The following is a 288,358-nucleotide window of genomic DNA, read 5'->3' on the forward strand; positions in this document are numbered from 1 at the left end:
TTCAAGCCTGCAGTAAACATTTCAAAGTAAGTTCCAGTGAAGATAATGAGATGCTTTTTTTTCTTCTCCTGAAGAAAAGCAGTGACAGAACCAGAGTGTCAGAGCCCACAGGGACCAAAGCTGATTAGTCTCACAATCAGTTAAGTCCTTTGGAGAATGGACGGAACTGGGGTAAGATTCATTCGGATGCTGAAATCTCCTGGATGGATCTAGAAGGCATTATGCAAAGTGAAATCAGTCAGACAAAGACAAATGCAGTATGATCCACTTCCACGTAGAATCTAAAAAACAAAATGGAAACAGATTCATAGATACAGAGAAAAATGGGTGGTTGCCAGATGGGAGGGGAATGGGGAACTGGGTGAAATAGGTTTTGGGGAGTAAAAGGTACAAACCTGTTATGAAATAAACAAGCCACGAGGATGTCATGTACAGCATAAAGGTCAAGAATATTGTAATAACTTTGTATAGGGACGGGTGGTGATCATTACATAATGCCTGCAAATGTTAAGTTGTGATATAGTACACCTGAAACTAACATAATATTACGCATCAACTATATTTCAATTAAAAGGAAGGAAGAGAAAGAAAGGAAGGAAGGAAGAAAACAAAGAGAGAGAAAGGGACCAGTTTCTCCCCTGCATATTTAGTCTTGCAGTTTTCCAAAGCGGCCACAAGATGTCAGTGTTAAAAACGCTAACAAGTCGGCTGCCCGGGCTCAGCGGCTGCTTCTGCGGCTAAGTCGCTTCAGTCGTGTCCGACTCTGTGCGACCCCATAGACGGCAGCCCACCAGGCTCCACCATCCCTGGGATTCTCCAGGCAAGAATACTGGAGTGGGTTGCCATTTCCTTCTCCAATGCATGAAAGTGAAAAGTGAAAGTGAAGTCGCTCAATCAGTTGAGCTTAATTTCAAAATATGAGGGAGTTTCCAGTTTTCAAAAATGTAGATTTAAAGAGGGGAAAAACCATAAAAGCACTGCAGTTAGGGTATCAGTTCATTTTTTTCCCCTTGTAAAAGAAACAGCATACTAGGTGAATGTAAAGGCTTCTTTTAAAAAACAGCATTCCAAGGGGTTGTGCCAGGGGATGTTCAGGTTTGAATATGGCCCCTCTGGGACTCTATATAGACATTCCGTCTGAAATCTGGTCTTCTCCCCAGGAAACTGTGCTAAGCACATAGGCCTGGGACCCTGGGGTCTGAAGCTTCCCTGAGTGGCAGCAGTGTGATGTCCGGTCATTCAAAGCCCTTTCTGCTTTTCTCTGGTCCTCCTCCTTGCCAAGCCTCAGTGTTCTCTGCTGGACTGCTGACTTCCTCTCAGACTTGTTTATAAGATTAAATGAATTGACATAATGTATGCTTATGAATGGCAGGAGGATAATAAGTTATAAGACTCGCTCTGGGGTCAGACAACTCAGGGAGGAGATCGGTTACTTCAGGCTTCCCAGGTGGCTCAGGGATGAAGGATCTGCCTGCCGGTGCAGGAGACACAGAGTCAACACCTGAGCAAGAAAGATCCTCTGGAAAAGGAAATGGCAATCCACTCCAGTGTTCTTGCCTGGGGAATCCCATGGACAGAGGAACTTGGCGGGCTACGGTCCAGGGGGTCACAAAGAGTCAGACACAACTGAGCACGCACGCATGCACTGGTCACTTCCTAGGTGTGTGACCTTGGAGGTCTCAGTACTTCTTTGAGGCTCCATTCACTCATAGGTGAAAGAATGGCTAAAATGCCCCCCATCTCATAGGCTTGCTGTGTGGTTGCACATCCTGAGCGTCCAGTGTCCCATCCAGTACCGTGTCAGTCATCGTATCAGTTACCATGGAGGCCTGTGCCTCTCCTGCATCTCCGTGCTCTTTGTGTGCTGCCTGTCATTGCTGCATCCTCATTTTTAAATCTCTCTCCTCCATGTGACTGGGAACTCTTCAAATACAGAAACTGCACATATGCATACGTAATTTTCATCTCTGTATCCTCAGTGTTCATGCTAAGATCTTCCCCCCTCTCTTCTCCCCAGTTTACAGGTGAAAACTTGGAGAGGTAAACTGAGTTGCCCGGTGTGCGTGCTCAGTCATCAGTCACTAGGTTATGTCTGACTGTGACCCCATGGACTGTAGCCCATCAGGCTCCCCTGCCCATGGTATTTCCCAGGCAAGAATGCTGGAGTGGGTTGCCATTTCCTTCTCTAGAGCTGCCCAGTATTGCACACAAATTGGCATTCGCTCTGCCTTCGAGTTTGCATTCTGAGTTGCTTTAAAGGTGTCCTCTGAAGGGGGCCAGGAGGACCAAGGCTGCAGGGCATGATTGAATGAATTAGAGGGTGAGTGTAAGTCAGAGCTCATTGCTCCAGAGTTGTTCAGTCCTGGCAGCAGGAGGCAGTGGCTGGGTGTGGAAAAGACTGGGAGCTGCCATGAGCCATGGTGGGACTGCACAGGGACTTTTCTCAGCAGAGGGCAGTGCTCAGTTTCCTGGGCACCCCTGTCTGCCTTGGCATACCTGGGGGTTCAGCCCCCAGCTGCATTTCACAAGCCTGGAGGGGTGATATGTGGGCTTCATCTTGGGTACCAGCTCTGGGGATGCGTCAAGTCTCTCCGGAGCCCTGTGCTGAGCAGGATGGGGGATGTGTCCAGTCTCAGTGGAGAGAGCCCTACAGATGTCCCAATCTGTATAGGAGGGGACCGTGGGCCATGCTGGGAAACCTGCCATCTGATAGACCAGAATTCCTGCATCTTCTCCCGGTCTCCCAGGGCAGCCAGGCTGCCTGTCATTGGTTTGGGGGTTCTGTTGGGGGCACTAAGTGCAATAGGCTGATCCACCCAGGATTCTGCCCCGAGCACAGACACCAAGGGCTCCAAACTCTTAATTCACTGCAGCCAGGTCACAAACAGATCCCCACCCCCCACCCCAACTCTTCCCTCAGAGGGAGGGGAGACAGTGTCTCCATGGCCGTATCCCCAGCTGTGGGGCCCCAGAGCCACCTCCCTTCCTCCCCCTGCAGCGTCGTCTCTCAGCTCTGTTATTGTTGGCTGGTGCGAACAAGGCTGAACATCTGCCAGACATCTGCTCACGTCTCCTGTGAGTGCTCCCAACAGACGGGCAGGAAGCGGTGCTGCCCTAGACCAAGGTGCCAGGGGCGACGTGTGAGCCGCTCTGGGATGCTGCCTGGCCTGCCTGGGGCTGGTGGGACCCCTGGGGTCTCTGGGGGCTGGCCAGATGATGGGAGAACTCGGGGATCTGTGTTCTTCCTCTTTTCCCCAGAAGGGACGGTACTCTGGTCAGTCAATAGAAAAGAGGTGAGGAGAGGGCAGATATGTTAGAAACTGTCTCTGCCATCCTGGGGAGGCAAAGACAAGAGGAACAAGTTTCTACTCCTGGGATGAGTGTGGGAAGGAGAATGGCTTTCTCAGTGCCCCAGGAAATAGACCTTGAGAGAAAGATGTGAGTGCAGGTAGTTTATTTGATGGGAATCTGTTTGAGATGATGGGAAACAAGGAAGTCAATAGAAAGTGCTTTATTAAGCAAGTGTCCTTGGGGCACCTAAAACACCATCCACGGAGAAGCCAGAAAGGCAGCCTCATCTCCTCTGTGGGAGGCGAGCACAAGGGGAGATTTCTTCTTCACTTCCCTCGGCCATTGTTGAGGGCTGCCCCGAGGCCATCAGCTTCCTGACTTTTCTGCCTGCAGCAGGGAGTGGGCTGGGAGCAAGCCTGCAGGCGCAGGGGCTTCAGTGCTGGCAGTGGGAAGCCACCAAGGGGGTGGGCAGGACGTAGATGGTCCCTGCCACTAGGGCAGAATGAAGGTCAAGGATGAGGCTAGCTGGGCATTGACGTAGCAGTGGTTCCTCTTCCCTCTCCTCTCTTTTTCTAAGTTGTTTTTTTTTTTTTTTTAATGTGGACCATTTTAAAAGCCTTTATAGAATCTGTTACAGTATTGCTTCTGTTTTATGTTTCGGTTTCTTTGGTCGTGAGGCATGTGGGATCTCAGCTCCCTGACCAGGGTTCGAACCCACACTCCCTGCATTGAAAGGACAAGTCTTAACCACTGGACCACCAAGGAAAAGCCCCCCCACCTCTTTCTCTCTCTCATTTTCTCTGCCGCTGTCGCTGTGAGCTGCCCATCTCCTCCCTCCCTGCTTCTCCGCTCTCTCTCTTATAATCCCCTCCCCTCTCCCTCTCTCTGTCATCTCTCTGACTCTCACCGGTCCGTTTGTATCCATCTATCCTCTGTTTTACTTGTTGTTTATTGTTCAGTCGCTAAGTCATGTCTGCTTCTTTGCGACCCCATGGACTGTGGCACAGCAGGCCTCCCTTGTCCCTCACTATCTCCCAAAGTCACCCCAAGTTCATATCCATTGACTTGGTGATGCTGTCTAACCATGTTACCCTCTGCCGCCCTCTTCTTCTGCCTTCAATCTTTCCCAGCATCAGGGTCTTTGCCAGTGAGTAGATTGTACGCAGGTCAGGAAGCAACAGTTAGAACTGGACATGGAACAACAGACTGGTTCCAAATGGGAAAAGGAGTATGTCAAGGCTGTATATTGCCACCCAGCTTATTTAACTTATATGCAGAGTACATCATGAGAAATGCTGGGCTGGAAGAAGTACAAGCTGGAATCAAGATTGCCGGGAGAAATATCAATAACCTCAGATATGCAGATGACACCACCCTTATGGCAGAAAGTGAAGAGGAACTAAAAAGCCTCTTGATGAAAGTGAAAGAGGAGAGTGAAAAAGTTGTCTTGAGGCTCAACATTCAAAAAATGAAGATCATGGCATCTGGTCCCATCACTTCATGGGAAATAGATGGGGCAACAGTGGAAACAGTGTCAGACTTTATTTTTTTGGGCTCCAAAATCACTGCAGATGGTGACTGCAGCCATGAAATTAAAAGATGATTACTCCTTGGAAGGAAAGTTATGACCAGCCTAGATAGCATATTCAAAAGCAGAGACATTACTTTGCCAATAAAGGCCCGTCTAGTCAAGGCTATGGTTTTTTCAGTAGTCATGTATGGATATGAGAGTTGGACTGTGAAGATAGCTGAGCACTGAAGAATTGATGCTTTTGAACTATGGTGTTGGAGAAGACTCTTGAGAGTCCCTTGGACTGCAAGGAGACCCAACCAGTCCATTCTAAAGGAGATCAGTCGTGGGTGTTCTTTGGAAGGAATGATGCTAAAGCTGAAACTCCAATACTTTGGCCGCCTCATGCGAAGGGTTGACTCACTGGAAAAGACTCTGATGCTGGGAGGGATTGTGGGCAGGAGAAGGGGACGACAGAGGATGAGATGGCTGGATGGCATCACCTACTCTATGGATGTCAGTTTGAGTGAACTCCTGGAGTTGGTGATGGACAGGGAGGCCTGGCATGCTGCGATTCACAGGGTCGCAAAGAGTCGGACATGACAGAGCGACTGAACTGAACTGAATCCTGAACAGAGAAGGGATGGGATCATAAAGGGACTTCATCCTGTCTTTCAAGGACTGGCCCTTCTTCCTGTTCTAGGGGACTAAGTATTTCCTCCCTGTCCCCTGGATGAATACTCAATGAGTCTCTTCAGTTCTAAAGTGTCCTTTAGCTACTTTGTGTTGCTGAACACTTAAACATGGACTCCAGTTAGCAATTAAAAAGTCATTTTTCCCAGGTAATAATCAAATTCTGGACTTGATGTAAAATTGAGCCCGCCTTCCTCTCCAGCTTGGCTCCTTGCTGGCAGGAGGTCCCTTGCTAGGTCTTCTCTCCCATCTTACCCACTGCACTTTCTGACCCTTTGGGGGTAAGAGCTTGGGAGGAGAAAAAGAGATCAGGACATGAGAAAACTTCTTTCCTAATAGTAAGTGCTAAGAGACCCAGCTTCTTTGTTCTCCCATCTTGGCCAATGGCCATGATGAGTATTTTTCTTTTCTTTCTTTCTTCTTTTTTTCTGACCACACCAAGAAGCACCTGGAATCTTATTTCCAGGGATGGAACCCATGCCCCCTGTGGTGAAAGGGTGGAGTTTTAACCCTGGACCGCTAGGGAAGTCCCAGTGAGCATCTATCTTGAGGATGTTATCTCCGGGCATATCTTCCACTCCTTGGATCTTTTCTAGAGGTTTCCATGGAAGACAAATGCTCTCAGTCCCTGGGAATCCCCCATGTTTCTGAGTCTATCCTGCTGAGGTCTGTTTCCTCTTCCAAGACACCTTCTGGACAGGACTAAGATGCCCACGTTCTTTCTCTGGTGTGATTGGCTTCTAGTTCATAGGATCAGTCATGGATTCTTCGAGTCCCAGCAAATTCTAGGCACACAGACCTGTCCCAGTGCAGCCACCTATGTTTAGTGGTCATGACAGCTTCCCTTGGCCTTCTAGGCAGAGGTAGTCCTTTGCTCTCCCCTTAGCACAGCAGATGGTCTTCCCTGGGGGTGCTCATGGTAAAGAACCTGCCTGCCAATGCAGGTAGATGTAAGAGTTGTGGGTTTGATCCCAGGGTTAGGAAGAGCCCCTGAAGGAGGGCCCAAAAACCCACTCCAGTATCCTTGCCTGGAGAATCCCATGAACAGAGGAGCCTGGTGGACTACAGTCCATGGGGTTGCAAAGAGTTGGACATAACTGAAGTGACTTAGCATGCAGGCAAATTTAAAGTATTACTACCTTATCCCAATGTGACCATTAAATACATAGGACTATTGGGAGAACAGACTCCAGGATGCTTTGGAGATTAGAAACACTTTTCATAAAGCAAGTATTATATATTAACCCATATATATGGAATCTAGAAAAGTAGGTACAGATGAACCAGGGAAAGGGGAGGGTGGGACGAACTGGGAGAGCAGCACTGACGTATATGTGGGGCCATGTGTAAAATAGATAGCTAGTATAATATAATACAGGGAAGCTGCTGTATAGCACAGGGAACTCAGCTCAGTGCGCTGTGATGACCTAGAGGGGTGGGATGGGGCTTGGGAGGGAGGCATAGGAAGGAGGGGATATACGTATTCATATAGCTGATTCACTGTTGTACAGCAGGAGCTAACACAACATTGTAAAGCAATTATCTCCAATAAAAAGAATAATAATTAAATAAAAACAGAAAGACTTCTCATGGAAAGGCCATCCCAGGAGAAGGAAGGGCCAATACACCAGAGCATCATTTTTTTTTCCTTTTATTTGAATCACTTTATTTTTACTTGGTTACCTGGATGTGGTTTTCAAAACCAAATAAGACATATCTGTATGATTAACAAAATTATAATGCTCATTAATTTATGGAATATATTCAGAATATATAGGATAAGGCTAGCAAAAGTAGATAACTAAAGAATTCATCTATACAACATTAGAAAAATAAAACAGGTCAATGACAAAGCTGTATGAAATTATTCTTTCCTGTTTTTCAGAATCCATCTGAGAACATGCTGCCACAAATAGTCCTTTTGCTGCTAGTGTCCTTGAACTTGGTTCATGGAATGTTTTACACTGAACAAACATATACAGGCATAAAAGGCTCGCCATCCAACACCAAGACACAGTTCTTCATCCCTTGTGCCATGAAGAGTAAAGGTAAACTCAAGTGTATATTTTGCTCTTTTAACTGGTGGGTTGTTTCTTTTCATAATCTTTTTTAAAAAACTTTTTATTTTGTTTTGAAATATAGCCGATTAACAATGTTGTGATAATTTCAGGGGTAAGAGATTCTTCAAAGGCCCATATACAGAACGCAGTTTTCAAAGGATCAAGTTAGCTGAACTGTTAAGAAGTGTCTCTCCCAAGTAGCTGAATACCCTGATGATTTAAGTATTTGTAATCTTCTTCTGATTATTGTTGTTTAGTTGCTCAGTTATGTCTGACTATCTATGACCCCGTGGACTGGAGCTCACCAGGCTCCTCTATCCATGGGATTTGCCTGGCAAGGATACCGGAATAGGTTGCCATTTCCATCTCCAAGGGTCTCCCCAACCCAGGGATCAAAGCTGTGTCTCCTGCATTGGCAGGCAGATTCTCAGATTCCACTGAGTCACGTGGGAAGTCCATATTCTGATTACAAAGTAATAAATACTCAGTGTGGATGACTGAGGAAAAAAAAATGTTTCCCTAATTTTTGGTGTGTTTCCTTAATATATATATCTTATTTTTATATTTTTTCCTGCTCGATTCTTTTTTTTTTATTATTTAAAAAGTGGAAAACCCAAGGTGTAATTTTCATTCAGTACTTGTCATTTGATCCTTAGGCTGTTTTGTTGCAGAAAGTGAAGTCCATTTCTTTTTTTTTAATTAGTGGTAGTTTTTTTTAATTTTAATTTTTTTTGAATGTGGACCATTTTTAAAGTCTTTATTGATTTTGTTACAATATTGCTTCTGTTTTATGCTTTGTTTCTCTTTTGGCTACAAGGCATGTGGGGTCCTAGCTCCCTGACCAGGGATCAAACCCACACCCCCTGCATTGAAAGGAGACGTCCTAACTGGACCTCCAGGGAAGCCCCATGAAGTCCACGATTTTAGAACGATGGTAGCAATTCACCAACCAAGAAATCAGTTTTCACATAGTTTCAATAATTACAGCAACTTCCTTGAACAGTCTGTAGAAACTCAGAAAAGGTGGAATTGTCATTTCAGAAAAACTTGTTCTTTACTTGACCTCAATGATCTGCCACTTTGAAACATAAGGACATCTAAGTGATCTGCAGCTGTCTAAACTCACAGCCATCCCCAGTTTCCCTGAAAATCTCTGAGCCGGCTGGTGACTGTGGCCTTAGCATCTAGCTGAGGCTCGCTGGACCCCTCCATGGCAGGGTCCAGTGGCTTCCATCACCCACTTGGGTGGAAACCTTAATGTATATTGTATATGCCACAGAATGCAGCCAGATTTATCTGTGACTTTATGTGAGCAAGCAAGTGTTAAACCACTGAATTAGAGGGTGCCCATAGTTCACCCTAGCTTATGCGGACTAATTTAGAAGTTGATAGTAAAAGTAAGAAGCTGCTGTAACAAAAACCTGCAGTGCGTATCGATAAATCGGTTAGGTAAATGGCAGTAAGGAAATGGGACTGGGGGAACACTCAGCCCCTCTTATGCAGTGGTGAAATATTTATGATTACTCTCCTGTGATCACCTGGAAGGCACGTTTGGTTCTTAATGAACTTGTAACTCTGGGGAAAGTGGTTGGAAAATCGGAATTGTGGTAATCGCATTCATTGTTGCTGGCTATGTTTAACAAGGTGTTACAAGGAAAAGATGCACACAGCAAAGAACCGACTCATTTCCAAGAGTAATAACAGGGAATGGAGAAAGGCCAGAAATGAAGGTTGGAAAAATGAACCTCCTTGAGATGATAGCGTCAGAAATGGGATTGAGAAAGACTTCAGAGTGGCCAAAGGCAAATTCAGATTCAGGGTGTGGTACCCAGTGCCGTGTCCAGTTGGAAGCAGGGCAAAAATCAAATGAAAGGCGGGGTCTGACACCTATAATTAAAATTTCCCTCTGATTTTTATGTCTCAGAGCAAACAGAGGAAGGGTAGGAATTTCATGCTTGTGGCTGTAGGTGGCCTGGAGGCAGCCACTGTTGTATTGAGTGAAAGAGGATTGGGGACATGAAATAAACAAATACAGCAGCTCTAGGAACCAAGTCTTGAAAGAACAGTGGGTGTGGTTCCTGGAAGATGGAACTGGAAAATGACTACTGAGTTGTCTGAGAGTCAGACTGCCAAAAAAAAACAGCCCTGGCCTTAGAAAGCCTATGATTATTTGAGACTTTTAACCTTCTAAGCACCCTGAAACTCCAACCATGCACAGGCATCAAAAAGGCTGAGGAAAGCAGCCCCCAAGGGACATAGGCTTTCCAATATCTACTGCACAGGTGGCCAAGGAGACAATGGAAAATGGAGAACTTTCCAAAAGGTGTCCTTGACGAGTGGTAGATAATTGCAGTGCCCTCTGAGAGCAGTTGTTGTTGTTCAGTCACTCAGTCACGTCTAACTCTTCATGACCCCACGGACCACAGCACACCAGCCTTTCCTGTCCTTCACTGTCTCCCAAAGTTTCTCAAACTCATGTCCATTGAGTCGGTGATGCCATTCCAACCATCTCCTTCTCTGCCATGCCTGTTCATTTACAGAGTGTCAGTGACTGTTTTTGCATTACAATGGCAGGGTTGAATAGCTGTAGCAGAGACCTCATGGCCCCCAAGCCTAACATATTTACTTTCTGGCCCTGAAGAAGTTTGCCGACACCTGCTCTAGAAAGATGCTTCTCAGAACCGAGAGCAGCCACTTCTGGCTTGATTCAAGGACCCATGTGTCTGCTGGAGATTCTGATCTTTTGAGCTGGGAGCTATAAATTGATGGAGTGATGGGTCATTGCTCATGGGCTGGAAGTGTTTTTGTTTTTTGTGTGTGTGGGAAAAGGGAGAAAAGGAATATCTGGTGACTAGACTGTAGCTGAGACATTGAGTGCTCACTGAACATCCTTGTAGTCTTTCTAGCTGCCCGCCGGTTGGGCATGGTCAGAGGGTAAGTTCTAGACAGTTGATCATGAATGGAAATGACACGTGGCAGATCTGGCCTGAGGCCTGGAAAAGCCCATGCATAAGTCTCTATATTCTCTTGTCCTCTGTTCTGGAACTCTGAATTCAGCTAGTGTTGAGATGGTGGAGACACAGGAAGGAGACAGCCTGGGTCCCTGAGTCACCACCTGGAAAGGGCTGCCTTGGAGAGTGGCCTGGGTTGTATCCGATTTTGTGCTGATGAGAAATAAACTTCTGTTGGGATTAAAATGCTGAGAGTTGAGAATTGATTTTGTTATTGCAGCTGAAGCTGATATTCTTTAAGAAAAAATTTTTTTATTGAATTACAGTTGACATACAACATTAATTTCAGGTGTACAACACAGTGATTCAATATTTGGTATATCGTGATATGAGCACCACATTAAGTCTAGTTGACGTTCATCATCAGGCATAGTTACAGAATTGTTTTTCTTGTGTTGAGGACTTTTAAAATCTATTCTTAGTAACTTTCAAATATGCAAGGCAGTATTATTAACCTTGGGCTTCCCCGGTGGCTCAGAGGTAAAGAATCTGCCTGCCAATGCAGAAGACATGAGTTTGATCCCTCAGTTGGGAAAATCCCCTGGAGAAGGAAATGGCAGCCCACTCCGGTATGTTTGCCTGGGAAATTCCATGGACAGAGGAACCTGGCAGGCTACCATCCGTGAAGTCATAAGGAGTCGGACACGACTAAGCACACTCACACACATGACTTATTTATAACTGGAAGTTTGTATCTCTTAACTCCCTTCACTCATTTTGCCCACACCCCTTCCACCAGCCCACCCTGGCTGCCCACCTCTAGCAACCACTAGTCTGTTGTCTGTATCTATGAGCTTAGGGGTTCTTTTGCGTTGTTTTTTCAGGTTCCACACATAAGAGAAATCATACTCTATTTTTCTCTGACTTCTTTCACTAAGCATCCTGCTCTCAAGGACCATCCATGTTGTCACAAGTAGCCAGATTTCATTCTTTTTATGGGTAAATAATATTCCACTGTGTGTGTGTACATAGCAACAAGTGAGTGGGTGAAAGTTGCTCATTTGAGTCCAACTCTTTGCGACACCATGGATTGTAGCCCACCAGGCTCCTCTATCCATGGAATTTTCCAGGCAAGAATACTGGAGTGGGTAGCAGTTCCCTTCACCAGGGGATCTTTCCAACCCAGGGATGGAACCAAGGTCTCCTGCACTGCAGGCAGATTCTTTACCATCTGAGCCACCAGGGAAGCCCCTAAATAAATGAAATATATATGTGTTATATATGTATGCATGTGTATATATATAAACATAAAGTTTTTTGTCTTTATCCGTTCATCCGTTGATGGACACCTAACTGGTTGCCATGTCTTCACTATTGTGAAAAATGCTGCAGTGAACATAAGGGTGTATAATCTTTTCAAACTAGTGTTTCTGTTTCCTTCGGGTAAATCTCAGAAGTGGAATTGTTGGATCATGTGGTAGTTCTAGTTTTGATTTCTTGAGGAACCTCCATACTGTTTTCCACGCTGGCTGCACCAACTTACATTCCCACACGTAGTGCACAAGGGTTCCCTTCTCTCCACATCCTCACCAACACCTGCTGCTTATCTCTTTGGTACCAGCCATTCTTGCAGGTGTGAGGTGACATACTGTTGTGGTTTTGACTTGCATTTGTCTCATGATTAGTGGTGCTGAGCACCTTTTCATTTACTGAAACTGCTGTTCTGTGTGATAGAATATACATCACACTATGGGATAATTTAAATAAAATTGAGTTTGTACTTGTATATAGTTATTATTCAGTCATGCAGTTTTGTATTTACATAATTAATAGCTTTGCATGCTATGTAAAATAGTCTTTGAAACACAACTTTTAATGACTTTCTAATACATCATTGATTATTTCTTTGATAATGCACAGAGCTTAAAAAAGCATGGTGAGAAAGACAAGTTCATCCGTTGTGTGTAAAAGGGTGCATACATGTGTGCTAAGTTGCTTCAGTGGTGTCCAACTCTTTATGACCCTATGGACCATAGCCTTCCAGGCTTCCCTGTCCCTGGGATTCTCCAGGTTAAGAACACTGGAATGTATTGCCATGCCCTCCTCCAGTGAATCTTCCCGACCCAGGGATCAAACCTGCGTCTCTTATGTCTCCTGCATTGGCAGGTGGGTTCTTTACCACTAGCGCCACCTGGGAAGCCCAGTATAAAAGGGTAACTTTGCAATTTTCCTGAAATACAATTTAACACTTTGTGTCTTTCCTGTGATCCAGTAATTCTATTATCTGGAAACTTATCATCAGGCAATAATAAGAGATGTGGACAAAAACAGATACACAAAAGATTTTTATTTTAGCTTTATAATATCAGAGTTGGAAATCATCTAAAATGTTCAACAGGAACCAAACAGTTACATCACCGACAGCATCTCTGCAGGCGCTGCCTGTTTGTTGGTGTGGCTTGTTTAGCATCAGATGCTTGCAGCTTGAAGCACAGAACATATATCTGATCTATAAGTACATATCGGATGCTCCCCCCTTCACACTGTGCCTCTTCATTCCCTGCTTACTGCTTTACGATTAAGGATGCGGCTGGCCAAGGCTTGTCTCCTTTTCAATTCTCTGGCAACTCATGACTTCTGGCTGCAAAGATTCTTCAGATGGTGTCTTGGACATCAAACAGCGACAGCCCAACATTTGGTTACATAAAGTGCAAATGAATCATGAACACGTGGATTATATTTCCGTTCAAATACACAGGGATTTCAATTTATGGGAAATGGACTGTGGGCTGCACGAATTAGCACTAGGTTTGGGAAATTGGTTGAAACCCTGACCAGATCCTCAGTTTAGTTATATCCATCTGCTCTCCCCACCCCTCCTCCCGTCCCAATCCCCCTCCTTAGCACCCTAGAAATGACAGCTGTTTCGTTCCAGGGGATGCTAAAAGCTAGTCTCTTCTCCAAGAAAGACGGGAGGCCAACTTGATTTGCCAGAGGTTCCTGAAGTTTATTTCTTTTGTCCCAAAGCCAACAACGACTAAACAAAATACAAAACGGACGCTCCCTTCCCCTTGGCTTCTGTGTTGGAACTTTCTTAATTTTTATTTCTTTCTTTAGTTTCTTCTCTGCCTTGATGTTGCATGTCTCTTCCACTGCTGATCCCTTAAATGTTGGAATTTCCTGAGGCTCCCTCCTGAGCCCATTGTCCTTATTGTATTTTGTGCGTGCTCAGATGTGTCCAACTCTGTGCAGTCTCAAGGACTGTAGCATGCCAGGCTCCTCTGTCCATGGGATTTTCCCTGCAAGAATGCTGGAGTGGGTTGCCCTGCCCTCTTCCAGGGGATCTTCCCGACCCAGGGATTGAACCCATGTCTCTTGTGTCTCCTGCATTGGCAGGTACGTTCCTTACCACTAGTGTCACCTGGGAAGCCCCAGTTGCTTAGCTGCAAACGGAATCCTGCAGAGAACAAGGACAGCAGCTGTTTAAGGTATGGAGGACAGGGGTTAGGGAGGATCAGAGACTAGAACAGAGGAAGGAAGAGAAAAGGGGACCCATGGCCCTAGAGGAAGAGCTGCTGTGTCCCTCACAGACAGCACAGACTCGGAGACAACCACCAAGAGAGCTCCAGGCCGGCAGGGAGGCTGACGGCTCCCTGGTGTTTCTCCTGACTCTGGGGCCAGTGTCAGGGGAAGGAGGTGTGAAGTAGCCTGGAAGTGAGACTGCCTTCAAGATCAAACTTAATGCCATCTCCTCCATGAAGTCTAGTCTACAGCAGGGGTCCTCAACCTCCAGGTCATGGACCGGTGGGTACCTCCTGTCAGATCACCAGCAGCATTATATTAGAAATAAAGAGCGCAACAAATGTAATGTGCTCCGTGTACCCCAATGTTCATGTAGCACTATTTACAACAGCCAGGACGTGGAAGCAACCTAGATGTCCATTGACAGATGACTGAATAAAGAATCTGTGGTACATACATGCAGTGGAATATTACTCAGCCATCAAAAGGAATGCACCTGACTTAGTTCGAATAAGGTGGATGAAGCTAGAGCCTATTATCCAGAGTGAAGTAAGCCAGAAATACAGATCTTGTTCGTTAATGCATATATATGGAATCCAGAAAGATGGTACTGAAGACTGCTGTCTTCACAGCAGTGAAGACACAGACAGAGAACAGATTTGTGGACCCAGGTTGACGGGGGTGGGGGGAGGGAAGGAGAGGGAGGGACAGATGGAGAGAGCAGCAGAGAGACATGTACACTACCACATATAATATAGACAACCAGTGGGAATTTGCTGTGTGACGCAGGGAGCTCAAACCAGCGCTCTGTGACAACCCAGAGGGGTGGGAAGGGGAGGGAGGTGGGAAGGAGGTTCAGGAAGGAGGGGACCTATATATACCTATGGCTGATTCATGTCGATGGATGGCAGAAACCAACACAATATTGTAAAGCAGTTATCCTCCAATAAAAAATTAATTAATTAAAAATACATAATGTGCTTGAATCAACCCCAAACCATCCCTGGCATTTTCAGTCTGTGGAAAAACTATCTTCCACAAAATCCATCCCTAGTGCCCAAAGGTTTGAGACCGCTGTGTGTTCTCATCACTGGGGTTCCTGTCCCTCCTTAAGCATGCTCCGGACCCCTTAAGCCAGTCCAGTCCTCCCCCGCTCTGCATCCTCAGCTCCCCAGTGTCCTCCCACTCTGCTTTTTGGACACTGGACTGGATCTAGGCTTCGCAGCTTGGCTCTTGGACTTCCCTTGAGAATAAGCTCTGGCCTTTGGTGCTGCCTCCCTGTGCGTCAGACTGCCTCGGAAAGGACGCCTGGCCTTGGGTGGACCCTGGGCCTTTTTTGAGTTGGCATCTATCCAGGCATATCCAGTTCCCCCTGGAGAGGTGGGATTCAGACAGTGGTCCTTTGTCTCCCTGGCTTAGTACTCAGTCAGCGTCCATTTCAGTATCCCTGCTGAGTCTCTCCCAGGTCTCCTCAGCTGGACCGCTGAGTAATCTCTCCATTGCAAGACTGAACTCACACGACCTTCCAAATAGTGGGCTTGTTACCTATCCATCACCTCCAGGGAGAGCAAAGACAGGACACCCCAGGGCTTACCATGAGGCTTTCATGTTTGTTCTGGTTCCCAAGTCATCTCTGTGTCACACTGGTCCCCTGATGCTCCTGCATCCCAGCCTGGGCTGGTGCTGCTGTTTCTGTCCCTCTTGCTCCCTGCGCTGCAGCACACAGCCTGGCTGGAGCTCATGGTCAGCCAGCCAGCCAGAGGGTGGCCTCTAGAATCTGTGGACAACTTGTTAGTTCCTTCCCTACCTTCTTGTCTAGGCTGGAGGAGGTAACCACTTTTTTTTTTTTTAATTTTATTGGAGCGTAGTTGCTCACAGTGCTGTGATAGTTTCTGCTATACTGCAAAGTGAATCAGCTATGATGTAGTTTAGTTACTAAGTCGTGTCCGACTCTGTGGCTCCATGGACTGTAGCCCACCAGTCTCCTCTGTCCATGGGAATTCCCAGGCAGGAATGCTGGAATGGGCTGCTCTTTCCTCCTCCAGGGGATCTTGCTGAGTTAAGGACTGAGTGTCTCCTGCATTGGCAGGAGTGTTCTTTTACCACTGAGACACCTGGGAAACCCCATATTCTCTTATATTCTGTGTTTATAATTGAGATTGTGTCATTTGACCCCATCTTCATTCACTTGGGTTGGGGTGTCTTCAGAGAGGGAGGAGCTGTCGTTCAGTCGCTGAGTCATGTCTGACTCTTTGTGGCCCCATGGACTGCAGCACACCAGGCCTTCCTGTTCCTCACCATCTCCCAGAGTTTGCCCAAGTTCATGTCCAATGAATCGATGATGCCATCCAACCATCTCATCCTCTGTCGTCCCCTTCTCCTCTTGCCTTCATCCCTTCTCCTCTTGCCTTCAATCTTTCCCAGTGTCAGGGTCTTTTCCAATGAGTCGGCTCTTCACATCAGGTGGCCAAAGCATTGGAGCTTCAGCTTCAGCATCAGTCCTTTCAATGAATATTCAGGGTTGATTTCCTTTAGGATTGACTGTTTCGATTTCCTTGCCTTCCAGGGGACTCTCAAGAGTCTTCTCCAGGACCACAGTTCGAAAGCATCACTTCTTCAGCACTCTGCCTTCTTTATTGTTCAGCTCTAACATCCGTACATACATAAACATGTTCCTTTTGGAAAAGTAGGAAATGCAGAGAAAAAGAAATGAAAAGCACTTATAATCTCTCTTACTAGCCAGAGATAATCTCTGTTTATGTTGTGGCATATACTATCAATAATAATCTATTTTCAGAAAAAAATGTAATTTTCCATATTTCTCTGTTATTGAACTTAACTCTTTAACCCCTACTTTTCTGGACAGTGAGTTTTTCAAAATATTTATTTACCTGGCTGCAGTGGGTCTTAGTTGCAGCACTTGGGACTTCTAGCTGTGGCATGTGGGATCTAGTTCCCCAACCAGGGATTGAACCCAGGCCCCTGGCATTGGGAGTGTGGAGTCTTTGACACTGGACCACCAGGCAAATCTTGATGATGGAAAATGGATTTTGCTAATCCAGAGTAAATTCAGTCATTCCTTGTTTACCCCCGATCTTAGTCAGGTCTACTCTGGGTTCCTGCTCAGCCAGTTGAGGGTCTCCCTGCCTGGTTGTTATGTGAGATGGTGGCACTGGGGAAGGTGTACAGAGCCTGTGGTCCCCTCTTTGAGGCATTCTCTCTGGAGGGAGCTGCCAGCTTCTCCTTTGTCCGAGATGTTCCATCCCCTCTGTGTTAGCCATCGAAGGGTCTTATTCTCTCACCACAAAGGTCACCCTGCTTTGTCCACATCCAGCTGTCTGGGGCTCCTGGGTCAGCTGGAGCCTTCAGGTATTCTGGGCATCTCTTCCAAGTTCACCTCTTCAGGGAGCTTTCAGCTCCTCTCTCCTAACCTACTTCCATCCTCCCATGGGAACTCAGGGGGCTGTTCCAGGATCTTGGTCTAACCATCCCACGTGGACATTTCCAATCCGAGTTGGCTCAGGACACTCAAATGAGGCTCTTTCCTCCCAGTATTTCAGGCAGAAAGTGGGACCCAGGTCTCCGTGTTATGTCTCATCCCCAATATGTACTATCTGTGTGTCTTGGTGCCAACCACAAAGGGGCAGAAGTGAGGAGTTCCTCTGCAACCATGTGCTCTTTGAAACTCATCTTCCCTTCAGCTGGGCAGACTTTTATCTTCGTTCAAATAAGAAAATAGCCTCTCTTATATCATCAAGTGTTTTTCCCAAATCTGTGGGTTTATGGTATAAATTTTGTGCTCTGCATCCTCCAAACTGCTTTTTGTAGTCCAGGCCAAGCTTTCATCATTGAAGAAACAAACAAAATACACACAAATTCAAATGTGTCAGTGTCCTATTGCTGCGGTAACAAATTGCCACAAAATGAGTAGCTTAAAACAATACATAGTGGGACTTCCCTGGTGGTCCAGTGGCTGAGACTCTGCCTGCCAATGCAGGGGACATGGGTTCGATCCCTGCTCCGGGAAGACCACGTGCCACAGGGTAACTAAGCCTGTGCACCACAGCTACTGAGCACTTGCTCTAGTCTGTGAGCTGTAACTACTGAAGCCTGCACACCCTAGAGTCCGTGCTGTACCGTAAGAGAAGCCCCCGCAGTGAGAAGCCTGAGCACCGCAGCTCGAGAGCAGCCCTTGCTCATTGCGCTAGAGAAAGCTCAGCGCAGCAGTGAAGACCCAGCACAGCCACAAATAAATAAATTGATTTAAAAATACCAGCACAAACTATCTTAGAGTGCTGGAAGTCAAAAGTCCAAATTGGGTCTCCATGGGCTAGAATGAAAAGTTTTGGTGGAGTTAGCATTCTTATCTGTGCACTGGAGGGGAGAATCCTTCTCTTGCTTTTTCTGGCTCCTGGAGGCCGTCTCCATCCTTGGCTTATGGCCCTCATCTGCATCATCAAAGACAGCAGTGTTGCTTCTTCAAGACTCTCTCTAACTCTGACCTCCTCTGTCCCACTTTTCAGGACACTTCTGACTTTATTGGGCCCACCTGGGCCATCCAGGATAATCCCTTTGTTTTATTTTAATTGGAATATAGTTGCTTTACATTGTTGTATTAGTTTCTGCTGTACCACAAAGTTAATCAGCTATATACATATAGCCCGTCTCTCTTGAACCTCCCTCCCGCACTGTCCATCCACCCCTCTAGGTCATCACAGAGCACTGAGCTGAGCTCCTTGCGCTATAGAGCAGCTTCCTGCTAGCCATCTATTTTACACATGGTAGTGTATAAAGGTCAGTGCTACTCTCTCAGTTTGTCCCACTATTTTAAAGTCAGCTGATTAGCAACTTTAATCCCTTCTTGCATATAACATAGCATGTTCACAGGTCCCTGAAAATAGCATGCAGACATCTCTGGAGGGGCCACTCTTCTGCCTACTAATCAGATAATAATTCCTTTGTCAAAGGCTTAATTCATATGATCAAAAGCTATGACCTTCAGAAGTATAGTCTTTGTTATTGATTTAACAAAGTTTACTTTGGAGTCCCAAAGCCAGTGATTTAACTTATTATTTTTTTTAATTTAGAAATGTTTCTACCATCCTATAAATGTTATGAATTGAAAGCTATTGCTATTCTCTGACTTGGAGAATAACCTAATGGATATTGGAAAACAGTGGATACTGGGAAGCCCATGAAGAAAAAGAAAAATCCCTCTTTTGTTTTTTTTGGCCATGCCTTGACATGTGTGATCTTGGTTCTTCACCAGGATGGAATCTGTGGCCCCTGCACTGGAAGTGGAGAGTCTTAATCACTGAACCACCAGGGAAGTCCCCCCCACATCCCTCAATTTTAGTTCTGCAAATTTAATTTTGCTTCGTGCATATGGATCACACTACACACTCTGTGTTTGGTACCTGATTTAATTCGCTTAGTGATGTAATACATTTCTGACAATGTTGTTGTTTAGTCACTCATTTGTGCCTGACTCTTTTGTGAGCCCATGGACTGTAGCCCACCAGGCTCCTCTGTCCATGAAATTCTTCAGGCAAGAATACTGGAGCGGAATGCCATTTTCTTCTCCAGGGGATCTTCCTGACCCAGGGATCAAACCCAACTCTCTTGCCACTAGCAAGCGGGTTCATTACCCCTGAGCCACCAGGAAAGCCCTTCTAGGACAATACATCTTTATTACCTCATTTTAATTTCTGCAGAGTGTTCCCCTGTCTAGCTGGCTTCCCATTGTTGGCGCACCTGGGAACCACTAGAAGGCAAGGCCAGGGTCTGGCTCTCATGGTTCTTTCTGCATAGAGTGCCTGCAGCATGCTGCCGCTCCATGGCCTGGGCAGTCAGCTGGTTACTACGAGCAAGGTAGAGCAGACAGCAGGAAGTGCCAGCTCTGGATCCAAACCCTCAACCTGGGAGAAGGATGACCCTCAGGGAACTGTTCTGACTCCAGGTTCTGACAGAAGAGGTTTTTTTGTTTTTTTTTTTTTTTTTTTTTTTTTAATTTTTTTTCCCCCTGGCACCCTGCAGCACCGCTCAGAGAAATGATTATTGGAGGGAGGTGGGAGGTGGGGAAGTGGGGGAGAGGTGGAGTGGTCACAGTGACCTGGAGGTGGTTTAATTGAGTGATGGTGATTCAAGATTCTGAACAGTGGTGCTGAGTGAAGTTAGACAGAGAAGGAGGGACATTGTTTGACATCCCTTATGGGCAGAATCTTTAAAAAGAGGTGATAAGAATGAACTTATTTACAAAACAGACTCACAGGCTTAGAGAAGGATCTTATGGTTGCCAGAGGGAAGGATATGGGGGAGGGATAGTTATGGAGTTTGGGATGGACATGTGCATACTGTTATATTTAAAATGGATAACCAACAGGGATCTACTGTATAGCACAGGGAACTCTGCTCAATGTTATACCGCAGCCTGGACAGGAGGGGAGTTTGGGGGAGAATGGATACATGTATATGTATGGCTGAGTGAGTCCCTCTGCTGTTCATCTGAAACTATCACAGCATTGTTAATCGGCTACACCCCAATAAAAAATTTTAAAAGTTTTATTTTAAAAAGGCTATCAACGGGGGCTTCCCTGGTGGTCCAGTGGCTAAGACTCTATTCCCAAGGCAGGGGGCCCAGATTTGATCCCTGGTCAGGGAACTAGAACTCTCTTGCAACTAAGACCTGGTGCAGCCAAATAAATATTTTTGAAAAGGCTATGAATGGGAGGAGTGACATTGGTCAGGAGGCCAGAGGCATCCATGGCAGGGGCGCATCCCTAGGAGGCCTGGGCCACTTGGCAGGTGGCAGGTAGCCCAGGGGCTGACTCAGGGTGTCACTCCTGCTTCCCTGGTGGTGTTTTCTCTATCAGACACAGCAGGCTTTTCCTTGCGTCTGCCGTCACACTGCCATGTCCTGAAAACCATCACATTCTTCCCCAGCTTTCAGCCCCGACTCTTTGCCCACTTACTGTATATTCTTTTGGTTGTTCTGGTGGGGGGGGAATCCAAGGATTTCTTTAACCCAGCAATCAAATCGGTCATTTAAAATAATAGTATGCCTTGTCCAAGTCTAAAAATAGATCCTCCAGGGTATGGGAAGGCTAACAAGGGGAAGTTGGGCAGAGAACACTGCGAAAGTTTCGGAGCCCAGTTCCCCAGGGCTTGTGTCCACTTTTCTTTCATCCCTCCTCCTCTTGACAAGGGCGAGAGTCAGGGCGCCTTCTGTTTGTCTTGATTCAAGTCAGCCTCCACCTTCCCCGGAGCCCAACTGCCCTTCTCAGGACACAGACTGCATTCACCCCGCCTTACTCCGCCCCAGCCCCGCGCGAATTTTATGAAAGCCGTTTTCACTGGGATTCAACAGGCTCTGTGTGTGTGTGTGGCGTGTGTGAAGGAGAAAATGAATCACTTCGACTTTGGGCAAGGACTGGAGGTGTCGTGTTTGTCCCTTGCAATGACATAAACACACCAGAACTCATTAAAAAGAGAGAAAAAAAAAAAGACTGAGGGTGGGAACTTGGGGGGAACGGACTCCAGCCTTTGGGATGATCTGAAAAGTTCAGCACGTTTTCCATACATTAGACCTCAGAGAGCATCGTGTTCTGCCCGCTCGCAACGGACTCCCAGTCCAAGGGAAAGTTTGAGGTTTTACATTTCTGTTTGTGGTACAGGAAAAGGCTTGTGATCTGAGGGCTTGATTCAGTGAAATTACATCGCCTTCTACACATTCGCTTCACAAGGAGGGCAGGAGTTGGAAGTGACTGTTTTGAGACGTTAAAGGTTTGCTGGCAGAGGGAAAGGGATTTTTTTTTTCCCTCCCTCCCTGCTGGCGGGGGGAGAAACAGTTCTAACGAGGAGTTACTTTGTAATTTTAACTCCCATTCAAATACTCCCAGCCCTAGAAGCTGCTGTTGATCCCCCAAGACTTCTCGATCCGGACCCAGAGGGACCAGTCACTGCTCTCCCACATCCTCAGAGCCCCCCGACATGAGTTTACAGAAGAGGGTCTTCCCACGGAAGGAGAATGGTGAGTGTGGCTAATCACGGGGAGGTGGAGATGGAGGGTTTGATTTGACACTCTCCCAGAGGGGTGGAAGCATAGAAAAGCATCCTTGTGGTTATACTGTGTTGGGTTTGTGTGTGCGTGTGTGTGCGTGTGTGTGTGTGCGTGCGCGTGTGTGGTGCAGTCCCTCCCTGTCTGTCTGCGTTGTCCTCGCGGAGGCTGGCTGAGTGCTCACTAGGTTGCTTGTCAGAAGGGTGAAGGGTGGGCTTTATTGCAGGACCCCCCAAAGAGGATAAGAGAAAGCCCTGGCTAGGGCAGCCGGTTTCTACCTGTCCTTCCTTCCTCTGTGAGGGGTCCTGGCAACTTTCAGGGGCAAGGGCATCGGTGTCTAAATGTCCAAAGTTGTCAGAGTCCCCATGGCTGTGCTCTGCTTCTAACAGGATGCAGAACAGGAGGGGGTGCTGCTCAACGACTGGGGGAGACAGGAGAGCAAGTCCCTGGAGCAGGGACCCCTTCAGAGCCTTCTCGGATCTAAGTGCTGGGAGGGGCGCCAGGTACTCGGGCCAGACTCCCTGCCTTGCTGCAGGTACAGCCTCTGAAACGGATCAGATGGTTTCTTATAACAACCTCCTTCTTTCACTCCGGAAACATAAACAAACAGGCATCAGGGGAAAGGATTTTAACCCCTCAGCCCAGCTTTTAAAGTCAACACTGGCAAAGCTTCAGCTCTGTTGTAACTTTGGCAGAAGAGAATAAACACGTGGTTTTCTTTTAAAAAAGAAAGAGAAGCAAGTCAAAGGCACATTTCTGACTTTTCTAGCTCCAGAAGGAAGATACGGCCGAGAGGCTGGAACCCTGAGATCCATTTGGTTAGGTTCCATTAGAGTGTCTCTGACTTCAGAAGAAAGGCAGTGGAGCATAGGGACCAAGACCCCAGGGCTGCAGGCTCTGGCTACTGAGATGGAACCTTAGCTCTAAGATGAATGGGCTAGTTGGTTTGGGGAAAGGTAATTAACCTCTCAGGGCTTCCCTGTTGGCTCAGTGGTAAAGAATCTGCTTGCCAGTACAGGAGACACGGGTTCGATCTCCCTGGTTTGGGGAGATCCCCTGGAGGAGGTCATGACTACCCACTCCAGTATTCTTACCTGGAGAATCCCATGGACAAAGGAGCCTGGTGGGCTACAGTCCATGGGGTTGCAAAGAGTCGGACATGACTGAGCGAATAACACTTCACCCCACCGCCAATTTTCTATCTGTCAATCTACAGAGAGTGCAGTTGCTTTCTTACACACTTGGAATTCATTCTCAACAGATTATTTAGCGCAGTCTCTGCTTCAGGCACTGTGCTGGTCTCTGAGGATCTACTGGGAAACGAGATAAAAAGCACACATCACATCAATATGAAGACAAGAGGATCCGTCGCTATGAGAGGCTCTCCCTGGGGAGCTGGCCTAGTCTGGTGGTCAGGGTGGGCCCCCCTGAGAAGGCACCAGTTGAGTTGTGTGCGGAGCTTCGGGAGTTAGGTTGGGTGCAGAGGTAGAGAAGCAGTGAGAAATGAACTGTCTCAGATCTTATGAGCTTAACATCGCCTCTGTGTGCTTCGTAAACATCTGTCCATCCAGTCTGTTTTCCTCACAGCATCTTTCAAAAAATCATCCTGGTGGAACTTCGCTGGTGGTCCAGTACTTGAATATCTGCCTTGCAATGTGGGGGAAACGGGTTCAATGCCTGGTCTGGGAAGATCCCGCATTCCTTGGGGCAACTAAGCCCTCAAGCCACAACAAAAGATTCTGCATGCTGCAACTAAGACTGAGGCAGTCAAGTAAAATTAAAAAAAATTTTTTAAGCATCCTGGTGACTTGTCAGCAGAAGGGAAAAAGGGGTTTTGCTGGTGGGGCCAGGCCTCAAGAGCCCTTCTCTCTGTGTCAGCCCGTTATCTCCCTTCCCCACACCTGCTGGCCAACCCTGGAGGGTGCCTCTTGGAAATCTGTCTGTAAATAGCAGCACCTCCCTCCACCTGGGGGCTTTCAGCATAGGTGCTGATTTAGGGCCCTGATTGGCATGGACTCACTGGAGCTGCCCCTGCATCCCTATGAGGCAGTGTGTGAATTAGTCACTCAGTCATGTCTGACTCTCTGTGACCCCATGGACTGTAGCCCACCAGATTACTCTGTCCATGGAATTCTCCAGGCAAGAATCCTGGAATGGGTTTCCATGCTCTTCTCCAGAGGATCTTCCTGACCCAGGGATCTAACCCAGGTCTCCCATACTGCAGGCCGATTCTTTACAGTCTGAGCGAGCCACTGGGGAAAGCCTTGTCTTTATTGTAAGGTGAGCAGAAATGGGGCCTGGGGAACTTATCCAAACAGTGAGCAGCAGGACTGAGGTTTGAACCCAGGTAGCTCTATTTCATGCTAAAGCGTGAATTCTTAGCATGTGATTGAAAAATAACTACAGCGATCCTTAGACACATAACAGACCAATTGCCATGCTGATGTTTCTACTTGGCGTTAGGCTTCTCAGTTCCTGTGAAGTTACCGGAACCATCACCATTATAGCCTGAGAAAACCACATCAGGGACACAATTGATTTCACACCTCCCCCAGTTATCAACTTAGCATGCTTTCAATTGTGTTCTTTCCAAAATATTATTATCAAAAATGTTCAAACATATAGGAAAGTGAAAAGAACTGTAGTCAACAAGCATATACCCACAATTTGATTCTACAAGCAACGTTTCTTTGCCTTGTTACGTGACTATCCATCCCATCAACTCTATCCACCACCCATGCATCCATCTTATTTTTTTTAATTGTAAAAAGTATATTCATTTATTTTGACTGCACTGGGTCCTTGTTGCTCTGCACAGGCCTTCTCTAGTTGTGGTGAGTGGGGGCTACTCTCTAGTCGTGCACAGGCTTCTTCTTGCAGTGGCTTCTTTTGTTGCAGAGCATGGACTCTAGGGCACAAGGCCTCAGTAGCTGTGCACGGGCTTAGTTGCCCCTCAGTACGTGGGATCTTCCAGACCAGGGATGGAACTTATGTCCCCTGTCTTGCAAGATGGATTCTTAACCACTGGACCACCAGGGAAGTTCCCGTCTTATATTTTTAATACATTCCCAAATAAGTTTCAGGCACCCCTACACTTCACTTCTAAACACTTCAGCATGTATATAATGAAAACAAGCTCAGTATTTGGTGACTGTTCTTTCAGGTAAAGTTTACGCACAGTGAAATATATGTACCATTCGATTAATCTTGAAAAACAGATACACCTGAGAAACTTACCTTGTTAGGAACATCACTCTCACCCCAGAAGGCTCTCCCGTGTCCTTCCTCAGTTGCTTTCAGTTTTTACTAATATTAATAATATTTTATGTGCCACTAAATGTAAAGACCTAATTTAATAAAATACAGTGAGAGTTGGACCATAAGGAAGGCTGAGAGCCGAAGAACTGATGCTTTCAAGTTGTGTTGCTGAGAAGACTCTCAAGAGTCCCTTGGACTTCAAAGAGAGCAGACCAGTCCATCCTAAAAGAAATCAACCCTGAATATTCCTTGGAAGGACTGATGCTGAAGCTGAAGCGCCCATACTTTGGCCACCTAATGCAATGAACTGACTCATTAGAAAAGACCCTGATGCTGGGAAAGATTGGAGGTGGGAGAAGGGGATGACAGAAGATGAGATGGTGGGATGGCATCACCAACTCAATGGACATGAGTTTGAGCAAGTTCCAGGAGATGGTGAAGGGCAGGGAAGCTGGTGCGCTGCTGTCCATGGAGTGGCAGAGTCAGACACGACTGAGAGATGGAACAACAGCAATAAAGTACAACACTGCTTCATCCTATGCTGGTCTTACGGGCAGAGCCCTTGGTGGCAAAAAATGCCCAGCTTTGCTGAGTAGACCTCACAGTGAGTTCAAGTGCAGATTTCGGCTGGGGTTTGAGGAGAAGGGAGCAGCATCAAGCAGATGGCTTTTGGGGGCAGAGGAGAAGCAGGTACAGATAATGGTGCAAGGCTGGGTGTGGGGTTGGAGTGGGGCTCCTGACTCTGCCAGCAAGGTTAGGAACAGGCCAGGGCGGAGGAGACAGAGCAGGTACCCTTCATGGGAACTGAACGCTTGGGTGGCAAAGAGAACCATGTCAAGGCTCTGTATATACTCACATGTCCCAGGGCCTCACGTGGGGTCCCCTTGGAGGGTCCCCTCCCCAAGCTTTTTTCACAGGAGATGTCCTGTATGTCCTGCTGCAGACCAGGCTGGTCCAGGAATTGGAGCCAGTGCGAGCATCTGTCCCTGGGAATATGAACACGGAAGCAGTCAGAATGGGTATAACGCAGTGTAGGGTGTATGCATTTCAACGTCTGAATGGCTGAGATGGTATGAGATGAAAACGGACTTCTGCACTTCAACTTATGCTGAAGCTGAAACTCCAATACTTTGGCCACCTGATGCAAAGAACTGACTCATTTGAAAAGACCCTGATGCTGGGAAAGATTGAAGGTGGGAGAAGCGGACGACAGAGGATGAGATGGTTGGATGGCATCACTGACTCAATGGACATGAGTTTGGGTAGGCTCCAGGAGTTGGTGATGGACAGAAAAGCCTGGCGTGCTGCAGTCCATGGGCTTGCAAAGAGTCGGACACGACTGAGGGACTGAACTGAATTGAACTGAGCGTATGTTTCCATGTTACTCTCCGTACATCCCACTCTCTCCTTCCTCCACCCTGACCCCCACCTCGTGTCCCTAAGTCTGTTCTCTATGTCTGTGTCTCCACTGCTGCTGGCAGGTGGATTCTTTACCACTGAGCCACCAGGGAAGCCCTTGGCTTATAATAACACATTTTACAAAGGAGATAGCTGAAGCTCAGAAGGGGGCCTGCCTTATCCCAGGCCGCACAGCCAGTCAGCAACAACCTGAGAATAAGAGTTCAGGCCTCTGAACTCCTGGACCATGGTGGACTTTTCCCACCATACCCTTCCTGTGACTGGAGTCTGTCTCTGTCTCTATTATATCTGACCTATGGGTATATATATCTCTCTATGCATCTGACCGCAGAGACATCTGACCTCTCTCCCTCCTTCCTCCTGCCTTTTGTTCCTGTCTCTTTTTTTGCTCTTCTCATTCCTTCCTGTAACAGCTATTTAACATCCAGGGACTGTTCAGGGCTACAGAGAGAGAGAGAGAAGACACAGTCCCTGGCATCAGGGATCTCACAGTAAATGGATAAGACCCTGATGAGAGAGCTTTGGGATGACAGAAGAGTAGCCCCTAAGTCCATCGGTGAATTGGGATAGAGGTGTCATGGAAGACTTCCTGGAGGAGGTGGCTTTGAGCCAACCATGAGAGCCGGCTGGGAAGCAGGGGCTCTGTGAGTTAGAAAAGGGCAGCATGTGCATGTGCTGAGGTGCGGAAGTGGGAGAAGTCACGAAGCCTCCGGAGGAGTTTCCAGCCTGGGGGAGATGAGCCTGTGACCTCAGGCGGGAATTGAACATTTTTGCTTATTGAGTCAGTCATGTCATGACAATAACAAATTAAGAAAAGAAAGCAGGGATTTCTTCATCTTTAAAAACGTTGCTTTCTGAAGCAAGTCAGGAAGCGGCTTTCCTGCGATAACTGTGTGGGCAGGAGGACTGCAGGAGGGGCCCTGGCTGTTCCCTCCCAATCCTGGCTCACCCCTCGTCCTGTCTGAACACAGACTGAGCAGAGCCGGGCCCCTGGCTTGGAGAGCTCCAGCATCCTGTAAGAGCCAGAGAAGATGAGGGACTCGACTATCTCTACACCCTTATAAGAGGCAAGACCCCAGACTGAACACATGGTTCCTGCCTGAATCTTGTGGAATGGAAACATCCCCCACCTCCGTCCTGTCCTGGGTGCGTCAGTCATTCATGGAAACCTGGCCTTTTCTTGTGGCCGGGTGGAGGGCAAGCAAGCGCACCCTGTGCAAACCTTCCTGATCAGGGCCTTGAAAAAGCACCACCCAAACACCAACCTTTCCCTCTCTCTTGGGTGCTTAACCCTTTCTCAACCTCCAACCCCTGTGTCTGGGCTGCCGGGCAGGGTAGGAATTTCCAGATTGCTCAACTCCGCCTGGTTTATTTATTCAGTGTTTATTCAAAGGGCCAGAATGGCCTGGACTTTGTTGTCAGATAACCTTGGGCTCAAATGCTGGCTCCGTGCCTTGGGAAAGCCTGTTACCAGCTGGTGCCTCCTCTTTCTCCCTTCCTCATCCAGAAAATAGGAATAATGAATAGCACCAACCCTATAAGCTAATTGTGGAGATGGATGCTGTGTCGACAGTACTTAGTAGGGTGGCTCAGAGCAAGTGCTTCGCGAATGACAGTTGTTGCTGTTATTATTATTTTTGGCTGCACCACACAGCATGTAGGATCTTAGTTCCCTGAACAGGGATCGAACTCAGGCCCCTGCAGTGGAAGCTCATAGTCATAACCACTGACTGCCAGGGAAGTCCCAGTTGTTACTGTTATTAACCAGTCAAGCTTCTGTACCTCCAAGTGTTCTTCATCCTGTGGCTGTGAATTAAACCAAGTGATTCTGCCTGTCCAATCCAAAGGGCCACTTATGCCCTCAGAAGTAAACTCTCTTCTCTGAGAGAACTTGCTCGCTTTTCTCATCTGTGGCCTTGAGAAACTAGGAGAGAGGGTCGAATAGGTTAAGTTCCATCTAAACCTGAGCATAGTCACCTATATTAGATTAAGAAAATGTCTTCCAGAACTCTCTGTAGACTCTAAAACACAAACAAGTGTAGATGCTCGTCACATGGTATTAGTCATTTATTTATTCATTCAGTTTGGGGTTGATTCATTCGGCAAGTGTTTACTGAGCTCTTGTGGACCAGCCGTGCCCTAGGGCTGCAGACCCCGCATTGAACAACTCTGACGAATTCCTCCCGTCTGCGGTGTTTGCACTCTAAATGGGACGTAGAGATACAAACCACAGGCCAAATAGACTCCAGGACACCTTCGGAAGGTGACGAGTTCTATGGGGGAAGTAAAGGAGACACACCACATCTGCTTTGTCCATTCCTCTGTCGATGGGCATCTTGGCGGCTTCCTGGCTGCTGGAAACAGTGCAGCAGTGAACACTGAGGTGCCAGCGTCTTTTCTGAATTATGGTTTTCTCTGGGCTTATGCCCACAAGCGGGATTGCTAGGTCATATGGTAGCTCTAGTTTTAGTGTTTTAAGAAATCTCTGTGCTGTTCTCCATAGTGGCTGTACCATCTTACATTCTCACCAACAATGTAGGAGAGTTCCTTTTTCTCCACACCCTCTCCAGCATTTATCGTTTGTAGATTTTTTTTTTTTTAATGACGGCCATTCTGATGGGAGTGAGGTGATAGCTCATTGCAGTTTTGATTGTATTTTCCTAATAATCAGTGATGTTGAGCATCTCTTCATGTGTTTGTTGACCCTAGCGGTGGGAGTTTTTAATTCCATTTGGCAGCTGAGTGAACCAAGGCTGAGACGTGACCGACATCCCGCAGTAGGAGCTGGCCAAGCTTGTTGTGTGGTTCGGGGGCCCCCACTTCTCACCCAGGTGGGGCTCTCCAGCTGCATCCTCCCAGCTTTCTTCAGGCACAAGATCACCTTTGGGGAGTGAGGGAGCAGAGGGGAGGTTCTTCCTTTCCTGGAAGAGTCCCAGGTGGCACGGATGTCTCTACTAGGAGAGAAACCGCACTGTCAGTGAAGGCCTGGGCCAGAATGAATTCACCCGCTGAGAGTGAGCAGGTGGGTGTCATCTGAAGATGGAGAAGCAGGACCTGGATTCAGACACAAGGACAAGGTGTGGGAGGGAGGCTGTAGGGCCCGCAGAGGCTGTGGGGCCTGGAAGGGCCAGGCTGGCCTCCTGGGCTGCCAGATCGCCCCCAGCCTTTCTCTGCCAGTGAGGCAGCCTTGGTGGTCTACCCCCAGGCTTGAGCCCTGACTGCATCGCAGGCTGAGCAGAGCAGGCGACACTGACCAAGGTTCCCTGCACTTTATACAGTTTTGTTTATTTTTGGCTGTGCTGGGTCCTCATTGCTGCACAGGCTTTCTCCAGTTATGATGAGCAGGGGCTCCTCTCTAGTTGTGATGCTGGGCTTCTCACTGTGGTGGCTTCTCTTGTTGTGGAGCACAGGCTCTAGGGCACACGGGCTTCAGAGGTTGCTGCTCCCAGACTCTAGAACACAGGCTCAGCAATTCTAGCGCTTAGTTGCTCCGTGGCATGGGAGATCTTCCCAACACAGGGATAAAACCAGCGTCTCCTGCATTGCAGGCAGATTCTTTACCACTGAACCACCAAGGAAGCCCTGCACTTGAGAAGTTACTCCACTGCACCCTAGACTCAGCCCTGCCATGGGGAACTGCCCCCTACACCCGTTGACAAAGGCAGCTTTATCCCCAAAGCGTCTCCCTTGTGACCATGGGCCCCTGTCCCAGCGATAGCCAGATTTCCAAACCCTTGCATGGCATTCCGGGGGCTTCCCACGGATTGCACCTACACCCTCATTAAAGCCCCCAGCCAGCCCTGAAACATTTGGTGGTGAGCGTCAGAAAGCATTCCATTTGTTAGAAAAGAGGGTCACACAAAAGTCCCAGCCTGGACCATACAAACAGCTCACAGAGCCCGTGCTTAGGACAAAAGTGTGGGATGGTCTTTAAGGGGCAGATGGGTTAAATGTCACCCTTAGATCAGGCTCTTCAGGGGGACATGCGGGGGAAAAGCCCTCTGCCCACGTGATGAGAATCCCGGTAGGACACACAGAAGTGCCTTGTCCCCTGATGCTGTGGTTCTCAACTTGCTCAACATAAGAGAAGTCCTTGGTTCTTGAACTTGCGCCTGTGTGCTCAGTCATGTCCAACTGTTTGCAGCCCTGTGGACTGCAGCCTGCCAGGCTCCTCTGTCTATGGGATTCTCCAGGCAAGAATACTGGAGTGGTTTGCCATTTCCTTCTCCAGGGGATCTTCCCAATCCAGGAATCCAGCTTGTGTCTCCTGCATTGGCAGATGGATTCTTTACCACTGAGCCATCTGGGAAACTCCCTTGAACTTGAGCAGGCAACCAGGTGATCCTGGAGGGCTTATAAAAATGCAGTGCCAGACCAGGCCCCATGCTCAGAGATTCTGATTCTGGAGGACCAGGGGCAGCTTAAGAATTGGTATTTCTAGAAGAATCTTCCATGGATTCAAACTTGTTACATAACTTATTTTTTCCATTGTTTTCCCTGAGGCATCCCTATTGATGCCCACAACTGGCTTGGGGACCAGACAGTCTCTCAAAAGCCAGTTCTTTCTCTCTCTCTCTCTTTTTAAAACATGTATTTGGCTATACCATGTCTTAGGGCTTCCCAGGCAGTGCTAGTGGTAAAGAATTTGTCTGCTACTACAGGAGACGCAAGAGACATGGGTTTGATCCCTGGGTTGGGAAGAATTCCATGGACAGAGGAACATGGCAGTCTACAGTCCATGGAATCGCAAACAGTCAGACACAACCGAAGCGACTTAGCACGCATGCATGCACCACATCTTCGTTGTGCCGTGCAAACTCTTAGTTGTGGCATTTGGGATCTAGTTCCCCAACCAGGGATTGAATCTAGGCCCCCTGCAGTGGGAGCATGGAGTCTTACCCTCTGGACCACCAGGGAAGTCCCAATACGATGCCATGAAGAGAGCCAGGGCTTTGGGGTTGGGTGGATCTTGATTAGACACCTGGCTTGACATCTTGCTAGCTACATGGCCTCTGGGAAGTCACTGGATTTTGCTGAACTAGTAACGGGCTATGACCCTGGGTGCCCAGGTCTGGCACTTAGTAGGTGCTCGATGAATTTCTATGCAGTGACTTTTCACTTGTAAAATGAATGTAGTGATATTGAAAGATCCATGGCAGGATGGTGTGAGCTGACCTTATGCCAGGCTCTCTGAGACACTGGGTCATGTTCATGACCTTCCTGCCCTCCCAGCCACTTCTGGGTTACCCAGGGAAGCCAGGGGTTGCCTGGGACCACAGGAGGAGCCTCGCCAGGTTCTGGGCTTCTGGGCGGCACTGGCCTCCTGCGTGTTCTCTGCCAGCCCAGCAGATGGTAGACTTTGTTCTGAGTCCGGGCTTCCCAGCGCTGGCAGCCTGGCCCTTTTGGACCAAGCCTCTTCCCATGGAGAAGTCAGATGGCTCAGGTTGGGAGTCTCAGAGCTGGCCAATGACAGGTTGGCCACATTCGCCCAGAGTCACCTGTCCAGAGCAGGTGCTAAGAACGGTGTCAGATCTCAGGATCTGATTCAGAGAGCAGCCTCTGGGTGAAAAGGAGCAACCATTTCTCATTTCTTGCTGCCTCTGACCCCAGCCTGGGCCCTAGCTTTCCTGGGATAAATGATGCCGTGGTCCTGGCTGGGCAGTTGGAGAAGGAAGCCAAGGAGGGCACAGCCCCAGGGGCTGTGAGCAGAGAGGTAGGTGGGCCTGGGAGAGAAAATGTCCCTCGAGCAGCAGTTCTGACCAGGCGGCGGTTCACAGAGGCAGGAGGCTGGCTTCTCTGACCTGTGTGGGTGCGGGGGGTGGTTGCTGGATCTCGGTTTCCTCTTTGGCAGCTGTGCTGGGGTTGGGCAGGAGCAGAAGCCAGCCACTGGGGTGGGACTCGTGGGCCACCTTTGCAGAGTGAGGGGAGGAGGAAGTCATCTGGGAGGTCAGATGTGTTGCGGGCAGTCGTTTGTCCTCACTCTGCAGCCCCAGGAGCTACTTGTTCAGGGATTTCTACCTTAACAGCCAAGACCTCATCTTGGGGCTGGAGATGTGCAAGGAAGCAGGAGGAAGGGTGGAGAGGAGGGGGTGGAGGCAGCTCAAAGGAGACTTCCCCTGCTGCCTGCCAAGCCTCCTCTCCCCCAGGTGGGCACGGTGCATGGACAGCTCTGACACTGGCCTTGGCAAGGCTGTCAGTCACTGCACTTGCTCTAGATGAGGGTCCACTTGCTTTGGACTAATTCCATGTGGTTTCACTCACACAGTTGGGTTGGTGCTTGTTGGTTGATAAATGTGCTTGCTCTCTGTTATCAGAGGACTCAGCAGATTTCTTGCTCCCTATGGATGCAAGGAAACATCCGCTTCCTTCTCATGCCAGGTGCAATCCTCCCATTTCTGGCTGAGCCCCTTGAAGGCTGCACCTTTGTCCCAAGAGCCCAACGCCAAGCCTTCCCCATTTCCCCAAGCATCCCTTGGTCCAGGTTGCTGAGGAGGACAGGATGGCTCCATTCCTTGGCTCCATTCTTTCCTCTCTTCCATTCGCTCTCCTTTTAAAAGTGACTTATTTATCTTTGGTTGTGCTGGGTCTTCGTTGCTGTGTGCAGGCTTTCTCTAGTTGAGGCAAGTGGCGGCTGCTCTTTAGTAGTGATGCACAGGCTTCTCCTTGCGATGACTTCTCTTGTTGCAGAGCACGGGCTCTAGGGCTCAGGATCAGTAGTTGCGGCGCACTGGTTTAGTTGCCCCATGGCATGTGGAATCTTCTGGACCAGGGGATGAACCCTTGTCCCCTGCATTGGCAGGCAGATTCTTAACCATTTGACCACCAGGGAAGTCCCTTCTGTTCTCTTTTATGTCCCCAAGTTAAGTGGCAGTCAACTTGTACGACCTCAGTTGAGTGCACCTCCTGTATTCCAAACATGATGAGGGCATGAGCTATCAGGGTGGGCCAGCCCCCTCCTCGAAGCCAGAGATATTCATTTATCCACCCCCACTGGTGTTTCTTATGGTTTCCAGTGGACAGAAAGAAGTACCCCAGCTCAGAAAATGGCATCCAGGTGGTGGTGATTGATGGGAGGCCCAGGCAGGTGCTGAACCACATCAGCTTCAGGAACATCATCCTGCAGGGCATCCCTTGGCAGCTCTTCAATTACATGGTGACCGTCCCTGACAAGTGAATCTGGCCAAGGCCCCCTCCCTGTCCCTGGGGCCTGCATCACAGTCCAGGCTGAGGAATCTTAGGGAACCTTCACGCACTGCCAGTGGCTTCCCAGGTGGCTTGGCTGGTAAAGAATCCGGCTGCCAATGCAGGAGACACTGGTTCGATCCCTGGGTCGGTGGTGATTCCACACAAAAGTTACTCCAGACAGTGGCACTTGATTCAAAACTTTATTATCAAACTTCCTGCACCAAGAATATTACCCAGATACACACCTGTCTTCTCCAGCTGGCTGGAGAGGACCATGTCTTATCCTTTACATCATCACCGCCTGGCACAGGATGAATCTCAGAAAATAGTGGTTGCAGAAATGAATGAACAACATCCACACACCTGTTCTCTGCGCCTTCATCTTTATTCCTGCCCTGGAACTAGGTTCACCCATTTTTCTAGCTTCCACATACATGCACTAATATACGATATCTGTTTCTCTCTTTCTGACCAAGTGAAGTATCCATATCTCTACAAATGACCCAATTTCGTTCCTGTAGAAAGCGAATGTGTGGACACGGGGTGGAGGGGATGGCAGTGCGGGTGGGATGAGTTGGGAGATTGAGTCTGACATGTATACACTGCCATGTGTAAAACAGCTAGCTAGTGGGAAGCTGCTCTATAGCACAGGCTGGGGGGGTGTGTATACATATGACTGATTCAATCTGCTGTACAGCAGAAACTAACACAACATTGTAAGGCAACCATATCCCAATAAAAAAAATCTTAAAAGATAAAAATTGAATGAACATTATCAACATAACAACAACCTTAACTCTGACAGTAGCACCTTATTATGTGCATTGTCCATTTGGGCTGGCAACCCATTTTAATATAGAAGATGTTTTTGATACTAAGACCCAAATCAGTGTGAATAACAACATGCTCGTATATGCAGGGAGGAAAATACCCCATGTGGCAAGATAAACTAAGAGCTTGGAGTCTGGTTATTAAGGCGACCTGAAATGAGGAATTTATTCAAGTTCTTCTTTTGGATCCCAGTTTAAATAAGAACAAATCTATGTTGGTGTTGTAAGCTCAGCAAGTTGTGGCAGAAAGATGGAGAGGTCTGCATGAAAGAGTGTAGAACAGACAGGGTGTTGGGGTGGCTTGTAGGGGAGGGAGCAGGGTGCCTGGGTGGGAGGGCGGAGCCCATTGGGAGCTGCTGTGCTGGCCACACTTGGAGATGCTAGAGGAGAGTGTGTGCATTGGGTGGGAGCAACTGGTAAGGCTGCTGGTGGCTCTGTGCAGTGCCCCAGACACTGGGACCACCCAGGGGGGATCCCACTGCTTCTGCTTCTGGCTGAGACTAGGCATGCACATCTGGGCTAGAAATGCCTCTGGGTAGACAGCTGCAGCAACGAGGACAAGGCTGCCCTGCCTGGTGGATGGAAGGGGCCTCTACCATCCTGCCCCAGACACGCTCTCCAGATGATGCACAAGCTCTCTTCCCTGCTGATCCCTGCAGCTCTCATCTGATGAGAGTCAGCCTGAGCTCCTTCCTCAGGCTCCCATCTGCTTGCAAAAGATCTGAGCAATCTGAGCAGGAATTTCAGTGTCTGTGAAAGTGTTGGTCGCTCAGTCACGTCTGACTCTTTGTGACCCCATGAACTGTAGCCCGCCAGGCTCCTCTGTCCATGGGATTCTCCAGGCAAGAATACTGGAGCAGATTGCTGTGTCCTCCTCCAGGGGATCTTCCCGACACGGGGATTGAACTAGCGTCTCTTATGTCTCCTGCATTGGCAGGCAGGTTCTTTACCACTAGCATCACCTGGGAAGCCCAGGTGCATAGGAAAGGACTCAGTCATACATATACACGTATCCATTCTCCCCCAAACTCACCTTCCATCCAGGCCACCACCTAACATTGAGCAGGGTTCCCTGTGCTGTACAGTAGGTCCTTGTTAGTTTTCCATTTAATTATAGCAGTGTATCACAACATTGTTAATCAGCTATACTCCAATATAAAATAAAAGTTGAACAAAAAGCAAACAGTAAAGGCATGTGTGTGTGTTGAGAGAAATAGAGAATAACATAAAAGAGATGATACATAATCTCTTAGCAAAAGCCCAACCCCAACCAATTGCTGTATACATACATATTTGGGTCACAAAAGGAGGCTAACTTTAAGTTAATCTCAGTCATTGACTGTTCTCAACAGGATTTTGAAATAATATCAATACAAATGATAAAAATAATTTTGAAAGATATAATACATAATGTCCTCCAAACCTCTAAACAGAGAGGTTGGTATCAGGAGGAAGTAAGAGGTTTCCCTGAACGTGTAGGAAGAGGTATGAGATAGTGTCTTTCTTGGGATGGATGAAGAAGAAACATCTGTGCTCAAGCATCACTTTCAAAAATTCTTTACAGAGCCATCAATAATACAAAAATAAAACGTAAAGCCTCTGATTCGTTAAGGATAGGAGAGAGTGAATGGGTTCCCTGAAAAGCAAGAAAAGGAGACAATAAGAAGCTACAGAAAGACCAAACCAAAACAGATTGGAAGGAAGATGTCTCAAGATATAAGATACAAGATATAAGATTTGTCCATTAAATGTGTATAAGATATATAAAACATAGTATCAAATATAAGGTTTATATTTAAAAAGGAAGTCTCCCAGATTCAACTTGAAAAAGGGAAATTAAAGTATTGAAAGAGGGCTTCCTTGGCAGTCCAGTGATTAAGAATACAACTTGCAGTGCAAGGCACATGGGTTCGATCCCTAGTCTTTGTTGCACAGAGCAACTACTGAGCCTGTGCTCTAGAGCCTGAGAACTACACCTACGGAGCCCATGTGGCCCATATGCCCTAGAACCTGTACTCCACACAAGAGAAGCCACTGCAACTAGAGAGTAGCCCCCGATCGCTCCAACTAGAAAAAGCCCAAGTGCAGCAATGAAAGACCCAGTGCAGTCAAAAATCAATAAACAGAAATATTAAAAGCTTGCATTAAAAAAAAAAGAAAGAAATGCTCTCTCTCATTCCAAATTATACCCCACTTGAAAGAAAAACATTTAAAATGAAATCGTATGAGGTTAAAAATAAAGTGATGGGTAAAAACCATGCAAATGCAGATTAAAAGAAAGTGGGGTAACAATGTTAATTCTGTCAGACAAAAGCTGAGGCAACTATTACGAGAAGTTTTCACAAAAGGATAAAAGAAGAGTGCACCATGGAGATATGAAAATTGAGAACTTTATGGTGTACTCTTCCATCATTTCTTAAAAATTTCTTCTAATAAAGACATTGAAATATGTAAAGCAAAATTTTTGGAAATGTCTTACAGATATGGTACCAGATTTCAGTGAACACCACTCCAAGCTTTTATAGATTAGACCAAAATATAATCAGTTGATGATTTATAAGACGGAATATATACATATTTTAATATCACATTTGAGTATATCCGTATCTGAAACTCCAGAGTAATCATTCCTTTCAAATGGGCGCTGAACATTTAAAACATTAAGCTACATCACATTCTGGCTCACAAAATAAGCCTCAATAAATTCCAACAAATAAAAAGTGTCCAGGACACATCCTGTGGCCACGATGCAATGAAACTGGAATTTTCTAATAAAAAAAATTATAAGAACAACAAGGTTAAATCTTGGAAGTTTAACCACAAGAAACTAACAATAACAACAGCACTCTTCTAAAAATCTGGGTTTAAATTGGAAATCAAAGCTGCAGTTACAGGCCATTTCTAAAATAACAACAATTAGATCATCATGTTTTAAAATCCATGGGTTGCAGCCAAAGGGTCATTCAGAGGAAAATTTCTAGCTTTTTATAATAATGGTGACGCTGACAGTGGTGGCTATAGTAACTGTACTAGCCAACCAACTGTGCTAAGGGATTCACATCTGGTGTTCCAGTTCATTGTCTGTCCCAGAACTGCTGCAAGGCGACTCCTACAGTCATCCCCATCTTCCAGATAAGGAGACTGGAGTCACAGAAAAGTTCAGTAGATTCACCAAGTCAGACGTTTGGTAAATAATCGGACAGAGGTTTAAACTAAGATCTAGTTGGGCTCAAAGCTAAGCAGGTAACGACGGCATGATATGCTGTCATTTCTAAAATAGAAAGAGTGGGTTTGAGGGAACTAAATATTACACTCTAGAAGATGGACACAAGCGCAAAATAAATTTCAGAAAATCAAGAAGGAAAAAGAAATAAAACTAAAGCAGAAGTAAATACATCAGAAAGTAAACTGACAAGAGGAGATGTTTTTACTAACTCTGAGTCCTTTGAGAGGACCAGTGGAAGAGCTCACTTCAATCAGGTGAGTAAAATAGGAAGAAGGACCAGAGGACCGACTGAAATGCTCGTCAGTGGTCTCTATATAGTTCAGAGAAAAAATTTAAATTGTGAAATTGTAAAAGACATCTCTATACGAATAAATTTGAAATCTTGATGAAAAGTCATCCATCTTATCAACAATGTAAGGGAACAAAACTGTCAAAGGAAAATATTTTTTTAAAAACTGAATAGATCAGGGGACTTCCCGGGTGGTTCGGTGGTTAAGATTCTGCGCTAATGATGCAGGGGACACGGGTTCCATCCCTGGTCAAAGAACGAAGCTCTCGCATGCTGCCCATGGTCTGGCCTAAAACATAAAATAAAAATTGTTTCTTTAAAAAAAATTAAATAGACAGCAACCAAGGAAACAATGGAAAGTTTCAAAGAACCACCTCAAACATGATGACAGGACCAAGAGATTTTCTGGAAAACTACTTGAAACTTTTACTGAGTATATTTTAAATTGTGTTGTGTATGTGTTAGTCGCTTAGTCACGTCCAACTCTTTGCGACTCCATGAACTGTAGCCCACCAGGCTCCTCTGTCCATGGGATTCTCCAAGCAAGAATACTGGAGTGGGTTGCCATTCCCTCCTGCAGGGGATCTTCCTGACCCAGAGATCAAGCCTGGGTCTCCTGCTTTGCAGGCGGTTTCTTCACCCTCTGAGCTACAAAAGAAGCCCTATTTTAAGTTAGTAAACTATTTCAGACCCTGGCCTTCAGCAGTGAAAGCGCAGAGTCCTAGCCATTGGACCTCCAGGGAATTCCCCCAATTCCTTTTTTAATAATAACCTGACAGCAGAAAGTGAGATGAAGGGTCATTTCTTTTTGCTTTGTTTGCTTTTTTAAAAAAAGAGTTTTTAATTAATTAATTTTTGGCCGTGCTAGGTCTTCATTGCTGCTCGAAGGCTTTCTCAAGTTGCGGTGAGCAGGGACTGCTCTCCATTGCGGTGCACCAGCTTTTCATTGATATGGCCTCTCGTTTCAGAGCATGGACTCTAGGCACTCAGGCCTTAGTAGTTGCAACACTAGAGCTCAGTAGTTGTGGCACATGGGCTTAGTTGCTCCGAGGCACGTGGGATCTTCCCAGACCAGCAATCAAACCTGTGTCCCCTGCATTGGTAAGCAAATTCTTATGCACTGTGCCACTAGGGAAGTCCACCATTTCTTTTTGTGAGCATAGATATAATGATCCTAAACAAAATATTAGCAAACTAAATTCAGTTCTCTATGAGAAGAATTGGGGTCCAGAAGGATAACAATATTAGGGGCTCAGTCTTAAAAAAGCCTGTGATATGTTTCTTCACACTGAGAACTCAGAAGAATGGTACACAATATGGCTGAGGAGCTGAGAAAGCGTTTAGCAGGCAACACCATTCTTGGAGAAAATACTTCCCAAATTGCAATTAGTAATTGGGACAATTTCTTTAATAAAAATAATTTTATCTCAGGATAGCCATCAATATTCTACTCAACTGTGAAAAGCTAGAGAATTTCTGTTAACATCTAGAAAAAGACATGAAACTCCTGTATTGTTACCATTGTTTATTAAAGTCCTGGAAACTTCAGTCAGTAGACTTAGAAAATAAAATGAAATAAATGGTAAAAATATTACAAGATGAAGCAAATTTGTTAATAGTTAGATATCAGACAGTTGGAAGCACAAGGGAAACTGTTGAATAGCTTCTGGATAGGAGAGATCTGTAAGATTGCTGGTTATGAAATAAATGTGTAAAAGTCATAACTTATAGATAAGTTATGAACAACTAGAAAAATATTTTAATAATGGTCTATTCAAAATAGAAAGGAAAGCACAGAGGGATAAATGTTATTAGAGATATTTAAACTCTATATGATGAAGAAAATAAAATTTGACTGAAGGTCTGAGAAAAAAGCTGAGCAACTATAAAAACAAAGCAAAATCAAGGCAAAAAAAAAAAAAATGTTCCTGGATGGGAAGATTCTCTCCCCAGATTCATCTATAAATCTCAGTAAAAATGTCAACCAGATATTTTCAAATCTGAGAAAATTATTATTCAAATTAATCAGAACTACTAGCTAACAGAAAATAGCCAATAATTTCTATTTTATTTTTTAAAATAAAAACTTTTAATTTTTCTGGTTATAATTGTGATGGAAACTATAATTAAAATTTAATTTAAAATTAAAATTTATTGTAACTGTCATAAGAAATCAGAAATAAGAAATTAATAAGTAAAAGGGAAAAACTCCTTGTAGATTTTACCCCCTAGCATCTTCACCTGCCAAAAAACACTGTTCACAGTTTGATGTCTATTCAGGCAAGTACATTTTTATAACCCAGACTAGCCAGTATGACTATTTTATGGTGTTTCTTAGCTTTACAACATACTGTGAACTTCTTTCCATATCCATATATTTTATTCTTGAGTTTGGTCACATAATGTTCCATGTGTGAGTGTATCATAATATTTTTAATAAAAACCTCTCCTTGATGTACATTTAGGTTATCTCCACTGTTCTACTATTTTCTGTCTCTGTTTTAGTCCATGTATGTGTCAGGTACTCAGCCAAGACCTTCTCAGAACTATCTGCTCTCGTTCCCACGTGGTTAGCATTGTCATCTCCATTTTATGGGTGATCAGCTAAGTCATAAAGGAGTTCAATCCTTGGTTTGAGGTTGCACAGATAAGGGGCAAACCTGGCATGCAAACTAAGGCCACCTCCAGAGTCTAAGCTCTCGGCCAGGTCGTTTCTGCACCTGCTTGTCATTCCTCCCAGTTACAAGCATTCTTGCGGCTAGTGCTAGGCTGCTGACTGCTTTTTTCATGGCAACAGTATTTATTGAGTGTCTCCTACCTGTGAAGCCTTCTTCCAAGCACTGGCATCTCTAAAAATATTTATCATTTATTATTTATTTGGCTGTGTTGGGTCTTAGTTGCAGCACATGAGATCTTCATTGCCCCCACACAAATCTTTAGTTGTAGCCACAGACTGTCTAGTTGTGGCCCGTGTGTCCAGTAGTTGTGACTGTGGCTTCTCTCTAGTTGCAGAGTGGGGGCTTATTTGCTCTGCATCATGTGGGATCTTAGTTCCTCAACTAGGGATCAAACCCATGTCCCTGTCATTGCAAGTTGGATTCTTAACCACCGGACCACCAAGGAAGTCCCCAAGCACTGGGATTTAATGAGGAATCCATCTTAGGCAATCCCTTCAGAATAGTGGTGGGTGGAGATGCCTTTCTTGAATTTATCTAGATTCTTCTTGAGATTAATTATATTTTCACCCTTTTCTCTCTTGGAGGGAATACATGCCGATGAGGTAATAGTCCTGTCCATCTCCATCTTTTGTCCCAGAGGCTTGCGCTTTTTGGGGGGCACCCTGGTGGCCCCACGTGTGCCTGCCTGTTCATGGATTCGATCACCTGCCAGGGTGCTTGAGAGTGCAACGTGCCCTGTGAGGGCCTCCTCTTGAGATCTCACATACGCCTTTAGACTCTTCCTGAGAGCAGGCTTCAGAATGTCTTCCCAGTGACTGTGCCTGCATGTTTGCATGCTCAGTGGTTCAGTCATGTCTGACTCTTTGTGACCCCGTGCACTGCAGCCTGCCAGGCTCCTCTGTCTGTGGAATTCTCCAGGTAAGAATGCTGGAGTGGGTTGCCACTTCCTCCTCCAGGGGATCTTCCCAACCCAGGGATCGAGCCCACATCTCCAGCAGTGGCAGGCGATTCTATACCACTTGAGCCACCTGGGAAGCCCAGCAACTATATGGGCACCCCTTAGCCCAGCGGAGTTGACACATAAAATTAACCATCACACCTAGGATCATTTCACCTTATATTGATGTGGGAAAGGTCCATTGAGGGCAAAGGAACCTTTGAGATGCTTACCCACTATTCATTCATTCACTGGACATGCAGATGCCCCTACTCTGTGTGTGGCAAGCCTTGACAGAGCTCTGGGGACATAAAATGATGAAATATGGTCTCTTCCCTCTGGGAAGTAACAGTGCAGAGGAAGAAAGATCAAGTGTATAAAACTCATGTCAACACAGCCCGCTCACTTTACCAGTTGGGAAAGAGGCTGAGAGGCGCTGTGCCGTTCGTCTTGTCCCGTGACCGATGTATACAGACATACACCCCACTGATTCCAGCTGCAGGTCCCTGGAGTCCTATTAAAGACACTCTTTTAGAAAGAAAAGGAGCCATCAGTTTCCTCCCTTCATTTCTTATCTCTGAGTCACTCCTCAGCTGAAAACAAAAAAATTACCCCCGGGCTGGAGTGACCAAACTTTAAAAATTGCCTTTGATATAGAACACTGTCGGAGAACTCAGAAATTTGAAACACATTTTATCAGCTAGTTCTCCTCTCTCCATATGGTTATGCACCCTTGCAGAGTTCTCCAGTGAATTAAGTGTATTTTAACCAGATGGAAATAACATGGTTTCTTCTCTAGTGGGTTAGCTATGCCCAGCAGAGAGGCAAGCATGTAAGAGTTTTTCTCAGCAAGTGCTTGCAAAGTCAACAAGTGAAAAGGAAGGACGGAAAGAAGAAAGAAGACCAGAAAGAAGGAGAGAAAGGAGGACTTAACTGATGACACCCCGGCCCCCAGTCTGGAAATTCTTCAAGTCCCTTTAAAGGATGAACCATCTGTTTTTTTGCCCTTCAACTTTATACTTTTGACACTGCATTTTCTTTCGTAAAAAAAAAAAAAAATTTATTTGGCTGTCCAGGTCTTAGCTGTGGCATACGAGATCTTTCATTGCCGTGTATGGATTCTCTAGTTGGAGCACCCGGACTCAGTAGTTGTGGCTCTCAGGCTTAGTGGCTCTGTGGCACGTAGTTCTCCGACCAGGAATCAAACCCATGATCTATGCAATGCGCGGCAGATTCTTAACCACTGGACCACCAGGAAGTCCCAGTTCTGCATTTTCTATGCAGATGACAGCTTAGCCAAGGCGAGTCTAAAGTTCACTGAGACTATGATGGTGAGTCAGTTTGCATCTCCTTTGGCCACGGGATCTCCTCGTGTGGGTCTTATGGAGACCCTTCCAGCCCGAGCATTCTATGGAAGCTCTAACTAAAGTGAATACGATCATGGTTTGGGAGGAAAGGCCTCCAAGGAGTAGGAGAGCTGATTCCTGGGGTGAAGTGGATGCTTCGGAGTTTTCTGTTGGGTAAGGGGAGCAGCTGGTCCTTTTTAGCACAGCCACATTGGAAGCCTCAGCTGTGCATCCTTGGGCAGCCTTGGAAGAGAACTGAAAGACAGCCTGGTGGAGGACCCACGTGGCTAGAGCAAGGCTGACAAGAGCTTGGCAAATGCTCCTACAGCCCTGGGGTAAAATCAGAGAAAGCTCGTTACTTCTGACCTTTTGAAGACTGGAATTGGGCAACGGCATGGGCTTGCCCACCAGCTCTGCTCACATTTGGTTCCATTAGGGAGCAGAAGCTGGTTCCAATGTCCTGAGCACAATTACCAAAGCTAAGTTGAACCGTGTGACCACGGCGCTGTGTTTTCAATTATTCTCTCTCTCTCCTCTCTTACTATGCCAGGCCTAGAGGGAACACAGGCTCCCACAGAAGTCCGATCCTGGCTTCTCCTCTACAGTCCTTTTGCAATTTTTCCCTCCCTTTTTTACATTTTCCACAGTAACAAGGCTCATTTTGCAAACCCTCTTTGCTCTAGACTGAAGGGTTAATCCCTGGTCCTCAGTGCATCACCAGCCTCCCATCCCGGGGCTCCACTGGACATCCCACGTGACAGCCACAGCCGCAGAAGTCGCGGTTCTCTCTGGAAAAGCTTATTTTTAAAAACTGACTGTACTCATCAGACACTCCTACAACGGTCCTCTGGGATTAGCCCAGTTTCCACCAAGGAATTCAATCCTTCTGGTCTCCTAAACCCTACAGGCAGCTAACATTTCCACCACTGAGGGCAGGACATGCATTTTACGGGGTCTCAAAGGTCTCCGCATGTTTGTGATCTGGAAAATGCTCACTGAGTGAGCTCACCTTTGCTGGGACAGCTCTTGTGGGCTGCGGAGGGTAGGGAGATAGAGGGGGGAAGGGAACTGGGTTTGCAGTCTAAGAATACACACAGATGGTGGTAATCCTTGGTGAAAAAGAAGGCAAGAGGCCTTTATTCCAGAGCCAAGCACTGAAGGGGAGAAGAATTTGGGCCTTGACTGGGGGTGACTGGCTCCTCTACTAGACTTGGATGGGATAAAAGACGGTTTCAAAAAGCCTCTCAGCCTTTGAATGTCACTATTTTCCATAACTTATGCCAGTGGCATCAGAAAGAACAACTATGCCAGGAGGATTTTTTAAGCAAAAAAAGAGGAAGTTTTATTCATTTGTCTAAGTGAATAGATAGTATGGCTTCAGGTATAGTATGGCTTCAGGCAAGGCTGTATCTAGGTGTTGGTATTATATCATCTAGGCTCATCCTTCTCTTTCTGTCTTCCTTTCTATCTTCATCTTCCTCTGTGAGTTCTGGACCTTCTGTGTTGGCTTCAGTCTCAGGCAGCCCTTTCCACGAGGTGGTATGGACAACTCCTTATTTATAGGTTCTCCGTACAGCACCAACGGAAGTCCAGAAGGATTTTAAACTTTGATTGTCTTTCAGTATTTCAAATGCCTAATGGACCAGTGTTGGCTGTGACACACACACACACACACACACACACTCACACTTCCTTCTCCATGAGTCCCAGGTGAACTACAGGAAATCCTCTGAAGTTGAACAAAATGCAACGAGGTTCGGATATATTAATCTTTACAGTGGTGCTGGTGTTGAGAGCTTATAGTTCTGGGATGTTGAATTGACAGAATGCAAAGGAATGCCTGTGTTGGGTTATGGTGAGAGGGAAGAGAGCATTTACAATTTGGATTTGAAAGATGACACCCAGAAGTAAAAGGTAGTAATGAGAAGATGGGGGGAAAAAAGAGCTACTCTAAAAGCTTGATTTCTGTGTATTCTTCAACCAATAGATATGAGCATTGATATTCAGATTAATGAATCCTCTAGAAATAAGGCAGGTTTTGAGCAAGCAGACCACGCCCTCTGGACTTGGGTTCATGACTTTGGTAAAATGTAGAAGTGATTAAAAAAAAGTTTCAGTGGTTTTGGGGGAGGAAGCTGACACTGTGGGCTGTAACTCAAAGAGGAGGTGAGCCGGAGGGCAGAAAGTACAGAGTGTAAAACATTTTGTTCAGGAAGTGGAAGGGCTGAAGAATGGTCCATTGTCAAAACCATGCTTGTTGTTAACAGTGTTGGTTAGTATGCTTTAAAATCTGCTGAGGAACTTTCCTGGTGGTCCAGTGGCTAAGACTCCATGCTCCCAATACAGGGAGCCGGAGTTTGACCCCTAATCAGGGAACTAGATTCCACATGCTACAACTAAGAGCTCACATGGGGCAACTGAGATCCTGCATGTTACAACTAAGACCTGCTGCAGCCAAATAAATAACAAGTAAATATTTTTTAAATTAGTAAATAAGTATTTATATTTACTTATAAATAAGTAAAGTAAATCAGTAAATAAGTAAATATTTTTTAAAATAAATAAGTAAATATTTTAAAAATCTGTTAAGGTAGCAGTGAAAGTGAAAAATGAATCACTCAGTTGTGTCTGACTCTTTTGTGATGCTATGGACACACCAGGGTCCTGTCTCCATGCTATCTTCCAGGAAAGAATGCTCCCACTGTGGGAGGCAGTCATTCCTCTCTCCAGGGTGTTCTTCCCAACCCAGGGATCAAACCCAGGTCTCCCACATTGCAGGCGAATTCTTTACCATCTGAGCCAACAGAGAAGCCCAAGAAGACTGGAGGGGGTAGCCTATCCCTTCTCCAAGGGATCTTCCTGACCCAGGAATCAAACTGAGGTCTCCTGCATTGCAGGTGGATTCTTTAGCAACTGAGCTACCAGGGAAGTCTGGCAGATCTCATGTTAAATGTTCTTACCATAATTTTTAAAAGGTGAGGGGAAGATATGAAGGGGATAAAGAGAGACAGGTAACAAGAAGAGGATATAAATACAACATGTAATTTTTCAAAGATGGACAATTTGAGTATGTTTACATGCTGAGGATAAAACCCAGAAGAGAGGGAGAGATTGAGGTTAAAGAGAGACACTAATCAATGGCTGTGCAGAACCATGGCAAAGATGCAGGCCCCAGAGTCAGACTGCCTACTTAAATTCCTGCTTTCACTGAGTTCTGGCTGTGCAGTCTTGGGAAACTGACCTAACCTCTCTGTGCCTCAGTTGTCTTTCTAAAAAAACTCTTGTTTATTTTTTAGCTGTACGGGGTCTTAATTGTGGCACGGAGGATCTTCGATCTTCATTTCAGTGTGTGGGATCTTCAGTTGAGGCATGCAAACTCTTAGTTGTGCCATGTGGGATCTAGTTCCCTGACCAAGAATTGAACCTAGGCCCACTTCATTGGGAGCACAGAGTCTTAGCCTCTAGACCACCAGGGAAATCCCCAGGAATTCCGTTTTTTTGTGTGTGTATGTGTGCAAAATTAGGATGTTGATGAAGAGCCTACAATAGATTTTACGAGAACTAAATGGTAAAGCAATTAGAACAGTACTAAATAAGTGTTGTTGTTGTTGTTGTTGTTGTTGTTGTTCAGTCGCTCAGTCATGTCCGACTCTTTTCGACTCCATGGACTGTACCACACCAGGTTTCCCTGTTCTTCACCATGTCTCAGAGCTTGCTCAAACTCATGTCCTTTGAGTTGGTGATGCCATCAAACCATCTCTTCCTCTGTCGTCCCCTTCTCTTCCTGCCTTCGATCTTTCCCAGCAGCAGGGTCTTTTCTAATGAGTCAGCACTTCAAATCAGGTGGCCAAAGTATGGAGTTTCAGCTTCAGCATCAGTCCTTTCAATGAATATTCAGGATTGATTTCCTTTAGGATTGACTGGTTTGATCTCTTTGCAGTCCAAGGGACTCTCAAGGGACTCTCAAGGGTCTTCTCCAACACCACAGTTCAAAAGCATCGATTCTTTGGCGTTCAGCCTTCTTTATCATCCATCTCTCACATCCATACATGACTACTGGAAAAACCATAGCTTTGACTATATGGACCTTCATTGGCAAAGTAATCTCTGCTTATTAATATGCTGTCACATGGTGTACTCTGCATATAAGTTAAATAATCAGGGTGACAATATACAGCCTTGATGTACTTCTTTCCCAATTTGGAACCAGTCCATAGTTCCATGTCTGATTCTAGCTGTTGCTTCTTGACCTGCATGCAAGTTTCTCAGGAAGCAGGTAAGATGGTCTGGTATTCCCATCTCTTTAAGAATTTTCCACAGTTTGTGGTGATCCACACAGTCAAAGACTTTAGTATAGTCAATGAAGCAGAAGTAGATATTTTTCTTGAATTCTGTTGCTTTTTCAATGATCCAGCGGATGTTGGCAATTTGATCTCTGTTTCCTCTGCCTTTTCCAAATCCAACTTGAACATCTGGAAGTTCTCGGTTCACGTACTATTAAAGCCTAGCTTGGAGAATTTTCAGCATTACTTTTCTAGCATGTGAAATGAGTGTAGTTGTGTGGTAGTTTGAGCATTCTTTGGCATTGCCTTTCTTTGGTTGACCTTTTCCAGTCCTGTGGCCACTGCTGAGTTTTCCAAATTTGCTGGCATAATGAGTGCAACACTTTCACACTATCATCTTTTAGAATTTGAAATAGCTCAGCTGGAATTCTATCACCTACACTAGCTGTGTTCATAGTGATGCTTCCTAAGACTTCACATTCCAGGATGTCTGGCTCTAGGTGAGTGATCATACCATTGTGGTTATCTAGGTCTTTAAGATCTTTTTTGTATAGTTTTTCTGTGTATTCTTGCCACCTCTTCTTAATATATTCTGCTTCTGTTAGGTCCATACCATTTCTGTCCTTTATTGTGTCCATCTTAGCATGAAATGTTCCCTTGATATCTCTAATTTTCTTGAAGAGATTTCTAGTCTTTCCCGCTCTTTTGTTTTCCTCTATTTCTTTGCACTGATCACTTAAGAAGGCTTTCTTACCTTTCCTTGCTATTCTTGGGAGCTCTGCATTCAGATGAGTATATCTTTTCTCCTTTGCCTTTATCTTCTCTTCTTTTCTCAGCTATTTGTAAGGCCTCCTCAGACAACCATTTTGCCTTTTTGCATTTCTTTTTCTTGGGCATGGTTTCCATCACTGCCTCCTATACAATGTTAGGAACCTCTGTCCATAGTTCTTCAGACACTCTATCAGATCTAATCCTTTGAATCTATTTGTCACTTCTACTGTGTAATCATAAGGGATTTGATTTAGATCATACCTGAATGGCCTATTGGTTTTCCCTACTTTCTTCAATTTAAGTCTGAATTTTGCAGTAAGGAGTTCATGATTTGAGCCACAGTGAGCTCCTGATCTTGTTTTTGCTGACTGTGTAGAGCTTCTCCATCTTCAGCTGTAAAGAATATAATCAATCTGATTTCAATATTGACTATCTGGTGATATCCATGTGTAGAGTCTCTTGTGTTGTTGGAAGAAGGTGTTTGCTATGACTGTGAGTGAGTGAAAGTCACTCAGTTGTGCCCAACTCCTTACAACCCCATGGACTATACAGTGCATTGAATTCTCCAGCCCAGAATACTGGAGTGGGTAGCCTTTCCCTTTTCCAGGGGATCTTCCCAATCCAGGGATCGAAACCAGGTCTCACATTGCAGGAGGATTCTTTACCATCTGAGCCACCAGGGAAGTCCAAGAATACTGGAGTGATCACTCCATTGTGATTATCTAGGTCTATCCCTACTCCAGCAAATCTTCCCAACCCCAGAATCGAACCGGGGTCTCCTGCATCACAGGTGGATTCTTTACCAGCTGAGCTATGAGGGAAGCTATGACCATAGATAACCATCATTTTTATTGTTTTTAAGTCCGGAGAAACTGAGGCGTGGAATCCAGAAAACAGATGGGTGGATTGGATGTGCTCCATAGGAGGGCACATGTCTCACTATGAAGGGTATGGACAGGTAGGAAAAGACGGCAAATGGACTTGTGAACTCTGGCATACACTGTCACGTGTGTGAATCCTCTATACGTGGTTGTGCATACTTGTGTGTACTTTACCGTACAGTCCTGTGTAGAGGACAGCCATGCAGCATCTTTATTTCAAGCCCAGGATGTCCAGAAGCAAGCGTAAAAGCAGTGGTGATACAGCTGATCCTACTGTACTTTTCAAGGTATTGTGCTGTGAGATTAAAATTTTCTTTATTTTTTTTTCTTTATATATTACTTGTGTGAAAAGTATTATAAACCTATTACAGTACAGTAGGGGCTTCTCAGGTGGCTCAGATGGTAAATAATCTGTCTGCAATGCAGGAGACCAGAGTTTATTCCATGGGTTGGAAGGATCCCTTGGAGAAGGGAATGGCAACCCATACCAGTATTCTTGCCTAGAGAATCCCATGGACAGAGGAGCCTGATGGGATGCGGTTCATGGGGTCACAAAGAGTCAGACATGACCTAGCGACTAACACTTTCTTCACACTACGGTACTCTATAGCCTATCGTGTTAGCTGGGTACCTCAGCTAACTTGGACTTACGAACAAATTGGACTTATGAACACATTCTCAGAACAGAATTGACTTGTATATATGGGACTCACTGTTTTCTAGATGGAAGGAAACAGAGTACAGGACTTTGGGATATTGGCAAGAGAGTGTTTGATAAAATGGGCCAATATTTAGTTGTGTTAATTGCTCAGTCATGTCTGACTGTTTTCAACCCAGCAGACTGTAGCCCACCAGGCTCCTCTCTCCATGGGATTCTCCAGGCAAGAATACTAGAATGGGTAGCCATTCTGTTCTCCAGGGGATGGACAGGATTCATGCCTGAATCCATGACAGGCACTTCTCAGTGAAGCGGAGCTGAGCTGTGCTGAGAGTGATGCTGTTGACCTGATGAGTAAAGCCAGGGATTAAACCCGAGTCTCCTGCATTGCAGGTGGTTTCTTTACTGGGCCTCACTTGTGGCTCAACTGGTAAAGAATCTGCCTGCAGTGCCAGAGACCTGGGTCTGATCCCTGGGTTGAGAAGGTCCCCTGGAGGAGAGAAAGGCTACCCACTCCAGTATTTTGGCCAAGAGAATTCCATGGACTGTATAATCCATGGGGTCACAAAGAGTCAGACACGACTGAGCGACTGACTTTCACTTTCACTTTGTTTACTGTCTGAGTCACCAGGGAAGCCCACTGAGTTAAGTTATATTAAAGCATCAAGAAGAGTGCCTGATATATAGGGTACACTCTCAAATAGTTATTCATTCATTCATTTTGATTCATTGTTATTGGTTGCTATAGACATGTACGTGTGTGTTCAGTCATGTCCGACTCTTTGTGACCCCATAGACTGTAGCCTCCACCCCACCCCCAGGCTCTTCTGGCCATGGGATTTGCCAGGCAAGAATACTGGAGGGCATTGCCATTTTCTCCTCCATGGGATCTTCCTGAACCAGGGATTGAACCTGCGACTACTGTGTTTCCTACATTGCAGGCAGATTCCTTATCACTGAGCCATTCAGGTTGGTAGATACATTGATAAAATTAAAATGCTAATAGAGAAAACAATACAATGCACCTGGGTATTGATAAACACTGTCTTCGTTCAAGAAGATGTTCTTGGGGAGATTATATAATATGAAAGGGTTTCTGCATGATGAAATGCTGGAAGACCTCTGCTTTTCCTTATTCAGTACTAGCTGTGCACCAACAGCAGTACCCGTGGGCCAAGAGCATCCCACAGTCTGTTATTCTGGCAACAGGCTTTATTTTGTGGCTTGGGCCTGAGTCAGAACTCTGCAGCATCAGAGCCCCTTTAACCACCTGCCTCATGGACAGGATTCATGCCTGAATCCATGACAGGCATTTCTCAGTGAAGCGGAGCTGAGCTGTGCTGAGAGTGATACTGTTGACCTGATGAGTAAAGCCAGTTTTTGACTCATCCCAGGGTTTGATCCCATAGGGAAAGATGACAAAGGAGACCCTCAGCCTGGCTGAGATACCGACCAGGTGTGACATTGGTGCTGGGGAAGCGCACACAGGTTTGCCAGGTACCTGTTGTGTGCTAAGCCCTTTGGCATGAACCAGCTAAGATTCACCTTCTTTTATACTCAAAACAATCCTGGTGGGTTAACATTATGTGAGCCTCCCAAACCTCCTTGTAGACTCTTTATCTGGGAATTGGGCTTCCCAGGCAGCTCAGTGGTAAAGAATTCACCTGCCAAGCAGGAGACACAGGTTTGACCCCTGGGTCGGGATATCCCCTGGAGGAGGAAATGGCAACCCACGCCAGTATTCTTGTCTGGAGAATCCCATGGACAGAGGAGCTTGGTGGGCTACAGTTCACGGGGTCCAAAGAGTTAGGCATGACCGAGTAACTAAACAGCAGCAGCATCTGGAAATTGAGGGCATAGACATCATCAATCTTCAGCCTGGGCTCTGAATCCTAGGTTTACTTGGAGATGCTACAGGAGTGACCAGGGGTAGCAGAAGGGGACTGGCAGGTTCAGCCCAGTCCTTTTCTCACTCTGACCTGCTCTATAGGCTGGAGTACCCCATACACTCTTGTCTGAAGAATGGCTTTTACATTTAAAAGTCTCACAGGTCTCTGTGATCTCTGAACTCCTATCTGTGATCTGATCACTGACTGTCCTGTGAATGCTCTTTGTGGCTTTGCATTTGAACCTCTTTCTCTCAGTGTCTCAGTGTCGCTGTGTGTAGAAGGAGGGTTTGGATAAGAGAAGCTCTGGGCTCTGTGACCCTCAGAGTGATTGTTGTTGTTCAGTTGCTAAGTTGTGTCTGACTCTTTGCGACCCTCATGGACTGTGGCACGCCAGGCTTCCCTGTCCCTCACTGTCTCCAGAGCTTGCTCAAACTCATGTTGGTTGAGTCAGTGATGCCATCCAACCATCTCATCCTCTGTTGTCCCCTTCTCCTCCTGCCTCCAACCTTTTCCAGATCAGGGCCTTTTCAAATGACTCAGCTCTTCACGTTGGGTGGCCAAAGTATTGGAGCTTCAGGAGGGTGTGGTAAACACTTGATCCCTCCATGTGGCCGGCACCCTGGAAGGGCCGGGCAATCGAATGATGATCTCTCCATCTGTCCTGCTTCACGGACATCGTGGCTCAGTTCCAGGACTTGTGTCTCACTCCACTTGTCTGCAGCAAGTCCCATCGCCTCTTCCTATTTCCTTTCTCCTCCAGGGACCCACGAAGTGGTGGCTAAACCCAGTCCAGTCGCCACTCGTCAGCCGAGGGCCAGAGATCAGGAAAGGAAGAAGGGCAGCTTCCCCTCCTCCCTGAGGATGGAGCAGCACAGCCGTTCCGGAAAGAGCAGGAAATCCACCAAGCTGCGGTCTGTCTCCCGCTCCCTGATCCTCTGTAACGCCCGGACCAGCGACGACAGCTCAAGCCCCGACGAGAGATACCCTGACCCCTTCGAGAGTTCCCTGGGCCAGGGCAAGGAGGGAATTTTCCACTCATCTGTGCAGCTGGCAGACACGTCAGAGGTCGCGCCCCGCAGCATTCCTGACCTCACACTGTCCTCCGAGGCCACACAGCTCCAGGCAGCTGGGAACGATCGAGGCAAGGCCTGCAGGAGGATGTTCTTCATGAAGGTGTGCCTGGGTGTGTGGGGCGGGAGGAGTGCCCGGTGGCTCCTGGGGCCATGGATGAAAGTCAACACATCGTCCTAGTCCAAAGTCAGGGAGGCACAGAGTTCGCATTCTGAACAAGAGCAGGGAAAATGTGATCATGAAGGCTTCTCTAAAGAAGGGACATTCAGGACCTGAATGAAGAGAGCAGAGAAGTGAGTCATATGAACATCTGGGGGAAGAGCATCCAGGCAGAGGGAACAGCATGTACAAAGACAGGAAGAGGAGAGTGTGCACAGGGTATCCAGGGAAGAGGGGAGTGGGGAGGATGGAGTCGGGCAGGGAGCCAGTGTCCACCAGACATGGAGCTTTACCCTCAGAAGGATGGGGAAACATGGGAAGATGGAGCAGGGGTGCTGGTGGTTTAATTGCTAAGTCATATTCAATTCTTTGCAACCCCAGGGACTGTAGCCCACCAGGCTCCTTTGTCCGTGGAATTTCCCAGGCAAGAATACTGGAATGGGTTGCTGTTTCCTTCTCCAGGGGATAGTCCCAATCCCGTGATCAAACCTGCATCTCCTGCATTGCAGGTGGTCTCTCGCAGGCGGATTCTTTACCAACTGAGCCACCTCAATAATTTTAACAAGCCCTCTGGCTCCCGAGCAGGGAGTGGAGCCTAGGGAGGCCAGTGAGCAGAACTACGACCATAACCCAAGCCAGAAGTGATGTGGTTTTACTGAGGGGGTCATGGCAGTGGTACTGTGGATGGTCAGGGTAGTTATTTACTTTCAAGGCACAGCTAGCACCATTTGTCCATGGGAGGATGAAAGGTGGCAAGTTTAACTGCAATTTCTGCCTTGACCAACCCCAGGGAAGGAAGATGGTGTATTCTAAGATGGGAAATATTCAAAGCTGCAGAAATGACCAGTAAAAGGTGAGATGCCACCAGAAGGACATAGGATTTGACAACACGGGGGTGGGTGGGAGAGACTCCCAGGTGGAGGGAACTGCATAAGCAGAGATGCAGCAATGAGGAGGCCCCAGTGCTGATGCATGGGCTCCGTGCACAGAATGGTATGTCTGGAGCTATGTTCTGGGAGCCTGTCTAGTGGCAGGATGCCGGAGACCTGGGGAGGCCAGATGAACAGGCAGAGGGCAAGAGACTGGCAAGGGGTCCGGGGCAAGCCTCACCTTCTCGTCTCTCTGTGAGTCATGTGTGCACTAAATACTTTGGTTTAGATGGTGTTTTCACAGTTCTTTCTCATTGACCCTTTCCAGGGGAGAAGGAGATCACAGCAGCATTTGTATTTCAGGGGCAGGGGGATGAAGTACGGCCTAAGGGCTGGAGGTGTGGGCTCATTAGTCTGATTGCTTGGGTTTGAGTCCAGCTTTCCCAATTAGTAAACTGTGTGTTCCTGAAAAATTCACTTTACCTTTAAAAAAAAATTTTTTTTAATTTATATTGAAGTATAGCTGATAAACTGGAGGAGGGCATGGCAATCCACTCCCGTATTCATGCCTGGAGAATCACCATGGACAGAGCAGACTGGCAGACTTCAGTCCTTGGGGTTGCATAGAGTCAGACATGACTGAACGACTAAGCATATAGCTGATAAACAGTGTTATGATATTGATAGTATCAGGTTTACGGCAAAGTGATTACACATACAGATGTATCTTCATGCTAAGTCTCTTCACTGGTGTCCTACTCTTTGCAGTCCTATGGACTGGAGCCTGCCGGGGTCCTCTGTCCATAGGATTCTCTAGGCAAGAATACTGGGGTGGGTTGCCCTTTCCTTCTCTAGGGGATCTTCGTGACTCAAGGATCAAACCTGTGTCTCATGTCATCTGCATTGGCATGTGGATTCTTTTACCACGGGTGCCACCTGGGAAGCCCCTATACATTTATCTATTCTTTTCCAAATTCTTTTCCCATCTAGGTTGTTACATAATATTGAGAAAGAGTTCCCTGTGCTGATTGCTTTAACTTTTTGTGTGTCCGTTTGCTCATCTATGAGATGGAGACTTCTAGTAATGATACATACTTCAGATGAGTTTTATGAGGATACAGTTATAAGTATTTACACAAGAAAATCCACCATGCAGTGCACATTGTTGTTGTTGTTGTTTAGTCGCTAAGCTGTGTCAGACTTTTTTGCAACCGGATGAAATGTAGACTCCTCTGTCCATGGGATTCTCCAGGAAAGGATACTAGAGTGAGTTGTCATTTCCTCCTCCAAGGGATCTTCCCGACCCAGGGATCAAACCCATGTCTCCTGCATTGCAGGCAGATTCTTTAACATCTGAGCCACCGTCCTATGTCAAAAGTGCCAGGGCAGAAAGGTACAAGTTGACAGCTGGTCCCAGTATCCTTTCCTGGAGGAGCCTCTGTGTCCTTAGGAGCACCCGCACCCTGTCCCTCCTCACAGGGACTCACTACTCCCCGCCCTGGCTCCTACCCTGCCTTGCACCCAGGCATGACTCCATTGGCCCAGGAGGACTCCTCAGCCTCCAGCAATGCCATGGTTACACTGATTTCAAAACAACGTCTGGAAAGAGGCCCTATGACATCATGCCTGTTTCTAGAAACGCCTAATATGAAAATTAAAAAAGAGGAAGTTAGATAAATAGCCAACTGAAAAAAGGAATAAAAGCCTTATTGGATGTGTTGTGTTTGGCACCACCAGGACTAAGTCAGTCAACGCCCAGGGATGTGCCAGAGCTGGGCAGGGACGTGTAGAATCTGAAGCAGACATTTGGATCTGCACTGTGCATTGAGGGTCCAAAGGGGCTTCTTCTTCAGGGTAGCATCCAGAGCCCTGGGGAAGAGTGTTCAAAGTCAGATTCCCCAACCTAGTAAATAGAAACTCAATGTATCAGACCTAGACTTTATTTTTTATTATTTTTTATGGACTTTTCTTAAAAAAATCTTTAATACATATTTTATTTAATCCAATATATCCAAAACATTATTTCATTAATATAAAATTATTATCAAATAATTATCCAAGTATTTTACATCTCTTTTTTTGTACTAAGTCTTTTGAAACCAGGCATATTACTTACATAACATCTCAGTTTGGACTAAAAACATTTCTTTTTTTCTCTCTTTCTTATTTTTTAAATTATGAAAGTATGGTAACACATTTAAAAGAGACTTGGAAAGTACAGAGCAAAGTTACACATAGTCCTACTATATATTGCGATTATTTTTTTAAGTAGATAAATTAAGATTTTTAGTTGGGGTTTCCGGAGAAGGAAATGCCAACCCACTCCAGTACTCTTGCCTGGAAAATCCCATGGATGGAGGAGCTTGGTAGGCTGCAGTCCATGGGGTCGCTAAGGGTCAGACAGGACTGAGTGACTTCACTTTCACTTTTCACTTTCATGCATTGGGGAAGGAAATGGCAACCCACTCCATTGCCTGGAGAATCCCAGGGACAGAGGAGCCTGGTGGGCTACCATCTATGGGGTCAGAGTCGGACATGACTGAAGCGACTTAGCAGCAGCAGCAGTTGGGGTTTCAGTATCAAACTCTGAAAAATTGATAGAATGAATATACAGAAAAGTAGAAGGATATGGTAGACCTGAAAATCACCCTGAACCAGTTCAACATAATTAAGATTTATGCAATTTTCACACAACAGTAGCATACAAATTCTATTCAAGTTCCCATGGATTATAAATAGGACACACTAGGACATACCCAGGGACATAAAACATGGTGCAAACTTTTCATAAACCTAGGCTTTTCAAACGAAGGAATGCACAATCTTCTTGGCTACTCCAGACTCACTGTCTTTTTCCAAATGGAAAGAGCGTTTTTTAATGCCCTTTAAGTAGAATGCATTGAGAGATTGGGATTGACATATATACACTACTGATACTATGTATAAAATAGATAACTAACTAATAAGAACCTACTGTATAGCACAGGAAGCACTACTCAGTGCTCTGTGGTGACCTAAATGGAAAGGAAATCCAAAAAAAGGAAATCCATATGGACATGAATTTGAGCAAACTCCTGGAGATATTGAAGGAAGAGGAGCCTGACATGCTGTAGTCCATGGGATCCAAAAGATTCGGACATAACTTAGCAACTGAACAACAAAATGTGAATGTATAGTTGATTCACTTTGTTGTACAGCAGAAAATGACACAACATTGTAAAACAGCTATACTCCAGTAAAAATTTTTTTGAAATTAAAAACATTAAAGTTAAAAATCAAGGTAAAATATTTTTTAATATAAATTTATTTATTTTAATTGGAGGTTAATTACTTTACAATATTGTATTGGTTTTGCCATACATCAACGTGAATCCACCACAGGTATACACGTGTTCCCCATCCTGAACCACCCTCCCTCCTCCATCCCCGTACCATCCCTCTGGATCGTCCCAGTGCACCAGCCCCAAGCATCCAGTATCATGCATCAAACCTGGACTGGGGATTCATTTCATATATGATATTATACATGTTTCAATGCCATTCTCCCGAATCATCCTACCCTCTCCCTCTCCCACAGAGTCCAAAAGACTGTTCTATACATCTGTGTCTCTTTTGCTATCTCGCATACAGGGTTATTATTACCATCTTTCTAAGTTCCATATATATGCGTTAGTGTACTGTATTGGTGTTTTTCTTTCTGGCTTACTTCACTCTGTATAATAGGCTCCAGTTTTATCCACCTCATTAGAACTGATCCAAATGTATTCTTTTTAATGGCTGAGTAATATTCCATTGTGTATATGTACTACAGCTTTCTTATTCATTTGTCTGCTGATGGACATCTAGGTTGCTTCCATGTCCTGGCTATTATGAACGGTGCTGCGATGAACATCGGGGTACACATGTCTCTTTCAATTTTGGTTTCCTCAGTGTGTATGCCCAGCAGTGGGATTGCTGGGTCATAAGGCAGTTCTATTTCCAGTTTTTTAAGGAATCTCCACACTGTTCTCCACAGTGGCTGTACTAGTTTGCATTCCCACCAACAGTGTAAGAGGGTTCCCTTTTCTCCACACCCTCTCCAGCATTTATTGCTTGTAGACTTTTGGATCACAGCCATTCTGACTGGCATGAAATGGTACCTCATTGTGGTTTTGATTTGCATTTCTCTGATAATGAGTGATGTTGAGCATCTTTTCATGTGTTTGTTAGCCATCCATATGTCTTCTTTGGAGAAATGTCTATTTAGTTCTTTGGACCATTTTTTGATTGGGTCATTTATTTTTCTGGAATTGAGCTGCATAAGTTGTTTGAGATAAGTTTTTGAGATTAGTTCTTTGTCAGTTGCTTCATTTGCTATTATTTTCTCCCATTCTGAAGACTGTCTTTTCACCTTGCTTATAGTTTCCTTTGTTGTGCAGAAGCTTTTAAGTTTAATTAGGTCCCATTTGTATATTTTTGCTTTTATTTCCAATATTCTGGGAGGTGGGTCATAGAGGATCCTGCTGTGGTTTATGTCGAAGAGTGTTTTGCCTATGTTCTCCTCTAGGAGTTTTATAGTTTCTGGTCTTAGGTTTAGATCTTTAATCCATTTTGTGTTTATTTTTGTGTATGGTGTTAGAAAGTGTTCTAGTTTCATTCTTTTACAAGTGGCTGACCAGTTTTCTGAGCACCACTTGTTAAAGAGATTGACTTTAATCCATTGTATATTCTTGCCTCCTTTGTCAAAGAGGTGTCCATAGGTGCGTGGATTTATCTCTGGGCTTTCTATCTTGTTCCATTGATCTATATTTCTGTCTTTGTGCCAGTACCATACTGTCTTGATGACTGTGGCTTTGTAGTAGAGCCTAAAGTCAGGCAGGTTGATTCCTCTAGTTCCATCTTCTTTCTCAAGATTGCTTTGGCTATTTGAGGTTTTTTGTATTTCCATACAAATTGTGAAATTATTTGTTTTAGCTCTGTGAAAAATACCATTGGTAGCTTGATAGGGATTAATTGAATGTATAGATTGCTTTGAGTAGTATACTCATTTTCACTATATTGATTCTTCTGATCCAGGAACATGGTATATTTCTCCAGCTATTAGTGTCCTCTTTGATTTCTTTCACCAGTGTTTTATAGTTTTCTATATATAGGTCTTTAGTTTCTTTAGGTTGATATATTCCCAAGTATTTTATTCTTTTCGTTGCAATGGTGAATGGGATTGTTTCCTTAATTTCTCTTTCTATTTTTTCATTATTAGTGTATAGGAATGCAAGGGATTTCTGTGTGTTGATTTTATATCCTGCAACTTTACTATATTAATTGATTATTAGCTCTAGTAATTTTCTGGTGAAGTCTTTAGGGTTTTCTATGTAGAGGATCATGTCATCTGCAAACAGTGAGAGTTTTACTTCTTCTTTTCCAGTTTGGATTCCTTTTATTTCTTTTTCTGCTCTGATTGCTGTGGCCAAAACTTCCAAAACTATGTTGAATAGTAGTGATGAAAGTAGGCACCCTTGTCTTGTTCTTCACTTTAGGGGAAATGCTTTCAACTTTTCACCACTGAGGATAATGTTTGCTATGGGTTTGTCATATATAGCTTTTATTATGTTGAGGTATGTTCCTTCTATTCCTGCTTTCTGGAGAGTTTTTATCATAAATAGATGTTGAATTTTGTCAAAGGCTTTCTTTGCATCTATTGAGATAATCATATGGCTTTTATTTTTTAATTTGTTAATGTGGTATATTACATTGATTGATTTGTGGATATTGAAGAATCCTTGCATCCCTGGGATAAAGCCCACTTGGTCATGGTGCATGATCTTTTTAATGTGTTGTTGGATTCTGATTGCTAGAATTTTGTTAAGGATTTTTGCATCTATGTTCATCAGTGATGTTGGCCTGTAGTTTTCTTTTTTCGTGGCATCTTTGTCAGGTTTTGGTATTAGGGTGATGGTGGACTTCTCCCTCGACAAACACAAGTACTTGGACAACCAAGGTAAAATAAGTTCTTGGGTTTCTTTCTCTCTCTCTCTCTCTTTTTTAAAATATTGTTTTATTTGGCTGCTCCAGGTCTTAGTTGGGGCACATAGGGTCTTATAGTTATGGCATGTGGGGATCTAGTTCCCTGACCAGGGATCGAACCCAGGCCCCCTGCATTAAGAGCACAGAGTCTTAGCTACTGGACCACCAGAGCAGTCTCTGCTATTGGATTTCTCAGTGTTCTGCACTAGGATGTGGGGGCCCTGGCCCTTGGCCACCGGCCATGCTCCTCTTTCTCCTTCTACCCCCTGCACTGCCCAGTACCACAAGAGGTCTTACCTGCAAGCACGTGGACACCTACAATTCTCTAATCTAGGAAGTAACCTAGCATCTCTCTACCCTGGTAGAGATGCCATCTCTACCCTGGCATCTCTCCAGCCTCAGACTCTACACAGATTGGTATTATTTGCTCTTGATCAGATAGATCCAGGGGAGAGAGATTATGTAGTTGGGGACACAAAGGTCTCTGGATGCAGTCTGACCCTTCCCATCTCATTTGTTTCTCAGTTTCTCTCTAGCTAAGTATTAGCAGATCACCAAAGAGGCCTGAAGCAGTCTTTATCCATCTGAGAGCTGGCGCTCTTCATGGCACTGGATGAGATTGGGTACTGGCACATGCTAGTGACTCTATAAATATTGTGGAAAGAATGGTTGCATAAATGAACATAATGAGGCCACCCTTGACGTCGAGCTTCTATTGACATAGCCTGAGCTTGCATTGGTTGTTTTTTGGGTTTTTTTTTTTGTGGGGGGGCCAACCCATGGGTTTACATTGGACATTGCTTTTGGCATTCCCACTGGTTGGGGTCTGGAGTCACTGGACACTCCTTCTGGGAACAGGGTGGCAGCAGATGAGACCAGACCTGGGGCAGGTCCTGCCTTTGGGGCCCCTTCCTAAGAGGACTCAGGATGCTTTGATCCACATGGGAACAGCCTTCATTTTGTGGAAGACCCTGCTTCTCTTTATGAATTCAAATTACTGGTTAGGGCAAGTCATCACTCGCACAGAGTGACTCAGGAGGCACTGAGGTCGGAGCAGCCGTCTCAGTCTCTGGCATGTGCTGTTGGGTGGAGAGAGGGCGGTCAGGGCCCTCTGGGAGCAGACGGGTCCCCTCATTTAGCTGCCTGCAAGCCCGCTCAGCCTGTGGCTTTGAGGCCCAGGCTTCCTTGGCAAGTGGGAAACCCAATCCTTTGGCCGCCTGCCCCTTCCTGCCACAGAAGAGCAGCTTGTGGAGACTGAGAGCAGCCCCTGGGAGGGATGATTGGGGTTCCAGGACTCCCACAGAGCCAGCCGCATCCCCAGTGTGGGGGGAGAATGGGGAGGGAGCCTAGGTGGTCCACGTGCAGGAAGCGGGAGGGGCGGCCCACAGGTACAATTTGGGGCACTTGCCGCTTCCAAAACTTCACGTGATTTCTGGTCGCTGTTTCTGTTGTCAAAGACATCTGGAGCTATTTGCCTGGAAGCTGGTCTTTTGAGTTTCATTAGTTCTGACAGGACAGCATTTGATTAGGGAAAAGGGGATTGGTGGAAAGAAAAGCGAGAGAAGGGGTATTGTGAAGTAGCAGTAAACAAACCATCTACCTTTCCTACTCTGTGTTCTTTCTTTTATTTTTTTAAGATTTTTTTTTAATATGGACCATTTTTTAAAAGTCTTTATTGAATTCATTACAACATTGCTTCTGCTTTATGTTTTGTTTTGTTTTGTTGGCCATGGGCCAGGTAGGATCATAGCTCACCAGTCAGTTCTGTCGCTCAGTCGTGTCCAACTCTGTGACACCATGGACTGCAGCAAGCCAGGCTTGCCTGTCTGTCCATCACTAACTCCTGTAGCCTGCTCAGACTCATGTCCACTGAGTCAGTGATTCCATCCAACCACCTCATCCTCTGTCGTCCCCTTCTTCTCCCCAACCAGGGATCAAACCTAACCAGGGATCAAACCCACATGCCCTGGCTTGGCAGGCAAAGTCTTAACTACTGGACCACCAGGGAAGCCCTCCTACTCTGTTTTCACTGTGGCTCTTCGTATGTACATTTCAAACCACCTAAAGCTTCTCCTTATTCTTTGTATCCAGCCCCCTGGTTACTGGGATTCCCAGATGGCTCAGTGGTAAAGATGTTAGGCCTTAAGTCTGCCGCTTTATCACAGTAAGTCACTTTACTGTCCCCCTTCACATACAAACCTTCAACTTGGGAACTTTCAAAGATGCAAACGTACATGCTCATGTCCCGTTGCACAAGTTAGTTCATGTGTCTGGCGTGCACTGTCATGTGTGTGCATCCTCTACAAGTGGTTGTGCTTGTGTGCAATTTTACTGTACAGTACTGTGTGGATGGCATCACCGACTCTATGGACATGAGCTCGAGTAAACTCTGGGAGTTGGTGATGGACAGGGAAGCCTGGCGTGCTGCAGTCCATGGGGTCGCAAAGAGTCGGACACTGCTGAGCAACTGACTGACTGACTATATAGAGAACAGTAGTGCAGGATCTTTATTTCAAGCCCAGGATGCCTGGAAGCAAGAGGGTAATAGAATTTAATCCAACAAGTTACCAGAACCTTTGTCGTCAACATCAGGTGTGAAGGACATCTCAGCTTGCCCTCTTCCTCCTACTGCTGACGACCCTTCCGCTCTACCATCTCCCACCTCCTCTCCCTCCTCCAGTCAGTGACTCTTCTTGCCTGTTCACTCGATGCCAGCCCCTGTGTGCCAGCTGTTGTACTGTGCTCCTGTACTTCTCAAGATACTATACTGTCAGATTTTAAATGGTTTATTTTTTGTTTTGTTTTTGAGTGTATTATTTGGGTGAAAAGTATCATAAACCTATTACAGTACAGTACTATATAGCTGACTGTGTTAGTTGGGTACCTAGGCTAACTTTGCTGAATTCATGAGCAAATTGTACCTACGAGCACGCTCTCAGAATGGAACTCATTTGAATGTAAAGGACTTACTGTATTTGTTTTCTGTTTGTTCACTCTATTTCTTGTTCCTTCATTGCTTTTCTTTTGCCCTCCTGTGGATTACTTGCACATTTTTCAGGGTTCCATTTTGATTTATTTATAAAATTCTTCAGTATATCTCTATAATTTTCACTGTGGTTGCTATATTATCAAATTGTATATGTATTGGGTATTACCATATTGATACAAACATTTTCCTATTTTGAGTGAAGTGTAGAAAACTGACTTCATTTATACCCCTTTACTCTCCCTTGTCTTAAATATTTCCTCTACATCCATTGAATACCTCATCAGGTGACATTATAACTTTTGCTTCAACCATAAAATATGGTTAAAGAGACTCATGAAGAGAAAAACTAATCTATTATGTTTACTCCTTGGCTTCCCTGGTGGCTCAAACAGTAAAGAATCTGCCTGCAATGCAGGAGACCCAGGTTCGATCCCAGGGTTGGGAAGATCCCCTGGAGAAGGGAATGGCAACCCACTCCAGTATTCTTGCCTGGAGAATTCCATGGACAGAGGAGCCTGGTGAGCTCCTGCATGAGTCCATGGGGTCACAAAGTGTTGAACATGACTGAGCGACTAACCCTTTTACCCTTCTGCTGTTCTTTCCTTTCTGAAGTTTTCAGCTGTTTTATTATTTTCTTTTTATTTGGATAGCTTCTCTGAACCATTCTTTAAGGGTACATCGTCTAGCCACACATTCTTTTAGTTTTTCCTACCTCTGAGAATATCTTTATTTTCCCTTCGTTTCTGAAGGGTCTTTCATCTCGATGAATATGGGATTTTTAGTTGGCAGGAAATTTTTCTGTTTTTGAAAAATATTGTTCCTTTCCTGTTACTTTCCATGTTTTCAGATGTGAAACCTGTCTTTTGACTTGGTCTTTTTTGGGGGAGGAAATAGTGTATCATTTCTCTCTCCCTTTTTTTTTAAAGAACTTCTTTCTTTGTCTTCAGGTTTGCAGAAGTTTAATTATGAGGTATCTAATTTTTTTGAGTTTCTTATATTCAGTTCTCTAACCTCCATTTGTTTCTTAAAAAAAATTCTAGTTCTTGGTTGATGTCTCTGTTTTTCTTTGGTATCAAGAGAATTTGTCAATGATGGTCGAAGCATTTTTACAATGACTGCTTTATATCCTCATCAAGTAATTCTGACATTTGATTCATCTTGGTACTGGCATTGGTGATTGTCTTTGCTTATTCAAATCATGTCTTTCCTGGTTCTTGATGTTAGAAATGACTTTTGATTGTATCTTGGACATTTTCATGATTATGTTGGGAGGGGGTCTCTTGATCTGGTTAAATCTGCTCTTTTAGCATATAGTTCTGTACTGCTCTTGTGGGCTTTTGTAGTAATGACATTTTAGTTTTCAGAGCCCTTGCAATGCTATTCTGGTCTGCTTCATTTTTCTGGCACAGCCAGATTTCTCCTTTACTCCCTGCAGCTCTACCTCTCTGGCCTGCCTGGTGTCACTGGTGACCATCTGCCACTGAGGGTGGGGATGTGCAGAAGCTGCTGGGCCTGAATCTCTTTGGCCACCAGGTGGACGGCAGAAAATGAAACACGCAGCTGATCCTGCCCCAGTAGATAGGTTGACTCCTGCTTGTGCCCAGTAATAGAATGGGGTCTGGGTCAGCCTGGGGCTTGGCTGCTGTCACTGCTGCAGGTAGATCAGACCACCTGCCCGTGATGCCGGAGCTGTAGGACCGGGGCTGGGACACCTGCCACAGCAGGCAGGTCACACCTCCTGATAGTTGCCTGGTTGTAGGGCAGGGGCTGGGGATTTTGCTAGGTGCTGGTATTGATGTTTCCCATTTCCTGGTCTTTTGAAAGACCAGAGAGAGCACTGTTTGTTTCCTTGTTTCTTGTCTGCCTGCTGGCCATGCTGGGTTGCAGGTCTCCAGCACTTGGTCTGGGTGTATAGTTGTTCAGTCACTCAGTCATGTCTGCGTCTGTGTAACCCCAGGAACTGCAGCTCGCCAGGCTCCTCTGTCCATGGGTTTCTCTAGGCAAGAATACTGGAATATTCTTCTCCCCTGGGTATGTAGTACTTAATGAGATAGCACAAAGAATTCATATTATTATCATTCAGTAAGTGCCGGGGTCTCTTGCCAGTTAGCTTCTTCTTGCTGGCATTCAGAATCTTTTTATTATCTGTTGAATAGTTTTCAGGGTATTTAGTTGTATTTCTAAGGGAGGAGGAAAGTGAGTTGACCCTATTGTGTCTCAGAACTGGAAATCGCAGTTCTACTTAAAAAAAATTTTTTTTTATTGGAGTATTGTTGCTTTACAATGTTGTGTTAGTTTCCTGCTATACAGCAAAGTGAATCAGCTATGTATATACATGTATTCTCTTTTGGATTCCTTCCCATTTAGGTCATCACAGTGCCGTAAGTAGAGTAGCTCAGTGCTAAAGAATCTGCCTACAATGCAGGAGATGAGGCAGGAGTCATGGGTTCGATCCTTCGGTTGGGAAGATCCCCTGGATAAGGAAATGGCAACCCACTCCTGTATTCTTGCCTGGGAAATCCTATGGATAGAGGAGGCTGGCGGGCCCCAGTCCCTGGGGTTGCAAAGAGTTGGACATGACTGAGTGACTAACACTTTCACTTTTACTTTTTCACTTTATTATTTATTTCATTAGTGTTTTGAGGTTTGCAACATACAAGTCCTGTACATATTTTGTTGCATTTATACCTAAAGTATTTATTTTTGAGTGATTGCAGTGGGTATGCATTTTAATTTTGGTGTCCACATGTTCATTGCTAGTAGATAGAAATGCTATTGATTTTTGTATGTTTATTTTGTATCCTGTGAAGTGCTGAACTCATTATATTTCGAGGAATTATTTTTATAGATGACTAGGGATTTTCAGCATAGACAATCATGTTGTCTGCAAATGAGGATGGTTTTTCCTCTTTTCTGATCTTTATGTTTTATATTTCCTCTTATTGGCTAATTGCCCTACTTTCTGAACAATACAAAAGTCATTGAACATTTTCATTCCAAAAGCACTCTTTCCTGGCTTATACTGTTTTCAGGTGATTTGCTCTATTTTAATTAATAAAGCCACAGGTATTATAATTATTTCAAAGTCATGTTCTTGTTTAAATTTACCCAAATATTTACTCTTTCCTATTATCACCATTCTTTGTACTATAGACTTTCAATCTGGGATCACTTTGCTTCCCCCTAAAACATTTTTTTGGGGGATTTTCTTTAGTGAAAATATGCTGGTGGCAAATTTCCTCAGATTTTCTATAGAAGACTTTTACTTTACTCATTCTTTAAAGGTATTTTACCTGGTGTACAATTTTATGTTGATGGTTATTTTCTCTTGACACAGTGAATTAATTATTTCACTGTCATTGGACATAAATAATTGCAGTTGAAATGTGAGTTTTAAGTTTAATTGTTGCTTGCTCAAAGATTGTCTTTTCTCTCCAGAGAAACCTTTAGTATATTTTGATGTTTAGTAGTTTCACTAGGAACTACTAAGAGTGCATTTCTCTCTGTTCATCTTATTTGAGATTCATTGGGTTTCATTGATCTGTGGGTTGATATCTTTCATCAGGACTGGAAATTTCAGACATTATCACATGCAACATGTCTCTTCCAGTGATTTCTAGTCCCTCTTTCTGGAACTTGGATTAGATGTTATGCTTTCTCACTCTGTCTTAATATTTCTTAATCTCTTTTTCATATTTTTCACCTCTTTTTGTTGCCATCTGGGTAGTATATTTTCTGATCCATATTTCATTTCTTTGATCTTCCCATCAGTGTCATCCAACCTACTGTTTAAACTTTTTGCTTATTTTTTAATATTATTAATTTTATTTTTAACTATCTTAGTTCTTTTTCAGATCTGCTCAGAAATTTTCATAGTTTCTCTCTCCTTAAAATTTTCAGGCACTTCTTTTATTTCTTCAAAATATTAGATATATTTTTTGCATCTGATATTTCCACCATTTGAAGTCTTTGCAGGTCTGATTTTGATGTGTATTGCTACTTTGGTTCTCTCTCATGGTGCCTTGTTCCAATGTGTGTTTTACATTAGACAAAAATTTATTTTTACTTTTTTCTCTGAAATCTCATAAAATCTGTCACTTTTTCTGCCGGACTCTCAGTGACTTAAGTCAAAGCTTGTTCCTTTCCCCAGAGAAGATTTGAATTTGCTTCCACCAGGTGGTTGGGACACTACTAACCTGGAACCATTTTAAACTAAATTCTCATCTAGAGGTTTTTAAAGACATCCATGTGGTATGAATTAGGGTTGCCAACTCTTGTGAGGGCCATCTGGTAATTATTATTCCCCAGCAAATCAGAAAGGCTTTCCCCCCTTCCATTTAGGGCCATTTCCAGACTGATAATTTTCATGCAGTTCCTGAGAATGGGATGGATTTACTTCCAGTTCACATTTAAAATGAGGTTAAAATCCTTTGGGGCTCCCTCCATGTAAGAGGAGAATCCTATTAAACTTCTCATCTTGAGAAGGAACTAGGGCTTCCTGTCTGCTCCCAATATCCATAAAAACTATAGAAGATGAAGTTTACATTCAGTCAGTTCATAAAATGATTCAGGGCAACAGCCAGCTTCGGGGATCTGCTTACTTCTCGGGAAAGTTTTGGTGCAGCATTTATTTACTTTTTAGCCTTTGAGAATTTCTTACTCATTTGCTATTTCATTGATGCCTTTACATTTCCATCCAACACTTTTATTTTTTGTAAGCAGAGGGATCTAAGTAACAAACTCATCCTACTTCCAGAAACAGAAACTCCCTGTTATAACACCTTTTTATTTACCTTTATTTAAAAAATTTTTTACAATATTGTGTTGCTTTCTGCCATACAACAACATGTATCAGCCATAATTATACATATATTCCCTCCCTATTGAGCCTCCTTTCCCTTCCCCCATACCATCTTATTCCTCTAAGTCATCACAGTATGCCAGACTGGTTTCCCTGTGTTATACAGCAACTTCTCACCAGCTAGCCATTTACACATGATAGTTTATTTATGTTAATGCTACTTTCTCTATTTATCCCACTCTCTCCCTCCCCAACTGTTTCCACAAATCCATTCTGTACATCCATGTCTCCATTTGAAAGCAACCTAGATGTCCATTGACAGATGAATGGATAAAGAAGATGTGGTATATATATGCAATGGAATATTAGTAAGTAAGTAAGTGTTAGTCACCCAGTCGTGCCTGGCTCTTTGTGACCCCATGGATTGCAGCCCACCAGGCTCTTCTGTCCATGAGATTCTCCAGGCAATGGAATATTACTCAGCCATAAAAAAGAATGAATTTGAATCAGTTCTGGGGAGGTGGATGAACCTATAGCCACCATACAGAATGAAGTAACTACACAAATGTTCAGTTGAAATGTTCACTTGAAAGAGAAAAATAGGTATCTTGTATTAACTCATATATGGAATCTAGAAAAATGGTTCTGATGAACCTGCTGTAACATCTTCAATCGCTTCCCCATCATGGAATATTTCCCTTCATGTTTTCTATTACAAATAATGTAGTGATAAAGATCTTTGTACACACACCTTTGTGTATTTTGCCGTATTATTTACTAGAATACATTACTATAATACATTTACTATAATACATTTCTAGACTATTAAAAGGAAACAATAGAATTGAAAAATATTTGGGAGATAGATTGACACTCTTGTAACTAATTGGTTTCTCAGGGTTCTTGCTGGTCAATGAACCAGGTACTTTGCATATACTATTTCATCTTTCCAAAAATCCCATTGTGATGTAATACGATAAAAGTTCCATCGAGGGGCATTTCTGTTAGACAATTAGAAATACAGACTCTGTTTTTGGAGAAAAATAGCCACTTTTTAGAAAAGTGGTATTCCCTGGAGTTGTTTTAAGATTTAGGGTTGCTCTCCCAAAATTAGTAAAAACAATATTTTTTTAACCACACAATATAATTTGATGATGTGTTTGGAAAAACAAACATGTAAGAATAGTTGAGAAGAAGAGTAATGAAGGGATGGTCTTAGCAGGATGACTTTGTAGACATATATGCACTACTGGGTATAAAATAGATAACTAATGAGAACATACTGTATAGCATGTATGCAATGCCCTGTGGTGACATAGAGGGGATATATGTATCTGTATGGCAGAAATTAACACAACAATATTATAAATCAACTATATTCCAATTGAAAAAAAAACATAGATAACCATCTCTGTCTACATTTAAGCCTTCCTTGACTCTTATTGGGAAAGAAAGCCCATTATTGTCTGAGGGGCAGCTATTTTGCATGGAAACATCACTACAGAGATAGTGACATCTATATTGATTCTTGAAGAATGAAGAATAGTCAAGATGGGTAACGGCATAGATAGGACAGGACACAAGAGGGTCCACTGGTAGGAAGTATAACTGGATGCAATGGAGGCTTGAGTCAATTTGGATAGCATTAGAGAAGGAGGGGCCTACAATGATATGCCAAGGAGTTTGAATTTGATCTTGAATCGCCATAGGTTTAATCAGGAAGTTGCATGAGTATCATCTGCATTTTTGTAAAATCATGTCAGCTGAGTGCAGAAGCATCAAAGTGCAGACTGGGGACAGGGAACTTGTGAATCGATGAATGAACAGGTGAATATTCCATTTTAAATGGTTTTGGTAAGATATAATTCACACACTATATGGTTCGCTTACTTAAGGTAAGTGGTTTTTGCTTCCCAGGTAGTGCAGTGGGAAAGAATCTGCCTGCCAATGCAGGAGATGGAGGAGACTCACATTCGATCCCTGGGGTGGGAAGAGCCCCTGGAGAAGGAAATGGCAACCCACTTCAGTATTCTTGCATGGGAAATCCCACGGACAGAAAAGCCTGATGGGTTACAGTCTGGGGTTGCAAAGAGTCAGACAAGACTGAGCACGCACATGGTGGGGGTGTCAAGTGGGTTTTAGTGTATTTTCAGAGTGGTGTAACCTTCACCCTATCTGATTTTATTATTTATCAGACTGTATCTGGTCTTAGTTGCAGCACTAACGGATCTTTGTTGCAGCACCAGGGCTCTTCATTGCATCATGTGGAATCTTTGGTTAAAGCGAGAGGACTCTAGATGTGGTGTTTGGGCTTAGTTGCTCTGCAGTGTGTGGGATCTTAGTTCCCTGATCAGGGATTGAGCCATGTCCCTTGCACTGCAAGGCAGATTCTTAACCACTGGACTACCAGGGAGGTCCCACCACTACCTGATTTTAGAATGTTTTCATCACCCCTAAAACCACCCATTAGCAGTCATTCCTCATTCCCACCTCCCCAACGCACTACTGATCCATCCATAACCCTCTGCTAATCTATTTTCTGTCGGTATAGATTTGCCTATTTTGGACATTTACTATACATGGAATCATATAATATGTGGTCTTTTGTTACTGACTTTTTGCACTTAATGTTTTCAGGAATCTATGCTTGCAGAATATATTAGTACCCCATTCCTTTTTATTGCCAAGTAATATTCCATTGTATAGATATACCACATTTTATTCACCTTTTCATTTGCTTATGAGTGCTCGGGTTTTTTCTACTTTGAGGCTATACTTGTAGGTCTGTGATTTATTTTGAGTTAATTGTTGTATATGGTGTGAGGAAGAGGTTCAACTTCAATCATTTACATGTGGCTATCCAGCTGTACCAGGCCATGTGTTAAAAATATTCATAAGAATATTTTCCTAGACCTCATAGGCCATTGTAATAGTCTAATCTAAAAGAAATACTATGAACTAGAATGTAAGCAGCAAGAATGGGGAAATTTGAGAAGGTGGAATTATAAGGACTTGGTGGCTGTGGTCACGGAGGGACCACAGGAGAAGGAGGACTTTTGGAGGACTCCTCAGTTTATGGTTTCCACCCTTCCTCTCTGTATCAGGATGCATGTGGCCTCAGCATCCCACATGACGACGTGACCACCCCAGAACCAGTCTGCTGGGGATAGTTATTTATCTTTATGACTTAAAGTTCAAGTCTACTGCTGGGTGATCAACCCAACCACAGGAGACAAGCCTTGACCAGGAGGGCAGTGAATTCTATTTTGTGGCTCCTTTAGACTAGAACAGCTATAGCATCTCAGTTCAAAAAGAAAATGGGAAGGCTTGTATTTAAGGGGAGTACAGTCACCAAACTCCAGAAGCATCAAGCTGTGTCAGCAATGTTGGGGGTCTGTATGCAAAATGAACCCTTCTTAGAGAGTAATTGAGCCTTCTAACTTTTGGGGAGGAGTTTAGATTCCAGAATAATGTTGCTTATAGTACAAAATGCTGCAGAATTCTGCATTTTCATTCTAGGTTTATTCCTTGGCTACATGTGGATTGTGGGTTTTTTGGTTTTGGGGCTTTTTTCCCCCCATTTCTTGAGGTTGGCTGTTCAGTCCTAGCAAGTTACATGACTGGTTCTTACTTGAAGAGAGCTCCCTGGTGAGTCTACCCCTCTTCCCACTCAGGCACCAAGGGGACAGATACCTGTAGAGATTACCACCCAGGTAATGATGGGGCATGCCACCCACAGAACTGTGACTCTGCGTCGCAGCCTCTGATGAGAACAAGGAGCAACGTGTCTGGAAATGACTTTGCCAGCCTATGACCTCAGTGACAAACCCTCGGCCTCAAGAGCAGCCCCACCTTGGGAGCAAAAACAGAAGAGTTTTGTTCTGTGGGCTGACAGGGGAGCTGTACTATGCAAGCATTCACAGGGGCTCCTACAGAGATTCCTTTGATGAGACACCACTCCACCCAGGACATCCTTGCTGGAGACTAGCCAGGCTGCCCCCAAGAACCAAGGGAAGATATTTTCTCCTCGTGAGTGACCTTCTGCAATGTGATCACTTCAGAGAGGACAACAGCCATTTGAGTCTTTAAACATAATCATCCATTATATTAAAAGGTATAGAGCTGAAAGTGATTATAGAAGCTGTTAAGTTCACCCCTTCAGCCTACAAAAGAGGCCACTGAGATCAAACAATTAACTGACCAGCCTAGGGTCATAAGAGGCTTAATGCTGCTCATCTCATGACCCTCTTTTCTGCTCTAGGCCCACTGTGATTTTCTGGTGAGGGAAACATTATGCTCAGGGTTTTATGAATTAAAAAGAGTGAATATATACCTTGAGATGGTCCCAGACTCTGGGTGAACACTGGATCCTTGTCAATGTCCAGGAAATAGAAGATCCATAGAACTTGTGCCCTCTTACGTGCATGCTAAGTCGCTTTAGTCATGTCCAGCTCTATGCGACTCCATGGACTGTAGCCTGCCAGGCTACTCGGTCCATGAGATTCTCCAGGCAAGAATACTGGAGTGGGCTATCATGCTTTCCTTCCCATTGAACTTGTGCATTGCCTCTATTTTGGAGCTTGTAGGGGCCATATAGATGTTTTGTTTGTTAAGATTCAGCACTGAATATTCATTGGAAGGACTGATACTGAAGTTGAAGCTCCAGTACTCTGGCCATCTGATGCAGAGTTGACTTATTGGAAAAGACCCTGATGCTGGGAAAGATTGAAGGCAGGAGGAGAAGAGGGTGACAGAGGATGAGATGGTTGGATGGCATCACTGACTCAATGGACATGAACTGGAGCAAACTCCAGGAGATAGTGAAGGACACTGAAGCCTGGTGTGCTGCAGTACATGGAGTCACAAAGAGTTGGACATGACCTTAGAAACTGAACAAGACAAGATTTTTTGATGTGGACCATTGTTTTAAATTTTACTTGTATTTGTTTTATGTAATTGAATAACAATGTTGTGTTAATTATTGCTATTCAGCAAAATGACTCAGTTACATATAGATAGATAGATAGATAGATACACATTCTTTTTCATAATCTTTTCCATTAAAGTTTATCACAAGATATTGAATATAGTGCCCTGTGCTATATATAGTAGGATCTTTTTGTCTATACATCCTATATATACTAGTTTGCATCTGCTAATCTCAAACTCCCAACCCAACCCTCTCCTGTGCCTACAGCCCACCCCCTTGGCAACCACCAGTCTGTTCTTTATGTCCCTGATTCTGTTTCTGTTTCATAGCTGGGTTCATTTGTGTCACATTAGAAGTTGGGTGTGGACCATTCTTACAGTGTTCATTAAATTTTTTACCACATTGTTTGTGTTTTACTTTTTTGTTATTTGGCCATGAGGCATGTGGGATATGAGCGCCTCGACCAGGGATCAAACCTGCATCCACTGAGTTGGAAGGTGAAGTCTTAACCACTGGACCACCAGGGAAGTCCCACTATGTAGCTTCTTACATACACGTCTGATAGAAAATTGCTATGTGGATCTCATCTTCTGTTTACGGTAGTACATTTCCATTCTTCCCTGTAGCAGTCATCCAGAGAGCAGATTCATAGCAGAGGGTGTCAAAGTGAAGCACCTCAGTCTTCATGACTGTCCAAGAGCTTGACAGCAGCCTGGTTAGAGGAAACTTATCAAAGCCTCTAGGTGTTCAGTTGATGGCTTCGTGGCAGAGGCCACATGTCTCATGTCTGAGACAGCTTTGGCCACAGGACATGGAGTTGTGAAGGAGAAGGACTGGCCCAGAAAGCCTTGGCCCACAGAAGAGACTCCACGGCTGGTCTGTGCACAGTGAGACTACTGCTCCTGAAGCCAGGACAGTTGATCTGACTGGCTCTATTTCTTTAAAGGCTAAAGTCTTGTAAGATTCCCTCCTCTGGTTGGACTGCCCCAGTGGCACTAGTGGTAAAGAACCTGCCAGACAAGGCAGGAGACGCAAGAAACATGGGTTCATTCCCTGGATCAGGAAGATCCCCTGATGGAGGGCATGACAACCCACTCTAGTATTTTGCCTGGAGAATCCCACGGACAAAGGAGCCTGGTGGGTTACAGTCCATGGGGCTGCAGAGAGTTGGACACAATTGAAGCAACTTAGCACACACTTCTGGATGTGACATCGGCCATTTGCAGGTAATCTGGACCAAAAAAAGAAAAAATGCTCCATTTCTATGATTTTTCTGCCATCAATTGGCTTTTTATGTCAAGCAGTTTCTAAATCATGTTTTGAACATAGGGCTCTGTCAAGAGGATTAAAATAAAGAAATTTAACAATAAATATACTTTTTGGAAAACTTATTTATTTATTTGGCTGCACCAGGTCTTAGTTGCCACATGTTAGATGTTTAGTTGTGGCATGAGAACTCTTAGTTGAGGCATGTGGGATCTAGTTCCCTGACCAGGGATTGAACCCAGGACCCCTGCACTGGAAGTGCAGAGTCTACCATCTGAGCCACTGAGGAAGACCAATAATCTCTGTAAATATATATAAGTCCCCTCTCATATAATCTCTCTCCTTTAACACATTTCCTGGGCTACCCTTGTTAGAGAAGAAAATTTTGTTCAGGTTAATATAGTGCCATCTACTGCTGAAAAAAGGAAAATGAATGTCTAGAAAGATACGTTCTCTGGTTTTGAACATTGATGTGTACAGGTAAAAAGGAATTGATATGTGGAATTTCTTGCAGGATCCCCTTGTGTCAGAACTAGACACAGTTTTAAAAAGAAAAAAAGGTTGTGAGTAGACTTCTGCCTCCAGATGGTTACTGAGTACACTTTATTAACTCTCCCACCTCTTAGAAATTTCTATCAGAAAAAAAAAGTACCAATAGGGAGAAATGCATGTCAGAACAGGAAGCCATGGAAAGGGGCCAACCATATTCTGGAAGCCACGAGAACTTTCTGCATGACACAGTGCAGGTGAGATGGGATTGAGGGAAGGGCTCATTAGCCTGCCGTTGACCACACAGGTAGGACAGGCCTGGGGAATGAGTGTGACAGAGGCCAGCTGAACTGCCTCCTCCAGTGCCAGGGGCTGGAGGAGAAGATGGGTTACGTGGAGCATAGGGAGAAGCAGCAGTAGGTTCTCCTTCCTCTCTGGGAAGTGCACCAGGTGCTGAAAGCCGGCAGGCACTTGGCACATAAAATGAATCGACACCGCCAAGCCTGGCTTTGAACAAGATAGACCTGTCAGAAAAGGGTGGCAGATACCCTTAGCAAACCTCTACACTAGAACATTAAATCCCAGGTAGCATTTGAGCCAGCTGGAGTTTCTAGATAGACTAACCAATACTCCCAAATCCTATACTCAGCAAATCATTGAAGTGTGATGACCACAGAAAGACATTCTCAGACATGCAAATATTCAGAGAGCTTTCCATCTGCACAGTTTTTCAGGGAACAGACACACACTCTCTGTCTTTCTCTCCTAAAGATTATGGTCGTGACTAATAAAGCCAACATAACTCAAGAATTAAGTCACAATCATTGTGGCTAATAAAGTTATGCAATAGGAAAACAATATAAAAATAGTTCTGGGAAGAGAAGTAAAATAATTAATACCATTATGCTCATCATCAACCTCTAGTCTTCTGTTCCCCTGTCCGCTGTTTCTAAAATACCAGGGTGAGGAGAGAGGAGTGAGTGTAAGTTGTTTCAAGTTCTCATCTTATCTGAGAAAAGATCATTTATTTTCTCTTGTATCACTGGCCTGATAGAGAGATGAGTTCAAGCGGGTGGTTTAGTAAGTACTGCTTCTAGATTCAGTACAGAGTTTCCAAATTATTAGTATAAAAAAGCAGATAAAATTTGATCAATATGACAAAGTAGAAAAACAATAACAGAATAATAATGAAATTTAACTTAAGAATATTGATTTTTCAAGTCCTAAATGAAATCTTCACAGGCAGAAATCAGCAGTATGAGAAAAATGTGATACACTCAAGAATGTGAGGATGGTTCAATATCGAGAAATCTCTTTATATAACATTAATTTAGTGACTGTTTCTAAGTGCCTATGATGAGCCAGAACAATGGAACTTACTTGGTCATCTTCCCTAAATCATACCTCCTGGCCTCTCATTCGTGTCACCCTTTAGTTCTTTTCTTCACAGCACATGTTATTCTGTTATTATCTTTCAACTTTTTGTTTGTTTGCTGTTGTTCTTTCATCACGAAAATGCCTTTTCTCCAAAATCAGTGTCCTCCTTTGTCTTGTTCACAGCTATAGTCCTACTGCCTAACAGAGAACCTGACGTGTCATAGCTGACATAACCATGCAACACTTATTTATTTCTGGCTGTGTCTAGAAGTGACTTAGCAGCAGCAGCAGCAGCAGTCTTAGTTTCAGCTTGGAGGAGCTTTCATTGAGGCACACAGACTTCTCTCTCGGTGTGATGCCTGACTCCAGAGTCCCCGGACTCAGTAGTTGCAGCACATGGGCTTAGTTGCCTTGCAGCATGTGGGATCTTAGTTCCCCGACTAGGGATCAAAACTGCATGCCCTGAACTGAAAGGTAGATTCTCAGCCACTGGACCACCAGGAATGTCTCCATCATTCAACATTTATTGCATTAGTTCAAAATTTATGCAATTGCTATTCATTATTATAATTTTTATTCTTCATAATATAAAGATACTCATTTCATATTCTTTACTAAATGAATTATTATATCTATGAGTTAGTAGATGACAAAATGAATTACTATATCAATGAGTTAATGGATGGTAGTAATTCTAAATTCCTGCCTTCATAGAGCCTGTAATATAGAGGAAGAAACAGACCATCTGACAAGTATTTCCACGGTCAGTGTTGAGATCTCAATTTTTTTTCTATTCTAACTTTCTGAATAAAAACTGGAAATTGTTTTGCAGGAAACTTGTACAACTTCCTCTCGAGAAAAGTCCGGAAAACTGGACCCACAAAGTAATAACTTCCTGTTTCCCAAAGTCTGTCATCAAAGAACACGCAGCAACTCAACCAGTAAGTGTCACTGAACCATCCTCAGGAGCAGGGCTTAGATTTTGTAGAATGCAGTAAGTCTCCTACATTTAAGTTGTGAACTTTCAAAGATGCAAACATGTATTCGCAAGTCCAGTCCTGGAAGTTAGTTCACGTGTTGGGCATACATTGTCATGTGCGTGCATCCTCTACAAATGGTTGTGCTTGTGTGTCCTTTAGTGTACAGGACTGTACAGAGGACAGTAATATCTTTATTTCAAGCCCAGGATGTCTGGAAGCAAGTGTAAAAGCAGCGGTGATGTAGCTGGCCTACTGTACTTTTCAAGGCACTGCACTATATGATTTAACGTGTTTTCTTTATTTTTGGCGTTTGTTTTTTATGTACGTATTATTTGTGTGAAAAGTGTTATAAGCCTATTACAGTACATTACTATTAATATATAGTCAATTGTGTTAGTTGGGTACCTAGGCCAACTTTGTTGGACTTATGAACAGATTGGACTTATGAATGCACTCTCAGAACAGAACTCGTTTGTATGTAGTCAGCTTACTGCATTGGGAATACCAGTGATGTGGGAGATTTGGGGGAGGGTGGGTCTCTGTTCGTCCAGCCGGACTGCCCCGAGATGGTGTCCGCAGCTTCTCTGGAGCAGCCTTCATTGCATGTGCGTGCCCTGGCCAGCTGGAGCACCTCTGCTCTTGTCAATAGAGCTCTCTGTGGGTTGGTCAACTCCTCTTCTAGGTGGATCTCAAGGGCCAAGTTGGGAAGAGCCAACACAGGATAGAAGACAAGGGCTTTACTCCTGCTCTGTCATCTGACACGCTCCATGGTCTTAAGAAGTCCATGGTCTCTCCCAGAGTTTCTGTCACTTCACCTGCTGCAGAATGGGAGTTGGGACTGAAAGACATCATGATTCTTGGTGGTTGCAAATAGGATAACACTAATTCAAAAGTCAGGAAAATGTGAAGAAGGCAGAAAAACATGAAGAAGTTAAAACCATGCCAGATCTGAATATTAGAGACCATCTGCATCTCCTACTTGGCAGGCAGATTCTTTACCACTGAGCCACCAGTGGTAAAGCTTCCAGCTTCCAGCTTATGCCAGCTCCAGAGTACCTCACTGGGTTTTGTTGTTTTCTTAGGCCCCATCTACTGTTTGTAAATAGCCCCTTCTCAATTTCTCAAAATCCTACCTCAATGTGCTTTTTCCTTCTGTCAAACCCTCACTGGTCCCTGTGCCTATAAACTCAGTGGAAAGAATACTTTTCTGCACAGGTGCAGTTCAACACCCCTTCATTATATACTTCTCTTCTTTGGAGTGCTCCTGTCCTTCTATTCAGATGATCATCATTTTGTCAGTTATTTCTAAAAACTGTCTTGGTTAAATTAATATTTGGCTGCCGTATTTGCTGAACATACTTTTTTCAGTTTATTCTTTCTCTTTTAATTTTTTAACATGAAGATGTTCTCATCTGATCTAATCAAATCATCAAATTTTTCCTGTCTAATCCTAAAAGTTTCTTCCACATGTAGAGAGCTATTACTTCTCATGTACACTTATCTAATTATTACACTATGACACCTTTAAATTGCCTCCAATCTATCAAGATTTGCAAGGTAATTATAGATATATGCTTACACATGTTTCTTGGATCATATTTGATTACAGATTTAGGAGAGAACCACAAAAGTTATATAATATGAAGATTATTTTGTATAGAACCATATTGATTATTTATACATAGTATTTTATTCTAGTTTTTAATGATTTGCCTTCCCCCTAAATTTACTCTCTTTGTGCTTTATTTTTGATGTTTGATATGAAACAAGAATCTAGATAAAAATTTTTTTGTCCTAAGTGGCTGGTTCTAGCATCAGTCATTGGTAGTCTTTGCCCATCCTTTTCTTTCATTCTTTTTTCTTACTTTGTTTATCTCTTGCAAATGATATGCACTTAGATCTTGAAAGCAAATCTGACAGTCTAAGAGAAGCTTAAGCCATTGACTTTGGTATTATAATTAATATTTGCTTTTACTTATATTCTTTTTAGGGCTTCCCAGGTGGTGCTAGTGGTAAAGAATCTGCCTGCCAATGCAAGAGACATAAGAGTTCAGTCCCTGGGTTGGAAGATCCTCTGGAGGAGGGCATGACAACTCACTCCAGTGTTTTTGCCTGGGAAATCCCATGGACAAAGGAGCCTGGCAGACTATGGTCCATGGGGTTTCGAAGAGTCTATTTTTATGGTCACTTATCATTTGTTTTCTGTGTTTAGTTTTTGCAGTGATTTGGAAGGTTTATTTAGTTTTTTATCACCACTTCTTCACTGATTAAGTTTAATTAATTAGGTTTAATCAATTATTAATAATAATACTTGAAACTGTATTTTTCCAAATTGTCAGCCTTATGGGAGATGGGGTTATTTATCTCTAGACCCATTCCCATTTATTTCCCCATTTCATAATTCCATGTAAATTTAAATAAAACCTCATGTTATTATTGGTGTTCAGTCGTTCAGTCATGTCTGACTCTTTGCAGCTCCCTGGACTGCAGTGCACCAGGCTTCTCTGTCCTTCACTATCTCCTGGAGTTTGCTCAAACCTTGTCCATTGAGTTGGTGATGCCATCCAACGATTTCATCCTCTGTCACCCCCTTCTCCTCCTGCCTTCAATCTTTCCCAGAGTCAGGGTCTTTTCCAATGAGTCAGTTCTTCGCATCAAGTGGCCAAAGTTTTGGAGCTTCAACATCAGCCCTTCTAATGAATATTCAGTATTGATTCCCTTTAGGATTGACTGGTTTGATCTCCTTCTGTCCAAGGAACTCTCAAGAGTGTTCTCCAGCACCACAATTCGAAAGCATATAACCATCAAAATACATAGTTTCCCTGTCAAAAATTGTTTTGGCTTTTGCATTTGGATTTTATAACCCCATTTTCAGTGAACTTGGTGCTACATGCTAACTGGTTTCAGCTCCCTCCCACCCCAGCCAAGGTGATAATTTTGATGTATTTCCTTGATGTTGGAACATATCCAGTAATTTTCAGAAGGGGCAGGAGAGGGCTCAGACCACCAGTTAGTGTTTTGGAGAGACTGTTCTGTCCTGACTCCAGGCCTGTGTCCTTGCTGATCCAAACTCACAGTGGAAATAGGAACCTCAGAAAGCCTGAGTCGACTTTTTTATTTTTTTCTGCCTAGCTCAGTGAAGACAGAAGCGGAGCTGGCATGGCCTATCTTGTTCCTATGGTGCTGGCCTGTGGCTCTAGGTGCTTCTGTCCTATAGGCTGATCCAAGTTGGCCACGTGCTTGCTTGTCCATATTCCCTGAACCCAAGCCATGCACTGTTGCCCTTCTTCATACAGTAGTCCCCTTGGCCTGCTGAGGGCAGGAGAACAGGAGACTGGGATCCATTTCCTCATGATAAAGTAAGGATTGGACTTTTGAGTTTCCCAAAGGACCACTGAAGGGCTGGACATACCTCCAGGGGAGCCTGATAAACACACAGACTCCCCCAGACCCCATTTGTGCAGGCCTGGATTCAGCAGGTCTGGGTGGGGCATTGAAATTTGAGCCACTTACGATAAAACATTCAATAAACATGTTGCCTGGGCTTCCTTGGTGGCTCACTGGTTAACAATCCACCTGCCAGTGCAGGAGATGTGGGTTCTATCCCTGGTCTGGGAAGATCCCCCATACCTGGGAGCAGCTAAGCCTATGCACCACAGCTGCTGAGCCTGTGCTCTAGAGCCCAGGAGCCACAGCTACTGAGCCCATGCAGCCTACAGCCTGTGCTCCGCAGCAAGAGAAGCCGCTGCAATGAGAAGCCCATGCCCCGTGACCAGAGGGTAGCCACTGCTTGCTGCAACTAGAGAAAAGCCTGCACAGCCACAAAGACCCAGCACGGCCATAAATAAATAAATAAACACAATTATGTATTTTTAAAAAAACATGATGCCCAGGCAGATTTAGGATCATCTATAGCTCCGCTTCCCAACTCAGCCCCATGATTCTTTGTCCCCTCTTTCTGGAGCGTGGTTTTCTGAACCTCTTGGTTTCCTCTCTCTCCTGGCCACTCTGGGGGCAGTTGGTCCCTGTGAGTTGGGGAGAACCACCTCCTAGTGTGGAGAGATGCTGGGAGCAGCTGCCCTTGCAGGGGAATGTTTCCCCAGCCACTCGGATTGCCAGTGAACCATGACACCTCCTTTCTCCCCCAGGCCTTCATCTCTTTCCTCCTCCTCCCTTAGAGATCTCACATCTCCATGAAAGTCCATTGTGTCCCATTTTCTCAGCCCAGCCTGGGTAGTGGCTTCCTTTCTCCAGCCTATAAAGCAACTTAAGTCTTTCCTACCCCAAGAATAACTGCCAACCAAAGCTCTGTGCCAACCTGCCTTCTTCCCTCTGAACCACCACCAATCTCACATCTTTCTCTTGGGGAATTTCCCACCAAAGCCACTTGTATGGAGGACACTGGGAAAGCCCCGCCCTTCTCTGGGAGGCTGACATCCAGTACAGTGGCCAGTGTCCAAATCCTTCTCACTTGTAATGCGGCTTATCCAAATGGAGATGCTCAGAAGGGTAAAAGATGTGCCCATTTAAACGACTAAGCACAAAACTAAAGAAAAGATGCAAAATACCTCATTAATAACTTTGCATATTATTTATATGTTGAAATGACAGAGTTTAGGTATACTGAACTAAATAAAATTACTTATTAGGGACTTCCCTGGAAATGTATTGGTTAAGACTCTGCAGTTCCACTGCAGGAGACATGAGTTTGATCCCTGGTCAGGGAGCTAGCATCCCTCAAGCTGCGAAGCATGACCAAAAAAAAAATTATTAACATTAAACTCTTCCTTTTACTTTTAAAAATGTGGCTACTAGAACATTTCAGATTACATATATGACTTGCATTGTATTTCAGTTGGGAAGCACTGGTCTCAGACAGCGAGGAGCCATGGCAGATAATCTCTGAAGATTTTTCCAGCTGGAAGCAGTGGGTAGATTTCCTAGCTGGGTGAAAGGAAGTCTGAGTTTCCCCCTAAAGGAAGAGAAGATGATTGCCCTGCATATTCTTAGATCCCCAAGGACTCACGAGTTGACTCTTTGCCTGCCTGTGTTAGGGGTGTGTGGCCTTCCCTGGTCCCGCAGTGGTAAAGAATCTGCCTGCCAATGCAGGAGACCCCGGTTTGATCCCTGGGTTGGGAAGATCCCCTGGAGGAGGGCATGGCAACCCACTGCGCTATTCTTGTCTGGAGAATCCCATGGACAGAGGAGCCTGGTGGACTACTGTCCGTGGGGTCGCAAAGAGTCAGACATGACTGAGCACACACTTGCATGAGGGGTGTTTATGTGCCCGCGTGCAAATGTGTGTGTAAGAGGCAGATCACCCAGGCTTCTGCTCCATCTCTCCTCTGGCCCTGCCTCTATGGGGCGTCATTTCTGCTTTCCTCCTCTCTCTTGAAATTCCCTTCTCCTCACCCCCGGCAGCCGGGACTGGAGCTGACAGATCATTGTGGTTTCCTGAGGACGCAGCATCCTACTTGACACGTAGGAGAGCCGCATCAACCCTCACTAAGTTGAGCTGAGTTGAAATGGAAGCGACAGTCCCACCCTCACCCCGTGGAGCCCACAGCATGGACGAAGGCAGCCAGAATACCATCTACTTCTTCCTCTGCCCTCCCCTATCATGCACCCGGCGCTGGGCGCTCCATGCTTCAAGTTCACTCTGGCCCTCGGCTTGTGAGGGCTGGCCATGGGCGAGGACAACGTTCTATCTTGAGCTTCACTCTCTGACAGCACAAATGATTTCTCCCTTTCTTTCCTCTCCTGGGTTAGGTGTCAATCCCTATTGCACAGGAGAGACGGATTTTCCAACAACCAAGAAGTCAGCAGCTTCGGCGGACAGGCAGCCTTATTCCCTCTGCAGCGGCAGGAAGTCTCTCTCTCAACAACTGGACTTTCCTGCAGCAAAGGCTGTGGTAAGAACGAAGGGCAGGGAGGCCCGAGAAGAGGGAGCGAGGGGAAGACTGCCTGAAGAGCCTTCCTGGTGGTTTGGTGTCCACAGGGTTACAGTGGTGAGGAGTTGGCTTGGGGGCAAAGAACCACGTGAGGAATGGTCACCTGTGACCATTGCCCGCGGCTGCTTCCATGTTGTTAGGATCTCATGGGCAGAGAACACTCCACCTGTGCAGACCCTGAAGTGGGGCTTTACGTGGATCCCTTTATTTCATCTGTGACCTAAGAGGTCGTCGAGGGAAGTGGGGGCAAGTTAAGGAAGGCAAGGGAGTTCATATTTTTAAAAACAATTCTTTGTAAGAGTTCTATTTATTTATTCGACTGCACTGCAAGCATGTGGGATCTTAGTTCCCTGACCAGGGATTGAACCTGCGTCCCTGGCATCAGAAGGCAGATTCTTAACCACCAGATTACCAGGGAAGTCCCACATCTTGGGGTTCCTGACCCTCTGCCCACCACCCTGTGCCTGGCCCAGATGAGGGTCTCAGTAAATGTGTCTTGGATCCTGTTGAGGACATTCTTGGCCACTGACCTCCCGGCCTCTGCTGGGGACTCTGAGAATAAGTCTCACTGTCTGTGGTCTGTGATGTGTGATCTGTGCCTCGGGACTCACTCCTGTAACAAATCTTAGTGAGCATCTGGCTGCTGGTCGAAAGGGAGCCTGGGCTCAGCAAAGATGTCTCCTGGGGCCACCAAAACAGCCCCGCACACTGGACTCCCATCCATCCACCCTGCATTTACCACACTGCAGCCACCATGCGCCAGACACTCAGAAGAGCAGGCCTCAAGGTTTCCTCCTCCGTGGGCTTTCCCCCGCTTCCTGGGGGAGTGAGCTGACATCCTTGGACTCATCCTCTCTCCACCTCACCCTTTTTCCAGGGCTTGTCAAGACCAACACGGTCGCTCAGCACAGCTCAGCTCGTGCAGCCCTCAGGGGGCCTCCAGGCGTCTGTCATCTCCAACATCGTGCTGATGAAAGGCCAGGCAAAGGTGAGCAAGGACCATGGCCAGGGGAGGCTCCTGGATGGACACGAGTTCCCAAGGAGCTGTCATGTCACAGTGGGGATGGGGAGAAGGGCTGGAGATCCAGGCTTGGAAAAGGAGTGTCAGATGCTCTCATGTGAGCAGGCTCCAGGAGGGGCAGGCAGGAGAGCTCTTCACAGAGCAGGTCATAGGAAGACGAATGTTCCCCAGTTTGTCCCTGGTTTGCTGTTTTTGAAAATAGTTTTAGCCGATGATTCAGTTCAAATCATCGTCAGGGTCAGTAACAAAAATACCATGGACTGGGCAGCTTAAACAGCATGTGTTTATTTCTCATGGCTCTGGAGGCTGGGAGTCCAAGTTGAAGGTGCTGGCGGTTGCCATGCATGTTGAGGACTTCTTCCCTGGTTTTACAGTGGCTAAGATGGTAAAGAAGCTGCCTGCAATGCAAGAGACCCAGGTTTGATCCCTGGGTCGGGAAGATCCCCTAGAGGGGGGCATGGCAACCCACTCCCATATTCTTGCCTGGAGAATCCCATGGACAGAGGAGCCTGGTGGGCTACAGTCCTTGGGTCACCGAGTCGGACATGACTGAGCGACTGAGCACATACATAGTTGAGGTACAATATTATACGTTTCAGGTATACAGCATAGTGACTCGCGACTTTTACAGATTATATTCTGTTCACAGTTACTGTCAAATATTGGCCGTGTTCCCTGTGCTGTGCAACGTCCCCTTGTAGCCGACTTGTTTCGTACACAGTGGTCGTGCTTCTTCGTCTCCTCCCCCTGTCTTGCCCCTGCCCCCTTCATGAGGGCTCCACCTTTACGGCCTAGTCACCTCTGAAAGTTTCCCCCGATGTATTGATTTGATGGGGGAACACACCTTCAGTCCATGCGTCTCCCCGAATTCAGATATGCAGGCTGACTTTTGCCTCACGGTCGAGAAATACTGAAAGACAGGGAGGAAAGCAGTGGAGGTGGTGGGACAGCCCCAGGGCTCATGGGCACGCGCCACAGAGCATGCTGCCCCAAGCTGACATGGGCACTGAAGAACTTCTGGGGTGGACACAGCCGCTGCTGCAGAGTTCTCAGGCCAGTCCAAGTGACCAGCATGCTTAATGGAAGGGTAGGTTTCTACCCACCTCGTGATTTTGGCATGTGGTGTGAGGGAAAAGCTATTCACCAAAATGGTCTTCCTAGAGGAAGGCTCCACACATCTGAAGTCCTCTTCTCCACCCCCCATCACTTCTATCTCCCAGGAGCTCAGCAGAGACAAACCAGGAGATACCAGTGGGAAGAGCTAAGATGACTGTCCCTCTAGTCACAAGGGAGTCACTCTCTCCAGTGCCCAGTTTTCTCCAAACAGCTCCTCTTCCTGATTCGTAAATCACAACGCTCTTACCTTCTTGCATTTTTTGTTGTTCAGTTGCCCAGTCACGTCTGACTCCTTGTGGCCCCATGGACTGTAGCATTCCAGGCTTCCCTGTCCTCTATCATCTCTTGCATTTGGGCAGATGCATTTTAATCCTGTCGACTTGGAGATTGTTTTTGAGATTGTCTTTTGCAGTGCTCAAAAGAAGGCAAGGACTTCCCTGGTGTCCAGCAGTTAAGAGTCTGTGCAATGCAAGGAGCGAGGGTTCAATCCCTGGTTGGGGAACTAAGATCCTATGTGTACATGGCACGACCTAAAAAATAAAAGTTGTGTACATATAAAAGAGAAGGCAGAATGGAAAAGGGCACCAACTCTCTAGCAAAGATGATTTAAAATGGTGTCAGTGTGCGTAGATTGTACAGTTGGCGAGTAGACTTCATGGGCGTATGCATCACTGGGCAGATTGAATAGGCCTTGATGGGAAGCAGGAAGGTATTCGGCATAGGAAGCCTGGAGTGCAGATCAGGAGTGGTGGCTTCAGAAATAGGGCAGGCCTCCCACTGTCTCCCTGATACAACCTCCACACCCAAGACCTCATCATTAACAGGCATGAGTAAGAGTGAGGCCAGAACTGAGTTGAGGAGGAAGAAGCAGAGCTTGAAGGATCCACCAGCGCTTGAGGTAGAAGAAGTGAAGTAGCTCAGTCGTGCCTGACTCTTTGTGACCCCGTGGACTATAGCCTACCATGGGACGCCTTCCTCCATGGGATTCTCCAGGCAAGAATACTGGAGTGGGTTGCTATTTCCTTCTCCAGGGGATCTTCCCAACCCAGGGATCGAACCTGGATCTCCCATGTTGCAGGCAGATGCTTTAACCTAAAGTCAAACCACAAAACCAGCTGCCAAAACCCAGGCATGGCACCAGGGGATCTGCAGGGGTCCTTCCATTGTCACAAAACCCTGTTATTTTCTGCTAATAGATGAAGAGGGCTTACCTGGTGGTTCAGCAGTCAAGAATCTGCCTGCCAGTGCAAGGGACCTGAGTTTGATCCCTAGGTCAGAAAGATCCCCTGGAGAAGGAAATGGCAATCCACTCCAGTATTCTTGCTGGAGAATCCCATGGACAGAGGAGCCTGGCGGGCTACAGTCCATGGGGTCGGAAAGAGTCAAACATGGCCAAGGCCTGAATAACAACGTAGACAAGGAGCTGAGAATCTGGGACTCACAGGACTTGCCAAGATCACTTGGTTAGTGAGCAACTGAACTATGACAGTGACTGAAGACCTTCTGACCCCAGGCTTTTGTTCTTGCCCACTGCACCATCCTGCCTCACTAGGGCAGGTGAAAGTTTGGGTCTAGAGCAATTATTTCAGCCAGGAAGAAGCTGGGAGCCGAAACAGGAGCCCATCCCCCCTTTCTCATTTTCCTACCGCTGTGCTTCTCCTGGACGCCACTGGTCTCCCCGTCCTGCAGCACCCACCACCTTCACCAGAATCACACCAGCACTGTGTCCACACTGCTTTCCTGTCTGGCCCCTGCTCACCGGGTTCTCTTAGGATCTGAAGGTGGCTCTCAGGCCTGCCACCTCTGTGATGCTGGGTGATACATGAACTTCTCCGAGGAACCTAGGAGAAACTGCCCAGCCGCAGTGATGCTGATAACCCAGCAGCCATCACTTGGAGGGATCTTCCTGGGAGCCACGCTGTTGACCACACCCTGGCATGCTTGTGAGCTGAATCCAGAGGCCCAGCCTCCAGCCAGCATTCATACCTTCACTCTACAACATACGTTTCCTGAGCGTCTGCCTCCGGAGGCCAGACCCTGACAAATAAGATGCACCCACTGCCTCCTTGAGCTCACAGTCTCAAGAGGAGCTCCCTGTGACCCAGGCTAAGCCTCCTTGGGAAGCTGTTGTTGTTGTTTAGTCCTGTCTGACTCTTTGCGACCACATGGACTATAGCCCACCAGGCATCTCTGTTCATGGGATTTCCCAGGCAAGTATACTGCAGTGGGTTGCCATTTCCTTTCTCAGGGGATCTTCCCCATCCAGGGATAGAATGTGGATTTCCTGCATTGGCAGGTGGGTTCCTTTATCACTGAGCCACCAGGAAACCCCAGTGAATGGCATAGAACACTCCTCAGTCTGACCTTCTCCTCTTCTTTCCCAGGGCCTGGGCTTCAGCATTGTTGGAGGCAAGGACAGCATTTACGGCCCCATTGGAATTTACGTTAAAACCATCTTTGCAGGGGGAGCAGCAGCAGCTGATGGAAGGCTACAAGAAGGTAGATTTCCCAGGCTTTACTAGGTGACATTTGAGGAATCAAAAGAGAATCCCCAGGCTTCCAACAGACACTGTTTGTGTGGGCCATTTTAAAGTCTTTATTGAATTCATTACAAAATTGCTTCTGTTTTATGTTTTGGTTTCTTGGCTGTGAAGCATGTGGGACCTTAATTCCCTGGCTAGGAATCGAACCCAGACCCCCTGCATTGGAAGGCAAAGTCTTAACCACTGGACCACTAGGGAAGCCCAGGTAGAAGCTCTTGGGAACATAACATGTGTCTCAAGCCTTCAGAATCCAGCTTGCTTGGATTCTGCAGAGAATCTGCAGGCAGTGGGATACATGGTCGTGATGGCTCTGTCATGCCTGGCCCGTTGGCTGGGTGTGTTTGCACACTCAGTCTCAGTCCTGTCACGGGCCTGGGACAGAGGACCGAGGCATCTGCTCTGCCCCTTGCATTCCTATTGCTGCCTTTGCTTTTCAAGGCTCCTCTCAGTTGCTGGCACCCCCCTCCCACTGACATCCTGTTTTTTTCTGTTGTCTGCCCACCCCAGCCATCAACCATGGGGAGCCAGACCCAGTGCTCTAACGAGTTGGGTGAATGTTCTCTGTGAGCCTGCCCTGTTCTGGACTCTAGGAATGCAGAGGATTATCAGACGGGGTCCTTCTACTGAGGAGCTAATGGTCCAGCCCGCTGCCTTCCTTCCTCTTCTGCCCACCCTGTGCTATCAACTGCCTCCCTTCAGCTGTTTCATCTCTTCTGGGGAGGGAAGCCCCTGAAAGGAAGGGGTTGAAGGGCCTGAGATGCTCCCCGAGTGCCCCTCTCTGTCTCCTTGTCTTGGAGGGGAGGGTTTTCTCCCCACCCAGTCCCACCCAACAGCCACCTACCTGTTATTGGACAAGAGGCTTGACCCCATGTTCTAACTGGAAGGTAGAACTTGGGGGCAGATGGTCAGGGAGCAGACTGAAAACCCCGCAGGCCTGACACCGGGCCACAAATGGACCTTTAAAGATAAGAGACTTCACAACCTTCCTTCTCTTCCCTATCAGGCCAGTTTCTGTATACTTTGCTGCAAGCCTTACCACCTTTAATAATCTAACTTGTTCAGGGTAGGGTCGACCAACTAGAGCCTTGCAGGCCACATCTGGGCCACTGCCTATGTTCATAAGGCTCACGGATGAAGGACAGTTTTCCTATTTCTTCAATGGCTGAAAAAAAGTCAAAAGAGGTTTTGATGCTTTTGTGACAAATTAAATTCAAATTTCAGTCTCCATAGAAAAGCTTTACTGGGACACAGCCATGCTCATTCATTGACCTCTGGTCTACAGCTGCTCTTGGGCAGCATTGAGTAGTTCCTACAGACAGCTTGTGCTTGCAAAGTTTAAAACATTTTCTGTCTGGCTCTTTATAGAAAAATTTTGCCAACTGTAACATTATACAGGGTTTTGCATATGGATTTTATTATATAGACAGTGGGGAGTGTTGGAAGCTTTTTCTAATTTGGGAGGGACTGGCCAGGACCAGGGTTTTTTTATTTGCTTTTTTAAAGATGATTCAGGAAGCTGAGTGTAAGACAAAGTGGACTGGCCAGACACCAGAAACAATAAAACCAGTTTAGAGGCTATTTTAAGAGCCAGGCTCCCAGCTCTGCAGGGTCTTCCCTGAGGCTGTAAACTTGGGAAGAGAAAGATGCTGAAGGGTGAAGCAGTGGCTTCTGTGGCGGTGGCAGATGAGGCCAGAGAACCCCTGAAGTTGTCTGATCTTAGTAAACTAGAGAACAATGATGAGTTACATAGACTAGGAGGCGGAGGACTGGATGAATCACAAGCTGGAATCAAGTGCCCAGAAAAATATCAACAACCTCAGATATGCAGATGATACAATTCTAATGCCAGAAAGTGAGGAGGAACTAAAGAGCCTCTTGATGAGGGTGAAAGAAGAGAGTGAGAAAACTGGCTTAAAACTCAACATTCAAAAAATGAAGATTGTGGCATCCAGTGCCATCACTTCATGCACATAGATGGGGAAAAAGTGGAAACAATGACAGATTTTATTTTCTTGGGCTCCAAAGTCACTGCAGACAATGACTGCAGCCACAAAATTAAAAGATGCTTGCTCCTTAAAAGAAAAGTTATGACAAACCTAGACAGCATATTAAAAAGCAGAGACATCATTTTACTGACAATGGTCCCTCTAGTCAAAGCAATGGTTTTTCCAGTAGTCATGTATGGATATGACAGTTGTACCATAAAGAAGGCTGAGTGCCAAAGAATTGATGTTTTCAAACTGTGGTGCTGAAGAAGACTCTTGAGAGTCCCTTGGACTGCAAGGAGATCAAACCAATCAATCCTAAAGGAAATCAACCCTGAATATTCATTGGAAAGACTGATTCTGAAGCTGAAGCTACAATACTTTGGCCACCTGATGCAAACAGCCGACTCGTTAGAAAAGACCCTGATGCTGGGAAAGGTTGAGGGCAGGAGGATCGGGGGCAACAGGGATGAAATGGTTGGGTAGCATCACCAACTCAATGGATATGAGTTTAAGCAAACTCCAGGAGAAGGACAGGGAAGCCTGGCATGCTGCGGGCCATGGGATTGCAAAGAGTTCAACACGACTTAGTGACTGACAACAACCACAACAAGAAGGTGAAGGAAGAGGACCAAATGAAGATTTCAGGTTTAAACAGCAGAGTGGAGTCAGGTCTGCAGGTGACCACTAGGTGGCGCAGTCCAACAGGTGAATGAAAATTTGGGTCCCAGTTCAAGAAGGGACTTAAGCTTGTTGAATTGTTTCTAGGGTCATGCGGAAAATAGCTGAAGTTATAGAGCAGATAAAGGAGGCAGGGAAGAGAGGAGAGTGAAGAGGGCTGAGGCACAACTTTAGGGGAATAACTGAATCCAAGGCCTGCAGAGGAGTCCATGAGAGAAAAAGAGGAAAGTGGATCAGGATCTTGAGACTCTGATTTTTATCTGCTGCACGTTTCTGTGTTTGAATAAAAGGTGAAGGAGGAACTGAAGTGGCCAGGAGAAACCAGCTTCATGGATTTTCTTTCCAGGTATTTGTGTCCCTTAGTTCATAGCAATCGTAAGAGTTCGGTGAAAAAGACGCTCAGCTAGTTTGCAGTCCTTGATTCTAGCCTCAGATAATTGACTGAATCCCTTTTGTAACTTCTTTCAAAAGTGCAGCTTAAGAATAGGGCCTTGAGGGGCTTCCCTGGTGGCTCAGCGGTAAAGAATCTGTCTGCCAATGCAGGAGACACAGGTTCAATCCCTGGTCAGGGAAGACCCCACATATTGAGGAGCAACTAATCCTGTGTGACACAACTGTGGAAGCCCTCTCACCCCAGAGCTCACGCTCTGCAACAACCAGAGAAACCACCGCAATGAGAAACCCGGGCACTACAGCAGAGAGTGCCCCCGACAACTAGACAAAAGCCATGTAGCAACAAGGACCCAGCACAGGCAGAAATAAAGAAATAAATGAATGAATTATTTTTTTAAAGAAAAGGATTCACAGGGGATATGTCTGTTGTGTCGACTGAAGAAAAGAAGATATACAATGTGAGAGTTGGAGTTAAGTTTCATCTGGGGCAAAATGAGGACTGCAGCCCAGGAGACAGCACCTCACATAGTTCTGAGACACTGCTCCAAAGAGGCATGGGGGAAGGTCAGTATATAAGGTTTTGGTGAAGGCGGTGTTCAGTGCAATCAAGCACTTATTTTACAAGCGGTTTCCTGCTAGTCACGAGGAGCTAAGGTCACCATGAAAGGACGTAGTGCTTTTCTGGATATGAGGAAATGTGAGGATTGGGGTCATAAAATCAGTTCCTGAAAATATCTATCTATAAAGATCTGTTCCACCAGTTTCCCTGTAGCTCAGAGTGCCTCACTCTCTACACTGGGCTCCCTTCAGGGCGTGTCAAAGGTCAACAGCCGCAGCGCACAGGGTTCAGTCTCCTCAGAGGCGGAGGGCAGATGCCCTCGGCAGGCGCCACTTCGTAGTTGACAGGCGCAACAAAACTGCTGTGTCCAGATCACGGCTAGTAATGTTTCATCTGTGTTCCCCTTGCAAAAAATGGTTGTGTAAGGTTTACGTGGCAAAACCGAGGCTAATCCCCTTCCACCAAAAATGGCCAAATAAGGAATAAAGACTCTGGGGGTTCCAGAGCTGGGCTCCGTGGCTCCCTTGGGATAGACCTAATAATTTGCAGACAAGTTCAGGATTTTGTGTAATGAAGAATGGGTAGTGAAGTATGAAGTATGTCCTTTATAAATCCTTCCTTCAGCATGCACTTAGTTATATTGTGATTATTTTTTTAATTTGTCAATTTTCATTCCTCAACTTGGCGTCTTCTAAGGAAGAGGACTGAGCCTTTTGTTTTTCTCCTCTAGTTTTAGCAACTGAACATTTGAATATTCTCCGCACCCCTTTTATTGTCACAGATACGTTGGATAAAATAGCACATTCAAACTGTGGAGAAAGAAATGGAAACACCCAGCTTCTCAGACATAAAGAAACCACTTAATCTTAAGTATGACATTCCCAGGAGTTGATGATGTGATAGTGAAACTGACTGGTGTCATTTCCAGGGCTCCAAAGAGCTCTGGTGCCATTATTCTTTATGTCTCAGCACAGAAAGAATTCAGTGACAGACAGAGTGGTGGATAAGAAGCGGCTTATTGAACAGGACACTTGCGAGTTCTATAGGTGGGCAGATGAGAAATGCCACACCCTGAGAACTTACTGGGCTACAGTTTCATAATAATAAGGAAATGTGAGGAGGAGAAGACCTTCTTTCTTACTTGAGTAGACGTCATGCATCCATCATCAGCTCCTCTTCCAGGTTGGGCAGGCAGGTCAAGTTAGGTCCACAAATGACTCTTTTTCATGTGTGCAGAGAGCATGGCCTAGGGATCATTAACTTGCTGAGCTCACTGGGCAGGATGTGGGACTCACGCCACCGTTTTACAGTTTGGGGGCATGTCTCCAGCTTCTGCTGCATGGTTTTGCTGCTAAGCAAGCCTGCTTGGTTCTGTGGTTAAGCAAATCTGCTTTCCTGAGTAATCATTAGCTGACAGGTTCTCCCATATTTCTTCTACTCACAGTCCCCTAGTGGAATTAACTATTTAATCACCTACTTTATCTCTTCACTCTGTCCCTGTCAGTAGCACAGGAAGCTGCTTATGGGGCATAAGGCCCAGGGACTGGGGTGTGATGCCCACATAGGGACAGGGGATGTGGCCATGGGCCCTGGGAACCTCTGAGAACCTGCAAAAAGCCTTCATGCTCATGAACCAGAAAGCCAGGGAAGCAAGGCGGAAACACAACTTTGTCCTCGGCTCTTGGGTGGAGGAAGGACATCTCCCTCAAGAAAACAAAGAGTCAGTCTGTGTCTGGATGAGTCTGCAGCTTTCCCATCAAAACCTGGATCTCAGGACTTCCACACCGCAGAGCTAATGTTACAACTAGTCCTAAACCAGCCCTGAGACCCCTAGGTGCCTACTGGAAAAAAAGGGAAAAAATAAAAGTTAGCAGTTTGAGGGCTATGGGAATTCCACTAGAAAAAAAGCTCCCCTTGAAAATGAGTTGGAAATAAAGACTATTACTTTTCAGCCATAAAAAGAATTAAATCCTGCCACTTAGGACAACATGGATGGACCTTGAAGACATTATGCTGTGTGAGGTAAGTCAGACAGAGAAAGACAGTACATGATCTTACTTACATGTGGACTAAAAACAAAACAAAAAAACCTGAACTCACAGATTCAGAGAATAAATGGGTGGTTGCTGGAGGTAGGCAAAATTGGTGAAGGTGATCAAAAGCCATAAACTTCCAGTTATAAAATGAATCAATCATGGTGACTTTAGTTAATAATATTATATTGTACATTTGAAAGTTGCTAATCACTGCAGATGGTGATTGCAGCCATGAAATTAAAAGACGCTTACTCCTTGGAAGGAAAGTTATGACCAACCTAGATAGCATATTCAAAAGCAGAGACATTACTTTGCCAACAAAGGTCCATCTAGTCAAGGCTATGGTTTTTCCTGTGGTCATGTATGGATGTGAGAGTTGGACTGTGAAGAAAGCTGAGCGCTGAAGAATTGATGCTTTTGAACTGTGGTGTTGGAGAGGACTCTTGAGAGTCCCTTGGACTGCAAGGAGATCCAACCAGTCCATTCTGAAGGAGATCAGCCCTGGGATTTCTTTGGGAGGAATGATGCTAAAGCTGAAACTCCTGTACTTTGGCTACCTCATGCGAAGAGTTGACTCATTGGAAAAGACTCTGAGTCTGGGAGGGATTGTGGGCAGGAGGAGAAGGGGACGACAGAGGATGAGATGGCTGGATGGCATCACTGACTCAACAGACATGATTTTGGGTGAACGCCGGGAGTTGGTGATGGACAGGGAGGCCTGGCGGGCTGCGATTCATGGGGTCGCAAAGAGTGGACACGACTGAGCAACTGAACTGAACTGAACTGAACTGAAGAGAGTAGAACTTTAAAAAAACTTTTATTGAAGCATAGATGATTTACAGCGTTGTGCTAATTTCTACTGTACAGCACAGGACTCAGTGAGACACATTTATCTTCTCTGTCATATTCTTCTCCATTACAGTTTATCACAGGATGTTGAGTATAGTTCCCTGTGCTGTGCAGTAGGATCTTCCTGTCTATCCATCCTGCATATACTAGTTTGCACCTGCCAATCCCAAACTCCCATTCCTTCCCTCTTCCAGCCCTCCACTGCTTTGACAACCACACCCCTCTTTAGATAGTAGATCTTGAAAGTTTTCTCATCAACAACAACAACAAAATCAACTTGTAACCAGGTGTGATGACTAATATTAACTAGATTATGAGTTTGAGAAAACTCCTGGAGGTGGTGAAGGACAGGAAAGCCTGGCATGCTGCAGTCCATTGAGTCAAAAGGAATCAGACATGACTTAGCGACTGAACAACAATATTGTGGTGATTATTTCTCAGTGTATAATATGCTGAAAAAAAATAAAAGAAGTGAAAAACAATAAGGAAAGAATAGAACACAATGAAAAGATAAATGTGAAAAAATAACAGAAATTTTAAAAAGTAAAGTCATTGAAATTTAAAAACAAACAAGCCTCAGTGGATGGGTTAGACAGCAGATAAATGCAACTGTCAGGTGAATATATGAGCTGGAAATTATCCAGGGAGGCCACACAGAGCAATGGAGCAAAAAAAAGATGAGCACTAGAGAAACATGGAGAATAGGTTGAGAAGGTCCAGAATATCTAATGAGAATTCTAGAAAGAAAGAGCATCATAAAAGCAGGGGAATTATAGGTAATGAGAGCATGGTTAAGAATATTCTAGAATTATTTCAAAGCCCAGAACTTCAATATGAGGAAGCACCCCAATACATCCTAGTTAAAATTCAGGCTATTGAAGACAAAAGAAAACGTATATTTAAAACAACCAGAGAGAAAAAAGATGGATTGTCTATAATGGAACCATTATTAAGTGACTGCAGATTCAGCAAGAGCAATCAGGCCAGAAAGTCATGTGAAAAATACAGAGGCAGAGGACTTTCCTGGTGGTCCAGGGGTTAGGACTGTGCTTCCACTGCAGAGGGCTCAGGTTCAATCCCTGGTTGGGGAACTAAAATCCCACATGCCTTGCAGTGTGGTCAAACAAAACAAAACAAAAAAACAGAGACAGTGCTCTCTGTTGGTGTATTGAATAGATTGAATGAATGGGAGAAAGTGGTTTCCTATGCACATAAAAATGGATTTCTGGATACAGAAGAAATTTTTCTCCTAGGTGTGTTAGTGTTGCAGAGACAGGACTTGGAGTGAAAGCCCCGAGTCGAGTCCTAATTCTTGTTACCATATGAACTTCAGACTTCCCTGAGCTCGCTTTCCTCTTCTGTACGACAGGATCTTCATGGCATGCTGGAAACATCACATCCAACCCACATTTACTGAATACTAGGGAGGCCTCACCCAGAACTGGCCCTGGCGGTACAGCATCTGCTGTTACAAAGCCCCATCTTCAGGGAGGGACTCTCTCGGGCTATCAGTGACCACCGGGGTGATGAGAGCTCTGAGAGTGGGAGGTGCCAGATGCCCCAAGAGCACAAAATCAGAAGAGATTGAGAGGTTAAGAGGCAGTAGCTGAGACTTCCCTGGTGGTCCAGTGGTTGAGAATCCACCTTCTAACGCAGGGGACACAGGCTCGATCCCTGATCGGGGACCTAAGATCCCACATGCCACAGGGCAGCTAAGCCCACCCATGGCAACTGAAGGAAGCTTGTGGACCACAACAAAGACCCAGTGCAAAAAAAATAAAGAGATGGTAGCTGGAAAAGGTAGGAGACACATGTTGTAGTTGAGAAGATCAATGGAAACAAGCACGGAGCTTCACAGATAACAGTGGAAAGGCTGGTGTATGATGTTTCAGCAAGTGGTCAGGGGAGAGGGTGGCATGGGGGGCTGAGGCGGGAGGGGAAGAGGTGAAGCCAGGAGGTGGACAGGGAGCCGACCAGGCCAGGCCTTGGCTAAGGGCCCTGGATCCCACCCTGGACCGTAAGAGGGGCCAGAGAAGGCCCAGCCCCGCTGCCCTGCCCGCCTCTCAGTGGGAGAGACCTGGGTGAGTAATGCTCTCTGTGTGGTTTGTGCATTACACAGAGAGCTGGACAGGGGGGTGGGGGAGCACACTAGAGTTTAAGGTGGGGGTAACGCCCCCTGTTGGGGCCACACTCTTCTCAGCTATGATTCCTCCCTCCTCCCTCTCCCAACAGGTGATGAAATTCTGGAACTCAATGGGGAGTCGATCGCTGGACTGACACATCAGGATGCTTTACAGAAGTTCAAGGTGACCGTTTGTTATCCCTCTACAGCCAAATGCTCAGGCCTCCAGACAAAGGAACCAAGCTCCCAACATCACCCTACTTCCTACAAACCTACACATTCTAACGGTGGGCTCCTTTGCATGGGGCACCCTGCTGACACCAATCTTGGCACAGTGCCCAAGGCCCCACTCAGGAAATCACAGTGTGGTCAGGACTGTTGTCAGAGGCCACGTCAACTATCTAAGGTTTATAGCACTGTTTCAAAACGTTCTGCGTGTTTCTGTTACAATCTGCTTTAAGTTCGGAAGACAGTCACTGAAAGATATTTTTTGAGTCTCCGACTAGTTAGTTCAAGACTGTCTTTTTGGCATATATATGTATATATGATGGAGAGGGAGGCCTGACATGCTGCGATTCATGGGGTCGCAAAGAGTCGGACACGACTCAGCAACTGAACTGAACTGAACTGATGTGGTATGTGCTCACACACGTGTTCAGTTGTGTCCAGCTCTTTGCGACCCCATGGACTGCAGCCTGTCAGGCTCCTCTGTCCATGGCATTTCCCAGGCAAGAATATTGGAGTAGGTCGCCAATTCCTTCTCCAGGGGATTGTCCCGACCCAGGGATTGAACCCATGTCTCTTGCATCTTCTGCGTTGGTAGGAGGATTCTTTACTACTGAGCCACTTGGGAATGGGCTTCCATATAGCTCATCTGGTAAAGAATCTACCTGCAATGCAGGAGACCCCAGTTTGATTCCTGGGTCAGGAAGAGCCACTGGAGAAGGGAACAGCCACCCACTCCAGTATTCCGGCCTGAAGAATTCCATGGCCTGTATAGTCCATGGGGTCCCAGAGAGTCAGACGTGACTGAACAACAGGAGTCAGATGTGTCTGAACAACTAATCAATAGCATATGTATATATAGGTTTCCATATCACACACACACACACACACACTCTGCCACCTGTTCTTCAAAAACATGTTCTTCCACTCCTGTTATTCACAAAAACATAATAATAATAAATAAAAGGTCAGCCTTGCTCTGAGCTGCTGCTGGAAGCTGTGACCCTCTCTGTTTCAGCAAGCCAAAAAGGGGCTGCTCACCCTCACGGTCAGGACCCGCCTGACGGCCCCCCACTCCCTGGGCAGCCACCTATCCCCCCCACTGTGCCGTTCCCTGAGCTCTAGCACCTGCGTCACCAAGGACTGCAGCTCCTTCATCCTGGACAGCCCCGAGGCGCCCACCAGCAGCACCAAGCCCAACGACAGGATCCTGGTGGAGGTGTCCCTGAAGAAAGGTAGGCAGGCATTGCCTCCCAGGGGCCTCACTGTTCTCCTCCACCCTCTGACTGGACCCCCACTTCTGAGCTGTCTCCCTGACTTTCCTAGGGGGAATCAGGCCAGGCTGTTGTCCTTAAGCAGATTTTTGTTGTTGGAGTATAGTTGCCTTATGGCTTCCCAAGTGGTTCAGATGGTAAAGAATCCACTTGCCAATGTAGTAGACGTGAGTTTGGTCCCTGGGTCAGGAAGATCCCCTGGAAAAGGCAATATCAACCCACTTGAGTATTCTTGCCTGGGAAATCCCATCTACAGTCCACGGGGTTGCAGAGTCAGACACGACCAAGGACCGAGCACACAGATGGTTGCTTTACAATACTGGGTTAGTTTCTGCTGCACAGGAAAGCGAATCAGCTATAGTGAAGTGAAGTCGCTCAGTGTCCGACACTGAAGTGTCAGACTCTTTGCGATCCCATGGACTGTAGCTTACCAGGGTTCTCTGTCCATGGGATTTTCCAGGCAAGAGTACTGGAGTGGGTTGCCATTTCCTTCTCCAGGGTATCTTCCTGACCCAGGGATCAAACCCAGGTCTCCCGCATTGCAGGCAGACGGTTTAAGGGAGCCACAAGGGAAGCTATACATATACATATATCCCCTCTTTTTTGGATTTCCTTCCCATTTAAATCACCAGAGAACAATGAGTAGAGTTTCTGTGCTGTACAGTAGGTTCTCATTAGTTAGCTATTTTATACATAGTCATGTATATATGTCAATCCCAGTCTCCCAGTTCATGCCACCTCCCTTTCCCCCTTGGTACCCATATGATTGTTCTCTATGTCCGTGTCTTTGTTTATGATTTTCCAATGTTTTATGATTATTGTTTAGCCCCAGGGTCTAGGGCTCTATTTGTTAACAGAAACCCAGGACACAAGATCCAAATTCAGTCAATTCAGTCAGTGTGTTCTGGTACAGTGGTTCAAATAAAACAGAATGAAGCAAACATATGTCTCTCTCTCATGCATACACACACACACACACAAACACACACACACACACACTCACACACACACACCCACCACACACACACTCATGACCAGGAGTTACAGCTCCACGGTGAATCTGCTGGGAGCTTGGATAGGTCGCTTGCCCTCTCTGGGATCTTTTTCTTACTTGGGGCAGAAAATTGAGATGCTCTCACACTCAGACATTTGAAGATCAACATCCAGTCCCTTCACCAGTCGGGGTGGATGCTGACAGTGATGGGCTCATCAGGCCCTCCCCGCCAGAGTGCAACCAGGCTGAGACCTGGAGGGTGAAGAGGAGGCAGCCAGCCCAGATTGTTGGGAGAGAGGGAAGGCCAGTGTTGCTGCAGCAAGGTGGGCAGGGTGAGAAGTGGTTTTGGAGCACTTCGTGGGGACAGAGAGAAAGAACCTGTAGGCCTTTGTAGTTTTCTTGTTGTTGTTCAGTTGCTCAGTCATGTCTGACTCTTTGTGACCCCATGAACTGCAGCACACCAGGTTTTCCTGTCCTTCACTATCTCCCGGAGTTTGCTCAAATTCATGTCCATTGAGTCACTGATGCCATCCAACCATCTCATCCTCTGTCACTCTCTTCTCTTCCTGACCTCATCAGAGGTTTCCCAACATCAGAGTCTTTTCCAGTGAGTTGGCTCTTCGCATCAGGTGGCCAAAGTATTTGGAGCTTCAGCTTCAGCATCAGTCCTTCAGTGAATATTCAGGATTGATTTCCTTAGAATTGACTGGTTTGATCTCTTTGATTGATGCTCTGCTAATTGCAGTTGGAAATCCTTCAGGGACTTCTGAGCACTCTCTCCATGACAAGCTATGTTCCAGCCATACTGGCTGGCCTCCTTGTTGGCTCTCCTTCCTTCTTCCCTCCCTCCCATCTTCCCTCCTTCTTCCCTCCTTCCCTCCCTCCTTCCGTCCCTTTCTCCTTTCCTTTTCCCTTTTTCTTTCTCCCTCCCTGTCTTCCTGCTTTCTCGTTCCCTACTTGATCTCAGCATCTTCATCTGCCTTGGCCACTAGTTCTGACCCTCGAGCAGCCTGTTCACAGCGATGCTCTGCGACTATGCATGGAGTGACTGCATTGATCAATAGGAGACATCAGCTAACCCAGCACAAGTCTGGGCCCCTGACAGACCAGGCACACCTGGTCTAGTGCAGTCACAAGCCCCTGCCTCCGCCCTGTTCTGCCTTCCAGAGGCTGGCGTCGGGCTGGGCATTGGACTGTGCAGCGTCCCCTATTTCCAGTGCATTTCCGGCATCTTCGTTCACACACTGTCTCCAGGATCCGTGGCACATCTGGATGGTCGACTGCGGTATGTCCCGATTATGTTTTGGAAAAGATCTTAGGAAAGGAATTCCTTAGTGTGTCAGGAGATTGATCAGAAGATGAGATCTTTAGAATTGCTCCTCAAAGTGTGGTTCCTGGACATTGACATCCAGGTGTAGTTCCAGCGGCATTGACATCCCTTGGGATTCCCTTGGACATGCAGAATTCCACAGCCCTCCCCGACTCACTGAATCGGAACCAGCATTTTAAGGAGATCCCAGGGAATTTGTATACATGTCATCATGTAAGAGATATTGTCTCGGAGAATGATGGCCAGAAACAGAAAACATAAAGTGAGCATACTTTAATTCAGATGTAACTGATGTTAATTGTATAGTGACATAAACAGGAGGTTCAAGGAGGTTTGCCTATGTAGTCTATATGGAAAAAAAAAAGCTTACTAAGCAAATCAGTAGTATTAACTCCGTTTCTTGGTAGTACAAACAAAAGATTTTTCAGCATTTCATGTATGTCTTTTTACAGATAACTTCTAAGAGAAGTAAAAATCTAAATTTTATTTTCAACAAGTTATCTGAGTCTAATAATAATATTTTATTCCAGTTTAACTTGTTAGAATACTGAGTTCCACATTCATATATGGTTTATCTTCTCTCATCGAGCATATGATATATGCTGGTAGCTCAACAGTAAAGAATCTGCCTGCCAAGCAGGAGGTTTCTGGGTCAAGTTCAGTTCCTGGGTCAGGAAGATCCTCTAGGGAAGGAAATGGCAATCCACTCCAGTATTCTTACCTGGGGAATCCCATGGACAGAGGAGCCTGGTGAGCTACAGTCCATGGGGTCGCAAAGAGTCGGACATGACTTAGCTACTGTTTACATCAACTTATGCTATATATTTAAATGTATCCCAGATAATATATCTTCAGGTATACCTTCTCTACTGAGTTTGGGTTTTGCTAAATCAGCAGGGTTTGGCCATATTTTAACGGTTTTCCTATCACTATAGTATGTACAAGCTTGAATTAGTGATGGGTTTGCTGCTACCCTAGGCAGGAGGGTGACAGCTGATTGGCTGAGCTGCTGTGCTGTCACCCAGGACAGAGTGGCTCAGTCAGAGTGATGGCTTTAGTCCAAATCTCTTGAGATACTCTTCCCTCTTAGGCTTCAGCTGAGTAGGGATTGTTTTGGAAACTTTCACTTTCCTTGGCATGAGGTGCTGTCTGGTGATGGCTTTCTTTTACAGCAATGAAAATGTGTGCTTTCTTAGCAAGGAGAAGGAGAAAAGGGAACCAACCAACTCTGCAATAGCAATGTAGAAGAAAGAAGCAGCCGACCACAGCAGCAGGAACCATGAAATCAGTGTCAGGAGACCTAAATTTCAGTCCCAGCTCTGCTGATAACCAGCTAGGGCAGAGGATGGCAAATGAGGGCCCACCATCCTTTTTTTTTTTTTTCAATAACATTTTATTGGAACAAAGCCATACTCATTCATTTACATATTCTCTAAGGCTGTTATTTTTATGCTATGACATTAGAGTTGCAGAGTTGCCATAAAGATTGTATGGTCTGCAAAGCCTAAAATATTTACTGCTGCTACTGCTAAGTCGCTCCAGTAATGTCTGACTCTGTGCGACCCCATGGACTGCAGCCTACCAGGCTCCTCCGTCCATGGGATTTTCCAGGCAAGAGTACTGGAGTGGGTTGCCATTTACTTCTCCAATGCAGGAAATTGAAAAGTGAAAGTGAAGTCACTCAGTCGTGTCCGACCCTTAGCGACCCCATGGACTGCAGCCTACCAGGCTCCTCCGTCCATGGGATTTTCCAGGCAAGAGTACTGGAGTAGGGTAAATATTTACTATGTGGCAATTAACAGAAAAAGTTTTTAGTCCTTAAGTGAGGTCTTATTGAGATAATTTCACTCTCTCTGTCTCATTTTCCCCATGTGTGAAGCAAGGGAATTGGCTTGTACAAATCCCTTGTTTATCGAAGCAGCCTTATTTTTTCTACCTCGTCTCCCTCCCATTTCCTGCCTGATAAGAATGAACTCCATGCAGAAACCTCAACCAGTGATTTCTTCTCTATCTTTTAGCACATCCCATTTGTTCATTCCCTTAAACATTCTGCGTATGAGAACACAGAAGGCCCAAGAGAGGACATGATCAGTTTACCTGTGGTTAATTGGATCCATTACACTGGTTAAACTACACCCTCCATCTCATTCGAGCTTAAGTTAGATAGAGAAGGGCAGAAAAAGGTTACAAACTGTGGTGAATGTTGCCCCATTCTGGGATGCACTGTCTCCCATTTTGTGGTCGTGCATGAAGGGGGTGTGTGATGAGCTGCTTTGGTCAGCAAGGTGAAGTTGGGGTCTCATCATGCACCCTAGGCAGAAGTGGGACCTTGGGGACTTGCACACGCCCTGTGAATGAGCTGCCTGACAGCTCCCTGTTGCTGCCTCTTACAGATGCGGCGACGAGCTGGTGGAGATCAACGACTCTCCCGTTCACTGCATGACGCTCAATGAAGTCTACGGCATCCTGAGTCACTGTAACCCGGGCCCCATCCCCATCATGGTTAGCCGCCATCCAGACCCACAGGTGATTCCCCCTGGGCCTCCTCTCCCTCCCAGGCCCACTCTCGCAGGACTCCCATGGGAACAAGAAGTGTTGAACATGCAGACGTTAACTGAGTTTGAACCAAGCGTCTATAGTAACAAGTTTCTGCAGCAGAAGTCCTATGACAAACTCCTAGACACTGAGGCACTTGGCATTAGCTCAGGAGGTCCTCATGGCTGTTACAGGCCTTAGGGCAGGAAGACATAGACCCAGAGTTTCTGTTAACAGATAGAAGAGATTCACTCATCCATGCATCCAGCGGGTCCCACTATGTGACTCTCTGGAGCTGGGCACTGGGCACACAGGGAGAAGTCAGCGAGCTTATAGCACGCAGTCCTGCCTTCCAGATCCTTACAGTCCCACAAGACTGGCAGAGAAATCATTGCAATACAGCGTGGTCAGTACTGTGAGAACACAGGCACACAGAAGGGAAAGTTAGATAAAAGCAAAATGTACCAGAAGTTAGTTTTCTCCAGGCAAAGACTTTGTGGAAGGTCATTCCAGGCAGCAGGGACACAGAGTTAAGTTGCGGAGTCATGAAGGCACCTGCCATGGAAGGAGGGAGGGGTAGGTTCTTGGGACTGGGGGGCAGAGATGGGAGCAGAGGGTTGAGAATGCAGTTTGGTGAGGCATTGGGGTCACATGCCAAGGGCTTTCCACAGGACGCTAAGTGTTTGCATTCTGTGGGTGGTGACGAGCTAGGGGAGTCTGAAGCTCTAGCTGTAACATGGTCAGAATTTTCTTTTTACCCTTTGATTGCTCTGCAGAGGACAGGATGGAGTAGGTGGAGTTGGAGTTTTTAGTAGGAAGGAAACAGATGATGAGGCCTGAATTAAACAGCAGATGTGGGAGGAGAATAGAGCAGAAGGGGCAGCAGGAGGCAACTTGGGAAGAATCAACAAAATCTGTTGGTTGGGGACTTCCCTGGCAGTCCAGTGGTTAAGACTCCACACTTTCAATGCAGGGGGTGCAGTTTCAATCCCTGGTCGAGGAACTAAGATCCCACATGCCTTATGGTATGGCCAAAAATAAACAAATAAATAAATGAAATAGACTAGCAACAAGGATTTAAGAAATCATCTTCAATTCTAAGATGTTAGAGAAAAAAAGAGAGAGAGATGTATTGGCTGATTAGGTTTGGGAAAAGAGAGAGGAAAGCCTAGAAGGACGGGAGTATTTTTAGATTGGAAGATGGAGCAAAGGCAATACCACAGCCAGAACAGAGAACTGGAGAAGGGAGTGGACTTGGGAGGAAGGAGAATCGTTGAGACAGTCCAAGCTCAGAGTTGGAAAAGAATTTTCAGACACAGAGCATTTCAGAAGGGAGTGAGTTTATTAAGAACAAAGAGCAGAGGTAATGTGGGCAATTAGAGCACAGCAGGCCAACCTCCAGGCAGACATGGCAGACCACAGAGAGCCTACAGTTTCCGTGAGTTAATAGCCAATTTTTATAGCCTCGAGACAAAGAAAATTCCTGTTGGATGGTTGGTGTTAGGTGATTGGTTGGGGTGCTATTGGGTGTTTACTGGAGTTGGCATCTTTGCCTAATTGGGAGTCAGGAAGCTTGTTAGTGATGATCAGGAGGCTTTTTGCAAAGCCAAAAGGACTCAGTCAGCTTCAGAGGTGACCTTGGTTCTGGGCTCCACTTCTGAGGAGGCCTAACACCTGTGACCTTAGGGCAGAACTCAACAAGAATGATCTCAGCTGGGGACTGGTGAGATGGAGGCACTGTGGGATGTTTAGTGAGACAGGCCAGCAGGCAGTTACCTTTAAGGCTGATAATGGCTGGCTTTAGAAAAGGCAGAGGAACCAGAGATCAAATTGCCAACATCCACTGGATCATCGAAAAAGCTAGATAATTCCAGAAAAACATCTACTTCTGCTTTATTGACTATGACAAAGTCTGTAACTGTGTGGATAACAACACACTGTGGAAAATCCTTAAAGAGGTGGGAATACCAGACCATCCTACCTGCCTCCTGAGAAATGTGTATGCAGGTCAAGAAGCAACAGTTAGAACTAGATATGGAGCAATGGACTGGTTCCAAATTGGGAAAGGAGTACGTCAAGCACTATTGTCACCCTGCTTACTTAACTTCTATGCAGAGGACATCATTCGAAATGCCAGGCTGGATGAAGCACAAGCTAGAATCAAGATTGCTGGAAGAAATATCAATAACCTCAGATATGCAGATCACTCCACCCTTATGGCAGAAAGCGAAGAGGAGGAAAGTGAAAGAGGAGAGTGAAAAAGTTGGCTTAAAACTTAACATTCAAAAAACGAAGATCATGGCATCCAGTCTCATCAGTTCATGGCAAATAAAGAAGAAACAATGGAAACAGTGAGAAACTTTATTTTCTTGGGCTCCAAAATCACTGCAGATGGTGACTGCAGCCATGAAATTAAAAGATGCTTGCTCCTTGGAAGAAAAGCTATGACCAACCTAGATAGCATGTTAAAAAGCAGAGACATTACTTTGCCGACAAAGGTCCATCTAGTCAAAGCTATGGTTTTTCCAGTAGCCGTGTATGGATGTGAGAGTTGGACTATAAAGAAAACTGAGTGCTGAAGAATTCATGCTTTTGAACTGTGGTACTGAGGAAGACTCTTGAGACTCTCTTGGACTGCAAAGAGATAAAACCAGTCAATCCTAAAGGAAATCAGTCCTGAATATTCATTAGAAAGACTGATGTTGAAGCTGAAGCTCCAATACTTTGTCCATCTGATGGGAAGAACTGACTCACTGGAAAAGATCCCTATGCTGGAAACGATTGAAGGCAGGAGAAGGGGATGACAGAGGATGAGATGGTTGGATGACATGACCGACTCCCAGAAGAAACAGGAGAGAGAAGGGGATGGTGGGTAAGATCTACACAGGCCCGTGTGGCAGGGTTCAAACACAGCTCTGCTTAGTTAGTGAGCACTGACAGTACATATGCTGGAGGAAATATTTATGTATTATTTGGCTGCTGCTGCTGCTAAGTCGCTTCAGTCGTGTCCGACTCTGTGCAACCCCATAGATGGTAGCCCACCAGGCTCCCCCTGGGATTCTCCAGGCAAGAATACTGGAGTGGGTTGCCAGTTCCTTCTCCAATGCATGAAAGTGAAAAGTGAAAGTGAAGTCGCTCAGTCGTGTCCAACCCTTAGCGACCCCATGACTGCACTGGGTCTTAATTGCTGCATGCAGGATCTTCTGTCTTTGTTTCGGCAGGCAGACTCTTAGTTGTGAGTGAAATCTAGTTCCCCAGTGAGGGATGGAACCTCGCAGTGGGAACACAGAGTCTTAGCCCCTGGGCCACCAGGAAGTCCCCAGTCTTGGCCATTTGGAAGCATGGAGTTCAGTGGCGTGATGGACATTTACATTGTTTTGCAGCCATGACCATCAGCCATTCCCAGGACTCTTCATCTTGCCAAAGGGACACTCTCTGCCCCTTAAACAGCCCTCCTTCTCCCCTCCGGAGAAGACTCTTCTCACTTTCTGTCTCCCACTGCGTCCCAGACTTCCCTCTGTTTGCTCTCTGATTTTGACAACTCTGCATACCTCGTCTAAGTGGTGTCGCATGTGACTGGGCGCTTTCACGCAGCATGGTGTCCATCAGGCTCGCCTGTGCTATGGACTATGTCAGCATTTCCTTCCTTTTGAAGGCTGAATAAGACTCCATTGTATATCTAGAGGCCATATTTTGCACGTCCCTTCATTTGTTGATGGACACTTGAGTGGCTCCCATCTTTTGGCTGTTGTGAATCCTGTCGCTATGAACCTGGGTGTGCAAATATCTGTTCGAGTCCCTGCTTTCCATTCCATGTGGGTAATATACAGGAGTAGAATTGCTGGCTCACATGGTAATTCTATTTTTAATTTTTTGAGGAACCGCCATACTGTTTTCCATCTTGGCTCTCTCATTTTACATTCACACCAGCAATGCACCAGTGTTTCAATTTCTCCATATCCTTACCAACGCTTGTCACTTTTCTGTCTATTTATTTTAATGACTTAATTTTTAGTTTTGGCTGCACTGGGCCTTTGTTGCTGTTCAAGGGCTACTCTCTAGTTGTAGTGCACAGGCTTCTCTTATTGCAGAGGATGGGCTCTAAGGTGTGCGGGCTTCAGCAGTTGTGGCCCATGGGCTTAGTTGCCCTGAGGCAGCTGGGACCATCCCAGACCAGGGAGTGAACCTGTGTCCCCTGAATTCGCAGGCTGATTCCTAACCACTGGACCACCTAGCCATCCTCATGGGTGTGAAGTGATAGCTCATCGTGTTTTGTTTTTTTTTTTTTAAGATTTTTTTGATATGGGCCATTTTTAAAATCTTTATTGAATTTGTTACAATACTGCTTTCATTTTTTGTTTTGGTTTTTGGCCTCGAGGCATGTGGGATCTTAGCTCCCGTACCAGGGATAGCACCTCTACCCTCTGCTTTAGAAGGGGAAGTCCTAACCACTGAACCACCAGAGAAGTTCTCTCTTGGTTTTGACCTGCATTTCCTTAATGATTACTAATGTTGAACATCCTTTCACAGGCTTGTTGGCCATTTGTCTGTCTTCTTCGGAAAATATCTATTCAAATCCTATGCCCATTTTTACTTGGATGGTTTGATTGTTCTTGCTGTTGAGTTGTAGGAATCTGATTTGCCTAAGTCTTCTCCCATTCTGTGAGTCCCATTTCACTCTACTGATTTTGCCCTTTGTTGATTGATACATGGAATATTTTCTTTTTTTTTTTTTTGCTTAAATATAGCTACATCTTTATTATTTTAAGGGGATGAGTAATACTTAGGGAAAAAATCAAAGAAGAAAGAAAGCCTTAGTATGATTATGTGAAACAAGTAGAATTAGTCTTAAAGGTTAACTTACTGGTGATTTGATAATTCTTAAAGTAATGATGGACTTTTGGACTCAGAGGGAGAGGGAGAGGGTGGGATGATTTGGGAGAATGGCATTGTAACATGTATACTATCATGTAAGAATCGAATTGCCAGTCTATGTCCGACGCAGGATACAGCATGCTTGGGGCTGGTGCACGGTGATGACCCAGAGAGATGTTATGGGGAGGGAGGTGGGAGGGGGGGTTCATGTTTGGGAATGCATGTACACCTGTGGTGGATCATGTCAATGTGTGGCAAAACCAATATAAATTTTTTTAAAAAAGGAAAAAAAAAGATATCGGAATATTTTCATTTTGATGTTATCCGATTTGTCTCTTTTTCTTTCTTTTTATCTTTTTCTTTTTTGTCATCCAATTGTATCTATATTTTCTGTCCCATTTATCTCATAGTTCTTTGTTATGCAGAATATTTTCATTTTGAGATTGTCCAATTTATCTGTGTTTTTTTTTTCCTTTTGTTGCTTGTGCTTTTGGTGTCCAAAAAGTTCTTTTTAAAAACCCTCTGATTTTACTGTGAAGTAGGTTCTATTGTTGTCACTGTTTTGCAGGAAAAAAATTGAGGGTTAGAAGCTTAAGTTCCTTGTGTGAGTGTGTGGTTAGAAAATGAGGGCACTGGGACTTGCACATGAGTCTGTTTGCTCCAGAACTCATACTTTTAACTATTACTCAAAGATGATTAATTGCCTGTGGCGATAAGATGGCTAGGGTTACAGTTATGACATCGTTGTTGTTGGTAATAAAGGTGATGATGATGTCACAGCAGCGTTAAGTGTGGAAGAACTCCCCAGAGGTAAACTCTAAAATGGTAACTCTGCCCGGTTTGGCAGCAAGTAGTGGAGAAAAGGTTAGGGAGTTCAGAGAGGCCACCTTGAGAATCCCGTTATTGACACAGTTTGGACTTTGTCCATAAGATACTAGGGAACCACTGATGCCCAGGGTGTTTCTGGGAATGTCAGCTCTTTGTAGAGTGGGTGTGAATGAAAGACAGCAAAATCCAGGGGCCCAGCTAGGGAACTGGTACAGGACTCAGAACCTGATGCAGACCTTCCCACTATTTGCTTGAGGAGGTGATGTATATTTTCCAGGTCTCTGAACAGCAGCTCAAAGAAGCTGTGGCCCAGGCTGTGGAGAACGTCAAGTTTGGAAAGGAGCGGCACCAGTGGAGTCTAGAAGGTAAGGAGACGGTGAACTTGCATTTGCAGCATCTTTGTCTTCTTAGAAAGCTTTGAGTCTAGCCACCAACTCACTCTCTACCTCAGGAACATAGTAGTCATCACAGATGAGCCTGGTTCATAGACAAGGATTGAAAGCTAACAGTCCACCAGCTAAACTGGGGTCCCATTATGCTTTGTTTCGGAGGCATGAGAGTTTAAAATCGTCTGAATTTGAATAGTTTTAAATCCGCCAACTTTCTCTAGTTCTTTACAGTCCTCACCATTCCCTGTTACCTTATTTTACCAGGTTGCCTGTCTCACCTCTCTCCCTATAGGCATTTGAGATTTCAACCACTAGCCCATGCTAATAGGTACCTTAGAAAGAATAATATCTATTAATAAAGTTTCTGACATGTATTGGGTTCTAGTCTTGTTAGGCATGCTATTTAATACACTATTTCCCTGAATCTTCCCATATAATTTTTATGCATATTTTTGGGAAAATGTGGGGTCCTGAGAGGCTCCCTTATCCCAGATCAGCCACTGAGAGGCTCCCTTACCCCAGATCAGCCACAGAGTACACAGATAATCTGGGGTGGGAACCAGGCCGACCAACTCCAATGTACAGCTGGTGGGCATTGGCCAAGTTTTGTGGAATGTCCATATTATAGACTAATGTGCAGGCTTTAGCACTGATATTCACAAGGGTGTTACACAGTCTGGAAAGTGTCCAGATAAAAGGACAGGATCCAGAATTTTATTTCAGTGGTGTTCTTCCATTTCCACCCACTCGACATGCATCTATGCTCAAGGGAGGAGGACAGAGAAAAAAAGTTTGACAGCGGTTATCTCTGATAGGCTGAGGGTGAATTTTTGCTTTCATTTCTTCCTTTTTGCAGCTGACTTTAAACAAAGATACATTTTTATTTTATGATCAGGAAAAAGCAAAAGAAAAGCTTTTTATCTAAAGACAATTTGAATTATGAGCTTGATCGGCTTTGGCTCTGTACTGAGGTCTGAGATGCTCGCCTGTGGGGCTCCCCTGTTGCTCCTGGACTTGCAGAATGGCTGACATTTGAGCGAGAGCCTGGGCCTCGGTCTGCTCCCACTCTTCTGATCTGTGGTGCTAGGGAAGGGGCATCTTCTACTACTAGAGACAAAGAAGGGTCAGTGGAGGGTGTGTGGTTGGCCCTAGTGCTCAGAATATGACAGGGTTTCAGAAGGGGGCTCAGAACCAGGAGGAAGGGCTGCATAGGAAGAGAAAAGGAAGAGGGGAGTCTGGCTAAGGCACAGTGGTTTTCTGGCCCTGTTTCATCCTCATTTTTGGAAAGAAAGGTAACCTCTTGGTTATTGTTGTTCAATCACTAAGTCATGTCCAACTCTTTGAGACCCCAAGGACTATAGCCCACAAAGCTCCTCTGCCCATGGGATTTCCCAGGTGGGAATAGTGGAGTGTATGCCATTTCCTCCTCCAGGGGGATCTTCCCAAACCAGGGGTTGAACCTGAGCTTTCTGCATTGGCAGGCAGGCTTTTTACCACTGAGCCACCATGAAAGCCCGGACCTCTTGGTACAATACTCAAAGCACCTTCACAGACATTTTCTCTCTTTGATTTTGAACCCCAAAATGTCCAGTGCCCCTGAAATGAGTATCTCCATTTTACAGATAGGAAATGGAGGGTGGAAGTTTGGGTTCCCCCAAAGGCCAGCAGGCTTTGAAATGGGCCATGGTCAGAATGTTGATTCAGAAGTATCTGGAGGCTCCACACCTATGGGAGCGAGGGATGTCTCAGGGCTGAGCAGAGGGGCCAGTTGAGCAGAGATGATACCAGACTACTTCCACCCAGCCATGGAGCTCACATGGCCCACTGGAGGTGTCCTGTGTGCAGAATTGGCTGGGTCTTTCTAGCCTCGTCTCCATCAGGCATTGGAGGTGGGCTGCCTTTTGGGCAAGGTGGTCCCTGAAGGGGCTAACAGCCAGGACATCAAGCCCTTCCTTGAAGGGCAACCTTGGGGATGCATCTCCGTCTCTATGCCTGGAGACTCAGAAAGTTTGAATGATTTTCCCAGCCTGATGTCACTGGTGCTGGACACCAGACCCAAGACTTCTGAGCTTCATTCCAAAGTGACCTCCGGGGAGAAGCAGACAGCCTGGGCAAGCAGTGTACCCCTGGCAGGAGTCCTGAGACAGACTAGGGATGGAGTTTCATTTGTGCTTCCAATGCAGGTGTCAAAAGGCTGGAGAGCAGCTGGCATGGGCGGCCCACCTTGGAAAAGGAGCGGGACAAGAACTCTGCACCCCCTCATCGACGGGCGCAGAAGGTCATGATCCGTTCCAGCAGCGACAGCAGTTACATGTCAGGATCTCCCGGGGGCAGTCCCAGCAGCAGTGGAGAGCAGCCACCCTCTGACCTGGAAGTCAGTGTGCACAGCCCCAGCCTGCCCCTGGGGTGGGAACCAGGGGTGCCTCCTGGGGCCTCATCCAGGCACCCCCAGGAGAGCCTGCCCCTCCCTGCAAGCCAGGGCAGCCACCCGCCACTGAAACTCAAGAAATCCTTTGAGATTTTGGTGAGAAAGCCTACATCCTCCAAGCCCAAGCCCCCACCCAGAAAATACTTTAAAAGTGACAGTGACCCTCAGAAGAGTCTGGAAGAGAAAAAGGACTCCCTGTGCCCTTCCGGACACACCTTGCCCACCTGCGGCCAGGTAAGAGAGGGTTGAGCATTCTCTTGCGCCAAGCAGGGTTGAACCGGGTTGTTAGTAGAGTGTTAGCCGAGGGCAAGGAAGGGGTTTCTCCTCCATCAGAGAGAAGGGGCTGGGCTCAAGCTTAAGGCTGACTTCAGAGAGAGAGCTTTGCAGCTTGTCAGACTTCAGTTGAAGCCCCAGTCTTGCTGAATGACTTCTGCGTTGCCATCCATGACAAGGCTGCTCTCACAGGTCTCTAAGCCTCAGTTTCCTTATCTGTTAATTAGGTCTAAGTTTATTTTAAGTTTTATTTTATTTTATCTTTACAAACATTAGGGGTTTTAAAAGCTATTTATTTATTTATTTTTGGTAGCACTAGGTCTTCATTGCTGCACAGGGTTTTTTCTAGTTGCGAATGAGCAGGGGCTACTCTCCAGTTGTGGTACGTGAGCTTCTCATTGCAATAGCAGCATGGGCTCTAGGGCATGTGGGCTCAGTAGTTGAGCCTCCTGGGCTCTAGAGCACAGGGTCAGGAGTTGTGGTGTGTGGGCTTAGTTGCTCTGCAGCATGTGAAATCTTCCCGGATCGAGGATTGAACCCAAATCTCCTGCATTAGCAGGTGGATTCTTTACCACTGAGCCACCAGGGAAACCCCAGGATTATTTTTCTATGTGGACCATTTAAAAAGTCTGTATTGAATTTGTTACAATATTGCCTTTTTTGGCCATAAGGCATGTGGGATCTTAGCCCCCTGACCAGGAATCGAACCCATACCTCCTGCATTGGAAGGAAAAGCCCTAACCATTACACTGCCAGGGAAGCCCCTGGGGCTGAATCTAGAGGCTCCCTCCACGGGCTAAGGTGAGGATTCAAAGGAACCAACCGAGCGGATGCCTAACAGGCTCGCAGGCATATTGGTGTTCGTTGCTATGACCGTTTGTCCCTCACACCCCTGCAGACCTCCGCTTCCTTTCTCTGCAGCTCCATCCCTCTCCCTCACAGGAGGGCAGGCTCATGGCCAGGCAGTTGCTGTATCTTGAGCCTTTTTTTTAGGCCCAGGTGCTATGCTCTGTCTTAGTTAAGCCTGACAACTATCTGGGGATAAGAGTCCCTTTCATGCAGAGAGAAAGCCGAGGGACTCGCTCAAGTTCACATCGCCTGTGGGTCACTTTATCATTAGGCTTCGCTGTCTTTCACTTCTTCGGCAGATTTCACAGGGTAGGTAGAACTGGGGCCTCTGGTAATCCCCTCGAATGGTCCGCGATAAGGGTTGGGAAGCTTCAGGAGGAGCAAGAAACCCCAGAGAGGAAGGTGTTGAGTAGGAGGAGTGAGAGAGCAGACGAGGGAGAGGAAGCCAGGTTACTGAAGAGGAAGTACCATCTTGCAGAGAGCTGGCAGGATGTGGCCTCGTTAGCAGTTCGTGGTGGAGTTGCCAGGGGGCTCCGTTCCCCTGCTCCTTTTTTTTTTTTTTTGCTTTCCAAGCAAATGAATATTTTATTAACCTGGTATAAAAAAAATTTTAAACACATGGTAGGGTTTTGACCTCAAATTCTTGTGAGGTCTGCTACTGAAATGAACTTACAGCTAGACAGTTTATGAATCTTGAAGATACCTAGTCCAGTTAAGAGTTCAGAACAGACACCCTCACCTTGCACGCCCCCATTTTAAGCAAACATTTCATTTTCCTTTGAGCCTAAGACCTGTGAGTCCCAGCGGGCAAATTAGGAACAGAGAAGCTGGGAAGCCAGCTTTGTTCCTGGAGACCCAGAGGGGGTCTGTGGGGGTCTCAGGGGCTGCCCTGGTGATGCCCTTGTGCCCTCTGGCCGGGTTGGAGGAGATACAGGGAGGGAGTCTCCCCAGGCGAGGCTGCTGGGGGAGAAGAGGGCAGACAGGGCCTCTGCTGCAGGCAGAAGTCCCCTGTCTTTGCCGCCCTGGCTGCTCTTCGGCGCCCGTCTCTCCTGCCTGCACCCTCCCCACTTCCGCAGCTGCAATTCTCTGTCCTTCTGCTTTGTCCCACGAGGCCCACAGACCCTTCCACAGCCTTTTACAAAAGCACAGCCAGCACATAATATTTTCCTGGGTGTTGGGGGTGCAGAGAAGGGATGACAGCACCATAAAACCAGGGGCTGTTTGCTTCATGTCATTTTTCTTAAAATATCCTCCACCATGTCTGGGGATTTCCCACTGGGTGTTTTTCTCTCTGGCCCCAGTGTGTAATATCTCTCCATTCTTTCCTCCTTTCCTCCCTCCAGGCCTTCCCCCTCCTCCTTTTTCTCTGGCTTTCTGTCCTCTACCCTCCACCTCCTCCAGTCTTTCCTCTCCAGGGTCCCATGACCTTTTTCAAGCTTTTATGACAGCTCCCGAGTGTTTTTCACCTACTGTAACTCAAGAGGACTTCCACAACCAAAATGACCCACAGGATATTTCTTTCAACAGAGGACCAGTTCTCTCCCTTCTAGAAAATCAGCTTCAATGATCACTTTTGGTTAAAAATCACTTTCTCCCCTAAGTCATCTCCTGTCTTCTTTCCTTTCTGTCTCCATCATTCACTACCAAGCACTATGCCAGGAAAAACTATTTACAGCAAAATTCAAGTGAAATCAATCTTACTTCAGGAGCTAATTGAAAAAAAACCTCCCTTGAAGAGGGTGCAGTATCAGGTGTGTTGATGAAAAGACAAAACACATCCGAGTCTGTTCCAACATGCAAAGTTGCTTTCACCGCTGTGGTTGGTACCCAGGGCACCAGCCTATGAAAGTGTCAACCATTCACAGATATACATAGGGTGCCGAGTTCCCTGGGTGCAGTTAAATTTCAGACACATGTCATTTTTTTTTTCCTGCTGCTGAGTGTCTTAGATACCAACAGTGTGATATTTTAAGCTTCTAATTTCATAACCAAACCTTGCTTTTATGAAGGACTAGTTCAAGAGACCCAGTGATTCCTTTGGGTTGGTTGGTCTCTCGGTGTTTCCAAAGTGCTACCGTAGAACTCAGTTCTAAATAGGAACCCTGGGCTGGGACAATGCTTGGTGAACACATTTCTAACTTGTATAGAATTATCCTTCCTAAGGAATGTTTATTGACAAAGTAGATATAAATCTCAGGCCTCAAATGTTTTCAGTTTCTCTCTTAGTCCCACATGGTGCTTTTGTTCCTCCTTGTTTCCTTCCTTGTGGAAGGGAGCTCACAGCCTTGTCTAATAGCCAGCCCATCATTCCACCTGACCCTGGGAAGAGCAGAAAAGAGATACCATCAACTACAGTGTGGCAGAGTATTTCCCCTGCAGAAAAATCTTGACAGCATCTTCCTTTAAATTATATACTTATTTTATTTTGTGGCTGTGTTGGGTCTGTCTGGTTGCAGCGAGCGGGCTGCTCATTGCAGTGGCTTCTCTTGTTGCAGAGCATGGGCTCTAGGGCACTCTGCCTTCAGTAGTTGGGGCTCATGGGCTTAGTTGCCCTGGGGCATAGGGGATCTTCACAGACCAGGGATCAAACTCATGTCCCCTGCATTGGCAGGTGGATTCTTAACCACTGGACCTCCAGAGAAGCCCTATACAGCATCATTTTTATATTGGCCTTCTTTTCTTTCTGGGTTGCTGGTCTGCTTTTTGCTTCTACCATGGATGTTTATCTCTCTAGAACACTTTTCCTTGGCTTCTCTGCCTGGAAAGTTCTTACCCTTTGCTCAAGAGCCAGACAAGAAGCACTTCTGAGAAGCTTTCTGCCCCCACTCTGGGACAGAACTGGGGCTGGTCCCTGCCTCTGGGCCCTGGCAACATCTCTTTCATGCTGTATGAAAATCCAAACTCTACTCAAGCATTAGAGAGTGACTTGGTGCTTGGTCCAGCTCATCCCTGAACTGGTTTGTGAAGCAGCCTGAGGCCACATCCATGCTTAATGGGAAAACCGTCCTGCTCTAGATTGATCAGGTCACCCTGGGGGCAGCAGAGGGGAGCAATGGCACAGTTCCAGAGTTTCTGTCATCCTTCGCAACATCCTTTCTAAAGAGCTGAATGTTGTTGTCTAGTCGCTCAGTCATGTCTAGGTCCCTGTGACCTCATGGACTGTAGCCTGCTAGGCTCCTCTGTCCATGGGATTCTCCAGGCAAGAATACTAGAATGGGTAGCCATTTCCTTCTGCAGAGGATATTCCCGATCCAGGGATCAAACCCAGGTCTCCTGCATTGGAAGGTGGATTTTTTTTTTATTATTAACCACTGAGCCATCAAGGAAGACCATAAATAACTGAACAATGAATCACAATGTAGAAAGCAACAGATCCAAGTTTTCCTCTAAGGGTTCTAACCTTAACTTAATGAAGACTCTGGAGGCAGATCTTTGCCTCATTGTCTTCCCCCCTGGGAGGAGGAGGAGTTTGGCCAGATGTAGTGGTACACGAAGCAGTGCCAGCCCCAGTCCGCACCCCCAGCCCTCTTCTCCCTGTCACAGGGGGCCCAGGATCTTCACATCAAGTGGATGAGCCCTTGTCCTGGATGCCGACTCGTGTCCAGGAAGCAGAGGGATGCTCTGGGCCTCCAGGAGGTGTCAGCTCCCTGGTCACCCATGCAGGCAGCACCATGGAGGAAAGGACCCTCTTGACCACCTGGGCCGCTATTGGGCTTCTCATTAAAGTCTCTCAATGTTGGCCCCCGAGTCCCAATCAGAGGGCTCGTTGCTTTCTCACAGCTGGAGGCTACCGTTTTGACACAGTCTCACTTCCTGTTTACACCACAGGAAGCCAGAGAACTGCTGCCACCGCCGCCTCCACAGGAAGACACAGCGGGGAGAACCCCTCACGCCGCTGCTGGCCACCCAGGACCTGCAGTCGGGCCACACACGACACCCCTCTCAGAGGGCCAGCCAGGGAGGAGGGCAGCCAGCCCAGGTAGGTCTTCATCTGCCAGGAGGAGGGACCTTCTGGGTCAAGGTCCAGCACTAGGGGAAGACTGTCTGGAGCGTTAGAGCATCCTGCATGGCTGGACAGCTGGACCTGGGCTGGTGAGCAGTCAGGGTGCAAACCTCTTGGCTGGAGTAGTGATGCTGTGAGGCAGGGGGTGGGGAGGGAAAGCACAGTGGTGATGGGAGGAATGCGGGCCAATCCAGAGAGTCAGCTGGAGAAGGGAGCCCTTGGGAAAGGTCCCAGACACACCTACCCAAACACAGCGAGCGGCCGCTGCCTCCTGGGTGACAGTCTTCTAGAAAGCTGCTTCCAGCATTTCCGAGTCTGGGGATGCGGGTCAGAGAGGCATGAGTGAATAGCAGGTTGCTGGTGGTCACCACCCCCATGTGGGGGATGGCCAGGGTGTGCCCCCATGGTGCCCCTGAGTGCTGAGATGTGAGCTGAATATTTAGAGCTTTGATGACAGAGGATGGGATTTGGGGTCAAGGAGACCAGGGTGGGAAATCTGGCTCTGTCCTTCACCAGTGTGATTTCGGACAACTCAACATTTTTGTGTGTGAGCCTCAATTCTCTCATCAGCAAGTGGGAAATCACATAGAACCCCAACAGGTGACTCAGTTCAGTAAGTGTGTATTGAATGCTGCTTTCAAGAGTCCCTGTACTGGCTTCTGGGGAAGGAGCAAGGCAGAGGAAGAGACAGACACTGGGAGAGAGAGACACACAGAGAAAGAGAGAGATGAGAATGAATGTGAAGGAGAATGAGAGAAAGAAGACAGACCAGTCCATCAAGGAGCTCCCAATAGTGGTAGTGGCAGAATTGGCTGCTGCTGCTACTGCTGCTAAGTTGCTTCAGTCGTGTCTGACTCTGTGCAGCCCCATAGACGGCAACCCACCAGACTCTCCCGTACCTGGGATTCTCCAGGCAAGAACACTGGAGTGGGTTGCCATTTCCTTCTCCAGGCAGAACTGGCTACACACTTACATATTTATTGCTCAACCTGTTTGAGTAGCACTACATGCAAATGGCCACCCACTCCAGTATTCTTGACTGGGGAACCCATGGACATAGGAGCCTGGTGGGCTACAGTCCATGGTGTTTACAAAAGAGGCCAATGTGACTTAGCAACTAAATAACAGTAACCACGTGCAAAGCACACAGAAGGCTCTTGGAGGTCCAGGAAGGCTGTGAATGGAAATACCTGGCATATCTCACCTGGAGCAGGGGCCCTACTACTGGAGGCTCCTTCTCACCCCTTAGTCACCCCAACTGAGGAACACACCAGGGAACATCTCAGTGGTCTACCAACAAGAGCGCCCCACCCCAGTTTGTATAGGGCTCTCACGCAGAATGTCTGACAGCTGAGTCTTACAACAGGCCTTACAGCAGAGCAATGCATAAATGCAGGACCAGGCTGAGAGGGCCAGACACACTTGGTAAAGTCCCAGAGTCAGTACTAACCACCTCGGCCTCTGGGATAGTGCAGAAGTTCTCCTTGGGATCTTCCAGGCTTAATGCCCTGCATGGTTGTGTAGCTTGAGGGCTGGCATTGGAACAAGAGGCAGGAGGAATGAATGTCTTCCTTACACTGGGCTGAATTCTGATACCAGGCACTGCCCAGAGCATGGCACCAGAACAATGAGACCTGGGGTGACCGAAGGACCACACATGAACTTGGCTTCTCGGCTGTGCAGGACTTGGGGGCCAGCCTCCCTCTGTCCCTGGGAAAGAGTGGCGGGTGGCAGAGCTTCCCCTGTCCTGACTTGTTTAAGATGGGCTTCCAAGAAAGACCGACGTATGCTCCCCTTCTTCTGACCCCAGGGGTGAGGGGCTGAGCTTGACTGGGCGTGCCTGATAAAGCAGGCTGGAAGGACCTATGGGGCTGCCCCAGTGCCAGCACCCAGGCTCATCCCAGGTGTATTAAATCAGACCCAGTATATTTTAGGTCCTCCAGTTTCCAGCGGCAGCCCAGTTTGGGGAATCACTGGTACAGAGCTTCTTTCTCCTTGGAGCCTTCTCATTTCTCATTGACTCTTTGGGCTGGGAACGCTCCTTTGCTGAGCAAGCTGGTTAACTCTTCAAGTAGGGAGAGTAGCAAACAGACATGACTTCAGGGACCAGATGATACTTTAATGTGTGAAATGCTAACTGAGTGAGAGAGAGGCTCACCCGCTGAGCTGGGGTGCAACCTGTCTGAAGTCCTTCACACCTGCATTGCTTTTCAATGACGTGGGTGGTCCAAACCAATTAAGGCTGTCAATGTGTGACCTATGGCTTAAAAGTTTAAATGGTAAGAGAGTTGAGAGTTGCTTTGACCTTTAAAGTTTTAATGAGTTATCCAAGAGGCTACTTAGTACAGTAAGTCTGCTACATACGAATGAGCTCCATTCTGAGAGCATGTTTGTGAATCCAGTTTGTTCCTAAGTCCAACAAAGTTAGCCTAGACACCTAGCTAACACAATCTGCTACATAGTACTGTACTGTAATGGATTTATAATATTTTTCACAAAAATAATGCATAAAAAATAAACACAGAAATAAAACATTTTAAATCTGGCAGTAGAGTACCTTGAAAAGTACAATAGTGCCAGCTACATCACCACTGCTTTTACGCTTGCTTCCAGACATTCTGGGCTTGAAATAGAGACACTGCACTACCGTCCTCTCTACAGTCCTATGCAGTAAATTGTGCACAAGCGCAGCCACTTTTAGAGGATGCGCGCATGTGACCATGTACACCAGACACATGAACTAACTCACGTGACTGGACATGAGAACACACATCTGTATCTCTGAAAGCTCACACAACTTGAAGGTTCGTATGGAGGGGACTTACAAAAGGCCACAAAAGTGGGGAGTCAGGAGATGAGGGTCTTGGCTCTGCCAACAGGTGACCCCTTATCCTTGTGAATGTTGGGTTCCTCAATTACGAAGTGTCAGAGATCAGACTAGGTATTCTGTAGCTGTAAAATGCTAGGATGCTGTGGTGTTAACTCATGCCTCTGGTCCCCTGGTTCTGTGTGCACTTCAGCCAGGTGATAGTACCTGGGGTAGCAGCTTACCCAGGTAGGGATCCCCCACTCTGCTCATCTCCTCCCCTAGAATCCTTGCTGTTCATCTTTGAAAGTAGAACTTAAGAGGAAAACCCACAATGAGGTGTAACACACAGCTCTGGCCTTCTTTCTGCCCCCTAGGGACGCAAACGTCCCCAGTAAAACACCCATTGCTTAGGAGACAGGCTCGGATGGACTATAGCCTTGAGACCACAGCCGAAGACCCTTGGGTTAGAATTTCTGACTGCATCAAAAATCTCTTTAGCCCCATCATGAGTGAGAACCACAACCACATGCCGCTGCAGCCCGACGCCCCGCTGGGTAAGGAAGATGGGATGCGGGGCCACCCAGATGGGGCTGCCGCGAAGCTGGACACCACCGGTGGCGGTCCCAAAGCTTACAAGCCGGCGGGTGGAAGCACCGTGAAGAAGGGTCCTCCAGTAGCCCCCAAGCCAGCCTGGTTTCGCCAAAGCTTGAAAGGTTTGAGAAATCGTGTTCCAGACTCCAGGCGAGAGATGGCCATCTCCTGCCAGCCGACCCCCACCTCCAGGGAGCGCCCTGGGCCATCCCTGCGGGCTTCGTCCTCCATCAAGCAGAGAATCAGCTCCTTTGAAACCTTCGGCTCTGCTCACCCGCCTGACAGAGGAGCCCAGAGACTGAGCCTCCAGGCCTCCAGCTCCTTGGGTGAAGCAGCAGAACTTCCCGGGAAGCAAGAGGGAGAGCGGGCTTCTGGTCCCTCAGGGCAAGGGGCTCCTCCCACCACGGAGCAGCAGCGGCCAGAGCCAGAGCAGCTGCCCCCCGCCTCTCCGGCCACCTCAGAGGCCAGCGACCCCGGCGTGTCAGGGCGCCCTCCCCTGGAAGAGCAGCCCGGTCAGAAAACCCTCTCCTCCGACCTCGACCCTCTCTCAAGGCTGCTGGCGACACAGATGGAGGGACCCCGAGGCCCAGTGGTCAAGATGCCAAGTCAGCGGGCTCGAAGCTTCCCCCTGAGCCGGACCCAGTCCTGCGAGATGAAGCCACTGGACGAAAAGACCAGTAAACTCTACTCCATCAGCAGCCAAGTGTCCTCGGCCGTCATGAAGTCCCTGCTGTGCCTCCCGTCTTCCCTCTCGTTCGGCCAGACCCCCTGCAGCCCCAAAGAAGGGGTGTTGCCTCCCGCAGCATTCAGTGAAGACCCCGCAAACAGTTCTGCCGAAGTTTCTGCCTCGGACACCAGCTTCTCTCTCAAGTGAGTGTCTCCGTCCAGTGTTCACCTCTCTCATCTTTCGTCCTCTTACAATCCTGTGTCTTTAAAAAGTTTCTCAGGTTGGCTAAAGGATGGTTCCACCTGTTCTGTCTCTCTCTTTTTCACATGTTCATTTTATTTTTTGGCCACACTGGGTCTCCATTGCTTTTCAAAGGCTTTTCTCTAGTTGTGGTGCATGGGCTTCTCACTGCAGTGACTTCTGTTGTTGCAGAGCATGGGCTTGAGGCACATGAGCTTCAGTAGTCGTGGTTCAAAGGCTCTAGAGCATAGGCTCAGTAGTTGTGGCAAACAGACTTAGTTGCTCTGTGGCGTGTGGGATCTTCCCAGACCAGGGATTGAGTCCGTGTGCCTTGCAATGCAAGGTGCATTCTTAACCACTGGACCACCAAGGAAGTTACCAGCTGTTCTTATGAGCATACATGTGTGTGTGAGAGAGAGAGAGAGTGTGTGGGTGTAAGAGTGTATGGGTCTTGTGAGTGTGTGGGTGAGTATGTGGGTGTGTGTGAGAGACAGGGGGGACATCACTCTTGGTGGTCATATAGACACAGATTTGCCCAAAGCATCAGTTATACTCCAGGGTGACGTTTTGAATACAGACTTCAGAGTCAGGCACACCACAATCTGTGATTTCAAATTCCAGATCTTGGCATTTCATAACCACATGACCATAGACAAGTTTCCCCACCTCCCTGAACCCCAATGTCTGTATCTCTGTGGTGAAGGGATCCTAGTTTCTATTCATAGACTTGTTGCATGTACTTGTTGAATGAACATTAGCACCTTCCAGGAATACAGTAGGTATGCAAAGACTGTTAGCTCTTGTTAGCATCACGACTCATACCATGTGCTTCTCCTCCCTGCCAAGCCTTTCAGAGCTGAGAGAATACACGGAAGGTCTCAGTGAGTCCACGGAAGCCAACGACTGTGACCACTGCAACTCTCAGCCCGGTCAGTCGGTTATCTCCTTGCTGAGCACAGAGGAACTAAAGAAGCTCATAGAGGAAGTGAAGGTTCTGGATGAAGCTACATTAAAGGTAGGTTTCTTTTTTAAAGGGCATTTACAGAGATGAAGGGCTTTCCAGGTGGCACGAGTGGTAAAGAACCCACCTGCCAATGCAGGAGACATTAAGAGACGTGGGTTTGATCCCTGGATCGGGGAGAGCCCCTGGAAAAGGGAATGGGAACCCACTCCAGTACTCTTACCTGCAGAACCCCATGGATGAGGAACATGGTGGGCTACAGTCTCAGAGTTGAACATGACTGAGTGGCTTAGCACTTACAGGGATGAAGGCCTTGCTCAGAGCAGTGTGGTCACCTCAGTTAGGTCGGAGGAGAAGCAACCCATGGGATCCCTGAAGTCAAACAGTGGTTCGCAGGGGCAGATACCAGAGTGAGATTGTGCCCTGCCCAGGGCAGAGGGGTGCTGTAGCACTGGACCAAAATCAGACCTTCCAGTATAGGGAGCTTTGTAGCTCATGAAGTGATTTCGATCAGAGTTGTATCTTTCTGATCATCTAATAACGGAGAAAGGTGAGGTTCAAGTTCGCAGAGTCAAAGTTCTCTATCTCCACTTTCCCCTGGCTGCCTGCCTGGCCTGCATCTCCAGGGTGATGCTGCTTGCGAGTGACCTGTCCATCATAAATTCTGAGTTCTTGCCTGAAGATTTGCCCTGCTCACTGAGAGGTGACTGATCCCAGGACTTGCAAAGGCTCCCACACTCAGTCAAGTCATTCTGAAAGTCCCACTTCCCCTATGCCTTCTGAGCATGACCCAAAAGTGTGTGGAGAGGAAGTGGTCAGGCAGAGCTGAGGCTCATTCAGCTCAGATGAGCACAGCCTCATGGGCCTTGCATCCGTCTGGGAGGCCCCAGTCCACGAAGGCTGTTTATACTGGAATTATCCAGACTGGGAGGAGAGGGTAAGGAGGCATCACAGCCAACGTTCCCTACAGCAGAGGTCCCCAGCCTCCAGGTCCTAATGCCTGATGATCGGAGATGGAGCTGATGTAATGGTAATAGAAATAGAGTACTCAGTAAATGTAGTGTACTTGGATCACCCTGAAACCATCACCCTCCCCCAGTCTGTGGGGAAATTGTCTTTTATGAAACTGGTTCAGTTCAGTTCAGTCGCTCAGTCATGTCCGACTCTTTGCGACCCCATGAATCGCAGCACGCCAGGCCTCCCTGTCCATTACCAACTCCCGGAGTTCACTCAGATTCACGTCCTTAGAGTCAATGATGCCATCCAGCCGTCTCATCCTCTGTCGTCCCCTTCTTCTCCTGCCCAAAATCCCTTCCAGCATCAGAGTCTTTTCCAATGAGTCAACTCTTCGCATGAGGTGGCCAAAGTACTGGAGTTTCAGCTTCAGCATCATTCCCTCCAAAGTAATCCCAGGGCTGATCTCCTTCAGAATGGACTGGTTGGATCTCCTTGCAGTCCAAGGGACTCTCAGGAGTCTTCTCCAACACCACAGTTCAAAAGCATCAATTCTTCAGCGCTCAGCTTTCTTCACAGTCCAACTCTCACATCCATACATGACCACAGGAAAAATCATAGCTTTGACTAGATGGACCTTTGTTGGCAAAGTAATGTCTCTACTTTTGAATATGCTATCTAGGTTGGTCATAACTTTTCTTCCAAGGAGTAAGCATCTTTTAATTTCATGGCTGCAGTCACCACCTGCAGTGATTTTGGAGCCCAAAAAAATAAAGTCTGCCACTGTTTCCACTGTTTCCCCATCTATTTCCCATGAAGTGTTGGGACTAGATGCCATGATCTTCGTTTTCTGAATGTTGAGCTTTAAGCCAACTTTTTTCACTCTCCTCTTTCACTTTCGTTGAGAGGCTTTTAGTTCCTCTTTACTTTCTGCCATAAGGGTTGGTCCCTAGTGCCAAAAAGGTTGGGGACTGCTGCGCTAGATCAAGGGCATGGGTGAGCCTGAGAAGATGTCCTGGGCCTCTGGGGATCTTGCTTATCACCTGTGCACTGGCACCATCTTACCCAGAGCCTGATTTCAACAAAATAACAGAGGCTAAGCTATGGTTTTTCCAGTAGTCATGTACAGATGTGAGAGTTGGACCGTAGAGAAGGCTGAACACTGAAGAATTGATGCTTTCAAATTGTGGTGCTGGAGAAGACTTGAGAGTCCCTTGGACTGCAAGGAGATCAAACCAATCAATTCCAAAGGAAATCAACCCTTGAATATTCATTGGAAAGTCTGAAACTGATGCTGAAACTGAAGTTCCAATACTTGGGCCACCTGATGTGAAGAGCCAACTCACTGGAAGAGACCCTGATACTGGGAAAGATTGAGGGCAGGAGGAGAAGGGGGCGACAGGATGAGATGGTTGTATAGCATCGGGGATTCAGTGAACATTAGTTTGAACAAATTCCGGGAGATGGTGAAGGATAGGGAAACGTGGCATGCTGCAATCCGTGGGGTTGCAAAGAGTCAACATGACTTGGCAACTGAACAACAGCAACAAAGTGCTGTAGAAAATACATAGCTGTCCTGCTTGGGGCCTCCCTGGGAGAGTATTTACTTTTAAACTTGACAAAGGGCTCTTACAAGGCAAGTAAGCTGATGCCTGGGGACAAGTTGGGAGATTTGGCCCAGTGCTGCAGTAGAGGTGGGGACAGTGAAGTCCATTCATCCCTTCATCCTCCCCTGGGTCTTAGGGACTCCAGTTCAAAGGCTTATGGAGCTAGCGGCATGGCAGAGGCTCTGGTGGTGCCAGAGCAAATGAATTTTTGATGTAAGTTTGTTCCTTTATGCCAGGGCACAAACTGGTAGCCTGAAAGCCTGCAGGTGTATTGTATTTGGTCTGCTTGGTGATTGTCTAAAAAGTATTATATTGTGTGTGTGTGTGTGTGTGTGTGTGTGTGGTTGCTAAGTCATGTCTGACTCTTTGCGGCCCCATGGTCTGTAGCTTGCCAGGCTCCTCTGTCCATGACATTCTCCAGGCAAGAATACTGGAGTGGGCAGCCATTCCCTTCTCCAGGGGATCTTCCTGACCCAGGGATCCAACCAAGTCTCCCACATTGCAGGCAGATTCTTTATCATCTGAGTCACCAGGGAAGCCCAGTATTATATTAATATTCTAAATATCATTAAACCCAAATCAAAACCTGGATTCTGGCTTCCCTCTCTCTTTTTCTTTTTAAATATTTATTTATTTGGCTGTGTCAGGTCTTAGCCGTGGCTCACAGACTCTCTAGTTGTAACTTGCAGGCTTAGTTGCCCTGTGGCTTGTGGGATCTTAGTTCCCCTACCAGGAATGGAACCCATGTTCCCTACATTGCAAGACAGATCCTTAACCGCTGGACCATTAGGGAAGTCCCCTGGCTTCTCTCTTTTTATAAAGGGCATGAATGGTCCTGGAGCACTGGCCTGCATTCCTAGGAGCAGAGTGTCCTCTTGAGCCAATGTGCTCTCAGTTCTCTCTAGTTCCCCTCTCTCTCACATCTGCTCCTTTTGCTTTTTTAAGTAGTCTGCCTGGGCCCTGGGTCCACTTGAGTTTGAGACCCCCCACCACCATTGAGACCAGACGAGGGTCTCTGACTTTAGACACTGCAGAGGGATTGTTCTGACTCCAGGTGAGCCCAGGTCCAGGCTGGGAAGTACTCTGTGTGTGTGTGTGTGTGCCTGGGTGGGCATGTGTGTGTGTGTGTGCCTGGGTGTGTGTGTGTGTGTGTGTGCCTGGGTGGGCGTGTGTGTGTGTGTCTGTGTGTCTGTGTGTGCCTGGGTGGGCATGTGTGTGTGTGTCTGTGTGTGTGTGTGTGCCTGGGTGGGCGTGTGTGTGTGTGCCTGGGTGGGCATGTGTGTGTGTGTCTGTGTGTGTGTGTGTGCCTGGGTGGGCATGTGTGTGTGTCTCTGTGTGTGTCTCTGTGTGTGTGTGTGTGTGTCTGTGTGTGTGTGTGTGTGTGCCTGGGTGGGCGTGTGTGTGTGTGTGTCTGTGTGTGTGTGTCTGTGTGTGTGTGTCTCTGTGTGTGTGTGTCTGTGTGTGTGTCTGTGTGTGTGTTTGTGTGTGTGTGTGTGTGTGCCTGGGTGGGCGTGTGTGTGTCTGTGTGTGTGTGTGTGTGTGTGCGCCTGGGTGGGCGTGTGTGTGTGTGTGTGTGTGCGCATGTGTGTTCTAGGGTGAGAAGCCGGCTGGGTTCCTTAATGCTTCTGCTGTGCCCCACGGAACAGCAGGTGTGAAAACAGAGCAGCCAACTCTCACAAAACTGCACCACTCCAGCTTTGCTGACCCAGAGTTCTCCAGGCTGACCCCATCCCACACCAGATGGCAGAGCTGTGTTGTCCCAACTTCGATTTCCAGCTGACTCAGTAGCACCCAGCCCCGTCTATACAGATGTGGGTGTGGATGGGTGCACAGGAGAGGAAAAGAACTCTACAGGTTGCCTTACATGCATTTTCTTTTTTCTTTTGAGCTTCCCATGACTTCCCAGAAAGTTTTCTTTTTTTAAATAATGAGATGGGTTTGATATAACTGGGAACATGGACAAGCTGCGATTTGAGAGCAGATCAGCCTGATGTTACGCTTCCCAGGTGGCGCTAGTGGTAAAGCATCGGCTTGCCAGTGCCGGAGATAAAAGAGACGTGGGTTTGAAATCTGGGTCAGGAAGATCCCCTGGAGTAAGAAGTGGCCACCCACTTTGGTATTCTTGCCTGGAGAATCCCATGGGCAGAGGAGCCTGGTGGGCTACAGTCCATGAGGTTGCAAAGAGTCAGACATGATTAAGCACACACATAGCCTGATGTCAGAACACTTGTTAAATCTTGATCTTCTGTAGTTTTATTAAACTTGAACAGAGGGGAAGAAAAATATTTGCTAAATTGTTCATGCTGTTGCAATACAATGTTTTTAATACATATATTTTCCTTCTACAGCAATTAGACAGCATCCATGTCACCATCTTGCACAAGGAGGAAGGGGCTGGCCTTGGGTTCAGCTTGGCAGGAGGAGCAGATCTAGAAAACAAGGTGATCACGGTGAGTGGCCCAGTCATGGGGTTCATCAGAGCCAGAGGCAATGACCCTTGGAGAGGGAAGCACTTATCAGGAGGGGGAATCAGAGGAATGCATAACTCCAGGCCCTGGGCAGGTTACTACAGGAGTTTAAGATACTTAGAGAAGCATAGATACTTAACCACTGGACCACGAGGGAAGTCCCATGATCCTTAACTTTAAAAAGGTCTCTGTGTACACAAAACAACTTTAATTTACCCAAAAAAATCTGACTCACTCATGGAATTTTAAAAAATATTACAGACATCTCAGCCTCACCCCAGAGCTGTTTTATCAGAATTCCTTGAAGTCAAAGCCTTAATGCTTCCGTTTTTGAAGGTCCTGGGGAAACGTTTAAAAAATTCCAACACAGTAAATGTCACTGCATTGAAGTGAAGTGAAGTGAAGGTTGCTCAATCTTGTCTGACTCTTTGCAACCCCATGGACTATACAGTCCACGGAATTCTCCAGGCCAGAATACTGGAGTGGGTAGCCTTTCCCTTCTCCAGGGGATCTTCCCAACCCAGGAATAGAACCCAGCTCTCCCACATTGCAGGCAGATTCTTTACCAGCGGAGCCACCAGGGAAGCCCAAGAATACTAGAGTGGATAACCTATCCCTTCTCCAGGGGATCTTCCCGACCCAGGAATCAAACCAGGGTCTCTTGCATTGCAGGTGGATTCTTTACCAACTGAACTATCATGTTAATTGAATGTTATGGGAATTTCATCTCAACAACAATAAAACAGGAAGAAAATTCAAAACAAATTTTTTCAGTGTCATGTCTCTTTTGGAGATAGAGATAATAACCTATTAGCCATCTACATTTTAAAATGTTTTTTAACTTTATAAGCCACTGGGCTTCCCTGGTGGCTCAGACAGTAAAGAATATGCCTGCAATGCAGGAGACAGGCCCAGGTTTGATCCCTGGGTCAGGAAGATTCCCTGGAGTAGGAAATGACAACCCACTCCAGTATTCTTGCCTGGAGAATCCCATAGGCAGAGAAGCCTGGAAATCTACAGTCCATAGGCCCACAAAGAATCGGATACGACTGAGCAACCAACATTTTATCTTATTATTGGAGTATAATTGCTTTACGATGTTGTGTTAGTTTCTGCTATACGACAAAGCGAATTAGCTATCTATACATATATGTGTATATATATGCATATATATACATACATACATATATATATATATATATATATATATATATATATATATACGTATACATATATACATCCTTCTTGGATGTCCCTCCCAACTCCCCACCCCATCCCACCCCATCCCACCCATCACAGAGCACTGACCTGAGGTCCCTGTGCTTGACATACATATGCCACCAACGTTTAGACAAGAATGATTTATGACCACAGGAGCCTTTGCCGAAGGCTTTTCAAGAAGGATTGAAGGCCTGGCTGTGACACGTAGCACAGCGCATCCAGATGGAAAGAGGTCTCACCTGGACAGAAAGAGGCCTTGGGCAGGCAGGTGTGGTACAGGAGGCTGTTTGCCAGGGTTTGCCCGCTGGGAGATGGGTGTGTTAACGCGGACGGTGGTGAAGCAGATCTGACGGCTGGCGGCGGGCGGTGGGGCCCAGCTGGAAAGGTCAGGAAGCTATTTCTGTTGCTCTTCACAGAGCACAGCTCAGGATGTGCCCGAGGCTTCAGGTCTCGAGGTCCAGCCCCCTGTTCTGGCAGGACCAGCTGGTACCCAGAGTAACTCAGCACACTGCTTTCAGTCATTTCAGTCAGTCGTGTGTGAGCAGCAACTTCCTTCTTTGCAAGCAAGCTCTCCACCACAAAAAAGCACATAAAACCAAAGAGGACCTATTTCTGACACTGAGCACTGGCAGATCACCATAAAGATGTTCCAGACGGCACAGTCTGCTTCCTAATTGAAGAGCAGAAAAGAGAGCTTGCCTGTGGGAACAATACTTTGGATCTGTGGGTTTGCCCTGGAGGGGGTAGTTTTCTGCGCCCATTTTGGCCGCCACCCCTGACACTGCCTCAAAAGCCAGGAGCGGTACACATCGGCTGATGCTATGCCCCAAACTTCCCCTTTCTCCTTCCATGTTTGAGTGCTTCTGTTCCTTTCCATAGTCATTCAAAGAGAACTAATGTTGAGTAACGTCCATTATCAAGAACAAGCTGGGCTCCCACTGACATGTGCAACTTTTCTTCCCCATGCCTCAGGATGGGGGATTGTTGGCATGTATGCTTCATTTGTGGAGGATGGATGGAGATACGGAACAGATTCTGCCTCCTACTCGGGTCTTGTAATCAGAGGATCTTGACCACATCTGACCCCATAACAGAATTTTTCCAGCACTGAAACTGTTTAGAGAGACAAAGAACCTTGATCAGAGGATAACAGCAAAGCAACACATAGCACAGTTTAGCGACTGCCCACTCTTGCTGCCATTCAGTCCCCCTAATTAAGCACATGAGAATCTACAGCAGTAGAAAGGCTGAGGCAGGTCTTGCCTGGGAGTCCAGTGGTTAAGACTCTGTGCCTCCATTGCAGAGGGGGTGGGTTTGATCCTGAGTCAGGGAACTAAGATCCCACATACCATAGAGCCAAAAAATAAAAAGCCCTATACACGTATTAAAAAAAAAAATGTATTACAGGAAAAAAAAAAGATGATTGCAGCAAAGACATGAGATTTTTTTTTTTAATCCTACACATTTTTTCAGAAAAGAAACCTAGGTGGGGATGGTCTCTTTTAACTGGAATTAAGGATCAGAATTTCTAGGGGAGGAGCTTTAAAAATACTCAGACTTCCTAGGATAGGAATTCTGCATTCTGTGAAACATGTGGCCTGAGAATTTCTCTATGAAAAACAGAATGCTTTGCTGAATCTTTTGGGGGTCACTAATCTCTCAGTCATGTCCAGCTCTTTGTGACCCCATAGACTGTAGCCTACCAGGCTCCTCCATCTGTGGGATTTTTCAGGCAAGAGTACTGGAGTGGGTTGCCATTTCCTTCTCCAGAGGATCTTCCTGACCCAGGGATTGAACCCTGGTCTCCTGCATTGTAGGCAGACGCTTTACCATCTGAGCCACCAGGGAAGCCTACATTATATGGCCTGTTCTTAGAGAATTATCATGCCAGCCTGCACTGTAGAGTCTCTAATTTTTTTTTAAACGGTAGACATTTTCAGAGCTTGTATTTTATCCAATGTTCTTAATTTTCTTAGACCTTGGAAACTTTTCTAACACAATATCTATTAATATGTGACAAAATCAGTTCTTGAAGAAAGTTGCCCTGGGAGAATGCTGATGCAGACCACAAAGGGCAAAAGAGTGTGACCGAATGTTAACTAGGATTGTAGCAATACAGTCTAGGATGTTGTGTTGGGAAGAATTTTGAGGGCCAGGCTGGCCACTTTTGCTAATGATCTCTGCTCTGGGTAGAGAAGGGGGGTGAAGCTGGCTAGCAGCCCTGAGCTAGGACACCTTTCATTTTATTTTCTTTGAAAAATCTTCTGGGCTTCCTGGTGGCTCAGTGGTAAAGAACCTGCCTGCCAATGCAGGAGACATAGGTTCGATTCCTGGGTGGGGAAGATGCACAGGAGAATGAAGTGGCAACCCATTCCAGTATTCTTGCCTGGAAAATCCCGTGGACATAGGAGCCTGACAGGCTACAGTTCATGGGGTCACAAAAGAGGTGGTCGCTTAGCAACTAAGCAACAAGAACCTAGGTTTAACTGGTCATGATCCTCCTCCAGCAAGAATCCAGATCCAATATGGTAAGTCCTGGGTCCTGACCTCCTCTGGTTTGCTCAGGTTCACAGGGTGTTCCCTAATGGGCTAGCCTCCCAGGAAGGGACCATTCAGAAGGGCAACGAGGTTCTCTCCATCAACGGCAAGTCTCTCAAAGGAGCCACGCACAATGATGCCCTGGCTATCCTCCGCCAAGCTCGGGAGCCCAGGCAAGCTGTGGTCGTCACCAGGAGGCCAACTCTGGAGGCCACGACCGACCTCAACTCCTCCACTGATTCCTCAGGCTCAGCCTCTGTGGCCAGTGACGTCTCCATAGAATCTGGTAAGTTCTCCTTGCCTGGTAGAAACCTTGTGGGCCACATCACTTTTGGATGCATGAGGCCAGTGCTGGCAGGGCCATTAAGTCATTCCTGGTCCTCAGAACACTTAGCCAGCTGGGCTATGCACACATGGGTGAATCCACACATGCGCACAAGTTCCCTGGCAGAATCAGCCAGGCTCACCTGATACCCAGACGGAGAGCATCCCTAACAAACCTCTGTGTTTTCTCAGCAGCAGAGGCCACAGTCTGCACGGTGACCCTGGAAAAGACCTCTGCGGGACTGGGCTTCAGCCTGGAAGGAGGGAAGGGCTCCCTACATGGGGACAAGCCTCTGACAGTTAACAGGATCTTCAAAGGTGTGATGTGGGTCCCCCTTTCGGCTTCAGCTCTAGTTGTGGGTGTTGGACCAGGCACCCCACAGGCTTCTGAGGGCCCTACAGGGCTTATCGGTTTCCCACAACCCCACGCCCTTTTGAGAGGCAGGCAGACCTCTTATTAACTTGACTTTGCTTTTTCTCCCTGTTCTCCTTGGCTCAGACATCCCCGTAATCCCTCTATTTTGCTGGGTCCTTGTAAGTGACCCAGCCTGCTCTGGCTTCAGCCTGGCAGGGATGGGACCAAGGCTAAGTACGTAAGGCCCTGAGTGCCATTTTTTTAATTTTTAAAAATTATTTATTATTTATTTATTTTGGCTATGCTGAGTGTTTATTGCTCCTCGTGGGCTTTCTCTAGCTGCAGAGAGCAGGGGCTACTCTCTAGTTGCGATGTGCAGGCATCTCATTGCGGTGGCTTCTCTCATTGCAGAGCTGGGGCTCTAGAGCAGTCAGGCTTAGTAGTTGTGGTGCACAGGCTTAATTGCCCCTTGGTATATGGAATCTTCCTGGACCAAGGATTGAACCCACGTCTCCTGCGTTAGCAGGCAGATTCTTATCCGCCGGTCCACCAGGGAAGTCCTGGGTGCAATATTGAAGGGGGTGCTGAAATATTCAGTAATCAAGATACAGACTGTTTCAATGCAATATTTTTTAAAATCGAAATTAATTTTAAAAGCCCGCAGTGAACAAAACACAGAGTCTGACTTCCCAGCCTCACTCACCTCATTCTAATCCTGGACCTGTCAGCTCCTACTGTTATTCAAAATGTTGAGATTTTGTTCATCATGGACTGGGGAGCAAGCCAACCCTAGTTGGAGGTTACTTGGGTTTACCTGGGAAGATAATGAATGGCCTGCAGCTGTCACATACAATCACCCCTGATTCTTTACTGCTTCTCAAGCTGGACCCCCTGAGTCCCAGAGCCAGGAGTTGTAGACAAGAGGTCATGTGGTCTGGGATCTGGCCCAGTGCTGCTTCTTTTTTTAAAATTTTTGGCTCTTCTGGGTCTTCATTGCATATGCCCGCTTTTCTCTAGTTGCGAGTGCACAGGCTTCTCATTAGAGTGGTGTCTCGTTGCAGAGCACAGGCTCCAGAACACGAAGGCTTCAATAGTAGCAGCATGTGAGGCTCCCAAGCTCTAAAGCACAGGCTCAGTAGTTGTGGTGTATGGGCCTAGCTGCTCCACAGTATGTGGGATCTTCCTGGATCAGGGATTGAACCCATATCTCCTGCATTGACAGGTAGATTCTTTACCACTGAGCCACCAGCGAAGCCCTCCAGCTCTGCTTCTAACTGCCCAAGTGACTACTGTCTTCTGGGCCTGAGGCTCCTGATCTATAAGAAGAGCTGTGGGTGTGTGACTTTGGGCTGTTAGTGTTGAGACTCAAAGGCCCTCCTAGCTCTGTCCCTGTGCCCCAGGGAGCCCCCGCTGCAGACTGGCTTTGTTTCTGGGAGGTCTGCTACAACTGCTGAACCACAGGGGGAGGACTGCGGCTCACATGGGAGCTTCCAAAGGATTCTGTGTTTACTCCAACTCTAGAATAGCTATATATACATTATATATATATATATAATTGCTTTTTTTATCCTTAACCAAACCTTCACCTTATTTATTTATGGCTGTATCAGGTCTCAGTTATGGCACATGGGCTTCTCTCTAGTTGTGTCATACGGGCTTAGTTGCCCCGAGGCCTGTGGGATCTTAGGTCCCTAACCTCATTCCCTGCACTGGAAGGTGAATTCTTAATCTCTGGACCACCCAGGAAGTCCTCAGTTCTGGGAAAGATATTTTTAACTTTTTGTTTTAATTTTTGACTGCACTGCACAGCATATGTGTGTGTGTGCTCAGCTGTGTCTGACTCTTGCGACCCCATGGACTATAGCCTGCCAGGTTCCTTTGTCCATGGAATTTCCCAGGTAAGGACACTGGAGTGGGTTGCTATTTCCTTGCAGAATCTTAATTACCAATCAGGGATTGAAACCACACGCCTTGCAGTGGAAGCTTGAAGTCTTAACCGCTGGATCACCAGGGAATTCCCAATATTTTTAACTTTTGAAAGTCAATTTGAGATGAGCATAGGTCTCCAAGTCACTGGACCTGGTTGGATTCTAGTGTTAGTTCTGCCACCAATGGCAGCACGACCTTGGGCAAGTCACTTCACCATCTTGGTCCCATTTGCTTACACGGGGATGAGTCTATCAGCTGCAGTGTGATGTGCTGCCAAGGGACGTGGACTCTAGAGCCACAAAATCTAGTTCAAACCTAGACCCACCACGCAGCAGCTTCGAAGCTCAGGTGAGTTTCTTGAGTCCTTGGTTTCCTCCCACATGAAAAGGGAACAGTAACAGAGCTACTGGAGTCCTAGGACTCTTGCCATAAATGCCGAGTGTTAACACAAAGCCTGTGATATATAACTGCCCAGTATATTTTAGCTTTTTTTTTTTTTTTTTTTTGAGAAATGTCTGTTTAGATGCTTGGTCTAGTTTTATTTATTTATTGGCCACACTGCACAACACGCAGGATCTTATTTCCCTACCAAGGACTGAACCTGTGCCCCCTGCACTGGAAGGTGAAGTCTTAACCACTGGACCACCAGGGAAGTCCTGGGATGCCTCACTTTAGATGGACCACTGAGCTCCAGGGGGATGGGCTCCAGTTCCCTTCTGAGCTGCCCTGGCTCCTCAAGAGACCAAGGGTAGGTGGTGACTACTTGTTCCCTTGTCACCCAAGGCACCCACTCTCTCCTGTCTCATCCCAGGGGTGGTCTCAGAACAGAGTGAAACAGTCCAGCCCGGAGATGAAATCTTACACCTGGCCGGCACCACCATGCAGGGCCTCACGCGGTTTGAAGCCTGGAACATCATCAAGGCGTTGCCTGATGGACCTGTGACGATCGTCCTCAAGAGGAAAAGCCTGCAGTCCAAGAGGACCCCAGCTGCTGGAGATCCCTAGGCCCAGCACCGGTGCGGACGCCAGAGCCTACCACATGCAGGTCCCCGAACTGCTGATTCTCAGGGTCACGGCTAACCCCACTCAATGGCAGAATGCACAGGTGTGCTTCCCAGTGGCTGCTTGCCCAGGTCTGGACCTTCCGGGACCCCACCCAGTAAGAGGGTGGTCCCAGAAGTTAGGGCACAGTCACAGTGGGGTGGCCGATACAAACGACAGACTGCATCTAGAGAGCTTAGTGATAATACTGTGGTGCTGTAAATAAAATGGATATATGATTGGATATGAAATCCATGGCTTGCTCTGCAGGTTTTCTAACCTGTCTCTGGATGATGATCCACCCCTACCTTTGTTTTTCTCATGAGTCTGCAATGCTGGCCTGCTTGGAGGGGGTTCCCTTCATCCTGCTCCACTTGACATCAGCTGGCACCAACTCACAGGCTGGAGGCTAGAACCACTGGAAGGGTCACTCACTCACACATGGATCACTGAGGTTGGCTGCTGGCTAGGAACTCAGCTGGAGCCATTGGCCTGGACACTTGGTGGCCACATAGGTAGCCTCTCCCTGTGGCCAAGACTTCCTCACAATATATGACTGGGTGTCCCCCGAGAGTGTGAGAGCCAGGTAGGAGCTTCATCCTTGATATGACCTTATCTCCAAAGTTGAAGAGCATCACTTCTCTTATGCTCCATCAGTCAGAGCTGGCCCAGATCTGCTCAGGTTTAAGGGGAGGGAAAAGGCAGCTTGGGTTATTTTTGGAAAATATGGTCTATCACATGGCACATTTGCAAAACTCTTTTTGGCTGAGGTTGGAGAAGTGCTCCTAGCCGGGGTGGTACCCAGGGACGGAGCAAATAAACAGACATGTGAAACTCCATGTGTGCTCAGTGTGCCAACAGAATAGACCAGCCTGAGTCTGAGAGGGTGAAATATACATGGCTGCCATTTACCTCCCACGTGCCAAGCACCGTGTTGGTGTTAAGTGGACACTGTCTTCAGTAATCACAGTAATGTCTACAGAGCATGACATCATCCTGTTATATAGATGAGAACACAGAGACCCAAAGACAGTAAGAAACTTGTCCAGCTGGTAAATGATACAAAGAGTGAGTCCTTTCTTCTGTGATTTGGTAGAGACCAATAGGCCAAGATGGGGCTTCCCCGATGGTTCAGCAGGTAAAGAATCTTCCTGCAATACAGGAGACACAAGAGACTTGGGTTCGATTCCTAGTTCGACTCCCTGCAGGAGGGCATGGCAACCCACTCTAGTATTCTTGCCTAGAGAATGCCATGGACAGAGGAGCCTGGCGGGCCACAGTCCGTGGGTTCACAAAGAGTTGGACATAACTGAGCAACCAAGCATGTGCACAACAGGCCGAGATGCTTTTAAATGCAGACAGAACATTGTAGGGAAGCCACCTCTGTGTGCCTGATCAAAGGGATATTTGGTTTGGTCATTACTTAGTGCCTGATTGTTGAGCTCAGGGCAAGGAAATTGATTAGCAACACCTAGTATCCCCTGACCAGGGTTTCTCTGGTGGCTCAGCAGTAAAGAATCTGCCTGCCAATGCAAGAGACATGGGTTTGATCTCTGGGTCGGGAAGCTCCCCTGGAGAAGGAAATGGCAACCCACTCCAGTATTCTTGCCTGAGAAATCCCATGGACTTGGTAACAGCAGTATGGCCCTACCAGGGCTTGGAGGCCAAAAGACTCCTGCTCCACCTTCCATAACCAAAGACAAGAAAAGACAAATGCCCAAGGGAGGGAAGGTTCTCCTCAAATCCCACTTGTAGGCTTGCTCCATCCAGAATCAATTCCAGAGTGCTTCCAGGGCCAGATTCAAACTGCCTGGTTTCCCTGGGGCACATGAAATTTAACTCATGCAGGGGAAAAAGAAAGAAAAATGATTTGAATAAAAGAGACAACAAAAGGAATACTGAAAGTGTTTTTCCTTAAGGCTCATCTCATTTTTTAAACATCAAGTTGACGACTTTAAGGGGAAGGCTGGCACAGCACCATACATCCGGGGGTCTGTGGTACAGGACTGAGAGGTCAGATACAACAAAGGGGCTGAGCCAGGTTTTGGGGGATCTCTGAGAGTGACCAGCAGAGGAAGGCTTTGGACAAAATAGTGTGTACCACGGTGCCCAGGCAGGGGCCCCTTCTGGTGGTCGGGGGCTCTTATGCACCTGCCGGAGAAGGTGTGCTTGGATGACAACAGCCCCACCCAAGTAGATGGAGGAGCAGGGGACCCAGGGCTGCCCCTGGAGACAAACGTTCCATTGGTGTCTTCCAAAGGAGCCCATGGGCTCCTGGGCTCTCCAGGGGTGTCCCAACAACTGCCCTTCTGCAGGAGCCACTGCGGTTCTCAGCCAACCAGCCAGGCTGTCAACCAAAGAATTTCTTCACTGCTTTCTCAAGGTTGGCGTAGAACCCAGCCATGCTGCAGGGGAAGAAGGAGTCCACCACGCCCTGCGGGAGGTAACCACTGAGGTCAGTCTGGAAGAACGTGACCAGGCTGGTTTTGTTTGGCTCCCTGTGAAAACAAAAACAGGGCTGTTAGGTATCTAGAACTGAGGGACCCCAAGGAAGTGGTCCAAACCCAGGGATTTAGCTGGGTTCACTGCCCAGGGGTCCCCTCTGGACCTGCTTCTTTTCAGGATGGAAGTGGGTCCTCTCAAGCATGCTTTCCTGGCCCCACATGGATGGCAAGTGAGGACGTGCCCCCATTTCCATCACAGCAAGGTCATTCATTCCCTGTGCCTGATTCACTCGGGAAAGTCTTCCAGAGAACTTACTCCAGTGCCAGGTCCTGGGAGAAAGAGAAATGATGCTGCCCTCCGATCATTGAGGGCAGTGATTCTGCGAGAGGTCTGGCAACTCCTGGAGGTTCCTGACACCCTTTCAAGGGCTTTTCAAGGTCAAGGCTATTTTCCTCACAGCACTAAGATGTGATTTGCCTTTTCACTCCCATTCTCTCAGCCTGTATTTTATTCTCACAAATTTTTCCCATGGCCAGCACAACAAAGGCATGGGTTTTGTGGAGACCAAGCATTTTTGTTTGTTTATTTATTTTTAATTTTTGGAGGCCACGCCTCACAGCATGTGGGATCTTACTTTCCCAGCCTGGGATCAAACCGGCATCCCCTGTATTGGAAGTACGGAGTCTTAGCCATTGGACCACCAGGGAGGTCCCTGAGCATTTTATTTGAATGGAGTTGTTAACTGCTTTGCTGCTGTTGGGCGGGGGGCAGTTTCCAAAGGCTCTTTGATGTGTGTATCACAACAGACTGAATGTAGAAGCAGATGTGAGCTTCTATTAAGCCTGACATTAATATTTCCTCAAATGTCAAACAAGACCACTCTCCACTATTTTTCTCTTTTGAAAAATATAGTTATTTTTCACAACAATATTTATTTATCGTGTAATTGCTGTTGTTGTTGTTCAGCCGATAAATCATGTCTGACTTTTTGCAACCCCTTGGACTGTAGCATGTCAGGCTTCCCTGTCCTTCACTGTCTCCTGGAGTTTGCTGAAATTCATGTTGAGTTGGTAATACTATCTAACCATTTCATCCTCCACTGTCCCTTTCTCCTTTTGCCTTCCATCTTTCCCAGCATCAGGGTCTTTTCCAATGAGTCACTTCTAATGAATGTATCATTATTTTAAAATGTCCCAGGTTTAATGTCAAATATAGTAAATATTGATGGATATAATCCACATGAACAAAACACTTTGATGCCCTGAATAATACTGAAGAGTGTAAATGAGGGCTTCCCTGGTAGCTCAGCAGTAAAGAATCCACCTGCCAATTCAGGAGATGTGGGTTTGATCCCTGGGTCGGGAAGATGTCCCGGAGAAGGAACTGGCAACCCACTCCAGTATTCTTGCCTGGGAAATCCCATGGACAGAGAAGCATGGAAGGCTACAGTCCATGGGATCACAAAAGAATTGGACACAACTGAGTGACTAAACAGCAACAATGGAGACTTAGACCAAAAATACAATAACTAAGATCCTGCATGCTGCTTGGTATGGCAACAAAAATACCAAAAACCAGAACCTGTGAGAACACGGGGACAGGGCCATTTCTGGGCCTGACTCATGCTGTGCTCTCAGAATCATCCGTTAGGCCAGAGCATCTCAACCTCATTCCTCACTGAGGGGACACAAGATGAGCACCAGCAAGGGGACTGAGGGTGGTGACGGCTAAGCTCCTGGCTGCTCCCAGCTGGTGAAGCGCTCTCAGAACCCCAAGAAGACTGGGTGCCCAGACCCTACATGGCCAGCCTGTGACCCTGCACAGACTCCCCAGCCTCCCTGAGCCTCAGTTTCTTCATCTGCTACATGGGACCATGACACTTGCCCAGCTTGCCTACGACTAGAGGGAGAGTTCCCCACATCAGAAACAAGGACCCTTCCCCACAATTCTGAAGGTAGAAGTGGGCGGCAGAGGATGAGATGGTTAGATAGCATGACCAACTCAGTGGACATGAGTTTGAGCAAACTCTGGAAGATGGTGAAGGATAGGGAAGCCTGGTGTGCTGCAATCCATGGGGTTGCAAAGAGTTGGACACGACTGAGTGACCGAACAATACCACCACCACAATTCTTTCCCACATGCCAAAAGAACTTTGGCGTATTACATCACTGATGTGTATATGTGGGGCTCTGTAACAGCAAGGCCTACAGAGGTGTAAGGCATTTTAATTATTGGGAATCATCATTAATGTTGCCATTGAGTAGAACATCCTCTGCCTTGGATAAAAAGGAGATCAAACCAGTCAATCCTAAAGGAAAGCAACCCTGAATATTCACTGGAAGGACTGATGCTGAAGCTGAGGCTCCAATACTTTGGCCACCTCATGCAAAGAGCTGACTTACTAGAAAAGATCTGATGCTGAAACTGAAGGCAAAAGGAGAAGGGGAAGGCAGAGGATGAGATGGTTGGATGGTATCATCGACTCAACGGACATGAGTTTGAACAAACTCAGGGAGATGGTGAGGCACAGAGCGGCCCGGTATGCTGCAGTCCCCGGGGTTGCAAAGAGTCAGACACGATTGATCAACTCAGCAACAACAACAGGAGATCTTCAGTGAAGCCAGTGAGGTCTGGGCACGTCATTCATTCTAGGAGGTTGTCCTTACCCTGGCAGAGGCTCACAGAAACAACCACAGGGATAGTTAAATCCTCTCACGTAACCTGGATTCGGGGGACAAGATGGATGCTCCACATTGGCAGCTGGAAGAGAGAGTAAAGGGTCAGGGAGCTACAACTTCCGGCAATCGGGCCACAGTGGCTGAAGGGCCTTACCAGGCACCCAGAGTGTATGCAGACCAGTCACCTGGAGCCTGAGCGCTCCCTACTGCCACCCCACTGTCCCTCACATACACATGCTCACACGTATGTGTGCTCACACAACTTCTGCACTCGCACGTGCACACACACCCTCTGCAACCTGCCGGAGTATTAGAGGAAAGAATAATTCAGGGTCTTCTCTGGTGGCCCAGTGGAAAAGAACCCACCTGCCAATGCAGGAGAGGTGGGTTCAATCCCTGGGTCAGGAAGATCCCATGGAGAAGGGCATGGCAACCCACTCCAGTGTTCTTGCCTGGAGAATCCCATGGACAGAGGAGCCTGGCGGGCTACAGTTCAGGGGATCACGAAGAGTTGGACATTACTGAGCATACACACATGCAGGGAACTAGATTCCAAATGCCATAACTAAGACCTAGCACAGCCAAATAAATGCAATTTTTTTTTTTTTAAAGAACATTTCAGATGTCAGACTTAAGGGTAGAAGGAAGAAGGTCTCCGTCTCAAATCCCAGCCAACAGAGGTGTGGACATGCCACCACCTGCCCCTACATGGGATATTCAGGAGAGTAACCAGACTGGCGCTTTCTGCAGGAGGAACCGTAAAAAGTGCAGAGGCAGGAATTCTGCTCCTGACTGGAAATGGGGGAGCTGACAGCGCCACAGCCCTCTTGGGAAGGTGCTCCATGGGTGCAGGGGATCACCACACCCTGGGGTTCCCTTGAGCTAAATCACAGCCCACTTGTCTGGGGTATGAACTATGCAAGAATGAAAATGGGGTGCTGATGGAATCTGTGTCTTCAAAGTAAAATGACATGTGTGGATGCTCTCATCTCAGACCTCCCTGGCACAGAATCCCCCCAAACCTGACAAGGGGAAGGGAACATACCCCAGGCTGTGCATGCCTCAGGGATTTCTAGCTGGTGGGCTTTCTTTGAACAACTGGGTGGGTGTGGGGGAGACAGAGACCAGCAGCCCACTAACACCTTGAAGCAGGGCCACCATCACTCACCATTGGAACTGATGGTGCCGTCCTCGTACGTCCTGACCAGCACCAGGTCCACGAAGTCTCTGGGGGAAATAAGCTTCATGACGGCCGAGGGGGTAGTGGTTCTGCTGAAGAGCAGGGTCTGTCAGAGGAAAGAAGGGTCCAGCTGCATCTGATGGCCTGGCATCTGCTCCCTGCCTTGACTCCACTCAGAGCTCACCCACCCCCACATCCGGTCCCAATAAACCAGGCTCTGGAAGATGGGATCAGCACTGACAGCAAGGTGGCATTGTGACCTAGAGGGTCTGGAATGAACTTCCCCGGATGGAGGTGCCAGGGGTCACGAGAACATACCCAGTTTGCAGCATCTTGGGTTGTGACCTGGGCAACAAGGGCAGCACAAATGATGCAACAAAGAGCTGGCCTGCGGCAACTAAGACTTAACTCAGGCAAAAATAAAACCAAATAAATATTTTTTAAAATAATTTTTAAAAGGACCATGAGAGTTGTCACTGATGGAGCACATAATAAGCGTCTGTCTGGACAAAGTTCTCCGTTGTTCAGTCACCAAGTCTTGTCCGATTCTGCGACCCCATGGACTGCCACACGCCAGGCTTCCCTGTCCTTCACTATCTCCCGGAGTTTGTTCAAACTCATGTCCACTGAGTCTATGGACAATGCTCTCAGTGGTCCCTCACAACTGAGAAACTGGTTTCACTTACCCATTTGACCCTGGCAGGGAGCACCCCTAGAACTTCACCCAGTCTCAGAATATTCCAAGTTCATTCCCCCACTTTACAAGCCAAGGACCCCTCAAGCCCACACGTTATCCCATGGTTCCCCTACTCCAGCAGGACCTGGGCCCCTTCAGGGTCACGTGATCAGGCCCCAGGGTGGGACAGTCCCAGGGAGAGCCTACCCCATTATTCACTTAACATGTGTCAATCACTCAGTTGTATCTGACTCTTTGTTACCCCATGGACTGTAGCCTGCCAGGCTCCTCTGTCCATGGGATTCTCCAGAATACTGGAGTGGGTAGCCATTCCCTTCTTCAGAGGATCTTCCCAACCCAGGGATTGAAGCCAGGTCTCCTGTATTGTACGCAGATTCTTTTCCATCTAAGTCATCAGGGAAGCCCATTCACTTAATATTTGTGAACTAAATGTGCTCACTTTTTAAAACTTAAACTTATTTTAAAAGGAAGCTATTTAACTGCTGGAAATGAAAAAGAAGGTATCATTTGGCATAAACAAAAGACAACTGCTACACACACACACAGACACACATGCGGAATTCGTGGGTTCTGATTCTGAGCCTGAGGACAGCTGTCTGTCATAATGGAGATTTCCAAGGTGTCAGCGGCCCATCAGCCCCTGAGACTTTCTCTTTGAGTTATCAGAGAGATTGAAGGCTTGAAATGGAGTGACCTCACTAGGGGTGACTGAAGTTCATCTTCGACTGTTAAAGACCTTGTGCCCCACCCTTCATGAAACACTGACATAAACTCCTGTGATAATGAACTGAAATGTGAATTCTTGGTGAAGGTTAAGAACACTTGGTTCCTGCCGATCAAGTAGTAAAGAATTATGGCTTGAGGTTTCATAACACCTGCTATAGAAGCACCCAGGAGGGCACTAGGTCCACAGATGTCAAAATCAAGGCACCATTAAAAAGAAAAAATAGCAACATTTCCTCAAGGCAACTTTTTCATTTCTTTTGGCTATGTCTTTTTTTTTTCCTCCTTAACTTCTATAATCAAAATGAGGTGGATTCTTAACACTATGGGACTTCCCAAGTGGCTCAGTCTGCCAACGCAAGAGACCCAGGTTGGACTCCTGGGTTGGGAAGGTCCCCCGGAAGAGGAAATGGCAACCCACTCCAGTATTCTTGCCTGGGAAATTTCATGGACAGAGGAGCCTGGCGGCTACAGTTCATGGGGTCATAAAGAGATACAACCGAAGCATCTTAGCACACACACACACATGCTTAACACTACAGAGGATCCCAGGGCAGGACCAACTAGATCTCTACTGTCCAAATGGCAGCCACAAGTTCCACATGGCTATTTAAATTTACACTGAATCATGAAAATTATATAAAATTAACTATTTCTTCAAACTAGACACCTTTCAAATGTCTGCGGCCACTTGGGGCCAGTGGCTACTGTATTGAACAGCGCTGTTGTAAAATATTTTCATCACAGCAGAAAGTTCTACTGGGCAGCACTAGGCTAGATACCACATGTTTTATCAGCAGAGAAACTGGCGTCCAGAATTTGCCCCCGGCACAGTCTCACAGCTGGCAGAGGATCCTGAGTCTTTGGCCAGGACTCATTATCACGGTCTCATCAAGGGGCAATATTTCAAACTAGAGCTGATGCGTCCAATCCAGGCTGCTTCACCATTCTCAGAGCTCACATTCACTCTGCACTCCTACCTTCATTAGCCACTGCAGGGTTCTCTCAGCTCTGTTTAGGGCAGCTCTACCTCTCTGGGTCTCACTGTTACATACCTATACCTGGGCTGAGGCTGGGTTTAAGTGTTGAGCAGTGTGCAACCTATTTGCTGGGCACTCCCCTTGCCTAAGGGCTTTCCAGGTGCCACAATGGTAAAGCATCCACCTACCAATGCAGGAGACGCAAGAGAGGCAGGTTCAATCCCTGAGTCGGGAAAAATTTCTTGAGAAGGAAATGGCAACCCACACCAGTATTCTTGCCTGGGAAATCCAATGGACTGAGGAGCCTGGCTGGCTACAGTTGCAAAGAGTCGGACATGACTTAGCAACAAAACAACAACAACCCCTTGCCTAAAGGTGTCACTGACCCTTCACAGAGGGGACAGAGTCAGCTATTGTCTCTGGTTAATAGTGCTTGGAAAGACTTACATCAGTGAGGCTTTCAATAATTTCAAAACTGTTCACATTCTCATCCCACTGAGCTCGTAAAGTCCCAGCAAGTGGCTTCACGCAGTCCCACACCTGCTCTGGTGTCCCGTTCACAATGCCTTCTCCTTTGTACCTGTAGCACAAAGAGCAACATGACCCCAAGGCAACAACCAAACGTCTATCCTGGGATTACACAGAAGGACTAGAAGCCATGTGTGCCACTCTTCAAGACAGCCTTGCAGAGAAGGAGCTGACATCTACCGGCCCACCTCCCCATGGGCCTGCAGAAACTGACGGACACTAAGCTTTCACAAGAACACAACTTGAGGAAATGATTTAGTTAGATGCAGAAGCTTTTCCGGAGGATGACTGGCAAGTTGATTCCAGGTGCTAGGATGGACTGCCGTCTCAAAGGAAGCAAACCCACAGAAACATCAGGAGAGGTGTGACACCCTGAGGAGCTCTGAGCAAGGCACACACTTACAGGTTCCCTGGAAACTCCACAGATGGCCTCCAGGAAACTGAAACTCCGTTCTGTCAAAAGGCACAGAATCGCACAATTTTAGAGCTAGAAGGGCTTTTGGGAGATAGAGCCCGATCCCCTGTTTTATGGAAGAAAAGTCAAGAGCCTCAAGAGATGCAAGTCTCCAAGGTGAGACCCAACTGATTCGTGACAGAGTGGGGACTAGTCCTAACAAAGCTGCCTCCAGAAGGATGCGATGGACAAAGGGATATCATGTGGCTACTCGAAGAGCTTTAGAGCACTGGACATTTTCAAATCACTTTAAAAACCACCATGCATCTTGTTTCCTCGGACAATTTAGGTCTGTTTGGTGCTTCCCACTCCACCCTAACCATTTGCCAGCAGGTGACCTTGGCTAAGTCATTTAGTGAAAGGGACACAGGCTCATCTCCTAGGGGTCACTGTGTGCACAACTGGCCCTATATTTTTTTAAAGGAAACAACCCCCAGTGGAATCTCCTCTTCAATCTAGCTCCAGGGGATAGAATGCAGAAAAACTCTCGGGAGAGGAGGAGCCTAGGGGCTTCTGAGACCCCAGCCCTAGGGAGCAAAGACCCCACGACCCCTTTCTGCCCCCGTTCCTCACTCACGCCTTCCCGGCAAATCTTCCAGCCTGACTTGTCTCGCCGGTACTGGAGCATCTTCTCCGCCACCGCCTCGCTCACCTGCGCGGCCGTCGCAGGATCCATTGCGCCGAAAGATGCGCGAGGCCCGGGGGTCGCAGGCAGGATGTGCGGTTGCGGCCCGGCACTTGGGTTTGGGAAGCCGGAAAACCAGGGCCTGGCGTGGAGCCTAGAGTCCCGCCCCAGCCCCGCCCCCAATCTAGGATTGGTTTAGACCGTCTGATAGGTCCCGCCCTACTCTGAGATTAGCAGGGCCGGAGATGGACCGGCCCGGCAGCGCACACTACGCGCTCAGCCTGGGCTGCTCCAGGGCGCCCCCGGCAAGGTCCGACGGGATCCGCCTTTCGCCGGTCCCAGCTCAGGGAGGGGCTTGGGGGCGCCGGAACTTGGGAGGGCCGGTGGTGGAGAGCCAAGAGGGCGGGAATAGGTCTTGGACGACATCGTAGGCTTGTGAAAGCATAGTGGACTTTTGTCTTGAGTGCGCAGAGGCTTTCTGGCAGGGTAGATGATGGTGAAATTTCCATCAGATATTCCTTTCTAGGGCGGCTGTTGTAGGGGTGGGAGAGGCAGTGTGCGCAGAGACGGGGCTGGGGTTGGGGGGCACTTAGGAAGCTGCAGCGGTCATGGGAGAGATGGGGTAGCCTGGAGCAGGGGGTGCTGGTGCAGGTGGAGGGAAGAGGACCCTCGGAAAGTGTTTAGAAAGCTGGAACATAGAGATCTCTGTGACAGATGGTGGAGACTGGAGGAGTAGAAAGCTCGTGACTCCCACCTCCTGGCTTGAGCCGCTGGTAGCTTAACTGAGAGGGAGACCAGAGACAGGGTTGAGTGGAGATATGGTGCGTTCATTTCTGGTCTTATTCAGTAGGAGGTGCCTGAAAGACCTTTAAGGGATGTCTGGGAGACACTGGGATGCGCTGGCATCTGGGACAGAGCTGGGCTCAGCTAAGAGATCGCAGAGTTCTGGGCCTCTGGTGGTGTCCACCTTGAAGGGGTGAGTGGGATCACATCCCCTCAGCTCCGTTCCTCCTTCACAGCGCAGTTGTTGTCGTTTAATCGCTAAGTCGTGTCCAACTCTTCTGCGACCCTGTGATCTGTGGCCTGCCAGGCTCCTCTGTCCATCCGATTTCCCAGGCAAGAACACTGGAGTGGGTTGCCATTCCCTTCTCCAGGGAATCTTCCCCACCCAGGGATGGAACCCAAGTGCAGCTGCTGCTGCGTGTGCTTTAGTTGTATCCGACTCTTGCAACCCCATAGACTATCAAATCCCATAGACTGCCTGCCAGGCCCCTCCATCTATGGGATTCTCCAGGCAAAAATACTGGAGTGTGTTGCCATTTCGTTCTCAAGGGGATCTTCCTGACCCAGGAATGGAACCTGGGTCTCCTGCATTGCAGGCAGACTGTTTACTGACTGAGCTACAAGGGAAGCCACTGAGCCACCCCCGGGACCCCCTTTTCAGAGCTATAACCAACTAAATATTTGAAAAGATCAATACTGAGATCAGTTTTCATTTTCTGTTTTGGGTGCATATTGTTTCACCTCGTTTGTTTTTTTTTAAATGGTGTAAAGAAAATGACTGCTGCTGCTGCTGCTAAGTCGCTTCAGTCGTGTCCGACTCTGTGTGATGCCATAGATGGCAGCCCACCAGGCTCTGCTGTCCCTGGGATTCTTGTGCATTAAGAAAACTTCCTTTTAGTTAAAATAGGCTAATTTCTTGGCATTAAATCATTTTTCAAATAACCCAACAGACAAAGAGGATGCATCAGATATGAACAGACACTACAGAAAAATAAGCATGGCTTAGAAAGATATGAGAAGATGCAGAACCACCCTCACTGTTAGGGAGTTACAAATTAAAACAAGGGGCACTTTTTACACCTATCTGAGAGACAACTCTGAAGAGGTTTGTTATTTCCCTATGTTGGTGAGCATATGGAAAAACAGTTGTGGGTGAGTGTCAATTTTTTTAACCTTCTGGGAATAGAACAATATATTAAAATTTTAATTTGTTTTTTACCCAGCAACTCCTGCACACAGGTGTATAAAGTTGATTTTACCACTAGAAACCACCTATTATTTGTCAGTAGATTAAACAAAGTTACAGGATATCCATTTATTGGATTATTATGTAGCCATTCATATAATATGGCCCAGATGAACAAAGGTGGGGCTGGAACAGACAAGAAATGCTCAAAAGAGCCTGCTGCTGCTGCTGCTAAGTCACTTAAGTCATGTCCAACTCTGTGTGACCCCATAGATGGCAGCCCACCAGGCTCCACTGTCCCTGGGATTCTCCAGGCAAGAACACTGGAGTGGGTTGCCATTTCCTTCTCCAACGCATGAAAGTAAAAAATGAAAGGGAAGTCGCTCAGTCGTGTTAGACTCTTAGCGACCCCATGGACTGCAGCCCACCAGGCTCCTCCATCCATGGGACTTTCCAGGCAAGAGTACTGGAATGGGTTGCCATTGCCTTCTCCACAAAAGAGCCTAGGCAACTAGAAATATGAGTGAATATGAGTTGACTATTTTAATCAAGAGCAATTTACTCTCTAGGAAGGAAATAAAATGGTATTTCAGCCTTAATTCTAAAATAACTTAAAATTATTTAAATTCTTATCCCCACCAGCTACCCCATGGGTACATGCTTAGTCGCTCAATCATGTCTGACTCTGCGATCTCATGGACCTGTAGCCTGCCAGGCTCCTCTGTCCACAGAATTTCCCAGGTAAAAATACTGGAGTGGGTTGCCATGTCTTCCTCCAGGGGATCTTCCTGACACAGAACAAATGTTTATATGTGTATTAACAGGAAAAATGTCATATATATATATATATACGTATATATATACATATATATACGTATATATATATAAGTTGAAGGACAACAGCACCACAGATAAGAGTCAGGGCTCAAATCAGAGTGCCCTGGTTCAAATCCCAGTGTCTCCATTTATTAGCTGTGACTTCGGTACATAACTGACCATTCCAGAATTTTTCATCCTCATTTGGAAAACAAAAACAATAGTAATACTAACTCATTGGGTTGACATATGGGTTAAAGAATTTAATAAATAAAAAGCAATGAGAATGGTGCATGGCATACAGTAAGTAAATGTATATAATATATATATCATAGATCATGTATATATATCTTGAGTGAGAAAGAGAAATAACTCAAGTTGTGTTTGTATATACTTATATTTCTATGTTTACGTATATGTTATATATGTTGATATATGTACTTTAGTTTGGAATATTCACTTCTAAAAAGGCATAGAATAAACTGTTAACAGGAGGGGGTAATGCCAAAAGACATTTTTTCACTTTATAGCATCATCTACTGCTTAGTATATTAATTACTGACATGTCGATTTTCTTAAATTTAAAAAGCAGCATTAAAAACTTCAATGTAGAATAATTCTTAAAGTCGCAGCTTTGAACTCTCACATCTGGAGCTTATTAGAATTTTGTTTGGGGATAAAACACTGTGAAAACGAAGCTGAGGGAAAGTAAGTTTTGCTCTAGAAAGTGACTTTTAGACAGCAAATATTTAAGAGATTTTTATACTTACGAAATGGAGCATGGCTTTAAAATTTTTCTAGCACTGTAGGACACTTTAATCTTTGCTGCCAGAAAATGCCAGTCCGGGTATATGTGAAATATTCAGAGAGGCAGACTGTTCATCCCTGAGGTCTTCACACACTGGCAGCAGGGGCCAGCTGAGGGCAGGCTGTCGTCTGTTTTGTCTCCAGAGGCCGGGACAGGGCAGGATGAGCAGCTGGCAAGAGCCAGAGGGTGAGCGCCACCCACCCACAAGAGCTGCTCAGCTGGCCTGTTTAGCAGTCTGCTGGAGGCTCGTTCAGAGCCAACAGGGCAGAAGGAATGACTGACATCTGTAGATCCCATTGATCAGACCCAACCCGGGAGGTTGTCAGGCCTCCAAGTCACTCAGTTGTCCAGGGCACACCTCACCCAAGTCCAAGATAAATTTTAACTAAGTGCCTATGGGGCAGGGGATCCAGAGATTCCTAACTCAAACCACCACCAGACCACCAGGGGGATGGGCCAAGTGTCCAAGTGCTCTGATCCTAAAAGCTCCTGAATGGAGTGTTTGCTTTCTATGTAGACACTGATGAAGAATTGTATGCATGTTTACTTAGGCAGGCAGGTGCTAGGTGATCTACTCTGTTGACAAACAGGTACTTCTTTATTCTCTGGGAACCCACTGTCCCAACCACCTTACCTGTGTTGTGCCATTTAACCCTCACAGGTAGAGACAACTATTTCCAATTGCCTGAAGTCCACAGGGTCAAAAAAAGTCGGACATGAGTGACTGAACAACCTGGGTTAAGAAACTGAGGCCTGGCGCTTCCCTGTGATTCAGTGGTTAAGAATTCACCTGCCGACGCAGGGAACGTGGGTTTGATCCCTTATCAGGGAAGATCCCACATGCTGCTGAGCAACTAAGCCTGTGCACCACAACTATTTAGCCTGTGCTCTAGAGTCCAGGAGCCGCAACTACTGAGCCCACGTGCCCTAGATCCCGTGCTCCACACCGAGAGAAACCGCTGAAATGAGAAGCCCACGCATGGCAACTAGGGAGTGGCCCATGCAGCAATGAAGACCCAGCACAGCCAAGAGTAGAAATAATAAAATTATTTTAAAAACAGAGTATCGCACAGGTGAGGGTGACCCAGGCAACACAGCTGGTAAGTGGCAGAACTACAGCACACACCACACCTGTTTACATTTCTGACTGTCACGTGTTGACTCATATGCTTTACTGATTCCCACTTCCCATAAGGATATGCAGTGTTTACTATGGAATGGGCAAAGGTTAAAACATACGTACGATAACATGTGAACTCTTAAAAGGAGGAAAAACACACAGACACACAACTACAGAGTATCAGGAAAACCCTGGTGGCTCAGACGGTAAAGTGTCTGCCTACAATGCGGGAGACCTGGGTTCAGTCCCTGGGTTGGGAAGATCTCCTGGAGAAGGGAATGGCAACCCACTCCAGTATTCTTGCCCCGCCCCAAAAAAGGGGCTCAAAGAAATATGGGCTTCCCTGGTGGCTCAGATGGTAAAGCGTCTGCCTACAATGCGGGAAACCCAGGTTTAATCCCTGGGTTGGGAAGATCTCCTGGAGAAGGAAAGGGCAACCCACTCCAGTACTCTTGCCTGGAAAATCCCATGGACGGAGGAGCCTGGGGTCGCAAAGAGTCGGACACGACTGAGTGACTTCACTTTCACTTCACCACAGATTAGGGAAGTTAGTCTTTTAGAGGTGTGTAGAAAACTTTTCTTTGAATTTCATGACATTCATGAATCCAGAAATGTAAAAAGTAACCAAGATGGACTTCCTTGGTGGCCCAGTGGTAATGTTCTGTGCTCCCAACTCATGGGGCATGGGTTCAACCCCTGGTTAGGGATCTAAGATCCCGCATGCCTCACAATGCAGCAGAAAAAAAGAGGTGGGGCGGGGGAGTGACCAAGAGAATCATCCTTAAGTCGCTAACATTTTTACAGCAAAGTGATTCAGATTCTTTTCCATTATAGGTTATTACAAGATATTGACTGTAGTTCCTGTGCTGTGCAGTAGGTCCTTGTTGTTTATCTATTTTATATATAGTAATGTGTGCACGCTTAGTCTCTCAGTTGTGTCCGACTCTTTGTGACCCCATGGACTGTAACCCACTGGGCTCCTCTGTCCATGGGATTCTCCAGGCAATACTGCAGTGGGTTGCCATGCCTTCCTCCAGGGGATCTTCCTGACCCAGGCATGGCACTCCCATCTGTTTGCATTTCCTGCATTGCAGGTAGATTCTATACCCACTAAGCCAGCTGGGAAGCTCCAAAATATATACACTACTACATGTGAAACAGATGATCAAAAAGGATTTACGGAACAGAAATTGTACTCAGTATCTTGTAGTATAGCACAAAAACTAGACTTAGTATCTTGTAGTAACCTCTAATGGAAAAGAATCTAAAAGACAATATAGATTTATATATGTAACTGTTATTATATATTATTATATAATATATATTTGTGTATATTTGTGTATGTAACTGAATCACTTTGCTGTACACCTGAAACTAATACATTGTAAATAAACTATATTTCAATAAAAATCATTTTAAAAACAATTCTTAAAAACTACCAGTATCCAGTTCTAACTCAACATGGGCACATGTGCAGTAGACACTGTATAAAATAGTGTAACATTATTTTTAGCTGCAAAGAAGTGGGAATGATTTCAATGTCCATCAGTAAGAAATGGATAAATATCATGTAGTTTATTCATGATGAAATACTACATAGCAGTTACAGTTAGTGAGCTTGATCTGTTTATTTCTTCAGCAGACATTAAAAAGGTAAGTATGTACAACACATGCAGTATTATAGTACTTACTTAAGACACACTTACATATTGTTTACGGTTGTTTATATGTATATATTTACATGCATACAACATATATAACTAAACAAGTGGTGAATGGACACATGCTGAACTCTTAGTAGCTTGAGGGGAATGCAACTAAGTGTGGGGATTAGACTACATTTTGGTATCTGTAATATTTTAATAACAAAATGACTAGATGGAAGTAAAATGTCAACAGTTGTTGACATAACAGAAGTATGAGTGCTTGTCACACTAGATTCTGTACTATTCTTCATCTGTTAAATTGCTCTAAATTGAAGTCATACCCGATACTAAGTGCTGGAGTGCATGTGAGCAGTGTTGCTCACTGAAAGCTGATGAATGCATCTGCAACCCTGGATAAATATTGGCTAAACTCGTGTTTTCTTAGGAATGCTGCAAGGCCTGCTGGATGGAATGCCCCCCTACCCACACAGAGACACAGGTACTGCTGCCTGGGGCAGACTTAGGCTTTTTCAATGTCCCAGGGAACTCTAGGCTACAGCCCCAAGACCAAGCATGTGAACTAGAGTACCTACATGGACGAATTCCTGCAGGCCCCTGTATCCCAAAGGGATGTTCCCATGGCAGGGTAAACTTTTCATCTGGAACACGCCGCAACCTCCTGGGTCTGTCATGGTCGGGAGGGCATTTTGTTGTTGTTGAGTCATTCAGTAGTGTCTGCCTCTTTGCAACCCCTGGACTGCTGCAAATCAGGCTTCCATGTCCTTCACCATCTCCCGGAGCTTGCTCAAACTCACGTTCATTGAGTTGGTGATGCCACCCAACCATCTTATCCTCTGTCCTCCCCTTCTCCTCCTGCCCTCAGTCTTTTCCACCATCAGGGTCTTTTCCAATGAGTCGGTTTTTTGCATCAGGTAGCCAAAGTATGGGAGGGCATGATGTGAAGTAATTAAGCACTGTGAAGAAATGTGAAAACGCTGCACATTTTTCCATGGGTTTGTGAGGAGCGCTAACCTGGGTCCACTTTCTACTCTTAGAAGCTTCATCCGTCTACTTCTGGCTGTGCTCGGCCTTCATTGCTGCACAGGCCTCTCTCTAGTTCTGGCACTCTCTAGCTGCAGCCCTCAGGCTTCCCACTGCTGTGGCTTCTCTTCCTGCTGTGCTCCCTGCATTGGCAGGTGGGTCTTTTACCACTGAGTCCCCAGGGAAGACCGCTGTCTGCTTCTAAAGTGGAATTATTTATACTAGATTCTTCTCTGAGGTTAGAACGAGCTGTAGGTCTTGGAAGATAATCTTGTTACCATGTCATTTATGATTCATTCATTACTCCAGTCCACTCATTTATTCATCCATCCATTTACAGTCAACAGATGTTTCATGAAATACCTAGGATAGGCAGCCTTCTGAGATGCCCCCCAGGATTCCTGCCCCTGTTGTACATTTCCTGAAAATTTTGTTGAGTATGTTGGCACCTGTGAATCTGATAAGATTTCACACTCATGATGAGGTTCTATTATATGGTAAAGGTGAATTTATTTAGATATAATTAAGGTCTCTGACTAATTAACTTTGAATGAATCAAAAGGACATTATCCCAAATGAGCCTGACCTAATCAGGTGAGTCCTTTAAAAGATAGTCCACGTCTTGCCAAGAGAAAGATTCAAATGTGGGAAGGCCTTCTCTTGCCAGCCTTGAAAATACAAACAGCCACACTATGGAGAGGATCATGTGGTAAGGAAATACAGGCCGCCTCTGGGATTAGAACACCTCAGTCCTACAACCCCAAGGAAGTGAATGCTGCCAACAGCCACAAAACATTGGAAGGTGACCCCCTAGCCCCAGATGAGATGCAGACCCTTGGATGACACCTTGCTTGAGACCCCAGCTGAGCATCCAGGTAAACCATGGAAACTGGGATGATAAATGAGTGTTGTTTTAAGTTACTAAGTTTGTTATGTAGTGAGAAGGAGAAAACAAGTACAAAATCTGTTATATATCAGTTACCAGGGCTGCAGAAATGACTAAACACCATTCCTCTCCCAGAGGAACTCAACAGTCCAATGGAGAAGACAGAAAACTTAAAAGATAAATTTAAAGTGAAAGAGTTATCATGGAAATAGGACAGGAGTGCAAGTGAGTATAGCTCTGCTATTTCCTTGGGGCTAATTGGCTGGGTGCCATCAACCTGGAATTTTCTGTGTCTGTGCATTCCTCCTCCACCTACTACATGGAGAAAGCCTGTTGGCAGTAAGAGAAAACAAGGTCAACAAACAGTAGAGTCGAGAAGTGAAAAGACAAAATCCAGAAGATGTTTGATAGCCAGGTCCACCTGAGCCTGAAGCTAGCTTGATCCTCATCCCTCCCAGTTAAAGGAACCAATAAACCTTGGGGATTTTGTTACGTCCAACCCAAGTGTCCTGACTAATTAATACAGATATATGTGTGTGCTTAGTCGTTCAGTTATGTCTGACTTTTTGCGACACCATGGACTGTAGCCCACCAGGCTCCTCTGTCCATGGGACTTTTCAGGCAAGAATACTGGAGAGGGTTGCCATTTCCTCCTCCAGGGGATCTTGCCGGACACAGGGATCCAACCTGTGTCTCCTGTCTCCAGCATTGCAGGCCAATTCTTTACCCGCTGAGCCATGGGGGAAGCCCTAATACAGATACATAGCTGGGTAAATAATTTGGTACATTCTTCAGTTCAGTTCAGTTCAGTTCAGTCACTCAGTCATGTCCGACTCTTTGTGACCCCATGGACTGCAGCACGCCAGGCTTCCCTGTCCATCACCAACTCCCGGAGTTGACTCAAGCTCATGTCCATTGAGTCGGTGATGCCATCCAACCATCTCATCCTCTGTGTCCCCTTCTCCTCCCGCCTTCAATCTTTCCCAGCATCAGGGTCTTTTCAAATGAGTCAGCTCTTCACATCAGGTGGCCAAAGTATTGGAGTTTCAGCTTCAACATCTTACATTCTTAATAAATTTTACTCTGGTCATTATCAAACTGATTATTAATATGAAGTAATTAAGCACTGTGAAATCTTTAAGGGCAGCCAACTCATTTTGGGGTGCTTATCAGGAAGGACTGAGTTATGTGTGCTACAAGAGAACATTATAACACAAACAGGTCCCTCCTAAGATTCAGGACAAGAGTAGACATGTCAGGTGAGGGTTTTGCAATTAGATGAGCTGCCTGGCTTGCTTATGATTTGGAGTCACACTGAATGGGTCTCTGGGCCACAACCAGCAGATGACGTGCCTGGATATGCCCCACTGATCACATCTGCTGGGTGTGTTTGTCTGTCGTCCCAGAAGGGGAGGGACCATGCATTGTCAACCACACCACATTCCACCAGTAGGAGCGATTTCTAGGAACAGGATGCCAGAAGAAAGCCCTAGACGTTTGAACAAATCAGGTCATTCAGACCTGCAGTCAACTCCTGCCTCGATATGGCCTTCCTCCGGCCAAACTGGCCCGCAGACCTCGGGAACCTGGGCTGGCTGTGGGTGACCTGGAAGTACTGGTTGGTACTGGAAGTACTGGAAGTACTGTTCTGCTGGTCCCTGCTGGATGCTGATGACATGAAGTCAGATTCTGTGACAGATGGCTCAAACTTGGCCTTAACCCTGGGCTTCAGAGGGTGCTGGGGGTATTGCAAATTCTGGGAGCGTGCTTTTTTGTGCATGTACATAGGCCTGTCAAGTTGACCCCCAAAGCCATCATTCCAAGATGTGTAATGTGTTGGTCTCTGGAGCTCAGGAGTCAGGGCCTGACTTTCTGAACTTTCGCCAACATAAAAATGATGCACCCGGTGGAGGTCGGTCAAGGAGCGCGGGTGGAAGGCCCGTCTGCTCACCTGTCTCCTTGGAACCTCCTCCTCTTCTTCGCTGAGCTGTGGAGAGGCCAGGGGTGCACACCGTCTCATGTTCCTGGGGTACATATCCGCAGTGTCACCGGAGGTGTCTATCTTGAAATGTCTTTCTGGCCAGAAAGTTGAATGTTTCTTTTGCTGAGAGTCACGTTCATTAATGAGATAGTATCTGGGGGTGTGGGACCGAGGACTATGTGGCACCAAAGCTGAGACCCCTGACCCATGGTTGATTGGCTGAAGATCTTTTCGGAAAAGAGGTTCTGAGTGAACGTCTTCAATGTGCTTTGTAAACATCCCAGGTGTGCAGGATCTGCTCCTATGGAGGTCACTTGTGCTCATACATGGGCCACGTGGATACCTGAAAGACAGAGGCAGTTAGACACCTGTGGCTTTGGTGTTCTCAGAGCCCCAAGCTATCCAAGTATTGCAGGACAGGTGGCTGCTGCCTCTACATTTTCACCAAAACCTGCTCTGAAGTATCAATGAGTGTCCAGTGGGGACCTCCCTGGTGGCCCAGTGGTTAAGACTCTATGTTTCCACTGCAGGGGGTGCGGGTTCCATCACTGGTTGAGGAGCTAAGATCCCACAGGCTATGAGGCCAACACACCAAAAGGTAAAACAGAAGCAATATTGTAACAAATCAAACCCGACATATCTGGGCCCCTCCCCACAGGGGAGAGGAGAGCGCCCAACTTCCTGCAAGACATTCAGGAAACTGATCTGCCCAGGGAGCTGACCACACCGCACACCGGCTGGTTCAGGGGACTTACTATCCTATCCTAAACTTCCCAGTCGTAACCTCAGGATAGCATTTGGAAATCGTAGTGTCTTTGTCCTCCAATATGAAGGTAAACCAGGGTCAGTTCCCTTTGAATGCAGCAGCTCAGTAACAGAAGCTACAAGATAGACTGATGTGAGGCAATAGCAATAAGAGCAGGCTAGGACCACTATTAATAGGTGCGCAAAAGTCTCAGAACCCCTATTCCAAATGCCACCTTGAATAACATTATAATAAAAAAACATCTAGGAAAAATTTTTAAGAAATGTGTAGGACCCTGTATTAGTAATAGCCTGTGTAATGTTAGTCACTCAGCAGTGTCTGACTCTTGCGATCCCATGGACTGTAGCCTGCCAAGCTCCTCTGTCCACAGAATTTTCCAGGCAAGAATACTGGAGCAGGTTGCCATGCCCTCTGCCGAGGGATCTTCCCAACCCAGGGATCGAACCTGTGTCTCTTGCGTCTCTTATGTCTCCTGCATCGGCAGGCAGGTCTTTATCAATTTTGCTACCTGGGGAGCCCCAATAGTCTGCAGGGCACCATAAAAGAAAAGCACACACTGGATGCCTTAAACAGCAGAAATTTATTTTTTCACAGCTCTAGCGGCTAGAAGTCCAAAATCAAGGTGTTCTTAGGGTTGGTTTTGGTCAGACTTCTTTTACTGGCTTGCTGACAGTCCTTTTCTAACATTGTAGTTCTTGTTTAGTTGCTAAGTCGTATCCTACTCTTTTGGAACCCCATGGACAAGACTGAGCCTGTCAGGCTCCTCTGTCTCCATCCTCACAGAAGGAGAGAGTTCTGGGTGTCTCTTCCACTTCTTATAAGGATGCTTCCTATTGGATTAAGCCACCTCTCTTAATCCATTTGGCCCCATTTAACCTCTAAGCTCCTTAAAAACCCTGTCTCCAAATACAGGTGGTTAGGGCTTCGGTATATAAATTTTGAGGGGATACAGTTTGATCCATAACATTCTGGCTTTTGGCCCCCCAAATTCATGTCTTTCTCATGTGAAGAATACACTCACCCCATTCAACATCTCCAGAATTCTTTAGGCCTAGGGGCTTCCCCAGTGACTCAGAGGTAAAGAATCAACCTGCAATGCAGGAGGCACAGGAGATGCAGGTTGGATCCTTGGGTTGGGAAGCTTCTCCTGGAGGAGGAAATGGAAACCCACTAGAGTTTTCTTGCCTGGGAAATCCCAGGGACAGAGGAGCCTGGTGCACTACAGTCCATGGGATCACAGAGTCAGACATGACTGAGTGACTAAACCACAAGGACAACATAGTGTGTCTAGGAATTGTGGGGTGCATTCTGTGAACATTGCCCCTGATCATCTCTGCCATGTAGCTGTCCAGATTCTTGGACAGTTCCTCCCCGTGATGTATGGACAAAGATTGTCACCTTCAGTGACACTACCACAAGTCAAGGAACTACCAGAAGCCAGGACAGGCTTGGAAGAGATCCTTCTCTAGAGCCTTCAGTGGCAACAGGGCCCTGCAAACAACTTAGGCTCAGACTTCCAGTCTACATAACCAAGAGACAATACATTTCTGTTGTTGCACTAAAAAAAAAAAAAGAATGTCACCTGCCATTTCTTTAAACAAAGAATGTAAAGCCATCAGGCACAGCAGCTACCCAAAACAGTGCAGCCTGAGGGGATTTCAGAATGGAGAAAAACAAGACACTGGCCCTAGGTAGCTGAGATTCAAATCAAATGAATGATTTCAATGAGCCTAGACTCTTGCATCTTTCCATAGAAGAATAGGGAGCTCAGCTTGGTGCTCTGTGATGACCTAGAAAAGTGGGATGAGGGTATGGAGGGAGGCTCAAGAGGGAGGGGATATATGAATACATATGGCTGACTCATGTTGTTGTGCAGCAGAAATAAACACAATATTGAAAAGCAATTATACTCCAATAAAAAATTTTTTAAAGCACCAAAATCATTAAGTTGAGGTGCCTGTATTTTGAACCTGGCAGTTATCCTCTGATGTTCCACTGCATGGTTTTTATCCAACAAAACTTCCTATGTATTCTGACTTCTCCCTTACCTCTTTGGAACAGTCCCTCAGAACTATCTGAGATGCCATGTCCTAGGCCATAGGCCTCACTGTGTGTGTGCGTGTGTGTGTGTGTTAGTCACTCAGTCATGTTTGACTCTGCGACCCCATGGACTGTAGCCTGCCAAGCTCCTCTACACATGGGATTCTCCAGGCAAGAATACTGGAGTGAGTTCCCATTCCCTTCTCCAGGGGATCTTCCTGACTCAGGGATTGAGCCTGGGTCTCCTGCATTGCAAGTGGATTCTCTACCATCTGAGCTCCTAGGGAAGCCCAGTCCTCAGTAAGTCTGCTGAATAAAACATAATTCTCAAACTTTAGGTTGTGAGTTTTTTGTTTTTTTTTTTCAACCGACACCTCTCGAGGACTACTGGAATCCCTCCTCCTTGCGAGAACCCAATATATACACAAAGACAATTCCTGTTAACTTACTGTCTTTAAAACAAGACAATCCCCCCTGCCAAATAACCCTCCTATATTTTATCTATATTGTTTTCACTGTGTTACATTCTGATCAAATATAATTCTCCATATAAGTTAGGGCCAGTGCATCCTTTTTGATATCCAGTCTCCATAAAAAGACTGCAGGGTTCTGCTTTCTTATGTGTAGGCACAATTGAAATAATTGACCCATATAATGCAGAAATGGTCTTGCCAATAACTTAGCCAGCCTAGGACTAAAATATAAAAGATCTTGCCAATATATGGTCAGTCTGGAGTGAAAACAAACAAACAAAAAAAGATTAAAAATTTAAACAACAAGGACCTACCGTATAGTACAGGGAACAATAGTCAGTATCTTGTAATAACCTATCATGAAAAAGAATCTGCAAAAGCATGAGGTAAAAAGAAAGGGAAAATCACTTGTCTGACTCTTTGTGACCCCACGGACTGTAGCTCACCAGACTCCTCTGTCCATGGGATTTTCTAGGCAAGAATACTGGACTGGTTAACCATTCTCTTCTCCAGGGGATCTTCCTGACCCAAGTATTGAATCCGAGTCTCCCGAATTGCAGGCAGATTCTCTACCCTGAGTCACCAGGGAAGTTATATGTATATATCTATGTTTATATAACTGGATCACTTACTAATGTGACTTTGTAAATCAACTATATTTATTATAATAATAATAAAGAGACAATGTTCTAATTCCAAAGAGACTCAAAGGCCTTAGTGGTTCAGCATCGCACTTCTTTCCAGCCTCATCTCCTGCCTCCCTCCCAGGCTCTGTGTGTGTGTGTGTGTTCAGTTGCTTGGTCGTGTCTGACTCTTTGTGACCCCACAGACGCCTCTCTCAGGTGCATTCTGTCCACGGGATTCTCCAGGCAAGAATATGGAGTGGGCTGCCATTTCCGCCTCCAGGGGATCTTCCCCACCCAGGGATCGAACCCACTTCTGCTGCATTGCTGGTGGATTCTTTACTCCTGAGCCACCAGGGAAGCCCTTCCAGGCTCCCTTTCCTATGGTCATTTTCCAAAGATGCTTCGCTTCCTTATAATATCTACCTTTGTTCATGCTTATTCTCTGCTATGGTACATTCTTTAATTTTTTTTTGTTTTTTATTTTTAATTTTTTAAATAACATTCTCCCTATATCCCCAAAGCAAAAATATAATAAATGGAGATTGGTTAAATAAATCATAGTGGGTCTGCATAGTGGAATAGTAATGGGCCTTTTCAATTACTAGTATAGTAATATATACCTCATCTTTATTGAGGTATAATTGACATATAAAAAATTATATATGTTTCAAGTACACAACTTGATTTAATATATGTATATATTGTGAAATAATTACCATACTCAAGCTAATGAACACATTCATCACCTCACACAGTAACCACTTTTTTATACAAATACCATTGTCTCTCTCTTTTTTAATCTACTGCAGTGTATCCTCTCTTTTTTAACTTTAGCTTTTACATATACATGTATCCATTCTCCCCGAAACTCCTCGCTCATCCAGGTTGCCATATGACATTGAGCAGATTTCCCTGTGCTATACAGTAGTAGGTCCTTGTTGGTTATCCACTTTAAACGTAGCGGTGTGTACATGTCCATCCCAGAGTTCCTAACCCTCCCTTCCCTCACTCTTTCCCCTCAGCCCCCTGGCGACCATCAGCTTGTTCTCTAAGTCTACAAGTCTCTTTCTGGTTTGGAAGTCCATCTGTGTCACTTCTTTTTAGATTCCACATACGGAGTGTGCCATACGGTATTTCTCCCTCTCTGTCTAACTTACTTTGCTCGGTATGTCAGTCTCTTGGTCCATCCACGTTGCTGCAGATAGCATTGTTTCATTCTTTTCAATGCCATTGTCTCCTTTTAATGGAGGGGTTTAATTGACTAAGAACTGCAAACTTTTTTTTTTTAAACTGGTGTAGGTCTTAGGCAATACTATAACCAAGAATGCTCAGGAACATAGTTTGTTTCTTAATAAATAAAAAGAATTATACATTGTCACCAGGTGTCGTTTATCCCAGAAATACAAGAATTGTTCTTTTTAAGTCAATTTAAAAAGTGGCTTTTCATCAATACTAGTTTATGGGATTTTCCTTGTGGTCCATTGGTTAAGACTCTGTGCTCCCCATGCAGGGGGCATGGGTTTGATCCCTGTTCAGGGAAATAGATCCCACATGCTGCAACTAAGACCTGGTGCAGCCAAATAAACAGAGAAGGCAATGGCACCCCACTCCAGTACTCTTGCCTGGAAAATCCCATGGACGGAGGAGCCTGGAAGGCTGCAGTCCATGGGGTCGCTAAGGGTCAGACATGACTGAGCGACTTCACTTTCACTTTTCACTTTCATAAACTGGAGAAGGAAACGGCAACCCACTCCAGTGTTCTTGCCTGGAGAATCCCAGGGACTGGGGAGCCTGTTGGGCTGCCGTCTATGGGGTCGCACAGAGTCAGACACAACGTAAGCGACTTAGCAGCAGCAGCAGCAGCAGCAGCAGCCAAATAAATAAATAAAAGTAAAAAAAAAAAACAGTTTATTACTCAATAATATGGTACATTCTTGGCTTTTCTCCATTACTGAGCTCTTACTTAGTCTTTAAGGCCGAAGTCCAATATTATTTCTCCTATTAAATATTTATGCATTCTCCATGTAGACTTACCTCGTCCTCTGAAAGTATATGTTTATCACAGAAGTATAGCATTTATCACATTATATAAAAATTACCTACATCCCTCTCTCACTATACTGTCAACTCCTTGAGGCAGAGACTGTGTCTGATCATCTCTGCAGCTACAGTAACCACAGAGACTAGGATAGAGTTGATTCTCAATAAAAGCTTGTTGAATTAGACACTAGAGAATTCTTTACAATAAATTTGTTTTGGGAATTCATGAGTAAGAGTGTTGCTGCCATTGATAAGCAAACAACTGACACACTAATTAAAATTAATCCCTCTGGGATTTCCCTGGTGGTCCAGTGGTTAAGATTTCACCTCCCAATACAGGGGGTGCAGGTTTGACCCCTGGTTGGGGAACTAAGATCCCACATGCCTCCTGGCCAAAGAACCAAAACATGAATCAGAAGCAATATTGTAACAAATTCAATAAAAGACTTTAAATATGGTCCATATTTTTAAAAATCTTAGGAAAATATTGATTTAAAGGATAAAATAAAATTAATCCCGCTCTTCATTAAAGTAAGTCCCCAATGGAAAAAAAAAATTTTTAAGGCATTTTCTTCTCATAGGCTATAGAAATAAATACTCTAGGCTGGCAGGAAGGTTTGCTTATAGGTTACATGGCAGAAGGCTGAGAAGGAAGAACTCATCCTGCTTGATAAACTTTGTCCTTTGATTTCTTCTCAATAGCAGCTGTCACAGGAAGAAGTGGCCTGTGACATTCAGCAGAAATGTAATGTAATGGCTCTCACTTCCTTGGAAACTGTTAGGGCCTTTGAAGCAGTAATGGCTTTTTATGCTGCTCTTTATGGCCCTGGGCTATCACTGGAGGGTATCACCAAGGAGGCAGATTTTCTGCCGAGTTGCAGATGACTCACCTGGTAGAATAGTGCCTAGACTTGGAGAAGCCAGGAAGAGGGGAGCTGGGGCTGCTGGGCCCTGGCTGGGGGCTCGGCGTCGTGGGCTGAGCAACGGTCTCCACCCTACTACTCCTGCTGCTCGATGAGTCAAAATTGACCACGGTGCCGTTGTTCTGGGGTGTCACCGAGTAAGCCGAGGACAACTGGCTGCCGAGATCACTGTCCTTGGGAAACCTCTTGGTGGTTTCGTCCTGGGTTTGGATGCGGGCTGCAGGAAGAGGAAGGGCAAGGGAAAGACACACTCAGGTTGGTGTCACTGCCAGTATTCTGACTTCCCCGCAGGTGGATCTAGAGTTGTGTGCACTTGCAGATACTCCTAGCCAGATGGGTGACACTTTATCATTCAAATCATTTCTTCACTGAGAGTTGAAGTTGGAAGGAAGTGTTGTTTAGTCGCTCAGTCATGTCTGACTCTTCGTGACCCCCATGGACTCTAGCCTGCCAGGCTCCTCTGTTCATAGGATTTCCCAGGCAAGAATACAGGAGTGTGTTGCCATTTCCTCCTCCAGGGGATCTTCCTGACCCAAGGACTGAACCATGTCTCCTGCATTGGCAGGTGGATTCTTTACTACTGAGCCACCTAGGAAGCCAGAAGGAGTATAGGAGGAATCAAATGAACTCCAAGCCTTTTTAGCTGCACCATCTAATGGCCCCATTAGCTCTGGGGCTCTGGTTGTTTATCTGTATAATGGATACAGTGGAGCTTGGATGATAATTAAAAATGTTTTAGAAACAATTCAGAGAACATTGTGAAAAACAAATGTGGCCTTGGGCTGGAAAATGAACGTTAGAGGACGATACTGCTATCCTGAGAAAATTTATAGAAATCTCAATTTTTGAAGGCAACTGGAACTGTTAGGTAGGTAGAACAGGGAAAAGGAGTCCAAAATGGCGGTGGCTACAAGACAAGGAAGGGAAAGGTCCGCGAAAATGAAACAAAAGAAGGTCCAAGGACCGGAGTGAGGACCTCAGGTAAAACAAACGACACTCCTGGCTGGCCCAATTTACATAGGACAGGCCCAGGGAGAGATAAACATATAAATAGAGGAGCCAAAACTAGCTCTCTCTCTCTCTCCCGCGCGCTGGGGCGCTCTTCTCCTCGCGTCTTTAGATCGATGTGCCCTCAAGCCTCGAAGATGGATTTTCATGCTATCTTCTAAATAAAATAGAGCTGTAACACTGAGCTGTAACACTGATTTGTCTAAGAGCTATGACATGGTCCATTCGAGACCTGAGAGCTATAACACGGTCTATCCAAGACCTGAGAGCTGTGACACGCCGAGGGAGCTTTAATGCCCGTCACTCCAAATCTTTGTTGTGACGAGACAAAGAATCGAGGAACATACAGTCGCGTGACAGAACTAAGCTGAATTATGCTCCATTGGCAAGTAATACTTGACAACGACGGTGGAATTTGGCCACTTGATGCGAAGAGCCAACTCATTAGAAAAGACCCCGATGTTGGGAAAGATTGAGGGCAACAGGAGAAGGAGGTGGCAGAGGATTAGATGGTTACATAGCATCACCAACTCAATGGATATGAATCTAAGCAAGCTCCAGACAACAGTCAAGGACAGGGGAGCCTAGTGGGCTGCAGTCCAGGGGGTTGCAGAGGGGGACACGACTTAGTGACTGAACAATGAAAGAGTGGAATTTTGTAACATAAGCTACAGCCTCTTCCCACGGCAGTTTTTATGTGTAGGCATGCTCTCTGAGAAAGTGGTCAGAGTGAACACAACCCTGAGGCCTCAAGACTCTTACTCAGGCATTTTCCTGGAAGGAAACACATCCTTCCCAATTAGTTCTGGATTAAAGCAGACTAAACGGGACTTCCCTGGTGGTCCAGTGGCTAAGACTCTGAGTTCTCAGTGCAGGGGGCCCAGGTTCCACCCCTGGTCAGGGAACTAAGAGCTTGCATGCCACAACTAAAAATCTCATGTGCCGAAACTAAGACCTGGGGCAGCCCAATAAAGAAACAAATAACTATCAAAGAACCGTAGAGTTTAAAAAAAAAAAAAAGGAAAAGCAGACAAAAGAACCAGCAAACAGAGCCTTTTGGGTCATTTTCTCATTCATTTTCTGCAGGAGAACAGGAGCCACGCAATTTTGCCATTGTCTGGTAATCCTTCTGGCTCATACCATGACTTGTCGGTGGCTCCAAGTGGCAGATGTGTTTCCTTTGAGCTGTACCTATCCACTTTCCCCTCCCTTCAGCCCACGATCCTCCTTATATTTTCATTCTTTCTACAGGGATGTTCTTTCCTTCTCCCTGGATAAGCCTAGATGGGAACAAGTGTGTCCAGGAACCACTGGGCAAGACAGGAAGAGGTGAGCCCACTGGGCTTGGATTCCTTACTGGGAAATCTGTTTTCATGGGTGGACCTGCCCACCTGACATTGTTCTGCAGGTAGGGGACACAGAGGACCCCACAGGGTCATAGGGAAAATGACCCAAGGGGCAGAGGCAGGGGAGGAGGGCATCTTGAAAGGAAGAAATGAGCCACTGAGAGGAAGCACACAGATGTGAACAAGGCCAAGACATTCTTATGGGCTTCCTCCAGAATTTTGTACTGCTTTTTTCTTGCCTATTTCAATATTTCCTTCTGATTTCAGACATGTTTTGGGATTATTCACAGGCCTAGGTCTGTGATGTAAAAATTATAGATACAGACCAACATTTATATCCTAAGACTATTGGTTATAGTTTTTGTTTCATTTTTTATTTATTTTTGACCACACCTTGAGGTATGTGGGATTAGTCCCCCAACCAGGGATTGAACCTACACCGCGTGCATTGGGAGCACAGAATCTTAACCACCGGACCACCAGGTATTTGCATACCCCTAGATTTTTATTGGGTCTAATTAATTGTGAAAACTGAACGAGAGTAGGAAGTTTTTTTGTTGTTGTTTTTGTTAGTGTTGAACCTTAAACTGCTGTTTTTTAAAAAATGCCCACCAACTGAGACATCAGGAACTCTTGTTTGTACTTACCTTCTACCATTTGGGCAACCTTTCTCCTATCTTCAGATCTTGCCTAAAATATAAATGATAATCATACATTTGTTCTGGAGTTAGCAGGAAGGAGTAACAAATACTATTCTTATGGGGACTGGGGAAGGTGCTCGTAGTTGGGCCATCATTGCTCGTAGCTGGGCCATGGCCAAGATGCTACCATCACCTGAGGACAGCATCTGCTGACCCTAAGCCTGTGACTTGAATGAATACATGCTGACACCCGAAAGCTGAACTTTAATCCCTGGCAAGTGTCACTTTTAGGGGCAGCTCTTTGATAGATTTTGTTGAGATTCTGCTAAGAATGGTTTGCCTGAGACATAAAAGAGAAATATGGATCCACCACATGGGAGATGTGTTTTCATAAAAATGCACTTTGCAACTCTGGCTGCATCTCTCTCTCTCTTTCCTTTCTTTCTCTCTCTCTTTCTCTTTTTTTTTAGTGGACAAGCCACGCCTCCTTTAGGGTCTTAGTTCCCGCATCAGGGATTGAACCCGTGCCCCCTGCAGTGGAAACCCAGTCTTAACCACGTGACTGCCAGGGAAGTCCCCAGACACATTTTTTTATTTGACTTGTTATGAAATAAGTTAGTGTTTCTTCACATTAATTGATATTTATGAGAGTTTTTTTAAAAAGAAAGGTGGGGGTTTTTCACATGGGATTCTGGGGCTGGGGTGAAGCAAGTGAGATCTCCAGGGGCCAAATTTAAGGAGGAGCTCACTCTTGGGGCTGTGAGAGCACAGGGTCGATGTGACTTTCAGAGTCTGTGCCTCTAAATTGGGCACCCTGGTGCCTTGCTTGCCTCCTCCTAGTGCCAGGCCTATGGGAACACCTGGGATGCGTGCAGAGGAGGAGAAATTGTGGAAAGATTGGTGAGTATTGGTCATTCTCTGACTGTTCTGAGATCTGTGGTTTGAGCCCCAGACAGGAGAGAAGGTACCGTAAGTCCCCTACACACAAAACTTCAAGTTACATACTTTCAAAGATGTGAACACGCATCCCATCAACGTCTGGCCTGAGTAACACTTCAGCTTACCCTCCGTCTCCTATTGTTGACAACCCTTCAGTCCACCATCTCCCACCTCCACTCCCTCCTCCAGCCAATAATTCTTCTTGCCCGTTCACTGATGAGAGCCCCTGTGTGCCGGCTATTGTGCTGTGCTACTGTACTTTTCAGGGTACTGTAGGACTAAAAATGTTTTCTTTATTTGGTATGTCTGTTTGTTATGTACTTTTTATGTGGAAAGCATGATAAACCTATGACAGAACAGTGATATATAGCCAATTATGCCAGCTGGGTACCTATGCTAACTTTTTTGGACTTACAAACAAATTGGACTTACAAACACACCCTGAACAGAACTTGTTCGTTATGTAGGGGACTTACTGCAATGACCACCAGAAATTAAAAGATAGGGAAAAGGTAGGTCTTTGAGTCTAAACAGTGTCTTTGGACTCAGATTCCAACTTGACATGGGACTGGGGAGGAATCCTTTCTCCCCTCCAAGTCAGCAGAGCCAGGAGTAGAGCCTAGTCCATTGTAAGCTCCGTGTGGCCGCAGGAGAGGATGCTGAAACGCTGAGGGCATCAGCAAACCCTGTGGGATAGGAGGCTCATTCTGACAACAGAGGGCCTGGGTATTCTTGTAACAATATAGCCCTGGGAGGTCCTGACTAGGGGAGGGAGGGCCAAGAGTCCAAGCATGACCTCGCTTGTATTTCCTGGCCAGGGACATCAGTCAGGTGGCTGACACACATTCACAACAGCAAAGGTTACACAATACTTGCATTTTGGATCTGCATTCTGAGCTGGTGGTTGCTGAGTTTTAAGGATCTTGCAATGCTCTGCAGGTAATAGATGAGCATGCTAGGGTGGAAGAGCACAGGGTGGTGAGTGTCCTTCATCTCCTTTCTCAGCTTTTCTGGCCATGTTCCCCACCAGATGTGGGCGACCAGCCAACCCCCACTCCCACCCCAGCCCGCCCTCTGAGGACAAAATGTGTCAGCGAGTTCTCAGGCTGGTGAGCACCAGGAAGGGGCGGCATTCCTTTTCTCTCTCCTGATTTTCAAAACCACCTCCATGGACCTGAAATTCTTCACAGGTGACAACAGTAAGGAAGGAGTGAAGATGGGTGAGGAATTTACAGTGCAGCATGCCAGGAATCTTAGATCACTATTTGATGTTCTTTTCCCTTTAAGTCAAAACAGACACTACTGAGCTGCACTATAAAATTCCATGTTGAGATTAAACCTCTGGAAAGTAACATAAGGATAATGACACTAAACCCCATGATAATGGCCACAGTGATGGCCCAAATCCTGGTGATGAATCCATCATGCTCTGCCTCCCTGGTCCCCATGGGTTTCAGTGTTCCTGCTCAGATCATCACGCTCCATAAGTGACTTTTGAATGAACTCACTGAACTTGTGCTCTTACTGGGAAGCAGTGATTTTCTTGTTGGCCAAACACATAGAAGTCCCCCCACAACTGGCAGGAAAGTACTCACAAAAGTAGCAGTACGGCTGGCAGGATGACCACAGGGCTACTGATGTACCCAATCACAGAGCCAAACCACTTGGGAAAGTCCTTCTCAATGGTTTCTGACACGATGTCATAAATTTTCTCTTGTCCACTGTGAGAAAGAAAACCATAATTCCAGATTATATTGCTTTTGGCAGAAGGATCATGTGAGCCATTAAAAAAAAAAAGGAGAGGGGAGCTATTTGGCTAGAGTCCAATCCTCAAGTCAGTTTCAAAGCTTAAGTAAGTATCTGATGAATGTGGATGATATGTAAGTTTCCTAAGATGATGCCATCTGAAGTATTCATTTGATTAACATGTAGGCTTGAAGATGAGGTCAATAATTACATGGGGGTATGTGTGTATAACGTATACAAAGACAGACTCTAAATGTTTCATAAATGTATCAAAACTGACTTATATGGGATTCCCCCAGTGGTCCAGTGGTTGACTCCATGCTTCCAATGCAGGGGGGGTGAGTTCGATCTCTGGTGGGGGAACTAAGATCCCATATGCTGCACAGCCAAAAAATAAAATTTAAAAAAAAAAACCCTAATTGAAAGCAAATCCTAGGTGGAGATAACTCTAGGGACTTCTGTCTTGATGCAGCTAGGTAAGTGTAGAACCAAAAGTGACACTGGAGACTTCCCTGGCCGCCCAGTGGTTAAGACTCCATGCTTCCAGTGCAGACAGTGTGGGTTCAATCCCTTGTCAGGGAGTTAGGATCCCACATGCCTCATGGCCAAAAAACCAAAGTATAAAAAACAGAAGCAATATTGTAACAAATTCAATAAAGACTTTAAAAATGGTCCACATCAAAAATGTCTTTTTTTAAAAAAAAAAGTGACATGGACAATCTTTTAGTAAAAGTTTTCTGAGTTCTAGAAGAGTAAGACTGACCAGGTAGAATTTCTTTCCAGCACTGGAGCAATGCCTTTCCCCGTTTTTATTTATTTATTTATTTCGTTTTTATTTTAAGTAGGCTGTATCTTTTAAAGATGAGCACAAAGATGATCATATTTGAGGGCAGCTGGCTTAGCAAGTGAAGAACACTGGTCATGGATTTAAAAGACATGAATTTGCAGTTTTTCTCTGCTGTTGACCTGCTTTGTGAGCCAGGAGAATTCAGTTCAATACAGGAGTCCTTTCCCTTCTGCTGTCAGTAGCTCCAGGCAGAGCCGAATAAACTAAGATAACTTGCCCGTGCATGCATGCTCAGTCATGTCCAACTCTTCTGAGACCCCAGGGACTCTAGGCCTCCAGGCTTCTCTGTCCATGGGATGTTCCTCTATTAATGGCAAGAATACACTAGTAGGGTGCCATTTCCTATGCCAGAAAATCTTCCCTACCCAGGGATCTAACCCGAGTCTCTTACTACCCTGCACTGGCAGGCAGGTTCTTTACCACTAGCGCCATCTGGGAAGCCCTGACTTACCTGAATGGTCCACAATTTAAAGATGGTTTGTACCGGACTATAGCAAAAATGGTTGGCAGCATGCATAGGAAGAGCATAAACAGGAGCATTGCCAAGTAGAAATTGTTGGATCTGCAAAGAAAACAAGTGCCAGGTGTTGTGTTCATTCCCTGGCCAGCTGCCACTGATGCAAAGTATCACCCCACCTCTCCTGCCCCCCAAAACAACAACACAGAAACTGTAGCCCTAACTCTCTGCAAACAGAAAAATATCCTCCTCCCATTACTGCTAAGGAAAGGGTCTGTCACAGGGTCACAGGCAACTTAGCAAACTAGAAATGGATACTCCAAGGAAATTAGTGATCACCCAGCCCAACCTGCTCATCTACTAATCACTTGCTGAGCACCTGTCCACCTCAAAACAAGAGAGGGGTGACCCCATGGCCATCACACAGTAAACCTAATTCATGGAAAAAATCTTAGAAGTTTTGTCCCACCCACCTAAGTCCTTAAGTAGTGATTTCCTCTCCAGTCCCCAGCCTTGAGCTTGTCCCCTGTGTCTAAGGATGGTGTGACTCCTTCACTGTGGTTCTTAACTCTCTCACTTGGATGTGTCTCTCAGCCTTTCATCAGCTCTGCTCCTAGCTGCTCAGGATGAAAAATAGTTCCTGCCTGATTAAGCCCTGGGCCCCGGGTCCTGAGTTAGTATCTGAAAGCTCGGCCACTCAGGCTTCCCCTGAGGACAGTGCAGGCCTGTTTGGTGTTTTTAGGACTGTAAACAGTCCTGAAAAGAGAATGAATGATCTGTCCACCTACAGATTCTCAGACAGCATGCTCTCTCTAATGAAATAGACTGGTTAGAAGAGGAAAGAAAATATCAGGCCACTTAGAATGTAGTAAGTAGGTGAGTGTTAATCTGTGAAGCCTTTCTCTATTTATGTATACACATTCTTTATGCATGCATACTAAGTCGCTTCAATTGTGTCAGACTCTGTGAAACCCTATGGACCATAGCCCACCAGGCTCCTCTGTCTATGGGATTTCCCAGGCAAGAATACTGGAGTGGGTTACGGTGCCCGGTTCCAGGGGATCTTCCCAACCCAGGAATCGAACCTGTGTCTCTTATGTCTTCTGCATTGGCTGGCAGGTTCTTTACAACTAGCACCATGCAGGAAGCCCACACATTTTATATAAAATGTATAGACACATATAAATATATATATGTATATACAGGAGCTGAGAAAGTTTAGACGGTAAAGAATCTGTCTTCAGTGCAGAAGACCTGGGTTCAATCTGAGTTGGGAAGATGCCCTAGAGAAGGGAATGGCAACCCACTCCAGTATTCTTGCCTGGAGAACTCCATGGACAGAGGAGCCTGGCAGGCTACAGTCCATGGGGAGTCCGCCATGACTGAGTGACTGACACTAGATGATGGTTAAACTTCAGGAAAAAGTTATAAAGGAAGTGTCATGAGCTTAAAGAAGAGTCGTGATTCCTTCCAAGGGCAGGGTGGAGGGGAGCAGTGGGCACTGGCAATGGCTTCAGGGAGGAAATGAAAATGGAGGGTGAACAAGTTTTTGACAGGCAGGGAGCTGGGGAGATCCCCCTGGATAAGTCAAGTGTGGTTGATGTGAGTTCTCTCCACTCACTGACCTGGAGGCCCGGAAGACTTGCTGGTGTGGTGCATTGCAGGTCAGCACGGCCCAGCTGCGCAGGTACATGAGCCCAATGAGTTTGAGGACGTTGAAGGCAGGCAGACATGGGGAGAAGAAGGCCCCCATCCTGAAACCACAAGGGGAGGCCAGTGAGCTTCTGTTCTCCTCGGGTCTGCCTTGGCTCTGAGAATTCGAGATGTGTACTCTGTGCTTAAATGACTGAGGAAGCCCCTGGAGATCTGAGATCCAAAACCGCCACCTTCTGGAAGTAAGACTGGTCACTTCTGCGGATAAGCTGAGAGCCTATTTTAAAATAGCCTCTTAAGGAAAAACCAGAAAGGACTTCGCTGGTGGTCCAGTGGTTAAGACTGCAAGCTCCCAATGTAGAGGGCACAGGTTCCATCCCTGGTTGGGGAACTAAGATCCCACAAGCTGCACAGCATGGCCTAAAAGAAATTCTCTTGACACAGGAATGCTAAGTGTCTTTTCACAGTTAACAAAGGAAAGACCCTCTTCTGGTCAAGATACAAACAGTGGATGACTATGATTCTGAGTAGGCTCTAGATTTTGCCTATCTTTGGTGAGGGCTAGGGCTTCCCTGGTGTCTCCTGCCTGCAATGCAGGAGATGCAGGATATGTGGGTTCAATCCCTGGGTCAGGAAGATCCCTTGGAGGAGGGCATGGCAACCCACTCCAGTATTCTTGCCTGGAGAATCCCATGGACAGAGGAGCCTGGTTGGGCTACATGGAGTCTCAAAGAGTTGGACACAACTGAAGCAACTAAGCATCTAAACATGCATGGGGAGGGCTACATTAATCAGTTATTGACTTTCAGTTTCCATCAACATATGTGCAGCACAGCTACTTTTGTTGCACCTTGGGCTGAGCATCCTCACACATTTTGGCCCATTTAACCTTCTGCAATCATAGAGGAGGAGTAGGGACCTCTCTGGTGGTCCAGTGGTTAAGAATCTGCCTTCCACTGTAGGGGACACGAGTTCAATCCCTGGTTGGGAAACTAAGATCCCACATGCTAAGTGACAACTAAGCCCTCAGGCTGCAATTAGAGAGAAGACCACATATAGCAATGAAGACCCAACACAGTCAAAAATAAAAGTTAATAAACATATTAATATGAAAATAAAATAAAAGGAGGGGTTAGTATCCAAAGTTGGGGCTGGGAAAATTAGGTACTTTTTTCAAAGACTAATAATAAAAGGGTGACCTATATCAACCAAATTGAGTGCTTTTGGGAATGACAGGCCTAGGATAAAATACCAGGGAAACAGAGATACAATTACTCTGCAAATAACGGCCAAATAGGGAATGAAACCCAGATCTTCTGACTTAAGGCTAATCTGCTTATACTAGATGCTTATTCAATACAATACTTGTCAAATTTGGATTTAGCAGCAAAAAGATAAATATAGATGCAAGGATAGGTTTGATAAGTAAAACTCTAAGAAAAAACTTTTGGCTTCTCACATCAGGCAAAAAGATCACTGTCTATGTGACGTGAGGCAAGACACTTAGCTTCTCTTTTCTTTAGTTTCTTTGTATTAAAATGGAGAAGAAAATACTAATTACCTCGTAGGGTCTCTATAAGGATTTAACCAATTATTATAGGTTAAAAAAAAAAAAGCACCTGATATCTAGCAAATGTTAAATAAATGTGATGTATTCTTTTAATACTATATTTATGAAAATATTTTTCAAAATAAGTGGACTATAAGAACACAGAATTAATTTTTTTTCTTGCAATGATGTCTTTTTAAAAAAATATTTATTTGGCTGCACCGGGTCTTAGTTGTGACACTCAGGATCTAGTTCTCTGACCAGAGATTGAGTCCGGGCACCCTGCATCGGGAGCTTGGAGTCATAGCCGCCAGACAATCAGGGAAGTCCCAAGAACACAGAATTTGAATAAAGGAATATTACTTGATTCTCCATTTCCCCTGCATTTTACTGTATGATGATGAAGAGATTGTGTCTTGTGAATGTATGGAACATTCAGGCACTTATTCCTTTTCTTTGTTTGCTTGTATTTTAACAGAGAGCACTTTAGAGGGTCCAGGAGGGAAAGCCAGAGGTGGAGGAATGATTAGGGAGCTCTCTGCCATGCCCCCAGGGACACACTCGTCCATGCGGACCAGATGGTCCCTTCCAGCCTTTAGCATCTTTATGAACATGATTGCCAGGGCTGGGAGTTGCCCTGGGTGAGCAGCCTTCCCCTAGGATGGGTCTGTCTATCCGGCGGATGGATGGTCGTGCACCTGGGCTTAATGGAAAGATGAAACAAGAGGATTTCCCTGGTGGCACAGTGGGTAAAAATCCACCTGTCAATGCAGGGGACACAGGTTCAGTCCGGAAAGGTCCTATGTCCCTGTTCAGTCCAGGAGGATCCCACATGCTTTGGAGCAACTAAGCCCATGCAGTGCAACTACTGGATCTGTGCTCTGCTCCACAGCAAGAGAAGCCACAACGAAAAGCCCAGGTGCCTCAATAAAGGGCAGCCCCACTCGCTGCAACTAGAGAAAGGCTACACAAAGCAACTAAGACCCAGTAGAGCCAATAAATAAATAAATATTCTCAAAAAAATATGAAAGGAGAGTGGGGAGCTGAGGGCAGGCTCCCCGCTGTGACACAGCTACTGAAGGAAGTCCTCCTGAGGGGTCAGCAGCCACTCCTCCTAGCCTACCCCCTCCACCAGCCCCGCCTTCCCCAACAGTTTATTCTACTGGGTCTTGGTTCTTGTGCAGTTTTGTTTGCTTATTTGTTTTGCAGGGGCTGATAGTGGTCTAAAAAATGGACTATTTCCTTCATCATTCCTTTCCACAAAATGCTTCAAAAACCATGACTGAAACGACTATTCATATGAAATCCTTCAGTCATAAACTGTTTATGTCCTTTCCTAATTCTTATGACTGTGTTTACTATGGTCACGCCGCATTCAGTCGAAGTAAATTAAAATCTCAGCCCAGATTAGATGTGAGTACAGGCAAGAAGAAGTTTTGGTACATACCAAATCATTCCTTGGTTGTAGACTAAATGTAACACGTTCTCTGCGATTTTGAATTCCCCGTATTCAGGCTACAAGGGAAAATGAACTTCTGCATTAAAAAACAATCCAAAGTTCTTTGCGTAAACCAGTTCATTATAATGACACGCATAGAATTCTTTGCTCCCATCGTCTGCGTGGCCATCCCAGAAAATAGTGAATGGGGAAAAAACAGAAATGGAAACTTAGTTTTGTACATCCTTTCTCTCGTCCCTCACGTGTTTTCTCTCAGCCATGTCAGTTTCCCAGCCTGGCCATCAGGAAAGGGTGGATCCAGCAGCATCTTACTTACAAACTTGCTCTCCAGGTCCCAGCACCAGTAGTCACTTAAGTACCGAACGAAAAGTCCTCGGAAGAAGTCTATGAGCAGAATGCTGGCCACAGTGAAGAGCATGTCGATGATGGACAGCTTCAGCATCTCCTGAAACACAAGGCATCCTTGCTTGCCACCATGCCCAGCCCTCCCCATAGCCACTTTCTCATCAGGATCCTCCCACCTCTGTTCATTTCTGTGACTTGAGCTACTGGGTCCCCTCCAATGGTGACTTCATTTTTGGCACACAATGGGCACTCAATAAATATTTGTTCATCTGGGGACTTCCCTGGTGGTCCAGTGGTATAGACTTCACCTTCCAATGCAGGGAGGCCAGGTTTGATCCTTGGTTGGGGAGCTAAGATCCCACATGCCTCGGGGCCAGAAAACAAAAACATAGATCAGAACCAATATTGTAAAACATAAAACAAATTCAATAAAGACTAAAAAATTGTGCATGTGCGTGTTCAGTCATGTCTGACTCTTTACAACCCCATGAACTGTAACCTGCCAGGTTCCTCTGTCCATGGAATTTTCCAGGCAGGAATACTGGAGTGGGTTGCCATCTCCTCCAGGAGATTTTCTCAACCCAAGGATGGAACCTGTGTTTCCCACCTTGACAAGCTGATTCTTTACCACTGGGCCACCTGGGAAGCCCAAAAGTGGGAAGACTAAAAAATGGTCCACATCAAAAAAATCTTTTAAAAAAATTTGTTCATTTGAATTTTTATATTTGAGGCCAGCATTACACCAAACCAGGAAAAAAAAAAATCTCTGATTCGGAGCCATTTAGTAGGAGACCACTTGAGGCATGATTATGGGATAGTATCTAGGGAGTGAGATTCTCTGTATAAGACAATAGAGCAAATATGAAAGGCAGATGGGTTCAGAGCACAGATTTTGGAGCAGATGCCTGCATTTGGGGCATCACTCTGCTTTTATGTGTGTGCATGCTCAGTCATGTTCGACTCTTTGTGACCCCATGGACTGTAGCCCACCAGGTTCCTCTGTCCATGGGATTTTCCAGGCAAGAATACTGGAGTGAGTTGCCATTTCCTCCTACAGGGGAGCTTCCTGATCCAGGGATCAAACCCACATCTCCTGTGTCTCCTGCATTGCAGGAAGATTCTTTACCGCTAACCAGTCCATTCTGAAGGAGATCAACCCTGGGATTTCTTTGGAAGGAATGATGCTAAAGCTGAAACTCCTGTACTTTGGCCACCTGATGCGAAGAGTTGACTCATTGGAAAAGACTCTGATGCTGGGAGGGATTGGGGGCAGGAGGAGAAAGGGACGACGGAGGATGAGATAGCTGGATGGCATCACGGACTCAATGGACGTGAGTCTGAGTGAACTCCGGGAGATGGTGATGAACAGGGAGGCCCTGGCATGCTGCAATTCATGGGGTCACAAAGAGTCGGACACAACTGAGCGACTGAACTGAACTGAACTGAAGCCATCAAGGAAGCCCCTTAACTATCTGTCATGTGGATAAGTTACTCAACCTCTTGTGCTTCAGTTTCCTCATCTCTGGTTCTAAGGCTGATAACAATAAAATTCTAGACTAAGCACTTACAGCAGGGCCAAGCACATGGTTCATACTGCAGGAGTCTTTACACTGATTATTTTTATTTGTTTTGAGACCCGGGCAATCTTAAACCTCCAATAAACTTATTTTCCTTTTCTATAAAAGAGGCATAATGGCAGTCAGAGGGTTGCTAGAGTCAACTGATGAAATCGACTCAGAAGGGTTTTATAAAGGACAGCAACCAACCTGTCCAACGTAGGTCTCCCAGCATTGGTCTTGTGGAGTCCGGGTGGAGACCGTGGTCTTGTTGGCTCCTGAGAGAGGTGAGATGTAAGTTGGAATGTTGGCCTCTTCCGAGGCCCACGTGCTGTTTCTCCTGAGCCCTATTCCAGGCCCAAGTGTGGACCATCTGTCTTCTCCGGGGGCTGCCCTGGTGGCAAAGAGGGTGGTAGAATCTATCCAGTGATTTGTGCTATTTTGGGGAGTGGCTTCCTACAGACAGAGGAAAGGAAGAAAAGAGATGGCTCAGTTACAGTTAGTTCCCAACATGTAAACGGGTTCAGTTCTGAGACTGTGTTCATAAGTCCAACAAAGTCAGCCTAGGTACCCAACAAACACAATCTGCTCTATAGTATTGTATGGTCATAGGTTTATAATACTTTTCACACAAATAATACATAAAAAGTAGACCCCCCCCCAAATAAAGAAAACATTTTTATTCTTACAGTACAGGACCTTGAAAAGTACAGTAGTACAGTTACAATTTAGCTAGCACACAGTAGCACGTTCACATCTTTGAAAGTATGCAACTTGAAGGTTCGTATGTAGGAGATTTACTGTGTTTGTAACTAACAATCTATCATGAACACCAAGGGTATCATTGCAATGCTTGGGAATAATCTCTTTCTGTATCTCTGTTTCTGTCTCCATCTCTCTGTCTCTCTCACTCTCCCACTCTCTCTAGCTTGGTTGATAACCACTTGACTAGAAAGGGTCCAGGAATGAACACTGTAATGAATAGTGTTTATTGGTCACTAGTAAGTGTCAGAAGTGAAGAAGGAAATGGCAACCCACTCCAGTACTCTTGTCTAGAAAATTCCATGGATGGAGGAGCCTGGTGGCCTACAGTCCATGGGGTCACAAAGAATCAGACATGACTGAAGGACTTCACGAGTGTCAGAGGCTGTCCTAGGTTATAGCCTGTTCTGTTTCTCATTTTCACTAGAGTGTCAGGTAAGAATGATTATTCCACGTGATAGATAAGATAGATGCGATAGATGAGGTGAGTGCTCCTTACTAGGAGTGGATGTGATACATGAGAGGCAGCTCAGCTGGATGAAGTAAGATGCTAGTAGGTGGCAAGTGGGGACCCAGTCTTTGCAAGCCCTGATGCAGAACCATTACTCCCCATGGCCTCTGCTGTCTTACAAGCCACCGGATTTGATGTTAGTCAGGTATGGCTTGTATAAACAACCCCGAGAAACCTCCTCTTCCCTGCCTCACTTCCCCCTGCACTTTAGGATATTCTCACAGGTGGATCAGGTTTAACATGAACTCCAAACCTACCCTAGGCTAAGAGTGTAGCCCCTGGTGAGTATTGGGAGGGGGGCTGCTCTGAACTGTTCTCCATAAGATGTTTATATTCTCCTGATTTTCTGAGTGGATCACATGGCCTGCAGTTCTCCCAGGATAATTTACCAGAGCTGTTGATGGCCTTTCTGGAAAGAGAGTCAGGAAACCCAGATTCTCATTCTAGCACTTATCAGTGACTAGCCATCAATTCTGGCCTCAGTTTCTCTATCTTGGAAGTGGGACTACTTTTCCCATCCTTATGTTGCGAAGACCACAACTGAATTGAATTTCCAACACGAATAATGGAGTGCAAGTACAAGCAGTAATGCTGACAATACTGATGATGGCCCTGTACGTGTGTGTATGTGTGTATATGTGTGATTGTGTGCATGTGTGTGTATATATATATGTATGTTTATGTGTATATGTGTGCCTGTGTATATGTATGTCTGTGTACTTGTGTGTATATGTGTACATGTGTTTGTGTGTATGTATGCATTTGTATGTATATTTGTATACATGCTGCATGCTAAGTCACTTCAATAATGTACAGCTTTTTGCAACCCTATGGACTGTAGCCCACCAGGATCCCCTGTCCGTGGAATTCTCCAGGCAAGAATACTGGAGTGGGTTGCCATTTCCTCCTCCAGGGTATCTTCACAACCCAGGGATTCACCCACACCTCTTCCGTCTCTTGCATTGGCAGGCAGGTTCTTTACCACTAGCACCACCTAGGAAGCCCAATGTGTGCGAGTGTATGCATATATGTGTATGTGTGTGTGTGCGTGCATATGTGTGCACACACGTGTATGTGTATATATGTATGCACGGGTGTATGAGTAAGTGTATGCATGTGTGTGTCCATGTGCATATATGTGTATAAATGTGTGTGTGTGTGTGTATGTGTATATGTGAGCATGTGCCTGTGTGTGGTATGGGGGAGGCAGTGGGCAGCTGGGCAAGTTCCCAGGGCATAGCACTCACCTCAATGCTCATGCTGTTAACTTTGTCCAGGAGGGCGATGATCAGACTGTAGAGGTTTCCCAGATAGAGTACAAGGACCCTGAAAGCCACAAACCCACCTTGAATGAGCAGACCACCACACAAAATCCATGCTTCTGTCTGATCCATGCTTCTGCCATGATTCTGGAGTGACTACCATGCTTAGGCTAAGACAGTGGTTGGTTTGCACCCTTGGTTTCCTTCAGAATCAGATTGTGTAAAAAAAAGAAAAAATAGCCTGAACTCATGAGGGGCAAGTCTATTGATGCCTCTGTTTCTCTAGTTTTGAACAAGAACGAGGCCAATCTGCGTACTAGGAATGCAATCATAGTATTGCTTCTCCCTGGTGTGTACCTGTGAGGGAGCTGCTGCAGAATGCTCTCCTCTCTCTCGGGCTCACAGAGGAGGTGCTGAGCGCAGCACAGAGGCAAGGGCTTGAGCCTAGGGGCTGGGACCACCCCTCCCCACAGAGCCACCCTGGATGAGGGGTTTCCACATGCCATCCCCTGATCTTTCAAGTGTTGTTTTTCTATCTTTGAAATGACAATTGGACTTCCATTGGACTTCAAGGCTGGCAAACCACAGCCTTTTAGCCAAATCCTACCCTCTTCTATTTCTAGAAATAAAGCCGCAAGAAACACGGCCACACCCCACAGATGCTGTACGGTCCATGGTCACTTCCCTACTATGACCTCAGAATGGAGCCTTCGTAGCCCTTCGTAGTCTCTCCTCAGAGACTTCATAGACCAGCACGATCAAAAAGACGGACTTGGTCCTTTACAGAAAATATTTGCCGACTCCTGAAAGAGAGTCATTCTTCCCAAAGTGATCTGGGGGAAATTTGTTCTGTAGAACATGATCCAGTGTTACAAGAGGAAATACAATCAAAGCACTGGAGGGCCCAGAGGTATGGGAGACAAGTAAGCCAGGTTCTAACATCCCTGCCCTCTGCGACCATCACCCTAACAGAACCTCCCCTAAAGCTGCACGTCTACTGACACGTCTACTGCTCCAGGGAGAAGATGGACATTTTTCAGTAAGACAGTGATGAAGCCAGTGCTAGCAATGAAATATGGTTTCATGAGGCTGGCCCCTCTGATCTCCCCTGTCCCCAGTCTGCTGTGGCTCACATCTACCACCTGCTGAACACCCACTGACCATCCTGACACAGTCTCTATGGGTCTGTGCTTTGGGGAATTATGAGTAAAGCATCATGTTCTTCTCACATCTGGAAAGACAGCAAGAGTCTCTCACCTCTTGTGGTCAATCCACCAAGGGACTCAAAATGTGGGCAAAACAGGGCAGCCTTTCCTTCATCTTCTGGTCCTCTTTCTCTAGCATCTGCTTTTTCTGCCTGTTTTCCCCTCTTCTCATCCTCTCCATCCCTCCCTCCCTCCTCCTTTTTTCATCTTGTTCTCATCACCACGCTTTCATCCATCTCTTCCATCCAGTCCTCCCGGTCCTTCCTCTCCAGCCCCTTCCTCTCTCCCTACCTCCTCTTCCCCCTCCTTCCCATTATTCAACCCCTGTGCCTAAGATGCTCCATAGGGCTAGTCTTGTGCTAAGGTTGGCGGGGTGGGGCAAAGGAAGCCCTGGCTCCTGAGAGACTGAGTTCCCCCGGTGGGTGGCCAGACAGTGGACCCATAAGGAAACCTCCCAGCACGGTGGCCGTACCTTGCCAGCTGGAAGCGCAGTGTGGTTCGTGGGTGGTACATCTCCAAGGCGGCAATAAGGTCGAAGGCCGATGGTGCCAGCATGGTGACGAGGGAGACCACCACACTCACCTACCAAGAGAAAGCATGCCCCACCGAGCTCCTCCAAGGGCCCTCCACCCCCGAATCTCAGCCTTCATCACCTGACAGTTGATCTCATAGCCTAATGTTTGGTAGGGGAGAGGGGTATTCAGAGGATCGTGCAGTTCTTACATGGAAAACCTCCCCCAAATCTTAGTTAATTAGCTGTTTGACAAAGCCACTTTGCCATGGGTTTATTCTTTCCAGTGGTGGTGGTGGTAGTTTAGTCGTTAAGTCCTGTTCGACTCTTTGCAACCCCAGGGACTCTAGCCCACCAGGCTCCTCTGTCCATGGGATTCTTCAGGCAAGAATACTGGAGTGGGTTGTCATTTCCTTCTCCAGGGGATCTTCCCAAGCCAGGGATCCAATCCACGTCTCCTGCATTGCAGGCAGATTCTTTACCCACTGATCCTCCAGGGAAGCCCTATTCTTTCTAGGAACTTTCCTTAAACTGAAGACACTCACACATGCCTTTTGGGATTCACTGGTGTTTTGGTCACCTTCTTCAATTACCACCTTATTTTATGTATACTTTTCTTACCTTGGATGGAAGAACAAAATAAGTGTAGCTGTTAAGAACAGACAAGGAAACTCTGAGAGATAATAAATATTCTTTCTGCACAGGCAAGATTTAGAGCATTACTTTTGAATGACTCTTGTTTCTCTGTATTTATGGCAAGTGAAAGCAGAGGCTTAGCTGGTACATGAGGCTTAGCAAGTGAAAGCAGAGGCTTAGCTGATGTGAGCTAAAGAAGAAATAATTTCTGAATTTATCTTTCAAAAATTTATCTACCTATCCATACACAAGCACATATTTTTATAATCCACTTAATTGACATAAAATACAGAGGTATGAGAACAGACTCTGTAATGCAGTCTCAGATTCTGAAAAATTATTGTACATTGAGGATGAATGTATTGCCTGCACACTTTGTTTTTAATCATTTTCATAGAAGTGGTCTGAGAAGTGGCTACTTCTGCCATTCAAATATTTACAGGTAAATCAAACTTTCAGGACCAGAGTCTTACAATAATTAGTAAGAATTATAAATTTGTTTATAACCTTCCTCTTGGTAATCTTCTATTTGTGGGAATAGTCACATAGATGGAAGGGAAAGGACTTTTACAAAAATGAGCCATTGGTGTGAGGCTATTTTGGGAAGCAGTACTGTGACTTAGAAATACAGAGAGACTTCCCTGGTGGTCCAATAGTTAAGAATACACCTTCCAATGCAGGGGATGCAGGTTCGATCCCTGGTCGGGGAACTAAGATCCCACATGCCTCAGGGCAATTAAACCCACATGCTGCAACAAGAGAAGCCTGCACACTGCAGTGAAGACCCAGTACAGGCAAAATATAGAAATATGGAAACCACCTAAATGTTCAACAATCCCCACGTGGTCAACTTCGACACAGGCAATGAAGACAATGCAATTGCTAATGCAAATCCTGGTGAAGTCAGTTTCTGGAAGCATGCATATAAAGAAACACAAAGCCAAGAAAGCAAAGCACAGTCAGCAGTGCAACTCCAAGGGAAAGAATGTACAGATCTTGAGAGTGGTTTTGAATCAAAACCTTCCTCATTAAGACCAGGGATATCATTCAGCCAAGCCTGAGTGTTGTCACTCTGGTTCCCAGCCCTTGTGATCCATGCTCTAGAATAAGAGGACTACAGTTTTTCCATGGAGATACTTCCAGTGAATCCCCTTAAGAAAGACCACAGAGGGGACTTCCTGGTGGTCCAGTGGCTAAGACTCTGCACTTCCAGTACAGAGAGCATCGGCTTCATCCCTGGTTGGGGAACTAGATCCCACATGCTGCAACTAAAGATCCTGCATACTGCAACTAAGACCTGGTGCAAATTAATTAATTCATTAAAAATAAAAAATAAGAAACACCCAGGAAACAGAGGAGGGTCTGCCACTGTGTGTGGGTACCTCGTTCTTCTCCCAGAGTGTCAGCTCCTTCTTGGACTGCGCCAGCTTCTGGGACCGGTCCACCACGAAGTAGATGAGATAGATGCTCCCAGCAAGTGAGACAAGCACCAGGATGTTGGCAACGACCCGCAGACAGATGGTCACTGCCCTACAGGGAGAGGCAGGTATGGGGACAGTACGCTGGGCTCTGCACAGTGCGCCCAAATGCATGTCTTCCTCACATTTTGACAGAATCAGGAGGATTCAGGATTTGTGTGTGGGAGAGAAATGAGAACTGGGCTTTCTGCTGATTTGTTTGCTTGTAATAATGAATCACCGAATGAGACATTTTTGAATGAGAATGTGTTCAGGATGGCTACAGCTTTCACATTTGAGGGAACATCAAAATCACATGTGAGGTCTGCTCTGTGAGACATGCTAAGAATGTGGAGTCTTGGGTCTCACTCTCAGAGATGGTTAATTCTGTCAATCAAGGTGGGCATTGGAGGGATCTGCATTTGCAACACCTTGCAAGTAATCCTCATGTGGATGGTGCTGTCTGCCCCCTGAGAACACAGATGGAGTCCCATCCTTTCATTTCATAGCTGGAGAAGCAGTGGCCCCAAAGAGTCAAGGGCATTTTGGGGTCATAGAAATTAATGACAAAGAGAGGGCCATTTTCTGACACCCTATGGAGAGTCCATCCCCCCATAGCAACTGCTTCCTCTCAGGGGCTGGTGTTTCCTCAACTCCCCAGGTCTCCAGCATCCCCTGGACAGGCTTTCTGCATTGCAGGAACTAACCATGAGCTTAAACCACCAGTGAGGATGGACCTAGAGACTGCCATTCAAAGTGAGGTAAGTCAGACAGAGAAAAACATACACAGTACAATTATCACTCATATGTGGAATTTAGAAAAATGGTAGAGATGACTTATTTGCAAAGCAGAAAGAGAGACTGATGTAGAGAACAAATGCATAGACCCCAAGGGGCTGGGATGAATTGGGAGGTTGGGATCAACATACAAACACTGCTCTGCATACCAGTCAATCCTAAAGGAAATCAACCCTGAATATTCATTGGAAGGACTGATACTGAAGCTAAAGCTCCAATACTTTCAACACCTGATTCAAAGAGCCAAATCATTGCAGAGACCCTGATGCTGGGAAAGATCAAGGGCAGAAGGAGAAGGGGACGACAGAGGATAAGATGGTTAGATAGGATCATCAACGCAATGGACATGAATCTGAGCCAACTCCAGAAGATAGTAAAGGACCGGGGAGCCTGACGTGCTACAGACCATTGGGTCACAAAGAGTCAGACATGACTGAGCAACTAAACACTCAACAGGGAACTACATCCCGCATGCTGCGACTAAGACCTGTCACAGCCAAATAAATAAATAGTAAATATTCTTAGAGAGAAAAATTATAGGGTTCCCACATACCACACTACAAGATGGATAGATTTTAAGAAAAAAGAACTGCCTGACGTTGTATGAAAATGAGATAGACTCTGGTGATTTTGGCACCAAATTAAAATAGCTTATCAATGACTCTAGTATGGGGAGTTTATCATACATACAGGTTTTTGCTTTTCTTCTTTTCCTGTTCTTCCAGTATAGCCTCCTTTAAAGAAAGACACATACAGTATTGAAAGCTTAGTATTATCATTAATCATAAATTTTTACAAATAGTTTATGAGAGAAATGACTTATCCAGTATTTTGAATCATAAATTCAATGCCTAGACTTCATTCTACAAGACTCTGTTGATATCAGCACTTTGTATAATAATAGATTTAAAAAGGCAACTGGAGAGTGGAAAAAAGACATGGAGAAGTAAATTATTGAGATCTTCAAAATGATCTAAATCATTTTTTCTCAGAAGCAGGCACCATTTAGCTGTAATGTTGTTGTTCAGGAGCTCTGTCTCTGAATGCTTTTTACTGTGTTATCTTCTAAGTCAACACTAAGAGCTTGTATCTCCCATATAGATGTATTTATTCATTTACAAGTTATATGCATGCAACATGATAGTAATCCATTATGCAAATTAACACAGATACACACATGGAAATTTTAGAGGGATGAAATTTTTTAAAAAGTTCCAGTGTTTTCCTCCTGTACACCATCGGATTGTTTGGGGCATGTGAGGGACACATCATGTCTCATGATGTTGGAGACTGTGGCTGCCTTGGTCTGAGCACCGTGGGAACGGGACCATGCTGACCCCCAGCAGAGGGCCAGCGGCTCTTGCTATAAAGGCTGTGGTCTGCAGAGCCCTGACTCCTGGCAGCCTGGACAGGCTCCCTAACTCACCCTGATGCTGTTCACGATGGCTGCAGTTTTGCTCTCGGCCGCCTCTGGGTTTCCAATGAGGTAATCCCAAGCACAGAACACCCGCCAGCAGAATGTGTAGTTTTCATTGGAAGCACTGGCGAGGCTCGTGCGAGAGTTCTTAGCCATCCTGCACAAGAGGACCAGAGAAAACCATAATTCATAAAAGACACATGCACCCAAATGTTCATTGCAGCACCTTCACAATAGCCAGCACCTGGAAGCAACCTAAACATCCACCAACAGAGGAATAGATGAATATGTGGTGTGTATTAACAATGGAGTACTACTCAACCATAAAAAGAATAATAATGCCATTTGCAGTAACATGGATGCAACTGGAGATCCTCATACTAAGTGAAGTAGGTCAGATAAAGACAAACATCATATGATATCACTTATAATTCTCCAAGCCAGGCTTCAGCAATACGTGAACCGTGAACTTCCTGATGTTCAAGCTGGTTTTAGAAAAGGCAGAGGAACCAGAGATCAAATTGGCAACATCCGCTGGATCATGGAAAAAGCAAGAGAGTTTCAGAAAAATATCTATCTCTGCTTTATTGACTATGCCAAAGCCTTTGACTGTGTGGATCACAATCAACTGTGGAAAATTCTGAAAGAGATGGGAATACCAGACCACCTGACCTGCCTCTTGAGAAACCTATATGCAGGTCAGAAAGCAACAGTTAGAAATGGACATGGAACAACAGACTGGTTCCAAATAGGAAAAGGAGTACGTCAAGGCTGTATATTGTCACCCTGCTTATTTAACTTATATGAAGAGTACATCATGAGAAATGCTGGGCTGCAAGAAGCACAGGCTGGAATCAGGATTGCTGGGAGAAATATCAATAACCTCAGATATGCAAATGACACCACCCTTATGGCAGAAAGTGAAGAGGAACTAAAAAGCCTCTTGATGAAAGTGAAAGAGGAGAGTGAAAAAGTTGGCTTAAAGCTCAACATTCAGAAAACGAAGATCATGGCATCTGGTCCCATCACTTCATGGGAAATAGATGGGGAAACAGTGGAAACAGTGTCAGACTTTATTTTGGGGGGGCTCCAAAATCACTGCAGATGGTGACTGCAGCCATGAAATCAAAAGACGCTTACTCCTTGGAAGGAAAGTTATGACCAACCTAGAGAGCATATCCATAAGAAGAGACATTACTTTGCCAACAAAGGTCCATCTAGCCAAGGCTACGGTTTTTCCAGTGGTCATGTATGGATGTAAGAGTTAGGCTGTGAAGAAAGCTGAGTGCCAAAGAATTGATGCTTTTGAACTGTGGTGTTGGAGAAGACTCTTGAGAATCCCTTGGACTGCAAGGAGATCTAACCAGTCCATTCTAAAGGAGATCAGTCCTGGGTGTTCTTTGGAAGGAATGATGCTAAAGCTGAAACTCCAGTATTTTGGCCACCTCATGTGAAGAGTTGACTCATTGGAAAAGACTCTGATGCTGGGAGGGATTGGAGGCAGGAGGAGAAGGGGACGACAGAGGATAAGATGGCTGGATGGCATCACCGACTCAATGGATGTGAGTTTGAACTCCGGGAGTTGGTGATGGACAGGGAGGCCTGGCGTGCTGCGATTCATGGGGTTGCAAAGAGTCAGACACGACTGAGCGACTGAACTGAACTGAACTGAATATGTGGAATCTTAAAAGACAAAAAGTCTACAAATGAACTTAACTACAAAACCAAAGCAGAGTTAAGATGTATAACATAAACTTATGGTTACTGGGGGTGGGATAAGGGTGGGGGAGGGATAAACTGGAACATTGTGATTGACACATACATATTGCTATATATAAAACAGATAATTAACAAGGATCTGCTGTATACCACAGGGAATGCTACTCAATTCTCTGTAATGGCCTATGTTCTAAGAGTGAACATATGTATATGTAAGCTTCCCCCAGGTGGCGCTAGTGGTAAAGAATCCACTTGCCAATGCAGGAGATGTAAGAGATGTGGGTTCAATCTCTGGGTAAGAAAGATCCCCTGGAGTAGGAAGTGGCAACCTACTCCAGTATTCTTACCTGGAGAATTCCATGGACAGAGGAGCCTGGTGGGTCAGAGAGTCGAACAGGACTGAGCGACTGAGCACATGAGCACACATATATAGGTATAACTGATTCACTTTGCCGTACACCTTAAACTTACACAATATTGAAAAGTCAACTAAACACTAATTAAAATTTTAATTAATTTAAAAGTTAACAAAAAGACCAGAGAGGGTCATGCCAAAACAGTGTCGGGAGCAGGCTCAGCCACTGGGGGCTGCTGCGAGTCTATGTGGAGCAAGGAGCCCCATCTATGTCTGGACAGGAAGAGCCCTGGCTGGGTTCAGCCCCGTTTGTGGCTTGTGTCCTCAACCACCTGCTTTGAACAGCACATTCTTGGGTGAGTCCATTGCATAAGCTCTCCCATCACTGGTGATCAGGAGGTCCCTGTAGGTGTGCGCACTCACTGCACGTGTGCAGCTGTGATTGTGAAACAAAATTCTTTACTTTGAACTAAATCAGTTCTCCTTGGAGCCCCTGCCCGATGAAGCAACTACCCCACCAAGTGGAAGCCTGTCAGATACCTCTTATACAGGACTTTGCATTAGATGTAAGGCAGGAGTCACAATTCTGTCCTCAGGAAAAAGTCCTCGTGTTCTTGAGGCTAGCGGTCCCCAACTCCTGGGCCACACGCCAATACTGATCCGTGGCCTGTTAGGAACCGGGCTGCGCAGGGCAGCAAACAAAGCTTCATCTGTACTTCAGCCGCTCCCCGTCCTGCTCTCATTACCCCTAGATGGGACCATCTAGTTTCAGGAAAACAAGCTCAGAGCTCTCAGAGTGTGCATTATGGCGAGGTATACAATTATTTCATATCACAATGTAATAATAATAGAAATAAAATGCACAATAAATGTAATGTGCTTGAATTATCCCCAAACCATCCCCTACCCTGTCCATGGGAAAATGGTTTTCCGTGAAACTGGTCCCCAGTGCCAAAAAAGCCCACTGCTCTAGAGCTTCTCTCCTCTTAGAAGCCTTTCCCTTTCTGTCAGATACCTGCTCCAGAGTTGACAGCAATTTGTCTCTTAAACTCTAACATCCAGCAAAGGGTTCGTGTTGTAGGTGGGGTCTTGAGGCCCCCCAGAGGCTAAGCTGGAAAGCTTCCTGTGAACTTTCGGTCCTCAAGTCACTCAGCATCTCCCTGTATGTGAGTATGTATGCCCAGTCACTCAGCTGTGTCTGACTCTCTGCAGCCCCATGGACTATAGCCCACTAGGTTCCTCTGTCCATGGAATATATCCAAGCAAGAATACTGGAGTGGGCTTCCAGTTCCTTCTCCAGTGGATCTTCCCAACCCAGAGATGGAACACACATCTCTTGCTTCTTTTGCTGGCAGGCAGATTCTTTATCACTAGCATCACCTGCTGTTTTTTCTGTTTTATAATAATTTAATTATAACCATAATTATAAACATAACCTTACATATCAATTAAACATATTTCAACAATATTCTTATTGGCTGATTTTTATCATATTCCTGTTTTTCTTTAACTTCTTATTTCTTATTGGGGTTTTGGACTGCAAGGAGATCAAATCAGTCAATCCTAAAGGATATCAGTCCTGAATATTCACTGGAAGGACTGATGCTAAAGCTGAAACTCCAATACTTTGGCCACCTGATGCAAAGAGCTGACTCATTGGAAAAGACCCTGATGCTGGGAAAGATTGAGGGCAGGAGGAGAAGGGGACGACAGAGGATGAGATGGTTGGATGGTATCACTGCTTGATGGATATGAGTTTGAGCAAGCTCCGGGAGTTGGTGATGGACGGGGAAGCCTGGTGTGGTACAGTCCATGGGGTTGAACAGAGTTGGACATTAACTGAACTGATAGCAGATTAACAATGTTGTGATAGTTTCAGGTGCAGAGTTAAGGGACTCGATCATACATACACATGTACCCATTTTTGTGTGGACTCTTAAGGTCCTCAAGTCACTGTGCATCTCCCTAGGTTTTGTCTGCTTGATGACAATGATGATGATGACTGTTTCATCTTTTTTTATCCTAATCCCTTCTACCTGAACTTTGCTATGATGATGCAAGGGGCAGAGTGATGAAGGCAAGCTGGTGTGTGCACAGGATCAGAGCTTCCCTGGTGGCACTAGTGATAAAGAATCCGCATGCCAATGCAGGAGGCACAGGTTTAATCCTTGGATTGAAAGATGCCCTGGAGGAGGGAATGGCAACCCCCTCCATTCATGCCTGGAAAATTACATGGACAGAGTAACCTGGTGGGCTACAGGTCATACAGTTGTTGCAGAGTCAGACAGGACTGAGCAAGGACGCCACGCCTAATCTGTAACATGGGCAGATGTATGCCCTGACTTTGCAGGGTTAGTGACAAGATGAAATGAGATCATCCACAGCATTATGGCATGGATTTTGAGGAACTGAACAGACATACTTTTTTAAGAGGATGATGAAGCTGTAAGCAAACACCGCCATTCCCACCAGGAAATAGGCCAAGGGCAGCCGGTAGCCAGCTTTCCCGATCCGTCTCTCCCTGCCGTAGTAGCCATAGAAGAGGACTGAGTACTGGAGGTAACCCTGCAGAAAGAGCACTCGGTGTCATTTCTGACTCCCAGGTTCTAGAACATTCACAACCCCCTCCCACCTCGAGACAAGAGAGTGGCTGGGCCTGAAACTCACCCCCAGGGACCAAACGGTGTCCAGATCTTGGGCAGATGCAATATGCTCCTTGGGGATGGTCTTGCTGGCTGTGCTTCCAAACGGTTGGCCTGCAATGAGCTGGTGACAGAGGAAAGGTGATCACACAGTCCTCTGGGTGGGAAGGGACCAGAAGAAAAGGGACCACTGATCTCCATGCACCTGTGAAGATGCTGCACCTACAAGACTCTTAGGAAGTGGATTCTGCTTGATACTTGTCTATGAGGAATTCATCATGAGTGGCTAAACTTTCATTTGCCTGACTGGGGCCATTCTGAGTGTACTCTCTAGGCTGGACATGGCTTCTAAGGGAGGATGTTTGAACACTGGGTTTCTATAATGGCATAGGAAATGGTCCCATTTGCTTTGCAAAGATAGAGTTTAGTTGACAAATGGATTTTACTTTAACACAATGTCTGCACACTGGCCATAAGCCAAATCCAGCCTAACACTTCCTTTTGTGTGGCCCAAGAGCTAAGGAAGGTTTGAGTGGTGGTGGTTTAGTGGCTAAGTCATATCCAATTCTTTGTGACCCCATGGACTATAGACCCCAGGCTCCTCTGCCTGTGGGATTTCCCAGGCAAGAATGCTGGAGTAGGTTGCCATTTTCTTCTCTGGAGGATCTTCCCAACCCAGGGATCAACCCCATATCTACTGCTTGACAGTTGGATTCTTTACCACTGAACTACTTGGGGAGACCATTGCACATTTTTAAATGGTTGGGAAAAAATCCAAAATTGCTTCCCAGGTGGCTCGGATGGTAAAGAATCTGTCTGTTATACAGGAGACCTGGGTTCAATCCCTATGTCGGGAAGATCCCCTGGAGAAGGGAATGGCTACCCACTCCAGTATTCTTGCCTGGAGAATCCCATGGACAGAGGAGTCTGGGGACTACAGTCCATGGGGTTGCAAAGAGTCAGACACGACTGAGTGACTCAGCACTCATAAATAAAATCTTATCAGAACGCAGCCACACTTACTAGTGATCTAGGGCTTATTAGTCACTTTTGTATGATGTAGCAGATTTAAGAAGCCCACAAAGACTGAAATATTTACTATCTGGCCCTTTCCTGAAAAAAGTTCACTGAGCCCTGTTTGGACACAGAGATTATCCTTCCCATGAGGATAATGAGGGTGCCTGTCTTATGCTACAGCTCTAAACATCTCTTCTTTATAACAAATGGCACTTTAAACTCTCCTGATATAGTTCTTACCTCTGGAAGAACAATAAAAGCACCTGTCATAATCGTGAGCACAATATTGATCCCAAATAACCATCTCAAGAATATGAAATAAGAGGCAACACCAGATCCAAAATGACCTAAAGAAAGACAAGGTAAGGAGCACAGTTTAAAGAAAATCCTCCCATTGCAAGAAGGTCTCTGTAAAGCAACACTGATTTTTTTTTTCTTATATCAGCAGGACATAGACTAAGAATGCCATAATGTCCCTGTCAGGGTGTTGACCCATGATGATCATTCAGAAGGATTAACACTTTCCTTAATATCTACCGATTACACACAAACATCCTTAATCCCTAATGTCATACTTTCCCTCATGTCATATGGATCTAAAATGCTTTTTATCAGATTTATATTTCACCTACGTTCAAAAATATCAGCCTCTTTTGAGGATTTAAAAGTTTTCTTTTTCATTTTGCATAGTTTGGAAAATTCCAAGGATAGTGTAAGGATTCTTTTGTCTTAATTTCAAAAGAAATAACAGTGTGTTAGATGTTAACATTAGGGGAAAGTGGTCAAAGGGGTTATAAGAATTCTCCTTGCCACTTTTCCATACATCTAAACTTATTCTGAAATAAAAAGGGTGTTTAAAAACAAATTTCTGGGACTTCCCTGATGGTCTAGTGGTTAAGACTCCCTGCTTCCACTGCAGGTGGCCCAGTGGAAGGTGGGAGGTGGCAGGTGGACCACTCCCTGGTCCTGGAACTGAGGTTCCCACATGCCCCACAGCGTGGCCAAAAAATGACTAAAAGTAAATTTCTATTGAGAAAACAAGGGGGCTTAGAGGAAGTTGGATGGGGATGTAGGTGATACTTCTGATGACTTTCTGGAGCAGGTGTACTGGTATCATACTTTGGAAAAGTAGTATCTTGAAATTTTATTTCAAAACTAGCTTATGTTTCATAATAAGTAGTAAAATACGAAACATCACAAAGAAAGCCAAAAAAAGTCACCTACTCCAAGGCTACAAAATTAAAATCACTACTAGAATTACTTTCTAGTAAATTTTTAGTGGAACCATCCATTGTCATCCTATATGTGTATTTTTTCGTATAAAACTGTCATGTCTCTACACATCTAGGGTTAACAATCTATGATGAGCATTTTCTCATAGGAAATATTTCCCTATAAAATGAATTTTATTGTTCCATCCAATGAATGTTACATAATTTATTTACCTTAAACCCCACTCCCTGACTCTTTGGAAGTGTCTAACTTTTCACTGGGTAGAGTATTTGCTATCATAAATGATTCTGCAGAAATCAGTTTCTAAGGTCAGATTTCCTAGAAGCAACGCCTGAGAAAAGGGTTGAGCTCACATGATATATATCCCAAAGAAAGGCAATGCAAAAGAATGTTCAAACTACCACACAATTTCACTCATCTCACATGCTAGCAAAGTAATGCTCAAAATTCTCCAAGCCAGGCTTCAAAAGTACATGAACCGCAAACTTCCAGATGTTCAAACTGGATTTAGAAAAGGCGGAGGAACCAGAGATCAAATTGCCAACATCTGTTGGATAATTGAAAAAGCAAGAGAGTTCCAGAAAAACATCTACTTCTGCTTTATTGACTATGCCAAAGCCTTTGACTGTGTGGATCACAACAAACTGTGGGAAATTCTTAAAGAGATGGAAATACCAGACCACCTGACCTGACCCCTGAGAAACCATATGCAGGTCAGGAAGCAACAGTTAGAATTGGACGTGAAACAACAGATCGGCTCCAAATCGGGAAAGGAGTACGTCAAGGCTGTATATTTTCACCCTGCTTATTTAACTTATATGCAGAGTTAATATGTGAAGTACTGGGCTAGATGAAGCACAAACTGGAGTCAAGATAACCGGGAAAAATATCAATAACCTCAGATATGCAGATGACACCACCTTTATGGCAGAAAGAGAAGAAATAAGAGCCTCTTGACAAAAGCGAAAGAGAAGGGTGAAAAGTTGGCTTAAAACTCAACATTCACAAAACTAAAATAATGGCATCTGGTTCCATCATTTCATGGCAAATAGATGGGGAAACAGTAAGAGATTTTTTTTTTTTTTTACTCCAAAAGCACTGCAGATGGTGACTGCTGCCATGAAATTAAAAGAAGCTTGCTCCTTGGAAGAAAAGCTATGACCAACCTAGACAGCATACTCAAAAGCATTACTCAAAAGATATTACTTTACCAACAAAGGTCCATCTAGTCAAGGCTATGGTTTTTCCAGTGGTCATGTATGAATGTGAGAGTTGAACTATAAAGAAAGCTCAGTGCTGAAGAGTTGATGTTTTGAACTGTAGTGTTGGAGAAGACTCTTAAGAGTCCCTCGGACTGCAAAGAGATCCAACAGTCTATCCTAAAGGATATCAGTCCTGAATGTTCATTGGAAAGACTGATGCTAAAGCTGAAACTCCAATACTTTGGCCACCTGATGGGAAGAACTGGCTCACTGGAAAAGACCCTGATGCTGGGAAAGATTGAAGGCAGAAGGAGAAGGGGATGACAGAAGATGAGATGGTGGGGTGGCATCACCAACTTGATGGACATGAGTTTGAGCAAGCTCTGGGAGTTGGTGATGGATAGGGAAGCCTGGCATGCTGCAGTCCATGGGGTGGCAAAGAGTCGGACATGACTGATCAACTGAACTGAACTGAACATGATATATTGAGGAAGCAATCTCAGGAGAAAGTGGGTCAGGGGGTCAGGGGAGGTCAGGGGATAGAGCTGAGCAAAGATGTGGTCTCAACTTGAGCCTGGCTTAGCCTAATCCCATGGGCAGCTCTGGAGGGCAAGTTGCATCATAGTGTTGGTTCCACTTTGAACAAGAAGCTAGACTTGAATACCCCTTAGTCATCGCCTGTAGGCTCTCCAGTGGGGCTGGGGGAGCAGGTGATGTCTGCCCAACATCTGGAACAATGCGGGCCAAGACTAATCCTTGAGGGAAGGGAGTGGCCAGAAGACATAGCAGCCAGCACTCAGAACAGCTGAAAAAGGGTGGACCAGACAAGTAAAGGGATCTTGGCAGGGAATCATGTGTGTTTGATTTTGTTGTGGCTGCTGTTTTCACTGGTTGTTGGGGAATGGAAGGGTTCTATCAAACAGTATTAACATTCTGAAGATGTTTGGTTCAAATTACCACTTTCCCCTAGAAATAGCATTCTAATTGACATTTCTACCACTGGTATGAAAGGGATTCAGTTCAGTCCAGTCACTCAGTCATGTCTGACTCTTTGCGACCCCATGAATCGCAGCACGCCACGCCTCCTTGTCCACCACCATCTCCCGGAGTTCACCAAAACTCACATCCATCGAGTTGGTGATGCCATCCAGCCATCTCATCCTCTGTCATCCCCTTTTCCTCATGCCCCTAATCCCTCCCAGCATCAGAGACTTTTCCAATGAGTCAACTCTTTGCATGAAGTGGCCAAAGTACTAGAGTTTCAGCTTTAGCATCATTCCTTCCAAAGAAAACCCAGGCCTGATCTCCCTTAGAATGGACTTGTTGGATCTCCTTGCAGTCCAAGGGATTCTCAAGAGTCTTCTCCAACACCACAGTTCAAAAGCATCAATTCTTTGGCGCTCAGCTTTCTTCACAGTCCAACTCTTGCATCCATGCATGACCACTGGAAAAACCATCAGTTCAGTTCAGTTGCTCAGTCATGTCCGACTCTTTGTGACCTCATGAATCACAGCACGCCAGGCCTCCCTGTCCATCACCAACTCCTGGAGTTTACTCAGACTCACGTTCATCCAGTCAGTGATGCCATCCAGCCATCTCATCCTCTGTCGTCCCCTTCTCCTCCTGCCCACAATCCCTCCCAGCATCAGAGTCTTTTCCAATGAGTCAACTCTCCGCATGAGGTGGCCAAGTACTGGAGTTTCAGCTTTAGCATCATTCCTTCCAAAGAAATTCCAGGGCTGATCTCCTTCAGAATGGACTGGTTGGATCTCCTTGCAGTCCAAGGGACTCTCAAGAGTCTTCTCCAACACCACAGTTCAAAAGCATCAATTCTTTGGCACTCAGCCTTCTTCACAGTCCAACTTTCACATCCATACATGACCACAGGAAAAACCATAGCCTTGACTAGACGGACCTTAGTCGGCGAAGTAATGTCTCTGCTTTTGAATATGCTATCTAGGTTGGTCATAACTTTTCTTCCAAGGAGTAAGCGTCTTTTAATTTCATGGCTGCAGTCACCATCTGCAGTGATTTCCATAGCCTTGACTAAATGGACCTTTATTGGCAAAATGATGTCTCTGAAAGGGATTAATTTCACTTAAATGTTAAAAATGCTTCCCCCCCTCAATTTGTCATCTAACTTTTACCTCTATTTTTTATGTACATAAAATTTATTTTATGTGTAGTTAACTATAACCGTACTTTCCTGGGTGATTTCTTCTTTACTTTCAGAATTTGACAGGCTCACATCACATTACTTGTATTTCTTTTTATCCCCTCATGGTTTCCTATTCAAATAAAATCCCTTACGTTATACAGTGGAAGTGACAAATAGATCCAAGGGATTAGATCTGATAGACAGAGTGCCTGAAGAACTATAGATGGAGGTTTGTGACATTGTACAGGAGACAGTGATCAAGACCATACCCAAGAAAAATAAATACAAAAAGGCAAAATGGTTGTCTGAAGAGGCCTTACAAGTAGCTGTAAAAAGAAGAGAAGTGAAAGGCAAAGGTGAAAAGGAAAAATATACCCATTTGAATGCAGAGTTCCAAAGAACAGCAAGGAGAGATAAGAAAGTCTTCCTCAGTGATCAATGCAAAGAAATAGAGGAAAACAATAGAATCGGAAAAACTGGAGATCTCTTCAAGAAAATTAGAGATACCAAGGGAACATTTCATGCGAAGACGGGTACAATAAAGGACAGAAATGGTATGGACCTAACAGAAGCAGAAGATATTAAGAAGAGGTGGCAAGAATACACAGAACAACTGTACAAAAAAAATATCTTCATGACCCAGATAAGCATGATGGTGTGATCACTCACCTAGAGCCAGACATCCTGGAATGCAAAGTCAAGTGGGCCTTAGGAAACATTACTACAAACAAAACTAGTGGAGGTGATGGAATGCCAGTTGAGCTATTTCAAATCCTAAAAGATGATGCTGTGAAAGTGCTGCACTCAATATGCCAACAAATTTGGAAAACTCAGCAGTGGCCACAGGACTGGAAAAGTCAGTTTTCATTCCAATCCCAAGGAAAGGCGATGCCAAAGAATGTTCAGACTACCGCAGAACTGCAGTCATCTCACACACTAGCAAAGTAATGCTCAAAATTCTCCAACCCAGGCTTCAACAGTACATGAACCATGAACTTCCAGATGTTCAAGCTGGATTTAGAAAAGGCAGAGGAACCAGAAATCAAATTGCCAACATCTGTTGGATCATCAGGAAAAGTAAGACAGTTCTAGAAAAATATCTACTTCTGCTTTGCTGATTATGCCAAAGCCTTTGACTGTGTGGATCACAAGAAACTGGAAAATTCTTCAAGAGATGGGAATACCAGATCACCTGACCTGACTCCTGAGAAATCTGTATGCAGGTCAAGAAGAAAGTTAGAAATGGACATGGAAAAACAGACTGGTTCCAAATAGGGAAAGGAATAAGTCAAGGCTGCATATTGTCACCCTGCTTATTTAACTTATATGCAGAGTACATCATGAGAAATGCTGGATTGGATGAAGCACAAGCTGGAATCAAGATTACCAGGAGAAATATCAATAACCTTAGATATGCAGATGACACCACCCTTATGAAAGAAAGAGAAGAAGAACTAAACAGCCTCTTGATGAAAGTGAAAGAAGAGAGTGAAAAAGTTGGCTTCAAACTCAACATTCAGAAAACTAAGATCATGGCATCTGGTCCCATCACTTCATGGAAAATAGAGGGGGAAACAATGAAAACAGTGAGAGACTTTATTTTCCTGGGCTCCAAAATCACTGCAGATGGTGACCGCAGCCATGAAATTAAAAGATGCTTGCTCCTTGGAAGAAAAGCTATGACCAACCTAGACAGCATATTAAAAAGCAAAGACATTACTTTATCAACAAAGGTCCATCGAGTCAAAACTATGGTTTTTCCAGTGGTCATGTATGGATGTGAGAGTTGGACTATAAAGAAAGCTCGGTGCCAAAGAATTGATGCTTTTGAACTGTGGTGTTGGAAAAGACTCTTGAGAGTCACTTGGACTACAAGGAGATCCAACCAGTCCATCCTAAAGGAGATTAGTCCTGAGTGTTCATTGGAAGGACTGATGTTGAAGCTGAAACTCTGATATTTTGGCCACCTGATGTGAAGAACTGACTCAGTTGAAAAGACCCTGATGCTGGGAAAGATTGAAGGCAAGAGGAGAAGGGGATGACAGAGGATGAGATGGTTGGATGGCGTCACTGACTTGATGGACATGAGTTTGAGTAAGCTCCAGGAGTTGGTGATGGACAGGGAAGCCTGGCATGCTGCAATCCATGGGGTGGCAAAGAGTCGAACACTACTGAGTATCTGAATTGACCTAATTGAGCTTTAAAGTGAAAGATCTAGGTTATTCTTTAAAACAGTTGACTCAATTGTTCCAGCATCCATTAAGGCTCTATGCTACATGTTTCAATTCCTGTAGTTTTTATAATGTATTTCATGTAACATTTTGGTTATACAAGTTCATTTAAGTTTTTCCTTTTAAAAAAGTTTTCAATTAATTGTTTTTTCCATATGAGCAATATATAAAACACACTGTATTGTAATTTTATTGAAACTGCATTAAAACCTACAAATTGATACTGAGAAAATCAACACCTCCCAAATATTAAATCATTCTATGTCTCTTCACAAAACACTTTAACTATCGCATGATCAAAGTTTAGTTTTCTTTATTTCAGACTTCTGGTTGTATTTATTCCTCTGGGTTGCATTTTTGTGTACTGTGTGTGTTTTTATTCTTTTAAACATTTTTTTATCTGTGCTATGCAGCATTTGGGATCTTAGTTCCCCAAGCAGGGATCAAACCCATGACCCCTGTGCTGGGAGTGTTAAATTCTTAACCACTGAACCACCAGGGAAGTCCCACAATGTGTGCGTTTTCAAATGTTACTGTGATTGATTTAATTGCGGGGGGGGTGGGGTGTATTTTTCTAAATGAGTACAGTCAAAATGCTCTCTCAAAATGCTAATCTTTGCATTTTGTTTTGTAATCACCCATGTTATCCTTTTACTCATCTAACAGTTTTCCCTCTCTATTGTTTCTGGGTTTATATTGTGTCTAAGGCATGAACTGACAGAGCCCCAGTGGAATGTGGGGCAGTATTTTTCCTGGGAGGTGGTAGAGACAGACAAACACTGTGTCTCCCACCGCCATAGACGCCTGGGCAGCCTCAGTCAGCACTGTGTGTACAAGGGCCCCGACTGCCCAGTGTTGGAACCAGTTCGCCCCAGACCCATCTCAGACCTCACTGCGGGCTGGCCACCACCTCCCACCCCACTCCTCCCAGTGCCAGCACTTACTTTCGATTTTCTTTATCCTCATTTCCCAGGGGATGAAGATGACCACGAAGTTACAGGCCAGACGAGCAAACTTCCGCCACAGCTAGGGAGGAGGGAGCAGGATTAGAGGACTTGATATGCATGAGGGTGGCAGTGATTGTGTGGATCCCAGGTCCCACATCAGGGTGAGGCTCCCAGCGGGCATGCTCAGTTGCTCAGTCATGTCCGACTTTTCAAGCCCGTGATATGTAGCCGCCAGGATCCTCTGTCCATGGGATTCTCCAGGCAAGAATACTGCAGTGGGTTGCCATTCCCTTTTCCAAGGGATCATCCCAGCCCAGGAATCAAAGCCAGGTCTCCACCATTGCAGGCAGACTCTGTACTGTCTGAGCCACCAGGGAAGCCGTTTAAGAGCAAAGTGAACACAAAATTAAGCAAAACCAAGGAAGAAATGGGTCCTAATTTCAGGCCTGGGTTATTGAGATTTGGTAAGGCTTCTCAGATCATTGGGAGCAGATGTGTACTAACAACATGTATTATAGCTTATGAACAATCTGTACATCCAGAGTGTGTACTGACCACCTACATTGTGTTTCCAGTACCTCGGATACAAATCATGAGCAAGACATGTGAGGTATCAGCTGGTGTGGAGTCTGCATCCAGATAGAAGGGAGGAAACAATGAAGAATTCAACTCATTAGAACTGGGGGATAGCTTTTTGAAACAAAGGGTCAAGGAAGGTCTATCTGGGGAGGTCATACATGAGCTGAGATGTGAATGAAAATTAATCAATAGTTCCAAAAATAATTAGTCCTTAGTGGAGCTACCTAGAAAGGGAGAATGGCCAGGAGAAGCCTGTGGGTTAGCATGAGCTGGGCATTTTACAGGAAAGAATGAGAAGAAAGGAATGAGATGAGGTCAAAAAGGAGGAAATGGCTGATCTGATGGGTCAGAGGAAGGAGTCAGGATTTAATTCTAAATGCAATGTATATACAATGTATATTAATGTATGTAAGATGGAATATCACTCAGCCATAAAAAGGAACAAAATTGGGTCATTTGGAGAGAGGTGGATGGACTAAAGTCTGTCATATAGAGTGAAGTAAGTCAGAAAGAAAGTACGTCAAGGCTGTATTTTGTCACCCTGCTTAATTAACTTCTATGCAGAGTACATCAAGAGAAATGCTGGGCTGGAAGAAGCACTAGCTGCAATCAAGATTCCCAGGAGAAATATCAATAACCTCTATGCTGATGACACCACCCTTATGGCAGAAAGCAAAGAACTAAAGAGCCTGTTGATGAAAGTGAAAGAGGAGAGTGAAAAAGTTGGCTTCAAACTCAACATTCAGAAAACTAAGATCATGGCATCCAGTCCCATCACTTCATGGCAAATAGATGGGGAAACAGTGGAAACAGTAAGAGACTTTATTTTCCTGGGTTCCAAAATCACTGCAGATGGTGACTGAAGCCATGAAATTAAAAGATGCTTGCTCCTTGGAAGAAAAGTTATGACCAACCTAGACAGCATATTAAAAAGCAGAGACATTACTTTGCCAACGAATGTCTGCCTGCTCAAAGCTATGGTTTTTCCAGTGGTCATGTATGGATGTGAGAGTTGTATAAAGAAAACTGAGCACTGAAGAACTGATGCTTTTGAACTGTGGTATTGGAGAAGACTCTTGAGAGTCCCTTGGACTACAAGGAGATCCAACCAGTCCATCCTAAAGGAAATCAGTTCTGAATAGTCATTGGAAGGACTGATGTTGAAGCTGAAACTCCAATATTTTGGCCACCTGATTTGAAGAACTGACTCATTGGAAAAGACCCTGATGCTGGGAAAGATTGAAGGCAGGAAGAGAAGGGGAGGACAGAGGATGGGATGGTTGGATGGCATCACTGACTTAATGGACATGAGTTTGAGCAAGCTCTGGGAGTTGGTGATGGACAGGGAGGCCTGGTGTGCTGCAGTCCATGGGGTCGCAAAGAGTCGGACACAACTAAGCAACTGAACTGAAGTCAGAAAGAGAAAAGCAAATATCATATACTAATGCATATGTATGGAATCTAGAAAAATGGTAGAGATGAACCTATTTCCCAGGCAGAAATATAGACACACTTGTAGAGAAGGGACATGTGGACATGGCAGGGGGAGATGGGTAGGACAAACTGGGAGACTGGGGTTGATACATATATGTATTACCATGCATAAAATAGACAGTTAGTGAGAAGACGCTGCATAGCACAGGGGGCTCAACCTGGTGCTCTGTGATGACCCAAGAGGAGGGATGAGGGTGGGTGGGAGGGGATATATGTATATGTACAGTTGATTCACTTTGTTGTACAGCAGAAACTAACACAACATCGTAAAGCAATTGTATTCCAATAAAAAAGACACAATCATTGATCACTATCATATGAGATATAAGAATGAATTAAGTCAACCCCCCCCCAAAAAAGGGGTAGAGAAATGATGTTATGAATGAGGAGGGGAAGAACCAAAGTGTCAGAATGAAAAAATCTGCTGTCTTCATAGTGGATGGTAAATGCTTTTGGAAAACAATTGATTGATATTTATCAAAAACCAAAAAACATGGATCATCCTTTTTTCTACAGAGGTCATAGTTTTGACATGTATCCTAAAAAAAGACTTTTAAGAGACTGGAAAAGCCATCTGTACAAAGACAATCTTTGCAGGTCTGTTAACACTAATGAAAAAATAGAAGCTATTTAAATATCACCAGCAGGCAAGTAACTAATTAAATTAACATACATCTTCCTGATGGAAATTACAGAGTCATAGAAAACAATAAGTATAAAAACATGGTGAAAAATAAAATAGCAACATGGAGAAAAATCCTTGTTATGGTGTTAAGTGAAAAAAAAGAAAGCAAGACAGAAATACTTGTGTACTATAATTACTCTGGGGCTTCCCTGGTGGCTCAGATGGTAAAGAATTCACCTGCCAATGCAGAAACCGTGGGTTCAATCCCTGGCTTGGGAAGAGCCCCTGGAGAAGGAAATGGCAACCCACTCTAATATGCTTGCCTGGGAAATTCCATGGACAGAGGAGCCTGGTGGCTACAGTCCATGGGGTTGCAAAGAGTTGGACACGAATTAGTGACTAAACAATAACAACATAATTAGTCTGATGTGAAAATTATATATCCACTGACTGAAATGTGAAGTTTAAAGAAAGATACTAGCAAAACAGTAAAAGTTACTCTTATCTACTTCATCCCCCGCCAAAAGATACTATGGAAAGTAGAGAATTATAGTGGAAAAAATAATTTTTTTTCATTGTTTTGAAGTATTTATGAAAATTATTGGAATGTCTTTATTAACAGATACTTTCATGTATACTAAAGTTCAACTGTAAGTAACTGGATGGGAAAAGTAACAAGCAATAATCTAGCACCGTATTAACAAATGAGCATTGGAATATGCCTGAAACTTTCTCATTAGATGAAATACAGTGAAGAAAACCCACACACACAAGTGGGCTTCACTTGGGAAAGAGGCCAGATCATTCTCCCAAGGGAAGATCTCTTTTTTCTGATGAGTTGGGCTTCCTCAGGGAGCACAATTTGTTAAGTGACATCATTGGGACTTCAAATGCAAGTTTTGGGAAACTTGGACGTTCTAGCTCACCATAGTGTTCAACAACTATTAATCAGGGACGTTTATAACCCATGTAGTACAGCAAGTGCAAGGTTAATTCAACTGCCTGGGCTAGGGGACCAGAGGAAGGGTGGGCACCTGCGTGTGTGTGCTATTTACCTCTGCACCGGCCGCTTGGTAGCCTCGAGTCCTGGTCAACCGCCCTTCAAACTTCAGCACAATATCCTTTGCTCGCCTGAGAAAGGAAGAAAAACATGGTGGTGAGCACAAGTTTACCACCCTGGTAATCTCGGCAACACAGGTGATTGCGCAGTAGGAATAGATAGCCAAACAGTGGAGAAGAGATGCACGTATGCAAATCTTGCATTTTCTAACTTTTGATAACCAATTGTTGTTCAGTCTCCAAGTTGTGTCTGACTCTTCGAGACCCCAAGGACTGCAGCATGCCAGGCTCCCCTGTAGTCCACTATCTCCCCAAGTTCGCTCAGTCTCAGGTCCATTGAGTCGGTGATGCCATCCAACCATCTCATCCTCTGCCACCCCCTTTCCCTCCTGACCTCAATCTTTCCAGTCAATCCTAGATCAAACCAGTCAATCCTAAAAGAAATAAACCTGAATATTCATTGGAAGGACTGAAGCTGAAGCTGAAGCTCCAATACTTTGGTCACCTGGTGAGAAGAGCTGACTCACTGGAAAAGACCCTGTTGCTGGGGAAGACTGAAGGCAAAAGGAGAAGAGGGCAGCAGGGGATAAGATGGTTAGATGGCATCACCAATTCAATGGACATAAATTTAAGCAAACTCTGGGAGACAGTGGAGGACAGAAGAGCCTGGTGTGCTGCAGTCCATGAGTCACGTCAAACATGACTTAGCAACTGAACAACAACAACAACAACAACAGAGACAGGGGCCTATGTCAGTGAAATAATAATTCATTTCATGTCATTCATTCATTATAAAATCTTAGGTCAATTTCTTCTTTTCTGATTGGGATATAGGTGCTTTATGATGTTGTGTTAGTTTCTGCTGTTCAATGATACGAATCAGCTGTATGTATACATATATCCCTTCCCTCTTATACCTCCCTCCTCACCCCCATCTGACCCTTCTAGGTCATCACAGAGCACCCAGCTGAGCTCTATGTTACAGCAATGGAGCTTCCCACGAGATATCTTTTTAAGCGTGGTAGCGTATATATGTCAATGCTATTCTCCCAATTCATTCATCACATTTTCCATGCAAGTGACTTTCTGCACACCTGTTTGGGTCAAGTACAGTGGAACACAGAGGTGCATAAAATACAGTTGTTCCCCTGGAATAGCCCACTAGCTAATAAGGATGACAGAGAACTGAAGCAACCATGGGAGAGAGTGGTGTGTAAGGACTGAGTAGGGGGCCGAGGCAGCAGTGAGCCAGGCTGGGACCTGGGACCGTTTCCTGTAGTGTGTGCACCTGGACACACCTCCCAGGCAACAAAATACAATGAAACTAAAAAGGACTAAAAATAACTGCCTGCATGCACAGTTGGGGCAAATTATGGACCATAAGATACAAAGAGACCAAAACCCAAACTGTCACTTCTGAAGAGTCAGGAACAAAAGCAGGGTACTGTGCATGCCCCCTGCACACAGCACCACCTCAGGGTGGGCAGACCACCTAAGCCACCCCTCAGGCCTGACCCCTGAACACACCCACACCTTACCCTGCATGTAAGGAACAAACTTGTACCCTCCCCCGCTTCAATGAACTGGCAAACAAGGGAACCTGTTATCTGTTCTTGTTCTCCCCTGCTGCACCAGGGACCCCAATAAAGCCACGTCTGAATTTCTTGTCTGGCCTCTGGTTAATTTCTGTTGATTAAGGAGGCCAACAGCCAGTTGTGGATGTGACTGGTGATGGAAGCAAGGTCTGATGCTGTAAAGAGCAATATTACATAGGAACCTGGAATGTTAGGTCCATGAATGAAGCAAATTGGAAGTGATCAAACAGGAGATGGCAAGAGTGAATGTCAACATTTTAGGAATCAGTGAACTAAAATGGACTGGAATGGGTGAATTTAACTCAGATGACCATTATATCTACTATTGTGGGCAAGAATCCCTTAGAAGAAATGCAGTAGCCATCATAGTCAACAAAAGAGTCCAAAACGCAGTCTCAAAACTGACAGAATGATCTCTGTTTGTTTCCAAGGCAAACCATTCAATATTACATTAATCCAAGTGTATGCCCTGACCAGTAATGCTAGAGAAGCTGAGGCTGAACAATTCTATGAAGACCTACAAGACCTTTTAGAACTAACACCCCCAAAAAACATCCTTTTCGTTATAGGGGACTGGAATGCAAAAGTAGGAAGTCAAGAAACACCTGGAGCAACAGGCAAATTTGGCCTTGGAGTACAGAATGAAGCAGGGCAAAGGTTAATAGAGTTTTGCCAAGAGAACAGACTGGTCATAGCAAACACCCTCTTCCAACAATACAAGAGAAGACTCTACACATGGATATCACCAGATGGCCAACATCAAAATCAGACTGATTATATTTTTTGCAGCCACAGATGGACAAGCTCTATACAGTCAGCAAAAACAAGATGGGGAGCTGACTGTGGCTCAGATCATGAACTCTTTATTACCAAATTCAGGCTTAAATTGAAGACAGTAGGGAAAACCACTACACCAATCACATATGACATAAATCAAATCCTTTACAATTAGGCAGTGGAAGTAAGAAATAGATTTAAGGGATTAGTTCTGATAGAGTGCCTGATGAACTATGGATGAACATTCATGACATTGTACAGGAGACAGGATCAAGACCATCCCCAAGAAAAAGAAAGGCAGAAAATCAAAATGGCCATCTGAGAAGGCCTTACAAATAGCTGTGAAAAGAAGAGAAGCAAAAAGCAAAGGAGAAAAGGAAAGATATACCCATCTGAGTGCAGAGTTCCAAAGAATAGCAAGGAGAGATAAGAAAGCCTTCCTCAGTGATCAGTGCAAAGAAATAGAGGAAAACAATAGAACGGGAAAGACTAGAGATCTCTTCAAGAAAATTAGAGATACCAAGGGAACATTTCATGCAAAGATGGGTACAATAAAGGACAGAAATGGTATGGACCTAACAGAAGCAGAAGATATTAAGTAGAGGTGGCAAGAACATACAGAATAACTGTACAAAATAGATTTTCACGACCCAGATAATCACGATGGTGTGATCACTCACCTAGAGCCAGACATCCTGGAATGTGAAGTCAAGTGGGCCTTAGGAAGCATCACTATGAACAAAGCTAGTGGAGGTGATGGAATTCCAGTTGAGCTATTTCAAATCCTGAAAAATGATGCTGTGAAAGTGCTGCACTCAATATGCCAGCACATTTGGAAAACTCAGCAGTAGCCACAGGACTGGAAAAGGTCAGTTTTCATTCCAACCCTAAAGAAAAGCAGTGCCAAAGAATGCTCAAACTACCACACAATTGCACTGATCTCACACGTTAGAAAAGTAATGCTCAAAATTCTCCAAGCCAGGCTTCAGCAATACATGAACCGTGAACTTCCAGCTGTTCAAGCTGGTTTTAGAAAAGGCAGAGGAACCAGAGATCAAATTGCTAACATCCACTGGATCATCCAAAAAGCAAGAGAGTTGCAGAAAAACATCTATTTCTGCTTTATTGACTATGCCAAAGCCTTTGACTGTGTGGATCACAAGAAACTGTGGAAAATTCTGAAAGAGATGGGAATACCAGAGCCCCAGACCTGCCTCTTGAGAAATCTGTATGCAGGTCAGGAAGCAACAGTTAGAACTGGACATGGAATAACAGACTGGTTCCAAATAGGGAAAGGAGTACATCAAGGATGTATATTGTCACCCTGCTTATTTAACTTATATGCAAAGTACATCATGAGAAACACTGGGCTGGAAGAAGCACAAGTTGGAATCAAGATTGCCAGGAGAAATATCAATAACCTCACATATACAGATGACACCACCCTTATGGCAGAAAGTGAAGAAGAGCTAAAGAGCTTCTTGATGAAAGTGAAAGAAGAGAGTGAAAAGTTGGCTTCAAACTCAACATTCAGAAAAGATCTCTCTTTCAGAATTTTCCACAGTTTCTTGTGATCCACACAGTCAAAGGCTTTGGCATAGTCAATAAAGCAGAAATAGATGTTTTTCTGCAACTCTCTTGCTTTTTGGATGATCCAGTGGATGTTAGCAATTTGATCTCTGGTTCCTCTGCCTTTTCTAAAACCAGCTTGAACAGCTGGAAGTTCACGGTTCATGTATTGCTGAAGCCTGGCTTGGAGAATTTTGAGCATTACTTTTCTAAGATCATGGCATCCAGTCCCATCACTTCACGGCAAACAGATGGGGAAAGAGTGGAAACAGTGGCAGATTTTATTTTGGGGGACTCGAAAATCACTGCAGATGGTGACTGCAGCCATGAAATTAAAAGACCCTTGCTCCTTGGAAGGAAAGTTATGACCAACCTAGACAGCATATTAAAAAGCAGAGACATTACTTTGCCAACAAAGGTCCATCTAGTCAAGGCTATGGTTTTTTCAGTAGTCATATATGGATGTGAGAGTTGGACTATAAAGAAATCTGGGTGCCAAAGAATTGATGCTTTTGAACTGTGGTGTTGGAGAAGACTCTTGAGAGTCCCTTGGATTGCAAGGAGATCCAACCAGTCCATCCTAAATGAGATCAGTCCTGAATGTTCATTGGAAGAACTGATGTTGAAACTGAAACTCCAATATTTTGGCCACCTGATATGAAGAGCTGACTCATTTGAAAAGACCCTGATGCTGGGGTATATTGAAGGCAGGAGGAGAAGGGGATGACAGAGGATGAGATGGTTGGACATGAGTTTTGGTAAACTCTGGGAGTTGGTGATGGACAGGGAGGCCTGGCGTGCTATGGTCCATGGGGTTACAAAGAGTTGGACATGGCTGAGTGACTGAACTGAACTGAAGGATGCCAAGAATCCTGGTCAGTAACAGAAGTGGGGACAGTTCCTAACCCAGGCCCCTTCACAGACAAGCCTCTCTACAGGTAACAAATACATGCTCTGTCCTCCCAGACAGGTGGCTCTAGGTCCAGACCCAAGGCTGGAGTTCCCTGCTTTCTCTGCCTCAGCAACACTCCCTGAGCCCGGAGCACTCAGGGTCCGCTGCTCTTTCTGCCTTCCACAGACCTGGTGAGTCTCCAAAGGTCCAATTACCGGAGCATTGCTCCAGTAGTTTCTCAAGGTGACTGGGAGGAGACAGGTGACCGGGGATGACAAATGCAGGTCTTGAAGGGCGAGCTGTTCTCCGAGAGATTGATGGCTGGCCTGTGCCTCCCTGGTATCGGCGTCTCAGAGCCCTGGCTACACTTACGGAGGAAGGCCTGGTTCATTCCTTGAATCCTGACTGAAAAGGTATCATTTGCTTTCCTCTCCCTGCAGGTTAAAAAAGACTCACCCTCTTACAGTTCAGATAATCATTAATCATCAGAGTTTCTGTATGCTTTTTAAAATTCTGACAGAATACATGACTTAGATTTTTTATGTGGACCATTTTTAAAGACTTTATCAATATGTTGCAATATTGCTTCTGTTTCATGTTTTGGGTTTGTTTTTTTTTTTGGCCCCGAGGCAGTGGGATCTTCCCTTCTTGACCAGCGAAGGGACCCACAGCCTCTGCATTGGAAGGCAAAGTCTCAACCACTGGACCACCAGTGAAATCCCTACATGACTCTGTGTGTTTTATTGAAATAGAGTTGATTTCTGGAGAAGGCCTTGGCAATCCTCTCCAGTATTCTTGCCTGGAGAATCCCATGGACAGAGGAGCCTAGCAGGCTACAGTCCTTGAGGTCACAAAGAGTCAAACAGGGCTGGAGCAGATTAGCACACATGCACTTGCAGTAACCAGCTGGTGCTGTCGGGGCCCTTACCTCAGCGCCCTCAGCTTCTGCCCCATGGTCCAGGGTCGACAGCGAATGTTTGCCATGAGATCTTTCTGGAACTGTATGTTCTGAAAGATTTGTTCTGGATCATGGCTGTCCCCCGTTTCATCTGCAGTAAAGCTGTCCTCCAAGTTGCTGAATGGATCAGGGCATTAAGGAGGAAATCAGATTAGTAGAATTACTTCCAGCCAAGATCTTGCCCTGGGTAAGTTCAGCCTCTTGCTCTCTGGGGGTCATCTGTATGAAGCTGGTGTGTGTGGAAGAAGAGGAGAGGGATCTGGGGTGTTGGAGAGAGAATCCAGTAGTGTTAGCAGCCATTGGAACATATTCACTGGGTTCTATAACTTTGATGGATCAGTGAAAGACAAAAGCTTCGAAGGATAAAAGATGTTACCAGAAGCTGTCGTAAAAGGAACCGAGAAAATACTTATGTAGGATTCCTGAAGAGCAGCATCTTTGGTGGTAAAACAATTTCTTTTACAGGCTAACTGAAATAATCAGCTTAATATTAAAGAAAGGACTCCTCCTGCCCCCTAACTCTGGAAGTAAAATAAATAAAAGTCAAAGTATCTCATCTAGAGAGCCCCCCGACTCTGCAATCCTGCTTGGATTCATTTGAAATCTGAGATAAGGATGGGAGACAGACAGCCGTTTCTATGAACAAATTAGCTAAACAAATTTACACAAGCAAATATTTCAGGATATTAGTTACTCTCTAAGGAGAACAACTTTCCAGTGTGTAGCAACATTCATTCCCAGTAATTCATTCCCCACTAATTCCAACGCAAATTTTTTTCAGTAATGTTACATATTATTTTTTATTTATTGTAATATAATTGCTTTACAATGTTGTGTTAGTTTTGTAGCTGTAATTAAAGGTTAATTTTGAATTTATGTTGGAACTGCTTCTGTGACTTTAACCCTTTTTTGTTATTAAACATACATGATGGCCTTCTTGAGCCTCCCGTCTGTGAAGGACTGCAAGGAAGTGAAACTACCACATCCCCTGCCTGAGGCTTGCCGTTCTAGAGGATATTTGTAAGCATTGAAGTCTTTTTACTTTTGTTTCCTCACTTCCCCCCATCTCTGATCAAGGAAAGGACCTGGCAACCAAGCCGTAACAAGATGGTTATTTTGAGGCACTGGCCTGCCATCTTTTCCGACAACCGGCTCCCCAGTTAAAACCTGTTCCTTGCCTCAACCCCTCCTCTCTCAGATTCATTGGCCTGTCATTTGGCAAGCAGAGTCAGCTTGGACTCCGTAACAGTTTCTGCTGTACAATGAAGTGAATCAGCCTAAAGTATGACATATATCCCCTCCCCCTTGGACCGTGCCCCGCCACCCCCCCAGCCCGCCCATCCTTGTAGAGCAACACAGAGCACCTGAGCTGAGCTTCCTGTGCTCAATTCAAAAGGACACATGTACCCTAAAGCAACTTTTCAGGAGGGGATAAAGAGTATTGTGCTATGGCTATTTTTCCAAGGAAGCACTTAAAGGTAAGGGGAAATAATTCCTCTGTTTTTTTCTAATTCAGATTGTTTTTCCTTACTCCAAGGAGAATTTTCTCCAGCTTCTCTGAATTTATGGAGGTTTTAATATACCTTTGTAAATATTTAACAAATTCAAGTAACACTCCCCCACTTCTAACTAGTCTATATTCCAACAGAAACCTCATTTATTATGACTGATGTATCATCTGCTCTCTCTTGATATTGCTGATGGAGTAAAAGAGAAGAGAAAATGGATAAAGCACGGCTGTGGGTTTGGCCAGCAATAAAAGCATGTTGGGGTGTAAGCTTTTCGATGCGGATCGGAAGCAGGTAGACACTACCCTCTGTGCACATGGCTAAGGTTGTCTTCCTTGACAGATAAGCCTGGATAATGGAGTTTCTGAGCTTATTCTGAAGGAGAACCCAGGAAGATGGACACTTGGTCCTCTGGAGAGATGCAAGCAAGGGGGACCCAGGCTTTTCCTCCTCACACACCTGCCTTCACTGCTCAGTGGATGGGCGGGACGGCTCACCTGAGCAGCAGGGACTCCTGATAGAAGTAGTGCTGGTTGGCGTTTCTCCGGATGCTTCTAAAACGCTGGGATGCCTTCGGTGGTTTCATGGGAGCCAGCTGGCTGCCAGGGATCAGGAGGGGTGAGCAGGGCGCTGAGAAGCAGGCAGGCAGGAATCTGCTGTGCGAGTTGCTCTGCCCTCCAGTTCTCAGGAGCAGGTCTGTGCGTCTGCAGTGATGCTCTGAGCAGTGGAGAAGCCAGGAAGCCACTCATGCATATGCATGTTAAGGTGGCTGTGACAGCAGAGATTGGCTGGAGTTGAGACAGCCGAAGGCAAGAGGCTTGGCCAGGTGATCTAGGACCGCTTGGTGCTGCCCAAATAACCACATGGGTGACCCCTTGTGCCAGGAAGGGCTCTGCTGTTTGCAAAGCACTTTATATCTGTTACCATAACTGGTGTTCAGAAAATATTTAGGGAGGATGCAAGGCATAGCTTGTTTGTTTAGTTTTTTAATTACCAAGAAAGAAGTTTAGAGACAGTAAGAATCTTGTCATGCCCATGTAATAGGGAAGAATAAATCTGACTCCAGATTAGATCATTTCTTTTATTTTAACCTTTGTATTCTATTGTGTTAAGAATGTCACCTATAGCTTGAAATACACAGGAGAGCCCATTCTCAAGGCTCTGACTTTTAAGGGTGTAACGCTTTTCCATTCCTATAGAGACAAAAAGTTGCAGAACAGAGAACAGTTTCTCCTCTTGGAGATCTATAGGAATACTTGATCTATCTGGACATCTATGGGAACAAAGGACTCCTACACCAAGACTTTGCAATAATCAACCACGCCTCCTCCCTTGTGGGCACTGTTGCTTCAGTCACGTGCAATTCTTTGTGACCCCACGGATGGTAGCCCGCCAGGTTTCTCTGTCTATGGGATTCTCCAGGAAAGAATACTGGAGTGGGTTGCCACGCCCTCCTCCAGGGGATCTTGCCCCCAGAGATTGAACCCCAGAGAACACTTCTCATCAGAGAGGTGTCTCTTATGTCTCCTGCATTGACAGGCAGGTTCTTAACCACTAGCTCTACTTTACCACTAGTTACCACTCTTTACCACTACCGCTATTATCAGCTTAATTTTTCTGTTTTGAAAAAAGTCAAACCTACAGAAATGTTGATAGAACAGTACAAAACATACAAGTACTGTATTCATAACCTAGACCCACCAATTGCTAACATTTTGTCACATTTGCTTGATTTTTATCTATACATTTCCCCCCTATACCATTTAAAAGTAACTAGAGGGGACTTCCCTGGTGGTCCAGTGGTTAAGACTCCATGCTTCCAATGCAGGGGATGCAGGTTTGATCCCAGGTCGGGGAACTAGATCCCACATGCCATGCAGTGCAGTCAAAAAAAACTATCAAAAAAGTGGGCTTCCCAGGTAGTGCTAGTGGTAGAGAACCTGCCTCCCCCTGCAGGAGACATGAGAGATGCAGGTTCGATCCTTGGGTCGGGAAGATCCCCTGGAGAAGGAAATAGCAACCCACTCCAGTATTCTTGCCTGGAGAATCCCATGGACAGAGCGGCCTGGTGGGCTACAGTTCGTATTATTGCACTGAGTCGGACATGACTGAAGCGACTTAGCACAAATGCACGTCAAGAAAGTAGCTTAGAGAGGGTAAGAAACTTGTCCCTGTTCGTGTAATAGGGAAGAATAAATCTAACTCCATATTAGATTTGTTTCTTTCAAACAAGATGAATTCTTTAAAGATGGATTCTTGAACTTTTGAATTCATCCTTAAGTCCAATAGTTTCACCACATAAACCTCCATTTAAAAAAAAAAGATTGACACAAGAAGTTATTTGCTTGCAGTAAGGTTGGTTGAGCTGAACTAGAAAAGGCCCTTTCTGTTGAAGACTCTGCATTGTCAGTACACTAGAGACACCACAAAGAGGTGAGTCATGGAATGGGCCAAGCGCTAGACAACCGGGCAGAAAGGAAATCCGTTAGCAACTCCAGGCTTAGGGCTTAGGAGGGGGACTGCGTTCATGCATTCTTTTATTCATTTATTAGTAAGTCATTAGATTCCTCTTTCTGTCTGTCATGCATCGGTATGACAAGCAAAGCCAGAACCCTAGCCTGGGATCTTGGGGTTCTGGGGCTGCCAGACAGGTGTTTAGATCCCTGGGCTCAGAGTCTGGGAATGAAACAGAGACCTGGGCACCACAGCTGGCCCTCACTCAAGATGGACTTGGGGCCTTGTGATATCTGGTCACCTGTCTGTTAATCTGCCTGAGGTCATTAGACCTGAGAGTCCATCTAGTAATACTAGATAAAATTTGTGTTTATCAAATGGACAAAATGGCATATATAATAGAATTGCTTCTATTGGTTGGTTTGTGTGTGTGTTATTTTTTTAGGAAATGGTAATCCATTCGACTATTCTTGCCTGGGAAATCCCATGGACAGAGGAACCTCGCCAGCTACAGTCCATGGGGTCACAAAGAGTCAAACACGACTGAGCGACTATATATATATATATTTGTGTTTTTAGAGGGGTGAAATTGAAAGTGTTAGTCACTCAATCGTGTCCAACTCTGCTACCCCATGGATTGTAGCCCGCCAGATTCCTCTGTCATTTAGAGAGATAGGAAAAGGTAACAATAGCAAATTTTACAGGATTCTATAGGGATTTATTAAAACAAATTATGATGTGTTTTTTGAAGGTTGGTAGAATGAGCTTTAATGTGCTCTGATGTGTGTGTGGTCTTTTTATGGTTTCCTTCTCCTGATTTTTAAAATTCTTTTTGAGTCCACCGGGCAGTCATTGTGGCGACGAGCGCAAGGTGAGGGGGTCGTTGTCGCTCCTCAGCCCCAGCACAAGGGACTCAGATTCACACACACCCCGCTCCCGTCCTGCCTAGTTCCTCCCTGGGCCTCAGCTCCTCTGGGCTCCCCAGGCCTGGTTGGAAAGAGGAAGTGCAGGCAGGAGATGTTAATTTCTGAGTGCTGGGAATAAATGACTGGGCTTGCATCTGACTTCCTCTGACAATCTGATTAGCGGCTTTAGACGTGCGAGATGGCTTTAAGTTAAGCCAGCATGTGCATGTAGATAAATGACTAAAACTCCCTCCAATGCTAATAGTGGAAACACTTTAAAAAATCAGAAAGGATCCAATGTCAAGGAGCACTAAAATCATTATTTTCCAGATCGACTGCTTACAAGTTCTGGGTGGTGTGAGAAGGAGGAAGATAAACAATACTGAAAAGGAGAGAAAAGTCACGTGGAAGTCTATTTGTATAACATACAAATCCCTTTCAGTTGGAAAAAAATAAAAATTTGTTATAAATCCCAGGAGGTTTTAACAGAAATCATGAGGCGGCTTAGCTTACAGGCAAAATAACACATTCATTCCCTTCATCATCTACAAAAGGCACTCCCCACCCCACCAACTCCCCACTTGCTGCTAAGTGAATACTAATACCCCTAAGGTACCATCTGAGTCCCATCAGCAATGCCAAGCTCCCTTTTCTAAGTTATCAAGTGTTTAGCTCTGCATTTTACAAGAGAGACGCTTCCATTTCTGAGATATATTTACGTGCCTGTTATATTGTCTGAGTGACACTAAAAGCTTTTGTTTTTAGTTTAGAATTACAATTTGGGTCCAGAAAATGTTATTTAGGGGAGACGTTCAAGAATTGTTTCCAGTTTTCTAAATAACAAGGGAATTTGTTGAGACATGAGAGCAAATTACTGTTGTTGAATTCCTCCTGAAATCATCTCCTGCAGATTGAAGTTGAAACTGAGCAGACAGTGAGATTTCCATGAGGGAGATTGCGATACTTTGTTACTCATTTAGTTATGAGAGGTTGACCACAGGGCAGGAGGGTGGGGTTGTCCTCTGCTACACTTGCCCCTGCAGTAAGTGAAGACAGATTGTCACCACCCCAACAGAATCCTGTGGAAGAAGGCAATGACTGTTAGAGGGGTTGCAACTGGGATACGAAAATAGAGATCTCCTGTCCGGCTCTGCAGTTGTGCTTCCTCAAAAAAAAAGAAATTCTTTTTCATAGATGATTATATCTAGACACATAAACTGTCCTAAGGGGACTTCCCTGGTGGTCCAGTGGTAAAGAGTCTGCTTCCCAATGCAGGTCCGATCCTTGGTTGGCAAACTAAGATCTCAAGTGCCATGGGGCAAATAAGTTGGCATGTCACAGCTAGAGAAGTTCGTGCATCACAACTGGAGAAGCCTGAAACAGAGACCCAGCACAGCCTAAATAAATAAATATTTTTAAAAAGCAATAAAATTAAATTAAAGAAATAAAAGCCAAGTGAAAATTGTAACTAGATTATTGATGACCCACTATGGGTTAGTAGTTTATCTATGATGTATCCTTAAAAAGCTTGTTGAAATATGGGTTATGTGACTGATACTCGCTTCTACCATGTTTAAAGCTTTCTCTTATTTTGACAATCCTTGACCTTAACCTTTCACTCAAGGCTACCGAAGGGCTTGGATTACCCTCATCCTATTGCTTGACATTCTGCAAATCTGGTTTTCATTTTTGCCATGTCAATTTCCACTCACATTTTTTTTTAACCCTTCCGGCCTTCCTTTATAACACACTATCTTTTCTTATTACCTCAATTTTGCATCTATTGTTTCAGAAAGAACACTTTTATTTTATTTCATTGAGAAAAGTCAGTATGGGCTAAGAATTAGATTTTGTTTTCTGTAGCAAATCTCCTGAAGTATGCTCTTTCTCTACCTCTTGCGTGCTTCATGTTCATTTCCTTTTTTAATGTTATGGGATTTTTAGTTAATTCTTTCTCTGTCCTTGCTCCTTGAATACCCAATGTTCTTGTTGTTTGGTATTTGTTCCCCAATAAGGTTCTTTAATTTTCTGCACTGCTTCAAGGATGCTGTTAGATAGAATCTCTCAGCTTGTCACTGGGGGAGACCGCTGGGTGATGACTTTGTGGGGTGAGGCAAGTTCAGCTAGGTTCAGTTCAGTTCATTTCAGTCATTCTGTCGTGTCCAACTCTTTGTAACCCCATGAACTGCAGCACACCAGGCCTCCCTGTCCATCACCAACTCCCGGAGTTTACCCAAACTCATGGCCATTGAATCAGTGATGCCATCTAACCATCTCATCCTCTGTCATCCCCTTCTCCTCCCATCTTCAATCTTTCCCAGCATCAGGGTCTTTTCAAATGATTCAGTTCTTCGCATCAGGTGGCAGAATGGAGTTTCAGCTTCAACATCAGTCCTTCAATGGATATTCAGGACTGAATTCCTTTAGGATGGGCTGGTTGGATCTCCCTGCAGTCCAAGGGACTCTCAAGAGTCTTCTCCAACACCACAGTTCAAAAGCATCAATTCTTTAGCACTCAGCTTTTCTTATAGTCCAACTCTCACATCCATACATGACCACTGGAAAAACCATAGCCTTGACTAGATGGACCTTAGTCAGCAAAGTAATGTCTCTGCTTTTTAATATGCTATCTAGATTGGTCATAACTTTTCTTCCAAGGAGTAAGTGTCTTTTAATTTCATGGCTGCAGTCACCATCTGCAGTGATTTTGGAGTTTTTTTTAAAAAAAATCTCTCACTGTTTCCCCATCTATTTGCCATGAAATGATGGGACCAGATGCCATGGTCTTAGTTTTCTGAATGTTGAGTTTGAAGCCAACTTTTCATTCTTCTCTTTCACTTTCATCAAGAGGCTCTTTAGTTCTTCTTCACTTTCTGCCACAAGGGTGTGTCATCTGTATATCTGAGGTTATTGATATTTCTCCCAGCAATCTTGATTCCAGCTTCTGCTCCTTCCAGCCCAGCGTTTCTCATGATGTACTTTGCATAGAAGTTAAATAAGCAGGATGACAATATACATCCTTAATGTACTTCTTTCCCTATTTGGAGCCAGTCTGTTGTTCCATGTCCAATTTTAACTGTTGCTTCCTGACCTGCATACAGGTTCCTCAAGAGGCAGGTCAGGTGGTCTGGTATTCCCATCTCTTTCAGAATTTTCGACAGTGTGTTGTGTCCACACAGTCAAAGGTTTTAGCATAGTCAATACAGCAGAAGTAGGTGTTTTTCTGGAACTCTCTCACTTTTTCTATAATCCAACGGATGTTGGCAATTTGATATCTGATTCCTCTGCCTTTTCTAAAACCAGCTTGAACATCTGGAAGTTCACGATTCACGGATTGCTGAAGCCTGGCTTGGAGAATTTTGAGCATTACTTTACTAGCATGTGAGATGAGTGCAATTGTGCGGTAGTTTGAGCATTCTTTGACATCGCCTTTCTTTGGGATTGGAATGAAAACTGACCTTTTCCAGTCCTGTGGCTACTGCTAAGTTTTCCAAATGTGCTGTCATATTGAGTGCAGCACTTTCACAGCATCATCTTTTAGGATTTGAAATAGCTCAACTGGAATTCCATCACCTCCACTAGCCTGTTCATAGTGATGCTTCCTAAGGCCCACTTGACTTTGCATTCCAGGATATCTGGCTCTAGGCAAGTGATCACACCATCGTGATTAACTGGGTCGTGAAGATCTTTTTTGTGTCGTTCTTCTGTGTATTCTTGCCACCTCTTCTTAATGTCTTCTGCTTCTGTTAGGTCCATACCATTTCTGTCCTTATTGAGCCCATCTTTGCATGAAATGTTCCCTTGGTATCTCTAATTTTCTTGAAGAGATCTCTAGTCTTTCCCGTTCTATTGTTTTCCTCTATTTCTTTGCACTGATCAGTAAGGAAGGCTTTTTTATCTCTCCTTGCTGTTCTTTGGAACTCTGCATTCAAGTGGGCATATCTTTCCTTCTCTCCTTTGCTTTTCACTTCTCTTCTTTTCACAGCTATTTATAAGAGGCAGCGGATGGGGAGGGAAACTAGGAGCATTATCAGCCACAAATTGGCACTTGCCATGGGCACTTGCCGTCTACTTCCACAAGGATTAAATCAGGTTCTGCTGCAGCTGCTGACCTTCAACACCCCCTGAAAGGAGTTCAGGGTGGTGAGCAAAAATGAAGCACTCTGTGCTCTGGAAAAACTGGTTGAACAGGTCTTCAGATAGTTAGATATTCTCAGGAGCTGATTTTAAAAGTCCAATTCTTGTATCTTCTCATATCTAGAAAAGCACTAAAATCTTTCATGGTGATGATTTTTTCTCGTGATTAGCAGAAGCTTCACAAGACCAGCAGAAACTTTCTACCAAAAAAAAATATATGCTTGCTTGCACGTATTCCCCCTTCACCGAAATCACATCTCTACTGTCCTTTCCCCTGCTGCCTCTTTGGAGCAGTTTCTCAGAGCTATCTGAGGTGCTGTCTCCCAGGCTGCAGTCCTCATTTTGCCCCCAAATAAAACTTAACTTGCAGCTCTCACACTGTGCATTTTTGTAGTCAACAATATCCTGGAAAGAAGAACTGGGGATTTGTTCTGTTAACTCCTCCCTTCTTGCATCCATGGGTAGTTCTCTCCTTCCATTCTTTGTTCACATGGCCTCTTGCTTGGATACCTATGTGGCTTTGTCTGTCTCCTTTCCTTCTCTGTTAGGAAATTTTCCACAGCAGGAAGATCTCATCACCGTAGAGAGAGTTCTAATCTGTGGAAAATACCGACACTGGAGACTTCCTATTTGGAATGGCCACTCTTGTTTGGATCACCGCTGTCTCTATAATGTAATTATGAATATTCATAGTATTTGTCACTGTAACCAGTTCCAGCATGCAGCTCAGCGGTATTAAGCACATTCACACTGCTGTGCAACCATCATTCCCATCCATTTCCAGAATCCTCTTCAGGGTGCAAAACGAAAACTCTGTACCCATTAAGCAATCACTCCCTCAACCCACTCTTCTCCTCAGCCCCTGGCAGCCATCACTCTGCTTTCTGCCTCAGTGCATTTGACCACCATGCTAGGTACCTCGTGGGCTCCCCTGGTAAAGAGCTCAGATGGTAAAGAGTCGGCCTCCGATGCAGGAGACCCAGGTTCAGTCCCGCTGTCGGGAAGATCCCCAGGAGAAGGGGATGGCTACCCACTCCAGTATTCTTGCCTGGAGAATCCCATGGATGAAGGAGACTGATGTCCATGGGGTTGCAGAGTCAGACATGAATGAGCCACTAACACTTTCACTTTCACATATGTATAGGTATAAGTGATTGATTTTGCTGTACAGCAGAAACTAGCACAACATTGTAAAGCAACTGTGCTCCAATAAAATTTAATTTTTAAAAGTGTGAAGAAAACAAAAATTAAAAAAAAAAAAACCAGAGAGTATCTACTGAGCCCACCAGGGCCCTGAGAGCATTGCCACCTGTGACCTCACAGGTCAGTGGTTTTAGCACAGCTGAGAAAGAGAGCCTTCTGTTCTTCCGTGTTGGTTTAACCATATGATACATGATCCTGTAAACAAATTAATTTCCCTGGGGACTTTTGAAAGCATCCTAACTGTATTATCATTTTTCTGCATAAAGGAAGCTTAGCAAGAAAACAATTATGGAATGGACTTGAAATGATCTCCAAATGGCCATCAAATAGAGAAGGCAGTCCACAGACATGCAGGAGAAGGAAAAAAAAAAAAAAGGTTTTTCTTGTTAAATTCAGATTTGTTTATTCTGAAAACTCAGTTGATCCTTTTCTATTCTTTTTCCCTTTGGGGAGAAATTTTTGGCATCATCATTTAAAAAAAATTTTTTTTTTGTTCCTCTACAACTGTCCACAGCTTTTCTATTCTGGCCCCTCCACTCCAACCTAATGTGAAGGCCAAGGTAGAATTTTCAAATTTGGCCTGTTCTGGGACGAGCTGACCTGGCTGGGGCAGGGAGGACGAGCATATGAGCTGGGATGTCCGCTGTAAACCAGCCCCTTGGTTCCTGTGTTTGCTCATCAGGCGTTTGCTGAATGTCTGCTTTGTGCCTGCTTTGTGCTTCGTCCACACTTCCTTAGGGACAAAATGGGAAATAAGACACCAGCCTCTCCTTAAAGCAACTTGATGCTTCATGGAATGAGCCAGTGGAATTTGCTGCATGATGCAGGGAGCTCAAACCCAGTGCTCTGTGACAACCTAGAGGGGTGGGATGGGGCGGGAGGTGGGAGGGAGGTTGAAGAGAGAGGAAGACATGTGTATACCTGTGGCTGGCTCATGTTGATGGATGGCAGAAATGAAACCAGTATTGTTAAGCAATTGTCCTCTGCAGTGGAAGCACAGTTTCTTAACCACTGGACCGCCAGGAAAGTTCTTAAGCAGCCTTTTCAAATGTCATTTCTTCCTTTTATTTTTATGATATTTCTTATGTGCAAACCATGTGTTCACTGACATGGAATAATAAATAATGATAAGGTTAACTTTCTCTAAGTACCTCCAGTGTACTATTTACACACACACCTATTAACTATAATAGCATCTCTCATATAACTCTGACAATAAGGACAGTTATGAGGCAGTGAGTAAGGGTCAACCAGGACTCACCCATATCTGTTTTTCTGTCCTTTAGGAACACACAGAAAGACTATATTTCCCAGAACTTTTGTGATTAGTCCAGGTCGTGTGGGCTTCCCAAGTGGCTCAGAGATAAAGAATCCTCCTGCCAATGCAGGAGACATGGGTTCGATCCCTGAGTCAGGAAGATCCCCTGGAGAAGGAAATGGCAACCTGCTCCTGTATTCTTGCCAGCAAAATGCCCTGGACAGAAGAGCCTGGTGGGCTACAGTCCATGGGGTCGCAAAGAGTTGGACACAACTGAGCAGCTGAACAGCAACAACAGAGCTGGGTCTTAGTTGTGGCATGCAGGATCTTTGATCTTTGTTGTGACATGTGGGATCTAGTTTCCTGACTAGGGATTGAACCCAGGCCCCCTGCATTGGGAGCTTGGAATATTAGCCACTGGACCACAAGGGAATTGCCCCAGATACTAGTTTTGATTGTGTCGAACACAGCCTCCTTATTGATGACTCTCACAGAGCCTAGACTTAAGGTATAATGTCTACTATGTAATCACAATGTAGTCTTCATTGATATGATGGATGATCTGTTTTGTAATAAAAATCTCTTGAAGAATATTGGCTCAAGGAAGGACAATCACTGAGAGAACAATAGCCTTGCTTCATATCTTTGTGTAAGTCCTTGAAGCAGCCCTTCTGGTTCTTTCTAATTCCAACAGCCAGCCTAAACCTCTCAGTGTCATTCTCGAATATTCTGACCTCTGTTCTTTCCTGTTGCTTAATGATCTTCCTACAAATTGTATAGGAAATGAAGCAAATGCAATTACAGTGTCCGCCAGCCCTGATGCAGATAAATAGGAGGAAGTCTAGCCAAGTGTCTTCCCAAGGCAGGCTTCAGGGTCTGCTACTCAGAACAGAAAGAAGTTGGCCATCAATCTCAGAACTGCCTTGTTCCAAAGACATCACTAGCTCCTGGAGACCAGGGATCATGGGAAAGCCGTTTCAAATGAACATAACAGATCAACACAAACAAAGCTCCTTTGGGAATAGACCTATAAATTTGCATTAAAATTCTGACTTCCTGGTGAATGAATAATCTGTTGCCTCTTCAGGCCACAGCCAACCTTCTAGTATAACCTCCCTCATCTCCGTGTCCGCCTGCTAAAGCAGGAGACACGGGTTTGATCCCTGGGTTAGGAAGATTCCCTGGAGGAGGGAATGGCAAACCACTCCAATATTCTTGCATGGGAAATTCCATGGACAGAGGAGCCTGGCGGGCTACAGTCCATGGGGTCACAAAGAGTCAGACACAACTGAGCACGCGCACATGCACACATGCTAAAGAGACAACTTAGGAAGGGGGCTGGTCCTGGAAGAAAGACCAACTGTGATTAAGTGGATTAAGGGTTTGAGCCAGGTGATATCAGCGAGAAAATCTCTCCTTCCTGTCTGCTGAAAACTGACTCGTGACTTCTCCATGACCTCTCCATTTTATAGATGGGACCAGAGACTGGACTAGAAATTAATTAAGGTATTTCATCCTGAAATAGTAAGTGCAGAAATTCCAGGCGCTGGTATGCATTCCAGGACTAGGATAGAGTCTCCATCTCGTGGCTAAATTCAGCTCTGCGATCACCCTCAGTACTGAACCTCTTGCAGACTTAGAGGAGCAGCTGGGTGGTCAACGCCTGCCATGAGAAACATGCACAAGGTGTGTCATGGGATCCAACAGGAAAGCTTCATTCAGCCATTCGGGACAGGATTCCAACCTGTACAGTGAGCTGTGCAAAGACAGCTGGCCATTCTTTTACTCACGAGAGGGCCTACTATGTGCGGGGAAGTGAAGATACACTGGTGAACACGGCACAGCCCCTGCCCCCAACGATATCGCAGTCTAGTGGGGCAGGCAGACAGACAGGAAAGTCTAGCGGATTGGACGCTATGGAGGCAGGCTGTGCTGGGGAGATTCCGGGGTACCTGGGGACACCAGTGGGTATTCAGAACAGGAGAAACCTGAGCTGACCCCTCAGGGAGGTGTAGGAGCTAACCAGGAAAATGCATCAGGATGCAGGAGAGAGTGGTCGGTCATTACACATGAGGTAAGAGCGGGTAGGGTTTAATTCAATTTGTTTATTTCATATATTTTATTTCACATATTTTATTTTTTATTTATTTTATTTCATTTATTTTATTTCATTTATTTTATTCTATTTTCTTATTTCATTTATTTTATTCTATTTTCTTATTTCATTTCATTTATTTTATTCTATTTTATTTATTTCTCTATTTCATTTATTTTTTATTTCTTTATTTCATTTATTCTATTATATTTCATTTCATTTATTTTATTTCTTTTTATTTTATTTTATGCCACACCTTACTGCATGCAAGATCTTAGTTCCCTAACTGGGGATGAAACCCTGAGGCAGAAGTGCAGAATTTTAACCACTGGACTATCAGGGAAATCACTGGGTAGAATTTTAAAAAGGAACAAAGTCTTCTACCACAACGTAAATGACTACCAGGAGCTTAGGTTTTTTCCTGAGGGTCGACATTTAAATTGTATGCATTTAGAAAGAACACCTGGTGTCTTAGGAAATGGACCAGCAGAGCAAGGGAAGCTCAAGAGCTAACAGTGGTCCAACTAAGAGAGCAGCAGGAAGGATGGAGAGAAGGATACAGAAGTGGATTAGATCTAGGCCCTGACCAGGTCCTCGGTGCTCTTACAATAGTGATAGCCAAGGTGGGATAACCACTTTAAAAGTGATGGGAATTGAAATGGTTTGAGAAACTCAAAGGTCAGGATGAAGGCTGGGTGGTTCTTGTGCAGGGTGGCAACATCTGAGCTGCTAAACTGTGTGTCAAAGTTGCATTAGTTTTCTGTTCTATGTAATAAACTACTACAAATCTACTGGATTAAAACACCTTTTTTTTAAAAAAATCTCATAATTTCCATAGGTCAGAAGTCTGGGCATTCTGAGTTCAACTGAATTTCTTGTTCAGGGTGTCACAAGACTGGAATCAAGTGTCAGTTGGTGCTGTGGTCTCATTGGCACTTGGGGTCCTTTTCAAAGTTCATGTGGTTGTTGGTAGAATTTAGTTCCCTGCCGTTGTAGGAAAGAAGCCCTGCACTCCTCTGGTCCCCAGGTTTGTGGCCCTGTCTGTAAGCTGTTCACATCAGAGCTGCTTATTTCTTCTGGGCCAATGTTGCGGGGGGACCCCTCCTTTCTGTCTAATAAGATGGAGTTTCATGTAATATGATGTGGTCATCTTCTTTGCTGTAGGAGCTAGCATAATCAAGACATCTCCAATGGCTCAGCAGTAAAGAATCTGTCTACAACGCAGGAGATATGGGTTCAATCCCTGAGTCAGGGAGATCCCTGAAAGAGGAAGTGGCAACCCACTCCAATATTCTTGCCTGGGAAATCCCATGACAGAGGAGCCTGGTGGGCTACAGTCCATGGGGTCGCAAAGAGTCAGACATGACTGAGCGACTGACACTGTGTGTGAAGGCCCAAGCTCACTCAGCTGTGTGACTGCACCACTATCACTACTCTGCCTCTGGGAGATGTGAACTCAGCTCAGTGGCTGAAAGCCGTTGTTCTTTTATTTTTTTATTTTTTGGCTGAGCCGTGCAGAATGTGGGATCCTAGCTCCCTGACCAGGGATCAAACCCTCGCCCCCTGCAGTGGAAGCTCAGTTTCTTAACCACTGGACCACCAGGGAAGCCCTGTAACTCTTTAAAGACTCCAAAATATCACAATGATATTAGAATTTCAGGAAACGTTTCGCAACTACTGAGCCTGTGCGTCCCAAAGAGAGAAACCACTGCAACCAGAAACCAGTAAACCACAAGTAGAGAGTAGTCCCAGTTCCCAAAATTGGAGAAAGCCTCTGCGTGGGAGTGAAGATCCAATGCAACCAAAAATAAATAAACAAGAAAATAAGTACATTATAAAATTAGCGAAAAAAAATGGGCAAAGGTATACAAGGCAAATTTAAGCAAAACCAAACAGGAGTTGCAGTCCCAAGACCAGAAAACATTCCATGAGAGGGAGAAGGGCATGTTACAACTCTGAAATGTGCATGGTGAACGAAGGAAACCAATCTTCACGCCTCTCCAGTGGGGTCGCCAGAGTCCCAACATCTGTTTCAGGAAGAGTGCTGTTTACTTTCAGCTGTGAGGAGCATAGATCTCATGAAGGGATTAATCACTATTCTCTGTGATATACAGTTTTAGAAAGAAAGCACATCATTGAAGCTGGTGATAGAAGACAAGAAAAAGAATCTCAAGAAAGTGTTAACATGTAAGGGCCTGGGAATAGGGCCGAACCAGTTGGTTTTTACCTTTCTTAGCAGATAAAAGTTTTAAATTTTATTAAATTGTGGCTAGATGATTGCCTGGAAGATGGAAGTAGGAGAACTAAGGTATTAAGACTAATAGAAAACAGACTTGTGCAAGGACAGTGAGGTAAAGGATGCTTTTCTGGAATTTGGCAAAAAGGAGTTAAATAATATAAAGTATGGATGGAGCATAAGTTATTTCACCCATATATTACTCCTACCATTTAATGTTGGTTTTTTTCTCTCTTATAAACATTCTACTGAGTACATTCTTCTGGCTAAAGTTAAATGTTACACATGTTCATGATTATTTCCCAAAGATAAATCCCTAAAGGTGGGGTAGCTAATTCAACAGAATACTTTTTTTTTTAGCTTTTATTAAATATATATTTTTTCAGAACACATATTTTAAAGAGATTTGGTATTGAACTACAAAATGTTCTCTAGAAAGTCTGCACCAATTTACTTCTCAGTAAGCATGTTACAAGAGTGAACACTTATTTCCCAAATATCAGGCAACTATTTTAATCTTGGACCATTTGTTATGTGAAAATACAATTGTGGTGTGGTTTAAGTTTGTATTTGTTTATTAATAGGTAAATGAAACATATAATCTCTTAAATATTCATTAGCCAATTACGTTTCTTCATTTTGTATCTCATTTTATTATTGGGGGAAATTTTAAATATATTTTTATTTTTTTTAATATTTATATTTATTTATTTGACTATACCGGGTCTTAACTGTGGCATGTGAGATCTAGTTCCCTGAACAGGGACCAAACCCAGGCCCCCCTGCATTGGGAGCTCAGAGTCTTAGCTACCAGACCACCAGTGAATTATTTTTCAAATTGATTCTTACTTGGTTGACGTCTTTGGCAAAATATAACTGTTAATGCTTAGCTGTCCAGGCTCCACCTGGACACTATCATCCTTCACTGTCTCCTCTAGTTTGCTCAGATTCATGTCCATTGAGTCGGTGATGCCATCCAACCATCTCATCCTCTGCCACCCCCTTCTCCTCCTGCCTTCAATCTCTCCCAGCAATCTTTCCCTGCCTTCAGTTTTTCCCAGCATTAAACCCAGGTCTCCTGTGTTGCAGGCAGATTCTTTACCATCTAATGGGGAAGACCATTATAAGAGTAACAATCACTAATATGGGCTTCTTCAGTTCAGTTCAGTTCAGTTTAGTCGCTCAGTCGTGTCCGACTCTTTGCGACTCCATGAATCCCAGCACATGAGGCCTCCCGGTAAATCACCATCTCCCGGAGTTCACTCAGACTCATGTCCATCGAGTCAGTGATGCCATCCAGCCATCTCATCCTCTGTCGGCCCCTTCTCCTCCTGCCCCCAATCCCTCCCAGCGTCAGAGTCTTTTCCAATGAGTCAACTCTTTTCATCAGGTGGCCAAAGTACTGGAGTTTCAGCTTTAGCATCAGTCCTTCCAAAGAACACCCAGGACTGATTTCCTTTAGAATGGACTGGTTGGATCTCCTTGCAGTCCAAGGGACTCTCAAGAGTCTTCTCCAACACCACAGTTCAAAAGCATCAATTCTTCAGTGATCAGCTTTCTTCACAGTCCAACTCTCACATCCATACATGACCACAGGAAAAATCATAGCCTTGACTAGATGGACCTTTGTTGGCAAAGTAATGTCTCTGCTTTTGAATATGCTATCTAGGTTGGTCATAACTTTTCTTCCAAGGAGTAAGCGTCTTTTAATTGCATGGCTGCAGTCACCATCTGTAGTGATTTTGGAGCCCAAAAAATAAAGTCTGACACTGTTTCCTGCCGCGAGCCAGCGTGAGGAATTCCACCTGTGACAAGGTCATGCGGCAGAGCTCTGATGGCAAGGCTAATCAGACCTCAGGTTTTCCCCCTGGAATTTCCTGAGCATCCACCCCCCAAAAAATAAGAATCTGCCTGCTTTTCCACTCTTCTGACATTCTCTGGAAAAAAGTCAATTCAGGGCTTTAGTCTTCTGCATTTGAAAGAGTGTTTCAATCCAAAAACCCCTCTGATGGCTTTCTAGCCTGCCTGCAGGACTCGTACAGCTGCGCATGTGATTGTTTGAGGCCTCCTGACCGCAGGAGGCACAGGAAGCTTAAAACCTCCTAGGAATGTATGGGCTTCCGAGGACTCAAAATCATTAAGAATAGGACTGATTAAAAGTTTCATTTGTTGAGCCAATACTCGCTGCCAAATTTTCATATCCTTTATTTTTAGATATAGTTGGTATATAGAAAAACAAGTAGTAGACCTGGTATTAGCAACATTAGACCTTTGAGTTAAGTACCTTCTTTGTTATAACCGACTGCGCCTTTGTTCTAGAGAGATGTAACTTTAGTGCTTTAAGGAGATGCAGATTAAAGAAAAACACTTAGGGGAAATGAAATTAACATTCATTAAGGAAGAGAGCCAAAAAGTGTTAACAAGCCTCTTGGCCAGAAGATAATGTAAATCACCTGAGACCTTTTGTATACAAAAAGATATACAGAAGAGTCTGGGCTGCGAACGCTACATAATTTTATATTACCCATTGATCTCTATGTATAATCAAAAGTATAAAAGGCCTTGAAGGACAATAGAAGGAGAGCCAGACACTGAACTGGTTTCCCCCATGTCTCCTCTTTACTCTAATTTCAGGCTGAATTTCCATCTGGGGCGTGGAGGCTCACTGTGTCTACTTACTTGTCCCGGCTTCTAAGATCCGTAAGAGAGAGAGCCCAAGGCGGGGCACTCTCCGATATTCAAACAGGCGCCGGCGGCCTAACGTAGACGGTGCAAGCTCCTTGTCTGAAACTTTACTGGTTTTCCACGTAAACCAAGTTAATCAGCCTCTTCTCTCCATTTAATCTTCCTACTACACTATTTCTTCCTAATCTAATCTTATATTAATAAATAAATAAGTTTTTCTCACGCCAATGCCGCCCCCGCTTCGAATTCCCAGGATCCACCGAGGCTGGACCCCGGGAGTTTCCACTGGTTCCCCATCTATTTCCAATGAAGTGATGGGACCGGATGCCATGATCTTCGTTTTCTGAATGTTGAGCTTTAGCCAACTTTTTCACTCTCCTCTTTCACTTTCATCAAGAGGCTTTTTAGTTCCTCTTCACTTTCTGCCATAAGGGTGGTATCATCTGCATATCTGAAGTTATTGATATTTCTCCCGGCAATCTTGATTCCAGCTTGTGTTTCTTCCAGCCCAGCGTTTCTCATGATGTACTCTGCATAGAAGTTAAATAAGCAGGGTGACAATATACAGCCTTGACGTACTCCTTTTCCTATTTGGAACCAGTCTGTTGTTCCATGTCCAGTTCTAACTGCTGCTTCCTGACCTGCGTACAGATTTCTCAAGAGGCAGGTCAGGGGCTCTGGTATTCCCATCTCTTTCAGAATTTTCCACAGTTTATTGTGATCCACACAGTCAAAGGCTTTGGCATAGTCAATAAAGCAGAAATAGATGTTTTTCTGGAACTCTCTTGCTTTTTCCATGATCCAGCGGATGTTGCCAATTTGATCTCTGGTTCCTCTGCCTTTTCTAAAACCAGCTTGAACATCAGGAAGTTCACGGTTCACGTATTGCTGAAGCCTGGCTTGGAGAATTTTGAGCATTACTTTACTAGCATGTGAGATGAGTGCAATTGTGCGGTAGTTTGAGCATTCTTTTGCATTGCCTTTCTTTGGAATTGGAATGAAAACTGACCTTTTCCAGTCCTGTGGCCACTGCTGAGTTCTCCAAATTTGTTAGCATATTGAGTGCGGCACTTTCACAGCATCATCTTTCAGGATTTGAAACAGCTCAACTGGAATTCCATCACCTCCACTAGCTTTGTTCAAGGCCCACTTGACTTCACATTCCAGGATGTCTGGCTCTAGATTAGTGATCACACTATCATGATTATCTGGGTTGTGAAGATCTTTTTTGTACAGTTCTTCTGTGTATTCTTGCCACCTCTTCTTAATATCTTCTGCTTCTGTTAGGTCCAGACCATTTCTGTCCTTTATTGAGCCTATCTTTGCATGAAATGTTCCCTTGGTATCTCTAATTTTCTTGAAGAGCTCTCTAGTCTTCCCCATTCTGTTGTTTTCCTCTGTTTCTTTGCATTGATCGCTAAGGAAGGCTTTCTTATCTTTTCTTGCTATTCTCTGGAACTTTGCATTCAGATCCTTATATCTTTCCTTTTCTCCTTTGCTTTTCACTTCTCTTCTTTTCACAGCTATTTGTAAGGCCTCCCCAGAAAGCCATTTTGCTTTTTTGCATTTCTTTTCCGTGGGGATGGTCTTGATCCCTGTCTCCTGTACAATGTCACGAACCTCATTCCATAGTTCATCAGGCACTCTATCTATCAGATTAGGTGGCGAAAATAGTAAAGAATCTGCCTGCCAATGCAGGAGACGCAAGAGACAAGGGTTGGATCCCTGGGTCGGGAAGATCCCCTGGAGAAGGGAAAGGCAACCCACTCCAGTATTCTTGCCTGGAGAATTCCATGGACAGAGGAGCTTGGCGGGCAGTCCATGAGGTTGCAAAGAGTCAGACATGACTGAGTACAGTCGCTACTATAACCAGAATGCTGTCTTGTTTCAGAAGTTAACTTGTGTGTTATGTTAATATGAATTTAAGAAAAAGAAAACAAACGTTCTGTACAGCATGCTTTTACTCACACCCTATCTTGTTGCCTCTTCAACGAGCAGTCCGTTGGAGGCCATACTTTCCATTTCATCCGTATCTGGGGATTTCGGCTTCCTTCTGTGTGTGTCTAGACATTCTTTCTTGTGCACCTGTGACAGAGTTCTCCATACTAATCCTGAATCCTGCCTGTTGGTACAATGTCCACAGCTGGATTGTGAAGCATGAAGATAATTCTCCTCAGGCAGGATCAGATCTTGTTCCCCTTCCAGCATCCATCACATTAAGTCCCCTGGGTTGACTTCACTAGAACTGCAATGGGTGTCATTTCCAATAGCAAGAGGGAACTCCAGCGGTTTGTTTTCAAAAGCAAAGTTGTCTGCTTACATTCAACTTGACCTCATGCCTTGATGCTACCCCTCCACATGTGACCAGTGTGATCAGCTGAACACAACTCTTTCAGGAAGCGCTCGCTCCCCAGACCTCGCTGTCTTCACAGGCATAGAACCTGCTCCCACCAGCTGGACTAAAAGCCTTCATTTTTCAAGGGCCACTGGGTGGAGGGCTCAGAGGGTCTCGTGCCACCCGAGTATGTCCTGGCATTTGTTGAGCACTGCACTCTAGGGTCTGTGGGAAGCACTTTCCACACTTCATGTCATTTAATTTTCACAAAGACCCTATAGGGTACAGACTAGCTCATTTTGGAGAGAAAAAAATAATTGCTGCTTTTAGAAAAATTTATTTACTTGTTTTATTTATTTTTGGCTGCACTAAGTCTTCGTTGCTGCTTGTGGACTTTCTCTCTAGTTGCAGTGAGCAGGGGGCTGCTCTGTAGTTGCGGTACATGGGCTTCTCATCGCCGTGGCTTCTCTTCTTCCGAAGCATGGGCTCTAGAGCATCAGGGTTTCAGTAGTTGTGGCACAAGGATTTAGTTGCTCCATGGCATGCGGGATCTTCCTGGACCAGGGATTGAACCTGTGTCTCCTGCATTGGCAGGTGGATTCTTAACTACTGGACCACCACGGGAGTCCAAAAGAGATAACTTATATAGCTCATTTACTACCACAGTTTGTAAATGCTGGCAGTGGTATTTTAGCCAATGCAAACTGTCTATTAAACAAAAATGCTTTTTCTGTTTTCCTGTTGTTCTCCTAACACTTGAACTTGGGCTAGTGTAGTTTCAGCCTGAGTCTACTTGAGCACTAAATCATTGTCTAGCGAGTCTTTTCAGGGTAGGCAGTCCATCTGTATACCTCTTTCTTTCTCACTCCTTGAACAGACGATAAGCTGTGCTATTTGATTTTACCTGCAGTTCAGTTCAGTCACTCACCTGTGTCCCACTCTTTGCGACCCCATGGACTGCAGCACACCAGGCCTCCCTGTCTATCACCAACTCCTGGAGTTTACTCGAAACTCATGTCCATTGAGTCAGTGATGCCATCTAACCATGTCATCCTCTGTTGTCCCCTTCTCCTCCTGCCCTCAATCTTTCCCAGCATCAGGGTCTTTTCCAATGAGTCTGTTCTTCACATCAAGTGGCCAAAGTATTGAAGTTTCAACTTCAACATCAGTCCTTGCAATGAATATTCAGTACTGATTTCCTTTAGGATGGACTGGTTGGATCTCCTTGTACTCCAAGGGACTCTCAAGAGTCTTCTCCAACACCACAGTTCAAAAACATCAATTCTTCAGCACCCGGCTTTCTTTATAGTCCAACTCTCACATCCATACATGACCACTGGAAAAACCATAGCTTTGACTAGACAGATCTTTGTTGGCAAAGTAATGTCTCTGCTTTTTAATACGCTGTCTAGGTTAGTCATAACTTTTCTTCCAAGGAGTAAGCATCTTTTAATTTCATGGCTGCAGCAGTGATTTTGGAGCAAAAAAAAAAAAAATTAAGTCTTTTGCTGTTTCCATTGTTTCCTCATCTATTTGCTATGAAATGATGGGACCAGATGCCATGATCTTAGTTTTCTGAATGTTGACTTTGAAGCCAACTGTTTCACTCTCCTCTTTCACTTTCATCAAGAGGCTCTTTAGTTCTTCTTCACTTCCTGCCATAAGAGTGGTGTCATCTGCATATCTGAGGTTATTGATATTTTTCCCAGCAATCTCATTTCCAGTTTGTGCTTCATCCAGCCCAGTGTTTCTCATGATGTACTCTGCATAGAAGTTAAATAAGCAGGGTGACAATATACAGCCTTAACATACTCCTTTCCCTATTTGGAACCAGTCTGTTGTTCCATGTCCACTGTTGCTTCCTGACCTGCATACAGATTTCTCAAGAGGCAGATCAGATGGTCTGGTATTCCCATCTCTTTAAGAATTTCCTACAGTTTGTTGTGATCCACACAGTCAAAGGCTTTGGCATAGACAGTAAAGCAGAAATAGATGTTTTTCTGGAACTCTCTTGCTTTTTCCATGATCCAGTGGATGTTGCCAATTTGATCTCTGGTTCCTCTGCCTTTTCTAAAGCCAGCTTGAACATCTGGAGGTTCACAGTTCACGTACTGTTGAAGCCTGGCTTGCAGCATTATGAGCATTATTTTACTAGCGTGTGAGATGAGTGCAATTGTGTGGTAGTTTGAGCATTGTTTGGCATCACCTTTCTTTGGGATTGGAATTAAAACTGACCTTTTTCAGTCCTGTGGCCACTGCTGAGTTTTCCAAATTTGCTGACATGTTGAGTGCAGCACTTTCACAGCATCATCTTTTGATGGTGGTGGTTTAGTCGCTAAGTCGTGTCTGACTCTTGCAACCCCATGGACTATAGCCCACCAGGCTTCTCTGTCCATGGGATTCTCCAAGCAAGAATATTAATCATCTTTTAAGATTTGAAATAGCTCAACTGGAATTCCATCAACTCCACTGGCTTTGTTAATAGTGATGCTTCCTAAGGCCCCCTTGACTTCGTATTCCAGGATGTCTAGAAGGACATATGGTCAAAGTATGTAAATAATCTCCTCAGTCCAGTGCTTCACCTCACCTATAAGGTTCAACAAAGAGTCTTAATTTATGAATTACATACTCATTCCTCTTTGTCAGGGGTCCCCAGCCTTTAGGATCTATTGCCTGATAATCTGAGGTGAAGCTGATGTAATAATATTAGGAAAAAAGTCCACAATAAATGTAATTCACTTGAATCATCCCAAACCACCCCCGCTACCTGGGTCCATGGAAAAATTATCTTCCACAAAACCGGTTCCTGGTGCCAAAAATGTTGGAGACGGCTGCTCTTTGCCACACATCTGGACCTGTTTCACTGAAATAAATGATTGGATGTGAATGTAGCATCAGACCTCCAGAGGGCACCAGAGAGCCAGAAAACAAAAATTATATTTCCAAAGAGCTTTTGTGTTATCACCATGTGTGACACCCTCCTATGTAAGGAGGCACAGAGGCTCTTTGCTTATGCCTGTTGTTGTTATGGATTCGTGATGGTGGAAATCTCTGATGCAAAAAAAACAAAAATGATGCAGGCTTTGTCTTCTTACAGAGTTAGAATAACTTTTTTTTTTAGCCTATTATCTTAATACTTACGTCAGCATTGTCTTCAGTGTTAAAGGCCTGCCTTAACTCTGCATTAAACTTAAGGTGTAAGTCAGTGAAAAGCGATAGAACATTCATTCTGAGCCAAAATTCATTATGTGTAAATTCATACCATTTTAATATTTTATGCAATCTGACAAGTAGATGAGCTCAGACTTGAAATTCTTAAAAGCATGTTCATTGCAACAAGAAATGTGTATGTTAATATTTTGTGCGTGCATGCTCAGTCGCTCAGTCATGTAGACTCTTTGAGACCCTGTGGACTGTAGCTCTCTAGGCTCCCCTGTCCATGGGATTTCCCAAGCAAGAATACTGGAGAAAGTTGCCATTTCCTCTTCCGGGGGATCCTCCTGACCCAGGGGTTGAATGCCTGTCTCCTGCCTTGGCAGGTGGATTCATTGCCGGTGAGCTACCAGGGAAGCCAGTAATACTGCCATTTCAATAAAGATTGATGTGTTATAAAAACAAACAAAAACCCCTAATCCTAACCTCTAGAGGTAGATTCCCTCAACTCTCTTTGAATCACACTTGGGAAAGTGCTCAGAGATCTGCCACTGCAGAGCTGACTTATGAACATTCTTGTTGCAAAGTGTCAGATGTACAAAAACATCTGCTAGAAAAGCAGGAACATAAAGGTCTGCACAAATTTAGACTTCCTGTGAGTTCTTCTCTTCTGAGATAATGAGTCCTGCTGTGGAGTTCATCACGTGGTAGCAAAAGACCAGACTGAAAACTGAAGGTGGCGACAAGTCTGGCGGACGATTCACAGGGTGAATTTGGCTGCATCAGCCTACACTCAGAGACCTGCACACACTCTGTCTCCTAAATCCACGAAGGAAAGAGCCTGGCTGAGCTGGCAGAAGAACTCGCAGCTCTGAGCAATAGTTGCTTCCCACCTTACGTTCCTCCATCTGTTATTAGCTGATATTTTATTTTACTTATTTGGCTGTGCTGGGTCTTGGATCTTCCCTGGTGGCTCAGAAGGTAAAGAATCTGCCTGCAGTGTGGAGACATGGGTTCATTCCCTAGTTGGGAAGATCCCCTGGAGGAGGACATGGCAACCCACTCCGGTATTGAGGGCATGACAGCCCCCTCCAATATTCTTGCCTAGAGAATCCCAGGGACAGAGGAGCCTGGCAGGCTGCAGTCCAAGGGGTCGCAAAGAGTTAGACACAACCAAATTGACTGAGCATGCTGGGCCTTAGTTGCCACACACGAGATGTTTAATTTTCACTGTGACATGTGGGATTTTTTTTTTAGTTGTGGCATGCAAGATTTAGTTCCCTGACCAAGGATTGAACCTGGGCCCCCTGCATTGGGAGCTTGGAGTTCTAGCCTCTGGATCACCAGGGAAGTCCCTGTTATTAGCTGATCTTGCAAACACAGGTTTTACTCAAACAAACCAAAGAGTCACCCCCACCTGCACCCCACCCCTTCTATACTGCACATCTAGCCTTCCCTAAGGAAGTCACAAGCTAGGGACTGACAGGCACAGTCAACATTCCCCTCCACTGCCCGGCAACATCACTACGCTCATGGTTGATTCTGTAACACCAAGACACTCGCCACAGCCAGACCCCAGCATGCAAGGCGAGACCTTCCTGGAAGGTCCCATCTCTGGCTTGCCTCCTGGCTCCGTCTTATGTCTCAGTTCATACGTCACGTCACTGGAGAGATTGCTCCTGACTGTTCTCTCTAAAATGATTTCCAGTCACTCTCTCAGGCTCCCTTATTTGTTTGTGTGTGTGTTTAACATTAGTTTTTATTATAGTTTTTATGCAATGTTGTGCTAGTTTTTGCTGCACAACAAAATGAATCAGCTATAGGTACACATATAGCCTCTCTTTTTTGGATTTCCCTCCATTTAGCTCACCACAGAGCACTATGATCTTATGCTCTATCTAGATAATATGGTACTAGATACAGTTAGAAATGAATGCTCTTCCATTTTTGTTTCTGTTTCTATTCCACAGATATAGGCACTGTTGACACTTTAGGTTACGGTCGGTTTTCTGTTTATACATATGCAAGTATACCATGTATAATTATATCTCAATGTGTTCGTATGCTGATATCTGTTGTATTTCCTTTTATATGACTTCATATGACTCATGTGTTTCATGGTTTCCTTTGGTTTGAGTTTTGGTTCATGGTATTAATATTTATTTTTGTGTTCTCCAATGATGACTCGCTTTAAATTCTTTAAATGTATTCAGTTAGTTGCTTAATATTCTGCAAGTGATGGGAGTGAATTCATATCACTTGATATCCAGTTCAGGCAAATTCAGCTCTGAGACTAGAGGGAAAGAGGCTGAGAGAATCCTTTTATCTGCTCATTTGCCTTCCTGAGACTTCTCCCCAAATGCCAGAAGGAGAAGAAAGGCATCACTTTAAAGGTACAGAACAATGAAGGAAAAAATAAATCATGTCTTTTTAACTTCAAGGGCCTGATTCCCAGTAACTTGAAGGAGACTTAACGTTTTGGGGGATTTTTTTCCCCCCAGGATAGATTTGCCCACACTTTTCCTTTTAACTTTTATCACTGAGTTAAGATTCTCACCCCAGCATCAGACACAGTCCACTGTAGTGTTGAATTCCTCAGAAGCCTTTTAAAAACCTGTTTCTCTGATTTTGGAGCCAAGACTGAAATGTAACCTTTACTCCCCAACCTAACTGAGGCTCACATTTAGGAAGGAAAAAGACGCCAGGGTTTGGGATTGGAGTCCCGATCCAGGGGCCAGGGCCATGCGGCTCTTTAACAAATCTGCTAGAGAAGCAGCCTTCCTCTTCAGGGACAGGTGACATGTATCATCTTCACTAATGCTTCCCACACCCCCGTCCCCCCCAGAAAAGTAGGACATGTGCTCATCTCTCTGCTCCTGTAATATCCCGTACTTGGTCATTGTTATTTGGTCGCTAAGTTGTGTCCAGCTATTTTGCCATTCTGTGGGCTGTAGCCCACCGTGCTCCTCTGTCTATGGGAATTCCCAGAGAAGAATACTGGAGTGGGTGGCCATTTCCTTCTCCAGGGGATTTTCGGGAAGATGGAAGTAGCAACCCACTCCGGTATTCTTGCTTGGGAAATCCCATGGACATTGGAGCTTGGCAAAAATGAGCTTTGCCCATGGGGTGGCAAAAAGTTGGATACGACCTAGCAACTAAATAACTTCTTGTACTTGGAGAGCACCCAATCTCAGGAAGCTTTTTTCCTAAATTCTGCTTCTTTAACAAGATCTCAAAGAGATGTATTCACATCTTCAGATGGTTATCCAAACATGATTTAGAAAAAAAAATCCTGAACCCAGGGGCTCTCTTATCTCAGTTAGCTCATCAGAAAAAGAGTCAGGGGCAAATTAACAGCACCAATAAGCTTACATGGTTTAGATAAAGATGGCAACATTTTTATTAACTTTCTAAGCATCGCCTAACAGAGTAGACCTTGAAAGTCACAGATGTTCCTTTATCAGTCATAATTTAAGGCAGTGCTTCTCAAAATAGGGCTTGTGAATAGGAGCCCCTCCTGAAATATTTTTCACTGACCTGCAGTGAGATAAATATAGAAATTGGGAGTAAGTGTTAGAACTTTTACAGCAGTGGGACAGAATGAGTAATTTTATGTCTGTTTTATCCAAACATTTAAACAAATCTCTGAGGATTATATTTTGTATCTTTGTTTTAGAAAATTTTTTTTGATGTGGGCCATTTTTTAAGTGTTTATTGAATTTTGCTACCATATTGCTTCTGTTTCTTATGTTTTTGGTGTTTTGGCCATGAGGCATGTGAGATCTTAACTCCCTGACCGGGGACTGAACCCACATCCCCTGCACTGGAAAATGAAGTGTCAACCGCTGGACCAACCAGGGAAGTCCCTATTTTGTATCTTTTAAATTTCATCTATGTAACTATTCACTTTTGTTATCTTTTCCAAGATGATTAGTTAATGATGCACTGGGCGGAAAAAGACTTGTTTCTTTCCACACAACATTTGAGAAATGCTGGTGCATAAAGTGTTCTAATATTGCCTGACTGCAGTGAAGTGGGAGCTTATAGTGAGTTGTAAACAGTGACTTTAAATACTCATTTGGAAGTCATGTGGGAAGAAATCCACACTGAGAGATTATGCTAGCAAATAACAGGCAAAGTGCACAAGCAGTTATCTCTGCCATGTAGCACACATTTATAATCATTGTTCAGTTGTTCTAGGTTTTCGATTACAAGTTTGAAATCGCAGGAGAGGAAAATGCCCCAGACACGGTGTCCTGATTTTATCTATCCACTAACACCATTCAGCCTGCTAGATTTTTGTTCATACCCACGGGAAATATATGCTATTAGCATAAATTATGTATGCAGATGAAAATGTGCACTAGCTCTTCTTAATAACCATTTTTAAAGCTCACGCATCCCTGGCTAGCTTTCCAAGAAATACACGCGATAGGAACATCAGGCTCCATTTTTTTCAGCCTCCAAGAGTCAGAGTGAAGGAAAGCCATTGATTTTGCTGCTCTCAAAAAGCCTTGTTTGGTAAGTCATCCTTGTTAATAAAGTTGAAAGTACACATTAACAGGATAAAAGGTTGGTTGGCTGGCTTTAGGAAAAACTAGAAGATTTCATAGTGCTAGAAATAGAGTTGTCAGACCACCTGCGACAGAAAAATGTCCTTTGAGGAAAAGCCGTGTAACTTAGACTCAGTTTCTCCTCTTAGATCATGTTCACAACACACAGATGGTGAAAGCTCAGGAAAAAGTGTGCACGCTCTGACTTCCTTACACACCAGACAGAAAATGCATTGGAGATTTTTATTCTCCTCCAGATTAAATTTCATGCGACTACCTGAAGACTCACTATGTTAATGAAATGAAACATGGCAATGTTTCTCAAGTTTACAAGACTGAGTGTTCTTTCCAGGAAATACAGAGTACAGGACAGCTTCAGTGGGAAGATGGAGCAGAGAGCATCTTTTAAAGGGACACTATACCACCTGGTCACCGCTGTGTACTCTTCTCTTATTGAGTTAGATTACAGGATACTGCAAAATTTACACATTTATAAAATGTCATAAAAAAGTAGTGGGGTGGCTTCACTTTGCCTACTGTGGGAAAGTTTAGGTTATTTAATATTCAGTGATGTCAGAGCAATTGTCTAAAAAGAATTACTTTTAGTCACAAGGAGCTGAACACAAGTTAGCAGCTGAACAACATAGTTGGGAAGGAGTTAGAAGGGAGGGGGAGAACAAGTAAACAAATTAAGAAAGTCATGGGAAAAGTGTACAAAATATACATCACTGACTCTCATTATAAGGGTTAAAATTTTGGAACAGAGTTACAACATCCAGGAAATACTCATTTTACCTGAAGAAGGAAGCGTGCTAGGACCCTAGCAGCCCACAATATCCAGAAAATACTCCGGTCACCCAAAGAAGGAAGCGTGCTAGGACCCTAGCAGCCCACAGTCAGAGACACATATTCAAGGAGACACTCGCCAGGGTGCGCACTGTAGCTGTCACAAGGCAAAACCTGGAAACAGCTCCAAGGCCCAACAATAGCAGAACAAGCTCATCTGTAGCAAGATGTACGGATATGCTACATTTCGCATGGATATTAACATATAGTACAATGAATACATTACAGTTATATATAAAACAGATATTAACTAGAACAGTGATTGGACAAGCAAAAGCAAGTTGTAGAATATGTGCAGTCTGACCCTTTATATGAAATGTAAACCAAGGAAATGATTGTTTCTGCTAAGAGAAGCTGGACAAAGATATATGCCAGCTTCAAGATGAGGTCATTACTACTGGGGAAGAAAAGCAAAATGGACAATGAGATTAAACGTTCAACTCTACCAGTGCTTTGCTTCTTAAAAAATGAGGAAAATTGTTGACGTGTGTCAAATCTGAGTATAGATACATGAGATTTCACAATACTGTTCTCTGTATCATGGGCCTCCCTGGTGGCTCAGATGCTAAAGAATCTCCCTGCAATTCGGGAGACCTCGGTTTGACCCCTGGGTCAGGAAGATCCCCTGGAGGAGGGAATGGCATCTCGCTCCAGTATTCTTGCCTGCAGAATTCCTTGGACAGAGGAGCCTGGTGGGCTACAGTCCATGGGGCTGCAAAGAGTCAGACATGACTGACTAACACACACACACACATTCTCTGTATCATTTGAATATTTTAAAGCTTTTATAATAAAATTATATTTTAAAGAGTAAGTTCAGTTCATTTCACTTGTTTATTAATCCACGATGTTTGCTCCTTTCATTCCTGATTTTTCACATTTCCTTTAAAAACTCACATCTTTATTAAAGCAGGAAAAACAATATTCAGACAGAAAGTGAACTTAGTACCTAATAAATTAATCCATATCTAGGCACTGCTTCATTTTGAGATAAATTCTCTGGATCCCTTGAAATATAATTCAGTGACATGTAGTGAACATTTCCAATGGTTTCTGAATCAAACAGACCCAGATTAAAATTGTGATTCCCCCAATTTCCTAACTGAATAATCAAGGATTTATTTAACAAATTGAACCTGGTTCACTGAATGTTAAAGTGATTTGGCATAATTTGATGGTTATTACGAAGACTAAATAAAATGTAGGTTAAATGCCTCACACATTTGGTATTCAAAGACAATGGTAAATTAATCACAGATAATATTAATTGAGATCTTAACTATTTCCTGCCTTTTTCTGTGCATTTAATCTTCTCAACAACCTTGTAAATTAGATACATCTATGATGCCCTTCCTTTTCTGATACAATTAAACAACCTGCCAACAGTTAGTATTTAGAATTTAAATTCAGATTTATCTGATACCAAATTCTGAGTGCATAAACACTAACCTACAGAATGAGAAAGCTATATCTGTATCTACACATATATACCTATGTTGTTGCTGTTTAGTTGCTAAGTCTTGTCTGACTTTTTGTGACCCCAGGGCACTTCTGTCCTTGGGACTTCCCAGGCAAGAATACTGGAGTGGGTTGTCATTTTCTTCTCCAGGGGATCTTCTTGACCCAGGGATGGAAACTGCGTCTCCTGACTGGCAGGCAGATTCCTTACTACCAAGCTACCTGTGATGCCCCTATCTATAACTATATCATCTATATCTATCTATCTATATATACACTTTTAGAAGAAGTCTGTCAATTTTGTGATTCTGACCTGAATCTCAATGAACATGTCTAAGCTACACCATCTAGCTCAGAATCCAATCTTGACCTGACACATATTGAGCCCACCTTGGCTTCTACATCTCATTTCTTAAAGTGTGAACAACGTTTTTGGAGATTCAAAACCAAACTCAAATAATGAGATAGTCCAGGATCCCCCAGCTGTTACCTGTGAGGGTGTGTATTACCTGTGGAAAATGCTGCCCTTCTTACCAGAAGGATGTTATTCCAGCTCCACGGGCCGCTTCATTTCCATCCTCCTTTCCAAACTGACCACCGCTTACCTTGGAGAACAGGACAGTATCTTCTGGGGCTGCTATTTCTCCTTCAGCTCTATGGAGTAGTCGATCAGTCACTCCCCCTCTTGCTCATGTGGACTGAGAGTGGGCTGATGCTCAACAGGGCTGTGTTTTTTGTCCTTGTTTCCGTGGAACCATCTCTTCCCCTGTCTGCTCACCAATAATCTAATGGTCAGACTTTCATTGTGTCTTGGCTTCCCTGCATCTTTTCTGAGGCTGATTATATTCTTTTTGCAGCTATTACAGTGCTTTCATTAAGCACTAATGGGAATGTCCCACAATGAGAAAGCAAACCACATACTGACTATAATGTATATACAAGGTTTAACTTTAATGGGACCACTAGAATTACAGCTCCCTCCTCCTCTTCCTTCTCCTTCCTTTTACTTTTCAGAATTTCAAAACGCTTATTTGCAGGGCAGGAATAGAGACGCAGACACAGAGAAGGAACCTGTGGGCACAGTGGGGGAAGGAGAGGGTGGGATGAATTGAGAGAGTAGCGCTGACATATATAAACTACCATGTGTAAAACAGACAGCTAGTGGGAAGCTGTTGTTAACACAGGGAAGTCAGCTTGGTGCTCTGTGATGACCAAGAAGGTCATGACCTAGTGGGATGGGGGATGTTGGGTGGGAGGCTCAAGAGGAAGGGGATATATGTATACAAATGGCCAGTTTACTTTGTTTTACACCAGAAACTAACACAGAATTGTACAGTAATAATACTTGAATTTAAAAAAAGTAGGCATCTACTGAAAAAAAAAATTTTTCAAAATTCAAAAGCACAGGCTTCAGTTTATTGAGCTTCCTTTGCCCGTTAGTAGTCACTAAGTGTATACTCTACTAACATTGAAACTGAATATTAGCCCATTCTCTGGCATACCTCACACCCAATAAGACCTGGCTAGAGCCTCTTCTTGACTACTTGTCACTGACATCGTTCAGAGTTCCATGATCTCACTTACATCAGCCAGAGCTATATTTTTATTACTTATCCACTTAATTTTTTTGGCCTTGCCGCACAGTGTGTGGGATCTTAGTTCCCTAACCCAGGATCGAAACCGTGCCCACTGCAGTGGAAGCGCTGGAACCATGGAGTCTTAACTGTGGACCGCCAGGGAAGTCCCAGAGTTATGTTTTTAAGATGCATTTCTGGTCACTAAAAGGTTTAGTAGATCTTAGTGATTCTCCATGGCCTGAAGAATTAAGCGAGGTGTCATTATCTATACTTGTATGTGTGTTAAGAAAGCCCTTTTATATCCTCTAAACAAAAGTACTTCAGAACTTGAAATTTTTTTATTTATGTATAGGGTCATTTTTATCTTATGTTTAGTTTAGGATCATCAATGTTTATACCACATAGAAAGAGAGATTAATGAAGTAGAAATAAAGTATATAATAGAAAGAACAAAGTCAAAAGTTAGTTCTTCAATAGATGAAGTCTTATATGTAGAAGACAAAGCTATAAAACTTTTAAAAGAAAGTACAAGAGAATATGGTTATGAATTTGGCATATGGGAGGAATTCTTATCCAAGACACACAAAGCGCACTCCAGAGAACAAAGCTGATACACTTCACTACATTAATTAAGAATTTGTGTTTAACAAAAGGCTCATTAATAAAGTGATGGGACAATGTATACTATCTAGAATATATAACTGATGAATTTGAAAAAAATGGCTCATAGAAAAATAGGCAAAATTTTGAACAGGTATCATTTATAAAGGGGCTTCCTATATGGCTCAGTGGTAAAAAAAAAAAAAAAAAAAAAGTCCACCTGTCAGTGCAGGAGGTGCAGGTTCGATCCCTGGGTCAGGAAGATCCCCTGGAGAAGGAAATGGCAACCCACGCCAGTAGTCTTTCCTGGGAAATCCCATGGCTAGAGGAGCCTGGCGGGCTACATTCCATGGGGTTGCAAAGAGTCGGACATGATTGAAGTGACTAAACAATAAGAACAAAAAAATGAGTAAATAATGAGATACTATGAAAGGCAATTTACAGTTTCTGATACAGTAAAAACTGTTAGTTGATATTAGAGTTATTATTAATAAAAACATATTGTGGCATAGGTCATAAAGAAAAGTGTTTTCATAGAACTAATTAAAAATAAGTAAATAAAAAGATGAGACAGCATAGTAACTTGGGAAAAGAAATAAACTGAAAATTTAAGGAAAACAAAACTTAAGAATTTAAAAGTTAACTATAAGGAAATTGGGATAGGGGCAAAATAATGCCATATCAGGACCTTGAACTTTAATATTAAAAGCTTAAAACATTAGCAGTCTATGGAGAAATTAAAACAATCACAAGAGATAAACCACTTGCTCAGAACTTACAGGGAACTAATTGTGTCAAAGTTAAACTACTAAAAGGTGAATAATAAAAATTAAAAGAAGATAAATAATTAAAAGGAAACTTATAAAGAAGATTAACAAATCAAAAATATGAACGCTGGAAGCTCATTCAATATTCCAAAAATATTTATTTGAATTTTTCTCTGTGCCAGGAAAAGTGCTCATTGCTGGGAATGAAAATTCAGACATCAAAGGACATAGCAATGATGCTGCAGTTAAATTATTAAAGGGTTAATAATAAAATACATAAAATAGCTAATGGACAAATAAACACACATTTAAAGGACTGTAAAAATGAGAGATAAAAGGGGTTATGAAATCCTGAAAGCTTAATAGGTTACAGTGAGATGAGACAAATTAAAGCACTTTAACAGAAATGTATTAGTTCACCATTAAGAAACCAAAAACCTTAGTGGTACGAGCACACATTAGGAGTGATCACTTACTGGTGGTATGGCCATGAGCACACTGCTAATCTGCCTCCTACTTGTCAGATTTGTAAAAAGTGTATAATCATGGTTCCTATTTATGGGAGGGGAGTTGTGGAGATCAAGTGAGGTCACGGATATAATGCAATGAACACAGTGCCTGGCTGAGGTCAGCTCTTGACAACAGTTGAGTTCAGTTCAGTTCAGTTGCTCAGTCGTGTCTGACTCTTTGTGACTCCATGGACTGCAGCACACCAGGCCTCCCTGTCCATCACCAACTCCCGGAGTTTACCCAAACTCATGTCCATTGAGTCGGTGATGCCATCCAACCATCTCTTCTTCTGTTGTCCCCCCTCTCCTCCCACCTTCAATCTTTCCCAGCATCAGGGTCTTTTCCAGTGAGTCAGTTTTTCCCATCAGGTGGCCAAAGTATTGGAGTTTCAGCTTCAACATCAGTCTTTCCAATGGATATTCAGGACTGATTTCCTTTAGGATTGACTGGTTGGATCTCCTTGCAGTCCCAAGGGACTCTCAAGAGTCTTCTCCAACACCACAGTTCAAAAGCATCAATTCTTCAGTGCTCAGCTTTCCTTACGGTCCAACTCTCACATCCACACATGACTAACTGGAAAAACCAAAGCTTTGACTAGAGGGACCTTTGTCAGCAATGTCTCTGCTTTTTAATATGCTGTCTAGGTTAGTCACAGCTTTTCTTCCAAGAGGCAAGCGTCTTTTAATTTCATGGCTTCAGTCACCATCTACAGTGATTATGGAGCCCAAGAAAATAAAATTTGTCTCTGTTACCATTGTTTCCCCATCTATTTGCCATGAAGTGATGAAACCGGATGCCACGATCTTAGTTTTTTGAATGTTGATTTTTAAGCCAACTTTTTCCACTCTCCTCTTTCACTTTCATCAAAAGGCTCTTTAGTTCCTCCTCAGTTTCTGCCATAAGGGTGGTGTCATCTACATATCTGAGGTTATTGATATTTCTCCCGGCAATCTTGTTTCTGGCTTGTGCTTCATCCAGTCCAGCATTTCTCATGATGTACTCTGCATATAAGTTAAATAAGTAGGGTGACAATATACAGCCTTGACACACTCCTTTCCCAATTTGGAACCACTCTGTTGTTCCATGTCCCGGTTTCTCAGGAGGCAGGTAAGGTGGTCTGGTATTTCCATCTCTTTAAGAATTTTCCCAGTTTGTTGTGATCCACATAATCAAAGGCTTTAGCATAGTCAATAAAGCAGAAGTAGATGTTTTTCTGGAACTCTCTTGCTTTTTCAGTGATCCAACAGATGTTGGCAATTTGCTCTCTGGTTCCTCTGCCTTTTTAAATCCAGCTTGAACATCTGGAAGTTCTCAGTTCATGTACGTTTGAAGCCTAGCTTGGAGAATTTTGAGCTTTACTTTGTTAGCGTGTGAGATGAGCGCAATAGTGCAGTAGTTTGAACATTCTTTGGCATTGCCTTTCTTTGGGATTGGAATGAAAACTGACCTTTCCCAGTAATCATTCCCTAAAATAAGTCCCAAATGACTAATTTTGGAAACTATAGGATGCGCTTCCCAGGTGGCTCCGTGGAAAGAATCTGCCTGCCAATGCAGGAGATGCAGGAGACATAGGTTGGATCCTTGGGTTGGGAAGATCCCCTAGAGGAGGGCATGGCAACCCACTCCAGTATTCTTGCCTAGAGAATCCAGTGGACAAAGGAGCCTGGCGGGTTATGGTCCATAGGGTCACAAAGAGTCAGGCACGACTGAAGCAATTTAGCACACACCCATGCAACCAACAAGGACCTGCTGTAAAGCACAAGGAACTCTGCTCAGTGTTATGTGGCAGCCTGGATGGGGAGTTTAGGGGAGAATGGATATGCATATGTATTGCTGATTCCCTTTTCTGTCCACCTGAAACTATTACAACATTGTTCATCAGCTATACTCCAATGTGAAATAAAAAGTCAAAAAAGAAAACGAGCAAACAACAAAAAAACCCACATCCTTCCTTTGCATGTCCTGCTCCATGTCAGCCTGCAAGGAGTTTCACCACGTGGTCAGGGCAGACTGAAAAAATCACCCCCTGTAATATTAAGCGAGCAGAGACAAATGAAAACAATCCATCTGGGCTTGGTGTTTTCTTGCTCTTTTCCCTAAACTTTGCTTTCAGCTTTACAATCTCACAGGAAAAGAAAAGAAGCTTTATTTTAGGATATGAATATTTGTTTGGCATGTAAATATATTAAAAATGGAAAAGTGGGGGAAAAAAGAGAGAAAGAGAGAGCAAATTGGCAAAGGTCTGTCTCAAATCACAGAGAACAACTTTGAGGGATTGCTAAGAGGGAAAGTATATCTTAAGTGACCTTACAGTCAGGAATATTGGCAATGTGAAGGGTGTTCCATTTTATTCTCCAGCAGCAGCAGAATATGCAAGCAAATTTGGCATAGAGAAAGATTCTAAAATGCCTTCTAAAATGCACATTTTCTCTCATGCAAAGTGCCGATAAAAAAAGGAAAGAGTTGAAGGAGGTACAAAGAGGGGAATGAATTTTAGTTTGCTGTCCACACAGCAGTGGAGAAAATGAAGCAGGCAGTTGTACATGTTGGCATTGCACAAGAGAATGTCTTTTCTTTCTTTTCATTTAAAAGTTTTATTAGTTTCTGTCAATGTTAGAATTCTTCAGAGAGCATCTGTAAGTCATGTCTAAAACAGCAGAAATTATACCAGAACAGATATCCTGTCCACTTTGTTGACTTAGAGCTGGAATGTAAATGAAATCTGAATCTGGTGAAAACACAGAGATGTGGCAATCTGCGGCCACATATTCATAAATGTATGCTTCTCACACATTCACCTTAAACAGCCATGGATAGGGAAGGGTTTGTACCATCACTTGAATTCCAGAAATTTCAAAAACATTTTACAAACCATGATGAAGTTAAGGTGACAACTCAACGTACAGCTGAATTTCCCTTAAGGGGAAACTTAATGCACAATCGAATTTCAAGAGAAGGAATTTAGTCCACCTGGGTAAAGCCTGTGCCTTCCAATTTTCATTGAAATAACAGAGAAGTATGGAAACAGGCAGAGAAAACCAGTCTGAGGACTTAGAAAGGGAAAATGACCTCAGTATGCCAGAAACTTTGGGGAACTTCTACATGATAGACACACACAGGACCAGATCGAGGGAGCACCGACCACCCTGCAACCTCTGAAAGCCTCAAGTTCACAGCTTAGATTGGGAATGATGGCAAACATGGGCCAGTGAAGAGACAAGGTGGGTATCTCCAGAACCTCAGCAAAATGCTTGGTGCTGATGGGAAGAAGAGGGTCATCTCTTGGCTGCCTTTTTGCAGAAGGTTTGATGCTTTCGAACTGTGGTGCTGGAAAAGACTCTTGAGAGTCCCTTGGACAGCAAGGTGATCAAAACAAATGATCAAAGGAAATTAACCCTAAATATTTATTGGAAAGACCCTTGCTAAAGCTGAAACTCCAATACTTTGGCCACCTGATGTGAACAGCCGACTCATTGGAAAAGATCCTGATGCTGGAAAAGATTCAGGGCAGGAGGAGAAGAGGGTAGCAGAAGATGAGATGATTGGATGGCATCACTGACTCAATGGACATGAAATTGAGCAAACACTGGGAGATAGTGGAGGACAGAGAAGCCTTGTAGGATGCAGTCAATTGGGTGTCAAAGAGTAGGACATGACTTTGTGCCTGAACAACAACAGAATAGCAGGCTGTGAGCAGCCATCTGCAACCTTAGAAAGTGTTCCTCTCTACTTCTTGCCCTGGATTGAGTTTAAGTAACCCAGCTCTGAATATGTCCTTTGCACATCATCCCTAGCCTCACTAAACTTGGTGAACAGGGTCATGGGCTTCAGTACACATGTAAGTGTCCTGGGATGATGCCAGGGGTTTTAAGTGGTAACATGCAAAGGGCATCCTTCTTGCTCAACTGTGTGTGTGCTCAGTCACTTTAGGCATGTCCAACTCTCTGCAACCCCATGGACTGTAGCCTATCGGGTTCCTCTGTCCATGGGATTCTCCAGGCAAGAGTACTGCAGTGACTTGCCATGCTGTCTTCCAGGGGCATCTTCCTGACCCCGGGATGGGACCTGAGTCTCCTGTGGCTCCTGCGTGTAGGCAGATACCAGGGAAATTCTCTTGCTCGATTACTGACGGGCAAACTGTTACCTGCGGTCAGAGGAACACTGGCTAAAAAGGCAACAGACATGGCCTCTGGGCTCACATGGTGGTCAGGGTCCCTGCTTAAAGGCACATCAGACAGTCTGTAAAAGTGACCTAGTTGCTGCGCTTAGTGTGCCCTGCCCCAGCCTCTGGTGGTTCCTCTGCTCATCACTTCCCTCCTGGCATTTCACCATCCTTCAGGCCCCAGGTGAATGTGTGTGTGTGAGTGTGTGTGTGTGAGTGTGTGTGTGAGTGTGTGTGAGTGTGTGTGTGTGAGTGTGTGTGTGAGTGTGTGTGAGAGTGTGAGTGTGTGTGAGTGTGAGTGTGTGTGTGTGAGTGTGTGTGTGTGAGTGTGAGTGTGTGTATGAGTGTGTGAGTGTGTGAGTGTGTGTGAGTGTGTGTGTGAGAGTGTGTGTGAGTGTGTGTGTGTGAGTGTGTGTGAGTGTGAGTGTGTGTATGTGTGTGAGTGTGTGTGAGTGTGTGTGTGTGAGTGTGTGTGTGTGTGTGTGTGTGTATAGGATGGGTTCAGAGGAGAAAGAGTTGCCCTCCTGGCTACTTTTTTCCTAAAGTCTTTGTCTAATCTTTCACTCCTTCCGTTTTCTCTCCAAACGTGTGTTTTTATATCAAATCAAATAGCAGCTACTTGTATCTCTGCTGTTACACTCTCCTTCAGAAATAATGAGCAGAGAACAAACCAGTTCCTACACAGAATTGATGCTTTTGAACTGTGATGTTGGAGAAGACTCTTGAGAATCCCTTGGACAGCAAGGAGAGCCAAACAGTCCATCCTAAAGGAAATGAGTCCTGACTATTCACTGGAAGGACTGATACTGAAACTGAAACTCCAATACTTTGGGCATCTGATACGAAGAACTGACTCGTTTGAAAAGACCCTGATGCTGGGAATGACTGAAGGCAGGAGGAGAAGGGGATGACAGAGGATGAGATGGCTGGATGGCATCACCAACTCAATGGACATGAGTTTGAGTAAACTCTGGGAGTTGGTGATGGACAAGGAGGCCTGGTGTGCTGCAGTCCATGGGTTGCAGAGTCAGACACGACTGAGCTGCTGAACTGAACTGAACTGAATGGAGAAACAGACATAGGGAATAGACCTATGGACATGGGGAGAGGGGATGAGAGGATGAGATGTGTGTGGCTGAGCGACGGAACTGAACTGAACTGAATGGAGAAAGAGACGTAGCGAATAGAGTTACGACATGGGGAAAGGAAATGAGAGGGTGAGATATATGGAAAGTGTAACATGGAAACTTACACTACCATATGTAAAATAGATTGCCAAGGGGAATTTGCTCTATGGCTCAGGAAACTCAAACAGGGCCTAGAGAGGTGGGATGGGGAGGGAGATGGGAGGGAGGTTCAAAAGGGAGGGGATATATGTATACCTATGGCTGATTCACACTGAGATTTGACAGAAAGCAACAAACTTCTGTAAAGCAATTATCCATCAATTAAAAAATAAATAAATTTTTTAAAAAGAGGCTCTTTAGTTGCTCTTTGCTTTCTGCCATAAAGATGGTGTCATCTGCCTGTCTGAGGTTATTATAAATAATTTAGAGATGATTTAAAGTACACAGGAAGGTGTGTGTAGGCTTTATGCAAATACTACACCATTTTATGAAAGGGATTTGAGCATCCATGAATTTTCCAGAAGATTTCACGTTGCTTCATCCTTGTCATCTTTTATTGTTAACAATTTGGATGTATGCTCCATGAGAGCAAGATTTTCGAATGGTCATCACTCACTTAAAAGAGTGCCCAGCACTACAGAACAACTATCCACTGAATTAATGACATCCCCAACTATTTCCTAGTAAGGGAAGCTGGAGCCTTTTGCATGGTTCTATAGCCTTTTATTGGAGAAGGCAATGGCAATCCACTCCAGTACTCTTGCCTGGAGAATCCCAGGGACAGCGGAGCCTGGTGGGCTGCCGTCTATGGGATCACACAGAGTTGAATACAACTGACGTGACTTAGCAGCATAGCCTCTTATTGGGCTTCCCCGGTGGCTCAGAGAGTAAAGAATTTGTCTGCAATGTAGGATATCTGGGTTCCATTCCTGGCTTGGGAAAATCCCTTGGAGAAGGGAATGGCTACCACTCCAGTATTCTTGCCTGGAGAATTCCATGAACAGAAGAGCCTGCTGGGCTACAGTCCATGGGGTTGCAAAGAGCTGGACATGACTGAGCCACTAACACAAAGCCTCTTATTAGAGGAAAGGTCAAGACATATTTTACAGTCTAAAATGTTATAATGATATGCTCTAGGATGTTTGAATTTTCATACAACTATTTCCGTATTAAAAAAAATTATGTGAACAAATGTACCCATTGCTTTTCTTTTTAAAATATTTATTTATTTGGCTGTGCCAAGTCTTAGTTAGTTTCGGCATATGGGATCTAGTTCTCTGACCAGGGATCAGTCTTGAGTCCCCTGCATTAAGAGTGCAGAGTCTTAGCCACTGAACCACCAGGGAAGTTCTGCCCATTGTTTTTCGTTTGCTACTCTGAATTTCTTATCTGAGTCAGAAAGATCTCTCTCCTGGTTTTCATCATCTTGTTACTTATTTTAAATCATTTTTTTCAGTATGAATTTTATTAATCCAAACTAAATCATGACCTGAATAACTATGATGGTGTGATCACTCACCTAGAGCCAGATATCCTGGAATGTGAAGTCAAATTGGCCTGAGGAAGCATTACTTAGAACAAAGTTAGTGGAGGTGATGGAATTGCAGTTGAATTGTTTCAAATCTTAAAAGATGATGCTATTAAAGTGCTGCACTCAATATGCCAGCAAATTTGGAAAACTCACAGTGGCCACAGAACTGGAAAAGGTCAGTTTTCATTTCAGTCCCAAAGAAGGGCAATGTCAAAAAATGTTTATCACACAATTGCACTCATTGCACATACTAGTAAGGTAATGCTCAAAATCCTTCTAGTGAGGCTTCCTGAAGGAAATCAACCCTGATTATTCACTGAAAGGACTGATGCTGAAGCTGAAACTCCAACACTTTGGCTACCTGATACGAAGGCTGATTCACCGGAAACGACACTGATACTGGGAAAGATTGAGGGCAGGAGGAGAAGGGGGTGGCAGGGGATGAAATGGTCAGATGGCATCACTGACTCAATGGACAGGAGTTTGAACAAACTCAGATAGCCAGTGAAGGACAGGGAAGCCGGCTTGCTGCAGTCCATGGGGATTTACATCCTTTCAGCCAGGCCTCCCCTCGGTGCTCATTTCTAACTTCCTTCCTAACAGCAGACATTTGAATTGTTTCCAGTCATTTGCTTTAACAAATAGTGCTCCAGGGCATAACTTTGTATACTCATCAGTCTACAAATCTGCCAGAAGTAGGGCTGCTGAACCCAAGGTTAAATGTATTTGCATCTTGATAAACATTGCTAAATAGTCCTCCATGGGTCATATTCCATTTTTCATTCTCATCAGAATAACTTTGGAGTTGAGACTTAGAATGGGGGGTGGGGTATAGAGATGATCCAGATTTTATAAGCCTATAACACTTCTCTTTTTCAGCTTCCTCTCATGTATTGAATACCAGCCTTTTCAACCCTTCCATCTTCTTATCTATCACCTCCTCACCTCCCCTTTGGGGATCAGTAAATATCTTTTTACTTCAGAGAAAAGTCAAGCCTTTCAGTAAAAACGTTATTAAAGCATCTTGACTTCCTCCTTATCTTCCACTCTCAGTCTTGTACTCTGTTCACATCACTGGGGAAGTGGCCGTCTTTCACTTGTCTAGGTCCAGTGCTCTGGGTGCTCTAGGTCAAATCCCTCCATAATTCCTCAGGGACCTCGATCTGTCAACCAATCTAATGTTGTCGGTATTGTGGGTCAGGCTCAGTCTATCAATAACCAGTGCTGCGGCTGGACCAGCCCTTGTGGGTCTTAAGATTACAAGATGCCCTTCAATAACCATCAAGAAACGTTGGCGGCAGGTGGGGGGTGGGGGGGGGGTAGTTTAACACTTACAGGACCTGGAAATTACACGGCAAACCTGAGGCCACACCGCACGGTCTTAGGTAGAGAGAACAAGGGCCTGGAGTTCTAGCTTTATTGGGGTTGAGCACGGGGGTCTAGGGTTTTTTGGGGGGTGGAGCCTAGGATTTTGAGGGTTCACTCATTATTGGTGAATTTAACAGGAATTTAAGGCACAGGAAGAGAAAAAGCAAGGGGCCCAAGTGGTTAATCATTGAAGTCAACCATAATCTCTAAAACAAAGGGGCCTCAGTGTGGAGGTGGGGGGTGGGGATGGGAGGAGCCCAGCTTTTTATCTAGTTGTGTGGCTGGCAGTGTGTTTATTGAAGACAGTCATCTCCAAAATGCATGCTTTGGCAAGCAAAGCTTAAGTCAATCATTTGAATTAGACACACACACACACAAAGCAAAACCCAGCTGTCAAGGCTACACTACACTCCCTTCTCCTTCTCCTGTCGCCTCCTGGCTCCCTGACTGCCTGCTCTCATTTTTGTTTGTCTCACCATGACAAAACTGCTCACAAATATATCAGTGAATCCCTCAGTGCTAGGCATAACTGACTGTCAACACTTCAGCTTGCCTAACACTTCTCAGCATTTGACCTTGTCTGCATTCTTGAAATTCTCCCTTGACCCAGGGGACCACTCACCTATTTGCAGGACTGGTTTTCTGTTTCCTCCCGGGGCTTCCCTTCTTCCTCCTGTACCTTAAGTATTGCAGTTTTTTAGAGTTGTGTCCTGGGTCATTTTATCTCACTCTGGATATTTCCCTGCCTGATACCAACCATCCCTTCTTTTGGCTTACGACTTCCAGATCTATCCTGTCCGGGCCATGTTGTTGTTCTGAATCTATAGTCAGCTGTGCACTAGACTTCGCTGTTCGGCTGTCACACAAGCTCCTCAAACTCTACGTGTACAAAATAGAATTTGTTATGCCCGAAGTCCGAGTCCCCAAAACTGAGAGAATAAGACGTCCACAGCAATGCAGAAGCATAAAGGGGTTTTATTGCTAGCTTGAGCTAGGGCTCCCATCTCATCCAGCGCAGTGGAGCCCCGAGCTCTGGATTACAGCAGTATTTATACATTGGACCCTATTCTGTTGCAATAGCAGAGCTGGCAGTGATTGGTTAGTTCATACGTGCAGGGACTTTTGAATTTCCACCTTGTTCCTGATTGGCTTTGGTTTGGCGCCCGCGGGACTTTTCCTAGGGGTGTGGTTTCCAGGAACTGTGACTCAGACTCTTCCCAAGAAATCGAGACCTGGGCCTAGTGTAATGTTAGAGCCTGTCATGGCTTCAGTCAGGTCCCCTAACATTCCTCCCTGTCTTTTAGTTATATGGAGGAATCTTCCTCTTTATCCTGGGGCAGGGCCTGATACTGTTGCCTCAGTACTAGCAGTTGAACTGTATTGATGCGTTCCAAAGGCTCTTTTCCCGGAACCTTACAAAATGGAGTTTTCCTGTTAACAAAATGGAGTAGCTTAGATTCTTCAGAATTCATCATTGTTCTCTGACAATTTCATTCTGCTCCTGTTTTTGCTATATCCCTGAATAGTCCCACCAATCACCCACTCTAAAAATACTGACTCTCAGCCTATTTCTTAACCCAATATTTAGTTCCTTACCAAGTACAACCGTTTGGTCTTCCTAAAATATTTCTCAAGTCTCTTTCCTCTTCTGCTCCCAGTGCCCCTGCCTCAGTTCAGACTGCCTTAATTACTGACAGCCGCTTGCCTGATGCCTGATCTTTCCTTCTTTGGTCTTGAACAAAAATACCCCACTGTTACTGAACCAGGTAACTGAATCACGTTCGTTTGTACAGCAAGTCAGTGCTGAGACCTTGAGGTCTGCAGCAGAGAAAGGGGCTACAGGGGTACAGGCAGCCAAGCAAGGAAACAAGAGAACAAATCTCAAATTGGCCTCCTTGAAGGAGACGCTTAGGATATTTATGAGGTAAAGAAGCAGTGTGGGAGACTTTCTGGTGGTCCAGTGGCTAAGACTCCATGCTCCCAGTGCAGAGGACCTGGGTGCAATTCCTGGTTGGGGATCTAGATCCCAAGTGCCACACCTAAGACCCAGTGCAGCCAAATAAATAAATTTCAAAAAGAGAAGCAGGGTGGTTTGAAGCTTCAGGAAAGGTTATGGAAGGGTTAGAAAAAGGTTAAGTAATTGGAGCTGTGCACAGAGGTATCTGAGTTACATGGTTCTTCACGGGATGCACATTGAGAAAATGATGGGCTGCATTATCATGATCTCAGGATGGAGATTTTGCCCCTTGACAATGAAAGGGCACCCATTGGACACTTGTGCAGGCCCAGTTGAATGGTTAGTGGTCTCAACTGGTTTGAGCTGGGCAAAACTAGCCCCGTATCCTGAACAACAATTTAAACAACTATTACTACACTGACCCCTGGTCAGAAGTGTGTCTACAGGGGGCAATTAGAGGAGTTGTGTGATATATTTTCTAGGCTGTGAAGCCAGGAGGGTATGCAGTTTGCAGGAACAATTAAAATACACTTGGTCAGTGAAAGCAAGTTATAGGTTATTATTCGTTAATATACAGATTCTAGTTCAAGGAATCTAATTAATGACTGCCCCCTATTTGACTTCACTGGGTTGGGCTTCGAAATGAAAATTTGCTCATGGCATTCTGCTGCTTAAAATTCTTCCTTAGTTCTCTGTTGCTCTGAGATAAACTCCAGAATGCCTGAGCGAGGCATGGCCTTCCTGCGGCTCCCACTGTCACACAGATTGAGCTCCTTCCAACAAAGGTGATGTGCTTCCTTGTATCTCACCTGCTGCCTGCTCTACCATCAGCTCCTTTGACCCTCTCTTTCCTCCCCTGTACCAGCTTGTTACAACTGCTCAAACTTTCAGACCAGCTCTCGAGTGGACTTCCTGAAGCAATTCCTGGGCCACCACACAGGTGTGGTGCTAGCCTGTCCCTGCTTTTCCTTCCCCAGTTCTCTCACAGCATCCTCTGCTGGGATTCTTCTCATAGCGTTGCTGGGTGTTAATACATCTGTCTCCACCACCAGATTGTATTTTCTTTTTTTTTTTTTTTTTTGAATGTCCACTTAGGAACAGGCCCTGAGCTGGGTATTTATTACACATTATGCCATTCAATCACACAGCAGTCTTTTTTTGTGTTTTGTTTTGGGTGCATAGTGGGGTAGGTAGGATCTTAGTTCCCCAGCCAGGGATCAAACCCCACCTGCATTGGATCTTCCAACTCCCTGCACTGGAGGCACAGCCTTCATCACTGCACTGTCAGGGAAGTCTGGATTGTATGTTTTCTGAAGGGAAAGACCGTCTTCTTGCATCCCCAGAATCTAACTGGGACGTGTCATGCAGTGAGAGCAATCCAGCTGATACGAAGTGAAAGGACTAGGAGCAGCTGGGTGCTGCTGTCAGCACAGAGGAACAGGCTGTAGTCATTTAGTGGTGCAAGACAGAGACTGCATTTGCAGTTTTTCCAAGGCTTCTTTTCATGTATTTATCACGAGTGTTACATTATCCATTAACTGTTCTGATAGGAGATGTCTTCACAGATGGGAAATCTGCTTGTTTTTTTCATGGGTATTTATACAGGGAATTTGTAGTCTTGGTCAGTTCCCAGACTGGCTGAAGTCTGATGTCAGCACTGATGTGATCCAAAGGGTTTTAGAAAGCAAATTTGTACGTGTTAGGGTCCACAAGGGGCTCAGAGCATATTATTTAAAAATGGTCCATTGTGGTGGCCTGACAAACAAGGGATGAAGTCACAGTGGCCACATTGCCCTGGTGGCATCCTGTTTTTCCTTAAGGTGATGTCCCGCTTTTCCCTACTGGTGCCAGTTTCTCAAGACTATGTGACCACCCGCCTATGGGACTCCCTCCGACTATGTGACACCAGACCCCAGCTTCGGGCTAAAGGTAAACTAAGGCCCCCTCCCTTTGGGGCACAATTTCCCATCGATAGGGTATAAGAAGTGTTGGCTGTGAAGGGAGATCACTGGTTTCTCTCTAATGCCAGTTACTTTCTCTCTTCCTATAATCTTTCTCTGCCTGAAAGGCCAGCTCACTCTCTTTTTCTCTATGTTTGCCTTCCAGTAACCACATTGGAACAGAAACTGGAGGAGGATCAAAAAGTCCTAAAGAAACTGGACTTGCCCACTTGTTCCAGGAGCTCCCAGGCCCTGGGGATTCCTCAAAACCGCTTTCTGCAGGCCAGTCTACATCAGGCTCTCTGCTGATGCCTGGGGATGAAGCCTCATCCAAAGGCCATGTCACAGCACAGCTTTGAAAGCGATTGAACTGAACACTCACAGTACAGATACACCAAGGATACAAAAGGGGAAGTGATTGGTGCCTACTGCTGCTGCTCTAGGTCACCCCACCAGCGATTGTGGGGGAGCCAGAGGAACTGACAGTGACGGACTGCCCAGTGACAAGAGGCTGGAAGAGCTTAAGGCAGGGGACCCAGGGGACCAGATCTTTAGCAACAGAGTTATGCACAGGGGACGAGAGTTTTTCTACAGCAATGGGAACTTCCTGTATAGAATCTGAGCCAGAGACGTGCCACGTGACACACAGCCGGGCAAGTATATTTGGTCTGCCTGAGTTTCTGTGTATGGATTATCCACCTTGGAAGCGAGAGAAATGAAGAGCATGGAATGTGGGATGAAAGGTTTGAATCTGACAAAGGGCAGAGGACTCCACAGGGCAGAAGTGCCTGGGAGTGGGGCAGTGACCGGCCAGGTAGAGTCCAGCCTCCTGGAGCACAGCCCCTGCTCTGATCCACCTGCATCTTCAGGACTCACCCTTCTTACATGCGCTCTTTGACTTGCTCTCTGTTACTTTTGTTACTATAATCACACATAATGGCCTGCCTCAGAGAATCCTGCCCTTCTGCCTGACTGTTAAAGTGCCTTTGTTCAGAACTCTGTCCACTTGTGGATGGCAGGAAGGAAGAAATCAACACATTCTCTGCCTGAGACTTGCCATTCTACAAGATATTTGCAAGATTAACAGCCTTTTTAGTTTGTTTCCTCACCTCTTCTATCTCTAATTCATAAAAGAACCTGGCATCCATACCCCCAAGAAGATGGTTTTTTGGAGACATTAATCGGCCATCTTCTTGGTCAGCCGGCCCTCAGAATGCAGCTGTATTCTTTGCCTCAACACTTGACCCTGCTCCTGACCTCTGTCCTTAGCTGATTTTAATCTGCATCCTAAGCAGCTCTGTGCCAGCTGCAAAGAGAGGGAGCCAGTTCACACATCCCTCCCAGGGCATGGGGCTCACATGGGCAGACCCCTCCCAGGGCAGGGGGCCTGTCTGGGGAGGACCCAGCACACAGGAACTGTGCACAGAGCGCTCGTTGCAGAGCACCCCCAGCCCTCTTCCTGGTCAGAGCTGGCCCCAAGCACATCAGAGCAGGATCTGGACTAACAAACAGTAGCTCCTGGACAGGTCAGTGACCCTGGGCTTCATGCGAAGCAGCCTCCCTCCACCAGGTCTTCCAGAGGCTTCCACTGCACCAGGACCCTGGGCCCCTGTCTCCACCCACCACCCCTCTTCTTCCTGACTCCTGGGTCCCTCTCCTTAGGAGAAAGCCTCCTTTAAATTCTCTCCCACTCATGGGCCAGAAAAAATGATTAGAAATCAGGCCAGAGCTTCAGCCCCATGTCCATGCTGACCCTCAAGACTACACTTCTGTTCCTTGCACCTGGGTAGCACAACAAGGCCCATTTTCTGCAACTGTGAGCCCCTGAAGGGTGAGGATTGGCTGACCTAGACGAGCCAGCCAGCCTTTCCCAGCAACGCCTGGGTTGAGGTCTTTATAAACAGCCCCCTCCGGGAGGTGGGGCTTCCCTGTTGGTTCAGTTGGTAAATGAATCTACCTGCAACGCAGGAGATGTGGATTCCATCCCTGGATCAGGAAGATCCCCTGGAGAAGGGAATGGCTGCCCACTCCCGTTTTCTTGCCTGAGAAATCCCCTGAACAGAGGAGCCTGCCAGGCTACAGTTCATGGGGTCACAACAGACCGACCTTACACTTAGACCTTTATCTTGAAAATCTGTTGCTAAGCTGTGTCTGACTCTTTTGTGACCCCTGGACTGTATCCTACCAAGCTCCTCTGTCCACGGGATTTCCCAGGCAAGAATACTGGAGTGGGTTGCCATTCCATTCTCCAGGGAATCTTCCCAACCCAGGGATCCAAACCCGAGTCTGTGGCATTGACAGGTGGGTTCTTTACCACTGAGCCATACTAAGATGGGGTCTTTATCTTATTTGGAGTTTATTCTTGTGTATGGCATTCGGGTATATTCTAATTTCACTCTCATTTTCACTGTTCAAGGAACCAGTGAGGTAGGAGATAGATGGGCTCCAGGTCGGAAATTCACAATCAGCCAGCCTCCGCTCTGCATTTCCTGAGGCAACATAGGTGGGTTCCAGTTGAGGAATTTACAACCAGCCCCCTGTTTGCTCTCAGAAATTGAAGTAACAACAGAAGCAGAGTAAGTAGCCAGTCTTTGTCTCCTGTAAACACCTCAAGGGAATAATCTTGGCAAGGACAAGGAGAGGCAAAACCCTGTCTGAGTGAAGGATTAGGGAGAACACTACACATGCGCAGAAAGGCTCCTTGGAGTCAAAAGTCAGAGGATGATTCCAGGCCATAAAGAGTCTTGCTCCTCCCAGAAGCCTCCCACTTCAATATCTATCTTGGCTAAGGTTTACGTGTGCACCCCAGGGGAGGGTCCTGAGACAAATTAACCGGGGGGAGGGGGGTTTACAAAGCAAGATGATTGGCCTGAGGGAAGACAAAGACCCGGATAACTGGCCTCTTATAAAGGATATAAACTTCCAAAGGCACGACTCTCTGAGCTCGCCTGTGCACCTTTCCGCGTGTACTTTTCTTTTCAATAAACTTTTTACTTTACTCTTTACCTTCTGCCTCCCCACCTGAATTCATCCTTGACCAGGCAGGCAAGACAAGGGACCTTAGCCCTGACTGCTGGCTCCTGTGGTCCAGTGGTTAGGACTCCCGGTCTGGGAAGCTAAGACCCTGCTTCCAGCTACCGCTCCCTGCCGCTTAGAGCTGGGCACGTCGGAAATGACCAGCACACTGACTTCCAGAGTGGCTGTCACCAATTTGTATTTCCAGCAGCAGAGGAGGGGGGTTCCCCTTCCTCCACAGCGTCTGCAGCATTTAACGTTTGTGGAGGGTTTAACAATGGCCGCTTTGACTGGTGTGAGGTGATTCCTTCTTGCAGTTGTGATTTGCATTCCTCTAATATTTAGCGATGGTGACATCATGCGACTTTTCTTAAAGGATGTGAGTTAAAGGCGCCTGCTGAAATCAGCTCCCTGAACATCTGCCCAGTTTTGAATTCTTTTTTGGTGACCACCCCTGGGGGACTTTGGGAGGGCAGTTGTTTACTTCCAGCCCCAGGTCCTTGGGAATATGAAGTGCCAATCAGTGCCGCTTTTATAGTTGCTGTTACAAAAGACAGCACAAGGGGGCAGCATTTCTTCATGTTCCACTTTCATTATTCCTTTTTCTGGACATTTATCTGTACTGAGGATTATATGGGTTTCCCTAGTGGCTCAGACGGTAAAGCATCTGTCTGCAATGCAGGAGACCTGGATTCGATCCCTGGGTTGGAAAGATCTCCTGGAGAAGGAAATGGCAGCCCACTCCAGTATTCTTGCCTGGAAAATCCCATGGACCGCGGAACCTGGTAGGTTACCGTCCATGGGGTCGCAAAGAGTCGGACACGATTGAGTGACTTCATTTCTCTTTTCATTGTTATTTACTTTGGAGTAGAACTGATTTCTGATATTGTGCTTGCTTCAGGTGTATGGGCGCTTGATTCACTTAGACACAGACGTTTATTAGTTCTTTTGGGCGTTTTCTTTACCATATAAATGATTAAAATGTGTTCCATAGACTGCCCTGTACTATTCAATGGATTAGTTGATTGTATCAGACAACTATATTAATGATATATATATTGTTTGATATATATTAATGAGCATATGTTATTAGCAAAATCTTAATTTATCCCTCAATTCTAAGATTTTCTTCGTAATCATAAATTTGTTTTCTAAGTTTGTGGGTCTATTTGTATCATGTAATATCCTACATTTGCATTCATTTCAAGAATACAACTGTCAGTGATACCCTGTGATATTTGTCTCTCTCTCTGACTTCCTTTACTGAGTAAGGAAATCACCCGGTCCATCCGCGCTGCTGTCAATGGCTTTATTCTGTTCTGATTCCCGGCTGAGTAGTGTTCCAGTGCAGAGGTACAACACTCGGTCCTCGTTTTCCTGTCAGTGGATATCTTGGTTGAATTTGTTGCAGTGGAAAGTTAAAAAGGAGGAATGAGGTGTTTTGTTTTTTTTTTTAATTTCTCTTTCTTAGGAACAAAGAAGATGAAGAAACAGTGAGCAGGCCTGAAAGTTCCTAGTTGTTTTACTTTAATGCTCCTAACTCTGCATGTCTATAACTAAGTTTGCTTTTCTGCCCCCTAACTCTGCAGGAGCTATGCTTTGGACCTATTTTCCTTTGACTCTATGCTGCTGCTAAGTTGCTTCAGTCGTGTCTGACTCTGTGCGACCCCAGAGACGGCAGCCCACCAGGCTCCCCGGTCCCTGGGACTCTCCAGGCAAGAACACTGGGGTGGGTTGCCATTTCCTTCTCCAGTGCATGAAAGTGAAAAGTGAAAGTGAAGTCTCTCAGTCATGTCTGACCCTTAGTGACCCCAGGGACTGCAGCCCACCAGGCTCTCCTGTCCATGGGAGTCTCCAGGCAAGAGTGCCAGAGTGGGGTGCCATCACCTTCCCCTATCTGGTGTTTACTCTTACAACACCCTTCCCCTTGTAGTTGCACATCAGAAAGAAGGCCACCGAACTGCCAGACTCAATTACTGGGTTATTGATGCCAGTTTATGACTGTCTTTGAAACAATGCAACAGGAAGAAATCAAGATCCTGTCCCCTTTGTTCCTCATCACTGACTGCGAGCCCTCCTCTTATATGAGCCCCTAAACTCCTCATGGGGGGCACAGTTCTTGAGGCACAAGCCTACTGTGTTCCCTGCTTCACCAGCTGAGAATTAAAGCCACTTTCTATTTCCTCCAAACTCTGTCTCCATATTTTTTATTTGGCTTCACCTGGCAGAGAAAGCCAAGATTTTGGCCACCAGCAATTCTAGTTCTTGGCCATTGTCAACCGTGCTGCCCTGAAGACAAGGGTGCGCGGGTCATTGTGAATTCTGACCTTCTCTGGGTCTAAGCCCAGACGTGGGCTTGTCTGGACTTAGTTTCTCTGGGCCTAAGCCCAGGCGTGGGATTGTCGGACCTCACGGTTTCTGGATGTCTAGTTTATAAGGAACCTCCTTGCTGGTTTGGTAGTTTCTACCCCCGTTTACATCCACACCAAGAGTGCAGGAGTGCTCCCTTTTGCCTCCGTGCTCTGCCAGTCGGATTCTCTGTAGATGTTTTAGATGGTGGCCATTCTGACCTGTGTGAGGGGACTTATGATAGTTTTGATTTGCCTGGGCTCAGTAGTTAGTGAGCAGAGACCCTTTCCCGGCACTTTTTGATCTTGTGTAGCGTGAGTACAGTTTGCCTCTTGAAATCGTCTCCTTGAAAGATGGCCCTGTTTGAATTCCTTTCCCATGTCTTCCAATATAGGGCAGGTGACTAAAGGGCAGGTGTCATTTACAGGCCTTGTGAATATTCAGAGCCCGACAGCACCTGTTTTAAAGTTGTTCTGGAAAGCAGACCTGAGGAAACAGCATTACTTCCTGCACAACTCTGGGGCTCAGCCAATGAGTCTTATGGAAAACTCTGCTCCTGGATCGTCAACTAAGGAGAATGTGCCAGAAGAAACACCCAAGGCTTGGGTCTCCTTTCTCCTCCCCTTACCCTTTATCCCCAGAACACATTCCAATTTTTGGAACACCTCTCTGCAGAGGGTGCTATCATCTGTCAGTGGGGCAGCCCTAAGGACAGGAGTTGGGAAATCCAGCCTACGGGACACATGGTGCCCAGGGGACCATGCAAAGCTTTTCCGGCCCAGAGGCTCCACCATTTTGGGGGTGAAGTAGTTGAAGTAGGCATGGTTTCTCTGCAGGTGAGCCCGCCTGGATCTGGAGATTGGGTGCTCATGCAGATAGCAAGAGGCCCTCCAGGCCCATCGTAGGAAGCACGTTCCCTGCCACATGCTCCCAGCTCCATCTGCCCCAAGAGCCTTCAATCTTGAGACGGAAGTCTGCTCAGCCTCCAGGGTGTGACACCAGGCCAGGTTACTATAGCCTGAGGGCAAGAGTCAGCCTTCTTTCTTTCTTTTCTTTTTTGTGTTTTCATTCTTTAATTTGAATTGGAGTATATAGTTGAATGACAAGGTTGCGGGTCTTTTTCTTTCCTTTGGATCTACAGCAGCTAGATTCACTTACACACAGATGCACATACGTTCTTTCCCTTGTTCTCCTCTGGTGCAGGATATCACAGAGTGTTGAATAGGATTCCTGTGTTACACAGTGGCTCCTGGTGGCTTCTTTTTATAATATTAGCCTCCCGATGTTAGACTGAAACAGCTCTTTTCCCTCAGGCACACCTTTCTGTTCTGGGGAACATAGTTTGTGAGACTGTTTCTCTTTGGTAGAGTTCATTTGTATCCATTTTTAGATTTCAGCTGGAAGTAATATCATATGGTAATCTCTCTCCCTGCGTCCCTCCCTTCCTTGGTATGATCATCTCTACTTTCTTCTCTAAGGCTGGACATAGCATTACGCTCTGCTTCTCTATGGCTGAGGGATGTTGCTTCGCGTCTGTGTACCCCCATCCTCCTTATCCACTCATCTGTCCTTCCACACTTAGCTGGCCTCCATACTGTCTTTGCTATGGTACCTAGTGCGGCCATGATCACAGGGACCACTGCCTTTCAAAATTTTGACTTTCTCGGGATTGGTGCCCAGGAGTGGGATTGCTGTGTCCTCGGGTAATGTTATATTTTTTAAGAACCTTTAGTTCATGTACCTTTTCACTCTCCCAACAAGAGTGTAGGAAGAGTCCTTTCCCTTCACAGCCTCTCTAAACTTATTTTTTGATGTTTAGAGATGGCCAGTCTCACTGGTGTAAGGTGATACTCGCTGGGCTTCTGATGGGCTTGTCTCTAATAATTAGTAACGCTGAGCATCTTTTCATGTGCCTAATGGCAATCTGCATGCCTTCATGTAAGAAATATCCATTTTGATCTTTGGCGCATTGATTTCTTGGGTTTTTCATCTTTTTGATATTAAGCTGCAAGGATTGTTTCTATGTTTTGGACACAAATTCCTTGTGAGTATCTTCATTTGCAAATATATTTTCCCATTCTGAAGGTTGTCTTTCTCTTTTGTTTAAGGTTTCCTTTGGTGTGCAAATGCTTTAAGATTAATTTGGCCCCGTTTTCTCACTTTTGTTTGAAAGTGAAAGTCACTCAGTCGTGTCCGACTCTTTGTGGCCCACCAGGCTCCTCTGTCCATGCAGATTCTCCAGGCCAGAATACTGGAGTGGGTAGCCTTTCCCTTCTCGAGGGGATCCTCTCGACCCAGGGATCGAACCCAGGTCTCCCACATTGTAGGCGGAGTCTTTACCAGCTGAGACACAAGGAAAGCCCAAGAATACTTGAGTGGGTAGCCTATCCCTTCTCCAGGGTATCTTCCCAAGCCAGGAAATGAACTGGGGTCTCTTGCATTGCAGGCGGATTCTTTACCAACTGAGCTATCAGGGAAGCCCAACTTTTGGTTTATTTTTCAGTATTCCGAGAGGTAGATCCTAAAAGCACTGGTGGAATTGATGTCACAGCATGGCCCAGCTATAGTTTCCTCAAGAATTTCATAGGATCCATCCTTACATTTAGATCCTTATCTTATTTGAAGCTTACTTTCGTGTATGGTTTGAGGAATGTTCTAATTTCATTCTCATTTTCAGTGCTCAAAACCACCCTGCTGGCCTCCATACTGGCTTTCGCCTATTTTCCTTTCCAGCAGTAAGGAGGGTTCCCTTTTCTCCAACCCTCCTCATCTGGTGGATTTACCCTTAGCTGTTGTTGTTCAGTCTCTCACTCACGTCCGCCTCTTTATGACCCCATGAACTGCAGCATGCCAGGCTTCCCTGTCCTTCACTACCTGCCTGAGTTTGCTCAAACTCACATCCACTGAGTCAGTGTTGCCATCCAGCTATCTCATCCTCTATCACCCCCTTCTCCTCTTGCCCTCAATCTTTCCCAGCATCAGGGTCTTTTCCAATGAGTCAGTTCTTCACACCAGGTGCCAAAGTATTGGATCTTCAGCTTCAGAACCAGTACTTCCAGTGAATATTCAGAACTGATTTCCTTCAGGATTGGCTGGTTTGATCTCCTTGCAGTCCGAGGGACTCTCAAGAGCCTTTGCCAGCACCACAATTTGAAAGCATCAATTCTTCAGCACTCAGCCTTCCTCATGGTCCAACTCACATCTGTACATGACTACTGGAAAAACCATAGCTTTGACTATAATGGACCTTTGTCATCAAAGTCATGTCTCTGCTTTTTAATACACTGTCTAGGTTTGTCATAGCTTTTCATCCAAGGAGCAAGCGTCTTTTAATTTCGTGGCTGCAGGCACAGTCTGCATTGATTTTGGAGCCTGAGAAAATGAAATCTGACAGTTTCCACTTTTTCCTCAACTATTTGCCATGAACTGATGGGACCAGATGTGAGGATATCCTTTTTATGATTGTTGAGTTTTAAGCCAACTTCTTCACTTTTCTCTTTCACCTTCATCAAGAGGCTCTTTAGTTCCTCTTTATTTTCTGCCATTAAAGTAGTCTCATCTGCATATCTGAGATTATTGACGTTTCTCCTGGCAGTCTTGAATCCAGCTCGTGAGTCATCCAGCCTGGCATTTCACATGATGTACTCTGCATAGAAGTTAAATAAGCAGGTGACAGTATACAGCCTTGACGTGCTCCTTTCCCAATTTGGAACCAGTCTGTCATTCCATGTCCAGTTGTAACTGTTGCTTCTTGTCCTGAATAGAGGCTTCTCAGGAGGCACATAGTGTGGTCTGCTATTCCCATATCTTCAAGAATATTCCACAGTTTGTTGTGATCTAAACAGTGAACAGCTTTAGCATAGTCAATGAAGCAGAAGTAGAGTTTTTTTTTTTAATTCTCTTGATTTTTCAATGATCTAACAAATGTTGGCACTTTGATCTCTGGTTCCTCTGCCTTTTCTAAATCCATGTTGTACATCTGGAAGTTCTTGGTTCATGTACTGCTGAAGGCTAGCTTGAAGGATTTTGAGCATAATCTTACCAGCATGTGAAATGAGTGCAATTGCATGGTCGTTTCCAATGGCAACCCGCTCCGGTACTCTTGCCTGGAAAATCGCATGGACGGAGGAGCCTGGTAGGCTGCAGTCCATGGAGTCGCTAAGAGTCGGACGTGACTGAGTGACTTCACTTCACTCACTTTGAGCCTTCTTTGCCATTGCCTTTCTTTGGGATTAGAATGAAAACTGACCTTTTCCAGTCCCATGGCCATTGCTGAGTTTTTCAAATTTGCTGGCATATTGAGTGCAGCACTTTCACAGCATCATCTTTTAGGATTTGATGTAGCTCAGCTGGAATCCCATCCCCTCCACTAGCTTTGCTTGTAGTGATGCTTCCTAAAGCCCATTTGACTTCACACTCCAGGATATCTGACTCTGGGTGAGTGACAACACCATTGTGGTTACCTGGGTCATTAAGAACTTTTTTGTATGGTTCTTCTGTGTATTTTTGCCACCTCTTCTTAATCTCTTCTGCTTCTGTTAAGTCCTTGCCATTTTTGTCCCTTTTTGCGCCTATGTTTGCATGAACTATTCCCTTGGTATCTCCAGTTTTCTTAAAAGATCTTTAGTCTTTCCCATTCTATTGTTTTCTTCTATTTCTTTTCAGTGTTCACATAACAAGGCTTTCTTATCTCTCCTTGCTGTTCTCTGGAACTCTGCATTCACTTGGGTATCTTTCCCTTTCTGCTTTGCCTTTCACTTCTCTTCTTTCCTCAGCTGTTTGTAAGGCTACTCACACAACCACTTTGCCTTCTTGCATTTCTTTTTCAGTATGCCTTCCTGGAAGAAATATCGATTTTGATCTTTGGCCCGTTGATTTCTTGGGTTATTCATCTATTTGATATTAAGCTGCAAGGATTGTTTCTATGTTTTGGACACAGATTCCTTGTGAGTATCTTCAATTACAAATATATTTTTCCTATTCTGAGGGTCATCTTTCTCTTTTGTTTAGGGTTTCCTTTACTATGCAGATGCTTTTAAGATTAACTTGGTCCCATTCCCTAACTTGTGGATTATTTTTCATTTTTCTGAGGGGTGGATCCCAAAAGCACTTGGTGGAATTGATGTCACAGTGTGTCCCACCTATAGTTTCCTCAAGAGTTCCATAGTATCCGTCCTTACATTTAGATCTTTATCTTATTTGAAGTTTATTTCTGTGTATGGTTTGAGAGAGATTCTAATTCATTCTCCTTTTCATTGCTCAAGGAACCAGTGGGCTGGCCTCCATATTGGCACTCACCTGTTTTCATTTTTAGCATCAGAGGAGGAAGGTTCCCTTTTCTCCACAGCATTTGATGGATTTGACCTCTGTAGAGTGCTTGACAATGTCCATTCTGGCAGGTTTGGGGTGATACCTCATTGCAGGATTGAACACACTTCCTTACTATTTAGGGATGCTGACATCTTTTCATGTGATTTTTTTTTTAAGGTGTGAGTTAAGGGTACTTGTTAAAACTGGCTTCATGAAGGTCTACCCAGTTATGAGTTCTTTTCAATGACCACCCCTAGGAGACTCCTGGAAGGCAATTGTTTACTTACACCTCCCTCCCTCTCCCAGACCTTGTGAGAGTATTAAGTGCCAGTCAACACTTTTATAGTTGTAGTTACCAATATGGCCACAAGGAGGCAGTATTTCTTCGTGCCCTGCTGCTGCTGCTGCTGCTGCTGCTGCTGCTGCTGCTGCTGCTGCTGCTGCTGCTGCTGCTGCTGCTGCTGCTGCTGCTGCTAAGTCGCTTCAGTCGTGTCCGACTCTGTGCGACCCCATAGACGGCAGCCCACCAGGCTCCCCTGGCCCTGGGATTCTCCAGGCAAGAACACTGGAGTGGGTTGCCATTGCCTTCTCCAATGCATGAAAGTGAAAATTGAAAGTGAAGTCGCTCAGTCGTGTTCGACTCTTCGCGACCCCATGGACTGCAGCCCACCAGGCTCCTCCGTCCATGGGATTTTCCAGGCAAGAGTACTGGAGTGGGGTGCCATCGCCTTCTCCGAATGGAAGCTTGCTGCTGCTGCTAAGTCGCTTCAGTCGTGTCCGACTCTGTGCAACTCCATAGACGGCAGCCCACCAGGCTCCCCCGTCCCTGGGATTCTCCAGGCAAGAACACTGGAGTGGGTTGCCATTTCCTTCGTGCCCTACTTTCTTTTTTCTTCGTTTTTTTAAACCTTTTTCTGAACTGTCATTGTTTTTTTATATTGGAATAGGGCTTCCCAGGTGGTGCTAGTGGTAAAGACCCTGCCTGCCAATGCAGGAGACATACTTTCAGGTGTTTTGAGATGGCCATCCTGACTGATGTGAGGTGATATCACATCAGACTTTCGATTTGCCTTTGTGTCAGAATGAGAGATGCTGAGCATGTTCTCATGTGCCTAATCACAATACCTATGTCTTCCTCCAAGAAATATCCATTTCTGTGTTTGGCCCATTTGTGTCTTGGGTTGTTGTGTTTTTGATATTGAACTACTTGGGGCTCCTTGTTTGTTTTGGAGATGAGTTCCTTGTTGGTATCTTCATTTGCAAATATTTCTTCCCATTCCAGGTTGCAATTGTCTTTCATTTGGGGTTTCCTTTGTTGTGCAAATGCTTTTAGGGTTAATTAGGTTCTGTTTTCTTATTTTTGGTTTATTTTTCATTCATCTAAGAGCTGTATCCAAAAAGATCTTCCTGTAATTTATGTTACTGTATGTCCTGGCTATGGCTCCTCAAGATTTTCTAAATCCTGACATTTAGATCTTTTATTTGGAGTTATTTTGTGTATGGTGTTAGGGACTATTCTAACCTCATTCTCATTTTCCTTGTATCAGTATCCATCTCTCTATCCTTCACAGGGTCTGTTGCCAGTTTACATTCCCGGCATCAGTGGAGGAATGCTCCCTTTTCTCCGCACCTTCACCAGCGGTTATTGTTGTCAAGTTTCTAGGAACGGCCGTTCTGACTGCTGTGAGGTGATACCTGGCTGCGGTTTTGATTTGCATTTCTTTGATATTTAGCCATGTTGATGTCTTTTCATGAGATTTGTTTTAAAGGGTGTGAGATAAACTTACCTCTTGAGATGGGTCTTGTATGCCTGCCTGTTTTGAATTCTTTTTCGATGACCACCACTAGGACATTTCCTGAGGTTAGTTGTTTTTCACTTACTACAAAGGTCCAAATAGTCAAATCTAAGGTTCTTTCAGTAGTTATGTATGGATGTGAGAGTAAGATCATAAAGAATGCTGAGCACTGAAGAACTGATGCTTTCCAATTGTGGTGCTGGAGAAGACTCTTGAGAGTCTGTTTGACAGCAAGGAGATCAAACCAGCCAGTCCTTAAGGAAATCAACCCTGAACATTCATTGGAAGGACTGATGCTGAAGCTGAAGCTCCAGTACTTTGGCCACCTGACAAGAAGAGCTGATCGTTGGTAAAGACCCTGATGCTGGGAAAGATTAAGGGCAGGAAGAGAAGAGGGTGACAAAGGATGAGATGGTTGGATGACATCACCTACTCAATAAACATGAGTTTTGGCAAATTCCAGGAGATAGTCAAAGACAGGGAAGCCTGATGTGCTGCAGTGCATGGGGTTGCAAACAGTCGGACATGACTGAGCAACTAAATAACAGGAACCCTGTGAATATTAAATATCCATCAGCACAGCTTTTCAAGTTGTTGTTACTGACAATGACCACAAGGTGGCAGCATTACTTTATGTCCAACTTTTTTTTCAGTCCTGTAAATTTCTTATTATTTAGCATTGGCATAGAGGTGATTTACAATGTGGCATTTGTTTCAGGGGTAAAGGAACTTGATCCAGTTCTATATAGACATTTATCTATTCTCTTTCTTGTTCTTTTTCGCATCCTGTGGTATTCAAAACTCTTATTTTCCCAACTTTATCTGGAGATTGAGGGGCTCATGCAGAGGGCAAGAGGCACTCCAGGAACATCATGGGGCACCCTGCCTCCCACATCCTTCCAGGACCTGAGCCCTACAACAATCCAGCCTTGGAAGCTCAGCCTGCCCAGTCTCCAGAGATTTGAAAGAAGCCAAGGAAACCATGGACTGAGGGTAACAGAGTCAGGTTTTGTTTTTCTTTTCTTTTTTTTATCCTCTAGTTTGCAATGGAGTGTGTAGGGGAATTGGTGCTTCCCTTGCGGCTCAGACAGTAAAGAATCTGCCTGCAATGCAGGACACCTGGGTTTGATCCCTGGGTTCGAAAGATCCCCTGGAGGAAGGCATGGCAACCCATTCCAGTATTCTTGCCTGGGAAACCCCAGGGACAGAGTAGCCTGGTGGGCTACAGATGGTAGGTGTCCCTGTGTCCTTTAAAATGTTGGTTTTCTCTGGATGTATACCCAGGCATGGGATTGCTGGGTCTGAAGATACTTCTCTATTTTAAGACTCTGCATACTGTTCTCCCTAGTGGATCTCCACTGGACATTTCCAACAACAGTGCAGGAACATTCTCTTCTCTCCACGCTCTCTCTAGCATTTATTTTTGAACATATTTTGAGATGGCCATTCTGACCTGTGTGAGGTGGATGCCTCATTGGATTTGCTTTGTGTTTGTGTAAGAATTAGTGATGCTGAAAATGTCCTCCGGTGCCTAATCACAGTCTGTATGTCTTCCTCCAAGAAATACCCATTTCTGTGTTTGGCCCATTTGTGTCTTGGGTTGTCTGTGCTTTTGATATTGAGCTGTATGAGCTGTCTGTGTGTTTCAGAGATGTGTTCCTTGTGGGTATCTTCATTTGCAAACATTTCTTCCCATTCTGGGCTTCGTCTGTCTTTCATTTTGGGTTTCCTTTGCTGTACAAATGTTTTATGGTTAATTAGGTCCCATTTTCTTATTTTTTGGTTTATTTTTCATTCATCTAAGAGGTGTGTCCATAAAGACCTCGCTGTGATTTATGTCTATGTGTGTTCTGCCTATGTTTTCCCTAAACCTTCATAGTATCCATCCTCACATTTAGATCTTTATATTATTTGGAGTTTATTTTGTGTATGGTGTTAGGGAGTATTTTAACCTCATTTTCTTTGCCTCAATAACCATCACACCATCCTTCACAGTGTCTGTTACCAATTTGTATTCCCAGCATTAGGGGAGGATATTCCTTTTTCTCTGCGTCTTCACCGGCAGTTATTGTTTGTAGAGTTTCTGAGAATGGCCACTCTGACTGGTGTGAGGTGATTACTTGCTGTGGTTTCTATTTGCATTTCTAATATTTAACAATGTTGACATCTTTTCGTGTAATTCTTTTTTAAGGGTCAAAAATTACATTAGACATTCTGTAATGATCTCACTTCATTTTCAAGGCAAACCATTCAACATCACAGTAATCCAAGTCTATGTCCCAACCACTGATGCCCAAGAAGCTGAAGTTGAACAGTTCTGTGAAGACCTATAAGACTTTCTAGAACACCAGAGAAAAGATGTCCTTTTCATCATAGGGGATTAGAATGAAAAAGTCAAAAGTCAACAAATACCTGGAGTAACAGGTAAGTTTAACCTTGGAGTACAAAGTGAAGCAGGGCAAATGTTAACAGAGTTTTGTTAAGAGAACATACTGGTCATAGCAAACATCCTCTTCCAACAACACAAGAGACAACTCTACACATGGACATTCTCAGATGGTCAATACCGAAATCAGATTGATTATATTCTTTGCAGCCAATGATGGAGAAGCTCTATACAGTCAGCAAAAACAAGACCATGAGCTCCTTATTGCCAAATTCAGACTTAAATTGAAGAAAGTAGGGAAAATCACTAGGTCATCCAGGTATGACCTAAATCAAAGCCCTTGTGATTATATAGTGGAAGTGACAAATAGATGCAAGGAATTGGAGCTGATAAAGTGCCTGAAGAACTATGCATGGAGGTTCCTAACGCTGTACAAGAGGCAGTGATCAAAACCATCCCCAAGGAAAAAGAAATGCAGCAAATCAACATGGTTGTCTGAGGAGGCCTTACAAATAGCTGAGAAAAGAAGAGACGCAAAAGGCAAAGGAGAAATGGTAAGATACACTTAACTGAATGCAGAGTTCCAGAGAATAGCAAGGAGAGATAAGAAGCCTTCATCAGTGAACAATGCAAAGAAACAGAGGAGAACAATAGAATGGGAAAGCCTAAAGATCTCTAAGAAAATCGGAGATACCAAGGGAACATTTCATGCAAAGACGGGCACAATAAAGGAAAAAAAATGTCAAGGACCTAACAGAAGCAGAATATATTTAAGAAGAGGTGGCAAGGAAACACAGAACTGTACAAAAAAGGTCTTATCAACTTGGATAACCACGATAGTGTGATCACTCACCTAGAGCCAGACATCCTGGAATGTGAAGTCAGTTGGGCCTTAGGAAGGATTACTATGAACAGAGCTAGTGGAGGTGATAGAATTCTGGCTGAGCTATATCAGATCCTAAAAGATGATGCTGTGAAAGTGCTGCGCTCAATATACCTGCAAACTTGGAAAACTCAGCAGTGGCCACAGGAGTGGAAAGGATCAGTTTTCATCCCAATTCCAAAGAAAGGCAATGCCTAAGGAAGTTCAGACTACCACACAATTACACTCATTTCCCACGCTAGCAAAGTAATACTCAAAATCCATCAAGCTAGGCTTCAACAGTACATGAACCAAGAACTTCCAGATGTACAAGCTGGGTTTAGAAAAGGCAGAGGAACTGGAGATTGCCAACATTCATTGGATCATAAAGAAAACAAGAGAATTTCAGAAGAACATCTACTTCTGCTTTAAAGCCTTCGACTGTGTGGATCAAAACAAATTGTGAAAAATTCTTAAATAGTAGGGAATACCAGACTACCTTACCTGCCTCCTGAGATACCTGTATGCAGGTCAAAAGCAACACTTAGAACTGGACATGGAACAACAGATGGGTTTCAAATTGGGAAAGGAGTGTGTCAAGGCTGTATATTGTCACCCTGCTTATTTAACTTATATGCAGAGTACATTATGCAAAATGCTGGGCTGGACGCATCACAAGCTGGAATTAAGATTACCAGAAGAAAGATCAACAACCTCAGATGTGCAGCTGATACCACTCTAATGGCAGAAAGTGAAGAGCAACTAAAGAGCTTCCTGACGAGGGTAAAAGAGGAGAGTGAAAAAGCTGGCTTAAAACTCAACATTCAAAAAGCTAAAATCATGGCATCTCGTCCCATAACTTCATGGCAAATAGATGGGGAAAAAGTGGAAACAGTGACAGACTTTATTTTCTTGGGCTCCATAATCACTGCAGATGATGGCTACAGCCATAAAATTAACAGACACTTGCTCCTTGGAATACAGGCTATGACAAATGTTTCTTCAGTCATTCAGTCATGTATGCCTCTTTGTGAGCTCATGGACTGCAGCACGCCAGGCTTCCCTCTCTTTCACCATCACCAGAGTTTGCTCAAACTAATGTCCATTGAGTCAGTGATGCCATCCAACCATCTAATCCTCTGTCGTCCCCTTCTCTTGCCCTCAGCCTTTCCCAGCATCAGGGTCTTTTCCATTGAGTCAGCTCTTCGCATCAGGTGGCCAAAATATTGGAGCTTTATTTTCAGTATCAGCCCTTCCAATGAATATATAGGGTTGATTTCCTTTAATATTGACTGGTTTGATCTCCTTGCACCCCAAAGCACTCAAGAGTCTTCTCTAGCACCGCAATTCAAAAGCATCAGATCTTCACTGCTCAACCTTTTTGGTCCAACTCTCACAGCCATATACGATTGCTGGAAAAACTGGTAGCTTTTATTCTCGCATATGGGATATCAAATTTGTCTTCACATATTGTCTGCTATATTTAGACTCTCGGTTCATACTCCATGTAACCATGTAGTGTAGTAATTAAATACAGTTAGAAACAAAGCTTTGTTTTAAGGATGTGGTTTGCCTACCAGCAGCATAGGAATGTTCCATTTTCTCCAGCCCCTTTTACCCTGGTATGACATCTCAAAACTCAGAAACTCTTGCTTGTTGATATGATTATCAATTTCATTTTAGCTCAGTTTGAACAGAGAAGCAAAAAAATGAGGGGGCCAGTTTTTTCAGGTCTCTTTAGGGAGAGAAAGGAATCTGTTAGAAGACGAAGTATATGCAGCTCGTGGGCTCTTTGAGTCACTCATTTTTTGCAGGAGTTTTCTTGTATTTGTTTTCAAGTGTGATCTTTCATTCATATAATAACCAATAACAGAATTTGAAGAAACAAATTTGAAATGATGGCTTGCTTCTACTCAGAAAATCTGAACACAAAGGAACCAATGTGAACCGCAAAGATCAGGGTGCCAAGCTTTTAAGAGTATATTAGGTTTGCAAATAATAACTAGTATGCTTGTTTTTTCAAGAGTATATTTTTACTCTGATAAATAATAAACTTTTCCAGAAGGCTATCAGTGTGGCTGCCTCCTGCTAGAAGCCTGGGATGCTGGAATCAGGCAACTTCCTGTCTGTCTTTACAAGACACTGGGCTGCACTCTAAGAATATCTTGGCTCTCCAGAGGATCCGGACCATCAGGGGGCCACAGAAATTGGTAACAGTTTTGTTTTGCCTGTTGAAATGTTTGATGACCAAGGTTCCTTCAATTCCTGATGTGGGTGAAGTGTGGAGTCCAGTGATGATTTCTTTAAGAGATGTACATCCTAGTTCCCACATGAGGGTTAGCCCCACGTCCAACGATGAGGCCCTGCTTGAGTGTGGCCAGTGCCTCCTAGAGAGCAGCTTTACGCTAATCTAAACCCAACCAAGTTCTGTCTACGTGGTAGATTCAGGCCTCTCTAAATCTTGTCTAGGGGTTCCCTTGTAGCTCAGATGGAAAAGAATCTGCCTGCAATGCAGGAGACCTGGGTTCGATCCCTGGGTTAGGAGGATCCCCTGAAGAAGTGAATGGCTACCCACTACCAATATTCTTGCCTGGGGTATTCCATGCGGAGAGGAGCCTGACAGGCTACAGTCCATGGGGTCACAAGTGTCAGACATGATAACACTTACATTTTACTGTTCAAGTCCTGTCTGCACTGATGATGTTTAATGAGACCGTGCGCTTTCTGCAGTAAGGACGTTTAGGCCTGACTGTTCTGTGTGCACTGGGATTTGGGGACCAGGGTACAGGCCTGGCCTCTGTCTGGGAAACTCCATGCCTGCGTCTGAGTGTCAGTGCTCAGATGTCTGGGCTCTGGGGCTGGGTGGGCTTCTCTGGGAACCGTGCTCTCCTCTGAGTGGGCTTCCCTGGCCCTCCCGGGGGTCAGTGCTGCGGTCGGGCTCCTAGTCTGTCCCCTGCCAGGTTCATCTCCCTGGGGCTCCTGGAGGCCCCTCAGGTGGGCCACCTGGTAATCATTCCAATTTTCCAGCACATTCAGGTTGAGTAGGGAGGCAGGTTCACCTGGTGAATTGGTTCCAGGGCACAGGGGTAGGGCATAAAGTCAATGGGCAGCAGGTGAGGTTGCTGCTGTGCTCTCCTTCCAGTTGACTCTCTCCTCCGAAGAGAACAGCTGCCCTTCATCTCTCAGCCCAGCTCTCCCGTGTTTTCTCAGCACCTCAGTGGGACAAGAAAGGCAGAGCCTGCCGGAACCAAGATAGAGTGTTCACCTCTAGCATGAGCTTTCAAAGCAACAAAAAAATCATACAGAACAACAGTGAAAACAGGAGGGGCCTAACTTCTCAGGGACAATTGTGGGGAGAGGAGACGGTCACTACACTTCTTTCTAGGATCCTAGGGGGTCCCAGAGACCTGGCTTGTTTACATATTGGGGGCCCTCTGACCACAGCCATGGTGTCCTTGTCCTGAGGGAACATGTGACCCCAGGTGGGGGGTCTGGGGACTATGTGAGTCTCACCCCATCTGCATGGGTCAGGATCACGTGAACAGGGAGACCACACACAAAGCTAAGAAAAAGGGAAGAATACATGAGAGCTTCACTTGTGTGCAGGAATTAATACTTAATGATATTCACTTTATACAGGCCTGTGCCTGTTTGCCTCTTTACCCCTGCGAGGTTCACCCTCCCTGGGGCTCCTGGGGACCCCTCAGGTGGCTGCCGCTGCTAAGTCGCTTCAGTCGTGTCCGACTCTGTGCGACCCCATAGACGGCAGCCCACCAGGCTCCCCCGTCCCTGGGATTCTCCAGGCAAGAACACTGGAGTGGGTTGCCATTTCCTTCTCTAATGCATGAAAGTGAAAAGTGAAAGTGAAGTCGCTCAGTCGTGTCCAACTCTTCACGACCCCATAGACTGCAGCCTACCAGGCTTCTCCATCCATGGGATTTTCTAAGCAAGAGTACTGGAGTGGGGCACCTTCTCTGCCTCAGGTGGCTACCTGGTAACTATTCTATTTTTCCAGTACCTTGAGGTTTAGTAGGGAGGCAGCTTCACCTGGTGAATTGATTGCAAGGCACATGGATCAGGCAAAAAGCCAGTGGGCAGCAGGTGAGGTTGCTGCTGTGATCTCCTTCCAGTTGACCCTCCCTACTCAGCAAAGACCAGACCTGCCCCTCATCTCCCAGCCCTGCTCCTGGCATATTTTCTCAACACCTCAGTGGATCAAGAAAGGACTGAGCCTGCCAGAACCAAGATAGTGTGTTCAACATTATCACGACAGCTGTAAAAACAGTTAATATCACAGAGAGCCAAAAGGAAGAGAGGAAGACTTCTAATGGGACAGTGTGGGGAGAGGAGACCAACTCAACACTTCTTTCTACCATCCCGGGGGTTATAGGAACCCATTCGTTTCCACCTTAGGATCCCAGCAGAGACCTGGTGTCCTAACCAAGGGTTGTGCGACCCCAGGTGCAGGGTCTGGGGAGGTGGTGTCACCTTGGAAACTGTGGAAGTGTGTCCCCAGGTGCAGGGCCTGGGGATTGTGTGGCTCTCACCCCATCCACGTGGGTCAGGATCCTGTGTACACGGAGACCACATGGCTGCTCTTTACCTGCAGTGTGTCCTGTCCCCTCAGAGATTCCCAGCATCTGAATTGAGGGTGTTTCCCTGATTAACCTGTGGTCCTTTTCCTTCTCTTCATCTTGTCACATTCACATGAGGTCAGGCGGGTTGCTGCTCTGTGTTCTGCTGAGTGAAAACCTTCGGTGGTATCATATTAATATCAGAATAGCCCGTACTTAATCATAGGGGTCACCACTGTCTGGTGTCCCCTGGACCGAGCTCAGGTAATTTAATTTGTTATCTTATATTGGAGCAGAGTTGATTTCTGGTGTTTTGTTTGTTTTAGGTATATATGAACTTCGTTCAGTTATACATAGACACATATCTGTCCTTTTACTGTTCTTTCCCTCATATAAGATATCACTGTCTTTTTCAGTCGAGTTGCCTGTTCTGTTCCATCGGTCCTTTTTCATTATCAACCTGATATATATTAAAGTGTGTATGTTCATTCCACACTCTTCATTCATCCCTCCCTCTAACCTTGTTTTGATAATCGCAATTTGGTTTTCTCAGTCTGAGTCTGTTTCTGTTTTGTATACTAGTTTATTGGTGTGAATTTATGGATCCTGTGTATACATGATATCTTAGGGTAGTAGCCTTTCTCCCTGACTTACCTTACTTAGGATGACCATTTCTTGGTACATCTGTGCTGCTGCCAATATCATTGCTTTTTCTGTTTTTTGACTGAGTAGTGTTCCCGTTTGTAGATGTACCACGTAGTCTTCATTTTTCTGCCCCTGGACATTTTGGTGGGTTCCATGTCTTGGCTGTTGTGAATGGTGCTACCCAGAAAACTGGGGTGCACATGTCATTTCAAATGATGAACTTCTCCAGATCTAAGCCCAGAAACGGACTGCAGGATCATATGATATACCTCTCTGTTTAGTGTTTCCAGGAACCTCCATGCTGTTTTCCAGAGTGGCTTTGCCATTTACATTCCCACCGAGACTGTAGGAGGCTTCCCTTTTCTGTACAGCCTCTGCAGTATTTATTCTTTGTAGACCTTTTCGATGATGGCCATTGTGACCAGTGTGAGGTGATACCTCACTGTAGTTTGATTGGCATTGATTTAATAATTGCTGATGTGGAGTATCTTTCCATGTGCTTTTATTATTTTATGCCTTACGAGTACAATTTACCTCTTGAAACTTGGCGCTGTCTGGAATTCTTTTCTAACTTTCCCCAGGACATTTCCTGAGAGGTGTCATTTCCAGCCCGTCTGATGTGTGACTGTTAAGGGCCCTACAGCACCTGCTTATGGCTTCCCAGTTGGCTCAGTGGTAAAGAATGCGCCTGCAATGCAGGAGACACGGGTTCAGTCCCTGGGTCAGGAAGACGCCCTGGAGCAGGAAGTGGCAACCCACTCCAGGATTCTTGCCTGGGAAATCCCATGGACAGAGGAGCCTGATGGGCTGCAGACCATGGGGTCCCAAACAACTGGACACAACTGAGTGACAACAGCAGCACCTGTTTTAAGGTGTGTGTATGATCTGAACCAGCTAATTACTCCTGCCCCTCACCTTTCCATTTTGGCAGCCATAACTTTCTTTCCTAACTCTGTGTATCTGTTTCTGTTTTGTGATGAAGTTCATTTGTATCCATTTTTGGATTCCACCAGAAGGGACATTCTATGATATCCTGTCTTCCCTGTCTCACTCACTTCACTTAATATGATCATCTCTGGTTTCTTCCCTGTAACTGGAAGTGGCATTGTTTCATCCTTATGCGTGTCTGAGTAACACTGCTCTGGGTTCAGTTCAGTCGCTCAGTCATGTCCAGCTCTTTGCGACCCCATTAACCGCAGCATTCCAGGCCTCCCTGTCCATCACCAACTCCCAGAGTTCACCCAAACTCATGCCCATTGAATCGGTGATGCCATCCAACCATCTCATCCTCTGTTGTCCCCTTCTTCTCCTGCCCTCAATCCCTCCCAACATCAGGGTCTTTTCAAATGAGTCAGCTCTTCACATCAGGTGGTCAAAGTATTGGAGTTTCAGCTTCAACATCAGTTCTTCCAAAGAACACCCAGGCCTGATCTCCTTTAGGATGGACTGGTTGGATCTCCTTGCAATCCAAGGGACTCTCAAGAGTCTTCTCCAACACCACAGTTCAAAAGCATCAATTCTTCAGCACTCAGCTTTCTTCATAGTCCAACTCTCACATCCATACATGACTACTGAAAAACCATAGCCTTGACTAGACAGACCTTTGTTGACAAAGTAATGTCTCTACTTTTTAATATGCTGTCTAGGTTGGTCATAACTTTCCAAGGAGTAAGCATCTTTTAATTTCATGGCTGCAATCACCATCTGCAGTGATTTTGGAGCCCCAAAAAATAAAGTCTGACACTGTTTCCACTGTTTCCCCATTTATTTTCCATGAAGTGATGGGACCGGATGCCATGATCTTAGTTTTTTGAATGTTGAATTTTAAGCCAACTTATTCACTCTCCTCTTTTACTTTCATCAAGAGGCTCTTTAGTTCTTCTTCACTTTCTGCCATAAGTGTGATGTCATCTGCATATCTGAGGTTATTGATATTTCTTCTGGCAATCTTGATTCCAACTTGTGCTTCTTCCAGCCCGATGGTAGGCTTAGCTTGCATTTATTGTTTGTAGATTGTGAGGGTAGCCAACCTGGTGAGATCTGATTTCTCGTTGTCATTTTGGTTGGCATTCTTCCTGTAATAATTAGGAATGCTCAGCATCTTGTGGTAGTAAGTTTTTTTCTTTTTCTTTTCTCCTTCATGGTTGTGAGAACAATTTAGCAGTTGTAGTTCATTTTTTGAAAGCCAGATGTGTTTGTATTTTTTTATGCAATATTCTCCCTAGGACCTTTCCTGAATGTAGCTGTTGTTAACAGTCCCCAAGGTCTGTTGAATTGGAGGTACCAGTAAGGGCAGGTGGTCAAGTTGTAGTTACAGAAAATGTCCACACGGCGGCAGCACTTTCCCCACACCCAACTCTGATTCCTCAGGCAACCAGAGCCTAAAGAAGAGCTGGCTTCCTAGGCTGTGAAGTAGAGTGGAGTTGCCTGAGCAAACACCCAGGGACTTAATCTCAATACTACTTCTCCCTAAAGCTTCACTCCTTTCCTGCAGACTAATCCCAACCTGGACCACAGCACCCTGATGAGGTGCCTAGGAGGCTGCATTCTCAGGAGGAAGGATTGACCTGGGGACCCCAGCACCAGAAGATGTGGAAGCTAGGTGACTTCTCCAAGGTTATTGAGGCCAGAGTGTCAGGACAGCATCGATTGTGTGCCCTAGGGACTGTGGTTCCAGCCAGATCAAACCAGAAAGTACAGATTTACGAGGGGCCTTAATGAAGAGCAACCAGCCTGGTCAGTTCAACCCCACCACAGTCCAGCCATGAAAACAGCCTGCTGAGGCTCCAGGAATGGGATGGAAGCCCAGGTCAGGTGAATGTTTCATATCTGAGGACGAGATGGTTGGGTGGCATCACCGATTCAATGGACATGAGTTTGAGCAAGCTCTGTATAGATGGTAAAGAACAGGGAAGCCTAGCGTGCTGCAGTCCATGGGATTTCAAAGAGTCGGACATGACTGAGTGACTGAACAACAATATATCCTATATGAACACATGAGTGCAAATTTAGTGAATGAAAATATAATTTTCTATATTTTATATATGAAAATGTGTGCATATTTCATGTCTAAAAATAGAATTTCTATATTTCTTACATGAAAGTATGTCTGAATTTTCATATATTAAAAGATATGCATATTTCATGGATGAAAAATAGAATTTTCAATATTTCATATATGAAGAGATGGGTACATATTTTGTGAATGAAAATATAGTTTTCTATAATTCATATATGAAAACATAGGTGCATATTTTGTGGATCAAAATGGAATTTTCAACATTTTATATATGAAAACATGGGTGTATATTTCATATATCAAAATAGAATTTTCTGTATTTCATATATAAATCATGGGTGCATATTTCAAGGATGAAAATAGAACTTTCTATGTCATATATGAAAGCATGAGTGCATATTTCATGGATGAAAATGGATTTTTAATATTTCATATATGAAAACATGGATGTATATTTCATAGATGAACATAGAATTTTCTGTGTTACATGTATGAAAACATGGGTACGTGTTTCATATATGAAAATAGAATTTTTGATAATTCATATGTGAAGCTATGGGTGCATTTTATATGAAAATAGAATTTTTTATATTTCATATATGACATAATGGGTGCATATTTTATATATGAACATAAATTTTACATATTTCTCATATGAAAATATGAATGTGTGTCATGCATAGAAATAGAATTTTCTATATTTCATAGAATAAAATATAGATGCATATTTCATATATGAAAACATTTTTTCACATTTTACAGAGCAAAATATATTTGTATATTTCACATATGAAAAGAGAATTTTCTGTATTTCACAGGTGAAAATATATGTACACATTTCATATATGAAAAGAGAATTTTCTCTATTTCACAGGTGTAAATATAGGTGCATATTTCATAAGTAAAAGAATTTTCTGTATTTCATAAATGAAAAGACAGGTGCAAATTTCATATATGAAAATAGAATTTTCTATATGTCACAGTTGAAAATGTAGTTGCATATTTCACATATAAAAATAGAATTTTCTGTATTTCATATAGGATAACATAAGCCCTCGCTGTGGTAATGTCAGATCCTAGGCTTAGTGTCTTGACAGCTTTTATTCGGGCACGCAGACATTGTCATTTATTGCGGTTGTTGCCAATGTGCGTTCCCACTGACAGTGTGGGAGGCTTCCCCTTACTCCAAACTCACTCCTGCATTTATTGTTTGTAGACGTGAGTATGGCCTTTCTGACTGGTGGGATTTGATTTCTCCTTGTCATTTTGACTGGCATTCCTCCTGTAATGATTGGGGATGCTGAGCATCCTGTCCTAGGTGGAGGTATGGGGTTTGTTATTGTTGTTGTTTTTGTTCTTGTTTTTTACCCTTTAAGGGTGTGAGGAAAATAGACCTGTGGCCGTTGGCTTCCTGAAATTTGTTTGTGTTTGGAATTTATCTTGCAGTGCCTGCCACGGGACACTTCCTGAGGGCAGAGGTCATGAGCAGCCGCCCAGCCCTTGTGAATTAGAGGTGCGGGTAAGCCCTGGTGGTCAGTTGTAGTTACAGGAAATGTCCACAAGGCGGCAGCACTTTTTGATGCCTACCTCTGGTTCTTGGAGCAAGCAGAGGCTTTGGGAAAGTCGGCTTCTGGGCTGTGAAATACGGTAGAATGTGCCTGAGCAAAACCCCAAGGGCTTGTGTCTCACTACTTTTTCCTCTTAAAGCATCACATACACACCCTTCTTGATAGCATCACTTTTTTCACCGTAGACCTTCTTGATAGCTTTTTTTTGTTGTTTGTACATTCGGAGACTATCCATATGTTATTGTCTGTAGCCAATGTATATTTCCACAGACAGCTTAGGGGATTATTTTCCTTACACATTGTCTCCCGTATTTGTAGTTTGTTGAATTTTGACAACGGCCATTGTGTGTGGTGGGATTTGATTTCCCGTTTTCGTTTTGATTGGCATTCTTGCAGCCGTTAGGGATGCTGAGCATATTGTCTTGTGGAGGACACTTGTTTTGCTGTTTAGTTTTTTTTCTTTAAAGGGTGTGAGGACGATTTACCTTTGGCAGTTGGCTTCCTGAGAGTTGGCTAGTTTTGAGATATATTTCTCCAATACCCGCCCCATGGCATTTCCTGAGGGCAGCTGTCATTAACAGAACCACAGCCTTTGTGGATTGAGGTGCCTGTGTGCGCCCATGATCAAGTTGTAGTTACCGAAAATGTCCACAAGGCGGCTGCACTTGTGCCTGCCCAACATTGGTTCCTGAGGCAACCAGATCCTTAGGGCCAGTTGGCTTCCTGGGCTGTGAAATAGAGTGGAGTGTGCCTGAGCAATAAGGAAAGGGCTTGAGACTCATTACTTTAACCCCCTAAAGCCTCACACAAACATCCTGTCCAGACTAATGCCTTCCAGGTCCAGGGCACACTGCTGAGGGCGCTTAGGTGTCTAGGAGGCTGCCCTCTCAGGAAAGAGGTTTGAGCTGGGAACCCCAGCGCCAGGAGAGGTTGAGGCTAGCTGAATCTTGCCTTCAAATTCCTGAAGGCCTTCATGCCACATGGGACTCTGGTCCCAGAACATAGCAGATAGTAGTCCTTTAAAAAGGGTTCAACGAAGGGCACTGTGCCAGGCTGTGTTAACCCCACCCCAGTCAAGCAGTGGGACCCCAGCCTGCTCGGCCTCCAGGGATGGGATTGCATCCCAAGTCAGGGAGGTAGATAAGAGAGCAGGCACTCCTTTCCTTTTCTTTAATCTCTTGCCGATGCTACTTTGCAGAATAGTTGATCTGCAGTGTTGTGATTGTTGTCAGTGTACAGCTGCCTGACTCAGTATTACGTGTCTATGGGGTATCTCTATTGTGGTTTTGTTGGACCTTTGCCATAGAAGTTTGAGCGAAGTGCTGAGTATCAGGTCCTTGTGGAATATCTATCTCAGATGATCATTTTTGTGAATTATTTCTTAGAGATATAGAGTTCTTGGTATAGGTTAGAGATACAGATTTCTGTGTATATGTGGAAGGAAGGAAGGAAGAGGATAATCCTTGTGGGTTATCTATTACAGATTCAGATTTCTTGTCCATGTAGGATTCTACCTCCTAACTCCTTCCAGACCCTTCAGTTTTTGTTGTTTTTTTTTTTTGTCTCTGGAACCCTTTGTTTGACTTTGAATTCTCAAAGTCCCTCTTTGGGTTGTAAATTTGTTTCCTTGTTTGTCTATCTTTATTTTCCCTGGAAGGCATCTCATATCCTATCACCTTCCTCTGCCTGACTGACTTCCCTGAGAGCACAATTCTTCCAGGCCCATCCCTGTGGCTCCCAGCGTCATAATTCTCTAATTTCAGCAGAGGTTTTTCAGGAGTGAGAAATAGTCTGCCGTATGTATGCACAGTGTCTCGCTTAAGCTTTGATCTTGGAGATTTTCCTGGTTGTGTGTCTCGGCTATTGAAGCAGTCCTGCTGTGTTCTTTGGAGTTCATGTGCATTCTGATCGATGGTTTGCTCAGCATATAGGCCCAGGAGTGGGAATGTAGGCCCAGGAGTGGGAACGGAAGATCCCAGTTTTGCCCATCTTGATAGCTGGTTGTTTTATTTATTAATTTTTTTTTTGAGGCATTCAGAGACTGTTCATATACTGACTGTAGCCAATGTATCTTCCCACTGACAGTTTAGGGAGATTCTTTTACTTCCAGGCTCCTTCCCACATTTATTATTTGTAGACTTTGGAGGATGGCCATTGTGACTGGTGGAATCTGACTTCCCATTGTCATTTTGATTGGCATTCCTGCAGCAATTATGGATGCTGAGCATCTTGGCCTCTGGTGGAGGTTTGGATTTGTTTGGTAGCTGGCTTCCTGCAAGTCGACTGTGTTTTCAAATTTACTTCTCCAGTATCCACACCATGACATTTCCTGAGGACAGCTATCATTATAGAACCCCAGGCCTTGTAAATTGAGGTGCCTGTGAGAACTGGTGATCAAGTTGTTCAGTTCCGTTCAGTTCAGTTCGTCAGTCGTGTCCTACCCTTTGCAATCCCATGAATCACAGCACGCCAGGCCTCCCTGTCCATCACCAACACCCAGAGATCACTCAGACTCACGTCCATCGAGTTGGTGATGCCATCCAGCCATCTCATCCTCTGTCGTCTCCTTCACCTCCTGCCCCCAATCCCTCCCAGCATCAGAGTCTTTTCCAATGAATCAACACTTCACATGAGGTGGCCAAAGTATTGGAGTTTCAGCTTCAGCATCAGTCCTTCCAAAGAACACCCAGGGCTGATCTCCTTTAGGATGGACTGGTTGGATCTCCTTGCAGTCCAAGTGACTCATAAGAATCTTCTCCAACACCACATTTCAAAAGCATCAATTCTTTGGCACTCAGCTTTCTTCACAGTCCAACTCTCACATCCATACATGACCACAAGAAAAACCATAGCCTTGACTAGAAGGACCGTTGTCGGCAAAGTAATGTCTCTGCTTTTCAATATGCTATCTAGGTTGGTCATAACTTTCCTTCCAAAGAGTAAGCGTCTTTTAATTTCATGGCTGCAGTCACCATCTGCAGTGAGTTTGGAGCCCAAAAAACTAAAGTCTGACACTGTTTCCACTGTTTCCCCATCTTTTTCCCATGAAGTGATGGGACCAGATGCCATGAGCTTAGTTTTCTGAATGTTGAGCTTTAAGCCAACTTTTTCACTCTCTTTCGAGGCTTTTTAGTTGTAGTTATAGAAAATGTCCAAAAGGCGGCAGCACTTTGCATGCCCACACTTGGTTCCTGGGGCAACCGGATCCTTAGAGAAAGTTGGCTTTCATGGGTGTGAAATAGAGTGGACTGTGCCTGGACAAACATACGTGGGCTTGAGTCTCAGTACTTGTTGCCCCTATGGCATCACACAAACCCACCATCCTGACTGATCCCTTCCAGGTCCACAGCACCCAGTACCTCAGAGGCTGCCCTCTCAGGAAGGAGGCTTTTGCTGTGAACCCCAGCTCCAGGAGAGGTCGAGGCTAGGTGAATCTTGCCTTCAAATTCCTCAGGCCCTTGATGCCAGAGAGCTGTAGATTATAGACCTTTAAAAAGTGTTCAACGAAGGGCACCATGCCAGGCTGTAACCACCCCTCCCCAATCCAGGAGCGGGACCCAAGCTTGCTCAGCCTCCAGGGATGGGACAGCATGCCAAGTCAGGGAGGTTATTTATAAAAGAGGAGGCCCTGCTTTCCTTTCCTCTCCATTACCATCTTGCTGATACTACATCGTAGCACAGTCGAGTTGCAATATCGAGATTGTTGTCGGTGTACACCCACTTGATTCAGATATTTCGTATCTATGGGAAATCTCTATTGTGTGTTTGGACTTTGTGCCATAGCAAGTTGAGCGGAGTGCTTAGCATCAGGTCCTTGTGAATACCCATTTCCTGCAGCAAAAACATGGGTGGAGGTTCTCCTGCATGAAATACGGAAGTCTCCGTATTGCCTTTTCCCTGCACCTTCGTCAGCAGACAACAGCCATTAAGCCTCTGTCAGATGATGCCTTCCTGGGGTTTCGATTTGCATTTCTAATATTTAGTGATGATGACCTCTTTTCATGTGATTTCTTTTCAAGGGTGAGTTCAGCTCGCCTCTCCAGATTGGTTCCTTTGAACTCGTCCTGTTTTCAATTTTTTCTGATAACCACCACTAGAACGTTTGTGGAGATCAGCTGTGTTTTACTTCCAGACCCTCTGACCTTGAGAATACTCAGTGCTCAACAGCACAGCTTTTCAAGTTGTTGTTATGGAAAATGGCCTCAAGGCGGCAGCTTTATTCAGCCCCACACATTTTTTCCCCCTGTAATTTCCATGTTATTTTATTTTTAATAAAGATGATTTCTGAATTTATATCTGTTTCAGGTACATAAGAACTTGATTCATTCATGTATAGGTGTTTATCTCTTCTCTTTCAAGTTCTTGTTCCCATCGAGGTGCTTACAGTGTGTTCAGTAAACATCCATCTGCCAGTCAGTAGGCCATTTTCGATCATCTATTTGGTACATATAAGTATGTCTATGTTAATTCAAAGCTCTTAATTTACTTCACCTATATCTAGAGATTGAGGGCTCCTGCAGAGAGGGCAAGAGGCACTCCAGGAACATCATGGGGGCACACTGCCTGCCACATCCTCCCAGGTCCTTGAGCTCCACCACAATCCAACCTTGGGACCCAAGCCTGCCCAGTCTCCAGAGATGTGATACAAGCCAAGGTAACCGTGGGATGAGGGGAATAGAGTCAGAATACGTTTCTATCTTTATAGTGTTTATCCAGTTGTTTGAACTTAAGAATATAGGTGAATTACAATGCATTGGGTTTGTTTTTTTTTTTAATTCATAGCAACTTGATTCACTCCTTGTTCAGTTGTTAGTTGTAGAAGGTATCATCTCACAAAAGGCTTAATGGCCATTGTCAGAAACTCGACAAACAAACATGAAATCATGTCCAGCTCTTTGTGACTCTGTGGACTGCAGCACACCAGGCTTCCCTGCCCTTCACCGTCTCCCAGAGTTTGCTCAAACTCACGTCCATTGAGTTGGTGATGCCATCCAACCATCTCGTCCTCTGTCGTCCCCTTCTCCAGCCTTCAGTCTTTCCCAGCAACAGGGTCTTTTCTAATGAGCTGGCTTTTCACATCAAAGTTTTGGAGCTTCAGCATCAGTCCTTCCAATGAATATTCAGGATTGATTTCCTTTAGGATTGACTGGTTTGATCTCCTTCTGGTCTAAGGGACTCTCAAAAGTCCTCTCCAACACCACAATTCGAAAGCATCAATATTTTGGCACTCAGCCTTCTTTATGGTCCAACTCTCACATCCATACGTGACCTTTAGAAAAACTGTAGCTTTGACTATGTGGACCTTTGTCAGTAAAGTAATGTCTCTGCTTTTTAGTATGCTGTCTAGGTTTGTCACAGCTTTTCTTCCAAGGAGCAAGCGTCTTTTAATTTCATGGCTGTGTCACCTTCCAAAATCATACAGTGATTTTGGGGCCCAAGAAAATAAAGTCTGTCACTATTTCCATTGTTTCCCCATCTATTTGCCATGAAGTGATGGAACTAGATGCTATGATCTTAAGTCATTTGAATGTTGAGTTTTAAACCAGCTTTATCACTGTCCTCTTTCACTTTCATCAAGAGTCTCTGTAGTTCCTCTTCGCTTTCTGCCATTAAGGTGGTGTCATCTGCATATTTGTTATTGATATTTCTCCTGGCAAACTGATTCTAGCTCGTGCTTCTTCCAGCCCTGCATTTCGCATGATGTATTCTGCATATGAGTTAAATAAGCAGGGTGACAATATACAGCTTTGACATACTCCTTTCTCAATTTTGAACCAGTCTGTTGTTCCATGTCTGGTTCTAACTGTTGCTTTTTGACCTGCATACAGGTTTCTCAGGATGCAGGTAAGGTGGTTCGGTATTCCCATCTCTTTTAAGAATTTTCCACAGTTAGTTGTGATCCACACAGTCAAAGGTTAGCATAGTCATTGAAGCAGAAGTAGATGTTTCTCTGGAATTCTCTTGCTTTTCCTTGATCCAACGGATGTTGCAATTTGATTTCTGGTTTATCTGCCTTTTCTAAATCCTGCTTGAACATCTGGAAGTTCTCCATTCATGTACTGTTGAAGTGTGTCTTGGGAAATTTTGAGCATTACTTTTGCTAGTGTGTGAAATAAGTGCAGTTGTGTGGTAGTTTGAACATTCTTTGGTGTTGCCCTTCTTTGGAATTGGAATGATAACTGACCTTTTCCAGTCCTGTAGCCACTGCTGAGTTTTCCAAATTTGCTGTCATATTGAGTACAGCACTTTAACACCATCATCTTTTAGGATTTGAAATAACTCAGCTGTATCCCACCAAGCCCCTCTGTCCTTCGTTGGGATTTCCCAGGCAAGAATACTGGAGTGGATTGCCATTTTCTTCTCCATAGGACCTTCCCGACCCAGGAACCAAACCCCAGTCTCCTGCACTGCAGGCAGATTCTTTACTGACCGAGCTACCAGGGACTGTTAGTGATTGACTCATATACAGATGTGTATAGTTGTATTGGGGGTTCTATGCCTGTATAGGTATTACAGAGAGTGGAGTACCATTCCTTTCGTTACCCAGTGTGTCCTTGTGATTTATTTTCCAAATAGTAGTCTGCATGTGTTAATTCAAATAGCTCTTTTCTATGGGCCCGATACCTTTCTTCTCTGCTAACAATTAGTTCTTTTTTCTAAATCTGTGAACTGTGTATCTTTGCTCAGGGAGCTCACGCGTATCCATTGTTAGATTCCACTTAGAAGTGATATCATATTACATTTGTTGCTCACTGTCTCTCTTACTTCAGCTGCTGTGATCATCTCTGCCTTCTTCCCTGTGCCTGAAGATGCCGTTGTTTCATTGATCTTTATTGGCTGAGTCATATAGCATTGTGTGTGTATATCCCATTTTCTTTGTTCATTTCTGTGTCCTTCCACACTTAGGTTGCCGCAGTGTCTTTGCTATGGAAACCAATCCAGCCGGGATGGCATGGGTACCCTTATCTCTGAAAACGTCGCTTCTCCCTGACTGTATGCCCAGGCACGTGACTGCTGTTTCTGAATGCACTTCTATTTTTAGTTTCGAGGAACCTCCATGTTGTTTATTTCTAGTGGATGTACCATGGACATTTTTAATAATCTCCAGATTAATTTCTAGGTGGGATCTTTATTTTTAAAACTTTCTCATTTGAATTTTGCTAATGTTTCTTCTTGAATATGTTTTGTGTTTGAAGCTATCCATCCCTTATTTCTTTTCAAATTGAACTACAGTTGATTGATACTACTATATTTGCTTTGGGTTACAGCATAGTGATTCAGTATTGTAATGGAATATACTCCATTTAAAGATATTGCAAAGTCATGGCTATATTTCCCTCTGCTGCATACTATATGCTATTAGTTTACTTACATTGTTATTGCGCTTTTCTCTCTTAATCTCTACCCCAGTCTGGCAACTCTCGTAGACAAATCCCCACAGGCATCCATTAGTTTCTATATTTGTGAGTCTCTTTCTGTTTCATAGATAAGTGCATCTGTGTCATAATTTAGATTCAACATAAATATTATTTCATATGGTAGTTGCCTGTGTCTTTCTGAGAAACTTGGTTTAGTATATGGCTTAGAATATGTAGTTTCATATTCCTTAAAATAGCAATTTTATTTCAATCGGAATTTTCCATATTCCATACAGGAAATATGGACACAGATTTTCCTGAAGGATATATAGAAGTTGCCAGTATTTCATACAAGAAAATATGGTCACAGATTTTCCCTCAGAAAACATGAAAGTTGCATGCCTCATTAAGGAAAACATGAGTGGAGGTTTCCATATTTCCTACAGGAAAATCTGGGCACATATGAAAATATGGGAAATACATTTTTAGAATGAACCCCTTTTGAATCATTCTCTAAAGAAAATAGTCAAAAAATTTTATGTCTTATAATGGTTCTAATTATCACAATGTGGGCTTGGTAAAATGTGGGTTTATCCTTGCCTTCTGGGCCATCTTTATCTTGTTGGTAAATTAATTGGATTGCTTTGAATAATTAGTTCTTTCGGAAGCAACAATTAAAATGGTCAATCTAGCTTCTGTGATTTTTAGTAATCTCATTTAAATTAATTTCTTGATTGGATTTCTGTTAAGATTTTTCCACTGTCATTTTGCTACGTTTTTCTTCTTGATTTTCTTTCATGTTTGTAGCTATCCATCAAGTATTTTTTTAATTGAAATACAGTCAATTAACATAACTCTGTTTTTGGATACAACATAATGAGTCAATATTTTATTGAATATTCAATTATTTTGAATATTCGATTATTTTATTGTTCAAATGAACAATATTCATTTGTGCATGTGTGTGTGCCTGGAAACGTGTGTATACATATAGTGTCTTTTAGTTGTTCAGTCTTATCCAACTTTTTGTGACGCTACAGACTATAGCCCGCCAGGCCCTTCTGTCCCTGGGATTCTCCAGGCAAGAATACTAGTGGGTTGCCATGCCCTCCTCCATGGGATTGTCCCGACCAAGGGATCAAAACTACATCTCTTACACCTCCTGCATTGGCAGGTGGGTTCTTTACCATTAATACCACCTGGCAAGTCCTAAACTCTATTTAAATATTGCAAAATTATGAGCTGTTTGTTGGTTGCAGAGATGAATTCCATGTGGGTATCTGGGTTTGCACATATTTCTTCCCATTCTGGATTGCTTTTGTCTTTCCTTAAGGTTTCCTTTGCCTGGCACCTGCTTTTAAATTGAAGTAGGTCACATTTTCCTATTTTCAGTGTCTTTTTCATTGCTCTGTGAGATGGATTAAAAAAGACCTTACAGTTTTTATCATCGCATGTCCTGCCTATGTTTTCCTTAAGACTCTCACAGAATCTCTCCTGAACTTTAGATCTCTATTATTTGAAGTTAATTTCATGTGTTGTGTTATAGAGAAGTATTCTAACCTCATTCTCATTTTCTTTATTTTAATAAGCTTCGCTCTCCCTTCACAGTGTCTGTTACCAGTTTATATTCCTGGCATCAGGGGAGGAACATTCTCTTTTCTCCACACCTTCATCAGCATTGATTGATTGTTGAGTTTCCGACAATGCCATTCAGCCTTCTATGAGGTGATACCTTCCTGGGGTTTCAATTTGTATCTCTAATATTTGGTGACATTGACCTCTTTTCAGGTGATTTGTTTTCAAGGGTGAGTCCAGCTCACCTCTCAAGATTGGCTTCTGGTAACTCGGCCCTGTTCTGAGTCGTTTTCCGATGACCACCACTAGGATGCTTGCTGAGATCACCTGTGTCATATCTGTCACTCCCTGTCTCTCTCACTTCACTTGCTATGATCATCTCTACCTTCTTCCCTGTGCCTGAACATGCCATTGTTTCATTCTTCCTTCTGATTAATAAACCATTGTGTGTGTATATCCCATTTTCTTTATTCATCTCTGTGTCCTTCCACACTTAGGTTGCAGCAGCGTCCTTGCTATGGAAACCGGTCTGGCAGGGATGGCATGGGTACCCTTGTCTTTGAAAATGTTGCTTCTCCCTGACTGTATGCCCAGGCATGTGACTGCTGTTTCCTAAGGCACTTCTGTGTTTCATTTTTTCAAGATCCTCCATATTGTTCATTCTAGTGGATAAATCAGTGAACATTTTTAATAATCTCATCCAAATTAATTTCATGGGAATTTCTATTCCTAAAATTTTCCCATTTTTATTTTGCTAACCTTCATTCTTGATTATTTTTTTGTTTATAGTTATGAATCCATTATTTCTTTTTCTACTGTAGTACGGGATACAACATAGTGATTCAATATTTTAATAGCATATTCTCCACTTAGAGATATTACAAAATCACGGCTATATTTCTTCCTGCTGCATACTATCTCCTATTATTTTCCTTGCATTACATATAGTGATGTTTATCTCTTAACCTCTACCCCAGTCTGGCAATATCTACAACCAAATCTCCACAGTCATCCATTAGTTTCTGGATCTGTGAGTCCCCTTTCTGCTTCACAGATGGGCTCCTTTGTGTCGCGTTTTAGATTCTACACAAATGTGACTTCTTATGGCCGTTTTCTGTTTCTGACAATAATGCCTTAGTATGAGAATATATAGATTCATTTTCCTGAAAATAGTATAATTTCCACTGGAATGTTCCATACAGGAAATTTCATACAGGAAATTATGGGCACAAGTTTTCCTGCATGGAATATGAAATTTGCCATATTTCATGGAGGAAATTATAGACACAGATTTTCCTGCATG

At 45.0% G+C, this 288,358-nt stretch overlaps 3 protein-coding genes, 1 long non-coding RNA gene and 2 pseudogenes across 7 annotated transcripts; 3 read left to right on the plus strand and 3 right to left on the minus strand.

Annotated features, from left to right (window-relative positions):
* The first annotated feature begins 7,385 nt into the window (after positions 1-7,385).
* Positions 7,386-133,882, plus strand: IL16 (interleukin 16). 3 transcript variants are annotated; one of them, XM_069559004.1, is made up of 20 exons: positions 7,468-7,542; positions 21,926-22,056; positions 52,494-52,906; positions 76,520-76,628; positions 82,437-82,579; positions 83,496-83,606; positions 87,140-87,254; positions 96,034-96,107; positions 97,167-97,383; positions 99,584-99,701; positions 102,140-102,272; positions 108,262-108,349; positions 110,557-111,035; positions 115,752-115,902; positions 119,110-120,196; positions 121,080-121,248; positions 126,104-126,205; positions 130,010-130,268; positions 130,502-130,624; positions 133,402-133,882. In XM_069559004.1, the coding sequence occupies exons 2-20, from the start codon at positions 22,017-22,019 to the stop codon at positions 133,593-133,595; spliced, it is 4,125 nt and encodes a 1,374-aa protein (XP_069415105.1). In that variant the 5' UTR covers positions 7,468-7,542; positions 21,926-22,016; the 3' UTR covers positions 133,596-133,882. The 3 variants fall into 3 exon arrangements, with proteins under 3 accessions (XP_069415106.1, XP_069415105.1, XP_069415104.1); XM_069559005.1 differs by lacking the exon at positions 21,926-22,056 and having other exon boundaries at positions 7,386-7,542; positions 130,499-130,624; XM_069559003.1 differs by lacking the exon at positions 7,468-7,542 and having other exon boundaries at positions 21,798-22,056; positions 130,499-130,624.
* Positions 8,519-8,766, minus strand: LOC138423625 (COMM domain-containing protein 6 pseudogene; annotated as a pseudogene).
* A 1,645-nt stretch (positions 133,883-135,527) lies between the features above and the next one.
* Positions 135,528-144,286, minus strand: STARD5 (StAR related lipid transfer domain containing 5). Of its 2 annotated transcripts, none has more exons than XM_069559025.1 (6): positions 143,894-144,286; positions 143,266-143,315; positions 142,782-142,914; positions 139,923-140,040; positions 138,743-138,836; positions 135,528-136,129 (listed from the first exon to the last, which is right to left on the minus strand). In XM_069559025.1, the coding sequence occupies exons 1-6, from the start codon at positions 143,990-143,992 to the stop codon at positions 135,982-135,984; spliced, it is 642 nt and encodes a 213-aa protein (XP_069415126.1). In that variant the 5' UTR covers positions 143,993-144,286; the 3' UTR covers positions 135,528-135,981. The 2 variants fall into 2 exon arrangements, with proteins under 2 accessions (XP_069415126.1, XP_069415127.1); XM_069559026.1 differs by having other exon boundaries at positions 143,969-144,265.
* Positions 144,287-144,679: 393 nt separating this feature from the next.
* LOC138423371 (uncharacterized) lies at positions 144,680-149,902 on the plus strand. Its single transcript, XR_011250250.1, has 3 exons — positions 144,680-144,917; positions 146,553-146,651; positions 148,196-149,902. It is a non-coding gene; the product is annotated as an uncharacterized lncRNA (long non-coding RNA).
* Positions 149,903-153,716: 3,814 nt separating this feature from the next.
* TMC3 (transmembrane channel like 3) lies at positions 153,717-208,327 on the minus strand. The gene is made up of 22 exons (XM_069559646.1): positions 208,239-208,327; positions 206,204-206,350; positions 200,439-200,514; positions 196,683-196,764; positions 189,155-189,261; positions 187,923-188,021; positions 187,678-187,820; positions 183,191-183,338; positions 182,455-182,498; positions 180,892-181,039; positions 178,835-178,944; positions 177,143-177,221; positions 174,833-175,078; positions 173,038-173,166; positions 172,710-172,777; positions 169,686-169,814; positions 168,055-168,165; positions 166,606-166,731; positions 165,887-165,965; positions 164,078-164,120; positions 161,044-161,293; positions 153,717-154,551 (listed from the first exon to the last, which is right to left on the minus strand). Exons 1-22 carry the CDS (start codon positions 208,325-208,327, stop codon positions 153,717-153,719), a joined length of 3,288 nt encoding a protein of 1,095 aa, XP_069415747.1.
* A 37,544-nt stretch (positions 208,328-245,871) lies between these two features.
* LOC138423771 (neugrin-like) lies at positions 245,872-253,220 on the plus strand (annotated as a pseudogene).
* Positions 253,221-288,358: the final 35,138 nt, after the last annotated feature.

The sequence above is a fragment of the Ovis canadensis genome, chromosome 18, assembly GCF_042477335.2.
Source record: "Ovis canadensis isolate MfBH-ARS-UI-01 breed Bighorn chromosome 18, ARS-UI_OviCan_v2, whole genome shotgun sequence".
NCBI lineage: Eukaryota > Metazoa > Chordata > Mammalia > Artiodactyla > Bovidae > Ovis > Ovis canadensis.

What these genes read in the sequence shown, in the direction of transcription:
- IL16 (XM_069559005.1), top strand. Translation starts at nt 7,395, where the DNA reads ATGCTGCCACAAATAGTCCTTTTGCTGCTAGTGTCCTTGAACTTGGTT. An exon ending in GAGGAGGGCAGCCAGCCCAG is followed by an intron (nt 115,903 to 119,109) that starts GTAGGTCTTCAT and finishes TCTGCCCCCTAG; the next exon opens with GGACGCAAACGTCCCCAGTA. An exon ending in TGGATGAAGCTACATTAAAG is followed by an intron (nt 121,249 to 126,103) that starts GTAGGTTTCTTT and finishes TTCCTTCTACAG; the next exon opens with CAATTAGACAGCATCCATGT.
- STARD5 (XM_069559025.1), bottom strand. Translation starts at nt 143,992, where the DNA reads ATGGATCCTGCGACGGCCGCGCAGGTGAGCGAGGCGGTGGCGGAGAAG. An exon ending in GGAAGATTTGCCGGGAAGGC is followed by an intron (nt 143,316 to 143,893) that starts GTGAGTGAGGAA and finishes GCCTTTTGACAG; the next exon opens with AACGGAGTTTCAGTTTCCTG. An exon ending in GTGGAGTTTCCAGGGAACCT is followed by an intron (nt 142,915 to 143,265) that starts GTAAGTGTGTGC and finishes TTTGTGCTACAG; the next exon opens with GTACAAAGGAGAAGGCATTG.
- TMC3 (XM_069559646.1), bottom strand. Translation starts at nt 208,327, where the DNA reads ATGAAACCACCGAAGGCATCCCAGCGTTTTAGAAGCATCCGGAGAAAC. An exon ending in CAGGAGTCCCTGCTGCTCAG is followed by an intron (nt 206,351 to 208,238) that starts GTGAGCCGTCCC and finishes TGATCCATTCAG; the next exon opens with CAACTTGGAGGACAGCTTTA. An exon ending in CTGCGCTTCCAGCTGGCAAG is followed by an intron (nt 177,222 to 178,834) that starts GTACGGCCACCG and finishes TGTGGCTTTCAG; the next exon opens with GGTCCTTGTACTCTATCTGG.